This window comes from Megalops cyprinoides, chromosome 20 (assembly GCF_013368585.1).
Source record: "Megalops cyprinoides isolate fMegCyp1 chromosome 20, fMegCyp1.pri, whole genome shotgun sequence".
Taxonomy (NCBI): domain Eukaryota; kingdom Metazoa; phylum Chordata; class Actinopteri; order Elopiformes; family Megalopidae; genus Megalops; species Megalops cyprinoides.
The window spans coordinates 6416629-6692516 of NC_050602.1; the positions used below are offsets into that span (position 1 = coordinate 6416629).

Below are 275888 nucleotides of genomic sequence, written 5' to 3' on the forward strand. Positions count from 1 at the left end.
GTGATTCATAACTTGCTGAAATCTACAAACAGGATCCACAGAGAGGGAGCGGGCCGAGCGATCATTAGCACCACTGTCTCTGTAGCATTTACAGCGCTTTCTGATCAGTTGCTGTTTGTTTCTCCCGCAGTGCACATCAGTTTGCTTTACTGCTCTCTGGCCATGCCCAGTGCACAACTGTTGGAAGCCCTTAGGCATCTGTGCAGTAATTAATCGCACCGCGTGCCTGCTTCCCCGTCCCATTGTTTCACAGTACAGGGGGCCCGTGGGTGCAGCTCGTGAGAAACATCTCTCTCTGAGGGGAACGCTCTCGGCCTCGACGTGAAATCATTAAACACGTGAGTTCTATTTCTGGGGTCAAGGTTAAAACAACAGCACAAGCCAATACGGAGCGCGATTCTCTCGCTGGGGATTACGGCTTCGACACATTTAGGCTCATCTTTATTAATCGTTAAGTTTGGCATGGGTGGGGACAAAAAAAAAAAAAAAGAGGAGATTAGTCTAGTATAAAATGGAAAAACTGAATTTTAGCCAAAGCAGGTTGAATCTGATCCGTTGGCCTATTTTTAGATGTCACTCCATAAAATGTCAGCCCTGAGGGATGTTTCAAGTTAATGTAACACGTGAGATCCTATTGATTTTATCTCCCAGTGGTGCAAATGGGTTCCTTTATCAGATTATCAGGCTGTAAAAATGCTGTCGTGTCCAATCTGAGACTCTAACACTCACATACAGGGGGATAGTGACCCCCCTCAGCTTAGCCCCGTCTCTGCATGGTCCCCTCCCTGTTTTTCTCCTTATCTGCATATCCCCCATGACGTGGGTGATGCCAGGGAGCGGGATTACGTTTTTAGACTCCCTGGTTAAAGCCTTCTGGCTCTTTAATTGCAGCTACGAGTGAGGTAATAATTCAGAATGACACAGGACAGCAAAGACGGTGAAAAAAACAGTTGTTGCTGTAAATGGGCAGGTTCCCAATGCTCTCATTTTAGGCTTAGGCCTGTGTAGCAATTTCACCAGTGTGCTCTCAGCAAGTGCGGAATTTTATTTGGCTTCTTGGACACTGAATTCGAAGAGGACTTAGTTCTTGCCTCCGTCATGTAGGCTGGCCAGCAGCCCGATAGTGAAAACTCGCTCTGTACTTGTAATGCGGCATGCCTTGCGTCGGCTGATGTCGTTACAGTAGCTACATTTATCCCCGGGCTGGGACTGGAGGTGTATCCATAGCGACAGGCCCCGTGCTCCACCCATCATAATGTCTGAGCCACACTCTTTGGAATGGAGTCTTCAGAAAAGTCCAAACTGGAGTCATGGTAGCTGGTTGGAGTTTAGATCCCATGAATGCTTAGCACTGTTTTCTGTCTGACTGCTTTTGCTGTGCCTCTTCGTTTTGTGTCTGACACTATCTTGGAAACCATACAAAAAGTAAAAGGCGACACATTTCTGAGCAAAGACTTGTCTCTGGGATATTTTAATACAAACAGATTTAATGTGACCTGCCTTTATTTGGCTACCAGCCAATTTTTGTGACATCCTGCTAATTTAAACCTTGTTTGTTGTGAAAATGAGAACCTTCCCGCCTGTGTTCACTCACCACCCCCCAGCCTCCCGACTTCTCAGAACAACAGCTCAAATTAGAGAGGAAACATCATTGAGCAATTCCCTAATCTTATTTTACAGAAACAAAGAGCAGCTCTCTGAAAATATATTACAATGCTCTCAATTTTCACAGTATCAGATTGTAATTTGCAATTTTTTGGATTGGTATTGTAACATTTACAGGATACCAAGTGCACATGCAGGGTGATTTCCTCACTGATTTTGTGGTTGTCTGTGTTTCTTTGCAGATTTTGCAGTGTGTCGCTGTGGTAGAAGCATGTAATACCCTTATTACTAATTTGCATTATGTTCCGTTATGAATGAATGATTCAAGCCAGTGGTCCCTGCTGAAGGCCATATAACCCAGATGAGCTGTTCCGTAAAACGCTTATTTCAAAGACTCATTAAAACTGCCAGCGTAATAATGTGGAGTTTGACCACGTAAGCTTTATTGTCCTTAGGTAACTTTAGTATAAAATGGCCACTACTTTTAGGGTAACATTCTTGTCCTCTGTATTCGTTTTGTTTTTGTGTTTTTCCGTTTGTACTTTGAGTCCATTAATCGCAATGACTCTGGAAACTGAAGCTTACCTTGTTACTATAGAAACAAAGCAATGAAAAAGCAGCTTTTAGTTCAGGTCAAAAGGTTTGCAATTTCGTGGTATATTGATGCCCATTAGATAGGTAAAATTCAAAATTCAAAAGAACAAGTCGGTACAATGAGGGAAGGACAAACTCAGCTTCAAAGTGTCTTTTAAACAAAGCTGCTTTCAGATTGCGAATGTAAAAGCCTCTATAATGGAATGAAAGACCGAACTGCCCAATTTGTGGATACCAAAGACACGGGAACGGAAATTGTTACAGCGTTTATGTGCAATTAACTTAGCTTTTATGCCTTGCTTTTTAGGGATTTAATATAATATAATATAGGGGCCTATATTTGTTACCACGCGGAAAACTGTAGCAAAAACCTGCACTGTACAACACGCCCAGCATATGCAATAACAAGCATCGTGATCAGGGAACTCCGTCCAGAAGTGTTGTTGGAGTTCAGAGATAGAAAAATAAAGAAATTATTGTGAGAGCAAATCAAATAAATTATCAGGCTGTATTCTGCAGTAAATTAAACACAGACATGACATAGAATTTTGCATTACTTTCCCGCATAGGGCGCCAAGAAGTCTTGGCAGGTCACGGCCGAGCGTGCATGTGTAATAAAAAGCGAGTTTCACCTTAACATCAGAGGCTGAACATTGTACAGATTGCTGAGTACCGGTGTAGCTGCAGTCATGCGCTAAAATGTCACTCTAGAAATTCCCGCCCCAATTTGGCTGTCAGGAACTCCCCTGCAGGCCCCCGTTCCCTGTTCATATTCTCCACGAGCTGTCAGCACAGCACAGGAAAGCGCAGCTACTCGGGCACAGAGGCGTTCCTGCTCTGCAGCTCCCAAAATACGGAGAACTTCCCACATGCTCTCATTTGACAGTCTGGAAGAGTGAGGACTTCACTCGTGGATTTCTGTCAACATCGGGTTGTCCGCGATTAGACTGGGATCTGAAAAGAAAGGGTAGGTGAATGTGTTTATTTTTGTAAAGCGAGAGCTTTCTCCAATCGTTCATATTTACGGTTCTTCTCTGGCTCGTTTAAATGAAGGGGGTGGGGGTACGCGGGAGAGTTGCATGGATCTTATAATACCAGCAAGCTATATTCGTTTTAAACAACTTATCATGCTTTTCACAGCTGAGGAACGTCAATGTAGCTACCTTGCCACAGAACTAAACTTCAAACTTCTTGTAGCCATATCGACTGAGCCCACGTAGCGAAGTTATTAGGGCATACGCGCCTTACAAAGAAAGTGCGGTGTTTATAAGTGGATGCAGTTAAGATCAAAGGAAATCATTGTGCGTACCGGATTGTGTTGACACGTCAGTGACGGCATTTGCATTTTGTGGCTAAGTTAGTCCCAAATTGCCTACCGTCAAAATGGCATGTTAGCTGTAGCCAGCCGTTTCTGGCGTTGCAGTTACTTTGAAAGTTCTCATACACTTCGAAAAACGTGTGCGATTTAACTAGCGCCCCTCGGATCGTGGTCATAACACGGCAAACCAGCATGTTTTATATTAGATAGCATGTTCGCTGCAAATATAACATTACAGAAGACTACTATAGGAGTTTCTTTTGTCAGAACGGTGCAGGTGGTGAAAACGTAGCTTAGATTCCGCAGTCCTCTAGAAGTGACTGACCTCAGTGAATGTTCTTATGGTCATCTCACGAGTCAAACGCTTCTGGCATGACACACTTTCTTTCCGTGAAGTTAATTTTCGTTTTATTTTGCTACTATGTTTGGTGTCAAGCTGGCGTTATTTTCCCAAGGAGCATAATCGCCCAATCACATCAGCAGACTGGATTTGCGGTTTAATTATTACGAATATGCATAACAGGTACCCCGACATTATTTGACAAATTTCCCCTGGGCTATCTTATGTCACAGCTGCTAGTGGAAAGTGCGATTCGTTGTACTTCTCAGAGGCATTGCTTACCCAAAGTCTGGATAACTTATTCCCATTGCCTTTTGTACATTGCGAAATAACTACATGTCTGTGGGAGCTTTTTATTTTATGAGCAATTAGAAGGATTTCCCTACATCTTAGCGATTGTGGTAACCTGCTGTCCTCTAAATTGGACCTTGTATCTCTTCTCCCTGGTCTTTTTCCAATGATATCTGGACGAATACGGAGAGGCTGGGTAGTAACACGGTTGCTTCCTCTGTAATTAACTCAAAATAGGACCGGAACTGTGCCGGGAGATCTTGGGGTAATTGCGCTGTAGGAGAACGGGTCAATGGAGTTCTTTCTTTGTATGACTGGAGTAAAACAAGAAGACACGGCTGCGGGAAATGCTCCTCTAACAGTTTCATTGATTGACTTTACTTTGAGTCATTTGCCGTCCGCATGCGCAACTTTTGAAATGAATGTCAAGAAATTATGCTGGTGCCTCACATTTTGACAAGTGCTCTCCCGGCACTCTTATTGCCACTTAATCGACCTCCAGCGGCGCGCTCCTAGGGGCTTGTGGGTAGCTGAAAGTCAGTGCGCCATCCTCTGTCTTTCCGTCTCGCTGGCGAGCTCGCCAAATGCGATCCGGAGGCAGCGCCGAGACCGCTAACCCGTGGCGGTTGGCTTTTGGTGTCTCCAGCTCGCTCGTGTCCTTGTTGAAACGCTTGAGCTCCGACGCAGAACCGAGAGCTAGACCGCGGGTCTGCGGGCGACCGTGCGCATCCAGCTCTGCTCTGACTTCCTGACACACTGCCCTGCCGTTCAACGTCGGCAGATGTGCGCAGCGATGGATCTGTTTTTGGGGTCGGTGTTTTTTTTTTTTTTTTTTTAACTACGGAAGAGTGCCTCCGTCACTATGCAATAAAATACAGGAGCATTTTGGGGGACTGCCCATTCGCCCCGTAAGGATCCGCTCAACAGTGGATAATTCGGTAAGGGGTTTGAGAGCCGTGCTTAGCGTGTTTCTGCCACTGATGTGGACGTCCAGATTTGCATCATGACACGCCGCATTCTTTGGAAGTTGTGCACGTGGTAACTGGAAGAGATGCAGCCGAGGGGAAAGCGAGAAGGTGTTGCTCACTGGTCAGAGATGAGAACAGCCACAGGGCGGGGCTTGCGAAAGATGATGCAGCATTTCCCAGAACACTGTTTCTCCAGAAGGCCCACTTCTTTTGCAAAGGGAAAACTACTGCCTTTTCATCTTGGTTTTGTTGCTGTACATGCACGCACACACACACACACCCACACACACACCCACACACGTACAGACCCATACACACACGCACGCGCGCACGCACACACCAACAGATGCACACACACATACACACACCCACACACGCGCGCGCACACACACACACACACACACACACACACACGCATCAGATCAATCCGCGTGTGCCCGGCAGACAAGCTTTTCTGTTTACACAGTAATGTCTCTTCTACTGTGCTTGATTTAGACAAACAGAGGCCTAACCTTGTAATTATTGTAAGCACTCGTATAAGCCTACACAGTCTATTTCTGTGTTTACTACTTGCATTATGTTCTTTGTTCATCATGAGAACTCTTGTGAAGCACTGCATTAAGACTCCAGGGAAAGAGCGAGCGCAACATCAAAGCTGGCTGCGCGCCAAGCGAGCAGGATCCACATATTCCAGGAAAGCTGATCTTAAAATCTCTGTGAAGCTTTCAACAATGTGCATTCGCTCTGCCTCTTCTACATTCTGCTGCTGTGTTGTACTGCAGACACTGTCGGGATTATACTCTTATTTATTATATGACATTGTTTTCTGTTTAATGTTTTTTTCTTAAGTTCATGTGGATCAAAACTCTTTGAGTGGTGCAAGGACAAGGACATCTATTGTGAGCTGACATACAGGTTGACCACACGTTGTCAGGGTTTTCCCCAGTGAACTGGACAGAGTGACCACAGTTTCTTAATCTGTGGACCAGACAGTAGGCTTGGTGTGTTACATCTTCAGACATCTGTCTGTGCTATTGTTAAAGACTGCAAATGTTCTGATTCGCTGGTGGGCTGTGAGCATTCTTGAAGGGGTGTGGTCTTAAACAGAACAACCATAGTCAGCATAGGAGTGCAGACAGCACCGGCACCTCTTGTTATCAACAGGAACCTTCTAGATGGAGGATGAGTATCTGGCCCTTATAAGATGTCTGTGGAGTAACCATATGGCTTTCATGTGCAGTCATTAAAGCTTGTCCAAATGAGAGGCAACATTGGCTGTTGCCAAATTTTCTTCATCTGATCTTGCAAGGACCTTAGCTTGCTTTGAAAAATCACTACATTTATGTCCTTGAGGCACACACTGTGATATAATTGCAGCACTGAAACAGTATGTCATTTAATAACCTGACCTCATTTGTCTATACATCTGTCACTCTTTGCTTAGCCACACCCACAAGCTAGTTTTGGAGCTAAAGTGGTGCTTTGGCATTTTGCAATCATAATATAAACAACACGTAGTTTCTGGAAGCTGTGTGAGTGGGAAACATTTTAGCCACTTCATTTTGCACAGTCTCCAAACCGATAGTGAAAAGATGCTAGATTTGCCCTAACCTGCTGTCAGTAGATCCTTTCAGACACAAAACTGCTACGAGAGAGAAAAACTCCAAAATATCACAACAAAAGTTGAAACTGGCAACCATTTGTGATGTCAGCATAGCAAGGTGACAGCAGGTGAGTGAATTTGCCGAAATTCAGCTTGGATGGAAGATGACTGTCTAATTAAGGCGACATGCCAAATCTTGCAGAGTGATATTACCTGCATCTGTCGTGGGCCTCTCGGTCCCTCTGATAGATCCCATTAGAAGCGTCTCTTACTCAACTGTGTTCCTTATTGGATTATAGTCAGTAAAACCTTATTACCACATAACGGAGTGTGATGATACCCAGGAGACGGTATGAGGTCATAGGACGGATAAAGTCAGCAGTTTATTTACAGAGGAACAGAAAACACTCACAACTGAAATCCAAAAGCTCAGTCACAGGAAATGAATGCCATGATACGCTGTATCCTGACGCTACGGCTAGCATTATTTGGAACACCCACCTTGACACAATATGTGGAGATTTTTTTTTTTGTCGGACTGCTGAACATCTTATTTTATTGGATTTTCTTTGAAAAAAATATGACTTCTCATTTCTTTTAAAGTGAGGCCAGGGATTTAAGGTTTTGTTTTTCCTTGTATATGCTCCCATTGCTGGCTGTAAGTTATGATAGTTTGTGGAAAGACCCTTGCCGGTTGTCTGCTTTCATACCAGAGTGCTGGATAAAAAAACAAAGTCAAGATGATTCATAAAGCTTTGGAGGATTCCTTCATATTATTCTAGATTGTTCTTTCTTTCCTTTTTGTCATACGACTCAGAAAGTCCTCCTCTCCACTGGGAAACCGACTGCTTTACAGAGCCGCTACACACACTCGGCAGCTATAGCTGAAGACATGCCCTGGGGCTTGTGTAAGAATGACATGGAGCTGGTGATAACATCTCTTTCTCTGCTGCTACGGGTTTCATCTTCTTCTTTTCTTGAAGGGTCATCCGAGAAGCCCATCATTTGTAGAGCTCTGACCTTTTTTCGGGGCTCAGCTCTGGGGAGAACAAAATCCACGAACCAAAACGTTTCCCACTGTGCCTGAATGTTACACTGCAGTACTGTGGAGTAAACCAGGAGGAAGAATGACATACGAAACTGATTACAAGGGGAGTTTGCTTAGGCTTCAGGCCTTTGTTATTAGTGTCCAATTGAATAGAAATTTGGAGAGTGACTCTATGTACAAGACCACGAAAAAGGATATGTAAGGTTAGAGTACCAAAAAGTAGTGGGCACTGGAGTTGTGCACTCCCATGGTCATTGTACAGGTAAGGTTTTTAGCCAATAAGCCAATACTTAATGTTATTGTTATGTATGTATGTTTGCTGTGATCCAGGGGAGGATCTGGCCTCCCTGTATGAGTATATGTTTGTGTGTGTGTGTATTTTTGTTTTTTGTTTTTTTTTTGTGCTTGTTTATGTGTTTGCGGGTGTGTGTGTGTTTGTGTGTGTGTGTATTTTTGTGTAGCTGTGACTGTAACTCAGCACAACCCAAAAGCAAACAGACCATGGGTTCAGAGCTAATGACCGTGGTCCCATGATGCTTTGGGGGTGATACTGTGATTGGCGCAGGCATCTTAGAGGAAACGACCGAGCAGAAGCTGTTACACCTGCCCTGAGGAAGATCTGTCTGAGGCGCTTTCTCTCTCCCTTGTTTCATGTTTTTACTGTCTTCAGTGCTTTGTCACCATCTATGCCCCCCCCCCAGTAACGGAAGAGTGTACAGAGCATTTCTCACACAAAAACCTGACATTTTCCCTTACTTTTTAATCATACGGCTCCTGAAAAGACATTATGAGCATACTGGAGCCTGGTTCCTGGAACAGTCAATACAGAGAGTCAATATCAGATGGAGTCCACACCACAAGCCAGGGTGCTTCCTTAAGGTCTCGGCGTTGCCTCAGAAAACTGACCTCCCGTTCCTTAACAGAGAGGCGAACATGAGACGGACGTCCCTGACGTGCGAGGGTGTTTTCATGGGAGTCGAGGTGAAGCCGGGTCTTGTGGGGACAGTCGGCGAGCCCAGGAGCGCGCTTGTGCCTCTCTCTGTGCCCTGTGAACCCAGAAATAAAGGGGGAAAAGAACAGCAGTTGAACGAGGCTCCTCATTGGCAGGGGCGGAGGCAGTTGTAGCTGGAGGACATCTGTCATTTCGCCCAGGAGTGAAGGATGGCTCCTGGGCCGCCCTCTGCTTTGAAAGCCGCGGTCTGCGATGGTAGGAGTAAATCATGGCTGACAAGGTCCCTGTGAGTCCTTAGGGTAGACTGGAACGGGATTACTTATTTGTAGGTTTTCAGACATTATTTAAAAACGGGGCTAGTTTGAAGTGGTGACGAGGGAGGTATTCCTCAGACTGACTGACCAGAAAAATATGAACACTTGAAAGCAATTAATGTCATGAGGGCTAGTCTTGTTTGTCTTTCCATCTCATCAAATCGAGGTACTATATTACCACCACATTAACAAAAGAATCCCATTGATTTATGTTTTTCTGGTTTGATTGAATTGAGGCAAATCAGCACTGAAGCAGTGGGACAATAGCAAGGAACTGAGCTTGTAACTGAAAGGTTGTGGGTTCCAGTCCCATGTGGGGCACTTGAGTAAGGTACTTCACATGAATTACTTTAGTAAATATTCAGCTGTATGAGTGGCTAATGTGAAAAATGGAAGCCATTTAAGTCATCCTGGATAAAGGTGTCAACACATGATGTACTGTTATAGTAATGACACATTAAGACACTGGAGATTGAGTCTTCTTTAAACACCAAGACTAAGAAGCACAATTAAACTGAAGAATATGACATACTAAGAATGTTCTGTTAGTATTGGCTAAGTACTCTAATGGAGTGGAATATTATCAAAATCTAAAACCGCAAGACGGTTGAATTGTCATCCATTAGAACAAAATTACCTCATGTGCAGAGGTTTATTACCAGCAGAGACAAAGGTGTTGAATAAGAGTGCTGTATATCACTTGCACAAAAGCACTGCTAACGCTAACTTTCCCAGAATGTATAAAACTCGGCAGCGAAGGGAAGCCAACCAAGTGGGCTAAAAGTAAATAGGCAGCACGAAGGAAAGGAGATATGTTCACGTTTGCTATGTTTTACACTTGGCTGCGTGTACCTGTTGTGTCGTAACTCATGTCACTTATCAGCAGCAGGGGCAACTGAATACCCCTGGTGAGCACATAGCGTTGCGTCCTCATTGCTGCGATGTTGTTGCAAAGTGCTGACGTTGCTGCAACGTTGCACACCCCGCCCCTGCTAGAACGTTGCGTGTCATCTGGGCATTGCCACAATCACTCAAAGGGGGGATGGTTGAAAGCGATACCCAAAGTCCTGAGTTCACCTGCTCAAATATGCCAGGCTGCTGTTGAGGAGAATGAGTTGAGTGGGTTTTCCTGGGACTTGACTTAATATATTGTATTGAATTCTGAGAGGCAGGCAGAGAGCTGTGACAAGGTCAATGCTGATGAGTGTCGTCCATGTTGAAGTTGAGTTTGTCCTTTTGGATACTGTCAGGCAGTTTCCAAAAAAGTTTTCAGAGTTTTCCATGGGAGTTTCAGCAGTAGCAAGGTGCCTAGTTTGTCAAAGGTCAATTTGAGCAAAATGCCCTATGCTTTTGCATTCAGCTTGGGGTTAAAGCAAACTCAACAAAAGAAAATGAATGATGTACAGATGAGTTTTATGATATGCAATAAATGCTCTCATCTACTGGATTCCATAGATCTTGATGCTATCTCCTTATACTTTGACAACATGTTTTAAGTACAGAATTAATCATGAGCTTTTTGAATTCAGGAAGTGTTTCCACCAATGTTACAAGATTATTTTGGCAAGGCATCATTAAAATTACCTCAGTACTTTTCACAGAAAGTGCAGATTTGTCTTTGTGGTTGCACCTTCAGGGAAAAGAATGAGTTAGGGAAATACTACTCTTGTAAAATCTGTCATCTTCCTTTTCCTGGCAAGTATATAGAACCTGGAAGGATTTCTCAGGTTCATAAGTGAACACTGCAGATCACATATGTGTTATGTATTATGGCTTGGTTTCAGGTTCTGCTGAGAGTCAATATCAGATGAAACCACACCATAGCACCTCTTTAAGGACCTGACATTGCCACATTGCCATAGAAACTGTATTTCTATGCATAACCTGGGAGTGGAGTCTATAATTAGATATCATGGTCCTCAAAGGCAGATCTTTTGAGATGCTAACAGATTTAACACCTTTCAGAGCTGTATGAAGCTCCTCTTGCAGGAGCATCTGCTGAGAATTAAGTGTGAACTGTGACAAATTTCCTTCTATATGCATATATGCATACATACTTACTCAGACAATTGGTAATAATAGTAATAATAATAACATGACTTAGCAAGTAGTATTTGTACCCGTTACAATCATCCTCATCCTCCTCAGTGGTTCACTATGCCATTGTAGTACTGTTCTCTGGATTTATAAATCCATTGAGAGATCATAGAATTTTGTGACTTTTCTCCCAGGCAATCTCTCTTCCCACAGTCCAGTCTTTTTTATAGCATCTCTCTGGGTGGGGCGCGTTTTATATCAAGGTCTCCTTCTGCGTTTTACTTGGAGACAGACTTGTAAGATTGTGTCTTTGTACTTAGGGATGACATCAGCTGTTGCTGTACTTGGTTCAAGCTTTGGAGCTTTGTTTGGAAGGGATAACACTGCCTCCACTGTTAACTATGGCAAGACATTTCCCCCTGTCGCAACTATATGATACTAATGCTGGTGCTGTGGGCTATATTGTCAAGAGGATAGAGGCATTCCAGTCACTGGATTGATGATGGTAATGAATCGGGGCTATAACATCCACAGCTCAGGCCACTGGGAGCAACAGCAGAGAGTCAGCAGTGATGAAGCCTTCTCACCATGTTAAAATCATACCAGCCCAACCTGGTGCACTGCAGCCGTCATTACAGTCTGAGCACATCCTTTCCTATGGCTGGAGTAAATAAGCAGGGAGGGAAGCCTCTCACCAGCTGTGCCGGCTCCATGGGGTTATGAAAAGGTAATAACCCGAGGGTGAATGATGTCACAGTTTAAGGTGTAGCCGTGGTTGGCCTGTATACACACACACATACGTACACACACATGCACATGCACAAAATAAACACCCTCCCATTGGCAGTCATGTCTGGACAGCACTGCCTGCACCCTGCGGCAGAGTGAGGAGATGACTGAGGCCTCTCCAGAACAATACACCTTCCTTGGCAGCTTGTGTAAACTACCGGAGGCCCAGCGGCCATGTTTGACGACTAGGTGAAGTACGTGTTCGCACCTCTGATAAGGACAATGCAATTGGACTCTGTACTTTTAGGCGGAGCGTGTCTCATTTCCGGATAGTGCTTAACCTGGTCTGTCCTCAAAAACCTACTACGTAAAAGGATTTGTCAGGTTTTTGCTCTTCATACATACACTCTAAATTTGATACTGAAGTAAATGGAGCTTTGTTTCACTTTGGATGGGGTAAGTGTTCCTGTATTAACAGGCATCAAAGCCACCCTGAAGGAGTTACGCAGCTCATCTTTCATCGGCCTGCTACCTTGTTTCCACAGCGCAGGGCCCGAATGTTTGCATTACACTCTTTGGAATTGCGTTCGGGGTCCGGGGAAGCTCGAGACCGAATGCGGAGGAGAACCTGGGCTGCTTAATTTGGCAAGCGCAAATGCTGTTGTGATTTATATCGGTTCCAGCGGAGCGGCGGCGATGACATAAGCCGCATGTGCCGTGCGCCGTCTCGCACGGGCCCACGCATCTGCTCGCTCGTTACTCCCAACAATGCCCATCGTTGTGCTGTGCTTATCGCGTTTTTTTTCCTCTGAAGTCGCGCAACGGCAGCGGTCCGCGTCTGCTTGATGTCGGCGGCAAAAACATCTTAAACCCAGCTGTCGGCGCACGCCCTGCCGTGGGTGGTCGCCCCCCGAGCCCCCCCCCGCGTACGCCGAAGCTCAACAGTAAAGACAGAAACTGGAGGAGACCCCCCCTTTCCTCCTCCACACAACCTTTCAAAGAAGGAGAGATGGAAAAAAACACCCCTTTTCACACGGGGCGGTATTGTGAGCCTTCGGGACGAGGCTCCTGGGTCCCCCTCCGCGGAGTCCGGGCCCCATTGACTGGAGCTCTTTGTCACTACCTCGGCGAGTCACGATTCGCCTTCCCTGGGAGTCTGAATGTCACAGTTCAAGTTTGCGGCTCTGGAATGCGGCTGAATGAGTAAATAGCCCTCTGCCGAGTAGCTGATTACGGTCCCCGCTCTAACACTGGTCCCCTTTGTCCAGCCAGGCCGAAGCGCAGGGGCTGCAACATTCTTGCAGTGCCAGGAAGGGTGCCAAGTCTTCCAGAAGAATTATAAAAGAGGGGGGGGGGGGGGGGGGGGAATGGAAAAGAACAAAGCTATTGTCCGGCTTCAATGACATGTTTCCCCTATTGGCACCATGCAACGCATGAATGGGAAAATAATTCATGGGCTCATTTTTGTTAAAAAAAGAAGTTATAAATGTTTTTACAGCCTCTTTTTCCTCTCACGTTTATTCAGTGAAAGTCAGGAGAACCATGTTGGATTTCACGCCCCTTAAATCCTTTCAATAAATAAACCCGTCCGAGATGTGGGCGTTTCTGTTTATCCGGCCCCAAGAACAGGCCTGAAGTCGTAAGGTGGCGGTGGAAGGGAAAATTCTTCTTGCAAACGTGGGGCGGCCCACGCAGGCCAAGCGCACTGGACACATGGCGAAGGGCTTGCCCGTACTCCTTGCTTGTTTTCTTTTTGGATGTCGCCCCCCCCCCCCCCAACCCCCCTCCAAAAGAACACACAATGAACAGCGGATTTTGGTAAGCTCTTTAGCGCACGCTGAGGGTAGCAGCGGGCCTCCGTAGGAAAATGTGACTTCAGACAACTGCCCCCATGCTCTGGCCTTGGGCAGGGCTAGGCTCTCTCCCAGCACTTTACTCTGAACCCCCCCCTCCCCCCCCCAGCGTTGCCCGGAAACACTCCTCTGTGTCAGGCTGTGGAGGACATGTGAAAGTCTTGTTGTTTAGACTCATCCAACAGCTGGGGGTTTGGATCCTCCCCTGTGTTCCAGTGGGAAAGAATGCATCAGGCCTTTCCATTTCTCTCTTAATGGCCTATCTGTTGGGGAGAGCAGAGATCGTAAATTTAATGAACTCTGAGGGAGTCAGAGGGCTTTGGGGGGGGGATGATAAACAACTTTAACATGGTCCATAAATGTGGTCCACGGACCCTAAATTGGTTTATAAACACTGCATTACTGTTCTGTGGTGCGAGGATGGTCATCGTCAGTAGCTGTCACCACGGCCTTGAGTGTCTTCCTCCAGTCCTTCAAGTCGGCTTTGATGTCTGGACAGGAAAGGAATGAACATTTTCACAGAGCTGCAGAGTTGGACAGATTTGTGCAGCTGGAGAGTATGTCCACAGGGATGCTGAGTTTGATGCTATTCCCACCGAGCTGTTGAGTTGGAGAACATTTCCTCAGAGACACAGAGCTGGAGACAATCTCCGCAGACAATCTCCGCAGAGCTGCAGTTTAAGAACATCTCCTCAGAGACGTTGGAGACTATCTCGATAGGCGTGCAGTGAGAACATCTCTGGAGGACTGCAGAGTTGGTCAGTTGCGGGTTAAGGAGTGGAATGTGGGATGGCTGTGGTCTCCTTAACCCTGGATCCTCACCAGCAGACCACACAGAGGATCCTGACCACACCGAGAGCACTCTCTTCGAGTCTACCATTATGAAAAGCACCTGGAAACAAGAGGCAATGCCATGGCATTAGCCCAAGACAAATCTGTGTATTAGAATTGATAAAATGGAATCAGAACTGCCAATGTTTATTCTTCCTGCATCAAAATGACTGCCTGGCTCATTTTGATTGCTGAGATAACCTCTTGTCAACAGAGTTTAGAAAAACTGCTGAGGGATCAGGGCAGAACTGGTAAATATTGTAAGCAAAGAAGTTGTTTTTTTTAATGTTTTTGGTTAGCAGCAGGATTTAAATATTTCTGTGGCTGTAGGCAGTTTTAATATACAGTACTATATGTTTCAGACGTATTTAAGTTTCAGCCACCAGGAATGCATTATGATGATTTGTGTTTTTAATGGTCTTTTGTGGTGACTACAAACTTCGAACTGCCAAATGCCAGCTTTTTTAAAATATTAAATATGACAGAATCTGTATTTCTTGTCTGCTAATGGTTTGGAATGTGGTCACGGATCCCCAGAAAGCATTCCGTTGGTGTTCAGGCTTTTTATTTTCATTTTTCAAAATCGTTCTGTTTTCCTTCCAATTTCCCCCGATAACATCAGATTATGCTCTGCGGTGTGCGCGAGATGTGTGTTGCAACGACGGCCGCTGTATCACTTGGACCATTTCAGGAATGGCCACAACCGCTATTATTTTTCCGTCAGAAACAGCTTTCCTTGCTCTCACTTAGACGTTAGAACCCTGTCGACATTGCAGGGCGCAATCTCTGTGTGGAATGCATTCACTAATGTGAATATTAAAACGCACACTAAAAGAAAAAAAATGATCGCCTTAACTATCCATCGGTACAGACAGTGGCCCGCCTGTCTGTATAATTTAGGCAATTTAAGAATAAGTAGCTCTGAAAAGCAAACCGGGTCATTTTGGGAACACGGCACTTGCTTTTTTCAGCAGCAAAAATTCATGGGAAACCCCTAATGTCAAGTAATCTTGCAAATTGTGATCTGAAAAACTTATTTCTGTTCTTTGTCACGACAATGTCAAAATAATAAAAAGAAATTTATCAGAAGATTGGCTTCAAAAGATGCTGTGATTTATGTTCAGCGCCAGTACAAAATATATCTTTTCATGCAACATTGCCATACAAGAACAAATATTATTGAAGGATTAGTACAGTATACAGCGTGTCTCCTTAAGGAATGGCTCCAGGGCATTGAAGACTAGCAGGCAGGGTGTTTGCAGAGGAAAGAGAGTGAGTAGAGGCTTGTCTTGGAAAGACGGCGAGACGAGTCATCTTTTTAATTGAGTCAGGGAAAACACCCTGTTTACGGGTGGTGTCTTGGGTGGGAACACGTCAGGATCACTCCAAGCGCATATTGTTTCTTTGCTGACGATACCATCCACAGACAAGCTGTCCGCTTCCTCTTGCTCAGCTAAAGACCCTGTTTAAAACCAGAGGTTTGCCTGTAGTACAGGTACCCGTGTTATTGTGGTCAACTTCTCTCTGTCTGTCCGCAGCGCTCTCCGTTCCCTCAAAGACCTCATATTTTAATTAAGTCCGCCGCATTGCAAAACCAAGATGACATGCTTCCTCCGGGCTGCTTCTGAAAGACCGGGCAGCGTTTTGGCTGTTTCCATGGTTACGAACGCGCTCGCGGCTGGATCACGGAGCACGAAATGAGCAGGGAGCGGGAGCCGAGCGGAGCGGCTTAACGTGAAAGCGGGGAGGGAAGTAATCTGCGCCTCAGCGGTTCTCCCTCTCCGTCCGTCTGCCCTCTCCTCCGCAGCGCTGCGGGGAGACAGACCCCGCGGTGTCACCCGTTTAATGGAATGACGGTGAGCTTGCGGTGTGATCGGCGTCGGAAGCGGGAAGGTAAGGGTGGAAACTTTTCGCAGCATCTGATTATTTAGCGGTCGCTTGCACTGCTGGGGACAACGGCTCTCTTAACTGCAGAGAATGATGGCAATCAAGTTTTGACTGTGGAATAGGTCTAGTAATTCTTAAGTGGCTATATGGGAGTGCCTGCTGGTATTTCAACAAGGCGAACCTCTGACCATCCAAATGCATGGTCGTTATCAGTTGCCTACGATCAGTACTGCGTGGATCTGTTCGGTAAAGCGGTACTTAACTTTCTAATTCCCGTTAATTCTAAAACGGGGGAAATTCTGGTACACGGCGTGCCTGCAGCGCTCGAGCGCTTGTCTGCAATGCACGAAAACGACTTGAAACTCGTGTACGGTGTGCGAGACTGGTTGCGTGTAAACGATTGCTGGGAAAAGTATAATAAAATAGGAGCGCTTGGAGTGGGACGCTGGCTCCAAGGAACGCCGGCAGGCTGTAATAAAATAGGAGATTACCAGCTGCCGTAGTGAGGCGTGAACCCTTGACCTTAGTAATGATGGAGCGCACGTATGCAGATTCGCCTGAATGGGGAGCAAGCGGGGCGGATGGGAGAATACCAGCTGGGGAGGATCTCTCTCTTGAGTTATGGGCTGCAGTATTTTTTCTTTTTGACATCCAGCTCCAATGGCATATTCACCTGTTCCATAGAAAGCATTTTAGAATAATTATCTGACTTGTTAGGTCATGCAACATGCAAAATGAGCTTTTAAGAGTTGTGATGAGTGTTTTAATCAGAAAACAAGTTATTAGTGATGGGAACTTATATGCATTTATTTTTTGTTGACAATGTCAGTGTAATAATGCAATGAAAAGAAGAGGTATGTAAAGGAACTTTCACCTTCAGCTTGTAGACTCTCCTCAGTAGGTGCTGTTTAAAACTTACCGCATAAAATCAACTGTTTGCATCTTTGGTTGCATCTGCCTAATATCTGCAATACTCTTGCTACAGGAGAGACATATATGGAAAAGCTGCTATGGGTATATAAAACTGCAATATCCTGCTGGGTGCTCATGTGGAAAAAAAATGTATTAAAATAGTTGGTGTAATAGCAAGTGTAATGTGTACTACAGCACCTGTGGGATAAAATACGAAAATCATTCTGTGCTCACCTAATGAGCTCATAAATCACTGCAGAGAGAAAAATGTACTCAAATTTTAATTGTGGAGAGATTTAATCACTCCATTTTGACACTAAAGGTTTTAACGGCCATGTATTTAGGATGCATTCTCGGTTTGCTGACACTGACAGCCAATTTGATACCCCCCACCCCCAACAATTAATGTGATTAATTGCTCAGCTGCTTGAATTGATCATTTTCCTTTAATGCCTTGGCTTCGCGCTCGGTACAGAATGATTTCCTCTGAAACGCCATAGCCCCCGGCAAGGCGTTTTCAATGACAAGCTGTGCTACGCTGGCTTTTGGTAATTGGCCCAGCCCAGAGTAGCATTGAGATTGTGCAAGTAAATTTTCAGGAGCACCAGTCACACCCAAGTCACATGGAAACCCTTACCAGAGACGTCAATTAGCGGTTTTACCGTAAGCCAGTGGGTGCTCAATCACTCTGCTGTGGACAGTAAACACTATCATGTCCATAGACAAGCGTAAGCAGCAGGTAGGGCGCTGACTGAGGTGCTGATGAGGAAGATTAAAACCTAGCCATTGCGGCATCGCTTTCAGAGCCTGCAGGGGATCCTCGGATCGCTAATCCTTGGCAACTGGGCACGCAAACGGGGGGGTGGTGGTTAGGGGGCTCGACTGGACTTCAGAGTTAGAGGACAAACTCTGGCTGAGCTGCAGTGGAAATGACACATTTCAAGATATCAAAGGAGAACAAAAAATCCTAATCAAGTGTTGTAGTGGTTCCCAAAATTTATTATAGTCTGTGTGTACCCCAATTCAGACTGACCATGGAGTGTGTTGATACTGCTGTGAGCCATTCTAAAATCCATTTCAGGAACCAGAATTGTTTACGTGAGTAGTACAGTTTCAAACCCCTCTATAATTACTGTATGTCAAGAATGTAAATGAGGGTACATATGTGCTCGAATGTACTGTGTGTGTTTTAACATATGTGTTGTACTCACAAATTGTACTCACAAGAGTACAATTTGTTGTGAAGTGTTCTATGGCTTATTGTGGGGCAAAGCAAATTATTGCTAAATAAAACAATGAACATAGTTTTCAGTAAAATTCTAGTGTCCCATAGGGGTAATTGTACAGTAGTTTGGAAACCAGTGTGGTACCGGGTGTTTGAAATCCTCTGGAGAAGTGTAATGTACGACGCCAAACAAGTTATATTTTATCAAGGGTCAAAAACTCAGTTTAAATTAGAATGAGATGTAATGAGACGCAATGAATTTTGAAAGTGTGGAGGATTAGTTTGTTATTGATTTGGGATCTACCAAGACAGAGGCTGTTGCAAGGGATTTAGGGTCATTTTTGTTAACCTGCAGGATTTGTGGTCGCTGCTGCTGTTGATAAATAAGACGAGGGCAAACGGCCAAGAAAAATAAACCTTAGAAAGTTCGGAGATTTGGACCCAGACCAGGAAAAATATATGATGAAGCGCACAACTCTGGCACCCACTCGATCATTTTCCCGTGTTTTTTGAGTTGGAAGGGCTTCTGTGTCCTCTGCAGTGACTGTGGGAGTTTTTTTTTTTCCAGAAGTGCCTGTTGAAACTATCCCAGCTGAATTTTCGGAATTCAGGATATGCAAACCCGGAGCTATATTTATCGACTCTATGTACGTACAAAATATCATTCCAAACAGTTCAAGGTACTTTCTTGCAGAAAGTAAAATATTGCTTGACCTACTTTTTTTCCCCTCAAGGGAAATGCATGTGAACTTTGTTGTCCTGCTTATCGTGTTTACTGTTGTTTACTAATGAAGAGTGTAAGAGATGAATTTAATGACTTGGAGGATAAAGCCTTTGTTACTCTGGATTAAAAAACACAAAAACAAACACAAGCATTTCCTGAAAAACAGTGCTGTAGAATGTGAATTGTCATGTCATTTGTGACCTCATAAACGTATGTATTACATTGTGTATATGTATCCAGTCATGCGGAAAGCCAATGTGACTGTTTTAAAATACTGATTTTTTCTCAAGATCCTAATTGGCCAATGCCACTCCTTTTCAAAGGCAGCAGCGCTACTTCTCAAATCCTTTTCTCTAAATGTGCGCCTTATTTGGAGAAAGGGGACCGTGCACCATGCAAATTATCTTTGGCAAACGACTCTGGGAGTGTGAAGATTAGTTAACATCTCTCTGTCACTCAGAAATGAAGCCCGTAAATTGTGCTCACTAGCTCTTTAAAGTGAAAGGACAATTTGAGCCGTGTGTTTACACACACGTAAGTAGGGCCTCCAGGGTGCATTTTAGGGCAGTTCTCAAAAATAGGTCGAGATGGGAACCAGGGAAAAATGTGGAGGTCCCTAATGCGCAAAGATGAAAGATCTGTTTATTTTTAAATAAGTGTTTTCTTGCTTCCGCTAAAGCAAGGCTGTCAGAGCGATGATAGGCCTCTCTTCCTTGTTTGTGATAATAATAGGTTTTAACTTTTTTCTTTTGTTTGTTTGTGTGTGTTTTTTATATAGACACTGCAGAGTTTTACATGTCAGAACACAACCTGGACTTAAAGACCAACCTCTCAGCCCAACTTCCTAGTTCATTTATATTCCAAATTCATCTTTGAATCTCAGATGAGAAACTCTCAGGCTGAGGAACCCTCAAGCCATTTTAGACAGGGGGAAAAAAGTATATGAAACATTCTCGTAGTAGATGTTTAGATGACTAAAAAGTGATATACAGCTGAAAACTTGGCCATCTGCTAGAGTCAAAACCAACAGTTTGCTCATTTAATCACCATTCAGTGTTTAACTGATTGGCCCAAGTCCTGATAAGACAAAGCAGTAGGCTAACCGTTCATGGCAGATTAGCGTCTTCAGAACTTCAAAGGTCCAACTTCAGCACAGCTGATTTCTTCTCTCAGTCGTTAGCACAAATCTCTAATGATTACAGAGTATATATTTCCATTTTGTGAAGTTTTCCCCCCTTCTTCATCGAGAGGTTATTCTTAGACATGCCACTGCTAAGACGATTACACAGATGGGTTCTCTTATTTTTGGACTGATGGGCCAGAGGCCTGCGTTTCACTTCAGAGACATGGTAATAAAGTGTAGTGTCACCACCTGGATTGCTCGTTGGGCGGTGCCACCGGCTTTTAGACAGGGATAGCATGAACCCTTCCCATGAGTCACTCTGTGATGTGGGCACTTTCACCTGGCGTCAGGATAAACGACACAGAGCCTATTCTACAAGACAGTTCGGTCCTCCCTTCAAAAGATTGCACACCGACTTTACCGGCAAGGGAAGACATAGATCAGGAGGGAGAAATTGAAACCTGAGTTTCCCCATCCAGTAGTAATAGCATATCTTTAGGAAGCCATGATTATGAGTGTTGTTACCAAGAGGCAATTACAGTCACTGTTAGGGCATCAGAGCTGAGCAGAGCAACACAATGGCTGCCGAGGGAGCAGCAAACAAAGTTGAAATGGGATTGTAACTGACACAAGAAGCGTTTGGCTTTGAGTAAATGCTCTCTTTTTTTCAGGTGTCAACAGGAGCACCTCGCGGGGGCTGAGAAAGGAATGTGGACGCATTGTTATAGACCCCTCTCATGAATAGGTAAGGATTTCATCTGAAAAAATCCCCTCACCTTCATCGTAATCCACATGCACCATGCGAGAACACACCGCATACGCACATTACAGTGGTCGTCCTTTTAGGTGACACCTTTCAACACCCCGCACAGTTAACTTTGGGTTCACCTTGGCGCTCCCTGCATTGTTCGGGAGCAGCCAGTGAGAGACATATCACCCGGTAACAAATCAACGCCCGGCGTGGTAATCTTAGCTGTAAATCATGCCACGTTGCGTCTGCGGAGTTCTCGGAGAGCCGGTGGGTTCTGACATGACTGGAGCGTGACAGAAAGCAGCCATTCTGAGAGGGGCTGTTAAATAAAGTGCGTGGGAGCCTCGCGTGTCGTAATGGGTAGAGTCTAGAAAGCCCGGCTGGGTCTCACGGGGCATGCCTGAGAAATGAGGTAAACCCAACACGGAAAACTTTTCAACTCGTTCTTTTTTAATTCTTCTGAATACGTCCGCTAAGTAGAAAATACAGTTGCCACTCCCTTTTCTGTGGGAAGATGGATTTGCTGAAAATGTTTCACAAAGAATTACCTTGGATATATTTTGTGTGTGTGTGTGTGTGTGTATAGGCACGTTTGTGGTGCAGACGTTTGTTAATGCCTGACCTATGTGTGTCTGCCTGCTACAGGGAAATGCACACACTATTCTCTTAAGCATATGTGTGGTATGTGTATCTAATATCTGGTCATATATAGAATGTCAGTAGCACAGGCTACCGTGGAGCTACTAAAGTCAGCTGATGATGGCTCATTGTGATCTTTAAGTTAATACTTGGGGTGTTTCTGTAGCACATAAAAGACCAGTTTGAATCCAGCCTGACACACTTAACTTTAGGGCTGATGCAAGTGCTTCTATGTTCATGATTCACACAACACCAAAGTTGCTGAAATTAACAGAAAATATGTAAAACTTGAACAAAAAAATGGAGTAGTCTGATACTGTCTGTCAAAGATGAGGACATAGCAAAAGAATTTTAACTTAAACTCCTGTCAAGAAGAAAGAGGTATGAAAGCTTTGTTAATTGTGTTTTGCTAGCGTTTGAGATATCTCTAGAGGGTGCTTATGATAAATTGTGTAATGGAACATTTTAATCAGGCTTGTAGAGCTTCATTATTTTAGTTATCTATTAAATTTTGATTGATGGAGTTCTGTTCAGAGATCTGGCACTCATCTTGAGCAAGTGAAAACATTACCAAAGGGAGAGCACATGCAATACGTACCATAATTAATCATTTGCATTTGATCACCACACTTTCAAGCTTAGGTCTCTTGTACGTGTCTTAGCCAAGTGCCAGACTCCATGGTATAGCAAAGTTCACTGGTAGGAGCAGGCAGACTATTAGCAGGTGTGGGTAGGGGTGTGCAAATTAAAATGAGAAAACAGGAACCACTGCTTTGTTGCCTCTGGCAGTGTGTCAGCTAGAGAGCCATAAGAAACACAGGACCCTCACTAACTGCGCACGAAATTTACACTCATTTCAGGCTCAGGATATTGACTTTATAATTTGTGGTGCTGTTGAAAAAATTATGGCACCCTTGTGAGTGAGAATAAACGATTGCCTGGTGCTGAAATGGGGCAGATTGAACTGGACTGATGCACATAAAAACATGTGCTTGCTTCAGTCCATTATTACCCATTTCCTTCATAAATAGTGAAGTAACACTGATAATTAGCGTCTCTCTAGCACTGAATTTGACCAATAGTGCGCTGCTCCCTTTGCCTGGAACGGGAATGAGAAATGTCCTTCACCAGTCGGTGGATCCTTCAGATGGAGGGATCCAGCTGGCTGTGATGTGCCTCTGTGTTGCTGGGAAATGTTTAGGGGGGGGGGGGGGGGGGGTTTTACACAAATGCACTACTCAGCGAAGGATCACAGAGGCATGAAAGGACAGCCCGTTTGCGTTTTCAGTTCCACCCGAAATGGAGAAGAGCTACGATCGGAGTGAACCCAGTGCCTTCGTAGCGTGGCAGAGAGTATCGGCTTCTGAGACACGTTAGCCACTCTGTGAAAATGAAGCCTGGGAGTTAGCGTAGCTGAGGGACCGTGTCAGAGAGCTGGTACGAACTAATCACGGGGCCACCCTCCAGGAGGACGGTTGCAAAGATGCTGCAGTTTTGCTCCTCACGCCCTGTTGGTCCCACAGACCCTGAGGGAATTCTGGGACAGATAGGATTCAATGAGAGATCCAGATTTTTGTTTCTGTCTAGGAGCTGGCAGTTATATACATCATTTGCGAGAAAAGTCATACACAAGTATATACACACACAAACACATACACACACATATACAGTATATATAGGTATATCTGATTGCTCCCCATAGTAGCTCAAGCAGCTCTTGGCTAGAAATAAATTGTTGGCATATTGTTTACATAGTGTTTTGTCATTTGGGCTAGCTTTTGTGGCTCAATGCGCACATTGTGAAATGAGTACACAGACAGGGAACAAAGGCTATATACGTGGTGTATTTCCTCCTAGTGATCAGATGCACAGTCATTCACCACCAGCATTTGCAAAGAGGTTAGAACCCTGTCGTTTTGAGGAACCCCAATTATGTAATGAGGACAGTAGCCGTCAGTAGCAGGCAGCTCCTGTTGCAGTGCAGGAAGGATGGCAGCCGGTCTTCTGAATGCGATTGATTGCGCTTCTGGTCATTCTCATCTAAGATGGTGTCTCTCTCTCTCTCCATGAATTATTTTGGTGAGATTTATCTATGTGCTGCCAGACGTTAATGGCCTGATGTGACAAGTATAATGAGAGGAATTAGCTTTTGTACAGTAAATCTGTTTTTTTTTTTTGGTTTCGTGTTTAATATATGCCACATTTTTGCTCCAGCAACCATAAATATGGAAACGTAACCTTTAATAGAATGATGTACCCAATGTGTCATAAATCTTCTGATGCTGAATTTGATTATTTGAAGCACATGTTTGAATGTAGTTTGCATACACGCACAAACTCATGCACACACACACACACTCACAAACACTCACACACACATACACTCACACACTCACACACACATACACTCACACACTCACACACACACACATACAAGACGCTCTTTCTCTCTCTCATAATCTTCATATTCAGACCTTTATTGTTTAATAAAAACTTATTTGATTTAGCTAAGTAAGTTAAGCTTATCGGTTTTATGTTTTGATTTAAATTGCTTTTATTAGGACTCATTCAATAAGCTCACAAAGCACTTTGTAGACCTTTGCTAGTTTGTAGCCATGCACCTATTGTCGCTTTAACCTCGGGCAAATGACTTCTCGGTACAGGCACATGTAGTCTTCTCCATGACTCCGACAGCTCACATTACTGCACCTCTCTGGCTCATAAGTGAAGCCAAACACTGTATTCATCCAAGGCTGCACCAGGGCTAATTAAGTATATATTTGATGGATGGCAAAGGCTTTCTGGCATAAGCTCTGGCAAAACAAAGCAGGGGGTGTTTTCAATTATAAGAGTCTAGACTTCAATCCAGGGTCTTAAGGAAGGCAAAGCCACTGCTGACAGAGTAGGGAACGCTCTGCACTTCGGCGTGCAGACAACACGGGAAAATGGTTCAGGAATGAACGGTCCAACAGGCTGTGCTGCGACATTTAAAGAGCTGCAGCGTGTCTTTATTTCACACCGCATAACATGCAGGATACAGCTTCTATAGGAGTCGATGGTTTGCAATCGACCGTACAGTAAATAATTCATCGCCACTGCGATTCTCTTCCCACGGCAAGCTCTAGAAAATGCAAGAGCCTGGAAATGCGATGGATCTAATTAACCAACTGATGCTGGTTCATTAACTAAAAATGAAAAAAATCCTGAGAATAATCCACAGTTTTACTCTTTCACATCGTTATTCATGAACTGAGCTGAGGAGCCGCTGCATAAAACTCATTGACATTATTCATTTTTCTGCCCAAGTGTTTTAGTGAATGCAAATCTCAGTGCAGTGAGTCATCATTATTTACACAGAGAGAAGTAGAGTTTTATACAGTGCTCTCGGGGGGCCAGGGGGGAGTTTGATTATTTGAATTTTTAATCTTGGTCCATAGAATATTTCAACATTGACTCTTTCCTCATGCACATCAAAAGCAATAAGTGGGTTTGTAGCAAAACCTCTGGGCCCTGTCTTATTGGATACCCAGGAGTTAATGGTTCCTTATTGGGTGCCCAGGAGTTGGTGGTTCCTTATTGGGTGCCCAGGAGTTGGTGGTTGCTTATTGGGTGCCCATGGATTAGTGGAGCCTGGGCTCGGCGATAGAATCTAGCACCATGAGCTAGCTTGCACACTGGAGAGCATTGAAGACTCAGGACCATTGGTTCACATGGACCCTTTTGGGCATAATCACCCCAGCAGCACCATGTGAAAAGGCCTGCGAGACTAATAACTGAATGCATTCGAGATAAAGTTGCTGAAGGATGAAAGGATGATGATGTCTTGCACACATTCAGTTATCACTTCACTGTAATGGTTTTACAGAAACCCGCCAAGTTTTGGGACGAGCCAAGACGCTTTTTCGTGAGTGCCTATGGTTTGCGCTTCGACTTGTCCAACTGTTAATCTGAGTTTCGTGTTCCCGGCCGGGGTGAGCTGGCTCCCAGTGACGTGACTCTGTAAGGATGCTGTGAGGATGGAAAAAGCTGCCTCTGCCGCAATCAGGGCGGTCGCGCTAATGCATAACAGTGTATAGCAGCCAGGGCACGCATTCTGGATCTCTCTGCTTCGTTTCACCTCTTTAAATGACCTCACTGTTCCTACGAAAGGTGCCATTCCGGTCGCTTTGGCCTCCAACGTGAACCTAACAAAAGTGAGAGGTCTTATGAGGAACATGTGCTTCGCTCTATTCTGTAAGGAAAGTTGTACTCTCTGCCCATGTCCCTCCCTAACTGGTGCACTTCGTGTGATGCGCCTCTCTGGGGTTTGCCCCTGCGGATTAAGGGCTTAGTTGGGAGGGGTACGGTGCTCATTTTTGGGTGGGGGGGGCTGATGATGGCTCAGGGTGAGAAAGGGGGGGGGGGGGGCGAGGCGCTGGTTAGCCGTTCCATGACGTGGGGCAGCACGGAGCCGCCCTGTCTCCCTCCGACAGCTGAGGGGAGCGCGTAAAACGCGCCACGGTGCCTCCCGAAATCGCCACCGGCCAGCAGGCCGGGAGGGGAGATCACATGTATAAACACAAACTAAGAATAGATTATAAACACGGTGGCTTTCGTGAAATGGGATGGGGCCTGGCAAAAATAGCCCCCCGGGCGGCAGAGAGGCCGAAGTGCCAAGCCGCTCTCTAGTCTGGCAGGAGACTCTGTTGGGGCTTATTGCCCCACTGTTACCCCTGGTGACTCACGCGTCACAGGAAAATGGTTTTAGAGGCATCCCGGCTGCATGTTTGGCTGCAGTTTACTGCCTTTTGCAAGGAGGTAGGCCCCAGCGGCTCCTTAGCACCAGAGCTTTAAGTGCCACTTGAACACAGCGACCCTTGGCTTCCTTTGCAGGGACAGTTTTCTGCAAGCTTTGTTGGCATATGTGATGGTAGGACCTAAAGTGTTTTGGACGCGTTTTGTCTCACTCCCAAGATGCAGTTAGGCAGGCCACTATGGAAGAAGGACCATGGGATAGAACTGTAAAACGCCCAACCACCCCCTCCCGCTGCCCCGCCTAAGTTTTGACGTCTGTTTCGAATAAGCTCTGTGAGCGTCAAGGCTCATTATAAAAACTCACTGACACACGATACTCATCATTAAGCCCCTCAGCCTGGGTACCCAGCTGCATACATGTGCTCCTGTTTAAACCGGCCTTGTTACAGGTCTCGTTAGAGCCTTTAATGCGCCGAGCTTGGAGGAAGCCTGCTGGAAGGCCACGGAGCTGTGTCAGCCGTGAGGGGGAAGATTCCACCAAGAGCCCCAGACCCCCATGCCCACAGCGAGGACCGGGGGGGGGGGGGATTAGCTTTAGAAATGCCTTTTTCTTCTCTCTGTGATCTTGTGGTCGACGTTAAGCCCTGACTGTGAATCCAATCATCTGAAGAGCGTACTGGATGAAAGGAAGGAGGGGAGCTGTTGTTACACAACCAGCGCAAAATTCCGTCATAACCAATGCGCACCCCCCCCCCACCAAGTTTCCACACAACGTATACAGATCCCATTTACGCAGATGCATTCTGCAAAGATAAACAGATTGCTCGCGCAAGTTCTGCAGCCTTCCTTGTTCTTGGTTGTCGGGGTTAGGTTCATGCTGACCTAGCTGGAACAGCCCCGAGTGGATGGGGGGGGGGGGGGGGGGGGTGGAGCTTGTGAACGCATTTCTCACACTGACGTTAGCGTAGCGTGATTCAGAAAGGCAGGAGAGTGCCTCTTTTTTTTTTCTTTTTTTTTTTTTTTAAAGGACATGCTGTTCCTTCGAGGGGATCATCCAGTGCGTTCCCATAAAGCACTCTGCTGCTCGGCTGCCTGACAGAGAGGCGCAGCCGGCTCCGATGTGGAGCGATTGAAGTCGTATGTCAGGTGAGCGGGAGGTGTTCTCTTTCCGGTCGCCCGGGGTCGGCCTTCACGTGTCTTTGAGAGAGAGAGAGAGAGAGAGAGAGCCGCGTCTTTCATAGAAGGCGGAGGGGGGTGAGGGGTGGGGGCGCGGGTCTCCGAAACGCTCAGTCCTTCAGGGAGACCTAAAAGTCCCGTCCCATCAGTAGGCGCACACAAAATTATCAAAGCCATGTGTCTGTTGGAATCGGCCAATTGGACAGTTATACACACATGCATTCTTTCCTGTGGATTGAGCACTGAAGCTTGGGGCCTGTATGGAATTATATATATATCCCTTCTATTTGTTCCATTCATCTGTGTGCCACATTAAGGAGTTTATTTTCCCGCATATTAATGCCGATGTGTGCAGAAACATGCCTCTGGTCTTGTGCTTGCCCATTATTGAGTCGGTGGCCGCCTGCATTCTTGTATTTGTGTGGTCATACGGATGTTTGAAACCACATATATGGTACATATTGTTCGGCTATTGAAACTTTTTCCTATTTCTGCCTGCTCATGTTGGCATTAGTCGATAATTATGTCTGCAGCTCAAAGTAATCCTCTACCACTATTATCCCCTCTCATTAAATGCTCTGCCGCTCAGCCAAAGCCCATAGGCCCTTAAAAGGAAACTGCTTAACTTGATACATTTGTGACTGACTCGCTCCTCAATCCGAGGGCTCGAAGCTTGACTCTGGAACGGGGCGGGGGGGGCGAGTAGCCCTGTGCCACTAAAGCCGCCATCAGGCCGTGAAGTCCCACGCTCCTCTGGGGCTCGTAACTCTGTCCTTAATAGCGCGGGGGCGATCCAGCCGCCCTTCCCTGCCTGGCTCCTGGGGCGACACCCAGTCCCTCTGTTTGCTCTGGGAGCCGGCAGGGCAGGCGAGGGAAAGGGGGCAAGGGCACCCCCAACGGGCACGTCTCTCGCCTCAAGGTTTTGGTTTACTATAGGCGCTCTGACCGTCTGACACCTGGGGAGGACCATAAAAATGCCCCGCCCGTCTCTCATGGGCGATACGAGGTCACATGATCGCAGGCACACGCTTGCGGGCCCTCTTCCCTAGATATTCGATATACATTAATGTTTTTCGATACACGGGCTGGGGGCCGGCATGATTTATAGCCTGTCTTGGTTTATGTAACCCCTTCGATGCCCGGAGAACCAGAACAAGCCGCATTGGGATATTCTATGGGAAAATAAAAGGGACATGATGTATACCCACACACTGTTATAATGCTCCAGAGTGTGGTTTATTTGATTACGAGCACCGTTCAGTACGCCACAGCCTTCCTTTGATGCCACAGCGGTACTAAGCCTGTATAACCTAGCAAAATCAAATGAAAATTATGCTGGTGTGATTTTGCAAAAGACTGTTTTGTAAGTGATGATCAAAGCCACGGCTGTGTCAATTGCAAAGTCACTGTTGGCCACGATTGGAAAGTTGTTGTTGGCCACTTTGGAAAAGATGGCACGCCCCCACAATAGCGCCCTTCCCATCGTTAGAGACAGGGACCGGGAGTTTCTGTTGATTTATGTCACCGATGAGTTCTGATGACAGGCCTCCATTCACTAATGTCATCCTCAACTCGCGTCTCTGCAAAAAGAATCTGACCTAACTCCCATTCGCCCTAGATTTATTTTTCTCTCTATGACTTCAATAAAAGAAATGTATAAAAAGTGAAGGTTTGGATCACTCTGCCCCGCTCCAGACGTACGCTGTTCCCGAGGCTCATAAACATGTCGTTGCCTGGGGAACGTCCCCGCTTACGTCAGCGGTAAAATAAAGCGTTATTTGTGAATTGGATTGACGGCCTGAAGTCGTTCGGCATGCCGCCGTAAAACCATCAGCGCTAAACCCTTCACTTGTCATTAACTAAAAACTCTAGATGCCTTTGCATTCATACTGTCGTGTGTTCACAAACAAATGCATTATGGATATATCAATTTCCTCCTGGGAATAAGCACTGGCAACTTTCAAGAGATTCTTAAACAACCGGAAAAGCATGGTCCATAGAAAACAAGCGAGCAGCAAAACTCCACAAATTTATGCCCTCGTACCTCCTCATCCATATTTATAGTGTCTGGACAGGGTTTCCTGTTTGGAGTGATAATATTTTGAGTTGCAGTCAGCTGCAGGCCATCAGACAACCTGAGGTAATGGGATCTTTCTCTGGATGCTCCTGCGCAATAGGGACCAATTGAAGGCTAATGTGACCCCCAAGGATACACGCAGCTGCTAAGAGAGGTTCCGGAACGTGCACATAAAACCTTCAAGAAAATCCCAAGAAACCGGAGACTCCATTCACAGGTCGTTTGGCGCGATCCAATCGCTGACCCGTTTCTGCAGTTCATGGGCAGAATTTCCCAGCCCTGCCCAATCAGAGTTGCTTTTAAGTATCACAAAAAAAACTGCTGAGGTCTCTCTGCCAGTAGGAACCAGGCAGGGCCATGGAGATTATCCAGGCAGATTCACATGCAAAGCGCACTGAAATGTCACTGAGGTAAACCGAGAAGCGCCCAGGGAGACAGGACAACCCAAAAGAAGCACGTTTTCAGGCAATGTGGGGTTTGTTTATGAAAAACTAATCTCATGAGGAGTGTGGAGTTTCTTGCGCTTTTTTACTTACTAGTCAAAAATCAAATAAAACCTACCTTAAGCTGTGTTGTGTTCATGCCAAAATGTTTTTTTAATGAAACATCCTTTGGAAGCCATTTAAGGCTCATTAAGCCAAGCCTTCTCAGTACAGTTCAATATTTCAGTACAATTCAAGTGTTAAAAGTTAATGAAATTCCCACTCTTTTTCTATTACATTTTCATGTTCATTTTGGGGACAACCAATGTGAAGATTAAAGTCCCTGCTGGTGAGTTGATTGCCTTTATCCTGCATTCCTGTCCAATATCAGAGGCATTAGAATGGCATAAAAAACGAGTGAAAGACTGAGAGAGGCTGAGAAAAAGTGAAAAGCGGTCGTGTGCATTTCCTCCTAGGAAGAAGACAAGATGAGCACAGCCTGTTTATCTGAGCCTAGATGCTATCGGGCCGGGAGGTCACAAATATTTTATCTGGCTCACATCCGGTGACAGACTGTAGCAATGTGGGGTTTTACGGATCTAGAGCAGCTTGTAAAGGAAATCAATTATGGATGTGGAAAGTGAAAATTTTATGACGGCGCCGAAAGGAAACTGCCGAATTGACCGGGGATGGGACTGCGGAGGGGAGCAGTTACGTCTGCGGTTCATTTCCCGGTGGAACCACCAAAAAGCGGAAGCGCCGGGTCCAACCCCAATCCCCCGTTTGCCTGTGAATCCTGGATCTGACAGAAATCGATCTCTGATGGACCCTCACAGTCACTCCTACAGAGGTCGTAAATAACCTGGAGCTTTTAAAGGCTGGCTTTAAAGACCTGGCCTTTTGTCAGCATGCATGGGCATACCTTCCTGTAAATATGCTATTCCCCAAGGGATTATGGGTAGTCAGATGTAACGGCAGTCACAGAGGCACTGACATTGATCAAGGCCATGTCTTCTCTCCACTCAGGCCACAGTACAGTTTTTACATGAAACAGAGGCGGTGTCTACATGTGCCTTTAAATGGCTTAAAAAAGTAGTAATTGTAAAAGCAAAGATGTGAATGGTAGCACTCCAGTGAGAGTGTTGGAGGTTTCTGAGCGCTGAGACTTATGGTGCTTTTTCACATGAAAATAAAGAGGGGCACATGTGGGACAGTATGTGGCGATTCTGTCTGTGTAAGATGGCAGCTCTTGCGTTCTCGTTTTTTTTTTTTTTTTTTTTTTTAACTGCAAGGAGTCTAAATCCGAGTGGCCAGGCCCCGCAGTGGGGCGTCTGTTGTCCCAGAGAGGGGATGAGAGACAGCGGCGTGATGGGAGATGCCGGGTTCTCATGTGACCCTGGGGATCCGGCATCAGGGGGCCCTCGGTGATGGACGGGGACAGCAGCGCGCCCTCGCGCACCCTCACTGGCCCCAAAAACTGCCATTTTTGGAAGGGCCCCCTGCCGCTGAGCGCCTGCTGAGGGAAGCGTCTCCGCGCTTCTTGATACGGGATGCCTGACGGCTTTGTAAAAACCACGCCCCCCCCCACCCCCCCCCCCCCCCCACTTCCCCGACCTGCGCATATCGGCCGCTCTTCTGCATAAGCAGCACCCGTCAGGGAATAATCGCGGTTTGTCTTCCTTCTAGGCCAATCCACAGTGCTGACATTGCCTCCGTCATGATACTGCTTTCCCTTCTCGGAAAAGAGTCACTGCCAAACCACCCTGGAGGGTCTCATCCCTTTATTTTCACTCAGGCAGTGGTGTGGAATAGTGTTCGAGGAGCCTGACTGGCAACCGCGGTTGAATCCCAGGTGGGACTCAGCTGTCGTGACGCTGAATGAAGGCACTCATCCTGAAGTGCTTCTGTAAATGTTCGGCCGTATAAATGGACAGTGTGTAAATCGTAAGCCACACAATTAGTTCTAGAGAAGGGCTTGTCATAAACAAACCGGACACACAAGAATAGTGGGGTAATGTTATCTCGCTCTTTAACGACTTTGTTATTGTTTGAAAAAAAAAAAGCCAGAGACTGCTAGAAGCCAGCTGTCGCAGTTAGCCACGGGAAGTGACCTCGGCCATAATCCCGGGTTAACAAGTGGCTACAGGTGACCATCTGGAGGGGACGCCATTTGTTAGTGGTAAAACACAGGCTAGAGGAGCCACAGTTGCCTGGCAGGAGGCCAAGGTTGAGCTTGGGTCATAACCTTCTCCAGCCAAGGGCCTGAAATCAGCTGATTTTGAAGATCTGGCTCTACCATTAAAAAAAATGTGTTTATAACATTCTGGTATTTGGATGGGTTTTCTGCCAGTAAACATTGTGGGGCTAGTTTATTTAGGCCACTTTTTGCTCAATCACTCAAAGCTTGCTTAAGCTGTAGGCACTCGTGTTAGTTTTGCGCTGGTCCCGCCGTGACCATGACGTTCTTTCGTCTTTTTTCCCTTTTTTTTCCGTAAACAAAGCAAAACCCTCCCGAGTGAATCAGTGGGGCGTCATCTAACCCGCCCGTTATCTGAGGAATGTCCCAAACGAGCAGCCAGGCTAATTAGCGGAGAGGGACGCCATCGATCACCGTGGCGCGGACGTGGCCCGCGGCCGAGGGAGGCGGCGGGGAAGTAGTTAAGCTGCCCACTTCGGCCGAGGCTTCACGGCGGGCTGCGAACGCAGAGTGATCCAGACAAATTCAGGTCAGCTGTCGGACAAGATTAACCAGGAAAAAAGGGAGAGCCGTCCTCGGCCGAAATTTCAGGAGTTACTCCAAGCCGCCAAAGTAACCGCCTCTTACCCCCTTTGGTTTGTGCGAGGAAACACACGCTGAGGTGCAGTTTGTGTAAATCCGCTGCTATTGTAATTATCGTTATTATTATTATTGTTGGGTTCCGCTTCAACCTGTGTGGCTTGCAGTTTGTTGTGGCCTGTAATCGCACAGCCTCTCGTATAGAGGTAACGGGCACGAGGAAGCTGACTTAACAATCAGAGAGGCAGCTCTTTACCGCCCCAGCACAGGTGTCTCCTGAGCTGGGTCTTCCTCTGGCGTGCTGAGAGCTGCCTGTTAACAGCTAACCTGAAACGTTCGATCGAAACGGGCCCCGACGGCTCGGGCTCTGGAGACGAAATCCGGGGAAATGGTTTTGTTGGACGTAACCCGACCTCGTACGGGCCATTTGCTATGTGTGTGCTCCGTGCGTCCGACCAAACGCCCGCGTCACTCTCACCCAGGGAGTTCCTTTACAGATACTTTCCAACCTTGCCTGGAAAGCGGCGCGTTTATTTTAACTCCCCAATTAGAAACACATGTGGAATGATGATGTTACAGCGAACAGCTGAGCGCGGATTCAGAGAAAGCCGTCCGCAGGTGTGATTTAAGGCACGGCTGGACCTAGCGCGGGACGCAGCGCAGACGTTAAAGGATGGAAAGGTCGGTTACAAAGGGCCAGTATGTGTCTCTGTGTGTGTTCTGTCCCTTCGAAGGTGAATCCTTTTCCCTTGCTGCTCGCTCCATGTGTTTGCCTCATGTTTTTGGCTAGTTTTTGTCTGCAGCAAAGCCTCCTTGTCAGTGTGGAGGGGCTCGGAGTTTATTTCAGTCTTGCCACCCTAGGCCCGGAGCCACCAACTCCCCAGCACTGCTTGTGCGCCTCCATGTTGTTTGGGAGTGGTTGAAATCGGCCGAACACTGCGCAGGGTAATGACTTCAATAACCCCACTGCCAGCGGCATGGATTTCAGTCCGCATGGAAGGGACGGAAATGAAATTGGTCTGTGAGCCCTAACCCGACGTGGCGAAGGCATTCTCAGATCTCCTGGGCCTCTGGGACAAAGCACGTCCCACACCTCCACCCTATACTCCCCCCCCACCACCACCACCACCACTGCCCAAACACCCCCACCCTTGCCCCCAGGAGCTGTTTATCCTACAAAAGCCACATCGAAACGTGAATTCAAACTCAAATTATGAAATTACAGAGAAGCCTCCCCACGAAAAGAAAACACTGAGTCATTAAAACGTACCAGTGATGTCCCGACCCTACTGTAGGCTGCTCTTGTTCGATCCACAGGACATAATTACTGCTCTATTTTTGTCCTCCTTTGTCATTTTTGCTTTTGTTTACATCTCAGTGATGGAAGCAAGAACAGGCCAATTTGTGTAAGATTCAAAAGGCACAAGGGTTGCTCTATGAGAGCAGAAATCTCAGGGGCAGCATTTGCTTGGACGTTCCAAGCATTTATAAATCTGTCTAGGCAATGGCAACAACTTGGTTTGTGCATTTGGTCCAATTAAACACTTTCCCTGGGGTTCTTTTTCAAATGCTTATTGTCCCCCCCCCCTTGCCAAAGAAATATTAAACATTTCAGAGATGCTGAACATTCATTTTAAGGTAACTGTCCTCTTCGGGGAAACGGATCATTTTTTCTGAGATGTAGCCTGGGGTGCCCTTTAAGCTAGCTAAACGGCCATCCAAGTTACTGACCAAGGAATACTTTTCAGACACGGCCAAAGAGGGTAATCATTTATGCTTGGCCATTTTTGCATCCCTGGGGTGTGGGAAGGAAGGCCGTTTCTGTCGACCTTATAAGGTCAACCAGTTGAAACGATTGAGGAAGCGTTTGGATAAGAAAGAACGTGACTCATTCTTTCTCCTTTGAATGTGGCGTTACCGAAAAAGAAAAATCTGGCCCACTGTTTTCCATATCGCTGCTGGAGGATGACGGGTGAAACAGGGGATCTGCGCCCCCCCCCCCCCCCCCCCCCCCCCCACCCCCGACAACCGTGCGTCGTTTGCAGCTAATGGGGCATAGTACAGTTCACACACTGTGGCTGCAGGAAGAAAGTCCCTTTTGTCCCCACTCGTCACATTCGTACATTCAACAGAATGTTTTCTGTTTTTTTTCTTTTCCTTTTCTTTCTTTTTGGTGGTAAGAATTTGGCTGGAAGATGCAATTTAGTGGAAAAAGAACTCTTTCAGCAGATCTTTTGTCGCTCCTCCTCGATTAACAGTAGATTTTATCTGTCTGAAGCCGTGCAGATTGAGTTCCACTGCGGAATTTTTTTTTTTTTGTCATATAAAGACGTTTTCAGCATAAGCTCTGTGTCCCCAGCAAAATACTGTCATTTTGGAGGGATTAGGGTTGATCCTTGTCTTTCAGGGGGTGTTGGTGTGAAGGGGGCTGGTGGAACGGGGCAATCCACTACCATTAGGAGCCCACACAAAAACAGAGCTCAACCTGTAAGCGGAGGCAGTCTGAAGAAAACCACCCAGTTTAATTGAGATTCGTATCAGGAGTGGAGTTGCCACTGCTGCTCTGTAGCTGGTGAAGCACAGCATCTGTGCTCTCTTTAAAGCCCGTTTCCCATAACCGTAGTGTTTAGCATCGGCACCAGCTTGGCCTCGTGTTAAAGGATAGCGTTTCTCGGATCTCCTCCAGAACGCTCCCTCTGTACGGCTGGATTCAGACATCCCGAAAAGTCTGTTTGGTGTATGACTTTCAGACGGAGCCGTTTTGTCCTGACCCTTTTCGAAGGCGGTTTTTGCCGCTCCGGGTCCATTAAAAAAATCAATGAGCTGTCGATGGAACTGAGCAGCGGTAGCGCTGCAGTCGGAGCTGTGTGCTGCGGCGTCGCCCCCGTGGCTTTTAACCAGCCACAGCCCATCCCTCCCTCTCCCCCGGAAAAAAGAGCCTTTTAAAAAGTCTATTTCTGGGCCTGTCAGGGAGCACCAACAAAGCGCGAGTCTGCCTTTATGGGGAGTGATGTGGTGGTGGTCCGCTAGGCAGCGCAGATGCCAGGGCCTCACCCTGCCGGATGGGACAGTGTTCAATACGCAGAGTCAGGGCGGGGCTCCGGAGTCCCACAGTCTGATCCAAGTAGGCCGGTTCTTTTTACACCAATGACAGCGTGAGAAAGGAGAAGAGCGGGTGGGGCCCGGGTTTGAGCCTAGGCCAGAGAACGGAGCGGTAGGCCTGAGAGTGCCGCTTCAAGGTCATGCACCGTGGAGAGGGAAGGTAAGGTGGCAGACATGAGAGGCCACATCAAAGCCGGGCCCCGTTTGCTGCCTGCAGTCGGACGGAGCTGAAACGAGGCCTAACTGCAGTGATGATCCAGGCCCCTTGAAGGTCCTGAAGGTTTCCACCCATGCGATCCCGCATGCTGATGCACACCTGCGACTCCGAGCCATGCGATCAAACGTGAAGCTCTCGCACACGTACATGCTGGCACAGGCATGCACGAACACACATGCATACAAGCGTGTGCGGACGCATGCATGCTCAAGTGCAAACGCGCACATGCACGACGCGTCCACGTGTCTTTGCCTGCAAAGTTCTGCAGATTGTCATTGCTGCCATCCTGTATGAAGCACTACTAAAAGAGTACAGAATGACAGAAGTGCAAAGCAGAACCCAGAACAACATGCCAGCGCAGTGAAGCAAGTGTAGGCACAGCAACCACAGCTCATTCACAAATATAAGCCACTATCTATCGGGCTGAAATGAGACACACCAGGCAAGTCAGATAATGCTGTTATCACATTAGCGGGGCAGGGTGCATCATGGGTTATGCCCGCACGTGATCTCCGACACTCCCAGGGGCTGTCTCTAGGGACAGGGGCAGTCCCATCCGAACAGGAGTCTGTTGGACACAGTCCCCGGATGGCGACCAAAGATCCTCAGCAGCAAATCCCACCCCCACAGTGGGCCTCACTGACTGCCAGAGGCAGCTCCACACTAAACCCAGCGCGCCAGCCCCAGCGCCTGCTCCAACACCACCCCAAACCCCCCCCCCCACCCCCTGAGCCCGACCCTAACTGCCTGTTTCCACACTGGATTAACATTTTTGGGTAAAATCTCTGCATTGTGCCCTACATATGGAGTCCCTGCATTGGACAGCTGGAATCACACAAGGAGAAGGCCAAGCTGGGGATCGCCGGCCCTTTTTATTTGTGTAGCCGCGGTTAGCCTTCCGTCCCCGCAGACCCGCTTAATGGAATGTCCCCGAAACTGGAGAAGGCCCCTCTTTGCCGAAGGAAATGCCTTTGGGGGAGCGCCGTGTTTGCGAGAATGCGCCGCAGGGTATAATCACCTGGTGACTGCTGCGCCGAGGCCTGCTCGGAAAATGAGGCCCTGGAAAAGATGAAATTTTCACGTAGCCGCCTGTGCGCTTTTTTTTATGATTTGGCCGCCGCTGCCCACTGGCTGGAGATCCTGTTATTTTCTGTGGTCTGTAAAAGATGAGGTGTCTCTTGCGTAAACACACGCCGCCTATTCACACAGACCTCACGCTGCTCAACTGTTCTCTCAACGTGGGCATATGCTGTCAACATTAATGATTTAATTGCCCTTCTTAACTGACATAATGAATTTCTTTGGTTGGGGGGAGGGGGGGGGGGGGTTGGGCTGGCGGGGGTGGGGGAGGTGTTTATTTTGTGGAAAATGAGCTCTGAGCATCACAAAAAAGACTCGCAACTCCACATCAATAAAGCAGCTCAGAGAGCGCTGTCTGGGAGAGGTCTTTTAAGCTAGTTTGATTTAGAATCTGCGCAGAGGCATTGGAAAACATGACCAACCCCCTTTTTCTGCTTCTGCTGGGTTTTGTTGTTTGTTTTGACAGTGGTAACGAGTGTGGTGGACCCGGTTTTGTCGTATTTATTCCACGGGAAGGGGGCGCACAGAGAGAAATATTTATGAGGCTGCAGAAGCAGGGCTTTTTTTTCTCCAAACGGACCACATGAAGAAGGAGGCAGCCGGCGCGGAGACCCAGAGGCCCAGCGTCAGATAAGGAGGCCCTCGCTCCTCCGGCTCGGCAGCCACTGTATCAAACGTGCTGGGATCCCCTCAGGCACACCACGGTCTCCCAGCTGGGCGCCCGGGAAGAGCCGTCCGTAGCTTTAAAACCGCCAAAACACAAAAGCCGGAGTATTCTGCTAGCCTGATGAAAATCAACATGGTGCACAGAAAAAAATGGGCACTTTGCCTCTAGATTTTGTTTTTCCTGCCGCGAGCAGGCTGCGTGAGCCTTTTTGGACGCGTGTTTTGTGATACGCAGAAGCCCGTGTTACGAAATGCCGTCTCCATGTCGACTGCGTCAGCCGGCTCGGTATTTTTGTTGCCGTATGACACGGGGATAGGATACTCTCCGACCGTCGGCCCCCTCTCGCTTTCCTCTTACGTAATCTTAAAACTGCGGCGAAAAGATGAAGCAGGGTCCGAGTGCAGGCAGATTAGCGGGGTCCGGGGCGGGCCCCTCCGCGGCGGCGCGTGTACGCGCGGCTCCACCCGCAGCGCTGAGGAATCGCAGGCACGCGGGGGAACGCGGCGGCTGCACTGCGAGCTGCCAACTTCCTCGCCCCTCTGCGGAGGGCTCACTGGAGGTCGTTGACCCCCGGGCTTGGCTTTCGCGGGGCCTGGCTCCGCTAACAAGGAGAGAAGCATTTATTGCTAAGCCTCTTCCCACCGGCGGTGCCGGAACGCTGGAGTTCAACGGACAGGTTCTACTGGGAAAACTTTCATGCAAAAGTTGTTTTGCAAGAGGGGTAAAAATATGTGTGTGTGTGCGTGCTTATGTATGTGTGTATGCTTGTGTACATGTATGTGTGTGAGTGTGCGCGTGTGTGTGAGCATGTGTGTGTATGCATGTACATTTGTGCATGTATGTATGCTTGTGTGTGTTATGTGAGTGTGTGCATGTTTGTGCATGTGTGTATGCGTGTGCGTGTTATCAGAATGATCAGAACCGAGGCTCGGCGCGTAGCGGTGACTCAGCTCTGGTGAATGGGGGGAATGTGAGCGATTGGATGCAGTGGCTGGCCAGGCCTCGTTTTCGCAGCATTACTGAGCAGCCCTTGAGCAACCGTGAAGGGCGGAGAACAGCTGGGCGAGGGGAGTGGGCCTTCTGCTCGACCCCCAGCCCGTGTGAATCAGCCTGGCCACGAGGGGCCCCTCTCCCTGGGGGAAGGGAGTGGTTGGTTTAGGGGTGGGGGTTGTGCTTCAGGGGCTGCTACAGAGCTCTCTCATATGGGCAGGCTGTAGGAGGAGGGGGAGGAAGAGGGGGAGGAGGAAGAGGACCAATAATGGCAGGCTCTGCCAGGTGAGTCAGCAGCGAGCCGCGTTCCGAGGCTGCATTCTGATGCGTCGGCCCATCCGGTGCGCTGTGTCATCAGACCGCCGCTCCGCTGTGGCTGTCCGTCACCGGGCCCCGACGCCGTCACGGAGGTGGTAAGGGGCTGCTAGCCGGGCGCCCTGCTCGGGTTACTGCCAGCTGGGCGCCAGATTCGCTGGGGTTTCTCGAGCCCGGTGAGGCTCTCGGCGAGGGGGCGATTATATTTAAGCGCCGCAGCATCCCCGTGGATCCTCGTCTCTGAACCCCAAAGCGGGCACACGGTGCCATTTCATGGGGATCAAGTGGAAGTATCCATGTACGTACTTTATGTGCACACATCAGTGTATTTAAAGTTCAGCGCTGTCGTGTTTTAACATAGTAAATGAAGGACGTAGGGCTCCACTATAGAAGTCCAGTTATAATGTACTCCAGCACTCCTGAGGAACAAGTTCTTTTGGGAGATGGAGCACTGTGCAGAGCAGAGCCCTGTGTCCCTGTGTCTCAGGCGAAACTCACTCAAAAGAATGGGAATGAGGTTTGGCTCCCCAGCAGCTCACTCTGCACTGATTGACAGATATGGTCAGGAACGTGGAGGCTTCGTGTGGGGACTCTCTGTATAGGAGTAATGATGCAGTGGATGTGTCAGCTGAATCTGCAGGAGGGAAATTAAAATGAACCAGGCCGCGGCGTGTGGCATCCAGCATCGTGGGATATTGTGATGGACATTGCTCCCTCGGGCAGCATCAGGTACAATGTCACCCTTGTTGACGGGCTGATATCTGGCGTCCTGCCCCCTGCTGTCGCCTCAACCGCCCAGCTTTCCTGAGAATCCAGGCCCTCAGTTGCCAGTAATTGGTTAACCCTTCTAAATCCCCACTATGCGACAGGGTGGCAGCGTACCATAGTGGTTAAGGAGCAGGACTCGTAACTGGAAGGTCGCTGGCTCCCGGCTGGGGCGCTGCTCCTGTACCTTTGGGCAAGGCACTTAACCCACAGTTGTCTCAGCAAATATCCAGCTGTATAAATGGATAACATTGTAAAGAACTGTAACCTATGTAAGTCGCTCTGGGTAAGATCGTCTGCTAAATAATGTAACGTAATGTAAATCCTGCAGGAGGCTCCTAGGGGAAAAACACGAGGGGAGCGATGCCTCACATCTGTTTTCTGGAGGAGGCCCAGATTTTTTTTTCTCTTTCAGGTCGCAGGCTTGGAAAGCCACCAGACTTTGAGGTCCTCTGTGAAAGGGACCCAGCGTGCCTGCGCGAGCCTGTCTCTGTGAATGGGACCCGCGTGCTGGGATCCGCCAGCGCTTTGATGTGCGGATGACTGCGGCGGCCAGCGCGAGGCGGGCGGCGTGGATCCGCCATTGATAAGATATAGATAAGGAGTGATTACAGTAAGCGCATTCATGTCTCCCTGCCCGCCATGTGTACGCGGCCACTGGGGGGAGAGGGGGTGTGTGGGGGGGGGGTTTTTCAACGCTCCATTTGTTGTGGCTGGGGCCTCTGCTGCACAGACACTGCCTATAGGCAACATTAGCCATGCAGTTTGCTCTGCGAGGGACAGACGTCTTGATTAAAATGTGAAGAGCACTTGTTCCTGGCTCCCCCCCCCACTCCCTCTTTTGAAGTTTGATTTTTTTTTTTCCGTCGGCAGAAGACGGAACTAATTAAATATCGGCTCGGCATCGCCGCGCGCGTCGTGACTGAAAGCCTGCTTGCGTCTGATGCAACGGCGGATAGAGAGAGACGCCTCCCAAGTGTGAGCTTTGGGGTGCGAAGCTATCAAAAGAAAAATGCATGAAAACCACAGAAGAACCAGAGAAAGTAAACTATTGAAAATAAGATTAGAGAACTGGGTCACAAAAAGCATTCTTATATTCTGTTTTGACTCCAGAAGAGCCCGGTGGGGCGAGGGCTGGTGGCGTTGGACGCATTCTTTTGTGCGTTCCAGTACTTAGTGTCTGGTGCGGTGATTAAGTAATTTGCTGTCGATACGGCTAAAGGAGTTTTACCAGACGTGTTTGCGCTTGGATCCCTTCCCCCTTTAATCTTGGAGTGCTTGTTTTGGAAGGCGGAGCGTGCTATTTAGCGGTGAAATGGAGCGTTGAGAGGGGTTGCTTACATCTGCGTGTGAGAAGTTTGTGCGAGGGTGAAGAGCAGAGAGGTAACAGACACTCAGGGTCGGCTCTGGACCAGATGCAGGGCTTCCCTGCAGGAGAAACAAATCGCAGTTGCTCAGTGTGTGGGTCAGAGAAGCCAGATTTGTGGGAGGGGGTTCCTGAAGAAAAAAAAAAGCCATCTCTAGTGATTATAAACTCAGTTCAAACTCAAACGCCTTCCCCCTGCTTATACAGAAACGTCTCTGTTGCAGTACCTGATTCTTAGCGGGCAATTCATCCATTTCATTCAGTCGTCATGCTCAGTCAAACTCAACCTGTAGCCTCTTTGCGGTTCAGTGGGAGGGTGACCACATGGCCGCGTGGATCGGCTCGTTTCACAGCCCTGGGACACAGAGAGCTCCACCCGTCCGGCGTAGCTGTAGCGCTTTCTCATGTAATTATCTTCGCCTCTGACAAACCTGACCCCCACCTCTCCGCGGGGTCACCGGCAGCCTCTCTCCCTCCCCCGAAGGGTTAAAGGGCCTGGAGTACCTTGAGCGCCTGTAATCCTTCTTTTATTAACTTAGTGTTGTTGTGCGAGCCAAGTCCCCTCATGTGGGAAGGTCTTTAAAAGTCATTACTCAAGCAGAGACAAACAAAGGCAGTGGCAGGACCTTGCTGGCAGGCCGCGCACAATAACAAGATGGGGCCCGCCCCGGCCCGCTTAATTGTTCGCCCTGTTTTTGTAGTTTCTCCGCTCTCCGCGGCTTCCGGTTCTCCTGGTCTGAGCTTGACCTGCTCAACACTGTCCCCGGTCCCCCCCACCACCCCCTCACTTTAGATTATTTGGAAGAGACTGTGAACTGGGTATGACAGCAGTGTGGAGGTCTGGGGAAGTCTTGTTTCCATGGTGTCCTGAGGTGTTGGTTCCTGTCCCTCGGGAGTGGGGGGCCAGAGGGATTGTTTTACCTGTTTTGGCCCCGTTGGAATGGGGTTGTGGGGGGGCGTAGATTCAGAACGGGAACCCAACACTGCTCTGAAAGTGTGCGCTGCTGACGAGATGAAAACTGTGTGATTGTGTGATTGATTTAAAGGCTGTAATTAAAGCTGGAGCAAATTGTGAGTATTAGGGGAAATGACTACGGGAGAGCAAACTCAATGTGCCTGAGTGGTGTGTGTGTGTGTGTGTGTGTGTGTGTGTGTGTGTGTGTGTGTGTGTGTGTGTGTGTGTGTGTGTAGACAAAAATGTCACTGCAGATAAGGAAGGTCTGGAGGCTGTGCTTGCCTCACTCAGCCCAGATTTTGTGAGTGTGTGTGTGGTTGCCAGGCTCATAAAACCTATGGGAAAACACACACATGCACTAATGATGTAAACAGACACAAAAAACAAGGCTGTGCTAGACCTCTCCAGGAATGTCTCTGTTTTGATGCAGACCTTTAGATTTAGATGCAGCAAATGCTCTCTCGAGTCGTGTCAGTCCCTGTGGGCTCCCAGTGCAGAGCAAGGTAACTTAAGGTAACGTAGGACTGACAAGCGTGCATTCAATGGATCTGCCATGATGCGGCAGCTTATCTCCAGTTTACCTCGGCATTATAATTAAACTTGCATCAATCTGAGGCTTTAGGTGAATTTGAGGAGTTCTGCAAGTCAATAAGAATCTCAGCCCTGGGGAAAAGTGTTACGTTGGACAAGCCAACCGCATGCAGGCTGACACACACACACACACACACACGATCAGTTGTCCTTACAAGGCTTTGCAATCTGGTGGTGCCACCCTAGGTGTTTGGTTCAGCTCTGCAGGGTAGGTGCCGCGTAAATCAGCCGACGGGGGCTTGGCAGCTTTGGGCAGCCCTCCCGCAGCGTAGAGCCGCCCTGATCCGCAGCTGCCCCTGGGTGCAGCACGACCAGGAGAGAGTGAGGGCGGTGAGAGAGAGTGGCTATCGAGCACAGATCGGCCCGTTAAAAGGCCATTAAAAAGCCATCCGTCTGCTATGCCCCACTCTTCTGCTTCGGGGTCAGAGTCGGCGTTGATGACCCCTTTACAGCCAAGCTGGTGTGTGTGTGTGTGTTTGTGTGTGTGTGTGTGTGTGTGTGTGTGTGTGTGTGTATGTGTAAGTGTATATTATAAGTGCCTGTGTATTTGTCTGTGTTTGGGTATCATTCAGAAGTGCTTGTCAAAGGAGCTTGAAAGGTTTCTCCTGGGTTGTGTGTTTTTTCAGGCGCCGTACCTCTGTAGAAACGCAAACTCTCCTCACTTCCAGAGTAAGCAGCACTTCACTCCTAATCCTCAGGTCCCCTCACAAGAGCCAGAGCAAAAGTAAACAGGGTTACACGGTTTACAGACAGCCACCCTGTGACATTATTTATTCAGAGCTCAGCTGTAATGGATTTATCTTCTGCAGAGAAGAGGTTTGTTATGACCTTGTTTTAGTACATGATAAATAATTCTTCAGAGAGCATTCAGGTTCAGTATTAGGACATATGCATCCTTTTACATCCCTTTAAAGTGTCTTGTGGTCACACAGAGGATAATGATTGCACAATGCTGGACTGTGGTTCACTTTGTATTCATGTCATAAACAACTTTTGTAAAGGGACGCCACCAAATAATCAAGGATCTTGAGCTTGGTGGACAACCGCCAGCTGGTCTTAGTCCATGGTTATTCTGGGTCGGGGATTTTGTTTCTGGAAAAATTTTGAATAGAATCGAAGATTTTTGGAAGTAGTTTAGATTAAGTACCTTTCTCAGGGGCAAAACAGCAGTGTCCTTGGGATTTGAACCTGCTCCTTAAAGGCCTAGTTCCCAAACTACCATGTCACACTGCCAGCCCGATTCCCCCATGAGTTTAAACATCAATGAAGATGGAATGTGTTACAGCATAGCAAGCTTCTGTTCTGCTTTTCCGCTTTAATTTCTCTTCCCTCCATTTAAAACTTTTGACCGTCCTCTGACCATTCCTGGAGAAAGGAGACACTCAGGAAATGTAATTTCCTGCTGAAAAAATATTCCTTGAATAGGCAAAAACTCTGCGGGCAACTTGAGCGAAGCCAACCCTTGAATCCCTGTGAGGATGGGGAGAGGTTTTCCATGCGCATTTAGCATTAGTGCCCCTGGCTGGCCTTCATGACCCCACGAGCACCGAAAGCGCTCCCTCCAATCAGGGGCTTTTGCGAGGGCCCTGCGGTGCACCAACATTTCCTGCCGTTCCTCCGGAACCCCCCCGGCTCTGCTGAGCACTTTTATACAGAGCGCGGTTCCCTCGTAAACCTTTTTGCCGGACGGGTTTCTGGGTGCCACATCAGAGGATGCCACTTCCACAGAGGCCGGGTTGTGGTTGTCACGCTCTCTGAGGAGAACAAGCACTTTGGCCTGCTTCTTTTTTGCCCTTGACTGAGAGACCTTTTTTTCACTTTTTAATCCCGTTCTCCCATATCTTAATACCCCTTCATTGCAAATCCTTCCAGAGACCGCCGGCCCCTGGGAGCTGAAACTAATTCGGTTATCAATGATTCTTACTGAGAAGTGAAACTCCATTCACCGAGCGTTGGCTTAGTTTTGTTCAGGTGGCGACAGTAGCCTTTTTAAAGGAGCAGTTGAGAAGCCGCTCTGGCTCCATCACACCATTTGTAACCCTGCAAGGCCTGTTGTTAGCGGCTGCAGTGAAGGTTATATGGGGTGTGCTTCTGAGGGGGGTGGAGGGGGTGGCTGGAGAGGCCAGCTGGAACACGCCAGCTCCCACGGAGCCACAGAGTGTGAAAACAGTGCCATGAATGCGTTCAGCCACGGAACAGAGGAAAGAGGGAGAGAGGGAGAGGGAGAGAGCTGTCCATTAAGGAAGACACTGTGGCCAGTGTTCTCGGCGCTTGATTCTTCGCGCACACTGACGGGGGGAAGATAAATCCACAGCAGTGGAGAGGAGCTGGAACGGATGGGAGCACTGTGCCTTCACAGTGACACGTCTGTAAGCTCAATTACAATCGGGTGGGGGGCGGGGGAGGGGGGCGCCGGGCAGAGAGAGGCACATTGAATGAGACAGATAGAGAGAGTTTATTCACATGCTAGATGTCTTAGCAGCCTTTCGCACACAAGGCAGCTGAATGAGAACAGATTTTTGCCACTCCTGGGAAAAGCAAAGCAGTGGGAAGGGTTTCACTCTCATACTCAGCAGGATACAGCAATAGCTAACTTTCTGGAAAAGGCTATTTTTCAGATCTACACAAAAATAAGACGGCTAATCTGAGGCTAAATCAAAGGTGAACACTATTCCTTAATCACTTCAAAAATTCTTGTCTACCCTCTTGATTTTTGTCCCATAAGATTGTGTGCCCTCTTATAAATACACAGATACACAATACTGGGCTCCCAGGAGCTCGTTGGCAAGGTGCAGCCGGGCTTCAATCCCATCTCAGTCATCCACTGAAAATGACCACTCTCAGGCACCCTATTAGTAGTCATGCACCTTCAAGCTGTTTAGTGAAAGATTGTGCTTATCCTTTATTCAGCACCACTTCGCTGTGGTGCACTTTGGGACTTGTAGTGTGAAGAAACATATGGCTGCCTGCAAGTGTACTATAGAATTGCATGAGTGCAGAGGTTGTTGCAATGGAATGAACATATTGTGCAGTTGGTGATTCCAAAGAAATGGTAGCATAAAGGCATAAAACCATAAAAAGAATGAAAAGAAGGTAATGTGATACTTATCACTATCACTCAGTTTAATGGAAGTATCATTTAGCACAACCAGCTAAAATGATTACTCTGGCCTGAAAATGGTACGCACAGCCGCAAGTTCGCACTGTTATACCTTTGCTCCGAAACCTAAGCGACAAACGTCCGCAGAGACCACGGTGATCATTCGCCTCCTGACAGCGGTTAACCCCTCGCCCCGCCTCCCGAGGGTCAGAGGCCATGGGGAAGGCCTTATCTGTTGACTTCTGGTGACCTTTTACACGCCCGAACCCTCTTTATCAGCGGTCTGAGTGTGCAGAGTCCTCTGTTTGTACAGCTCTGAACATCACTTGGTTTGTGCAAGGGTAGCCCTTGTCTGTATCTCCAGCTGTATCTGTTCTTTAGTTTATGGAGTGGGTGGAGACAAGCATGAGGAAATCCACTCGGCCTCGACAGTGCGCCGCATGTAAGTCTGCGACCGCGATTTCGTATTAAGCCATTTTTGCTCAACAGCTTGTCTGGAAGCTCCTGCTGGTAAATCACATTGTCTGTCGCGGTTGTAACGCGGCTCCCACTATTTATAGTTGCTTTTATGTCTAGATTTCTTTTTTTCCTATGCAAAATTTAATGTAAAGTTCACCCAAAGTTCAGATGGAATATTCTGTCGGGATTGGGCTTGGAAAGCGGGGGGCGTTGCTCTCTCTGCTCGTATAAAAGTTTACTATAGTTCCCCGCAGGACTGACGTGGCACAAACGTGGGCGTAAAAGTGTCAGAGGCAATTAGACGGGGAGAGGCGAGCTGTTTGGCGCGGCACGCTCGTGTACCAGCCCCGGCTCGACGCGCCGATCCTGTTACACACCTATTACAACACGGCCGTGTCGCTGATCTCAGACCAGTCTCAGATCACATTTATTTTGGAACCGAGTCTCTGTGTATTCCATCTACAAAAAATAGATTTTACAGTATAGCGTAAAAATGGCAAAGTGTAAAAATAAGCAACTGGTATAAATTTGAAATGGTAGGTGAGACTATACATTACAACATCAGGAAAAACCTTGCTGATATTTAACGCCACATATGTCATTTCATGCCAAATCCAATCAAAGGGTGCTTTATTACCTTTTGAACCACAATTTATGTGTGTGTGTGTGTGTGTGTGTGTGTGTGTGCTCTTTAATACCCCCCCCCCCCCGTGCTTTACATTACAGCAATGAACACAGAGCCTCTTTGAGGATAGTCGAGGGAGTGAGTTTAATATCACCAAGGCCTAAAGATAACAGTATCAGCCGCTTTAGTGTCTCTGCTCCACTGTGAGCTAGACCACAGGCTGAGGTTAGCTATCTCCTCGCTTGCTCGAGGATACCATTTCCTCTTTAATGTTGGTCTGATTATTGTACGCTTTTTAAAAATTACTCCCCAGTGTAGCTCGCTGAGCAAAATCCATTTACGTGGCTCCACAATTAGCCGCCCAGTTCATGAAATATCATCCATCGTTTCGTACGTTTCGTATTATCCCTGTTTTGCCTTTGTGAACTTTTCAACTTGTTTAAATGCTTTGCTGCATTTTCTGAATAGGTGCGCCGATGACAAATTCAAAAGTAGTTTAAATAGCACAGGTGTCTTTTTTCCCCAAAGGAACACTCTCACAGTGAAAAGCCTTTATTCTCTGTCCCTTCATTTAAGCCTGTGCAACTTTAAAAAAGATTAACAGAACATTATTTATTATTCCGGTGTGACTTGTCCTGGTACTGCAATTGGCCTGAACTGAAAAGCTAATCTTCTTGGCCCTCTTGCCTCTTCCTTGAAGAGTGCTTTTTCTGTCTTTTGATCTGGTAAACAGTGCTACATGTGTGTGACTAGGGGCTGTTTGGGCTTATGGAGACAGGAAGTTTAATGTGGTTTATAGCTTACACAATAAAGGGTTCTGGGACTTTTATATCTTCTGTCATCTGGCTCTCAATGGACAACACAAACTACTGTACAGTCAAACAAAATCTGTTGCCCGACAATTGTTCTAATCGACTTGTTTTTTTCTCCTCTTTCCTCTTTCCTTTTTTTCTGTGGACACACAGGTGGTGTCTCCTTTTCTTCAGACATACTGCAACAAGCCTGAAAGAGACAGAGAGCGAGGGAGGGGGACAGAGCGAGAGAGAGAGCGGGCTCAAGACCACAACATCTGCAAAACGCATCAAGCCAGCTGTCGCAGGGCAGGCCCGTCTGTCCTGACCGAGAGTTGCAGAGCGCATCTAGATGCCTGCGGGCCTCTGGCAGAGACAGGGGGATGTGCTGGGGAAGTAGGCCTGTCATTAGGCCGCTGGGGCCGGCACTGAGGAACACCACCGCTACAGCCAGCAGTGCAGACGCTCTCCCAGCTATGGAGCTCCGGTTAATGACTGGCGTGTGAAGCGCAGGGGCCAGGCTTTAGCGCAAGGACAGGCAAAAAACAGCCGTAATCCCAACATCCATCTTTTACTGTGGGGCCCAGGAGCTCAACCTATTATTTTTTGTTTTCGTTGCCGTTTTTTTTTTTTTGTGTTGGGTTTTTTTTCCCAAGTACTGACTGAAATGTTTAAGCTGAAGTGATGAAAATATGTATTTATTTGAGTTTAGCTTGAGTTGCAACTGAATTATTTTTCTTTTAGTTACCGAAATGACTTTTTGAGAGAGAAAGGAAAATAAGGTGAAAAAAACAAACAAAAAGAGGACATTTGTTTTTGAGCGAGTGAGTTGTTTTGACTGGGGGATTACAGACAGACGGACGCAATGGCGGCAACCTACCGCATCGTCGTCAGCAGCATCAACTGCTACAACAGCGTGGTGATCGACCGGCGCGTCCAGCACACGGTGCACTACTGTAACGGGCCGTGCCAGGCACTGAAGCATGGGCTGGACTGCACGGTGGCACACCGCAGCACTTGCTCCGAGCTGCTGGAGCTGCCTGCCGCCCCGGCCCCCGGCTCCCGGCCCTCGAGCGTCCACGAGCTGGGGGGCAAATTCCCAGCCATCGAGAATGGATTTGCCGGCCCCGGAGCCTCGGCTGAGGACTATCACGCCCTCCCAGGTGGCCCCAGGGCCAAAAAGGGATTGTCCATCCAGAGCTCCACCAGCCTGAAGGACATCACAGGAGAGGCTATCAACCTGGCCAGTGGGAAGATCAAGGAGTTCTCCTTCGAGAAGATCAAGTACTCCTCGAGCCACGTGACCTTCCGGAAAGGGCGGAAGGTCCGGCCGGACTCCTTCAGCCGGCGGTCCACCGACCTGGACATCATCTACGGCCACTTTGGCGGGAACGACGAGAATTGCCCGCCCTTCGGCCTGCTGCAGAAGTCCGTCCTGGAGGAGCACAAGCTGAGCCGCAGCGCCTCGCTGGAGCAGAACCTCAACAGCGTGGCCTCGCTCTACCTCAACAGCCTGAGCGAGGAGAGCCTCATCACCCGCATCCTGGAGAAGACCAAGGCCGACAGCAGTGCCTCGGGCGAGGACATCAAGGCCTGCCTAGACATCCTGCTCAAGTGCTCTGAGGACCTCAAGAAGTGCACTGACATCATCAAGCAGTGCATCAAGAGGAAGTCGGCGAGGGGTGACAGCGACGAGTCAGGCAACTCCGACGTCCTGTACAAGAGTGTGATGGCCCGGCTGTCTAGCTACCTGAAGAAGCTGCCCTTCGAGCTGGAGCAGGGGCAACCCGGCCGGCAAGAGCACAGCGACTTGGCCGAGCTGGTCAGCAGCCTCCACGGCCTGCAAACCCCCTTCTCCCCCATCTTCGGCAACGAGCAGCCTCCCAGGTACGAGGACGTCGTCCACTCCCCTCCCCTCTCCAAACCTCTACCTCCCTCCTCCCCCCAGCCCGAGTCCCAGGATGCCCCCAGGGATGCAGCCGGTGGTGCCAAATCCGTCCAGAGCCTTTCCGCCCAGCTGTCACACACCTCGTCCCCCGCCAACGGGCTGCAGCACGGCACCGCAGCGCCCGCCCCCCTGGCCGCCCTACCTCAGGCCACCCCGGTCAGCCGCTGCGAAAGCTTCTCGTCCACAAACTCCCTGCTGTCTAGCAGCAGCGACAGCATCTGCAAGGAGTCCATGGAGGCGCTGTACATCGAGGAGGATGCCGACGTCGGCAGGATGCTGGACAGGGAGATCCGAGGGGAGGGGAAGTTCAGCCTGGGCCTCACAGAGGCCAGGCATTTTCCCAAAAAGCCCAGCACGCCATCTGAATCCAGTGGTGCGGACACGATACGCGAGAACAGAAATGGGACTGGGTTCAAGCCAAAGACGGAGCCTTTCTCGCAGCAAGGAGCCAGCAAGGTGCATGTTACCGCCAGGAGTGCAGCTAGTCCTGAGCCAAGGCCTTTCCAGACCTCAGCCCAGGAGAGCAAGGATGATGACATCGACAAGCTGCTGATGGACTTGGAGTGTCTCTCTCAGAACATTGATAAGGAGTCACCTGCCAAGGCCAAAGGCCCAGAGCTCAGGAACTGCAGCCAGCAGACGGGCTCCCCCCAACATGGCACCTTCAGCTCAGGAAGCAAAAGCTTGGTGCCTCCCGAAGGCCCATCCCCTTCCCTGTCCCTGTCCCCTCCTCTGGACGCCAGCGGGGGGGATGGAGGCACCGGTGAGGAAGACGATGGGGCGCTGCTGCTGCGAATTTTGGAGAGCATCGAGAGCTTCGCCCAGGAGCTGGTGGAGAGCGGGACAGGCACGGGGACGCAGTCCAAGGAGAAGGAAGTGATGCGGCTCCTCCAGGACACTCTGGCCACCGCAGGGAAGGCGGAGATGACGTTGCAGGCGGACCTCAGCACCAGCCCTTCCCCTGTCCCCACCCCCACCCCCACCCCAACTCCTGCCCCAGCTCAGGCTCCAGCTCCCGCTTCGATCCCCGCCCCCGTCACTGTGAGAGACCCTGGTTCCGCCCTGTTGATCCAGCAGACTCCGGAGGTCATTAGGGTGAGTCTCATGGCGTTTCCTATTTATTCTTTTGGGTACACACATGCTGAACGCTATCAGACCAGGGCATCATAACCTGGTCTCATTAAGGTCGCTTGCAGTGGGTGCCTACAGATTACTCCAGAGACATAATGCTTCTACAGCAAATTGGCATCTGTCTTCCTAAAGCGTACTGTGCTGTAAAGTCATGGTTTTCACTAGTAAGAATATGTAGGTCATAGCAGCTTCAGTTTCTCAGGTCACGTGACAGAATCATGGGTGTTGCCCATATCCAGAGGTGCCACGGTCTCACACATCTGCATGTGAGACAGCCCCGCCACACAAAGCAGAGTCTCACTGCCCGTTTCTAACCCTCCCCTTCAAGGCTATGCAGGGCGGAAAAACACTGCTCAAAAATGCGGCGTTTCTGTGGACGTTCCACTTCCCGAACATTGAGGCTTTGTCCGTGGCAAAGGCAGGGGCCGGCTGACCTTTTGAGTAATTGGATCCGTGTGTTAATGTGGTATGGAGTCATTAGTTGCACTGTTGCCCCGGTGATGCGAACGAGGTGGCGCTGTAATCTGCCAGCCGGGTTGGCACGGCAGTGTAAGACTGACTGCATCATCCGGCAGAATTCGGCGTGACTGTGTAACAGGGCGGATGGCTGCTCGATTCCGTTCGTTCTGCAGCACGGCGCATTGGAGTTGTTGAAGTTTTTGGGATTGCCGGCGTTAAGGGTGTAAATCACCTCAATTGACAGCGTGGGCTGTGTAACAACATTAGCTGGAAACTTGAAAGCTGTCTGCCAGCCGTTCGCACTGTGTCCCATCAGGAATGCAAGTCGCCGGATGGTTGGTGGAAGGGACCCTTGACACATGATCAGCGCAGCAAATCAGAAATCAGTGCTGAATATTTGTAAGGAAATATGCAAAAACGACTGCCTCTTGGCAGAAGCTTTTTGCACAATTGCACAGTCAACAGGCAGTAAGTCTGTGCAGTTCGTTGTACTGTGACATGTATGTTCCAGACTTTAATGAGTGCATCTTATTATTGTATAAAATGCACTGGCCCATTGCAGAGGATGCCAGTGCATACAGTAGCAGACTTTAGCACCTGACCCCAAGCAAGTTAGCAGATTACAGAGTGACTTTTGGCAGTGAGGAGTGGAGACCCGCACAGATTATATTTCAGGCAGGGCTGGCTGTCAACGGTGACCATTTTCTGAACATCTATCACAGGAGTGCGCTCCAGGTGAAAACAAAATAGACAGAGGCACAGATCGCCTGGAGTCATGGTTGGAAGGAGGCGAAGCATGGTTCCGTGACAGGCCTCGAAGGGTGCATTGGGGGGGTGATGTTTCTATGGGATGTGGAGGCATTTGAGGTGTGTGTGTGTGTGAATGTGGATTCTTTAGTATTTGGGTGTGTGTGGAGTGAAGTGGGGACGGGGGGAGTTTTTCAACAGAGCGTGGTTTATCTCCGGCCATCTGAGGTGTCTCACCTTGCCATAGGTCAAAGGCCGCCAGGAAACATGTGCAGCACCCTAAGGTACACCCTGCCTCACAGGGGCCGAAGTTAACCCCATAAATTCCGAACCTGCTGACGATCCCCCCCCCCCCCGGACACACACACACACACACACACACACACACACACACACACATCTACTGTCCCCTATCTTGTCCTCCTCTGGTAAATCACCACTTGTTTATTTACCGGCCTCTGTAACCTGAAGCCTGGCAGCTATCTGGCGCGTGCTATTAATGACTTCGCCACAACACCTGTCAGAGGAGGAAGTGCAGCAGTGGCAGGAAGGCAGCCCGCTTCTCTTTCGCTCCTCCCTTTTTTCTTTTCTTTCTTTACATCTTTCTTCTTCTGCCCTACCCCGCCCCCTCCCCTGCCCAGGGTTGATTTTGGCTCGGCGGGGCGCCCAGTCCGAACGGCAGGCCAGCAGCTGTGTAAATGGGAAGCCGACACCGGACCGGTGGGCGGATGGGCCGTCAGCGCTCCCCGCAGGTGTGCCCCGCCGTCAGCGGCACCTTCGACGGTGGCGGCAGGTGTGGTCCGGATCCCGTCAGCGGGTCCCGGGGCCCCGGTGAGGTGCAAATGACAGGAAGCAGAGGGGGGCCGTCTCCAGGTCGGCACAGCCCCCCCTCTTCCGCTAATTATAATCGCAGACCTTTTCAACACTCGGGGCTCACAGCTTTACCAGGATCTGCGTGTGCAGCCAGGGGTCGGGTTTAATCGCTGAAGGCTTTTATAAGCAGTGAGAGGACCGGGGTGCTATTCCTGTCAACTGTGAATTAGCTCTCTGTAGGGTTTCGTGCGAAATGAACGTAGGCCAAGTATAAAATTAGGCAGGATAATGTTTGTTCACGTGACAACAAGGCAGGGAAAAGGCATCCTGTGCTGTACTTCATCCTTATACTTTATTGGGACCCTGTCCTCATGGCTTTGATAAAATTTCTAACGTCCAAAATAGTTTGATCACAATTTTTCTCTCCCAGTTGTCTCAGTCAGCACTGGCAGCCTGGTGATCTGTGTGTTGTTTTGGGACAGATGTGTGTCATACCTGCACAGCCACAGTGCACCTCACCTTTTTAGAGTGTTCACAGGGAACTGACTGTGGTGGTGGCGGGCTCTCTGGCACCGCCCGTGTCACCGGTGTTGCCCATCTTCGCCTCTTGTCTTGTCTCAGCCGGAGACAAAGGTGTGATGAGATGGCCTAAATCCGGTCGCCCCCCTGTCCTACTATGGCATTCCGCTAGAGACTCACTGTCGCCACAGGGAAAACGGAGCCTGGTTTGCGGCAGGGGTCACTGCTAAGTTCGGGAATAGCTCCCTAAAACCCGATCCTCCCTGGCGCTCGGCAGCTATGCAAATAGAGACCCCCTCGCCTTAGGGCTCCACCCACTGCCCCAATTAAAACACAACCTGCCAATCAGAAGAGTAAACAGCAACAAGAAGCAGGAAGTCATCCACTTGCAGTTTCCCAAAGGAGCACTGTCCAACAAGGCGTTTTTTTCTCACCAGCACCTCCCACCCCTCCCCGAGGTGAACAGAAACAGCTTTTTATTTCTTTGTTTGCTAGTCACAGCCCTGCGCTTGGCTGGACCTGAAAGATGCCATTGTTAATGGTTGAATGGTACAGAGGGGAGAAACTTGTGCTTTTTCACATACTCCCCCCCAAAAAAAATGTAGAAAGGAGTGAATGAATCAAGATGTGCTGTGTCTGACTAGTACCGGACAGGGAGGTTTGACCTCAGGGCCAGGAATGCCTTTTGCATGCTAGCGTGCTCTTTACTCCCAGCCTGGGTCCTCTCACTGCTAGACTAAACAGCAGGTGAGAACTTGAAAGGAGAAAAGCGCTATGGGGCCTTGCCTTCTTGCCTCTTTACAGCTGGCACTGACGAAGTAGCCACCATGCTAAGGGGCCCTCGCTCACTGCTGCTTTCCGCCCTGACCCCACACGAGGAAATCTGGGGCGCATAGGAAAGAGCGTAGGGGGTCGGTCCAGCTGCGCGGGCCTCACCGGTAATGGAAGAAGGCAGCTGCAGACGTATAAAACCCAACTGTACATAAAACACATCTTTTCCGAGGAGAGGCTCGTGGCCTTGCGCGGGACTCAGCTCCCAGGCCTCCTCCTCCTCCTCCTCCTCCCCCAGAAGACCACCCCCCCCGCAGTCTGCAGGCCTCAGGGGCCGGTGGGCACCTGCGCCGCCGCTGCTGACAGTGGAGTATGTCCTTCCCGCACCTGTCAGGGCGGTCTGTTAATCTCCACGGTGACAGGGAGCCTCAGCATGGCCTGTAGAGACACCGCAGATGAAATAAATCAGGCAGATTCCCACCTGGGTTCCGGGACCAGAACCCAGACGCCCCAGGACCGGAGAGGAGGGTGGTTCTCGTGAGGTTACTACAGACAACGACAGAATGATAAAAGGCTGACAGCCTGCACTGTGAGGTCAGGGAGGGAGCGCAAGGGTGCCCCCTCATTTAAGAAGTTCCCTTCCACCTGGGCGTGCTCAGAGGGGCGTTTTCTCAGTATTTTGAGGTGACGTCCGAACAGCTATCGTGTGACAGCGCGGCCGGTGCAGTGGTGGCGGTGACATAATTAACGTGGCCTTTCCTCAATGCCCAGGGGCACTCAGGCTGATGGCTTTATTACCATTCCCGTAAAGCAGAATTTCCAACTGATCTCACAATGGGTGTTTGCTGTGCTTCTTTGTTCTTCGATTCAATCTGCGATGGGGATTAAGATTAAACAAAGATGAGAACTGTTACAAAAAAAAATTGCTTGCCCGGAGGATCATGTTTTAATTTACTTTGAGGGGAGTTATACACCTGGGTTGATTTTGCACTTTGGGCTCTCCAATGTGGTCCTCATAAGGATTGTAGGGGAGAATGCGAATTTTCTTTTTTCTCCTGTGTACGTGCATTTGTGTGTGTGTGTGTGTGCGCATGTGTTTGCACGCACGTGCGCATGCAGCTGTGTATATGTGTATGTGTGTGTATGAGTGTGCGTGTCTGTGCATGCATGTGTATGTGTGTGCATGCATGTGTATGTGTGCGTGTGTGTGTGTGTCTGTGTACATGTGTGTGTGTGTGTGTGTGTGTGTGTGTGTGTGCGTGTGTATGTGCGCGTGCGTGTGTGTGTGCGTGTGGGTGGATGGATGGGGTGGGGGTTGTTCCAAAAGCGATGCGTCATTCCTCGGATCGAAGCTGTACGAGGGGATTCTCTGTGAGGCAGCGCTCAGTGTAATTACTGCACCTGCATCCTGAAGGGCTGACAACAGGCTCAAAAGCAGGGAGAGAGAGGAGGGGGGGGGGTGGGGGGGGGGGGCAGTGGAGTGTTGGGGGCTGTAGTTGTTTACTCTAGGTCAGTCGAGAATTACATCATCGCCACCGCCGTCCCGAGCTGAGAGGAAATGAAGTCACACCAAAAACTCTGGCCAAGTACTGAAAGAAACCCCCCCCCCTTTTCCCAACCCCCTTCACCCCGGCCCACCGCACCCCCCGCAGAGGCGGCCCTGTTGCTATTTGCGAGTCGTTTCCAATACAAAAACAATGGCCAGCACGGGTCCGCCGTAATAAACCAACGCGCAGCTAATGGCAACAGGACAACAACCTGCTGAAAGCATTAAAAAACGCAGATATACGGCCGGAAAGGTATTCTCACGTCCCACACTGACGCCATGAGACTTCCCCTGCTGCAGCCTAATGAGATCCTGATGGAAAGCGCTTTCCCAGCCTTTTAGGGCTGCGTTTCGGGACGGGTCGCCCAGCCCGGACCCCCCGACGTTGGGACGCGTGCGCCGGCCCACGGAGGTGCGCCGCACTGGTTAAAGCTGTGACCCCGCCCGAACACCTCGCCCATGCCCCCTGTGCGACCCGTGCGTTCACGGGCCTGTGTGTGCGAGGAAGCCGTGGATCACACCCAAAATCATTTTTAGACGCAGGCCGGAGGGTTCTCTCCTGGAGAAGGATACGGGCGGGGTCACACTGGGATTCGGCCAGTTAAATTTAGAAAAAAAAATGGACGCTGTCCTCTGTGATGCATGTATTATGTAAGAGCTGTCAGTTTGCTTTATTCATTTTAGCAACTGACTAGACTGACTTAGGAACTGACTTGATTGAGTTGATTTCGGTTTAAAAAAGCCCCTCTGGTTCAAGAGAAACAACATTTCCACTTAACTGTGACTCAAGCGCTGGCCACAGAGCAGGGCTCCTTCAGCTCGCGGCTGTCTGACCGCTTGTGGACCGCGAGCCGGGCCAGCAGCGAGGGCACCGTGGTCACAGCCCGGCGCTGGGCTTTGCCACGGTGTTTGGCTGGAGGGCGTGTTTCGTTTTATCATTCCCCGCTGCATGTGAGGGCTTTAGTGAGACACATGGGGCTGGAGCTGGAGGCCCGCCCTCCACTCGCTGGCCGATAACATTCTTAAAGTGGTAGGGTACGTGTGTGTGTGTGTGTGTGTCTGTGTGTGTGTGTGTGTGTGTGTGTGTATGTGTATGTGTATGTGTATGTGTGTGTTGGCATGTGGATAGGTGTATATGGAGGAGTGAAAGAGAGAATGTGTGTGTGTAAATATATGAGTGTGTGTGTGTGTGTGTGTGTGTGTGTGTGTGTATGTGTGTGTGTATGTGTGTGTTGGCATGTGGATAGGTGTACATGGAGGAGGGAAAGAGAGAATGTGTGTGTGTATATATATGAGTGTGTGTGTGTGTGTGTGTGTGTGTGTGTGTGTGTGAAAGAGGGTAAGGGAATGTGGAGTTGTGTGCGTACATATGTGTGTACCTGTGTGCGTGCCTGTGTATATGCGTCTCGTGACTCAGACTGATAGTGCTGCAGAGTCTGTTCACATGGATACCTGCGGTGCTGCCAGACACGGCCGGTCACTCCTGTAAAACGCCCTGGCGTGTCCTGTGGAGGAACGGCAGCCTGAATCTGGAAGCTGTTAACTGGGAGGATTTCTCATCATCCCTTCCTCTGTGAGGAAACTCGAAGCCTCTGAGAATTCCTGAGAATTACTTGGAGGAGATGGGAATTCTCTTCTCTGGCTCCTCTTTCTCTGTCTGCAGTCAGAGATCCAAGGACCTCCGCAAGATTTAAACCTGTGCCCCAGAGCATAAAACCAATATGCTCTCCGAATCGCCGTTATTGCTTTATATATGTAGACATGATACTGCAGACACCCTTCGCTAAGACTGGCTTACAGTGCTTATAGTTCTATCTTACATGGTAAGGATTCTGTAACCCCTTTATCCTGCTGGATCATTACTGTGTAGCATGTTTAGAGAAAGAAATCTAGCAGCATTCCTTCTGGGACATGTCCCTTAGGTACAGAGACCAGCACACACTAAGCTCTACATTATCACCACATGCTTCTCCAGACACTGGTTCCTGGCTTTGCTCACGCGAAGAGAAGAAAGCATCTGAGATGAGTGAGACTCTCCATTTTGTTTTCTTTCATTCTGAGCCTTCATTTTAATTCTGACGTCACCACTGGAGACGCCCGGCCAACCTAACGCCGGTTCTTGGCAGCCCCCTTGAAATAGAACCCTCCTCCCGTTCCAGAACACCATGATCCTGTCAGTGTGTCATGGCGTGGCTAGACAAGCTTTAAGGGTTGGGATTGGGGGGCTTGCTGTTGTTTCAGCTGGTGGCTCCAAGGGGGGGGCAGGGGTAGGCAGGGATGGTGAATCTCCAGGCCCCCAGGAGGGCAGTGACACCAGGGGGACTGAAACAAAAATTGTTTGGCAGTGATCAGGCCCCTGTGACTCAGGGCTGGTAATGGAGGTGCCTGGGGAAAAGGGACAACAAAACCATGAATCAGGCATACTGTGGCCACTCTCAACCCCCCAGGACCCCAGTGTGCAGAGTAGTGCTTGTAATCCAGTGGTCTGCCAGTTTGAACAACATGCGAGAGAGTGTTTAATGGCTACAGTAAACGTCCATATAATGGGAACTTAAATTTATATATTGTATATGGATACATTATAAATATTGTAAGGTATAAATGGATACAGTGTAAAGTTGAAACTAAGTTAGGGCATCTACTAAGAAGAAAATAATAGTGCCCTCCACATCCCTGAAATATCCAGGATATTTAAAGTAACAATTTAGCACTTGGTTTTTTCTCTAGTTATATGTGCCATTTTGGATGTTTAGAATAGCTGTGTATGCTAAGTCCGTGAGTCTCTGCTGAAATGCAGAAATTTGGTTGATTCTTTTTCTTGGTATGAAAGTTGGTACAGAGGGATTGGAACATGCCACCTAGTGGCCAATAATATGAATCGCACTTTGTTGTGCTGGTTGAAAGGTTGAAAGTTCCCCTCTTGAATGTAAAATGTAATGATGACTTAAAATGCGTCTCTCTCGTTAAATATCCGGGCAGTGTCACTGTTTCCCATTTCCCCTCTTTACCACATGGTAGCACTGAGCGTTTCTGCTCCCTGCAGTGGTGCTGAGTTGCTCCCCATGGAGAGGACGGAAACCCATTACAGGGAAGATACTACCTGCTGCATGCACAGTTTCCTGCTCAGCACCCCACTCCACTCAGCAGGGAGTGGCCCCACTTTCTGACCCAAGAGAGGCGGGGTGTGGGAGGGGGGCGGTATTTCAGGGCGAGAGCTGTGGCACTCCGGAGTGCAGGGCTGCGCTGGAGAGCCAGGGGTATTTAAGCACTAGGCCTCCCTTCCAGCCCCACAGGGCCTCAACAGGGCTCTGGGGGGGGTGCCCCTCCTCCGAGCACCACTGACCCCAATCTCTCCCGGGACCTCGCGACCCTGCCTTTCGTTATCCCAGCAGAAAGCCGCAACCTCCTCGTCCCGCGCCTGAGCCGCTGACGCAGACAGGTGCTGTGGAGCGGGACCGTCTCCTCGGCTCATGTTTCAAAGGCTGCGGAGAGAACCCCCGCCGCTCTCAGGAAACACACACGGCAACAGGAAGAACATGCTTTTACACGGCTGTCACACTCTCTGCGCTCCCTTCGCTAAATGCAGGCTTCAGGTCACCAAAGGCCTTTCTGATCCCCACAGGAGTTACCCTCATGGAGAACATTCCAGAAACTGAAACTCATACCTTACTTTGTGGTTCTGACGAGACCGATAGATACATAGATAGTTATGTAGGTTAGTCAGTAGACAAGATAGATAGATACATACATACATACATACATAGAAAATAATAGAGAGCTGAGATAAACCAATGGTGACACAAGTCTTTAATGAGCTACAAATTTAATAAATCTTACCACTTTCCCTCTCCTATAAGAGTAGTCATGCTGTACCTTCAAGGAACATTATTTCACCTTGGAACATTAAGCTGCCTTATTCACAAAGTTATCTTATTTGTTTGAGCTGTACCTCCATCTACTGGCAGAGCAGTGTCATTGCAGCACCTTGACCAAAATGTTCAAGGGGTTCCGCAGATTATTTTTCGCTGTTAGTCGGGGCATCCGCTCAGGTCTTAAGATAAAAAGGAGATTTTGAACAAGCTAGAGCACTAGACCCTGATGAGGAGTCAATGTGACTTGACTTATGATCAGGGTCACTCTGACAGTAAAGGTATTTCTGCACCGCTCATCTCTGCAGCAGTGGAGCAGTCTCTGTATTGTACTGAGATAGTACATGGAGGCGAGTCCAGACCTCTGGCGCCCCCTCCTGGCTGGGCTGAGCAGGCAGCGCCGTGCGGGACGGCATCGCGCCAGCCAGGCTGTGTTTGTTTTCGCTGAAGAGCGCGAGCAATGACAGGGCCGAGCCAGACTGGCCGCAGCGCCACAGCCTGACCTGAAATAGATGGCAGCAAAGTGGTAAACAAGAGCATGTGGAGATCGCATTGACAGGGGGAGAGGGGGACAGAGAGGGATGGAGCGGAAGATGGAAAGGGATGGAGAGAGGGATGGAGAGGGATAGAGAGGGAGACAGGGAGAGGGTAAGGGATGGGCAGAGGGAGAGAGAGGGATGGAAGGGAAGAGAAGAAGGGATGGAGAGAGAGATAGGGAGAGAGACTTTGACTTAAAAATCCCTTTATTTCAACAAAGGCATGGGAAAAGCAGTATTCACATATTTACAAGAAATAAAAAGCCCAAACCAACAAAGAACCGTAACAAAAATAAACCTAAAACAATAAGCCCCACCCTGAACCCAAGCAACAAAAACAAAGAACCCTAAAGGGTTAGCAGGTCAGCCTTAGCATGTCAGTTCCCTCCCAATGGTCTCATTTACAATGTAAACTACACCATTTAGTGGCTGCCTTTCGCAGAACCAGAAGAGGGGAAGTAGGAGGAGTGATAGAGAGACAGGAGGAGAGGGAGAAAGATGCAGACAGTGAGACAGAGAGAGAGAAGGTTACAGGTGAACCCTGACCATTCTGATGAAAACCGAACCATGTCAGTCATGAGACAATCATGAGAGTTGAGGCTCTCATGGACCAACACCTGCATTCACTCATCATGATCAGTTGAGGATGTCTATGAGGGAAAAGTGAAATCAGCTTTTATTCTTTATTCTACCACTTTGAATTCAGTCTTTTGTTGTCGAGGGAGGAGGTGTGGCTCACAGGATGGGGAATAACTGCTTTCTGCAGTTTATCTCAGCATCTATGAGCTGAGTCTAATGTAAGAAGAAAACAGAGAGCATGCACTCCAGTGACTGCTCTGGTATGGATAAAGTATCAACTGTTAAAGACTTGCTCCCTCTACTGGCCGCCATGTGTAAGTTCACACGTGATCCAGCAGTCATGCCCTTTTTATAGGAAGACAGTAATTTCATGCTGGGGAAATATGTCTTTGTGGTGGGGATGTTAGTTTGTGAACAAAGACCTCATTCACAGGATGTAATTCAGAAATAACCTTATGTGTTTAAATATTAAGTTCAACTAGATAAGATTTTACTCAGTGATTTTCTTAAAGGTGCTCCTTGACAGATTGACTTCTTGTGTGGAAATAAGTATGATTTTTTTGGTACTACATTTCAAAATGCCTCTCTCAATGCAGGTAAAGGGTTATCACTATGGTGATGGCATTTTACGATTCTATTTTCAAATGGGCAGACTGAAAGGCCCGCGTGTGTGCTCGTGCATACGTGTGTGTGTGTGTGTGTGTGTGTTTGTGTGTGTGTGTGTCTAAAATCTGCCTAGTGCCCGCTGCAGAAATAAACTGCAAATTAGAAGCTGTATCTGAGCAGATCAATTTACAACACAGCCGCGCACACCCAGAGTGGCTACTGCACGGTTTAGGGGAGGAGGGGGGGGTTAGCCCTGTGTGAATCAGGCACTCTGTGGTGCCAAGAGTGACCACACTCCTTCATACCAGGACTGTCTGACAGCTCAGCAGCTAACCATAGCCATGACTGTCTGACCCCGGATGCTGAACCTCAAACCAGCACCACATCAGAGTCCATACTGCTAACGCTGACCGCACTGACCACACGAGGGCGACCTTCCTGTAGCGCTCACTGACCATAGCTCTCAACCAGAGGACAAGCACCGTCTCACGGTCCAGTCTGCTAACACTGACCGCACTCGGAGCCACGAGGGCAACCCTTCTGTATCACTTACTGACTAAACCTCTCGACCTCAATACAAGTACCATCTCTTGGTCCATTCTGCTGCTGCTGACCGTACTCAGACTTACATCCCAGATGACTTCTCTTGGCACCTTTACTTTGTCCTTTTGCATGATTGCTTTCATTCCTAGAATGTTACCACATTTGTAAAGTGCTTACAACTCTTACTCAATGGTGTACAATAGTCATTCCATGGCATAAATTTCACTTATAAAGTCTCGCTGAATGGTGCCTCTCCTTTTTACTCAACAGATTTTCTACATTATTATTTGCTCAACACATTTGATTGTTTGAGACTTTTATTTCTGTTAATCACGTCGAGCGATGAAGGTAAAACAGGTGATTAGCGCTCATTAATATCTCATTGCCAAATGTGCATATATGGCTGGGGAGGTTGCTTTGAAGATGTGGTTCGGTTCAGTTCAGCCAACATTCCTTGTTCTTGCATTGACATTTCTTGGCTCTTTCTTGACATTTCTTGGCTCTTTCTTGACGTCTCTTGGCTCTTTCTGTCTGCATCTCTGGGTCTGCACTTTGGTCATGGCTGACCGGTACCGGATCTTGTTCTGCGAACTAAATGACGTGATTGGATTTGAGTAGCACGGCTTGGCTGTTTTGTACCTTCACCTTCAGATCTAAGTAAAGGACCTGATTGGCTGCAGCAGTCCTCGTATGCCCTTTGCCATTTCATTGCCGAGGGAATGGCAGTTGTTCCTGGTTTTGAAACTGCGTTCCCCCCTCCCTTTCAGTGGATGGAGTTGTCTTACTGCCCCAGTGAGTCGTACAGCCAATGCCCGCTGTCTCCTCAACAGGATGGATTGGCACATGCCCGCCTCACATCACACTGCACTGTGACGCACTGCATGCTGGGAGTACTCAGATCCTGTACTACATACTGGTTCAGGAACAGGAAGGAGGGAGACTCTCCTGATTCCATAGCAACTGTGTTGAGCCTGCCCCTCAAACACTATACCCCCTTTTATCTGTTGGGCAAGGTGTAGCCCAAAACTGTCACCTCCCTTCCACATTCGACTCTCGGATGTGACCCCTTCATTGGTCAAAGTTCAGATTGTCCAGGTGAGGTGGTTCCTCTTCCTCTGACCTTTCTATGACCTCTCAACAACAATTCCATTTGCAGTCAGAGGGTTTCGTTTGCCTTTTCCTTGTTGGCCCTCCTTCCTCTTCACTTTGAAATCGAAAGGCGATTAAGTGAAAATGATGTTTCTATTCCACTAATTTTCCCTCACACCTCGAGCTGTGCCTTGCTCAAACACCTCCACCGATGTGTGTCGGATCACAATGAACACGCTCACCCCTGTGGCCACCGGCCGGCCTTTCACACGCAGGCATTGAGCGGCCTGTGCCGAATAACAGCTGCTCAGAGTTGGGTTTCAGCTTTTGAAGCCGTGCTTAAGCACTGATTTATGGCATAACAAGTGCATGAGCCGAGAATTCTGGGAGTAGCCCTGAAGAGACATTAGACCCCGGCAGAGACTGGAAATCGGAGGGAGTGGGAGTGGGTAGGAGAGTGACCTCACTTAATCTGCGCTGCCATCCTGAGATTGAGTCCTATGTTCAATCTAGCCAGAAATCTGTACCTCAAGGGTGATGACATTAAGTGATTTTTAAAAAAAAAATTTAATTTCACAACTGCAATGGAGTTTGACATTCAGTGAGCTTTCATTGAGTGAAATTATAAAAATAAGGCTGCTTTTAATTTTTTACTCTTTCGTTTTGAAGTAGATGACAATGCACAGTGTGGTTAGATTGAATCTGCCCCTCAGGCTTAATGAGGGGTGCTTCTGTCATTTGTATTGGATGTTGCTTTAGGATTTGGATTAGGTAGAACAAGGCAGTGCTTGTTCTTGCCACACTTCCTCTAACTCCATTTCCCGGCGCAGCTGAGGTGAATTACCTCGGTCAAGGACACAGCAGCAATGTCCCACCTGGGATTCAAACTCGCAGCACCCCACGTTTAACCCCAACCCGCAGCAGGGCGAGGGATGGGTGTGAGAGAGGGAGGGTCGCTGGGACGGGAGAGACTGACCCGTCTCCTATTTATACACCCCGCAGCTGCCACCAGCGCGCTCTCGCCCGCGGCCGCGGGGGGTAGCGAAACCCGCGGGCAGGGACCGAGGCGTGCCCCGTAACAGCTGAGGAATGCCGAGAAGGGACACAGCCACTGCCGCCTCTCCTCGCCTCGGTCTCCGCTGTGCCTCTCGGAGAAGTGCCCCGCCCTCCCCTCGCACCCCTGGCCGCAGCGGCGAGCCGGGACCCCGCCTCCACTTGCCTCTGTTTCGTTCGTGCCCCTGTCACTCACTGCGGTCTGGGAATTTGACATCCTTTGTGTGACCGTGTGACCATTTCATGTTTGTTTTGCCGCTCAGGGAATCCACATAAATTAGGTGCGATGAAGATGGTGCACGTTTGCGCTGAATGTACCTTTATAAGACATGCATTGGTAGCTGTTTATATAATATAGGTGTTTTTAATGTAGCTATTGCTGATAAAGAGATTTAAATTATATGGTAGAAATTATGAAACTTCTACACATTATTTGGTTAAAAAAATTGACATTTTCTTATGTCATAGTTAATTCCCAGCTTAAAAGCAACTAGCATAAGCCTTTTCAATGGGCACATCTTTTACGAATATAAGTCTCAGAGTCAACATACAAGGAACATGTTTATCATATATCTCGAAATATACTACTTATGTAGTAATTACCACTCAAATCAGGTGTGACACTTTTACATATGTACATTTATACATGTGTCATGAAGTCATTTACATTTAAAATGTATACCACCATAAACGCCCAAAATTAGACCTGTGAAAATGTCAATACTAGATGTATTTTGTCAAATTCAACATATATTTTGATATAGTTAATAGTCCATATTCCCTATATATTGGATGTTGTGTTTTCCCATATATAGCTGCGTGCGCTGCTTTCTGTCTCCTGGGCCGTACCATGTCAGTGTTTCCTGGAAGTTGGTAGATGGAGGCATGAGTCACGCCACTGCTCTCTATGAAAGCTGCCCCCGTCAGGCCGGGCTCTGACCACTGGGAGGCAGGAGCTACCGAGCCCTCCAGGGCTTTATCTGACCATGTCACAGAGCCAGATCAACATGGCCCCCACACGCAGGTGACCTTTACAGCCTGCATTTTCCAAAGGACGGGGGGGGGGGGGGGGGGGGGGCAGCCTCGGTCCGGGCGAGGGTAGGGTAGGGTAGAAGCTGATGGGGAATGACTTGGTCAGAGACCGTAAGTCACGGCAGAACACAAAACAAGCCGCTGGGTTTTGTGGTCATAGATTGGTTTGGAAGACTCTGAAGTTGTTGTGTAAAAGACACAAGAGAGTCGCGGCATTTCAGACATGACTCTGCGCCGAGGCACCTGCTCTGAAAGACTTGAGCAGGAGGCGGGGTGTGACAGCCGCAAGGTGACTCGCGCAAGGTCGCATTGCCACCGAGTGATATCCCCCAGCTTTCTGTCGCCCCCCCCCCACCCCAGACCACTTCCTGTGACAGATTCTCCTGCCTAAAAATACCCGGCTGGAGATAGTGGTCTTCCTCAGGGCGGCGCATTTCAGGTGTTCCAGCGATGGTTCGCATGCTTCCTATGACCTGCAGTCGGCAACATCCGCAGCTCGCAGGACACGCCCGACTTAGTAACCGTCAAATGCCACAGCCCTCCCGTAGAGAGATCCGATGTGCCAGGCGCTAATGCAGGCAGACAGGCACGCTCAGTCCAGCACTCCCGCGCGCCTCAGACGAAGGCTCCAGAGGTAGCAGAACCGTCAAATAAAAAACACAAGTTATGCCCTATCTCCCCCGCCCCTAGCCCCTTTCTTCAGATTTAGAGGAAGAGCACTTCAGCACTTTGAGGAAACGGCCTATTTTTACCCCTCGCCTCCTCACAGAATCGGCAGAATGCATCGGGAGGTGCTTTTGTGGCAGTTCCCGACAGCGTGTGTGCTTTTAGCAAGGAGCAGGGGATTTTTAGGGAAGCTTTTGCGTTGGTGAGAGTGCTTTTAGCAGCAGGCCGGAGTGGGAAAATGGGGGGAGGGGGGGTTGGGGTCAGATCGATGAGGCTCAGGCGGGTCCTGGCAGAGTTGTCCTCCTAATCGCACATGCCCTTTGCGAAGCTCCTCGTAGGCAGAAAAAGCAGGGGCCAGTCACTGCATTGCAGAATGCTCTCCGGCCCTATTAATAACCCCTCCTGCCACAGATGTTATTTCATTTTGTCCCAGGCAATATGACTTTGTATGGGTAAAATCAGGGCTGTGACGGGTGCCCCCCCCCTCTCTGTAAACCACTGGATTTGGGGAGGGGCGCTGTGCCTGTTGCCCCGGGTCCAGGTGACAACTTCAAATCCTCAAAACAGTGCTGCTCTCACCTCCCCTGCCAACTCACCTAAAAATACCAGGCGAGCATGTGCACCAGCTTCTTCTCCAAGAGCTGCCTTATCACTACACAATGCTGGCATTTCACATAATATAAGGACTGGAGAAGGCAGAAAAAAACAGGGGGGGGGGGGTGTTCCCAATGCTCTGGTCTGCAGAGAGGGATCTGACGCTGGGACCCTGGACTCTTAATGTCTGGGGAGCCTAGCCCCCTGCGGAATCTTGATGCGTTTGATATTCTCCAAACAGCTGCCGCAGACAGGGCAAGGAATGCTGGGATTGCTATGTACAGCTGAAATGTCATGAGTCCTACTCCAGCAGGCCGTGTGTGTGTGTTATATATACGAGGGGGCGGGGCCGAGACGGAAAGAATAACCTGCTCTTTACTGCCGTCCAACAATATGGAAGAGAGCAGCTGAAAGCCCCTGTCTGCCTGCAGCCGCCAGGCATTATTTCCGGAAAACTGGACTCGGTTGTGCTGGTTATGGCTGTTTCTGTTTCCGCATTCAGATGACTGGCGACACATTGTCTGCCCCCAGGCCTTGCTAACTCATCAACACTAGAGGGTGCTGTGCTTTACCCTTTGAGGGATTTCAAAGCCATCCTTTAACCCACACTGGTTGTAAATGTACCAACGCAAACCCAAGCTTTTCTAATGATAATTCCAAATATATCCAGTTATATATCCAAAATTTGTGTGTTTCTTTCTGTGAGAATTTTGAATGTAATTCACTTTTTTCAAAGAAAAAGCACCAGGTGTTGATTTCCTTTCACCAAAATATGTCACGCTTTACCTAGAGTGTCAAGCATAAGCAATCATGTTCTGTGAGCCTTAAACACAGGTTTATGTTTATGAGAGTTCCCTGGTTTCCCGGAAGTCCTTGCAGCAGTTGAGGATGAGGTGCCAGTGTAGTAGGCAGCAGGATGAGGAAGTGGGCATTAGAAACAGCCTGGACTCGCTTCAGCATTCCCCTATCATCTTGTCATCCTACAGTGACCCTTTTTGACGTGTTCTGTCTTTTAAGGCCAGAGAATTACACTGTACCTACGTAGTAGCTCACACTCTCACATGTGTTTAATATGACACATTGGCCACTACTGTAGCAGTACATGACTCTCTTACCAGAAATGTAATGCGTTTGAGATACCCCTGTCACCAAGAGTCCTGCTGTTCTGTGTTATAGTCATCATGAAGTTCACTAAGCTAACTTTTCACACCGCTGGCCTCCACAGTAAACAAAGTCCACAGTAAATCAACAACAATTTGTGCTTCATCGGTGAGGTGTCTAACTATAGCAGCGCTGAACGTGGTGTGTGGGTGTGTGTGGGTGTGTGTGGGTGTGTGTCTGAGCAGCGGTGTGTGTGTGTGTGGTGCATTGTGGGAAAGGACCCACACACACACACACACACACACACACATACACAGACACCCCCACCCGCTCATCAGGACAGAGTGCGACTGCGAAGCGTCCCAGAGCCAGATCGGAGAGAGGGTCATGTTTCGGGGAGCGGTGTTCCAGGAGAGCACAGAGAGACAGTGTGTGAGGAGGTAGATCGTTCGGATTTCGGTAAACTCGAAGCGGGGGGAGGGCTCGACGGGGCCCTTGGGCAGCCGCGGTACCATGCTCCAGCGCTCCAGAGGAGCACCGCGAAGGGAAAACAGCGGGAATTCTTCTGTGCGCGAAGACGCTTTCGGCTCCGGGAGCCGGGCTTTGCTGCGGGAGTGAGGAAGGTCTCGGCCGGTCTCCACAGAGCAGGGAGGGGGGGGCGGGGCCGCGAGAGGGGGGGAGAGGAAGCAGGTGTCGCCGGAGTCGCGGTCCAAGCGGAGAGCCCACAGCGTGCGTCTCTCTCTCTTTCTCTCTCCCGCGCTCCCTCTCTCTCTCTCCGCCGCCCTGAATCCCCGTCTCAATATGATGATTAAGGAGACCTCTTTGCGGAGGGATCCCGACCTGAGGGGGGAGCTGGCGTTCCTGGCCCGGGGCTGCGATTTTGTCCTCCCGTCCCGCTTCAAGAAGAGGCTCAAGTCCTTCCAGCAAGCGCAGGTCAGTGGCGAGGCTTTCGGCCGGCTCTCCCCGGGTCCCCCCGCCTCCACCAGCTCCCTCTCCCACATGCCTACGAAGACAAACTATTCGCAAGCAGATACCAACAGGTTTATTAATAGCCTCTGGGGCCAGGAATACAGTGTCAGAATGGATCTGGCCTGCAGGGGAGCCGGGGGGCGGGGGGGATGGGGGGGTCAGGCCTCTTCTACAGCTGTCGCATTCAATACATGTTGTATACTTCAGTTTTCTGTTTTAACCAAAGAATTTCACCACATGAAATTCAGCCTTCCAGCACCATGGTGCACATTTCAAAGGCTCAGAGCAGAGCTTTTAATCTTAAAATCTAAAACCCTGTGGGGGTTATGTGGGCATTTCAGGTATAGGCGCTTTCTTCAGTAAACGAGTGGATAATACAAGATATTACTCGCCCTGCTGTAGATACTGAGAAGATTATTTGCCTGTAAAATGTTCCAGGTGAACAAATCGAGTAAGGAAATCGAGTAACTTCATCCGGTGATGCAAGGGCTTCTTTGGCATGTGTGTGTTTGTAACCCGACAGGGTTGGTTTTTATGAGCAGTGTTGGAGAGACTGAGTGTCGTGTGAACACTTGTATGCGCGCGGTCGAGTACACTGACAAGGTGTACAGCCCGGTCGAGCCATGGTGACAAAACCATGTAACATCCAATTAAACTTTTTTTTTTTTTAATGCAACCAAAGTAGTAAAAGCTACTTCAGAATGTCCCTGTATTCTGTTTTGCCATCTGTTGATGTTAAATTAAAAAAAAATTAAAAATGGCTGTTCAAATAAAGGCACAGTATTGGGGGGAGGGGGCTATTTTGGGTGACTTTGAAACGGATCTGTGGCGACAGAAAGCCAACAAGTTGTAAGGAGTCAGGAATGGTCTCATTAGAGCCGTGAAGTGCCCCGTGTCATTTAGCCCGGGGGGTGGGGGTTCACCGATAATCCCCCTGCTCCCCGTTCTTGCAAATATCTGAGCGGAACAGGATAGCCCTCTAATCCAGAGCCACGCTCAACCCACAAGACCGAAAACTCGCTCGTTAAATTTGCAAACTCTCCACGTCACAGCACATCCCCCTCCCCTGAGCCCGGCTAACCCCCTCTGTAGTAATATCAGGGCTTCCGTGGCCACACTGGAAGCCTGATAAAGGAGCAGGTACATTTTATTTGAGGCTATAGGCGTATAGGCTAGAGGCTATAGTGAGTTGTCCCACATGTGCAAATTATATGTCAAAGGAAAAATGAGCAAGTTATAAATAAATTGAGTTGCTGATGTCATTTAGCATGTCATCTTGAAAAGGATATGAGGTGTTCTAGAAAGAGTCAATGAACCTCGGTGTAGTGTCTAGCTTAACATACACAAAACACACACCAGTTTGTGAATGCTTGAAAGGTCAAACCAAACACTTTCCCTGGGTTGACTTGTTCCTCATTGCTACCTACACCCAGGAAGGCTAGTGACTGAGCTTTCAATTGACAAGTATTTTCTGTTGATGAGTTTTTAGTTTAGCTAGGAATTTGTCAGAGCATAGTAGTCATTTTGTGCCGTGATTGATGTTTCATGTCAGTGTCTTGTGATGTACTGCCTAAACCCAATCAAAACACTTTTTTTTTCAATTTAATGCTGTGATTAATGGTTCCAGTGGACTAAATAAGGCTAAAACTGTGCTGATATGTGTTTTAACTCCTTGTGTTAGTAGGTTTAGATATTAGTTTTTAGAATTATGTTGTCATTGAAGTCAAGATCCAGATTCAGGGACTTCATCTGCAGTGTATATACACTCGGGTCCAAAATTATTGGGACACCTGGGAATTTTGCGGTTAAGTGTGGATGTGTCCATGTAGCTATTAGTTTTATCACTCGAACCTAATTTATGGTGTGGCGAAAACAGTTACATGTTTTGGCAACTATTAACATTTTCAAAACATCTCTTTATGTGGTTGGCACACAATTGCCTGATGACTACCCTTATTTCCAACATTTTAATAATATGTATGACATTAATTCTGCCAAACAAACTGACAATTCCATGACATTAACTTAATTTTAAAAGGTACCTACATACTTATTGAGTGCAGACAAGTGAACAAAAATGACCATCACTCTAATTAGACCTGATTGAATGTTGCCCTGCCCCCTAATTGAACACTCATACTGAAGCCTATATAAACCTAACAAGGTTGGAACATGGTCACAGAAGATGAAGCTGAAATTGACATTGACATAAATATGGCTTTCTCAATGTCTGATGGAATATGCAGCAAAAATATTGTGGGTTTTCAGAAAAAAAGTGAGTGTCCCAATAATTTTGGACCCCAGTGTAGGTGTGTCAGTTTGCATCAGTTTTAAGTAATTGATTAGTTTTGCCTTTCAGTTTGTGTTTACTGTTAGCAATACCAGTTGTTCCCATCTGATTTGCTGCAGAAATGATTGGCATTCTTTATATTCAAGAGCCATAACATTGTTGCCGTGTAACTTTTTGCACGTAATAAATCTGAGTGACTTGCTCAGGGTTTCTTGCATGTCAGTTACCATTACTTCTGTTTGCTCAGCTGCTGGCGCGCGGTGATGATGCGTTACATCACAACACACTGTAGTTCTAGGTCACCGAGTGATGAGGTGTTCTTGTGATTGAGCGTGACAGGCTGAAAATGTTAATGTATTCCAGAACTGGCTTTCAGCTGTGGGCTCCACATATGCTGGTGCAATACCTTAATGTTTGTACAGTGAACAACTTCACTGCTGTGTCAGTATGCAGTATGACTATCGGGCTAGCTGCAGCTTGGCTGGGTGACTTGCTGACCAATGATAAAAGGGATACAGCCCTTAATGGAACGTCTGAAGCTAACCCTGTAAGCAAACACTGCAAGCTATTGCTGTAAGACATAATATATGACAGTGCTCTAGAAAAATGTTCTTCAGGACAATTGTTTACAATATGATTTTGCCAATTCATCCACCAGGGAAAAATGAAGACATAATAAAATATAAAACCCAAAATTTTAGGGATATATTTTGAGTATGTCAGGAGAGCGTTTAAATCCTTGCCAATTTAAAATGTTTTATGTACATATTGTAATATATGATACTGTATACTGTATACTGTATCATACTGTATATTTTTGTATTTTATTAAATGTATGGGTAGAATACCCTTAGAAGGGTCTGGGTGGTACGTTAGTACCAGAGGGAGGAAGGTTTGTACCAGGTTTGGAACAGTCAGTCTTTGTCTGTCTCCCATGACGTCCAACAGAATGACTGTGTAAGGCCTGGTATGTTCATTAGGAACAGGACTTCCTGCAGGAGGAAGAAACCAACCTGCTCTCCTCTGTCTCCTCAACCCCTCTCCCTGTCTGCTTCTTTCTCCAGATCCAAAACAAGCCCGAAAAGAAGCCGGGGACCCCACCTCCGGCCCCCGCCCCGGCGCCGTCTACCCCCACGCCCCCTCCGCCCACACCCCCGCCCGTCAGCAAAGTGGTGGCCGCGCCGCCTCCCAGCTCCATAAACATTCCACGCTTCTATTTCCCCAAAGGACTTCCAAACTGCAGCGCCAACTTCGACGAGGCCATCAGCAAGATCGAGGCGGCCTTCACCGAGTTCGAGGAGGAGAAGGCCGACATCTATGAGATGGGGAAGATCGCGAAGGTATGCCACCCCGCCCGCGGGCGCACGATTTAACGTGAAAACACACACGCGAGGCGCTAACTCGCAGGTCTGTGAGTACAGCTGGAGATCCGTAAACGTGATGTAGGACCGCGGAAAGTGCTGTAACATTAATGGCCACCAGAGCTTGGAGTTTGTGTTTCCAGATGAATTTACCCACAGAAAAGTTCACACCTCATTCTAATCTCAGCCTGTGGTCTCCCGCACATGTGTGGAGACACAATCTGAAATGGCCTCAGCCACACAGGGAACACTTTACACTTATGGTACCATGGGAAGGCAAAGAGCGAGACTTAACCATTCAGGCCTTTCAGTACTCACTCAACTCACCATCAAATTCAGCAATTACCCAACTCTTAAAGTTGTTTCTACACTTCTTAATTTATCCATTTGTGTAGCAGAGTCCCTCACTCAGACCAGTGTACACACTATCCATTCATACAGCTGGGTATTTACTGATGGGGCTCAGGGTACAGCAGCAGCGTCTAACCTGGGAGCCGAACCAGCAATATTTATTCAGTTCCTTGACCGCCACTCACTACTGCTGCCAACTTTATGTAGAGTAACAGGGGAAAAATGAACAATTGGGTGTTTAAGTTGGTAACACAGTAGGAATAGTAGTTTAGCGGAGGGTTCTGGAAGATGTGCTTGAGCAGCAGGTTTGGGGAAGATGGCAACGTGGTGTTCTGAGTCCTTCCTCTCTTCCTCTTCAGGCCTGTGGCTGCCCGCTGTACTGGAAGGCCCCGATGTTCAATGCTGCCGGGGGAGAAAGGACAGGCTTCGTGTCGGTCCACTCGTTCGTTGCGATGTGGAGAAAGTAAGGAAGCGTTTCCTTGCCAGCTTTCTGAGGGGCAACAGCCTCAGTCAATAACAGCACTGTGAGACTATTTTAAGTATGCGGAAATGGTCGTCTGGACAATGTGATCTTGTCCAGTTTGAGTCAGAGAATTACATTCAACAAGATTCTTTTTATCCCTGGATAGCAGGGGTTTCAAGTGGTGAAATAAAAAGCATAGGTGAAAGCATAAAGCTGAGGGAAAGGCTTAAAGATTGGAAAGTTCACAGGGTATAAATGAAATAAGGCAAACTCATAATAAAAGACAGTCACAGAATCCAGAGGGTATCTGTTCAGAGTGCAATCACATGCACAAAGCACGAATGACAGGTTATACATCCGGAGTTATAGTCTGCTGAGGCCCTGATGCCCTTTTAGTCAGCCAATCAAATTACTTTTCAGCATTTTAAACCTTGACTTGGACCTTCAGAAATTAAACCAAAACAATGCATTGTCTTGACATTCCTCCTTGAACACAGATAGCATGCAGGACTGTCTGACCTAAGGGAGTCAGACAGCCTTCAGGACTAATTGTGACAACAGAGAACAGGCCCCCTTTCAGTGTCAGGCGCCGTAATGGATTTCGGGCCTCTCTTCTCACCCCCCAGGTTGTTACACAGCTGCTATGACGACGCGTCCAAGTTCGTTTACTTGTTAGCCAAACCGGGCTGCAATTACCTGGAGCAGGAGGACTTCATCCCGCTGTTACAGGTAACAAACACAGCGTTGCTGGCTGCTGCGGCCAACCAAGCGCTATTCCTGTGGTTCATCTTCAAATACAGAACACAAGGCTAAGACATTAATGTGTTTGGGTACGCTGTCTTTATGGGTGAATGATTTACACACCTCTATTTTTAAGGTTTAAAACAAGAATGCGGTCTATTAATAATGAATTATATTAAGCTCCACTGAATCATGTGTTAAATGCTACTAATAAAGAACAGCCTTAGGTGCCCTTTAGGGTGTCATTTCATTAATTCAACTGCTTATAATGTTCTTGACATTCTGTATTTTGTATGGTTTTACACGACTGCTCCCATTTTAATCCAGCTGTCTTTAATTTGTAAGCGCATATTGTAGTTAAGTAGAAAATTCAGTTTCCTGAGCTGATGTCAATATCTGGTGTAGGTTTATACTGTACGCACATAATCACGAGCACCTCCCAAATCTGATGGATGAGACACCAGGCTGGATGAGCTCATGCTTATTTCCATGCCGACCTCCCGAATGTGCGCGTCAAGAACGCACCTTGCCGAAAAAGGCACAAAGGAGAAATGTGTCATACGTAATGTGACATAATAGTTACGGTTGTGTCATATGTGACTTTTCGTTTCAGGACATAGTGGACACTCATCCAGGGCTGACGTTTCTAAAAGATGCCCCTGAATTCCATTCCCGGTACATTACCACGGTAAGCAAAGCCTTCCTCTCAGTGCTTCACCGGGGTAGTGGGAAACTCCTTCCAATGAGTCTCTCCCGGAAGCACATCACCTGAGGTCTAGTCAAGGAGGTCAAACAGCTGTTAGTTTCAGTGCTGATGGGGAAAGAGCAGAGGGGTTTTCATTTTCCTTGTCATTTGTTGTTGAGGGCAGTTCCATAAGATTTCCTGCTTCTACAGCAGCATTTGATTCTCATCAGGATTTGATAGTGTCTATATCAGCATGTTAGCGTTTGACTAGAAGACTTAATGTGGGTTTGTATTAGCATCTCATAAAGAACTCTAATTGCTCTTGGAGGCTGACTCTTTCATCAGAGATTCTTACAATTAGAGAGCCCTGTACGTTGAATTGTATATATAGTGTGACGTAACTGGGAAAATTTATAGAGTATTAAAACCTCAGTCTTTCAGTTTGGGGTACAAATTCAAGAAGGTGTTACTTTTTTAAGTCTGAACACACACGTTCTGCAGCCATTAAATTCATAAAATGCATTGAAAAGGAAGGAAAAACTTGTTTCTCAAGTTTACAAGAAAAAAAAATCATAGTTGAAGAGACGCCAATATAAAAGTACAGTATGAACTGAGAGGGGTGACAGAAAGCGCTTCAGGGGGGAACGGCAGAGGTTCTGACGGACGCGGTGACGGCCGGCGGCACGTGTGGGGGGACGTCAGCGGTCCTGACATCACGGAAAGAATGATCCCAGCAGCTGGCGAGGGCAGGTGCCTATATTTGGTCGCTTCCTCCAGCCTCAGCCTTCACACCTCTCGTACAGGGTCCCCCCCCCCCCTTTCCCAGCCCCCAGGGGGGCTTACCGGCTACCAGGAAGAGTAGCTTTATCCATGCGGCTCTGTCACTCACCATGTGACACCAGACCCTGGAGACTATTGTCACCACGGTCTACCTGCTCTTATTTAATTTCAATCTGGTTAAGTACTCCTACTAAAAATATCTCTGAGAGGGCGAGAGAGGGGCAAGTCGCCCCTGTGCTTCAAAACTGAATACAGCGTCCTGTCTTCTGAACACTCTTCAAAAAAGGCAACTGTCACTGTCAACCTCCTGAGAAATGCTGTATCTAGCGTTGTCTTTCATTGGCAGACCCTTTTATTCAGAGCTTATAAGGATATGTGAAATACTTATATTCTTGAGTTCAGCATGCTAAACATTATAGTAAACACAGTGCCTAACAGTGATCTTTAACTGTAGCATAGACCATAGTCCATACACGCAACCAAACAATGGTCCATAAGAGCAACTTTTAAGTAGTACTGTATTAAGAGATTAATGATTTGAAAGAGCTGTATTACACTTCTGTCAGAATTGACTCGAGAGTGGGGTGGCTAGACTCGGGATGCTAAGCGTGAGACATTAGTACAGACTTTCAGTGTATGAAGTGTGGTGTCGTCCAATATTGACACAGACTAGGGAAAGCTCACCGCTGCTGCTATAGACACTGTTAAAACACTGATTATCTGCGCCTTCAGAAGAGTTTTGTTTACTGCCACCTGTGAATAGGTGTATGAAGATTCCACGAGGCCACCGGACCGCCAGTGTGAAAAAGAGAAAGTGACGTCAGGTGGCTGTGTAAACTGGAAATGTCACAGGCATATTATTAGAGGCTGACAGCCTATTGATGGCCAGCATTGCGGACATACCTGGAAGTGCGTCCCTCGGCTTAATGGCGTGTTTGTGTTTAAACAGCAGCGTGCTTTGTGTGTGTGCGTGTGTGTGTGTGTGTGTGTGTGTGTGTGTGTGTGTGTGTGTGTGTGTGTGTGAGAGTGAGGACTCACCTCAGAGGAAGCCGAGCAGCTCTTAATGAACCCTCCGTAACTCTTCACTCCCTGATGGCAGGTGATTCAGAGGATATTCTACACGGTCAACCGGTCCTGGACCGGGAGGATTACCATGACCGAGCTGCGCAGGAGCAACTTCCTGCAGGTAGGAGCACGCGCTTCCTGTCTCCGCCCCCTTTCCCGCCTCACTGCTCGCCTTGCCTTTCCCCTCTGGCCCATACTCACTGTCCCGTATTTCCACAGCTCTCTTTTCCATCCACCCATCCATCTCTCTCTTGCTCTTCTCTCTGCTCCTATTATTGAATGTTCTAATAGGAGGATCCCAGCAGGCTGATTTACTACCAACCACAGTAAAAATGCTCTGACCACAATTGTTATTACAGATGATTTTAGTAAAGTATTTTTTCATGTTTAAACAAGCTCCAAATGACATTCTGAGTTAAAAATAAATCACCCTTGATCAGTGGCAGCGTTTCACTTCAGTGGGTGATCATTTGTGTATTTATGTTGACTGTCTAGCAATCTTAGCATCTAGCATCTTAAAAATGTGTTTTGGAATCTGCTTATCAGTCGTGTGGTAGCGTATATCTCAGTAGTAAAGAGGTGTGTGTGTGTGTGTGTGTGTGCCTGCCAGACTCTAGCCCTGCTGGAGGAGGAGGACGATATCAACCAGATCACAGACTACTTCTCCTACGAGCACTTCTATGTCATTTACTGTAAGTTCTGGGAGCTGGACACTGACCACGACCTCTTCATCGACCCCAAGGACCTGGCCAGGTACAACGACCATGGTAAGAGCGACCGCATCCCCGACTCTGGACTGCACTATAAATGTAGAGTAAGGGGCTAAAGGCAGCGTAACCAGTATTGTTGTAGGTTTGAATCCCATGGTTACCCTGAGTAAAGTATGCAGCCTTATTTTACTTGCTTCTCAAAATACCCAGCCATTTAAACTGATAATAGTCCATTGTGTTAGCTGTGGAAGTTGCCATAGGGAAGCTTTTGTGCTTATCAAATGATAATATTGTAATGTAATGTAGAGCTGGATCCGGAGCTGTGTTTGTGTGCACTGTGCTGGATAGGAAAGCTGTCTGATATGCTCTCTCCTCTTTCCACCAGCCTCGTCCAACAGGATAATCGAGCGCCTGTTTTCTGGAGCAGTCACCAGGTGAGGCATAACATTCCAAGAGACATTCCCGCTCTTTAGAAAGGATGAAACGTGTCACCTTGTCCTAAGCCACATATGCACAATCTTGCCTTTCGTGGGTTTACAAGATATCACCAGTAGCGTTGCTTCTTGGTTTATGTCCTTCATTCCACCTGGATTTTTTACGTTTCAAAACTAGCAACCCCTTACATCCGCATGCCACAGTGTCAGTTTGTGATGTAGTGGTTTTGTGATGCAGCTGTCGGCGCCTTTTTACCACCCCACAGGAAAATGCATGATCCAAGATGTAAATTTATCCTGAGACATTATTATTGTAATGTTTTGTATTAAATGTATCCTAAAACATTTTGCAAATAAACCATTGCTGTGGTTTATGCATGATGTACATGACAGAATCTGCATTGTGAAATTACTTTTATTCTGAAACATATTCTTTAGTAAATACAGAAATTTGCTTACATGAAGTAGGCTGTTGTTTATCGTAATGTGTATATGCCTCATGTTGGTGTATGTGATGTTTTCATGCGGGACATTGTATACGTTGTTGTATCAGAACTGCAGAGTGTCGCAGGGTGTCAGTTCTGCAACTTACAGGCTTCTCTCTCTCTCTCTCTCTCTCTCTCTCTCTCTCTCTCTCTCTCGCGCGCTCTCTCTCGCTTTCTCTCTCTCTCTTTCTCTCTCTCGGTTTTCAGGGGAAACTCCGTGCAGAAAGAGGGCAGGATGAGCTATGCCGAGTTCGTATGGTTCCTCATCTCTGAAGAGGACAAGAAGAACCTCACAAGGTACCACTGCCGTCTGTAGCACCCCACACACGACACACGCATCCGGGCACAGACGCACACGCACACACACCCACCCATTCTCTTTGTCGGGACTGGTACTTTCATCAAAGTGGGGTTGCCGCAGCATTCCCCCTCCTAACCCCAATAACGTTCTCCATTTCTGTCCTCTATGCCCTCTGTTGAATGTAACTGCAATGCACTTTAATTAAGTGAGCAAGTGAAAATTAGCTGGTGCTGCATTTTGTTTTTCTTTAGTTTGTTTCTTCTGTACATATGTCCAACAGAGGCCCATATCCAAGTCAAAAATATGCATTTCTTTCATCTTCACTTTTATTTGCTGTACCTTTGTCTGTATAAGGTGAAGAATGACTGAAACACACAGTCACCCCAATCATACAGGTAAAAGAAAAATAATGAGAGTTTAACCAAAACCCATCAGACAGAGGAGAGCCCTGTAAGCCCGTGTGTGTGTGTTTACGCACCTGTCCGTCCGGCCCGCAGCATAGAGTACTGGTTCCGCTGCATGGACCTGGACGGGGACGGCGTGCTGTCCATGTACGAGCTGGAGTACTTCTACGAGGAGCAGTGCGAGCGCATGGAGGGCATGGGCATCGAGCCGCTGCCCTTCCACGACCTGCTGTGCCAGATGCTGGACCTGGTCAAGCCCGCGTGCCAAGGTGAGGGACCCGCCCGCAGCTCCGGACGCTACCCCCCACCCACAGCTCCCAACACTACCCCCCCACCCGCGGCTCTGGATACTACCCCCCACCCACAGCTCCGGACGCTTAACCCCCCCCACCCACAGCTCCGGATACCACCCCCCCCCAACCACAGCTCTCAACATTATCCCCCCTCCCACAGCTCCCAAAACTACCCCCCACCCACAGCTCCCAACACTATCCCCCCTCCCTCAGCTCTGGATACTACCCCCCCTCCCACAGCTCCAGATACTACCCCCCCCATAGCTCCCAACACTATACCCTTCCCACAGCTCCGGATACTACCACCCACCCACAGCTCCAGATACTACCCCCCCCCCCCCCCCCCCCCCCCCCTCCCACAGCTCCCAACATTATCCCCCCACCCACAGCTCCGGATACTACCCCCCCCCCCCCCCCCCCCCCCCCCCCCCCCGACCCCCCCCCACCCACAGCTCTACCCCCCCTCCCACAGCTCCAGATACTACCCCCCCACCCACAGCTCCAGATGTTACCCACACCATCCCCCAGAGGCGCAGTCTGCTCTAGGGAGCTCCATGCTGTTGCTGCTTTTAGCCTCTAACGTGATCCCATTAGGAACACCCTCTCAATGTGGAATTTAGAACCCCTTCCTGGACGTGGCACATTCCCCATTCTCACACTATCTGAATCCAGCTCAGATCCACAGCGTGAGGGAGAGACTCACTGAGACATCCAAAGGGAACATCAAACAGCTTATGTTTATGATGTGTCCTTAAAAGGAATGGGTGTCATTGTGTGTGCTGATGTTCCATTTTGGTGATGATGATTGCCCCAGTGCATAGTGTGCAGAGTAGGAGTGGTCAACCCAAATGCTGGTCACATGTTCACAACCTGCCATCTAGAACCGTAGTCACACACTCAGGATGTGTATGTGGATCTACCTCCAGTCATGTATAATTTAAATTAAGTTAGAACCCAGGAGGCAAATTAGCCAGCTAGTGGTGTAATGACTACTGTAGTGCTGACCTCCTCATCTGACATCTTCCCAGTTGCATAGCCAGCCTGTTGATCAGAAACCTTGAGCAAATGGCAGCCGTAGAGACATGTTCATAGCATAAGGGCCTTTGACTGGATCTGTGTAGCATAACGCTTTTCCTTGAGGGTCGTTTTGACATGCTTGACCGAAACCGTCTCTGCTACCATGTGCAGATCTGAAGTCTTGCCATCGCCACCCCATTACCTGCTCTTGAAGTAGTGGGTGCAACCATGGTCTGACCACTGTTCTCCCCACAGGGAAAATCACCCTCCACGACCTGAAAAGGTGCAGGATGGCACACATATTCTACGACACCTTCTTTAACCTGGAGAAGTACCTGGACCACGAGCAGAGGGATCCCTTTGCAGTGCAAAAGGTGTGATGGAGACCCTGTGGTTTCCAACAAAGGGTGCACCCCTCATTTCCAATACATTAACAGTTTCGCACCGCTTAAGTTTGGAGCTAATCAAAGCATTTAACCCACAATTCAACTACATTCAGCTACAGGCTCTGACAAGCCTCTGTTCAGTCTATCCACTGTGTCAATGTTAACTGTTGTATTTAGCGTGTCAATTTGAAAATATATAGATAAGTCTTGCTGTATTTGTCTGAAGGCACAGGCAGTCGTAGGGCAGGCGGTGACAGTGATAGTTTGCCTGTCTTTCAGGATTTGGACAGTGACAGTCCAGAGCCCTCAGACTGGGACAAGTACGCGTCGGAGGAGTACGAAATCCTGGTCGCTGAGGAGACTGCCAATGAGCAGCTGCAGGAGGGGTGAGGCAGGCGTCTTCCTGACCACCGCCATACAAGCACTCGCCCTCAGAAAAGGCGTTTTCTGTGTTTCAAAATCCAGCTGAGACCTTCCATTTGTTAGTCTGTGGTATTAGAAGAAGATAACTGCTCATTTTGGATCCTAATCTGAGTCCATAAACCAGCAACACAATGAGAATGTACAATTAACGGATGCCTTTTTTTCTCTGTCTCCGATCGTTATGAGGTTATGAGGATGAAATACAACTAACTGTAATGTTGGGAATGTTGAAATGATTTCATACACAGTAATATACACCTTAATTTTTTTTGCACCGTCATATTTGCTAGCTACACTGCAGCATCTGTTGACTTTTTTTTCCTCCTCTCTTCGTTTGTAGGTCATTTGAGGACGACTATGAATCAGATGAGCTCACCGTCCCCTCAGAAATTGGGAATAAGATGGACAAACTCGTCATATCCGACCTGTCGGCGTGATCCTCGCTGGTCCAACGCACGACCCCACCTACCCCTTCCCCCTACACCCCGCCCGCTGGCGCCCCCCGTGGTCCTGACTGCCACACGAAGGGAAAGAAACATCACCTTTTAAGCTATTTTTCAGCTACTCTTCGGAAGGGAAATGCTTTTTTCTACACTTTAAAAAAAGACATTGTGTGTGTGCAATAGAACGGCTTGTAAACCAAAAGGCTTTTTCCGTGTTGTGTAACATGTCTTAACATCTAGATCTAGTCAGACTATCCATTCAGTTTTTTTTTTCTTGTTAGTTTTTTTTTCTTGTCCACTCAACAAACTGCCGGCAGATTTCTTTGATATTTGTGTGAATGGGGTTAAATTACTACTTGTTTAACAGCTGTGATCTTCAGAGCGCAGGACATCCCTGAGAAAGCCACATTACGCTTGGGAGATCTCAGCTGATTGACGATAATGATGCTGTGACTTAATGGAGATTTTTTTAATGGTCACAGAATGTGACAAAATTGATAGTTTTTCATTTAAAAACTGGTGTTTGAAGATCTTGCAACCCCCCATAGCCATGTTTTGTTTATTTAAGAGCATTTTAAACATCATCCAAACCCCCTCAGTGAGTCCTCACAGTATGATCTACTGTAACATGAGTTTTATTTTGTTTTGATTTTTATAGGCATGGAACATAATGTGTGAAACATTAACACTTGAATGTTTTCACTGTATTGAAATGTATTAGACGTCACACGTAACTTGCTCTTTTCCGCCACCCAGTGGTCATGTTTGGCATCACATGTTTAAGCTGGTCAAGATATTCCGTCTCAAGAGGAATCCTTGCTCTGTAGGGCTGAAAAGTGAAGTCAGGATATATTTAACTGTCTGAGATATGCACACATAACTTGTAACTTACAGTTTAGTTTGTTTTTTTTTTTAATGGTGAAACCAAAACCTTCGTTACACATTTCCACAAACCATTTCACTGTTTCAAATGAATTTTTATCAGAGCCATCTTAATTTCCTTGGCTACATAGGCTGAATGATATAGTTTGATATAGGCGTCTCTTGTTTGTGAACAGCCTGACTATATGCAATAATTTTCGATTTGAAATCAGTGTTATCTTCTATGGTCTTATGGTCTCACAGAATGACTGTGGTCTAAAGTATCCAATGCTTGAAGGTGACTTCTTATCTTTTTGAGAAAGTCGGTCTGAAATTCTTTTCAGAGGAAGTGAAGAGACTGTAATTACCGCCAAACATGTAGCCTACTAAAAAAATGAGCATAGTGTCAAAAGGAAGACTACAGCTTGTAACGTAGTCAGACTGCAATCATACCTTAGATCCCAGTGAAGCCAAGTAAAGTATTTGTTGTGTCACATCAATGCTAAAAGCACACATGTAAATAAGAGGAAAATGCATCTTTTATTTGAAAGGTACTATTTATTTCCTTATTGCTTTGCCAAACCTCTCCTCTGTTTTACTGACAGTTAAGGCCTTGTAGATACTGCCAAATTATTGCACTGTGTTCGGATAGCTGCGTGTCACATACATTGGTGATGACACCGGTGTATTTATTAATCACGGTACCTGTCCGCCGCCTTGTCTCTGTAATGTGACCTCTGGCTCTGATGTAGCCTGTCAAAGTGAATCTCACACACACACACACACACACACACACACACACACGCACGCACGCACGCACGCAGAGTGTCCCGTTACCCTCATACACGAGTTACAGTCAAATTTGTCTGTATTTCTGCCACTGCCTTAACTCGGCGTTCACACACTGTGACAGCGGTGACCCAAGGGCCACGGTCCTGCGGTGGCGTACAGGCCCTCCAGCCTGTGAGCACTTGTGCGTCTCCTTCAAGATCGCCGCTCTCACATCTCACTTTTTTTTTTTTAATTTGCCTCCCTGCGTTCCCAAGATAACCAGCATCCAATCAGTGATCTCTATCTTATTTCACCCCCCTCCTCTCCCGTGAACGCCTTATAATTCGACATCAGTTCTCAGCAGAGCCGTCCCTAGTCCGGTTCCTCTGTGCCACTGCTGAGAGAACTGGTGTCCAGCCACACTTTTTACTGTACACAAGCGGAGGATTTTTTTTTCTTTTTGTAATTAGTGTAAAATATTTTATTGCAGGACGTACATAGTTGCAATTCATTGTAACAGGCCTATGTGCAACACATACCTTTAGCTGTAGCTATACTGTTTTTAATGTTCCTATAGAACCTTTTCTAATAGTTACTGTAAATCTCTTTGTATTGTATTTTCCCAAGTGAACTTCTCTGCCACTGAGTGGCACAGGGTTTTTAAATTATAATTTTACTATTACTGCCAGTGTTATGTTATGTGCATCAAGCTTATTGAGGTGGAATTTTACAAGGAGTTCTGTCTGATTTCACTGTATGAAGACAATCAACTGGACGTTTTTTTAGGAGGGCATCTGACGCTGAAGTAGCACTTCTCTGTTAGTCGGGGTAACTTTCGAAGCAATAAAACTGCTGTAATGACGATAACTTATCGAGGCGATTTGATGTAAAAAGGAAAAAAAAGAGGCGAAAATCAAAACTTGAGATTAATGTTTAAATGTGTGAGTTATACCACTAATATTCTAGGTCTATGCAAATCAGAACTTCTTACAGGAGAGGCAGCTGTAAATGTAACGAAACGACTTCTGAAACCACACACCTGTCCGTGTCGCTCTCTCGGTTCTACCTGGCCTGTCCACGTGTATCCTCTTCTCCGGAGTACGTGCGTCTATTTTGCGGACAATTGTGAGTTGAATGGACCCCAAAACCAGGACTTATAAACAGGACTTATAATGAGACTGTGCTTGTGTTTCGCATGGCTTTTTTTTTCTTTGAGATTCTAAAATAAAATAAAGACAGGAAAAAAAAACATGAGAGAATGGAGCACTGCTTTGCTTTTTTGTGAAAGAGGTACAGCTGTGCTTGCTGTTGTCCACTAAAATCTAGTGACCTTGCCCATGAGTCCATGTATAAACCAGTATCTAATTATATTGATGTTTTAACCTTTTGTTTTTTACCTGCCCTTGTTAATATAAGGCACCACACATGCCCTGGACATGGAACACGGGAAATGTGCCTTTTAGTGACGTTGAGTCTTTATATAGTAACATTTATCATTATGACGAATGGACAGCATTGAAACAAAGACCAGATGAGATCATATTGCTGTTGTAGTTCCAAATGAAGATTCAGGTGGAGAATTTTTAGATAATCCCTTGTGCAATTGACAAATCTGTCCCATCCACATGTAGCAAAATCCCAGTCACCACTTCACACTTTTGTGTCAGCTGTTCATGGTATCTCTCCTCCACCCCATCTCCTCCTTAAACTATTCCTATGTATGATATCCAATGGGGAGGGTTAACAACCTTGGCCCATGGCAAGGTGCAACCCCTTCCTTAGACTCCAAGCCAAAGATCTGTACCACTATACCCTGATTGGCAGCAATGGCTCTTACTCTAATTCATATCTACTGAATAAGACTTTATTGGGAAGTGAGTGGCCCTTACAGAATAAAGTGCTTCTTTTTCGGGATAGGCTAGTCATACTTGGAATGGGTGCTTGGTTTGAACCCAACAATGCTTATCTCTATTCAGGTCCCTGGCAGGAAATAAAATCCTTTAATTCATGGTGTGAGTAATATGGAGTTGATATCATCTTGAACTAATCTGGCACAGAGGCCAAACTGCTGAAATTACATGAATATATCAATAACACGAACAGATGTCTAAGGCTAAGTATTCAAAACAGCAAAAGAGTGGTAAATATTTTCTTATGTGGCTATAAAAGGGTTAATATTTTTGTCTGTTTTTAGGAAAAACCCCGAGCAAAAATTATAGAACTTCTATCCAAAATGGCTGAAAAATGATATTCCCTCTGGTCAGTTCCAAAGAATGCGTAGGATGTGTGGTCAGTATCTTGACATTGAGACTCAAATTAAAGATGTTTTGTTCCGGAGGCTACACCTCATAGATTGTTAATCAGGTGGCCAAAAGGGTGAAACATGAAGAGTGACCTGTTGCACAATACAAAAGACAAGAACAGTGCAAGCACACAGAAGACCTGTTTGGACTCCTGTGTAGCACCTATAACCTGTGTGGATACAAAAGCAACAACCAAATGTAACTGGAACGTTTTGCACACATCCATCTTTGAGAAAGATCATTCATGGGGCACCTACAGTGACCTTATTCAAACATGGCTCTTGTGAGTCTTGTCACTGCTAAAGCACAGAGGTTATAGTGAACTGCAGCGCCATTGAAAAGTTATTGGTGGGGAACCTGTATTAGCTGGGAAAAGTGAGTCAGTGGTCATGGTGGGGACCTGCAGCATGTGCAGACCTTTCCCTGCCTCCCCAGCATTGGAGTGCTGTTTAATGGGGGTTTTATGACCCTCGCACCACAGGATAAAAGAGCCTTCGCTTCTCCAGCCTTCAGCATGTACGTGCCAACAAACATGGAGGGTGCAGCCCGTGGGCCTTATCGTTGAGTCCTTGTGTACACAGGGACCGGCGAGCGCGGGCTGACGACAGTTGCCGGGGGAACCCCGAGGGCCGCCAGAGCCGGCGGCACACAGGAGCGCTGTGTTTCGCTCCGGGCGGAGGAGTTCGACGACAATGGCGGACTTGTTCCGCTGCGCCGGGGGCGGCCAGTTGGCCTTTGGTGTTGTCAGCTTGATGTCAGGAATCCTTGCCTTCTTTCCCATGGTCAGCTACAAGCCGTGGTATGTGGGATGGAGCACCAAGATCGCGGCACCGCTTTGGACAGGACTGCTGGTTGGTATTTAAATGACCCGCTTCGTCATGACCCAGGCATGGGTATTTTGGCTCCGGCTCAGCTGAGCTCACTTGATCAGGTTCGGCAGAGCTGTTAATTGTATATGGATTTGCATCTGATATTCTTTTAACGTCATCTGTAAATGCTCAGGGGAAAATATTCGTGGGTGTGTTTGTGCTCTAAAATGGTGTGATCTTAAAATAATCGATTGATATCTCCTAACGTTTGTGCATAATAGTGTCTCAGTTTACAAAGCCAACTTTGCTCTTGGCCTTGTAAGCTTAAGTATAATCTATTGCTAATTTGGTTAAGGAGCTTAAAGAAGTTGTGAAAGAGCTTTGTTCTTTTATGACTTATTGCAGACAACTGTCAAAAAAGAATCCACAATACTGTTCAAATCTAGGCCTACGGTTTAGAAACACTGACCTATCTTCAAAACTGCATAACTGTACTGAGCACAATGCTACACAGATAAAGGTGAATTAGAACTTCTGACCTGGTATTAAAACACAGGTGTTGCAGCCTGTTTGCCTGTGTGCATTATCCATTTTGCTGAGATCAAAGTTTAAAAAGTTTTTATTGGCCTATGAAATTGCAGCGTGTCTTTCCAAACGTGAATAAATCTTTTAAATTGTGTTTCTCAGGCACTCATTGCTGGAACGTGTGTGCTTCTGACGAGTAAGCAACGAAACAACAGAGCAATGGTAAATATTGATAACTGTATTACATCGATTTGAACCAAAGCCAGCACGCCACTTTATAAAGAATTCATAAACAGCTGCAGTGCTTCATGACAGCTGACGTAAACCAGTGTAGCCTGAGTTATGCAAAAAAAAAAAAAAATTCCATATTAAAGTATGAAGCAACACTCTGGCTACCTTCATAGAGTGCAACATTTGCTTATAACTACTTAATAAAACAGTAATATCATGTCATGTATGCTTTATGAAGGCCCTATAACCCTACCCTCATATGAGTGTCACTAACAAAATATACCAGTTATTGCTGCCTTCAGATATTGTACATCAACCATTGCCTGTAATGAAAGATACATGCTACAGCATATAAACAACATTTAATATTTAATAACTGATATGTATATTGTTAGTGTTAACAGCTGATGTCTTGTAAAGTATGGCAAGCACTGTATTTTGAGGGCATTACACTGTATTCATGATATTCAGGATTTTATATTTTATACTGTCCTCTGTTCTTTTAATCTTGGTGAGGTATTTGAACCGCCCTGCATGGGTATAATAGTAACTCTATTTATTTATATGGAGCTGCTTTATTTCTGGTTTGGCAGCAATCAGTGGATACATCACAGTCAGTCTTTAACCTATTTTAATAGCCCTGCCCCCCCCCCTCCCACACACACACACACACACACACACACACACACACCAAAAAAAAAACAGAACAGGGAACAGAAAAAGAAATTGCTGATGGTTACTTGTTGGCCAGACACAAACTATAAATGCCATGGAATATAATTTTATTCCTCTCAATCAAATAAAACCCAGTGTTAGCTGCCAGCTGATACCGCTGCACATTGCAGGCAGTTTGCAGAGACAGTCCACAGCCAGTCGCAGTGAAAAGTGGCTCTGAACTGCAAGTGGTCAGCGCGAAGGAGAACCGGGATCTGTGTCTTTCCATTTGCTACCATTCCAATTGTTGCACTTACGCCCATAAATTGCACCCAAACAGGTTGATTACTCAATTGTTCGTTTTCATTGTCTGTGCATGTAGGTGTGTTTAATTGGCTGAGACCAGCCATTAGTTAGTGAGCTGCACCTGTGTGATTAGACTGTTATTGAACACAGGTGTGTGGCTGCTGAGAGAGAGGCTTTGTTTCAGCCGGCTGTACACAAGGCTGGTTTCGTTTGTGGTTGTTTTTTAAAATAAATTATTGGCTTGTTTTTGTAAATTGTGCTCCTTTAGTTCATGTTTGTGAGGAGTGCTGGCCGGCTTCTCTGCAGTAGCCATGCACAGAGACACACAGAAGCTGCAGGTGGTCCCTGCTTGGTGACAAACTGCCTCACCGCAATCAGCATTTTTGAAATTTATAACAATGCTGGTATGAAATCCTGACTTAGGATGAGAAGTGAGAAAAAGAAGGAGAGGCGCACTTTGGCATAGTAGCAAGGAACCCAAAGGTTGCCAGTTTGAATCCCCAGAGGGGCACTGCTGTTTTACTGCTTGGGAAAAGTACCTAACCAGAGTCTGTAAATACCCAACTGTATAAACAGATAACGTGTAACGACTGTAAGCTACGCCAATCCCCCTGGATAAAAGCCTCTGCTAAGCAACTGTAACACTGTACTGCTGAAATACAAAAGTCAACAGAAGTGGCAGAGTGAAAGTCTTCCAAAGAAACAAAAACATTTTTACATCCTATCTGAGGTCATTATTTTAGTTTGCTGTGTTTTCTTTCTTCTTTGAGTCTGTTTCCATTCAGTAAATGCATTGCAGTGAGCTGAAGATGTATCTCACCCTCTGTGTCTCACTGGCCCTGTAAATCAGTATCTGTCTGAATGCTGTGGTTTTCATATTGTTGTTCTCTATATCCTGTCAATGCCAAACCATTCCACAATGTACATAAAACTGAACATTTGGACTGTGTGCTTCATGTGTACACATGTATTTTATACATACCTGAAGATACAAATATATTACAATAGTATGTTCAATGTTGAACAATGTTGAACATAATCCCATAATTAAGTAACCTTTTGTGAAGTCAACTCATAACATTGCATTTATGGGAAAATATGATTCAGTTCCTGATCTGCTTTACGACGGGGTTTTCGGGAACGTTGTGTCCTGAGAGAAGGGGGCCTGTGTTGCTGTTTCTTCAGCATATGGAAAACATTTCGGTGTCACCTTGCGCCTGTGTGCGCCTCTTGTTTTTAACACTGCAGTGGGAACTGAGCTACACCTTCTCCACCCTCTGCCTCCTGATCTGCCCCGTGCAATTCGCGGTTGCCGTGGTGGCCACCGTGACGGGGCCATACTGCTACTACTCCTTCTCCGGCGCGGTGGGAACGGGCTACCTGGGCTATGTGGTGATGTTCCCGTACCCCTACCTGAGGTTCCGGGACCTGTGCCTGGACCCGGTGCGCATGGAGTGGTACCACCTGGGCCTGCAGATCGCCGACCTGCTCTGCGGTGCCGTCATCTTCGTCCTGTCGCTCGCCATCGTCATCGCCCTGACGCGTAGGCTGCTCCGCCAGGGGCACCTCAATGTAAGTGTGTGTGTGTGTGTGACCATAGCTGTTTTCTTACACATTAGAATTGGGGCTGTGGGTATTCATCAGTCAGCAACTGATTCTGGGTCAGCTTTTCTGGCCACCAGTCCTAATTAAAATCATTTTGACTAAAAGGTGAACACTGCCACAGAAACAGAGTTTGGGGCCAGCACTCAGAATTGGTAAATAGATGTGCAGATCCACTGATCTGTAGATTGACTGGATTAGCTCCTAACAAAAACAGAAAATGAGGTAAGCTCATCCAGACAGTATACAAGTCGGTGCATATTTACAGCTGCTGTTTTGATCCGGAAGCCCACAGTGTGTGTGTTTAAGAATGATAGTTTAATTAGACAACCCTGTCTTCCCCATGCTAATAGACAGTAGAAAGTATTCATTGTGATTTAATAGACCTGGAGCTGCTCTATTACCACAGTGCTAATATTCTACACCTTTTAAGTCAGCTTTATAACCGCATATATCCATTTGGTTTTTGTATGCGTTACAATCCTATGACATGCATTGCCTTTCAGCTTGACCATAAGCAACGGTAAGAATGTGCTTTTCATATTATTGCTATCATTCTTTGCGTTTCCACAGAAAATCTGACACAGCTGCCTTCCAAAGAGAACCTGGCCTGAGTTACAGAGCCCGCACTGAGATGAATGAATGGACAAAAACACTACTATCTCCTGCTTCGCTTATATGATTATCTTATTTCTGAAAATTCATTCATTCCCTATGTGGTAGAAAGAAACGGCTGTACGTTTAAAGATATACGTTTAAGTTCTCCGAACAGCAAAAGAAATGCTGCAATTGGATAAATTTGCCCTCAGAAAGAGGTCAGGACGTCAGAAACGGGATCATCCTGCCGGGGAAAGCGGAAAATGAAGTGCGACTAATGTGTCTTATCTCGCAGGAGCCCACAGGCTGCATTTGAATAAAGAGGCATTTAATGCGGTGTGTAAAGGAAAGCATTTTTGGAAGTGATTTCAGAACGCCGGGCAAGGGCTCAAGGAAGGGACGCGGAATGCCGCCGCGGGGGCCGGGCTGAACGGTGCCCAGGTCTCCGCCCTCGGAGAACGCGTTCCAGTTTCTCTCCGCACGGCGGGGGAGCGCGACGAACAAGACCCCAAGCCTGCGCCAGGGACTCCTTCCAGAGGGCGCTTTTCGGGAGAACGGCTGGAAATTTTTCGCTCGCGTGTCCAACATCTGCCTCGGTCATGGCCCTGTCTCTAAAAGAAATAAGCGTTGTTTAATCGATATGTATAGCTGGTGCTGCTTTCCACCGACTTAACAGCCAGAGAGATTTTTAATGACTGTGGGTGTTGAGCAAAAACATATCATAACCGTTGCGCAAGTGTCTTTGTCAATCAGCGCCAAGAAAGAAATAAATAAAAAATCATGACTTTGAATCTATTAGTTTGCAGCCTCTTTGTGCAAGAGACAGCTGTCATTGTCACTTTGTCTGTATATATTTCAATGAGAGAAGATCTGCACAAAGTTGTTGCCTTTGGAATTGTATTCAACGCAGATGCTGAGATAAATAAGAGATTTTGAAGGCATTTGTTCCTTTATTTGTGGAGCTCTGACAAGTGCTAATAAGCTTAGAATTAATAACATAGGTTTTAATGGGTAAAAAAGGATATTGTGAAAAGGGATAATATTGTTCTAACAAGTTATATATGACACAGCCCTTCTATGATAAACCCCAACGATTTCAACAAGTAGAATAAAACGTGAGCTGTTCCTGGCCGTTTATGAGCAGCTAGGTAAGACACAAACAAATAACTATGGTATAGGTTTGACCTTCAGCATTTCAGTGTCTGGTTCTTTTAATTCCGCCATCTCACCAACAGGAGGAGCTGTGTGTCCCCTGAGCTTTCAGCTCTCATGTTATCAGATGTGACAGATACTCAGAGAAATAGTTCTTCGTTACGCTTCACAACTCCCTCAACCCAAAACTTTGCTTTGTGCATCCGGAGCATGATTCTGCAGCGTGGACACAGTCTGAAATCCCAGCATGTCCCCCTGAAAAGAGATGAAACAGGGCCCTGCGGGAGCGGTTTCTTTTTCTTCCCAAGGACGCTCCAGTGCACCAGGGCAGTGAGCGGCGGCCGCCTGTGATTAGCGCGATTAAAGGTTCCGTGCGGTTTTTTTCCGCCCCTGCGAAGGCATATATTCGCGCAGACATCACGCCTCGGTGAGGCCGCGAGGAAAACCAGACGAGCGGCGAAGCACCGAGGCGCTGGCAGAGGCCCCTGCACACTCAGCTGTTCTTACATGTAGGCTGCACTCATCCTGTCATGCTCACAATGGAGTCGAGAGAGAAACGGAGAGACACAGAGAGAGAGAGAGAGGGGGAGAGAGAGAGAGAGAGAGAGAGAGAAAGAGAGAGAAAGACAGACAGAGAAAGAGAGGGAGAGAGAGGGGCAGAGAGTGAAAGAGAGAGAGAGATAGTCAAAGAGCAGGAGAAGGACAGAGGGAGAGAAAGAGAGGGACAGAGTGAGGGGGAGAGAGTGATGGAAAAAGAGAAAGAGAGAGAGAGAGAGAGACAGGCATGTGCTGTCTTGCCTATTCTATCAGCTTTTGTTTGAATGCCTCCAGAACTGACGCTCAGAGCTCCACGGCTGGAGGATGTGTCTGCATACTGATTGATGCACTCAGCAGAGGTCATGCACCACAGAGTTCATGCCTCGGAGCATACCTTTGTAAGGCTTTCATAAAGCACCCGTGATTGGATATTATGTTATGTAAAAACAATGAACATGAGTAAAAACATGCAATATCACACGGCTCCTTTGTGAAGATGCCATGAGTACTTCCTCCAGCATATCCAAGTGAATTGCATTTGCCTGTGAATGCTTAATTGTACGCCTGTGAATGCTTAAGCAGTTTCATCATGTTCACAAAGGAGATGTGCACTCTATAAAAGCCTTCTGAAGTGACTCAATGTAAAGCCTACTCTGCCCCAACATTGTGGGACTCTCTCCAAACTAAGGGCGAAGGAAGGCTTCAGGTGTGATCTCCTACCTGGGGCTCCTGACTGGGACATCCCGTATGGAAAGGGAGTAGAGGCTCCTACACCCTCTGTGACTGACCAGCGTCAGCGTTCCAACCCTCCACAGGGCGATTACCAAAACTGCATCACGCTAGGACCTTAGTCACACACGAGTTTCATATCAGTTCCTCTTAGTGTGTCTTCTAATGCTCTTTACAGTCTTATTGGGTGGCATTATAGTGTGACAGTCAGTGCAATGGACTTCTAGGTTGAAGTGTTCCAGGTTAAAAATCTGGATGGGCCTAAATGGACAGCAGGGACCCCAGGAGTCCACCAAGTCAATAAAACCCTCCTGGTATCTGGTTTATACCTTTTAACCTTAACCAACAAGAGTGCAGCTGTTGCATTGTCACCCATATTAGTAACATACTGTCACTGGGGCAATAGCGAAAGGCCCCATTAAGGAATTGCTCATGTGTTGGCCATGGGGGCTCATGGGCAGCCTGAAAGCTGACCACTACGCTGCTCATTATCCCGAATCTGAATCTGAATCTGAGTCCTGCATGACTGACAAGTGTGGCGATTCAATTAAGGATCGCCCATCTGCAATCACCTTCCAGCTGCCTTCCAGGTGATTGCCTCTAATGTGATATCACCTTTGTGTGGTTCGCATTGCATCATTTTAATTACAAAGGTTAAGTTACATTACATAATTCTAATCACGAGAAAGAGACAAGGGGCTGAATTTAATTTTACAGCGATCTTTTAGTTTTGATGAACGTTTTTATGTGAAGCGCTGAAAGGTCATAAAGATATTGTCAGCATATTGGAATACATTAGCGACAAATAACAATACGCTGCTCCCGGGCCATCTTTAATTAATGAAAAAATGGTTCATCATGCTAAATGAGAAGCAAGGCAACAGGACAATTAACAGTTGTTGGGTTTTAGTATCCCTTATACCACACTCAAGTGCTTCCACTGTCTGCAGTTCATATTAGGAGTGACAGTAGGGTGTGATGGTTGAGGAGGCGTGCTTGTAACCAGAGGACTACAGGCCATATTAAAATCCCAATGAATCTAGAGCTGGTGTACAAGGAGAGTTTACTTACCATCCAAGTAATGACTGATTATGCACTTCAGAGCTGGGATAGAATGAAAACAAGCAGGCTGTGTGGCTCTCCCAGAGTGGAGCTGGCCTTGGTCGAGAGACTGCCATTCCTTCTTTTAAGAATATCACCCTCTCCTATGATATCCTGGTTGCAGTGTTCTAATCAGAGCTAAACAGTTCTAATATTCCAATGTTTCACAGTTTGGGTTTGTGTAAGGGTACTGTTTGCTGTGGGAGATAGTGTTGCAGAGTAGAACAGTTTCATAGGAGTTATACACATATGCAAACAACAAAAACAAAACAGCATGCCAGATGAACAGAACCTTCTTCCTGCTGTCTTCATGGGCAGCAATAACTTTTGAGGGTTTTGTGGAACTTCTTTGAACTGAACATTTACATTTATTCATTTGAGCTTTTATCCAGAGCAGCTTACAAAAAGTGCATTCAGTCAGGCTAAGTGTGTAGCTGCGTACTAAAACATGCTTAATATAGCTCTATAAACAATCAAACCAGCCTCCTGGGACAACCTAACGTGTGTGTGCCTTCAGTGTTCCGCCCTCAGGTAACATTTCAGCCAGGACCTGCAGAATGAACGGACTCTGCTGAGAGTTCCGGAAAGGCACAGGGGGCTTTCTGCTGTGACAAATGTCCAAAATAAGCACAAACAGGTTCCATGTGTCCAGGCGGCTGAAGACAAGCAGAGATGGCCGTATTGTACACAGGAGTGCAGGGAAGAGGAGGAGGAGGTGGAGGAGGCACATTCTCTTGAGCGAGGAACCGATTAAAGACTTTCAGACAATTAAGCGAGGACTCATGCTACAACGCGAGAAATCCAATTAGGGCGCAGGGGGGAGATTTTCGGGAAGCTGTCCAGGAAAAACAAAGCACGCACATCGGCCCGGCACCAGGGGACCCCTCTGCCTCTGTGCCGCTTGTAAAAAGAAATGTGTACAATGAAATCATAAACTGCGGAGATTTTCCACTTTCGCAAGATCAAAGGTCTTTTGTGGAGCGTAAATGCTTTAAAAGTGGGAGAATTCCTTTTTGAAAGGGGGGGGGGGGGGGGGGTAGAGGGAGAGGGAGCAGCTGGGAAACGTTGGGAAATCCAGAACATATGGTTTGGCTAAGAGAGCCGGTGATGAGGACATCTCTCAGGCAGACAATTATTTTGCTAAGGAGACTTTAACTGACCATGGCAACTGACCATTTAACCACTATCCCCACACACTGACCCCCCTCAACATACACACACACTCACACACACATTTGTTTTCTCTTTGATAAAATAAAACAAGTCATCAATGTAGGTTTTTGTCTGATGAAAAAATGGAAAATATTACACTCATCGTCATCTCAGGGCCGCAAATATTTCAGTGCTTAGTCATCACTATGTAGTCCAGCTTAATTGCATGCTATAAGAAGTCATGCTGAAACAGTTTCCCCCAATTCCCTCCTCTGAGATGTGTTTTTAACGCACGTGAGCAGATTTAAAAAAAAACGTTCGTGTTTATAAACTCGCTGCATCATACCTGGGAATACCCATTGGATTATCTAAAAAAAGAAAAAGGGGGTTTGTATAAGCAACTACTGCTTTCATGCTGTTATGGATGTCCCTCCACAGTGATGTCATCATTACAGGATATGTCCTGGTGGTGGCAGCAGACACGACTTCATCGCTACTATGCTGTTGTCCAAAGAGCGCGATACTTGATTGGAGGCTCTGAGCTTATTTGGACATCGTTTTGTCGGTTCTTTGGTTTTTAATCAACCAATTATTTTGCTTATCCTTTTGTATTTTGATGTGGCACGGGAAAATGGAAAATAGATTTTTTTTCCACATTTCCCTTAAAGTGATTAAAAGGTTACATTCTTGCAAAATGAAGTATACTCTTTTGATTCAATATATTTTCCAAAAACTATATACAAAATATATGAAATATATTTTATAGAAAACATTCTAATGAAAACATTTTTATATTCATTGACTAAAATGAAAACATTAGGTGCCGTACTTGATGTCAGATGTCAGATAAGAAATTTACTCAAACCCTAAGATTTTACTTGTTATGCCGACGCCACTCGAACTAAAACTACAGACAGTTTGATAATAAAATTATCATTTGCTATTGCCCTTTGAATAGTCAGACAGCCAGGTGGACACGCAAACTCGTGCTCATGGTAGTGTATTGGCCAGCTGCAACACAGCGCAAAGTTAATGAAGAATAAGAAATGCGGCACCATGCGTGCACAGCACACACACCGCGTCCTTGGAATATAATGAACTCTAACCAGACCTATTTTGGGTCGTTCTGCTCGTACAAGTCTGACCTCTTATTGCTTCCTGTTAGCCTTTTGTACTTGTCAAAAAAAGCAAACTGCAGGAAACAGTAATTACTCCCTAAATGCTCGGCATTACATGGCTTTAGTCTCGAGTGTGCGCGCGCGCCAATTCCTGCACTGCCTGTTTGCAGGGGGGAAAACGCTGGCCGGTTGGGGGGGGGGCATTTAGGGAGGGAGAATAAGGAGCTGGGCTCAGTCTCACGGAAATATCCCGAGGATAAATGATCTTTCCACGCTCCGTGTGCCCGCAGTTTTCTACCGATATTATAGACAGCACGAGCCTTTCCCCGTCCAATGATGCATTCGATGCATCGCTGCGGTCGCTATAGTGATCTAGTGATCTGCAGCGACTTCACAATGCCAGAATAAGGCAATGTGTGGCTGTTGCACGTTGTTGCTGCAGTACGGCGCCGGTAATGTAGGGCTATAACTGTATTTGCGTCTTTGCAATTCGGGACGTTTCTTCCCATAATACTAGCTTTCCCAGGCCTAAAATTTAGCTATTATTATTTGAGCTATAGTTTTATGAGTGTCGATATAGTGTGGAATGATTTATTCACATTGTCTGCTTGTAAAAATAATAATAATAATAATAAAATGATCTGCCTACGTTCGATGCAGGCCACTGTAAAGTTCAATATACTCTTCGTTCATGTCATTAGACAATATCCGCAAATACCATTGTGTTGAATAAAGACAAATCATTCGTGGTCTTAGAACAATAAAACGCTACAGGTACCGTTCTAGATCCGAGGTTGTAGTTTGCGGGCCTTTCTCTATCTAGCGGTAAACATCGTTACTTCGAGAGCCGCTCAGTGAATCTGGTATGAAAGAACTCTTCCTACAACTGCTCTTTCCGGTGGACGCCAGAAACGGGCATGCTCATTTTTGGGCCAGCCGACGATTTATAAACGTTTGAATCATGTATGATATCATCATAGAAGCGTGCATTTCAGCAGTAAATTGCTGTAACTGTGTGAAAGGGACAAACCTCCCTAAAGCCTATATGCACCTAACAAGGTTATCCTACTCTGCTCATTGCCACAGCCTTTCGTGGCTCACCTCCATCTCTTGTCTTGAATATGGTCAACGGGACAGCATCTAGACGCCAGGCGTTTGAGCACAGGATTGATCACTGCATTTGACCACAGGCCCTGGAGGTGACTTCAGGGCACGGCGTTGCACGCTCATCCCTCCTGGCCTAGCTTTCATGTCTCATCAGCTAAGAGCGCGTTGGATACAGGCGGCTCTTGTGCCCCTTTTTAGAGGGTAAGCGTGTCTTCGATAAGCCGTCTGCGTTTCTCACCAGACGGAGAACCTTGCAGGAGTCTGATATCCTTTGTCTTTTAGGAAAGAATTCTGACTGACCATCTGGAAACAAACAAGAGAATAATCTGCTCTCAAACAGATTCCTCGCCGCATCGTCCACTGTTTGTTGCCAAAGAATGCAGAAACATTTAGTCCGCAAACCCCACGCGATGCTATTCAATGAACTGGTCACCATGACGAGCAGCATAGACCCTTTTCAATTAATGTTTTTGGACAGTAAGTGATTTGACAAGTTGTACAGCTGTTACTGTTTGATCATCGAGATAGTGACGGTGGGTTTTACATGACAGAAACATCTCTGCATTTGAAAAAAAAGTGACGTATGCCCAGGGGAGTTGTTATCTCAACATTACAGAACGTGAGGAAAGTTGCGCAACAAATTCAAACCGACTGTAAATTCTCATTCAAAAGGGGTTCCTTTAAGAGTGAATATGTACGAATATTTACAGATACTTTTATTTAGATTCAGATTTTCTAGGTAATGTCGATGTTAATCAATAATTGTATGGACGGCCTGTAATTCACTTCATTGGCAGACTGATGGTCATAAATCTATGCATTTGATAATTGGTGATTCGGGCAGATGTGCCTTATTTAGGTTAAGCAACCCTTTGATGACGATATTATTTCTCAGCAGTAAAAAATAAGACCTGGCTGTCATGCAGATTACGGCAGTCTGGCAGTTGGCAGACAATTTATCCTACTTGTCGTGTAAAAAAAAACACGCATAGCTTCCATTTTTAAACATTTGCGTACTGGTTCAGAGAACCAGGGAAAACTAACATGCACGAAAGCTATTGAAAGTGATAATCAGATGCCTTATCATGCGTTTTTCATGCCCGTTTTTCCGACATCATGTTATCGTCTTGCAAATGTCGCGCTGTAAGCACTCGAGCCCCCACTGTTAGAACTCGCAGTACACTTTCAGAATGTTAATCCTTTGTTGATCATTGTCAGTGTGTCCGAATTCTGACCCATTTTCTCCCAGGACAGATGAAAGGCGGTAAAGTACGAGTATATCCGACGTAATTTACTGTAAAAGTTACAGACTTGACTTATAGGCCTAGAAAAAAAGTCTATTTGTTAACTTTCTGAAATGACACAAATCTGACATCGTCAATTGCATAATGTTCATAAACCACTCCACAGGCCTTACCAAACGGGTAACGATCCAACACAGTCTGCAGTTTCGGTGGTGTCACATTTTCCACGTGAAAAACAACTTACAATGATAGGGAGCTATGGATAACCTGTTTATAGGAAAAACTCCCGTGTGTTTTATTTACGTTCAAGCAACTCTGCATGATCCATTCCCCGGTGGGGCACTGATTTTGTACCATTTGTCAAACCACTTAACCTGAATTGATCTGGTAAATAAAGAACCCAGCTTTAAAGTGGAAAGTAAAAAAACATGCAAGCAATATAACACACCTTGCTGAAAAATGCTACTACTACATCCTCTACTACTACGATTATTATTATTATTATTTTATTATTATTATTATCATTGTTGTTGTTGCTGCTGCTCCTGTAGTTTTGTAAGTCGTAGTATATTATTGGACTTTCGTACTATATTTCTTATTATTGTTATTAGGAAGAAGAAAAAGAATGGTTGTGCCATTTCATGTCTTATCAGCTAAGAGATACATGCACATAAAACGTTTTTCGTGTGCGTTCTAATATCGTTGTATTGCAGGGGGTTATCTTTTGTAAGACGTGAAAACTGTAACTTTTGCGTATAGCTACACTGAAAAACCGGCTGTAATGTAAACATTCTTGATATGTTCATGTACTCCGTGTTATACGGTAAAAGTGGGCCGGTCTTCGCTCACATGTGCGTTGAGACATAATTGACATGGCGGAATCTCCCACAGAACGGTCTCTCAGTGGGCAGACTAGCTGGGGATTGCCAAAATCATAACTGGGGAAAAGTGGAGGTCTGTTGCTCTTTGAAGATTATTTTTATTGCAGCAAGGTAAGCAAAACACAACTTTTCCCTGTGTAAGTATGCGATGGCACTGTTTCTGCAGTTCGAGTGACATAAAACGAATGTTTTAAAGTTATGAAGTTATTAAATTTACAGTCTGGAGCGAGATGACGCCGGTAAAGTGGGTTAGCAAGCAAGTTAGCTAGCAAGCTAGTGCGAGCCAAGAGGAAAAAGGAAAACTTGGCTTTAGTGGAAAACGAAACTTTGATTTATTTATTAATATATTAAAAATGTACTTGTAGCCGAGTATATTCATACTGAATACGAGGAATGTGTGCGTTTCGAACGAATTTAAAAGTCCGTCTTGAATTCTGGTACTTGTCTGCGTGGTGCGCAGAATTCCTGGCTGTGCAAGTGAAAAGATTTGTTTTTGTAATTTGAAGGAGAGTCATAAAACGAGTGCGCAGGAGATATTTCTTAAACTGTTTCCAGTTTCCCTTTGCTAGCACGAAAATACGCATGATTTAAAGCAAATCTGAACATCGGAATTGCGCAATTCCAACTTTTATTTTGGAACTTAGGCGATGGTGTGATGGAAGTTGTTTTTTGGGGGGTTCAGAAAATTCGGGAATGCAAAAGGCAGTGATTGCGTTAAAGCATTATGAATTTGACTCGCTGTGTTTAGTAATATCGTCTTTGATTACATCAAATCTCGGCGAGTGTTCTGTTTGTTTTATAGAATACCAACACTACACTTAAATAGTATTGCAATTAATGTGTTGGTTCCAGGCATTTCGAGGAGTGATCGATACAGATGTGAAACTAATTTTTCTTCTGACACAGTTGCAAGCTGAGTGCCGTAACGTTAAACGGAGGTGTTTAAACTCCATCATACCCTAGTATTCCAGAGAGCCTGTGGCAAGGTACAGCTTAAAAGAACGACGTGTCTGTTGTCTGGAAGGTCTGAAAGGGTCTCAGTTTGAGTTTTAGACTGAGATTGGAGTTTTAAAACCCCCTTGTAGAACGCATAACCTGCATTATGCGCAGTACTTGATATTTTTCTGTTTTGTTTTTTCTTCAATAAAGTTTATCACACTACTTTCAAGTATCAGTTTATTCCGTAGTCAGTTCAAAATTAAGGAAAATGACTGTCGTAAGTTACAGGAATGATTGGTAGTCGGTGGGTTAGTGCAAAGCTGAACTTTTTCTTTGGAGTTTGCCATAAGTAATGTAGTTCAGGTGAGAACGGTTCTGAAAGGGACGTTTGTGCTGGAATGCATAGCCCCGAGGTTTGGTCGAAGCTCGTTGCCTGGATCCAGGGGCTACATTGGAGAAGAAGCAGCGTTGCAGGCAGAAGAAATCCGATCCTAAATAAATGACGTCAGATGAAATTCCACAGCGGGAAGGCGAAGAAAGTGGTCTTACTTTTGTAAATAAGTTCGGCACACAGATGTCTTTTGATGTTGTTATTTTAACAACTGGTTACCCTTCAGGTAGTGGAGGTGGAAAGCTAGTGGTAGTTGATAACGAGTGTTACGTTTGGATTAAGAAGTTGCAGTTTTATTCATTGAGTCCTAGAGGTTGGCATTTAACTGTGCAGTGACCAGTGGTCGGATATTTTTGTTATCTGCACAAAAATGCAGATAACAAAAAAAAAACAATGCGTGTCGTAATATTGATTTTTGCTAAACCTCCGAATCACCGTCATAAAGTAGACCGTAAAAAAGCGCTTTATGGTTCGTGTAGAGGTCCTGTATCCAAAGCGTGAGCATACACACGCACACAAGTAGTTGATTCTGTGCAGTCGAGTCTTTTCTGCACGCATACGCATTGGCCAGGTATATTAAGGAATTCTCAGACCTTTCCAGCCAGGTGATTTATTTTGGTCTGTCGTAAACCATTGCCTTATTTATTTATTTGCTTCTGACGGTTTCCATAAGCAAAGCAGCTTCTGTCAGAGCAGAGTCCAGGCTCTGGTTATTACTCTGAGATTTTTGGTTAAATGGTTAAATACATGTGATGTTTTACCTGCAGCTGGGCAGATGGCTCTTTTGCTGGAGACCTTATGCCTCTGCGGGCTTTGCTCACCCCACATCCCCGTGAGATAAACCTTTGCTCCGCTTGTTGTTTCTTGGCTAGCCCACCTGCCAGGAAGTGTTCTCGGTTATGGGGGATATTCGTGCATTATTTGGTGACTGTGCACATTTAGATCGCAGATCCCTGCTGGCAGGTCTCCCCCTCTCTCTCCAGATGGGAAGGGTCCGGAGTGAGGGGGTGATCCAGCGCTGCACAGAGTGGAGCGGAGTTTGGACCCGTGACGGTTTTTTCTCAAGCTATCATCAAGAGTTAGAAAGAGCAGCTCCCTTAATGTCTGCTCGAGTTATTTATGTGAAGATAATTACAGCATTGGAAATCACTTCTTTTTTTTTCACCCTTCATTTGAATGCACAAACTTTGCGATAGGGTTGAACCTTTTGGCCTGAAGACAGACAGACACACACACACACACACACACACACACACACATATGGAGCATGAACGGTCACAGCTGCATCGTCGTCACCATTCCGGTTGAAATAACAAAGCCGAAGCCAATCAGATGCATGGCCCAGGGGTATGCTAACAGAGGTGAACTGGTCCCCTAGGTAGACCCCCCCCCCTCCCTAATTAAAGACTCTGTCTCTGTCTGCTTTTGGAAGTAAAAGCTGGAAGTTTAATTTGCCGTACCTTGTCAGAGGAGCGTGTCTTAAGGGCCTGTTCGGGCTTCGCGGATTAGATGAAAGCCAAAGCGTTCAACTAAGATACAGTCATCTTTCCATGCTTTCCTTTGCACCATGAGTTTTAAAAAAGATGTAGGCCCTGGTTGTGTTGTTTTTAGTTGGGGGGGGGGGGGTGGACATTGGCCATCCGTGTTATCAAGAGGGTCATATTTCAAACCAAAGGTTACATGTCATGACAAAAGATGTCATGTTAAGTTACCGAGCGAAGATTATAGAGCAAATGTGTGTGTTAAAGTGAAATCCGAGCCCCTGTCTTTTGAATACGGGAGACTGTTCCAGGAGGAATGCAGGCAATCGGCCAGTGGCAGAAAAAATGGTCTGACGTCGACTGTGTGATTCTTTGATTAAAATAGAGTACCATGTCTCCAAGCAACAACAATAAAAATAGTACGTCGAGCAGGTACGGATTTCTGGCTGAGAGAGACAGGTACCTTGAACACTGTGGCTTTTGTGATTTACTAGTTCAGAGCTTTTGGGGCAGTGGCTGCCTAGGATTGCATTGCTTGCATTTCAGTGTGCAGATTGGAATAAGGATTTTTCAAAACTTTATAATTTTATATGCGTTTATATACTCATAGTTCTTGGGCTCACTCTGTAAAGGCCTTCTCTTCATTGGGCCTTTTTGATGTTGGGGAGGTAGGGCGGGGGCTGTAAACTAGCACCCACCTGACTCCCTGCGGATGCTTGTCTTGATTGGCTACGGTTTGAGGGGCATTCTCTTCCTCTGAGGTCATGGGGTTTACTCCTGGTCTGAGGGGACGTTTCCTTCTGGGGGGTTGGGGGGGGGGGTTGGTTTCCCCAGGAGGGGAAGCTTTCTTTGATCCTCAGTGATGTTATCCAGTGCTGTAATGATAAAGTCTTTGTTGATTTCACTAGCTGTGATGGAGAGGCCGGGGCCCGGCAGCAGAAAGCTCCGCCCGTCGGCTTTGATTGACGGAGGATGGAATGGGGAGCGACGCGCGTCCGCGTTTCGGGAATTCTGGGTTTCGAGGGTATTATAGTTGCCACCAATGTGCGAGGTAGTTAATTTTAGCACCGCTACCCTCAGGGTAGTCATTTTTTGGAAGCAAAGGGAGCCTTCAAACACTTGTTGCCTTCGCTTTTTGTGTGACTGCAGCCAGAGGATGTGTGTACTGCACTCTGTTCTCCTATTTGTAATGCCCTGCCTGGCTGCGTTCCTCCCTGAAGCAGAGGCATATATTCATTACCAGAGTGCAGGGAGGGAGAAAAAAAGCCCAAAACTGCAAAGAACGCATTCTTGCCCCCTGTGATCCTCTGTGCTGCCGCTGCCGGGGCCTGCCCCCCCGTAACCTCCAGCGTGCTTAAAGAAAGGGGACTGTGATAACGTTTCATAAACACGTTGCCTAATGATGTCTTTTCGGCGCCCGAAAGAGGGCCGGCGATGGGTGGGAACAACAAGGCCCTTATCGCAGCTGAAAGCCCCCTCTCCCCTCTCCCCTCTCCCCCCTCGCCCCTCTTCACATGGACAAAATGCAGTCGGAGCACTTGTCTGGTTCTGTCTGAATTCCAGCATGTGCATGCGTGCGCGCGTGTGTGTGTGTGCGCGCATGTGTGTGTGAATGCAGTTGGGGACTAAACATACCTATGGTGTCATTGTGGAGTTTTTTTTGCAGTTAATCCTAATGCCACTCATATTTAAAGTTCAGCAGGTCAAAGATATTTCCACAGTAGTAATGCAAATTTCCATGAATAAGACTGCCCAACAGGCTGCATGTTGGGGTTAAGCACTACAACCTGCAACAGGGGCACGGAGGTGATAACTCTGTCACACCAGACAGCAAGAGAGAGGGAAGGAGAGAGAAGGAGAGGATGCGTTCGTGTCCAGAGGTTCCAGGGGCATTGATAAAACATCTGACCTTTGCACCTCTGCCTTATCAGCCGGCCCTTGAGCCCCCCTGCGGAACCGTGGCCTTATTAGGAACAGCTGGGTGTTTGGCATTCCACATGCAGCGCTGGAGGAATTGCTGGGGGGAGGGGGAGGGGCCTTCCTGCCTGTGAGGTTTGTTGATTGGACAGGGAGAGGAATGCCTGGAGTGCTTGAAAGGAGGGATTCTGGGAGATGCATTTAGTAGGAAATGGGAGCCGTTGTAAAAAGGTAGGGTATTTTCCAACCCACCAGCCCATTCACAGTTCTGTGTAAGCTGTGTAGTATAAATGTTTGATTGAGGTGTAAACACTTACCAGTTAAGCCTACATGTGTGCATAATTTGGAGTATGCCTTTCACAGGGAAATGTATATAAAAGAACAAAACTATCACGAGTTTAACTGGGAAGTAGCCTTTTGGTGTATGATGTAATCCCCGTGTGAACAGTTAGGAAATTTTGAAAATATTTTGCAACAGGAAGGGAATGGTGCGTGTTTCTGCGTATTTGTATATGAGACATGCGCCAGTTAAGCAATTGGGTGACACAGTAAGAAAATTAGATTTGAGGTAAAAATAAAGAGCTTAACAGAATGGGCGGTGACACCGGAATGCTTAATGAGGTTGGGGTGATGATGTCATTACTATAAGCTTAAAATAGCTCTCTCTGTAGCGTTTCTAAATTCCTCCTCAGGAAAGTGGGAGACCCTTGCACCAGGCCTTGCACGCGATGCATGTTAATCGCGGTAGAACCCAGACGTGCCCGGCGTCTGGCCGCGTCTGCCGACCCGCAAAACGAGGCACCTGAGCGGTGTCTGCGCTCGTTAAAGCTACCGAAAGAGACACACTGTCGTAAAGGTCTCCTGTGAAAGCCAATATCGGCCGCTGTCTGTGTAATTCCTGGGGTCGTATGGGAAACGGCATTCCTGATATTGTTCTGTGTGAAGGAACAGCATTGCTACCTCAGTGAAGATAAGGCCGATAAGAATGAGACAGTGTTTTCAGACGCGCACATCTGTGAGACGCTGGGTGCCCTGCGTCGGGGACAGCCTTTAAGGAGGCCTTCCGTGTTTGCACGGCACGCCACCGCGATATTTGCTGTCCGTTCGCAGCTCCTTACTGTTATCTGTTCAATTGTTGACAGTTGATTAAAGTGCGATAAAAGAAGAGCCCCTTCAACTTCAAACCCCAGTACCCCCCCCCCCCCCCCCCCACAGAAGGTGCAATCACTTGTCTGGCGACCGTTTGGGAACGACGGGGACTGTAAAAATCGGAGCCATGGAGCAGAGACGCTCACAGGACCGTTGGTGGAGGGGGGTGGGGGACCGTACCGGGGTTACAGGAAATAACCTGCAGACAATGAAGTTCTCAGTCCTGCTACTTTGCCATTTCACAAGCCACTGACCTGCAGCCTCCAAAAGCACCATTAATGCATTCACATCATCGCGCTGTGCGTTTACAGAGTCGGGGGGGAGGGAGGCGGCAGGGGGTGTGGGGGGGGGGGGGGGGGGGGGGGTGGGGGGCTCCGTGTTTGGTCAGGTGGCTTCCGAAAAACATCGGCTCCTCGCATTAGCATGCAGAGTGCGCAGCAGGAGGAGGGGAAGGAGCGGGGTCGGCGCGCGGCGAGTGGAAAGCCGTGCCGCTGCCGCGCTCGTTAGCGGCCCTTTATGTCTTTGGGTGGGACGCTTTTAGCTCTGGCTGCAGGCATGCATGTGCAATGAGCCCTCGAGAGGGGCGCAGGGCCTGGCACGGGAGGAAGTGTTTATTTTTATGCAAGTTTTTTTTTTTTTTTTACCCCCATTGGCTATCCCCCTGGCGGTTTTTAACTGCTGTTACAAGTCCCGCTGTCCCTGTCAGCAAGCCCTCTGGGAGGGGGGGGGTGGCTCTTTACCGCCCCCTAAAGGAGAAGACCCCACCCTAGTCCCCAGCCCCCTCTCTTGGCAGTGGCAGGAATGCAGTCATGCATACCTTGTCATCGCGGCCTTTCTCATCAGCAGCTTCCTGTTTTCCTCCTTGCCTTGAAAGAGGACCTCCTACAAATCATTAAGCTCCGATACATCCCCCCTTTCCCCCTTCCCTTGGTTTCCCACCTCCCCCCACCCTGTGTGTGAAATCTTGAGGCCTGAATGAGGATGAGGAATTTGACCCGGTGACCTCTTTGGAAACGGGGGGGACGAGAGGGGGGGCCCTATCCATTCTCCACACAGAAATGCGTTTTGCCGCTCCGCGTTTGCGGCTAAATCGTGTTATTCTTTAGCATTTGAAACGCTGATCTCTCTTTCAGCGTCCGCGGCGTTTAGAATGTGGGGAGCTGGAGAATAAAGTACACAGTGGGGTCATGGGAAAGGTAGGAATGCCCTAAGTGGGCACAGGGTAACTGTGAGCCGTTTGTGTGTAACTGCATTTTCCAGGGTATCTGCAGGGGCTACCAAAAAGGGGGAGGGGGCATGACAAACAACCCCTGTGTTCCTACTTGTTTTTTTGGCTTTCTCTCCAAACTGGTGGGGGGGCAGAATTTGGGAGGAGTTTTCCTCAAGGTGCCAAAGTGGGAAAAAGTTTCTTTGAACATTGTTTTGTTTTCATGCTTGTCTTGCCCCCATTTTTTTATTAGTTAGAACTAGCTTGGCAGCACAGCTCAAACCTTTCAGAGGAAAAGGAAAGAATAGCAGCAGTGATGGGGTGTGTTTGACATGCATCCTCATGTTAGGTCTGTAAACAGTTTTCTTTTCGGGAGTTTGGACACTCTCTCCTTGTTTGGGAACCACGGTTTTTAAACAATAAAAACTCAGCAGCGTTATTGACTTGAATGCTCTCAAGTCGATTGGCTCAGATGGCGTTTTGCGGGGCACAGAGGACACTACTGGCCCTTGGTACCAGCCCAGCTCTTGGGGGCGGTGGTGTTTTTGGGGCGGGTGCTTGTTGGGGGGAGAGAGCCGGTGTTTGCGGTCTCCTGACTTTCCCCTGAGTGACCCCAGGGGGAGGGGCCGGCTCTGTTTAAAGGCTTTGTGTGCAGCCAGGAGGAAGTCGTTGTGTTTGTTTAAACTGAGCTGCCCTTTTTTGACGGCGCGCAGCCATGTGGGGCAATGCAGTGGGAACGGGCCGAGAGCAGCTCCCCAAACCAGAGGGTCACCCCGTGACGGTCCTGCTGCAACTGACGCGTCGTGGGTAGGAACGGCGCGAGGCGAGCAACTTTGGGCAAGTCAGATGGTTAGGCTGTGAACACTATGGTCAACTTCCACTCCAGTGGGGTGGAAATGAAATGAAATGATTACACAGCAGAGAGATAGAAACCTAGCAACAGCTGGGATAGTGCAGAAACTGGGATATACCATGTGATGAAATGTGAAAATAAATGTAAACAGGGCCAAAAAATCAGCCCGTTGGTGTGGAGGGCCTGTAGACCACCTCTGCCCGCGCCCCACCTGAATGGGCGTCTGGCCTCGGTGGCTGCGGGTGCGCGGGGGGGGGGGGGCCTTAGCGTATGTCAAGGGCTGCTTCAGGGAGCGACTCCCGAACAATGGCCTCGTTTACATGGGTCCCGTGCGGGAAAAGCAAAGAGTTACACAGCCGTGCTGGGGCATGAATGGACCCCAGTGCAAACACTCAAACGGCACATCAGTGGCCCGCCGAGCTTGAAACAAAGGGTTAAATGTCTGACCTTTGGAAGGCCCGGGACACATTCCTGAACCAAGAGCCGCACCTTGATCACAATGAGGGGCCGAGCCTTGACTGTGGTTTACTGATGTCACGGCCACCGCTTGGCATTCTGGTGAAGATGCCAGGAATTTACAGCAAAACCCCAAACTGGCACAATTCCAATGGGTTTTACACTCTTCTTCAAAGCATGCTTTGAAGTTTAAGATGTTTGCCTCTTGATTTGATACTCAGCCATAGGTTGGCTATGACAACAATAAAATTGTTGCAATTATTGCAATGTTTATACTTAATAACATGCTCATTCAGTTACAATGCTTCTCTTGCACACTTCATAGTTGTTGTCTGAGACGCTGTTAAATGGTGAAGATCTTAGCAGAGAATTTCTGTGTTAGCAGAGCACTCATGTGGTGAGCTTTGGGCACAGGGATAGAAGGGTGCTCTCTCCAGACTACATTTCCCAGTGGTAATAGCTGGTTCATGCCTTTTACAGTTTTTTACCATTGTAAGTTGAATGATGGCACATAGTTTGGGGATTAGCCCCCCTGCACTGATGCTGTACTCCATCTGTCACAGTAATTTACTGATCATATTACGATTGAATTATGGTGTTGCTCTTGGAAGATTTGCCTTCTGGAACAAGTTGGACGCATGGTTTAGCCCTTTCCTACCACATCGAAACTTCGGGGATGAGATGTATTCCTAGTTACTTCTGCACTTTGATGCAATTATGGGCTTTGAATTAAATGGAACAGTTGCAAGCAGCAGTATGTCTTCTCTGGCAAGGTCCCAAGTGCCCGAGATACACCAAGCCCAGGAGGATCTGAAGCATTCGAGCGGCATTAGCCCCTGTCCTACAGGCCTCTTTTCAAGAGTAGAGGAGGCGAAGAGAAAGATCAAAGAAAGCCGAAACGACCGGGGTGACATGGAGACCTCCCATTGGAGACCTTCCTTCCTTGGTGTTCCTGGAGGGTTGGAGAGGGGTATGGGGAGGGAGGTTAAACAGCCTTGAGGTGCAGGTCAAACAGGCTAGCGGGGTCTCTTCTGTCACCCATGTCCGCTGACCCTCTCGCATTCCACTAGCCCGGACCCATTCAGTGCTTCAGGAATAGAAATCAAATGATGACCTACATCGTGCTCTTGTTCAGATCCAAGGATTGCTCTTCAGAAGGAGCCTCAGTGGCCATTTTGGCTTTGAGCTTTCAGTCACTGTGATATTGAAATTGGTCAGTGAGAATTCCCTGCTGTGTCCCTGGGTGCAGCTGTAGAGGTTTAATGAGAGCCGTCGCCCCCTTGGCTGCCGTTGGGTTGAAGGGACATGGAAGGGCTTGCTGCACAAAAACAAAACAAGGGAGAAAAATATCATTCTGGAAGCAGAGCCATGGGTATAAAGTGAGTCATTTTCATGTGCTTGTGGGAGTCTGGCTACTTCCTGTCGAACGGATACTGAACACCAGGGCCAGAAAAAAGCAATCCTTGAGCATTGACCTGCGTGAGCGTACGCTCCCAGCAGCACGACGATGCAGCTTGTTTCTTTTTTAGGGTATTTTTAGGCATTGGTGGCTTTTCCTGTTTATGAATAAAAGCAGTTCCAGATAGTCCATGCCAACACTGGTGGGTAAAGCAGGAATTTATTGTCGCCTGGCACTCTCAGAGCAGTCCAGGAGACACCATCTTTCATTGGCTCTGGCACACAGTTCAAAAGTTGCATTGGTTTGTGGGGAATGGAGTTTTCTGGGGCCTTGCTGAAAAGGATTGTTTTCTGCTGTATGCAGCAGTCTGCTGGAAAATTAATTATGTCTCGCTGCCTCTTAATAACATCATCTTTTCAGTGCATGCAGACGAGTCAGCATGTCTTTGTAAGCATATTTGAAAGTGCTGCTGTTCACAGGGAAAAATATTAAAGATCTCAAACAAAATATGTTTTCTACTTTTCCATTACATTTAGCAGACGCTCTTATCCAGAGTGACTTACTTCAAAACGTGTTTGATGGATAAGCTGTGGTCCTATTGAAAATACGGGAAATGGTTTCAGGCCGCGTCAGGTGTACGTGCCCCGCTGCACCCTGGGAAGAACGCAGTGGCAGCCTCGCGTTCCTCCAGGAGCTGGAGGGGTCCTCCTCATGGCCCGCGCAGTGGCTACGTGGCAGTCGCTGATCTGTCGCTGACTTTAAGTGGGTTTCCTGCCTCCTGGCCCCCAGCCCAGTCTGGCTCCAGATGCTTGGATGGGACTGCTGGCGATGTCACTCAGCTTCCACCACCACCGCTGCTGCCGCTGGCTCCGGCTCGGGCTCGGGCCGGAGGAGGGAGAGAGGGAGGGAGGGGAGTAGGGAGTGGGTGCACTGAGTGGCGGCCAGCCGTTTTCGTGACCCCAGGATCCATCTCTCTCTCCTCCCCGCCCCTTCTCATTATAAACCGATGCTCCTCCTGTTACCAGTGGCCTTGTACTTGGGAGACCCACAGGAAGCGGAGACTGGGAGCACTTCACTGTCCACTCATTGATTTCCACCACGGCTCACGACCTGGCAGCTCGGCAACAGAGGGGGCCAGAGTATTGCTCGCAGGATTTCACAGCCTGTTCGAGTTTGGAGACATCAGGCATTGTTTTTTATTTATTTGTTTCTTTTTCTTCAGAACAGCAGCTTTGGAAAAAAAAACATTTGGGAACTGGAAGTGAAGCCAAGGGTTTCCTTTGAATGGTAGTCAGCACGGGTCGACGACTCCAAAACTCAAACCTCAGATATTAATAAATCCAAAATCTCAATTTTCTGTAATTGTTCACTTGATGTACGAACGCCAAGTGCAACCAATCAAAACTTGATTGAACGCATGTGCCGCAGTGCTCAGGCCCATTGTTAGTAAGAGCCGACATTTAGTCCTAATTTGAGACTGCAATTTGAGCTGCGCACGCCAAGGTTGGAGGCCAGAAAAGCTTTGATTGCCGACATCCTCCAAGACATCCTTGCCCACCCTCTCTGCTTGCCTTAATCAGCCGTATTTGTGCGTCAGGTGCTGTGGGGTTCTCAGCAAGCCTGCGTGTTCAAAGTTATGAGAGAGCTTGTTGCCATTGTCGCCTGTAAGCGAGCAGTGCTGGCTCCGTTTTTTGTAAGCCTCCTTCATCATAAACGTCTTCTCGCTGCTGCGGGAGAGAGCTGGTTGGGGCACAGAAATAAGTGGTCCTAGCTCAAGCTGGTGATGGCTTTTGGAGGGGTGCCACCCGGGGAGCACAATGGCACGGCCTACAACCCTCTTCCTGCCAACGTCTTCCAGACCGGAGCCGGTGCCTGCAGCTCCCGGGGTCGGGCTGTTTAGCTTTGAAAGGATGGCATTGTTCTGCTTGGTCTGTTGTTGCTTCATTTTCATATAATGGCAGCCTGCATGCGTCTCTAGAGTTTTTTTTTCTTTTGAGAAAACGTTTTTCTTTTTTTTTTTGTTTTAATTTTTGGAAGGCAGCTGGACTGGCACATTCTCCAAGCTCATAAAGGAGGGCTCCCTCCTTCACAGGCCCAGAGTTTGGCTTACAGGGGCCCCATGCCCGTCCCCACTGGGCAGGGAGCCTGGCCAACTGGCCGCGGCTCTCCGATAACATTGTGAGGGACAAATTGGGCTTCTCGATAAGGGCCGGAGCTCTTATTAGCCCGGGCACTGGGGTTGTGGTTTCTGGAGCTTTACCCACTGGAAGGGAGGTGGTGCGTGCGTGTGTGTGTGTGTGTGTGTGTGTGTGTGTGTGGAGGGGGGGCAGGATTATACCAAAGTGCAGAACAGCATGACATTCAGACAAAAAATAGGCCTGACACGGAGCTGAGGGATGGTGCAGGATTTGGGGCCAGTGGAAGCCACCTTGGCCGCTCTCCCCCTGGCAGACGAGCGTGAGGGACATGCAAGAGATATTTGAGGAATTATAATTGTGTCGCCCGGGCAGAAATGGAGTGGGGGTCTGCGCGTGGTCTGGGCGGGCACCGCGAGTGCGATCGGGGCGTCAGCGTAAGGCGAGCCGAGGCGTTGGGGGCCCTCCCGGTTTCAGCGGCTGCGGGTTGGGGCCTGCTGGCTCCGAATTCCAACGCTCTCTCTGGAGGAAAAAAAACACAAGAAAATGCGGCCACCTTTTCCCATTAGTGGAGAGTGGGGAAAATTACCTGCAGGCAGCGCACCTTGGTGCATCACCTCAACCACTAGAGCCCGGGCTTAAAAACTGCCTCAGAACAGTTTATTTGTAGCTAGTCTTTGAGGAATGTCGAGGCAGCAGCTAATACCTGTGGAGGCCGCAGGCAGTGGCTGGAGCCTGTCTACGCCCATGGTGCCGAGCTGGCCTGACCTCTATTGAGCATCTCGCGCACGGGGGGAATATCGTCTTACCCGCTCTTTTGGGAAATGGGCAAACAGCGGCTTAAGGGAGAGGTTGCCCTGCCCGTAGACTGAAATCTGAACAAAGGCCTTGTTGGAGAAGGGTTTTGGTTGGGGGGGGGGTGGAAGCCTCTGAATGACGTATTGTAGGCAGAGCCTCTCCCCGCCATGTGGAACACAGAGGCCCTGTGTGCAGCCTGCAGGCCAGCACGTACGCAGGGCAGCTGCTTCTTTACCTGTCGGTTGCTAGGAGTGCCGCTTGGCAGCAAGGACGCCCCGGCATCTCCTGTTTGGCAGCTCTCTCTCAGCCCGCTGGTTTCCGGGAGATTCGATGGGGGCCGTCTTTCCTAGGCAAACCGAATTGGCTCAATGCGTACCCGTACGGACTTGAACGCTGTCACACAAAGTGCATGTGACCTGATTGGCTGCTGAACTTTAACTGAGTCTCTGTGACCTTTATGATTTCATGTACATTTGGCAGTGAACTGGGTGCGTGGTTGGGAGAGAGTTCTGGCCCAAATTAAAATGTGAAAACTCTTTCTTACTTGTAATAGGAATTGTCAGAGGTGGTGTCATATTCAGCTGCCATTACGTAACTGAATTTTGATCCTGGGAATCTATTTTTTTCCCTCGCCCCACATAGCCTTTGCTTTATATTTTCATATTTCATATCCCCGCTCCTTTGAAAGAAGTAAAAATAATAAGAAAGGTTTTATTTATTTGTTTATTTTTCAAGGCAGTGTAGCTAGGGGGAGGGGTGTGGTTTTTTTCTGTGTTTTCATTTCAGATGACATCGTCCTATCACAGAGCTTCCCTTTAGCTAACACTACCCACATTTCTGTGCAAAATCAAAAGGTGCTTTCAACGAATGCACGTTGAAGAACTTTTGCATGTGGTATTGCTGGACTGTAATGGCACAATTGAGACATTATTAAAGTGTAGCAAGTACCCGCTGTTCAGGGGAAAGCACATGCATGATTGCGATCTGGTGTTGCCCGCTGTCTGTCTGTCATATTAATGAAACACTGCTGCTCCTTGCTTGTTAATTTAGGTCACTATTCATTATTACGGTGAGGGAGTTGTTACATTATTGCTAATCATTTTTGTTCATTGACCCTTTGAGTCGTCTGCGAAGTTGAAAAATAAGGAAAGAGACAGTTTCCCAACTCTGCGAAGGAATCGCCAACACCTCACCATGGGGTTCAGAACTCACTGCAAGGAAATGAATGGCCCTGTAGTGAAAAGCTGAGAGCAGTAGTCTCCAAGAATATGGTTTGAATGTTGTTTAGAGGAGCGTTGCAGACAGAATCTAGAACGATTTCCTCGGAACCTCCGCGTGTAGCTTTCACTGTAATCCGGTCAGTTCCCGGTGGGGTTATATTTGTGACCTTACCGAATACCATGCGCCTCTGAGTATACATGGGGCTTTTAGGGGTATCTGGTGTGATTCTATGCTGAGGAAAGAAAACCTTACCAAGCATTTCTAAATACATCCGTAAACACAGGCTCTGGTTAGATATGCATACTGTGATTGTATGGGAAGTGACTGATTACTTTTCAGAGAAAGTTGGCGCTGTGTTGGGCCTGTGTCCTGTGTAGGGGCTGGAGCAGGCTGCAGCAGGAAACAGGCTCCCCTGCAGCATGTGTGTGGCCTTGGTCACTCGGTGAGGTGAGATCACCTCTACAGCCTAGCTGTGCCCAGCTGGAAAAAAAGAGGCTTAGAACCTGTCACCCTGGCAGCAGTGGCCACAATGGGGACAAGTCTGCGTAGATGTTTAGGGTGAGAATTAAGTGAGAATAGCATCCGTCCCACAGCATTGAGGCCTCTCACACAGGAAGGGTTTATTGTCAGCGGAGAGAGTGGGGTGTTCTCTCTTTCTCTCTGCCTTGGTTGGGGTGTGCTCCAGCTGCCAGTCTCTGGGTGGCCGCAGTGCCAGCTGTGAGGGAGAATCCTCGGGGGCACACGCTGACTCACAGAGCAGGCTCCTGTAGCCTTGCAGGCCACACCAGCAGTGTCACTGGTGTCAGTTGGCCTGGCTCTGAAATTGTGTGTTAATCAGCTTTGCTCTTGAACTGTGTGTTAGGAATGTTGACCAGGAGTGTTGGGTGTGCTGACCAGGTGTGTTATGTGTGTTTCTGCAGTGGCTGTAATGATGTCACATGTCCAGTCACCCCAGCTTTCGGCTGCTTAACCCTCGAAACTGGAGAGACACTCTCTCTTTTTCGGTCTTTCTCCTTCTCCCTCTCTTTCCCTTCTTCCCCTCCGTCAGATCTCTCATTCACCCCCTTTCACTCTCCCCTGCTTTCTCACATTCACAGTCCCCCACTTTCTCTCCCTGTCCTCCTCACACCGTATCTCTTCATTCCTTTTCTCTCTCTCTCTTTTTTTTTGGCTCTCCCTCTCTCTCCTACTGTCTGCCTCTTTCACACTCTTTTCCCATCCTGATGTGGCCTCTCTCTGTGCGATAGAGTTATGGAAGGACACGGGCTCTGACGTGGAGCCCAGGTGTCCGGGATGCTGCAGCCAGCCCCTCTCCCTCTCAGCCAGCAGCCTCTTCTCCATTCCATCAGCCCCACAGCTGTCTGCCGGGGTAGTAAATCTCCCCTTTGATCCAGGGCCATTTCCACAGGGTCTCCCCCTCCGCTGCGGGGGTTAGGGAACCAGGGGGACGGTGACCACTAGGGGTGCTTTTCTGAGTTCCCAGACAGGTCACTGTGTGCCTTTGAGTAGAGGTAGCTGGCTCACTTCAGTCACCTCAGTGCACATCCAGCTGTGGAATCGTGAAAGTGTAATCTGTGTAATTTAGCCTGGATAAGGGAGGATTGTTTGCCTTGGGTAAGTAAATAGGAGTGTTAATTATCTACAGTAATAAAATTGAATATCATGTTCAGCGTGGGATAATGCAAAATTTTAATGATGTAACAGGACTTATAAGGCCTCATGTTGGCACTTGAAGAAGGCAATTTAGTTTCAATGAATGGAAATGTGTGTTTTGGGTTGGGGGTGGAGGGAGCTGGGGGGGGCAGGGGGCTTGCAGGCCCAGGCCCATGGCAGAAAAGCCCTGGGTTGCCGTGTTACTAAGCTAGTTGGACACGGTCCAACCCACGACCAGACTGCGCACTGTGGTCTCGGTGCGGTCGAAATCCTCCAGTTATAAACAAAGGAGGAGAGAGCGAGAGCGAGAAGTGTATTCTTGGCCAGAATAATTGTGGGTTGAACCGCGCTGCAGCGAGTCCCCATGACACCATCTGGACCGTGCTGTTTATGAGGAAAGCACAGAATATAACAGTGTCAATACAAGGAGTCAAAACAGCTGGCTTATCATAAATAACCCTCTGCCAGCGGTACAGCTGGTCCCTGCGCCCTCTGCGTCTTATGAATCGGTTGTACGTGAGCGCGTGCATGTATATGCGTACGTGTGTGTACGCATGTGTATGTGCGTGCACATGCGTGAGTGCTGCTGTGTGTGAGTATCGGTGTATGTATGCGAGTGTGTGTGTGTGTGTGTGTGTGTGTGTATGCGTGTGTGTGCACACGTAATTGTGTGTGTGTGCGTGTGTGTGCGTGTGTGCACACGTAATTGTGTGTGTGTGTGTGTGTGCGTGTGCGTGTACATGCATGCGCTCATGAACAGCTTTTTGGCCCATTGTTTTTCCTGCAGTGCTTCTCTGTGCTGTTTCTCAGGATCTCTCTGCGGTGTTGGGTTGCAGGTGGAAGCTGCGTTTGCGGCTCTTTGTCCCTCTCCAGTTTTATCCCTCCTGCTGTATGGTGGTGTTGTGTGGGTACCTGTCGGGGCAGTCAGCTCTGCCCCTCAGGTCAGCTCTACTCTCTGCACCAGAGCACTGCTGAAGACATGGGCCATAATTTGCATTTGCTTAGCAAAAGCAAGAAGTTGCATCTTGCAACATTGTTGCAATATTGTTGCCTTCCTGCCTCCCCATGGTAACGTTACGATAATGTTACGTGCTGCCTTGCCAGAGGGATTGCGTATAGCGCTGAACTACAGCCTGTAGGCAGCTGCTGCATGTTCTCACTGGCCACCTCGGCCCATGCCAGCCCCCTCTCTCTCTCTCTCTCGCTCTCTCTCCCTCTCTCTCTTCCTCTATCCCTCTTTACCCTCCTATCTCCTTCTTTTCCCCTTTTCTCTGTCTTCCCCTCTCCTTCTTTACCCCCGTCTCCTTTTCTTCCTCTCTCTCTACACCCGTCCTTCTCTCTCCCTCTCGCTCCCTCTCTTTCTCAGCCCCTCTTTACCCTCCTCTCTCTCTGAGCGGAGCGCTTGCTGGGAATGAGTGCAGTGGGCGTCTCGCTGGAAAGATGTAATATTTCCTGTTGGCGTTGCGTACCATTTCACGGGTGTTGGGCATAACGGAGATTCCTCAACAGCCGGGTCCCAGAACCCCAGAAGGGCTCAGCTGTCACCTGATTCGATCCGCCCCCCACCCCCCTTCCTTTTGGGCTGTCTCCATGCCATGCAAAGGCACACCTCCCTGCTCTCCGTGTGCCCCGGGGGAGCTGTGTGGGGAGCAGCACCTAGGTGATACATTCAACCTTATTTTTTGGGGGGGTGGTCTTTTTCTCTGGGAATGGTCGAGTGGGACCGTAAAGGTTAATCATTACCAGTGATCAGCCAATTAGAAAATGACCTGTGTTGTTTTAACCCTATATGCGGTGGGGGGGGGGGGGGTCATGCACTCTTTGTTCTTTGTTTGGAGGTGGGTACAGGGTACAATGTCTTTACTTGCTAACACCGTGCACAATTAGTGAAAAAAAACCCAGGGGCTCAGCCTCACAAAGCCGCAGGTGTGCTCCATCCTGTGCCATTCAGACTGCTGACAAGACGATTAGAAAATGGCTCCTCTACGTAGCCTGCAGCTACAAAAAATACACCCTCGGTGTTACTCAGAAAGGCCCTGTGGTTTTTCCCCTGCATGTCTGAGGCACTATTTTTGGCAGAGTCCGCTCCTCTCCAGCCGATTCATGATGGCGCGGCCGCCACGTGACCTCACGTTTTTACCCCCCCGCTTCTGAAAAAGAGCAACAGAAGAGAGGCAAGTGGAGCATTGTGGGAGTGGACGGTGCTCTGGAACCTGCAAGGAGGGATTGTGCATTCCCCCACGAAAAAGAGAAAGACAGACGGGGGGGGTATTGGGGGGCAGAGAAATGCTGATCCTGCCATTCGCCGGCCGAGTCTCGACACGTCAGAGCGCAGCGCTGGGCTGGGGAAAATATTGGCAATGCTAGGGAAAAAATTCACCGAGGAATGATGGGCATTCGCCCGTGAGGCAGACGAGCGGTGTCCTCATTTAGAAGTCGCGTTCACTGAGTCCAAACCCCCCCCTCGCCACCCCGCCCTGTCTTCCGCACCGTGGGGTTTTTGTTTTTTAACCTAGTTTTCAGACAGGTAGCATCACCTGTCCTCCCCCCTGTGAGCAGTGGATGTTAGAGGTGGAGTGGGGCACTGGGTGAGCTTTTGGGTCCGTGTCAGCGGGACCGCCTGTCGCCCCGAGGCTCCTCTCGTCCCCTCTCCCCCCCATGACGTGTCACCCACGGGCCCCCCTATTTAAACGTCTCTACCCGCAGTAGGGAGGGTTCTCTGTAGTGTCAGGAAACCTCTCTGACATAACCCTGAATGAGCGGGCCTCGGGGCATTCGTTTCCCTCAGCCGGTGACTGAAAGGGCTCGACGAGCCGTGTTGCTGCTTGTCACAGGAATTCCAATACGACCTGTTGCCCATTGTAATTAGCCCCCACGGAGACGTCGGCGCGTTCGTGGCCTCCTTGAGGAGCGAGGCCGTCCGCACACCTGCAGGTTGCGCAGAGCGGGCAGAAGTGGAAGACTGAAGGGACGTCTGCGCAGTGGGCCGTTGGGGCTGGTGTTTCACCCCCCTTGCGTTTCCCCTGCAGCAGGGTTTGAAAAGTGTGCAAGTTGTACAGTCTGTACCATCGCCCATTCCATTCAAGACCCCCCTCCCTCCCCCCCCACACACACACACACACACACACACACACACACACACATCCTCGCACACCCAAACACACACACAAGCACAATGGGGAGGTTTGTCTGGGGAGAGTGGGAGCTGAGTTTTGGGAACTTTGTGAGTGCTTTGTGAGCGCTGAGCCCGTTACTTTATCCGGGTCTACCACGCCTGACGGACCGCCCCCCCCGCCAAACCCCGTCCTCACCACTGCAGTGTCAGCCGAGGATCCGGCCTGCCCTCTTAGCACGAGAGAGAGTCTGGTCGTCACAGTGTCGGGTTTCAGAGCGGGGCTTGCCTAAGCGGGGTTCCGGCAGGGTTCCGACTGACTGGCCCGGCTAAACCCCGCAGTAACACCGCTGGGCGGGGTCAGATCAGGACTGTCCGTGACCTGCTGGTTAATCTTCCAGTATGAGGTGGCCAGCATTACCTCACATGGCTTTAAAGCCGGCTGCAAGTTTCTCCCAAGCTGAGGGCAACGAGGACATTCACAGAGCTGCCTGGGTGGTGCTCTTACAAAATAAAACCAAGGGAAAGTGTTCTGTTGGCCAGAGTGAGCATTTCAGAACCAGCCTTGTGAGTGCTGTGGTGAGCCGCGCCTGATAACGTCCAACTGAGCACTTTCCCTGTGGTTCATCTCAGTTCATACTCCAGCCAGACAAACTCGTTCGTCGAAAATTGACGGTTAGATACTGTTGATTTTACACAGAGACATGAGGGGCTTAATGGTCCTTTTTACGAAGTATGCTCACATCCTCCATCTGTTGCTGGATTTAACACCAGTCACAGCCACAAGGAATCCGTGACACAGACTTTCACATTCTCAAAACGGGACGTGCTGCTCCGATGGTACACATGATCGCTTAGGCGAGAGAGAGTGAGACAATTTACTATATTGTTGTTACTTTAAAGGAGCCACTTACATTTAACGCATATTTAAATGAAGTTTGGGTTAACATTTAAATAGTAACATATTGTTACCATTATCCATATCAGACGTTATTATCCATAGTGACTGATACAGGTTACAGTTTTTACATGCTACCCATTTATACAGCTGGATGTTAACTGAGGTAACTCTGGGTTAAGTACCTTGCCCAAAGGTACAGCAGCAGTGACCCAGCATGGAGTTGAACCAGCACCCTTTCCATTATGAGCCTTGTTCCTTACCACTATGCTACATTGCCACCCCTATTAATGTCTTATGCTATCACATAAAACAGTGTTTGCAGCTTAATTAAAACTGCTTAAATTTCCAGTTTTTCAGCACTGTGCAGAGTGTGGACGTTTGGCCTCCGTGGCCGTAGACGCCGCTGCCTGGGAGCTAATGAGTTTTTAATGGGCGACAAGGTGGTGCGGTATCTACTCTAATGGGAGATTTATCAGCCCCGGGGCGCAGGGGTTGCGTTGGTGTGCGTTGGCACGGAGCCAGAGAGATAAACGTCCCAGACGGAAGGCTCGGCTACATGCAGAGATCATAAATCACCTTGGTTGCGCTAAAAAAAAAGAAACGAAAATAACCATTATCGATATCGTGCGACCAGCGGACGTTTTACGCGGTTCCGTGGCTGTAAACTTGGCTGGTAAATGGCAGCTGGCTGAAACAATGTGTTCTCTTTTGACAAAAAAGAGCTCAATTTTGCGTGTGCGCGGCAGCACAATGGTTTTTAATGGTGCAGAGTTAAGTTGCAACATTGTTTAAAAAAGAGACAACAAAAACCCAAACCCAAACTAAATGAATGAAAGAACAGAGAGGGTTTTTAAGAGGGGCGGGGAGTCTTTACCCCCCCCAAGCCTGAGGCAGCTATTTTACGAACGCAGAGGCCTGTTCAGACAGGGCGCAGGAAAAAGCGGCGGCGAAGACTGCCTCTTTCATTGCGATGCGTTTTACGGCGCGGGGAGGCATTCCAGGAGCCGTACCTGCTGCTCGGCTTCCTCTGCCTCGTTACATATCATTTCTTCAATTACAGGGACTGTGCCAGACGGGCTCCCCGCTGGAGGCTCGCGAAAAACCGTCCGCCACCGATAAAGGGCCTTTTCACAAAAACCTGATTCTTAATTACAGCTTCTGCTCAGGAGGAAACAAGGGAGTTTATGGAGAGTGACAATGGGAAATGTTGCTGTCTGTTTTATTGTTTGTGAAGTGCGTACACACACACACACACACACACACACACACACACATACAAATTATATGTATCATATATTTCTCATATCAAGTGTGCCAGCCTTTAATTGTCAGTTCTGAATGGGCCGTGCTGATATTGCCCCAACCCGTCGTGTATTCCTAAAAGGCATTTATTTCACTGGCCAGGAGAGCATTCAGTCTCATTCGCTCGTCGTAAAGGGCACAGAAGGCCAGCCTTCCAGCGAGCTCTCTCCCACACCTCCCACACCTCCCACCCCCCTTCCCTCATAAACCCACAAAGGTGTTCCATTCTGTGGCCAGAGACCGAGCTCTCTGTGTGAGCGCCTATTGTTAAGGGCTGGGGGTTCAATAGGAGGTGTGTGTGTGTGTGCGCGCGCGCGCGCGTGTGTGTGTGTGTGTGTGTGTGTGTGTGTGAGACAGGTTCCCACAATATTAAAGTACCCTCCCAGCTGCCAGTAAAACCTCTGCTGGGGCTCAGGTTAGCATGAAATGACTTTAAGAGGAAAGGCAGTGAAGCGCAAACAGGTGTGTAGGGGTTTGGGGGGGGGGGGGGGGGGGGGTGGCTAATTAGCACAACGCTAATTTGTCCTGCATGTGTTCTTTTGTACTGTTACGTACTGTATCCTTTTGCATTGTGACATGCTAATGGTCTTTCTTCCAGTGGTGACTCTCCAGCATCAGTCACTCATACTGCAGTGTCTTAGTTGAAGTGTTGTAGCTTTAGTCATTCTGTATGCTTTTAGGACTGTCTGAGTGTCTGTGAATAATAATGCGCCTTGCGCTCAAACCCCTGTGGCTGTTCCTGTCCCTTTTGAACACGTCCTGAAGCGGTTCTCAGTTGCGGCATTGGCGTTGTCAAGCATTCATGATTTGGGCAGTGAGCCTCACGCAAAGCGTAACCCAACAGTGTGAAAAACAGACACAGCACACCTTCGGCACGTGTTCATCTATCTTCTTGAATCGCGTTAACACCTCGCCTTTCATTTTGGTAGTATTTTTTTTCCCCTTCCGCGAACCCAGAGCCCCAAGTTGGCATACCGTACCTCTTTGGAGTTTGTTTTTTGAGGCAGTCGGTGAGAGATGCTTGCTCACCCACACCGCACAGTCGACACACCACGGTTCTGTTCTGAGGTGGCCGCAAGGGGAGACGGGGTGTTCAGACCTCGGGCTGCTTGTTTTGGGGGGGTCAGACTTTTGCCGTGCTCACACACTTATTACTTACTTATTGACAGGAGGGGCTGCTGGGAGATTCCTGCGGTCCTCCTGAGGCCTGCTGATGACTGCATTCCACTCCCTGTTTGCGACTGTCCCCAAATGTAGCCTCGCCAATGCCGCGGCAAACACCCACTCACTGTTTATTATTTGGGAGTTTTGTAATTAATAACATAGTGCGGCCTCCTTAAACCCTTGAAATTCAGGGCGCCGCCCCCAAGTATGGACCACATAACTTACAGTATGTCCCTGTTGTTCCAAAATCCAAAGGCGCAACGATTGCACAATTACGTGCATACATTACAGTGCTGAATGCGAAATAGCACATCGGATCGAGCGTGCGTTTTCAAGGGACTCTGCATGAATATCACAGCAGCTTTTCATCCAGGTCCATTATTTCAAATTAAGCTTCTCGGAAAGGTACGTCCGAGGCACCAAGAGATGCTGTTGCCAGGGGAAACTACGGTGGTTGCCATAGCTTTTTTTTCCAGGGCTCTGGGAAAGCTAGAGTCTTGCAGATGTGCAGGTGGGGGTAGGTGGGGGTGGAGAAGCAGGGAGACGTCCAGCAGAGCACTGAAGGTTCGGTCAGCAGATATGATGGACGCCCTGCTACCACTTACTGTGATGTGTATGGCATAATTGGAACATGTGTGATTTGCGACTAGGGCTTCATCTCTGTGAGTTTCCATGACTTTCAGCGTTTGTTTGAAGCGTAGGTCCGATCAGTCCTCAGAACTGTCACGCCAGTTCCTCACTGAACCTCCGCCATTTTCTGAGGTATTACGCTCCATTCTGGCTGAAACAAGAGTGGCTTTATCGAGCGGGAGGGAGGCTAAAAGCAGCCACCGCGTTCCCAGCAGCGGAGGACATTTCAAACCCGCGGTGCGGACGGTTCCAGGGCCGCGGTAACTGCAGGCAGTGTGGCTGAGCTCAGGAGAGGCTGATGGTGGCCAGCGGAGGAGCTGTGGAAAGGCAGCATTTTTGATTGGTGAGCAAACGTCTCCCTGGTTTTTTGGCTTGTGCCTCCCACATATGGCACCGTGCTCCTGCCTGCCTGGCTGAAGGGTGGCCGCGAGGCGCGGGTGAGGCGTGGGGCGACTTTAACAGCTCAATAAAAGCACCCTGTCGGCTGAACCCTGCTCCTGTCTCTCTCCCTTCCCCCCTCGCTCCCTTTTCTCTGACAACACTGTGACTCGGAATGGGCCAGGGCTCTTAAAAATAGCATTTTAAAAGCCTCTGAAGGCCAAAACCTAACCTCCATGTGTCCCCCCCTTTGGGTCAAACCCAGACCTGCAGGAAGAGGCCGTCTCCTGAACGCCCAATCCCCTGCCTCCAAAGTAAACCTGACCCGCTTTCCACCTACCAAGCGCAAATGTTACAAGCCTATCCCGTAGTTCGGTCAGGAAGGAAACCGCAGTCCTCCCCGCTTTTAATTTACCAATAACATGTGCATCACAAGCACGGGTGACTTACAAATGAAACAAACATGTTTGGCAGATGTGGACGCGATTCATTAAGTTTGGCAGGAAGCGCTTCAAAAATCCAAGTAAGAAGAATATTAATCAATGCAGGCACATCCCCCCTAGTGGCGTATTGCAACACGCTGGAATGAGAACTGTCTAATGAGCCGGGCTTTCAGGGTGGAGCCTCCTAGTGTGGTTACTGGCATGCACATGGAGCCCTTGTTAGTCAGTCTATTTATTTTGATGGATATTAAAGTGATTGGAGCTCAGTCTCAAGGCGTTTGCCACAGTTACCCAGAATGCCTTGCCCTGTCTCAAACGGTAGCTGTGAGTGTCTGATTTTCTAGCTCTTGAATGTCATCTGCTTTAGCGTGTATCTGTAGCACTGAGTGGGCGGGGGGGTGGGGGTCTTCGGCGGTCTGGACGCGCAAATTTCGCTGGAATGTTTTGCTAGCTTTCGAGGTCTCGCTGCGAGCCTCCTTCCGAGGAGGCCCTGGCATTCCCCCTGCGCGCAAAACAAACCACTAATCCATTAATGCTAGCGTTTAATTTGAAACCGGGGAGGATAATTAGGCCGGCCTTGTCTCTGGCTGTCTGATCACGGAGCGTCGCTGCGCTTCGGAAATGGAAATGGGCGCGCGGAGGGTCAGGGAGACCTGCAGACAGGCTGTGATTAAGGCGCGCTAATAAGCAGATATCAGACAGCATGACATAATACCAGTCTGCGCAGCCGTCAGCCAGCTGTATGCATACCTGCAGGTAGAGCTCATGTCTCCAGAGGTCTTTTTCTTAAAAAAAAAGAGAAGGAAAAAAGCCTTGGAATATTATGTTACAGCTTTTCCTTACATGGTTTAACGTGTCGGTTTGAGGTTCCATGCAGCTGACTGGCATCTGCGCTCTACATCTGATGCACTCTGTCAGGGTTTAACCCTTCCCAAAATCCCACCACCAGCACCCCCTTCTGAAGGGTTCTTGTGAGTTGGAATGGTTGCATGATAGCGTTGTTGCTGAATTCTGTGTATCTTGTTCAGCAGTCACAAAGGTAGCCTTTTAAAACCTGAATGAGCTTTAAACCTGCAGTAGTGGTAGTTGTTGTTGTTTGTTCTCTATCTTTGTCTGGGTGAACTGGATCTGAGTATTTGTTTACGAGCGTCTTCTTATCAGAAGGTGTGATAGGAAAGGAATGGAGAGTAATGTCTGTTTTCAGAGAGTCTGCAGATGCTGTCGTTGTGAATTTTTGGCCGGAGGCGCGTAGTCGATGACGCCGCATTTGGAGTTTCCAAAGTTTCCACACGTGTCCAGGTCCGTCCAGGCGCCCGTAGCCCGGCATCGCACGGCTCTGTGAACCCGCCTTGTAGAGCTGATGTGACAGGAGCTGATTGGGTATTGATCTTCTTCTGAACGGACAGATGTGCAGGGCCAAAGAGAAAAGGCTGGAAAGATCAAAGCAGCGCGCTCAGACCCTGTCATTTGGCCGTAATTTGGTCCCGCCGAGGAATCTGGCAGCCGCCTCCCAAGCACCCGGGGGGGAACCGCCACCTCCAGGGGAGCCCGAGCCTCCAGAAGGCCGAGCAGGACCCCCTCAGAGAGAGACGGATAAACAAATAAGGCGTTTGGTTTGCCACAGGGGGTTGGAGCGCACCTAAAGTCTTTCTCCAGATCTCGCTGACAGACGGGAGGGGAGGACCCTGCACTCCTGGCTGATTGACAGCCAGGGCTCCTGCGAAAGTCATCTGACGCAGGAAGCGCCGTGTTGTGACAACAGCGAGGGCTCATCCAGTCTCTGAGGGAGTGAGTGATTGATTGGTTTAGCCCCCCCCCCCCCCCCCTTTGTCACCCGATCCCTGTGCGTGTGTGGCTCACACCTGGGCACGGTGGGAGAGCCGGATTACCTGGGCGTTGTCCCTATCCTCACGTCTTCCAGATTTTCCTGCCATTGGAAAAGACTGGCGTGAGAGTGAGAGAGGTCATTGGCTCCAGAGGCCAGGAACAAACCGCGTTTTGCCAGTGGAGCATTTGGGTTTGTCGTTTTGCATTCCAGAATGACAGCCGTTATAGTAGTGTCCCCAAATTCTCACGAGGTGACCTCAGCAGTATTTTGACAAGGTCACAGTCAAGTAAGGAATGAGATGTTAAACAGAGGTCCTAACTGTCTGTGGTCATTCAAGGTCCCTTGACATTCGTCATAAAGAGTACGGGGTTACCCGGTTTCCTGGCTAAAATCCCAATCAGGCTATTTCTGTCTGGTCACCTAATAATTCTCCAGCATAAGTGATTAAATAATTCCCTCCCTCTATTCATCATTGTAAAAGTAAACTGGTTCTCAAGTGACCGTAGCTGGAAAAACAAAGGTCAAATAAAATAAAACAAAATGTATTTATTTATGAGTAATGTCGAAAATAGATCTGGCAACGGAGAAGTCATTTGTAATCTCTGACAGAAATTTAGACTTAGATCCAGCTGGCCTGATTTTGGGTCACAGGGACTTGTTGTACAACCTTTAAAAAAAAAAAAAACGCTGTGCCTTTCTGTGCCGACATGCCGAGTTAAAACGGCATCGCTTTTGGGTAGGCCACTCTGTTGGTCGGGCCAAACTGGAGAGCGCCCTGGCACGCCTCGCCTTGCCTGTTGGCACGCGGTCAGCGGGCCTTTTGTCTGGGATGCGACCGGTCTCTCCGTCTGGCTGTGCCGGCCGAATTATTTTGGCGCCTGTTTTGGCTGCGGAGGGAGATGCACGTTACAGGAAGCCCTGCTGAAGCCCGGCCGGCGCGGCCTGCCGGGGACCTAATTAGCGATTGCGATATTTATGTATAAATACGTGTGGGTGTAGCCATGTTTTTCCAGTCTGGGCAACGAGGGAACTCACCAGAAGCCTCTTTATTTGGAAAGGCCTCTGAAGCCAGGCGGGTAGACAGCTGAGAGAAAAATCCCATGATTCATCAGACAGCCGGGAGGGTCTTGTTTTTTTTTCTGCTTGTTCCTGCTTTCAGCCGTTGCTCGGTGAAACCGGTGTTAATAGACTGTAGTGCTGACACCCCTGCTTTCTCTCTGAGTGGCCAACAGGCAGAGTTGAGAGTCCATTGTGCACACTGGCTTGCTCGTGTCTGCCACGCCGCTTGTGGCAGCCTCCTGGTCAGCGGCGGGTTGCAGCTGCGTGACATTACCCGCCGTTGTGCAATGGGGGACGGCAGCTGGCCGTCTTGACGGCGTGCCGACAGGAAACAGGAAATTGAGGGTGCGCTCACGGCACTTGTGGTGAAACGCTGCTCATTTGAAATGTAGATCGTGATGCAAATGCTTCCAGCCGTTGTCAAGTTGTTATGAAGTTTCTGGTTTTGTGACAATATTGTGCGTCGTGTACTATGAACCTTTCAATTCAAATTGTCCTCTTGTATTGAAGCAGCACGTGAAATAAACTTGAAAACTTGAGAATTTACATGTATCAAAAGTGTGGCACAGACGGCCACCCTTTAAGGCTTTTTTTTTGCCCGTTTTGGGTAATCTGAACATACCCATTTGTTCTCAAGATAAATACACTTAAATTAAGGGGGATTAGAGGCAGGATGCTGTTCATATACCATATCAGATGTCTGATTTCTGCAATCCTGTACAGCACTGGCTGAACAAAGTGTTCTCAACACCGCTCTGAAGATGTTAGCCACCATGTTCATCACAGTTCATAAAGTTTATTTTTCAAAGTACTTTTAGAGAGATGAACCCCCCGCCATGAAAAAATCAGCGCAAAACAATAACTAAACAGTCGTTTGAAGCCTAGCAACCGAAACTACACCATGCCCTCAGCGCTTTTCAAAAGGGAAATGATATTCCTCATGATTAATGAAGTGGCGGCGGAAAAAAATCGATCCTTGTGTCCAGAAGAAAACCCATTTCCTGAAAGCGCCTTCTGCCTCACAGAGCCGGATTCTTGCTGGCTTCGCACGTGGTAGGTTTGGGACGGGACCACCGGGGTTTCTGGGGTAGGGCCTGGATCGTCCCCTCCAGGAGGAACGTGGGGGGGTGGGGGTAGCCGTCTGTGGCGCGGCACGGCTCTTTGAGGGAGAGGAGACTGAGGGCTCGGTGGGCTCTGGAGGTGCCGGGACTCCTACCGCGCCTCCGAGGCAGCAATAATAAATAGCCGGTGATGGGGAGCAGCCTGTGCATTCGCGATGACACATATATCTCCTCCCTGAGCAGGAGCGGCCTCTCACCGGCGGTGGGGCAGGCCTGTTCTTACAGCTGACGGCTTCCTCTGAGAGCGAGCAGGGTTACACAGCCAAAACCTACCCTTTCCCTCCAGTCGGAAACAATGCCTGACATTGTTCCTCCTTAGTGCTAAATAACGCAGTCTGGCTGTTCAAAAGGTGCACAGTAATGCTTTTCTGTGCTCTGTCGCGAGGGGGGTATAGTTTGAGAGTACCCTCAGTAAAGAATAGTTCCTTCACCAAAGAACAGTGCAGTTACATAATAGATATGCTTATATATACAACCCTATATGAGGACCAGAGTCTCCCGGTTGGGGGGAGAAAATGTGTGTTGGCACGGAGAGCCGAGATGTTATGAATGATTAGAGAGGGAACGCAGCCATGTGATTGGAAGGGCGCCGAGCCGCGGTGCATCCTTGACGTGCCGTGACAGCTTCCAGCAGGGGCCGGTGCGGAAGGCCCGTCGGGCTTCGCGGGATAACAGTTTATTTTGGACGCCGCGCCGTCAGATCAATTGGAGCCCTCGATAGATTGGCGGGCGGCGTGAAAGCGAGTTAACGCGTGGGGCAGCCCCGGTGGACAGAGGGGCCCTTGTCTCCAAGCGGAGGGAGCCAAATTGCCATGAAAAGGAGATAATGAGAGGAGGAGGGGGCCCGAAGTGGGCTTCTCTGAAGCCTCCTGTCAGATGGGCCCGGCCGCGGCACCGCAGTGCGGGTATTGACACAGGACGGGGCCTGGCCGGCGTTTGATCGATGGGCTGTTAGCTGCGGTTGGAGCGGGTGTGTGGGAGGCGGGGAGGAGGCGAGGGTAGTGTGGGGGGGGTTGTGGAAGTGGGGCAGACGGTCTGTCACAGACGTGCGAAGCCTCAGCGCTGGGGAGTGAGTCACCGGAGCGGCTCCACCGCACACCGTCTCGGGCCCCTCGGTGGTCGAGGCTGAAGGATGAGGTGACACTCAAATGAGTTATGCTCCCACACACCTGTGTGTCCCATGCGATATTTCAGACACAGTCCCCAATTCTCACTTCCCCCCCCCAGGGCTGCTTTGTGCGCACAGGCAAGTGAGAGCTCTGTACTCACTTTGGGGTCCTCGGTTTGACCCAATTGTGAAGAGAGTATCCCTTCAAAGCATTTGGAAATGCTGCTTTTTAACAGCTCTAACGAGTTGTCTAATTTAAAAGGGGTCTCCATTCACATCATCACTGAGGGACAAAAACCCTCAAGGAGCTGTTGGTGGGATTACTCTTGATTTTCTTTGAGGACCTCTCAAAAAAGATGGATTTTGGAGGGGGGCAGAAGGTGTCAGCTGGTCAAAATGTCACATTAGAAATCTTGTGGGAAAAGTCACACTTTTTTCATCCCTAGTAGTTGAGTGATTTATGGATTTTGCTTTCATCCCCCCCCCCCCCCCCCCCACAGTTTATTCCCCCAGTTCCCGTGTAGAACACAATCTCCTTTTTAAATAATCTATTTCCATTGTAAGATTTACAAATCCCCAAAATACACCAGGGATCAGGTTTCAAAAGAGTCCCTAATTACAGCCGCTTAGCGGGAGGCAGCCCCCGGGGCTTACTCCGGCTCAGGGAGGCAGTGGTCTCCGCAGGTTCCTCATTAGCCGCTAAAAAAGGGGGGATTGAGCCATCAAAGGGTGCGGCACGGGCCCCCCGCCGAGCGCTCTCCTTTTCGCACCTTAATCTCCGCCCCAGTGGCGCGCCGGGGTGGGGGGCCATTTTGAGAGCCACCTCGAAATAACGGTGACCTCACGGTGACTTCAGTCCCCCCTTTCCCGTGCCTCTAACTCGCTCGGCGTCCCCGGCAGCCCCGCGGCATCCCCTCCTGTTTCCCCCCTCACGGGGACTGTCCTGCCACCGACGGCTTCTGGTCCAGCCCTGTCCTCTCCGGTGTGCGGGGGCGGCTTGCAGCCTCCCATGAGGGGAACTTTCCGTCTTTCGACTCACAGGGCTCCTGTGTCACAGTTCCTGTTGCTCCAGTGGACGAGGGAGAACAGTGGCTCGCTTGTCCCGGGAGCCGACGTTTAACCAGCTGGTCCCTGCAGAGGGAGGGAGAGAGAGAGAGAGACAAATGATGCCCCCTTTCCCCTCCCCCTTCGCCCAGAAAGGTCCTGGGTTGACCCTCACCTCGCCCTCAGAGTTCAATACTAGGACTAACCCCTTGCTAATTGGAGGGGGGGGTGGGTCGGGATGGGAACAAACTGGGAGACGCCCATCTCTCCCATATAAACACGGATCATCTGTCATAACCTGGGCCTGGCCTGGAAACCCTCCATTCCACCCCAACCCACCCTGTTTGTGAAGGCTACCAGTTCAAGGTCCTCGCTTACAGATAAGTACATATTTGGAGAAAGCGACCCTTTTGGACCCGTCCCTCTAATTAAAATGTGAAAATCGGATCTGCTTTCATGCGGGAAAGCGAAAAGTGAAGGGAGGGAGGGTAAAAAAGCAGGCTGGGATGAAACAAGCAGGTGAATATAATCCTATGCAGTCCGCCGCCCCCACTGTCCCCCACCGGCCCCCACCACAGTGGCAGTCTAACCTACTCACCCTACAGAAGGAGCTTCCTGTTCCTCTGGTCGCTAAAGTGGAGCAGGCTGTAACCAAAGATGCGTTGATGTGAGGAATGTGCTGGTGTCGGACCGGGGGGGCAGGCAAGAGGGCGCCCAGTGACCCGGGAGGAAGAACACACGTCTTGCACGTACAAACACAGTGGGTTTATGGTCATTCACTCAGGAGCCTCCCTCATTCAGTGGGGCTCAAGCTTTAGATCACATGCGCTTGTCCGTTTTCCCTGCTTTCAGGAGTGATTTGCCTTAGGTCGGGACACGAGGGTACCGCTTCACTGATTCCAGTCTGCAGCCTTTCAGGTAGTGAGTCAAGTACCTTAAGCAGTACGCAGCGATGACCCGTTGACGTCAGGGCGAGCCCCCTTTTCAAACAGACGCAGTGTGCTTCTGTGATTGGCCCCAGCTCTCCAGCGGTTGGAGGCTGGAGGCGATGAGTTCGATGTCACTCCGTGTGATGTGCCGACCCCCACCCCTCTGCCGCCCCGCCCTCTCTGAGGCCAGCGACGCTCGATTGAGAACATGTGTATCAGGGCTGGAAGCACAGCGCAGGGCAACGGCGAAGCGGAAGGCTGCAGTGTTTTTGGAACCCGGCCGTCCCGGTTGATCGATAGCTCGGACTGAGGGAGGATCTGGCTGACAGCTGTCGGGTCCAGCCTGGTATCTGTTAACCCTTAACGGTCCGAATTGTGTGAGACCAAGTACTTCCTTGTGCTCTGCCTTACCTGGAAGAGAGAGGGATAGAGAGAAGGAGAGATAAGGAGGTGTCTAGGTGCACACGAAAGGAGAGGCATACAGGGAATAAGAGGAAGATGAACACAGAGAAAGGCAGAAAAAACAGGAAAAGAGAGAGCGAGGAAGAACGGAGAGAAAAGGAGAGGTCAGTAAGGAGAGAGGAAAGCTGCTGGAACCACAGGGCCCCCATCCTGTACCTGGCCCCTCAACGCACTTTCATCTCTACCACACAAACAGGCTGGAGTTCGTAAAATACCCAGTAACCAGGGAAGTCACATCCTCCTTAAGAACTAAGCAGTAAAAACGGGCAAGAGCAGGAAACTGAGGACTGTCAGACTCCCTCTCTCTCTCTCCCTGCCTCTCCCTCTCCCTCTCTCTGTCCTGCTCTCTCTCTCTCTTTCTCCTCCTTTCCTTCTCCCTCTCTCTGTCCTGCTCTCTCTCTCTCCTCCTTTCCCTCTCGCCCTCTCGCCCTCTCGGTCTGTTAGTCATTTGGCGGGTGATGATGTGGCGGTCATCTGCAGTCCCAGTGTGCCAGTGTGACGTGTCGTCATCAACCCAGCGGCCCGAAAGCGGGCTTGTTTACCCGGAGTTCGTAAGCGGTGCACTTCAGCCGGCTTCTCTCCGTGCGTGTCTGTCTGAATGCGTGTGCATGTGTGGGGGCGACCGGTGTCACCATGTTAGTCACTTCATTCACAAGCTCTGTCTGAGGCCGTGCCTGTGTCCCAAGCCTCAAACCGGCCCTCACCTGAAATGAACTTTCAGTACTGCCATCACTGGGGGGACCTGTAACCCCTGCATGTGTTTTCAGGTGTGTTTTTTTGCTCCCCGCTTACTGTTAGGCGGCAGTCTTTTTCTTTCCTTTTTTTTTTTTTACAAAAAGGGCTTCTTGTGCAGCTGAATCATGATTATGAAATCATCATGTTGTTATTAGTGCTCTTATTTATTTATATACTTAGCAGACACTCTTCACCATGGCAACCGTGGCACCCTCTGAGCTGTCCGTCTCTGTAGCCAGATGTTTGCTGAAACGCTGCAGGTTATCCGGAGCACAATGGCAGTGCCCCACATGAGACGTGAACCTGTAACCTAATGGGACTCGTGGATGGATTCCTGGATTCCACAGCCGTGTCCCTTTTAGAATAACTCGTTATATATGTATGTATGTATGTATGTTTGTTTCGTCTTCTGAGAGCAGCTCTACATGCGCTTTAAACAGGTCGGCCTTCTCGGCGGCTGCACAGCGTCTCTGACTCAACCTCTCCCTTCTGGGACTCGGAGTGTTCAACACTTCATTACAGAGTCATTAGCGACAAACCGCGAGTGGAAAATAACACCGCTGCAGCGCGGTGCTCTGCGGATCGGTGACTGACGTGGCCGCTCGCTGACGTCCGCTCGGACACGCGTATCGCACGGGTTCCCACAGGGCTTCTCCCGTCTTGTGATGACGTCAGGAGAGCTGGTGTGCTTTCACTGTTCACTGAGCAGTCGGTGTATCTGATTTTGGGTTTGTCTGATTTTGGACCTGACTGTATTATTGTGAACAGACCTTTAATATCAGAATTCCTGTCATTTATAAAAGACACTTCCTGCGTTGTGATGAAACTGCACAAAATCCTTTTAATTTCCTATTCTGTGTCATAGCATTTCCAAAAATCACATTTTTATGTGGTTTCCTGTTACTAAATGAACCCTGTCAATATCACAGTAAGGATATTAACATGTTTTGTCTATGTTATGCTCTAGTATTCTGTTTAGTCTTTTTAAACTGTTGATGTCTAAATCATTGTGGGTGGTTTTTAGTAATAATGGGAATTTCTCTCTCTCTTTTTCCATCCGTCTCTCTCCCCCTCTCTCAGAAAGGCAGTCCAGGAAAGTTCTCCATGAATGTACGTCACAATGATGATGACAGACCAGATACCACTGGACCTGCCACCGCCCTTACTGAATGGGGAGGTTCCCATGATGCCTCACATGGTTAACGGGGATGGATCGCAGCAGGTGAGCGTGGGGTTCTGGGAAGGAGGGTTTGCAGGGTTTTTTTGGGGGCGGGGGGGGGGGGCGGTGTTGTGGGAGGTTGATTGGGTTCAGGCTTTGTACCGAGTCTTTAAACCCTCATACTGCCTTGTTCTTTCCTCGGGGCATTTAAGTGTATATCTAAAGGGTTTCATGGCAGATCCTCCCGACGGATTCAAAGCTCCACCTTGACACCAGCAGAGAGGCTTCAGTGGATGAGATTGGGCCATTTCCACCAGTTTGTGCATGCTTCCTTTGGGACATACACACCTCTCTCTCCGATCTTGTCCTTATCCGGTTTGGATGTGCGCGGACGGAGCCGGTAAGGTACGGCCGATGTGCATCTCTTTGAGGGAGCGCAGGGCTTTGTGCGGCTTAAAGACTTCCACTCTGTGTATCCGGGATCTCTGTCTGCGGCGAGGTAGGAGTGGCAGGAGGACACGCCCAGACACGCGCCACGGAGACCCGCTGCCATCTACTTCGGCGGCAGTCGTCAAGGAGGCGTCATCGGCCTGGCACGCAAGCTTCACCGCCCCGGTTTTCTGAATCACACCTCCGAATTATGCGCACCGAGGTGTAGCTTCTGCCTCAGCAACCACCCCCCCCCCACCCCCCCCCCCCACCCACCCCTAAATTTGTCTCCTAAAGTCAGTGCAGTTTTTGTTTTCGGGCGCTGCCTGACATTTGGTCCAGACCACAAATATCCGCAGGATTGGAGCAGAGGGAGGAAATGATTTAGCCTGGCTCGCTGTCATCGCCAGCATCCCTCAGGAGCTGGGCGCAGTGACAGGGACAGAGCGGGCGAGGGGGGATCGACAGGGTTTCCGTCTGGCAGGAAGAACCGATGGCACCGCCGTAGCCCCCCCCCTCCCTTCCCCTCCCCTCCTCCTTTAAACCTGACTCGACTCTGTCGAACACGTTCGGGTTCCCATAGCAACCCCCGGCAGCAGACAGTTCTGCAGGAAGTAGGCGCCTGGATCGGCACTCGAGTGCTGAGATGGGAGGACCGCGAGAGACGCGGCCGTTGGGGGGGACGGCGGCGGCGGCGGCGGACACGCGCGGCGCTCACCTGTAGAGCTCACCCGGCCCAGGCATGGCAGCGCAGCTCTTTGAGATACACCAGCAGATATACACCGTCAGCAGCATGTACTCTGAGAACATGACGGTAAGGTGCTCCCCGATCACCCGCCAGACCCGTCTGCGGAAAGCAGACCGTTAGTAAGCGCTGACAGGCGCCGAGAGACGAGGGAGCGTTAATTGCTGCCGCTGTGCTGTGAAGGACCTGGAGTTGCGTGTGTGTGAGGGCTGGGGTTGGCTGAGGAGTGATGAAATAGGGTTTTTTTTTTTTTAATTCTCGTCGGCGTGTGTTTGGGAAATCTTGGAAAAATGAAAGTACCGTTAAATGAACACGGAGAACTCTTGTGAACTGAGTGGGACGAAGGTGTTTGTGCCTCCTGTAGAAAGAACGATGTTTGTGTTCTGTAAACCTGTTGGAGACGGCCACTGGCTTTTTTCCGGAAACTTCCAGGGTTTTTCTCAGGTCGGGGCAGCTGTGTTCAGGATGAGGGGAGCTCTGGCTCTGTCACGCAGGGTCTTGTTCATCGTATTTGATTCCCCCACCTTTAGCGCGGGGGCTATACGGCGCTGTGTATCTCGAATTTTTCTCGTTTTTCCAACTGACATGTTTAACAGCCTGCAACTCTCCCCACAGGTCATCCTGGTTCAGGTCAACCCTGGAGAAACGTTCACCATAAGGGCAGAAGATGGATCCCTGCAGTGCATCCAAGGTATGTCAGATCAACTCTCCCTCCAAGTCGCCCGTCCCTGCGCATTTGTTTGTACACAGTGACATCATCAAGGCTGGATGAGGACAAGGACAAGGCCAGTGGCAAGGCCAAGGCCCCTATGGTTGGCTGAGCCCTTTTGACTGGTCGTTAAGATTTGATTGGTCCTCCTCATTAACCACAGTCCTCCAACACATTACACAAGATCAGACCTCATGAGTGGAGGCCAGGGCATGAACGGACCACTTTGTGTATGCGAGAGAGTGACACTGACTCCGGGCAAAGTGGCTGTGGATTATAGCATGTCGGTGCTCTTAAACTCAAAGACACAGCAAGCTGAACGGCTGGGAAACGGATGTGGGGCGGTGTCACCTCTGCCCAACTTGCATGTAATTTGATTTTCAACCACCACATATTGGAGGGAGGGGGCTTGCTCCATGGCTTCTTCTTGGTGAACACTCCATTTGTGTTTAGCTGGCTAGGCTGGTGGGAGGGGCGATTTCCTCTTTTGCTCCTCTCTTTGAAACCATGGCCTGACACCACAGGGGCTGAGTTCTGAGATGAAGGCCCTGCTTAATCTGAGCAGCCAGTCACCATTGTGTAAACTACACTTTGTTGAGGCTATCCTGGTGTACACACGATGTAATGGTTTAGGGTGACAGACTGGAGCCGCTTGCTATTCAACTTGATGGTCACAGACTCAACTCAACTGGCGTACCCCAGAGTATAGCTCTTTACCAGAATTCAGCGGTAAGGCACAGGGCTGGTAACCCACAGGTGGCCAGTTTGATTCCCAAGTGGGACACAGCAGCTGTATGCTTTGGTCAAGATGCTTAACCTGAATTGCTTCAGTAAATATCCATATTCCTAAGCAGATTGGCTAATTGTTATAATTGATCATTGTGAGATGCTGTCTGTGGGATGGAAATCTACCCTCCACAGTAGTAACTTCTGTAACTTTAAATTGAATTTTACCCTCCTTTAGTGTTCATTTTATACAAGGCCTCCTTCTGTAGGTTTATCAGAAATCCAAGGTTTGTTTTTGCCTGTGCAAATCTACAGTGCAAATATTTATTTTCAGGGGTAGGGGAGAGCGGGGTTCTCGTGAACCCGTTTATCGTTCAGATTTAAACATTTCTTTCGCCCGAGGTCAGGCTTCTGTCGGCCGGACGGAATGCTGATGTCTGCTGCATAAGAAAGAGCAGACGTGCTCGCTGTTTGCTGATGTGGAAAGAACAGCGTTCTGCAAAGCACAGAAATTGCTTCACTTTTAGAAAGTTGGAAAGTAGTTGCTGAATGGTGCTCAGCGTAGCGAGAAATGTGAATTTGAAAAACGCCTCCCAGTCCAATGGGTCGAGTGAGTCGGGAGGCTCAGGGCCTGCATGCCGGTGGCGTCGTTCCCCACAGCGACCAAAGCTGAGTAGGTGCACGCTTTGTGCAACGGGCTTGGGCTTGGGTTAGTGTTGTGCCTTTTGTACGGTTTGGCAGGACTAAGGAGGGCTTCTGTGAAGAGTCAGGGCTGGTTGAAGTTGTACCCTCCCCACACACACGCACACACGCACACACACACACGTGCGCGCGCACACACACACAGTGTTCCCCCCATGGTTTCCTCCTCTCCTTCATCATCTGGTTAGGGCTGGGGCAGCAGGGTGATGACAGCAAGGTCTGTAATTAAAGGCAGAAAGTGATTTAATGAGCATGTGTGAGTGTGTATGTGTGTCTGTGCACGTGCATTTGTGTGCATGCGCGTGCATGCTGACCACACACTGACCAAGCGTGTGTGTACATGTATGTATGTGTATGTATATGTGAGATTGTGTGTGCGTAACTATATGTATGTGTATGTGAGATAGGTGTGTGTGTGTGTGTGTGTGTGTGTGTGTGCATGTCCAAGCATGTATAGGGGTTTCTGATTGGTGTGTGTGTGTGTGTGTGTGTGTGTGTGTGTGTGTGTGTGTGTGTGTGCGTGCATGTCCAAGCATGTATAGGGGTGTGTGTTTTTGATTTGTGTGTATGTGTGTGTGTGTGTGTGTGTGTGTGCACGCCGCTGCTGGAGCGGTGAAAGGCTGCATGGCTGGCAGGAGCAGGCAGGAATCTGGAATGCTTTGATGGAAGTAATCGCATCTTTCTCCGGCTGGTGCCTCCCACTGTCTCAGACCGTCTGCAGCCCGCAAGCGCTGGGAGGCCGCGGGGAATCCATGCCCAAAGGCGCCCCAGGGTCCTCGTGCCCCCCGCTCCGGGTCCAGCAGGGGCTGGCTGCGTGGCTGCATTCTTCACAGTACCTATCGGGTCCGAGTCCACTGCAGAAAAAGGACCTTAGTCATGTGACTGCGGGGGTGGGCGGGCATCGGACGAGACGGCCTTCATAGACTCATAATTAGCAGGGTAAAGATGATCGGTGGCCAGGCCAACAGAGCTGGAGAGCCAACTGCTGCCAGCCCTTTGGGCCCTGCCTCTCTGTGCTTTAAGAGTTATGAGAGACAGAGTCTTTTGTCCATGGCCAAGCTCCGCTTCGCCAGGGCCAACCACTTGTTAACTGCTGTACCAGATTTTCAAAACTCGAAAACGTTCTGTGAGAAAACACAACCTAGGGAAAAAGTTTGGTTGGACGTTCCACACAATTCCGGATCAGATTTGTAAAGGTCAATGACTTGGGGTATTTGTGCTATGTCTCCAAAACTAGCTGTGAGCTTCAGGATAAGAGTTGTGCTGGACTAGAAGAAGACCAGAGAGTTAAATAATTTGAGGATCCAGACAGATACACAAGTAAAACTCTAACTGTAAGGTAAACGCTAACTGTAAAGTAAACTACCTGTGACCTAGTAACAGTGGTTTTACAGGGGGTGGAACCAAGGTGTTACTTTGAGTGCTCCTAGCATAGCTGACAAATTGGGGCCTCACATGTTGCAGGCATGTTGCTGGGAAGAGGGTCCGACCGGTCAGAATGGTTATGTAAGTTCTGCCTGCGGTCATGTTTATATTAGATAGGAACAACATGGCATGTGTCCCAGAGCGTCCCCCCGGTCCTTGTGGCTGGAAAGCCGGTTGGTATGAACACGTGGTCCCCCTCAGTGTGGCTGGCTGGGCATGACCACGAGGTCAAAGCGGAAAGGGACAGCCTGTACCTCTGATGCAGCTTTGAGATGGGGGGGCAGGGCAGTGCTTTTCAGAACACCCTCTCTCACCTTTGCACACCAGACGTGGCAACCTCATTCAGGAGTCTCGATGAATCATGGGAAGTGGAGTCTCTCCTGATACCGAATGAACGTGACGGAGCAACTGTAAGAAACATGCCCTCCCCGAACCACTCTTGATGTGTTGCATTCAGGATTAGAACAGAAGTGTGGTGAGAACACACACACACACACACACACACATCTTCTTAACCAGTTTCTCCTGCTGTAATTTAATAGGGAAAATCACCTGGTGGTTATGCTGACACAGGCAGGGAGCTCCGTTTTATCCTGGTACGATCCCTCAGGTCCCCAGACCGCAGGCAGCCGCATGCCTCACACTGGAAATACCCCTCTCAGGGCACATGCATTGTGCTTTGTTTGGGCCAAAACACCTCCAGTTCATTAACGAGCCACCTCCGCGCCCACAGCAGGTAGCTAAAGCGATTCGGCTGCACAGTATCAAAATCCATGTTCCTTCAGGCAGGCACACGTGTCAGACGTGAAAAACAGCTATAAAATAATTGCTTCCACCATCAGAGCCGGTATTGAGCTCCGTGGCCGCGTTTCCGCCATGCAAACCCGCGGGGCCCGTGCAAGTGCGCGGACTCTGAAAGGTCATTGGGTTTAATCCCGAGCGAGTTCTGCAGCGGCTCCCGTCCTGTAGGCGCTGTGGAAACGGCTTTTAAGAAAGAAGCCTCTTTGTCATTATCCTAACCTCAGGGCAGTACCCTGGCTTTAAGATTTTATATAAAGTAACTGCTGTTTAGGCCGTGGACGGCTGGCTCCTCACTGCACAGAGCGGGGCTCTCTCCATCCGAGACCTCAGTTAACTGGGTTGGCAGCGGTGATCGTTGGCTTGGGGAAAAAAAGGACTTTATTTGGATAATCTTTTTATTTTTTGTACCCTTTTAGGCTTGTTACCTGTGGCTAACGGAGAGATAGGAAGGCAGCAACAAACGGCACTTTTGTGTTTAAGCGGGATATGAGTGAAAATTTAGGTTCGATTAGGTCAGAAATGACATCTTTTTATTTTATCCTTTTCTTCATCTAATGTCAGTCCTCTTTATGATGAGGCAGGACATGTGAGATCGATTTCCCAGTCACGGAGGAGTGTTTTGGTTGAGAGTGTTGCATGGGTAACTTAAGAAGAGCTCTACTTGGAAATGTTTTGATGTGTTTTTTGAGATGCATCAAGTACCAGTATGTATTGGGCATTGAGTGCTTGGCCATCAATTGAGCATCTTTAATCAGTAGCCTGTCCTCCTCTCCCTGATGTTGACGTGAGCCTTACTAGCAGCGTGAACGGAAATTGGAATCTTCTTGAAAACAAGGCTTTTGACTGGACGGCATTTTCAATGCTTGAGGATGCAGCAAGGACCATATAGAAAATAGTGATGAATTTATCATCATAAGGTTTGTGCTGCACATTTTTGGAATGCCATGAAATTGCTGCAAAACTGAAGTGAAGAACAACACCTTCCTCAGAGATACTCAAAAAGCTGGTCGCAGTGGATTGACCCAACCTGATGAACCTCCTCCCCCGCCACACCCCACCCCCCCACCGCTGAAGTCTGTGTAGTTTTCCCAGCCTGGTCTTTGCTGACTGGGTTGACCCCCTGTTTGAGCGACCCTCAGCCCCCCCTCCCCCTTCCCTCCCCTCTGGTGCGAACACGCGAGCCCCCCCACCCCACACTGCCCCCCATCCTGGCCGAGTGGCAGCCCATGAGTGCTGGACGGGGCCCCTGTTTACACTCTCCCTGGCCTGTTGTATCTGTGTGCTAATTAGAGTGGAAGCAGGCTAACTGTAATCTTTGCCTTGTTTAAACAGGATGACCTTCTCTAGCGCTGGGGTTTAACGGCGCTTCGCACCAATAGCCCTTCGCTCCCAATGAAGGAATGCTCTGGAGCTTTCCCACACTTCCATCAAAGGGGAGAGGCCTTTTGTTTGTTGTTTGCATTAGCTGTGTACAGTATTCGGGATTCTTTTGCTGTTTTTTTTTAATCCGTTTTGTTTGTGGAAAAAACGGCATTGTGCTGTGGAAACACGAACATATTTGGACGTGTCTTAAGTGAAAATTTCCACTGACCAATAACGTAATGGAAAAAAAAACTGCTCCGCACCTTCAAGTTTGCATTTGCATTTGATTGTACCCTGAGTTCTAAACTGTTATCAGCAGTGTTCCTCAAAGCCAGTTTTTAAGTTTCCCTGTGAAAGCCTTCAGAGTACGTGTGTGAAACTGAAATGCAGAAAAAAAACCCTTTGTTTGAAGCACTACGGACACACCCAATCGGTGCCTCAAAAGTCCGATTTGCAGTCGCCCCACGCGTCTCTCCAAACGCTTTCCCTGGGTTTCCCTGTCTCAGAACCACCTAACCTCCTCTGCATCACCCTTTGAAATGGGAGAAACGCGATGTCCACAGAAGTCGAAGGGAATGTTTTAAACCAGCACAGGAGCATGAAAGGAGGGGGGGGGGGGGAAGCTTATCTGCCCCCAGCTCTCGCTTTCGCCACGGTCAGCGCCATCAGACAAGAGCTGATGGTCCAGTTGGAAGGGCAGGTAACGCTCAGGATGAAAGCGAAGTCCATCCCCCCCGCCCCTCCCCCGCAACCCCCTTCTCCCAGGCAGCGTTTCATCTCCGCACCGCGAAGGTATTCACCGGCGATGCGGCGGTAATTGCCGGGCCCCGCCGCTCGGCCCATTGATGTGGCTCTCCGGCCAGATGTTGCCGCTTCCTGTTTGCATCATCTGGTCAGCGCTCGGCGGGTTTATCAGGCGAGTAGGCCTCTCGTGCGGAATGCTCTCAGACAGATGGTGGCGATTTGCTGCCTCTCCCTCTCTCTCTCTCTCTCTTTCACCGGTGAAGGCAATAACCTTCCCTCCGATGTCCGGCTTGGCTTCTGCGTTTCATCCCTAAACGGAGCAATATCATCATTATCATTCTCGACTTAGCCATCGGAAAAATGTCTCCCTTTGTGCTTTTGTTTTACATGAAACGCTTGAATTTCTTCACATTCTGTTTGCAGATACTCTTTGAAGTTCTTGAGCTGTTCACAGGTGGAACTCAGACTACTCTGTGTAATGGTAGCTATGTTTTTACTGCTGCATTCGTTTAGAAATATATTTTTCCACAATAAGCTGTTCAGAGTTGTTCGAGTATTTGCCTTCCCGAAAATAGATTTGAAATTTGCCAGACAGAAGGGCATAATTGAGAGCCTTTTCGGTGCAGCCGTCACTGAGTGCCGTTTGGTATGACTCGGGGCAGTGTGTGTAGTGTGTGGAGCTGTGTCAGAGCGATGTGTGCGGCTGGAGGGTGCGTGCCGAGCGCCGCTGAACCTGGGCTTCTTGGCGTGGCTTCCCTCATTCCAGGCTCCTGAACGGAATCCGTTTACTGACAGTGCTGCACTGTCTGGTTCGTACTGACTCAGTTTACCTCTGAGTCAGTGATGTCCGGGGCACACGAATGAGGGGCGTTCACCACAAAGCCTCACGAAGCACCAAGAATGTACACACACACACACACACACACACACACACGTACACTAAGCACCAAGAATATACACATACATATAGATGAAGCACCATGAGTACACAAACACACATAGACTAAACACCAAGAATATGCACATACATACACTAAGCACCAATAATATACACACACATACACAAAGCATCAAGAATATGCACACACACGCCAAGCAGTAAGAATATACGCACACATGCACTAAGTACCAAGAATATATACCCACATACACAAAGCACCATGGATATACACACAAATACATGAAGCACCAAGAATATACACACACATATACCAAGCAAAAGTGGAGAAATGGGTTTTCACTAAACCGACAGTTTCCACAATCAGCTTGTAATGAAAGTAAACATTGTTTCCTTCGTCCTCCAAGCAGACATACCCTAGCAATGAGAAATATTCCTGCCGGCTGGCAGGGGGACAAATTTAACATATTTATATTGTTTATATGTAATTTTGTGGATTTTGTTGTCTTTTTTTTTTTGCTCTGCGAGACGGAGCGGAGCAGAACGCTTTGTGCGCTGTAATTACATGTTTTGCTGAGAGGACATATTCTCAGCTGCAAACAGTAATTTAACTGTGGAGCCCAGTGCAGGGAATCGCAACGCACACGATCAGCACCAAATGCGATTTGCCCTCTCTCGATAGACGCAAACAATTTTATTTGGGCCCTATTACATTTCAACATATCTGCTTCCGGGGAACGCTGGCAGTACAGAGATACCAGGAATATGCTTAATCCTTCGAGAGAAGCATAGCTTCTCAGTAGAACTGGCAAGCTATGGTTTGGGGTGCTGCAGAGCACGTCCTTCAGAAACAGACCAAAAAGGAAGCGTGTTGTTTTTTCGTTAAACTCTGAAGAGTGCAGGAAATGCAGCGTTTGGGAGGTTAAGGATTTCATTGTTTTCCATAAGTGTCCTTGATCTTACTTGTTTTTTCTGGAATACTTTCACATCCCCAGTTTCTCGTCGTGCGTACATTCTATCTTCACTTCATATTTATTACTCAACATTCCTTTTCAAGTGTTAGTCATTACTGTTAATGGATTCAAAGTAGCCAGTGCGGGTACAGTAGCAGCCAGACAGTGTCTCAGTGTCCTTGGCTGTGTATTTTCCCTAGCCGTGCCTCTGTTTGTTGGTGTGTCCCTAACACTCTTCTCAGAAAGGGTAATGACTTACGAGCCTAGCTTGTTTCTCCATCGCATGCATTCGGCTCATGCACCTGATGAGGGGGCCAGTTTATTCTACTTTCGTTGCCCCTGCGGTAGGAGAACAGGGGGCTGCATGAACGCTGCGCTGTGCACTAGCAAAAAGGTGAATGAAGGCTCCTGGAGCGCCTAATAAGCCAGCCCGCCCTGTGCTGTCAATCACCAGTCCTTATGAACCAATCAAATGGCCATACTCTCTCCGGCCAAACGGGGCATTTTGCTCTGACAGGTGATGCTGAAATGATGTGATTGCTCCACCAATTTTGGGGTGTGTGAAGCATCACTCTTCCAACCCCATAGTAGGTGCAGTTGATACACACACACACACACACACACACACACACAAACATGCACTAACACCATGTTTTTATCTTAATGGATATTCTGCAGGCCAGTGTGTGACCATCCTTTGCCTCCGCCATGGTGCAGTTGGACAAAAATAATCACGGCCAGTCCAACCAAACAAGGCCGAGGTGTTCTTTCAAATGGCGCTGCTGGCTTTGTGGCAGGGCATAGGTCGCCTAAGGCGCTCGGCGAATGGAAAGCAAGGTCAGAGACGCGTGGTGGATGGGCCCAACTGTTATCTGTCGGTTTCTGGAAGTTTTCATGTCTCCAGGGTGGCGGTGTTGTGGGTCGGTCAGGCCATGCTGACCTTGAAGAGGGCAGCCTCTGTCTTGGCAGAAAGAATGCAGGCCTTTTGGCGATAGAGGGGTGCTGTTTTCCGACTTCATAGACTGAAAGGATCTTCAAGACACGAATGAGACCTTTGGGTGGTGAGACAAGGTCCGGGCTGTCGGCTGTGCTTCATGAACCTGAGGCCAGGGTGTGATTCATCTCATTTGTCTAGCAGCTCTGTGTGTTTGTTTGTATATTTTTGTGTTTGCATTCGTGTGTATATTCAGCTTTGCATGCATGTGTGTATTTGTGTGTGCACCTGTCCTTGTGTTGAGAGTGTGTGTGTGTGTGTGTGTGTGTGTGTGTGTGTGTGTGTGTGTGTGTCCTCATTATTTGTATGAGTGCACATGTGGCTGCACAGGTATGTTTGTCTGTTGTTTTTGTGCCTGTCCTTGTGATTAATATGAGTGTGTTTTTGTGTGTCTGTTATTTGTCTGTCCTTGTTGGTTTATCTCTGCCTGCAGTGTGTGACTGTATGCTGAGCAGTCTCCAGAGGTAGGTAAACACTGCCCACGTATATAACAGAACCTCACTTCTCACAGGAAAGAGGAAACGCTTCAGTTTTTCGCCCCCGAAGGCTTTTACACCCTACCATGTCGCTTTGATTGGTTTATTTGGTTAGTTTATTGTGTTTAGGTACTGATGGCTTGTGGCTTTCAGTGTGACAGCTTTGGTGTTAAGCTGCCTGAATGTAGTGGAATCTATGTGGGTCTGCGTGTGTGAGAGGGAAAGATACAGGGAGCAAGATCAAAAGTGTGTGTATTTGTGTTAATGTATGCAAATACATGCCTGTGTATATATTTGTGTGTGTGTGTGTGTGTGTGTGTGTGCATTTGCATCACATTTGTGTGCTGGTGTGCATGCATGCATGTTTATGTATGTGTGGATATATAAGGACCAATGTGAATATGGCTGTATGCTTTAGGCTTGTTTAAGAAGGCTGCCAGGACTCCACTTGAGCCCAGGGACCTAGAGCATATTGAGCGCGCTCAGACTTCAGCACATTCACGCATGCTTCCTCTTGAGCCCGTTAATGGGTTAAAAATTGAATTAACTCATTCCTTCATGCTGCGTCCAAGGAATTCTTGGCCGAAATATTAAAACAGCAGCATATTGTGGAGTTATTGATTAAAATGGAAACGCAGTGCACTGAAAGTGTAAAAAAGTAGTTTAATATCCATTTGACAAGACATGAAATCAGATTGCCTCGGCCCTGCGGATTTCATCAGATTTCCATAGGAAGTGATATTTATAGTGAGCAATTTCACAAATGAATTTGGAGATATGAATTTTTTCCTGCTTGCAGCTTGAACCCATTTTGCAGGGGGGAAGGAATGGGGGGGAGTGAAGGGGGAGGGGGTGGGGGGGGGGGGGTGTGAAGGGCTCCTTTTCTTCCTCTGGAACACTGGACGTGGTACACGGGTTCCTTAAAGAAGCGCGGAGCGGGTCAGGTCACGCAAGAACAAGGGCTCTTGTGACTGTGCGATCCCCTCGGAAAGGCAGCCTCCGCCGTCAGAGCTGCTAAATATTCCTGCGCTGCTGTTTTATTTGGCCTTGGCGGTAGGCCGCAGGGGAAAGAAAGAAGGGGGAGGGAGAGGGTGTAAGGGCTGGGGGGGGGGAAAGGAAAATCCAGCCTCTTTCTCCTCCTCCTCCTCCTCCTCCTCCTCCTCCTCCTCGCCCCAGATCAGAAATTCCTCCTCCGTCTACTGGCGGGGGCTCAGGCAGCAAGAGCAGTGCGGGGTGAGTGAGTGCGTCTGGAGCCGGGACAGAGGTGCTGGGCTGCAGGCGGCACGTGGCCCACGCTCCTCTCCGTCCCGTTCCAGATGGGGGGGGAGTTCCCCCCCCCCCCCGGCGCTTGCGGCCATCCCGTTTCGCCCGACCTGACGGCGGCCAGGGTGTCACCGCCGCTTTGAAAGCTGTTTCGCCACCCTGTCTCTGTTCGTGGCGGTCAGGGTCACCCAGTAAGAGGATGACGCCCTCCCGGGGATGGGACAGGAGATAAAGGGACAGGGGTGGCCCTGAAACAAGGCACTTCGACTTCATTGTTGAGTCATGTTTTTTTCTTTCATTTTTTTGTTTTTTTGCTAATGCCCAAAGAAGTAATGACAAACACATGTGTCTTTGCCAGTTGAGTTGTATTACTCTGATCCTTCTGTAAAGTAAAGGGTCCAGAAAAATGTATTAGTGAGCTGGGCTGGTTTCAGTTCTACAGTGCAAAAGCAGTATTAACGAGCCAGCCAGGTTCCAGGTTTGCTGTGGAATAGCAGTATTATTGAGCCAGCCTGATTGTAGTTCTATAGTGGAAAAGCACTATTAGTGAACTAGCCTGGTTCTGCTTCTGCAGTGGAAAGGTTATATTAGTGAGCCAGCCTGGTTTCAGCTCTGCAGAGAAATAGGGGTATTAGTGAGGCAACCTGCAGAGGGAACAGAGGGAAGGCCTGGGTTTAGCTTGGAGAGCTGACCTCCCTGCCGCTTGCAGCTTGTGTGCTTTAGTACCTGGGGAATTCCTGCCTCGCGTCAGCTGCCTGCGCTCGCTGCCGGGACAGTCTGGAGAGCCAGGCAGGAGAGGCAGACGCGGCGTGTCTGGTCCCATCCACAGCCCGTGCATTCCCTGGCTGGGCCACTTCCTCACCCCCCCCCCCCCCCCCCCCCAGACTGACCCCCTTCCCCATCAGGAAGGTCCCTTCCTCCTTCCTCCCCGCTGGAGGAGGTGGAGGGCGCTGGGGTGCTAGTGAGGGGTAGCAGGGAAACTTAGTGGGGGAGAATTAAAGGCCACGAGACCAGAGTTTTTTAAACTTTTCTTCTCCCCTTTTCGGAAGAGCACAACATCTGCCTGAGAGGCCTGCAGGCTGCGTTCCAGATATCAGGCTCATCGTTTTGCCAAATTCCAGGGACCCCGAAAGCCCAGAGTGTCAACGGAGGGGTTCCTCTCCCTCCCTCGGCCTCGCACCCTCTCTCTCTCCCTCTCTCTCTCTCCGGGTCTGTGTTTACATATCAACGAAGCAGAGCGTTCATTCCCTCCGTCCCTCATACCCTGTCTCTCCCTCTGTCTTGTTCCCTCCCTCTCCCTCTCAATCTCTCTCTCTCTCTCCCTCCTCCCTCCCTCCCCCTCTCCGCTCCATACACGCAGGCTGCTTTCTGACAGTTCCTGCTGACGTGGCTTTTCTCTGTATCAGCGCTGCTGAAGACTCCCCCCTCTCACTCACCTCCTCCTACACTGGCTGCCTGGCCCAGCCGCTCTTAAACAATGAATCATTATTCAAATATTCATCAGCCATAAAATATTTGCTTGCCCATATATTTAGCTTTTGACTCTTTTTTTGTCTTTCATGTTGTCATACCAGCAACTTGTCTTTCTACGGCAAGTTTGTTGCTTTTTCTTGCATTTTATTTTTTGGCTGTGCTTTTTTTTGACTGGACCACAGCAAGTCTGTCTGCTTATCCGGTGTGTCCATCCGTCCGTCCATCTGTCCCCGTGCTCATGAGTGTCCTATAGGTTTCTGGAACATTCTGAGGTTGAGTATCCTGTATAGAGAGATGCGGAGGGAGTCATTTCCCGTCAGCACATACATGTACAGCCAGACTTAACACAGGAAGCTGTGCTATCAATTTGTGAATGATCATTGTTTATTACTACTGATGGCAGTAATTACCGCTGAGCATATATTTTGCCTTACAGGAGCACCTGATCAGCCAAGCTGTGTGCCTATTCCCTGTCCCAGTCTTTTTTTTATTTAGGTCAGTCGGATGTAGCGAAAAATGAATTCCGTAATAGAAGAACCTTTTCCTTAAGGGTGGGATTTGGAGATCAGTTGTGTTCACTGCATAACAACAGACGGCCTGCTGATAGTACCATATGTGGGGCTTCAGTCAGTGTCTGGCGGCCATGTTAGGCCTTTGTCAATGAGTTAATTTTTGTGTGGGGTTGCTTGGGTCTTGGTTTTTAAATACGTCCCCTGTACCAGCTATAATAAGGAAGCGGGGGCCAGCCTCCGGTGACTGTGTTGTGCAAGCTTCGGCACCATTTACTGTCCAATAACTCTTTTCTGTGACCTTTACAACATTGTAAAGTGGCAGAGTTGTCAAATGCGCTGCGGTGTTTATGCCCGAGAAGTTCTGTTCTGTTCCAGCGAGGATTTATCTGATTATCTTTTACGATAACCCTGGTCTGTCTGGAGAGGTATCTTCCAGCCGGAGGAATTCTCCCTATATGAGGAGCAGATGTCTGGAACGGTTACAGGTCGGTATGAAGCGCCGTGGTAAAGCTTGCGGGATTTGCATTAAGTTGGCAGTGCAGCACGGCTGGGATTAGGCCGGGCCGTTTGGTCCCGGGGCAGCCCGCTTTGGGAGGTTAAGGTTGGGGAAGCGGGCGTAATACAAGACGAATGAAACGCATCCGTACTGTGGTGTTGGAGGGGGTTGAGCGGAGAGGGAGCTGAGGACACGTTGGCCGCGGCTGCAAGCTCATTGGCCGCGCCGTGGCCCCGCCTCTCTCCAGCGCTGCAGGTTTCATCTCCCAGATTATATGTTCCCCTCGTCTCGGTCAGAGTAGCCTCATGCACGCTAGGGTTGCTGTCCTCCAGTGGCCTGGAAGGTTGGCTGTTCTTCACCAGCGATCGTATCACGCCTTTATAAAGCCGACTCAGCAGGCCGGGTTCACAGGCCTCCTTCCTCTAGGCCTCCTCCTCCTTCAGCGTCCTCATCATCCTCCGGGGTGCTTTTAAACCCTCCGCGTGCTGCGTCACTCTCGCGTCACCCAGCCAATAGCGTCCTCTCAGGAACTCTCTCCCCGCCCCCCCTCCTCCCTGATGTGACCGGGACCCGCAGCTGTCAGGTTGTTAAAGCCCCCCCACGCGCCCCTGTTTCTGTGCCGCAGCCTCTGGGAACAGACGAGGGATCAAAGGGGTCGAGGTGATGGGGTGCGAGGCCAACCGCAGCGCTTTTAAGGCCTCCGCTGTAACCGCGGTAATAACGCCCTCTGCGAGCGGCTTCTACACCACACTCCTGTCACATGTCTGCCCCAGCTACCGGCAGCAGCAGCAGCGCCAGGGAAGGATGGACCATTTAAATGCACTGCACAGCGCCCCTCCCCCCCACCTGCCTACCCAAAGTTCCGCAGAGTTCCCTCCTTACTCTGCACCTGTCACTCACCCGCTGGGCCCCTCCCATTGCCTGCCAGCCACACCCCCTCAAACTAGTCAGTGACCACACTTAAACAGGCAAATAGGGATGAAACTTTTTTTTATTGACCGTGAGGTCAGCTAGGAAGACCTTCTTTCATTATTGTAGCTGGCTAGCCAAAAATTTTCTCCGACAGTTAAAGGTGATGTCCTTAGCTCTCTACTGGTTTAAAATGATCTTGTTTCATTGGACAGAGTACAGAAGCATTGCCATAATTTTTACCAGTCAGTTAATTCTGTGCCATATTGCAGATTAGTTATGCACATTTTTTAGTGCTTTTCAGTGATATTGGATTCCTCTCCACAGTGAGAGTATGCAGAAAAGAATGTGATGGACATGGTTAATATTTTTTTTGTAATTTAGCATTTAAAAATGACCTTATCATTCATGGGGTATGCACCTCTGCTGTAATTACGCATTCCATCTGTCAGCTTCCGAATTTTAGCAGCCGCTGAGCCGCGGGGTTACATCAGCCCCTCAGTCTAACCCAGCTCCTGGGAACGCTGCAGAAATTACCCTCATTCCATCCCAGCAAGGACCGAGGCTCCGTGTTTACCCCGAGGTCAGCCAGTCCCCGAGGGGCCTTGTGTCCCAGTCTCAACATGGTCGAAAATAGCCGCTCATGGCGTTTGGAGGACGTCACGAAACAGACAGCAGCAAGGTGTCCATGGCAGAGAGAGAGAGACAGAAAGAAAATGCTTCCCCAAGCTGCTGTGGATCCGAGGAAGAATCTGAGGCCGTGAAAACCAGAACTGGCGGCCTCTGCGCCACCCTGCCAAATTTGGCCCCCGCCTGTCGGCCCACGCACCTCGTCCCCGCCCTGCTGCAAGCATCGTGACTTCCTCCGTTCTGCCGGGAAAGAGGGTGTAAAGTACGTCAGCTGGCAGGTTGAGCGACGGGACCCTGTCTAGGCCGCGAGTGTCACACACGGAGGGTAGACTGGAGGGGGTTTGTGTGAAGTCATTGTCCCCAGCCCCCCACAGACCCTTGGAGTGTTTCTCCTATCCTAGACGAGCTATGAGATACGGTGTAGTAACTTCTACACGGGTGGAAATGAGAAAAATATCTCTAATATCCTGTTTTGTATCTCCCGCTGTCATAATTGAACTGGAAACCGCCGAGCTTCATCAAATAAAAGATTACCCATGCAGCCTAGCGGTGGGGGGGAAATGCTGAGCCTGTGAGGCTCTGTGATATGTTTGAGTGCTACGGGGAGGCAGGGGAAAGCTTCAGCGCCCTGCTTCACCCCGCCCACCGCACCCCTCGTGCGTGTCGCTCCTGCGCGCTCAAACGTTAGCGACCGAGCGCAGCATCAGCCTCTGTCCCAGCCGCCGTCTCCTTTGACTGGAGCAGATGACGGGACTCACAGAGCGCATTTGAAAGCGCAGATCTGAACTGACCCCATCTCCGCGGCTTGGTGCGAGCCCGGCGGCCCCGGCGCTTTGATTCCAGCGCGGAGATAAAGCGCTTCAGATGTCTGAGCGGCACACTGGCGATGTTTGATTCCATTCCAGCATGCGAACGAAGCAGAACAGCATCTGCAGCAGAGTTCTTCTCTCCTCTCCTCTCTCTCTTTCTTTCTTTCTCTCTGTCTTCTGTCCCTCACTCTTTCTCTCTGTCTTCTCTCTCTCTTTCTTTCTCTGTCTTCTCTCGCCTTCTCTGCCTTTTTCTCTCTCTCTTTCTGCCTCTTTCTCTCTCCCCTCTTTCTTTCTCATTCTCTCTCTCTTCCTCTCTCTCTCTCTCTCTCTCTCTCCCCTTCTCTCCCTCTCTCTCCTTCTGCCTCTTTCTCTCTCCCCTCTGTCTTTCTTTCTCATTCTCTCTCTCTCCCTCTCTCCCTCTCTCTCTCTTTCTGCCTCTTTCTCTCCCCCCTCTCTCTCTTTCTCTGCTCACCCCTCTCTCTCTTTCCCAGAGACACTCTCTAAATCATTCCTGGGTCCTCGGGAGTGAACGGGGGAAATGTCTGCCTGCTTTTTCAGTGGCCCCTCATTGGCAGGAGAAGACCAGCCGTAAACTGCAACAAGGCCCTATTTAGGATGGGAATACGGTGGGTGGGGGCTTGGGCGCTGCATGTGGGGGGCACTCCAGGAAGCACCACAGGTGGTTCCAGCGCTCATGGTATGTTCGGATACAGTAATAAGGGGAAGAGTGGCCTTAAGGAGGGGGTGGGGGGGTAGTGAGGGATGGCTGGAGGGGTGCGCGCAGTCCAGCGCTGGACACGACTACATGTTCAAAATAACTTGCACATGTCAGAGCGAGCTGGAGAAAGAGGAGACTCAGACAGTCGACCCACATGGCATTCATTTACTCAAGGGCCGCTTGCTCCCTGCTTTTTCATAATTGTGTTCAATTTGGCTGCCTTTTTTTTGGGGTAGGGAATTACTTTTCTGCGCGCACATCATCAATCACTTCCCCCTGCGCTAAACGTACTGTAACCGCATTTATGGGTCATTATGATTATTGATATCATTATGATTGGTATTGCTGACAGTGCCGGGACCTCCTCCTCTACTTCGCCATGGTCGTGTTATGAAACAGAGCCCAGGTCCGTTTCCCATTCACTCGCAGAACAGCGGCATCCAGGAAAATTTCGCCGGGCTAACAATTGCAAGTAGGGGAAAGAAAAAAAAACATAGTGCAGACATTCATTAGCTGCCATGGAAACCATTATTCTCCTCGCATCCTGTGCACACACATGAGAGCTGTTGAGTAAATAGGGGTTGTGGGTGGGGGGGGGGGTGTATTTTCACCCCCTCCCTTCGCCTGCTGAACCGGGGGTGGGGCAGCGAGGACATCCCCTCCATTTTACCCGCCCCCGCATAAGGCTTTTCCCTCATTCCCCGAAATTTCCACTTTTTTGTCAGTGCTAAGTGGTCCTGCAGGCAGATGGTTCAGATCTGTAGTGGTGAGAGTCATTGCCTCTTTCAGCTCTTCAGAAGGTGTGAAATGTCTGCACGTGTTTGGAAGACCCTCCGAGCCCCTTGCCCACACACACACATACATACTGTACATAGACACACACAGACAGACGGCACTTGCACTCTACAGCAAATGTTGTTTCCGTCCTCTGGCGGGGCGCAAGAATCGGCAGAATCTTGCTCGTTAACTGCCATGACAGCGGGGGGTAGGTGTGGGGGTGGGGGGGGGTGGGGTCACAGCAAGATTTGGGCCATGTCATCATGCAGGACTCTGCTGCATACTCTCTGCGACCCCCTGAGGGAAGGGCTCTTGCGCTCAGAGGCAAATGGAGGATCAGTGGCGGTTAAATATGTTTACAGCAACTCCTGTCAAGACTTGCAAACAACTCATAAACCATGTCTGTTTGCTAGAACTGGCAGCCATTGTGAGCAGTTCAGTGTATTGTTTTGGCTTTTTTTTTGCCAAAAGCAATTGCCATTTTAGTACTGAGGTAGGTAATATCGCTGCCCATCAGTCAGCTTAACTCCTGGTGAAATTTGTAATTTGTGAAATTATTTATATATGTGTATTATGTTATTTGCATGTTATTTGATTTGTTGTTTACTCAGCTGAGCAGTGATTAAGTGTGTTCCTTCTTAACTGTTTGATGGAATAGCCTGGATGGAAGAATAAATGAACCTGTGTCATCATCCACCAGGCTGGCCTGGGTGGTAGAGGAAATATTAGCTCTCTGGGAGACCCCTGGGACCCCCCCCCCCACTCCTCTACCACCATCTACACAACAGTTTTCATATGTGCCAGCAGGAACGAATAATGGTTGCCATGGTGGCTGACAAATGAGTGACTGCGCTTTGATGAATAGTGTGAAGCACATTCAGAGCTTCTTAAAGATTGCCTGTCTGATGGACGAGCTAGGCTAAAGGTTAGCCGTTCTGCGCCACAGTTTGAAGAGTAGGTCCAAGTCCTCATTTCATCCACTTCTCACCCTAGAAGTTGTGTGGGGAGTGAGAGTTACATGTCGTCTTTCGGACCAGGTGCCCAGTGAGAAACAGACCTGCCGTCAAGGACGAAGCCGCCAGGCGCGGGGAGACACAGCTGTGGAAACACTAGGTCCGGAGTTTATCTCGCGAGTCGAGTAAGCGCTTTCTCCAGGGCGACGTGTTTGCCCAGAGTGCCTGGAATTGCTTACAACAAAGAGCTCGCTCTTTCCCACAGCCCAGCAGGTTGACTCCTTGGAGATATACAGTTACACCGGGGAGTAACGGTGGACATCTGATAACATTTTTTGCGAGGTTTTGTGCGCACACAGAGCGTTATTATTCTCCACATGAGGACGCGCCCCAACCTCCAGCCACCTGCCCCCCCCCCCCCCCCCTTTCCGCGGTGGCCTCGCGAGCAGTAGATTCCCCCGGTTGTACCTCCAGGCACCCGATTTACAGGCACATGGTGTCGGCCTCGGTGACCGGCTCACCTGTGTGGCACACGGCCGGGGGGAAACACCTGTGCAGCGGGTACAGGCCGCAGATGTGCAGACGCGGGTGACGTCTCGCGCCTTGCCTTGATGTGGGACGTCTGTGCGTCTCCCGCTAAAACTGGCCTCAAGACACAACATTGCATGCTTGGATCCTGTCCCGGGTGCCCAGCTCCAAAAAAACCCCGTCATGCCTGTAAATCTGTTTTTCGCTGTGAGTCTGAACACACACAGTGTGGTGGGTGTGCGGCGTCTAATCAAATTTAGGGCGGATTTCACAAGTTCCTGATAAAGTGCTGAGGGTAATGAGCTGGAGTGAGGTTGGAATGACCTAAAGGATGTGTCTCGGAAGGAATTTTCAGAAATTATCAAAGCCATAAAAAAAGGGGGCGGAAATGTCGATGTGTGTTCCCCTGTGCCCGTTGCTCTGTGAAGAACCACCGTTAAACTATATATAACATGGCTGTCAAAACAAAAGTCCCTGCTGACAGGGAGACAAGCCGGGGCTTGTTTTTCAGGCCTTGTAGTCAGATACACTCAAGGAGAACCATTTAGGAGTGGCCCCACCTGGATCATGTGACTTAGGGTGACGGGGTGCCTGGGACACATGGGTTTCCATCTCAGCCATTCTTGCATGTATGTAATTTAAACAACATGTCCTCCCAAGACTTTTAAACCTGTCCATAAGCAGCAGGCAGAGGAGGTTCATACCTGACAGTACATAGAAAGGAGAGAAGGGTAATGTACCATCAAAGGTAAGATATTCCCACACGGATGTCACAGTCTGGTTTGAATTGAATGAACTTCATTGCAAGACTGAGGTCATGGTTCACCCACTGGTGACCCCTCCGGGGTCGGGGCTTTGCCCAGCGCAGTTAACATAAGCACTCAACCGAGAGCACTGAAACAGAATACGGTGACAGAAGATAAGACGGGTGGAGTCGAGCTTAAGTGGGATTTTCTCAGGGTTTTATGCCCGACTTCGACGTGCCCTAGGGGTCCCGGTCCCCACCGAAAGAAGGCCGGGGCGAGCCCAGCGGCATCGTGTGTCAGGGTAGAAGACCAAGGCGGTTCTGGATGAGCAGTGTGGTGGAGGAGAGTCTTCCTTTCCCTCTCCACCTGATTGGGTGCGAGATGAAAGCGCAGGAAGGAAGCAGCTGATAAGTAACGAGGGCAGGGGAGTGACTCCCTGGGGGAGTGACCCATTTCCCAGCAGCCCCGGGTGCTGCCAGTTCCGCCAGGGCACTGAGGGAGGTCCCCGCGCCCGGGCCAAAGAGCATGCTATTCCTCCAGACCTCTTTCTTTTCTTTTATTTTTTCCAGCCGAGAAGTCTTGGCTATGGTTGTATTAAGCAGAGGGTGCGGTCACTCCTGCTCTCAGTCCAAATGGAATTCATTCAAATCGAAAATTGCCCTGGTTTTGTCTGCTTGCTCCCTCTCTTTCTTGTATGACTGTGGAAAAGAGCTGATGTGTCCCGGCACACATAGAGGAGTGGGGAGTAGGGGTGGGGGGAAAAATTGTGTTACACCTTTGGGATAGGGGGTTTGATTCTCATTTCCTCCGCTGCAGAACGAAGGGGTGCAGCCTCTCCCCTGTTTGGGACGTCCTGTCTTCCTCCGCTGTGAATATAACCATCAGATTCTGCAGAATGGGCAAGTTCTGGCAGCCCCTCTGTTTAAATGGATCGATGGCGTGAATGAAAAGGGAAAGAGAGAGAGAGAGGTGGGGGGGGAGTGGAGGAAGGGGAGGGGGGGCAGCTCTGTAGTGAATTCCTGTGCCAGGTTGACCTAGATTGAATTGGACAGGTCCCCCTTCGTCTCTATTCCTGTCAGACGCGAAGGAGCAGCAGTCTCAACTGTACACGAAATCCCTGCGAGTCACGCCGTCACTGTGAGTGTGTGTGAGCTCAGCAATATCAGCGGTCTTTTTCTCCTGGCAGAAAACAGACCCTCCTTTGTTGCTCCTTTCATGTTTTATTGGGGTAACGCAGCATTTGAGATGATGAAGGGACTGGCACGGATTGCTTTGTAGACCGTCTTTATGGGCCCATATAAAAAGAAGCATCAGTTACTCATTGGTCCGCTCAATTGAAGTGTGTGGAAGTTAATGAAGGACCTGCACACGGTTTTAATTGAGAATAGGGCGCGAGAGCGTGGCTATAGGCGCCTGTTGTCTGCGGAAGTTACGTTGTTGGTGCTCGTGTTCTGCATTGGGGTGTAAGGGTTGCAGATACACTAGCTTGCACTTCTGTGTGAACCCAAAGACCTGTGAGAGTCTAGAATGTCCCATTTAAGAAGTCCCCACCACCCCCCCCCCCCCTCCCAAACCCTGCCGACAGTCACTCCACACATCTTAATGACGGGAGGAATTCCTTCCTGGTGAGTCACTCTCCGCGCAACAGCGGTTTATTTGTGTGCATCACAAAAAGAAAAGAAAGTGATAACAAAGAGGAAGGAAACGCTGGGAAACATCTGAGCGTCTCGCCCACGTTTTTCGGAAGGGGGGTCTGAGACTGTCTACGAGCTGTTACCCGACAATCCCTGGCAGCGGTCGGACTCTGTCCTGGGAACAGCGTCTGAGAGCCGGGCTTGAGCGCTTCCAGCGTGCCGGACTGCGGAGGAGAGCTCGGCAGCGGGACAAAAACAGACAGTAACATGCATTGAAAGAACCAATAAGGGTTTGGGAACAGAGCCACAAGGGCAGTAACATGGATTAAAAGAACCAATAAGGCTTTAGAGCAATGACAGTAATGTGTATTGAAAGAACCAGTAAGTGTTAAGGACTGGAGCAACCAGTAACATGCACTGAAGGAACCAGTAAAGGCTCAGCAATAGAACATGAGAGACAGTAGCATGCACCAGAAGACCTAGCAGGGGGAAGGTAGAGAGAAGTTGCAGAACCCTTGGTCCTGAGAGAATCATCCATCAACTGAATTCTGTTGCTGTCATGGTCCCGGGTTGCAGCGTTGCAGCAATGTTAACGTGGTCCAAGGGATCTTGGACAGGTTTGGAAGGTGAGGAGAGCGGCATCAGTCAGGGTGGGTCGGGCTGCAGGGACAGAAGTGGGAAGGACGTGATGGCCTCTCCCGCTGGCAGGATCGCTCTGTAGACACAGGGATCGAGTGGTGACGCAGGGCACTCCGCGTAACCCTCGTGTTATTAATGAGCCGAGCCTTGTTTACACACTCGCAGCTGTGACACTTCTCAGAGAGTCTGTGTGTACGCAAGCTGCCTAGCAGCAGGAGCAATGAGTCACCCGGATCTAGGTTATTAAACCAAGACAGAGAGCCCCTCCATCACTGAGAACAATACAGTGTAGCATCCCACACTCCATGGATCCCTCATTTTTGGGGGATTCTGGGAAGGGGTGCTTTAGGTTGGTTCCCAGAATCCCCCCAAAGGAGGGATCCAGTGCTCCTCCTTGCAAGGTTCTGTCTGTAGATAGAGGTAGATCTATCTTCTAAGGCAACCTAGTCCAATCCATCCTGTTCTGTCCATGGATATTCAGTGCTTGTTGCTGGTCCCTACAAGTTCAGTAGTGTTTATGTTGGAGAGATCTGGGTCAGTGTTCTTGATGGCATTTGCCTCTGAGCTCTTTGGAACTGGCCTCCTCTTATTTCCACAGTCCTTACAAACACAATTCATGGACCTGCCACGCAGTCAGTGTTTATGTTCAGATTGTAGTTTGAAGGCAAACCGCTTCAGCCGCTCTGAGCGTTGTTAAATGAAGGCTTGTATAGTAATGTATTGTAATGTAATGTAGTGTAAGGCCTGGTGCAGCATACTGAACTGCCATGGCAACTCTGTTTTCTATAGCAGGGCAGCCACCGAGGGGTGGGTCACAGTTGGCCATGCCATGTCTTTGTACCAGGGAAGCCTAGAGCACAGCTCAACCCCAGAATTGCCTGAACCTCACTAACAAACCCTGGATCTCAACGTTTAACCCCCCTCACCACCGACCCCAACCGTACAGTTATTCTCACATGCGTTATAAGTCAGAGAACAATGAGCATGCAGTTTTCCTTAGCCAGCTGTGGCCAATCTGAAGGAGATCTCCCATGCCTTGAGCATTATATACGGTAGCTTAAATATTTTTGGAGATTCTTAAAATAGTTTCCTCCTCAGAAAATTAATTCTAAAGTGTTTGCATAATGGCAGCAGGGTATTCCATTTTTTTTTGGGGGGGGGGGGGGGGGGGTGTTGGAAATGAAGACAAAGGGGCTCCTTCACCACGGTGCCTCGGTCACCCTAATCGAAGCCAGAGTTACGGCCTCCGCTAAATGTCACCTCTGGCTCTTTTCCACTACTCACAGCGTCACGTGATCCCTCTTCCTATTGTAGCTTGGATGCGGATGGATAATTTAAGGATCTGATCCTTTGCCAAGCGATCTGTTGCAACATCGACTCCTGCTAACTGCGCAACTTAATGTTTCACCAGTGCAGTCTGTGGCAAGGCAAACACGTTGAGGTTTGTTTTTGCTCTTTCCTTTCTTTTCTGCGAGACAGACGAGGCCGCCTCTCCTTCCTCTCTGCGTCTTGAAAGAGAGTTAACCCTCTGCTCACTTAGCTGTAGGCTGGCGTCTTAACAGCAGCGAGCGTGCTTAAGCGGGGCTCAGACCTCACGTCTGCTGCTTCAACAGAGGCTAAATCACGACCTTTCCACTCGACGGGACGCTTTAGGAAGGGTGTACTTGCTCTTTTCCAGGGTACAAACAAAGCATTAACTCACCACCCATCTAGACATTACGTTAACAGCGGATTTCTGGACACAGTCCAGCTCAGAAATAGGTCAGCGCAGTGAAAATAGGCTTTGGGAGCCCGGGGTCTGGAAGTCAGCGCTAGCTCCAGTGCTCTCCTGCTCTCTCTCTCTCTTTCTCTCTCTCTCTCTCTCTCTCTCTCTCTCTCTCTCTCTCTTTTCCACCCTCTCCTGTGTCACGGCCGCCACGTGGAATTTTCCCCACGGTTCGAATGTTTTGAGGGCGACGTCACTGCGGATCCGCGCGGTCTCCCAGGGAGACATGGAATGGACTCTTTTTTTTTCTTTTTCCATAAAGACCGGATTAGGCATTACCACACAGGGAATGGGGCCATTACAGATAATGACACTTATCGTAATGCTGTCATAATCTGGCCTCTGTTTTTCAGCTGTCCAGCTCAAGGGCTTTATATTGCACTTTTACAACTGTACTTTTGTGTTATTTTTTTTTAACATACCAACCTCAATCTCTTTAGGAACAAGGAAACACTTGTGGTGTTTACTGTTACTGACAAGTTTCTGCCCCCTTCTCACACCCCCCCCACCCCCTTACCTAGCCAAATCTCCTCACCCCACCAAAAAATTATGATATGAGGCTGCGTTGCTAGTATTTATATTGCCTTGTACTATTCTACAGTACAGTGAATCGATGTCCATGATTTATCCAGGGGAGCTGTGGGAATAAGGTGGCTGTCTATCTTGAAGAGAGACCGGTAGGAGCTCCTTCATTAGATAGACAGAAGCTCAGTGACTGGTTGGGGGGGTGGGTGAGCAGAGAGAGGAGGCTGTCAGAACGGGCCGTTGCCCAGCAACAGCAACAACAGCACGCCAAAGAGGCCTTCGCTTTCCTCTGAGGGCCTCTGCCTCTGAGTGGGTCGTGTTTTCCCTTTTGCTTTCAGCTGTTTACAACCCCCCCCCCACCCCCCCCTTACCTCCATGAGCCACCGCTCCCCCTTTTTCGGAGGACCTGTGTGCTGTAATTATCAAGGAAGGCCAGTGATTTTCTGAGAAGTATACATCTCCAGTTTTGAGGATGCCGGCTTTGAAGGGAGCATTTGATAATGGTCGTGTGCACCCCGTCACCCCTGTCTTTTTTTTAGTTTTCACCACAGGAAACCTTGCAAGTAAATGGGAATGATTTGAATTCCTTTGGTTTGTTTTCTGTTATTTTTTAATGCTACATATAAAGCTAATGTGCATGCCATTAAAGCACTCCTTATTTGTACTAATTCAGCCTAATGGCCGTACATGATGGAAAAATTAGGAAAGCACTATGACTCCAAACAGAAGCGTAGCGACCACGGCGTTTTGTCCAGAGCTCAGGAGAAGAAGCAAATGTGTTTAGCATCAAAGATGTGGAGCTGAGGAGAAAAAAAGGGAGGCTGATGGAGGCAGCAGAACAGGAAGTGCTGGAAGCAGCATGAGCGCAAATGGGAAAACTGTGTGGGGCCGCAACGCGCGCCATGGGGGTGACGGTGGGAACGGGAGCGGGGCCCGGGAGCGGGCCGTCCCCCGGCAACAGGCAGACAGCCCAGCTCCCCAGGTCCGGTCAGCGCGGGAGGGCAGCACCGGGCCAGATCCCACCCGTAGTGCCAGGAGTCACTAACTCTGCGGTCAGCTCTAAACCTCAGCCCTTGTCTGAGTCATGTTATAATTTTTAACCCCCCGCACGCCCCCCCCCCCTTCCCACTGACCATTCCCCAAATCCAAACCCTGCACCCTCTGGGGAGCGGTTTACTCAACTCAGTCGCCCCTGTTCCAGGAAGAGAGCTGCGAAGTCTCTTTCTGGACAGGTTTCGCGCCGCATATCTTTGTCCTGTGCATAAGGCATTTTCCAGTTGCAGTGGTGATGGTAATGCACTTAACATGCCGTCATAAGCAATGTCCTGAAAGTCGGGGTGCGGGGCTGGGAGTTGGATTTCAGCGGGAAAAAAAAACCCTGCTGAAGGAGCGGGGGGGCTACAGGAAGGCTTCACTTCCGTATTTGTTACTAATCCTTTTATTTCCGAGCACAATCAACGTGGAACCTGCTCCCTTTGTGCCTCTGGGATTCACTTCCTACCTCCAGAGAGAGGGGTCCCAGTCTGGGCCCTACGCACCCACCTGGACTGAAAAGCACAATACTGAACTTCCGTTACATTTTGTTTGGGTTTTTTTTTTCTCTTTTTGTTTCTCGTTGAGGAAGTATAAGCAGTTAAAGGATGGCAGAGTCAGCATCCTCCGTCCCAGGAAATGCTGGACATGAAATGGCCAGGGTGTGTGTGTGTGAGTGATTGTGCGATTGCATGTGTGACTGTGTGTGCGTGTACATTGGTACTGTATGCATGTGTGTGGCAGCGGATTTGGCACACAAACCCAGGACTGTCTGCAGTGCTGCTATTTCAGATGTGCTGTCTCACTCAGTTCCTGAGCAGGCGGTTTTCAGAGTGTTTGCAAATACATACTCCCTCTCCCTCTCTCCCGCTCCCCTCCTTCTCTTCCTCTCTCTCTCCCTCCTTCCCTGTCTCTCTCTCCCTCTTTCTCTCTCTCCCTCTGTCTCCTCTCTCCCTCTCTTACTCCCTCTGTCTCTCTCTCCTTCTTTATGTCCCTCTCTTTCCTTCTCTTTCTCCCTCTGTATCTGGAACAGCAGAGCATTATGAATGCAGGCAGCCTAGTTATTATGATAAAAGAGGGTACAATAGAACAGAGTAGTATGACAGGAAGTGATGCGGCTGGTAACGTTGTGTTCTGCACCGCTGGGAGGAAGCAGGCAGAGGTGTGCCTGGCAAGGGAGCCGCGGGGAGATAACATTGTCCCGTCGGTGCTTATGCAACGGCCCGGCTCCCGCGGCCGATCCCCAAACCGCCGCCCGGGCTCTGAGGATCAAACGAACTGGGCTGACCCTGGCAAGCGCACGCGCCAGGACTGACCAAAAGCACGTCCCCTTGTAAAGCAAAGCGCGCCCAGGTATTAATATTTTCTAGCATTGTCCTGCCTGTCGGGGTTAGTCCGAGGACCCTGTGGTGGTTCGGCATGGCCGGTTTCGCTGGCGGTTTTATGTTTCTTCGCAATGTGGCCTCCACATGGGCAGAGCGGCCCCTGGCAGCCCAAGCGCAGGCCTGCTTTTCATACTGCAGCGGCAGCCATTGGTTCCAAAACCCTCTGTGAGAAAGTCATGTACATTAAACATGTAAATCCCCACATTTATGCGATACCTTTTCATGGGATGTGGGGATATGTCAGAATATATTGCCTATATTACAAACGCAATAATTTATGTTTTTTATGATATATGGAGTATATTCTGACATATTTGCCAAAAGTGTGGAGATTTTATAAAATATGAGTAATATATGCGTAAATGATATGATACTGTATGACGTTCTGCATATATTTTCAAATGTATTAGAAGATATGTGCAACATATTGTTAGCTATATTGTGCAACATGTGCAGAAAATTAATGAAATTAATTAAAACGTAATACATGATGCCTGTTGGCATATTACAGCGTAAATTTTAGAACTTAATTTCTACTCTTGATAAAAGTTTTGAATATTGTCTTTGCATCTGTGGAAGATTACAGTTCCAAAATAACTATTTCTGCATATGAATAGTATTTTATAATTTTGATTTTATCTCATATTTATCATCTAAAGAAACAAGTGTATTGTCAAACAATGGCAGAAAGAAAATGCTACCAAGAGACTGGACACTGTTTTATTCTGTAAATTTGATATATTAGCAACTGGTGGTGATGGTGTTTTTGTGCAACCAAGCTTGATGGCTTTTTTGGAAGGAAAGTACTGCAACATGGCAGGAAGTGTTAGGGACCAATTGCAGAGCAGCAAACCGCCGTTCACTCAGGGAGAGAGAGGGAACACTCAGGGAACACGCTGTGTCAGCGTTTCTGTCAGCTAGTGACAGGGAGCGAGAGAGACAGAGGGAGAACGGAGGGAGTCTTTGTTTCTTATAGAACTCTTTGCTTTGTGGCTGTCGGGTCTTTCCACGAAGATTCAGGAACTCCATAAATTTAAAAATCCGTACCAGCCAAACCCTCTCATGCCCCCCCCCCATTTGAAGACTTTGTTAGCTAAAGAATGGGGGCTCCTGGATTTGAAACAGTTTCTGCCCCCTTGGGAACCCCATTCATTTTGTGGGGGCATGTTTGGGTGTGGCGGGCAGGGAGGAGATGTCACGCCCTCAGGCCTCCTTCTGCCCCCTTGGGAACCCCATTCATTTTGTGGGGGCATGTTTGGGCGTGGCGGGCAGGGAGGAGATGCCACGCCCTCAGGCCTCCTTGTGCCAGGGTGAGAGGCTTTGGCATGCAGCCTCCTCAGCAAGAAGCCCCCAGTGACTGCAGCCCACAGGGGGCACCTCTGGAGAAGAGGACATGTGACCCCTGACCTCACCCTGGGTGGTCACTGCTGGACAGAGCGGCGGGGTTATTTACGGTGTGTCCTCCACACACACATACACACACACACACACACACACACAGACACCACCCACTCCTCGCTGTGCTGACGTTCCTGCGTGTCCGTGATGTGTACGCATGCCAAAAGACACCTGTAATATCACTTTGTCTAATCCACCGAGCAGATGTTCATCAAATGGAAGTGTTTTGACCGCAAAATAGGGGTAGAAGAGAGGGGCGGTGAGTTTGAGGCCAGAGATGGGTTTCAGATCCACAGGAGAGGGAAGAGTAGGGGGAGAGTATTGACAGACAATGTCCAGAATATTGGCAGAGTATGGAGTATTTGTGGAGTAGCAACAGGAAGGCAAGAGCTTCGGCAGAGCAGCGCAAAGTTTACAGTATTAAAGTAGAGGCAGAGCAGAAGGAAAGTAGTGGCTGAGTAGAGGTGGAGTAGAGGTAGAGAAGGCTCAATATCTGCCCTCACCGTCATCTGGAATAGGTAACAGGATGCATCCAGGAGGAAGCAGATCTACGCAGGCCTACGCTAGTGATGGGATTTGCTGAGCAAATAAGCCTCCCTTATGGTTTAACTGCCAAATTATCTGCAAATTGTATGAACCTGTATAGTCAGTTATACCTTTGAAGTCAGAAATAGATTGAAGGTTTATAGACCAGAGGGTGTGTATGGCACCTTACCGCCATGAGTTGAGGATCAGAAGAATGGATGTCATTATTATCAGATTATTTTCATATGAATTTCTATGTGTGTATGACGTAGTGGGATTAAATTGATCTTGTTTAAGAAGGTCCTTGGGTTTCAAGAGACCCTTTCCTTAAAAAAGTGGAAAAAAGAAATGTTCATATTAAAAAGATAGCATTTTTTATAAAGGAGATGTGATAGCCCAGTCAGAATAGTCAAAATACACTAATGAATCAATACATCAATCACAGTCATTTTATGAATTTGTTTTCATTCATTTAGAAGCCATATTATATTATATTCATAACAGAGTGATTTAAAACCATATTGTCATATAGACATACAGTGACAAACACTATGGAGTGGAAACTGAAGCACCTATATCTACCAGTGGTCCAAAGACAGGGACTGTAATTACACAACTTTAAGGTTTATGAATGTCCAAATACAAAGGAAGGCTACTTAATCATCTTTATTATGATGAGCTGAAGTGCACTATCTGGGGAAAAAAGTGTAATACTCGTATTGAGATGTCACTTTCACAACTCACCTGCGTGGGCTGGTTTCACAGGAAAATCTAACCAAGGGAAAGTATTTGCTGAGACGGACCGAGCTTACATAAATCTGCATGCCTTTTACTTGGAGGTGTTAGGTACGGTCATCCAAACACTTTCCCTGTGGGTTCATTTTCAAACATTTCTGGGCTGTTTCCTGGAAGACTTGATTCCTGGAAAGGTGTGTTTTAGGAATTGATTTTAAGCTCCGATTAGACATGTCAGCTAATTAAAACAAGTAGTATTTTTTTAACACCTCAGTGTCCATTAAATACAGTAAAGAATGATTACGGAGCACTTGTTGATTAATGGAAGTGTGTAAAAAAAATTGGAATAGGTCTGTGACCTTTTGTTCGCCCCTCAAGCGTAATTGATTGCCCTGGTCTAATTCTAATGGCCCATTTACAGGACAGCCGACTGAAACAGTGATCTAATAAACCAGCTGAAAAGGAGGCCGTTAACGCCCTGTGTGGAGGGGCTCGTCTTACACGCGCTCTCTCCGCAGCTGCTTTCAGTGAATTTATACAGCCAGATTTACACGACACGCCACACTCCCGAGCGCTAAGACGGATTAGACGACCGCTAACGATTTAGCCCGCGCTGAGTAAGTGCTTGTCACGGGCCTAGTGCAGGGGGCCTGTCAGCCGAACGCGAGGAGGAAGAGACGGGAGAATTCCCTCTCGCCGCGGGATGGGGTACAGTGCGGATCACGAGTCAGGGCTCCGGCTTGCAATCCCCATGAAATTGGCTGGGAGTTGGGGGGTAATATTTGTCACCCCCCATGCAGCGGGCTGTGAAATCCGTACAGACAGAATGGGAAGCATCATCTCTGCCACCTCTGTTCAGCTCTCTGCAGGGGTGCCGGTTCTGATAGGAAGGGTTTGACTGAGGCTACAGGATGCTGTCAGTTACGCTCTCACTCTAATTAAGGGGCAGGTCTGTCGAGACTGAGCCAACACTAGCCTGCAGGGTTTTGCCCTGGGGCAAATCTGGAAAAGATTCATGCGAAATAGGAGTTTTTTTTTTTTTTTTTTTGCCACATATTACTTTTATTTTATTTGTTTTAGTTCTTTTTATTTGAGATGTGCACTAGCACTGTGCCAGTAGCCATACCACCCTGTAGCCTTCTCGTGGCTAACAGCTGAAGCTAAGCGGGGCTGGGTATGACCATTACTGAGATGGGAGACCTCCTGGGAAAACCAGGTGGCTGCTAGAAGAGAGCCAGAAAGGGGCATTTTTCTCTGTGGTCCAAATAAATACCATACCCCAGGGCAAGTGATGGGGTCACTGTGGAGGCTCCCTCCATCAGTTGAGACCTTACTAGCTGTTGCCATTAAAGGTGCCATGGCACTCACTGCAATTGTAGGAGTGTGTTAACCCTCTCTAAACGGTCATTTTCGTAATCACAGCACCCATCAGCCCTCCCCCCAGTTTATTGGCTACATAATAACTTTCATGGCGTTCACCGCCCTCTGTGTCTTCCCGGTTTGTGACTGTAAAAGACAAACGAGCTCTCAGCCCAGCTTCCCGGTTAAGTGAAGGTTAAGCAAATAAACGGAGATCCGCAGGCCGGGCGCTGGAACGAAGGTCTGAGACGTGCGTTCGCCCGAGGGCCCCATCGCAGCTGCCGTGCGCGCACGTTGCCCCCCCCCTCTCTCTCCGACACATCTGATGAAACGTTGCATCATCTCCCCGGGGAGGCACGCGCCAGGTCACGCACAACGTATCGGTGCCGCTCACCTCCGCAGCCAGGGCGGGGCGTCCGAGTTTCCCCTCCGACGGACTGGAACAGGAAACGTAGAATTTCCGAATCCTACCTCTCTGTTGTCATGCCACTGTTCTGCTATAGAATGTCCGGCTATAAATAGAACAAGCAAGCAGTGGCATTTTAAATACATATCGTGCAGAGGAGTACTTGTATGCAGGAACACCCAGGTGAGGTGTTAATCGTGCCTCCTCTTTTTAGCTACACTGGTCCTATATTCTGGCCATCTTAGTGAAATTCCCCACCTTGTTTATATGCACACTGTCAGTCGTTAGACAGGTAGCCATAGTAACTACCCATGATGCATAGCATAAGAATGCATATACTCCCATGGTGCATTGTTATATTTTTTCAGTATAATGGTCCCTCAGTGGCATGGGTTACATTTTCCGTGCGCAGCTCAGCATATTGCTGTGTGTTTTTCTTGACCATGGTCACCATAACAACCTTGCCTCCGTTCCTCAGTTTGCAGAGCAGTCTGAAGATTGGCAGGTGCCAGTCTCCCCTGCTGGATGAGCATTGGGTCTGAATGGTGGATGAATTCAGAGCCATATCACGCATCACGTTGTCTGTTCCCATCCCATCCCAAGGGACTGACTCTTCTGGTCATCTCTGAACAGTGTGGGATGCCTTTTCGAAAGTCGGGAGCACAGCTGAGCGGTTTTATTTCGCCGCCGAAATTCTTGAACGCAGACTCAATATTTCACATTCGTCAGGATGCCTTGGATTTTTGTCTGTCAGGTTTCTCTATTACAATAACTGTGAGCAGAGCTTTTCTTTTGCCTCATGGAGAGTAATCGATCGGTTCTGCATCGTAAAAGGGAGACCGGTTCATGGCTGCCAGTGTGCTGAATAGGATTTAAAAGGGGAGTGGAATTTCTGCTCTCGAAATGCCAAGTAAGAGCAATGTTGCTTTTCTGTTCAAAAGCACTGGGGTGAGGCCTAATTGACCATGGCTTGTGCTGACCTGAATGCACTTCCCTCACAGTCACAAATAAACAGTCAAAAATAGTCAAATATATAATGGACCATAGGTAGGGGATGGTCCATAGGTGGGCATACAGATCAATCTTGTTTCTCCTGAAAGTCCTTTATAGACCTCCTGTAGCTCCGCTGCAAATGCCAGGAACAGGATGTGTCCAGAGCCCTATCATTGTGTCTCCAGGCTCCCTCCTTTGGGCCTGTTCAGTACTTACTTGGAGACACCCAGGCTGTCTGTTTCCTCACAGAGCAGAATTTATGTCATTGTGCCCCAGTGGTAGTTGAATTGGTGACAGTTGGACCAATGAAAAGTCATTACTGTAAGCACTGTAACCGGCCAGTTCATGATCCCTCAGGAGGGACAGTGTGATCCTATTTATCTTGACACTTTGTTTTGTAAAATAAATGTGTCGGTAAAATAAACAAATAAATGTGTCGGTTCCAGGGTTGAGGCAACAGTCCCTCTTTTCTCTTTGTCTGGGATACCCCGCCATTATCACATTGTACGTTATCTGAGCGTTGAACTGTCACGCTCTACTGCAGGGGACTGTCCTCGCCGGTAACGTGCCGTGACTCGCGCGGCACAGATGCGGCTGATACCGGCCCGCGGCCCCGCTCGTGGGACGGGAGAATGCGGCCGGGGGGCAGAGGGGCCGTCAAAGCGCGTAGTGTGCGGGAGAATTCCCCCGGCGGTGACGCGAGGCATTCCTCCTCTCGCCCATCAGCGGCGCCGCTACGCGCTGACATTTCACAGGGAGCCTTTGATAAAACTGGGACACACACGTGCACGCGCCCAGTGACAGGAGCTCAGTGGCATTTCACAGTTTCAGCCTGTGTGGGTCGTTGCATCTGCTGTCTCTGGGTTTTTAATTGAGGGGGATTCCCACTCCTCGTAGTGTGGGGTAGTGTGGTCCATGATAAAAGTGTATGTAGAGCAGGGCCACATTTAACCACTGGTTGTCCCTGGACCCCCTTTTAATATTTAAAACACCCAGTGTGTTTATTATTCTTATTAAAGTTAAGTATGAATAATGATCAGTGCAGCATGTGTGGTCTGCAGAGCACCTTGACGATGATTTAAACATTACTATTAGGCTTCAAGGGCGAGGTTTTTTTCCCCCCTCCATCTACAGCGCGTTTCCTCAAAAGGAGCAGCTGTGTTGAAACGATCCTGTCGCTTTTGAGTCAGGCGACTGCCGCTGCCTCCCTGACCACCCACCCCCCTCCCTCCCCGTGCGAGACGACCCCCGCTCTTAGGAAACCCTCTTTCCGTCAGACCTCGCCTAATCAGTCACGCTGGCCGGCAGACACCTCTCCTGAGTGCGAATGTGACGGCCCCTCGGACGGCACGGAGGTGACAGGGAGGGATCCTGTTTACAGCAGGGACACTACCAGACCATACAATCACAAACAGATGTTATCCAGCGTGGACATTCTGGCTCACTGTCTCTCTGTCTCGCGCCCTCTCTCTCTCACTTCCTGCCTCTGACACACACACACACATATACAGATATAGATGAGCAGCTTCCGTTGATGGGAAGTTCGATAAGCTGCCGATTGCGTCAACCTGATGTCTGTGCTTCCCTACACGTGTGCATCTTTGAATATGTGCCCTTGCTGCTTCTCCTCCAGTTTAGGTGACAGAGACAGAGCACACAGTTGCATAAAACCAGGCCCAGAGAGCTTCCTGCTGTCTGGGCTTCGGCCTGTGTCACTGTGCTGAGGACACAGAAGAGTTTTGTCACGCAAAAAGCGCTCCTCCTTGGCAGAGTTTCTGCAAAGCCCGGTCTAAACAGGGTCTGCGCAGCGCTAGGCTGCTCTGCCTCGGGCCCTATGAGAAGTGGGCTTAATGGCTTCATAAAAGACTCGCAAAGCTAATGGGGAAAGCATTCTCTTTTACAGCCCCGTAAACCAACAAATTGCCATGCGATCATTTTTTAAAAGATATCTGTCAGCGATCAGCGCTCACCCTTAATTTGCGATGGTATGCTAAGCGTTAACACGGGAGAGCATCTGCAAAGGCTGCATATAGTTTTAAAGTCTTTCAGAATCTGCCGCTCAAGGCTAGCGGAGACGCTGGCTAGTTTTTGTATGAGTCGTGATGGAGCATTTTCTTGTGTGTCTCTGTGTTAGTTCATGCACCCTTTTTTTTGAATTATGTGGTCAGCATGGCAAGTGTGACGTCTTCTGTACTGGCCCTCCTCCCGCTTGGTGTATGGCTTTAAAGACCGTAATGGTTGTGGTCACTGAGGCCTGGCCTTAAATTTGGACCAGCCAGCCAAACCCTGCCATTGGCCAGGCATCCTCAGAACCATGTTGGTCAGTCCTAAACAACTGAAGGAGTTTTTTTTTTTCTTCTTTTTTTTGTATGTCATGCTGTGCACGCTTGCCAGCTTGCTGATCTTTACATCAACAGGATGGACCATCACATTCACTGTATGTGCTGTATCAGGCAATTTGTGTGTGGCAACAGTTAATGTATCTGTGCAAAGTGCTACACTGCACAACTGAGTATGATATTGTGCCACAGCAGTCATCTACCTGCATCAGATAGTAGGTGCTGGTGGTCAGAGTGGTGGTGTGATTGAAAGACAGCAGTACAAAAAAGTAATCTCCCCTAATGCTCTTGCAGTGAAGGTAGTTGGAGAAGGGGTAGGAATTTATAATTTTCTGAACGTTCTTCATGAGCTTTTATGTGTCCCCCGGGCAGAGGGCTCGTTTTAAGCAACGCCGCTGCCTTTGTGAGAGCGGAGTCTTTTGCACAGCGTCACCCAAGAGCGGCCGTCGTCTCCCAGTCTGGCCAAGCCGTCCCTGAGCAATTCGCCAAAACCTTCCCGCTTGATTTGCCTTGAAAGCTGATAGTTTGAGGGCACTCAAAAAGTCCAGAAAATTACATTATGTGTGCTTCATTTCTGCGATGGATCCCTGCATTATACCCTTAAAGTTAATCGTTTTTGGATGAGTTCGAGCTTTCACTCGGAGGTACTTGAAATGGGGTGGCAGCGGGTTGCCATCTTCTGGGCTGGCCCCCCAGAATGCCTGAGTGAGCAGTGGTTTTAGTGCGGCTTTTGGTTTGGGGGGGGTTCGAGTGTCGACATGTGGCGTTGCACACTCCTCTTGTGAGGTTGGCGTCCCTTGCAAGACCAGGCGACCAAAGCTAAACACGCCTGGATGTGTCAACGATTCGGGAGAATCAGCAGGCCTCGGTTTCGCCAACACGCACAGAGACCTGGCCAAGGCAGCCAAGGCAGTTCTTCGGGAGGTTGTCACTGCCAGCATCCTGCTCCGCTCAGCGTAGGGAAGTCACAGGCCTTTTAGTCGACATCTCTCCTACTTTCTACTTAGAGGAAAAAAGTGTCCCTCCGTTAAAAATGGAAGCCTGCTCTCCTGAACATTGAGATCGCATTTGTGAGGCAAACACCTAAACTAATCAGAAGCCAGTGTAAAATCTGTTTTTTGTTTTTTTTTTGTCAATACCATTTCACCAGTTCAGTAAAAACAGATTTTCTGGCAATACAAAAGACATCTCATAGTGCTCTTGCAAGAATGTCCTTGCCCTTGAGTTGCAAAGGACAACACAAGGAAGTTTCTCCCCCTTTTCCAGAATGCTCTCTGATATCATCGGCTCTTTCAAACGTGAGGCAAGGAATAGGTTTCCAGGTCCCCTCTGCGCGCACATTTCCGTGGGTCTCTGCTGCTTCTCTGTCGGAGCGTCAATCATCTTTAGAGGCCTGGGCTGAAAGATCTGATCCTCCGGCCTCTGCTGAGCACTAAAAAACCCCCCTCACCCCAGCCTCTCCCGCGAGGCAAATTTCAGTGGCAGCCATTTTCTGAAAGTGCTTTTTCAGAGTAGAAGTCTTGCCCTGTGCCGAGCGTGTCGTACACGCTGTACGCTGCGGTGTGGACAATGGTGTTCCGGCGCGGGCTGGCCCCTTTGGGGTGCTGCGCAGCCCACGTAAAGCCTATAGCCCAGGCTGCCTCCCGGAGCGGCGGGCCGAGGGGGAAAGACAAAGAGTGTCTTGTTTTTTTCGGGGGCCCCCGGTCCCGTTGGGTCTCGGAGGCTGTGCACCCCCCCCCCAGACTCGCCGCAGAGCATGAGGAATGCTGATGTTTGCCGAGCAGAAGGCCAGCTTAGACTGTCCAAACAGACGTCTGTTTGCCAACTCGAGAGCATATTGCTGTCTCTGTGCTGGGAGCTGCTGGACCCAGCTTTGAATGGGGGCTTGTGCTGGGAAGGGGGTTGGAAGGGGGTGGGGGGGGTGCGAAGGCTGAAAAGACAACACTTCTGATGGCCAGTGCCCTCTCGAGTCTCCTTGGAAGCGCTGCCTCGTCACCCTGTGAAGGCTCAATCGAGAAGTGGGGGGGTTGGGCTCGGTCTTTAGGGAGGGTTGGGGGTTGGTCCCTGGCCTCAGTGGCATACCTATGTAAAAGCTGCCAGATAAAGAGGACTGACTGATATATAGGACTTACAGACCAGCGCCATCAGGGACATTCCTTTGAAGATTAGGCATCCCTCCCTTTTGACCTTTTGGAAAACCCTTAGGAATTTTAAATCATTTAGTCCACCACCACCCCATCCCCCCCCCCCCCCCCCCCCATCCCTTTAAACTGGCCTCACCCCTGCCCCATCCCCGTCCTAACCTGTCCCCACCCACTGGTCTCTGTAGAGGCTCTCTGTGGGTCCTGCCCTAAAGCTGAATCCTAGTTTCCGCTCTTTCCTGGTAAAGGGGAAAAAAAGAAAAAGGTGGTATCAGAATGCCTGTTGAAATATAGGTCATGTTTTCCATTGTTTAAATGCCGAGGCCTCCAAGCATGTTATGGTAGCTCTAGCAATCCCACGGAGCAAGAGCGCTGAGCATGAAGCATTTCCATTTCAGTTATGCTAAACTCCAGTCCGACCTTGAACAGTTTGCATTGCTAGCTTTGCATGCTCATTGAAAATCAGTTGCAATGGCAATGTTTGTCTCCATCTGAGCCTTGAAACTCCATTTCTGTGATTTTATTGATGTATTTAAAAGAGAAAGATGTGGTTTTGCCAGAGGTTTTACTTGTTTCCCTCAAATTCCTGCTTGAATCAAAGACCCCCCCACCCCCCACCCCCTGCCGGGAGAGACCTATATCTCCCGAAGATCCAGATTGGGTTAGTGGCGAATCGAGGCTGAATAAATGTGGGCTCCTCAGAGGGCTCACCGGCGGCGTACCGCTGTGTAGCAACGGCGTGTGCATGCACCCGTACCCATTCAGGAGCCCCAGAGCTATGGGCTCGGAGAGAAGAAAGCGCCCAGTGTGGCGGCGTCCGCTCTCCCCGAACCCTCTGCCTTCCTCCAGAGAGACCCCCGAGCGTCCCCTTCGGCCTCTCAGGAGTGGGGGTGAGGGGGGTGCGGGCCCCTGAAAAAGCCCTCTGTGCGGCGCTCCCTTTTTCCCTCATCAGCTACGTGCGCGCCATGACTGCGACCACCAAACATGGGTCTCTTTTAAAAAGCGAACTTCAGAGTGTGCGACTTGCTTTTTTTAAAAAATTTTAAATGACCTGCAACCGTAAGTGTTTGGAAACACACACGCACCCCTGCCTGGAAAACGCAGAGGATGTGGTCGACGTAGTTTCCATGCTTAGATGGCAGCTTGTCACAGTCAGCATTTCGACGGGTTGTTCTCGAGGACCCGTGTCTGTTGCATTGTATGCAGCAGATTCTGCATAGGTCCTGTGATCGTTAAATCATCTGGATAGCTCATCCCATGCCCCCTGTACCAAATCAGTCAATCCACATACCATATAAATGTGAACCTGCACAGAGCAGTGACTTGAACTTGAGCCAACGCCATAAATATGTGGCGACAGGGCGGACCATGGAATTGGGTTGTGGACTCCTAAAGCAGTTTCGTAAACATAACCATGGAGTTCAAACCTGATCGAGACCACTTGAAGGAGGGAATGGATTTGGGAGCGTGATCCGGCCTGAACACAGCAGTGGCTTTTAGGTGACACGCACAGCAGTCTGCTGGTGGTAAGAGCTCCAGCTCCACCATGCAGCCTGACACCTCTCACCATAGCTGCACCGCCACGCATCTCCGCAGCTATGTCCCCCCTCAGACTGGTGGAGTGCGTCACAGCGACATGATTGGCCTCCCACCTCGTCCAATCAAAAACATTGTTTTTGCGTTCCGACGCCGAAGACATTATTTTGTTAGAGCCTCCAAGCGTCCAAGTCTCGGGGAAAAAGGACCGTTCTCAGCAATATTTTCTTTTTCCACTCGTTTTTGCCCAAACTCTTTAATAAAGGGATAGTGCCATGCGCCCACGGCTTGCAGAGAGAAAAATTATATCATTTATTTATTGGTTCAAGATGTGCACACACATGCCGCTGATTCTCCTCTCTCCCACTGGAAACAGCAGAATCTGGTTTAAGTTCTGAGTCAGAGTCGGGACCCTCCCGCCTCTCGCCAGCACAAGAAATCGATGAGGCAGCAATTTAATGCCCCTCTCCACCACCACCGCCCCTCCAAAAAATCATTTCTTTACCATTAATTATACCCTTGCAGATTCTAATTTGCAGATTTCACATTTCAAATGTCAGTTGGTTCTAGCCCAGCGCTCCGTGTAAGTCCTCATTTAAACTCCTCTCTGATCTTATTAAACGCTCCTTCATTCTCTGCCTTGCCCCACCCAAGTGGATGTTTGCATTCCAGAAACCAAGCAAGTACACACGTTTTTTTTTTTTTTTTCTTCCTCTCCACCGAGCTTCGTAATTACACCCTCCTCTGCATCTTTGTGTTGCATCAGGAGGGCTCGATTTCTGTGAATAACGCAAGGGTCTCCCAGGGCGTTCTCAACCTTGATCTCTTTGCCTGCCTTTTGCGGGAAACGCCGAACATGCGCAAACACACACACGCTTGCCCGCCCACGCACATGCCCACGGGCTTAGACTTTGCTCGGTGTCACGAGTTGTTTGTGTTTGCTGTCAGGGACTAGCAGGTTCATGTGGTGGGTTTAGCAGACACCGCAGGAGGAGACATGGCACCCTCTCCGACACGCGGAGTTCGTCCCCCTCAGAGCGCTGCTGTTATCGATTGGCCTCCCCCGCGAGCGTGGCATTGAGGAAATTGCCACAGAGAGGTGGTTGTATAGATTGGCCGCCTCCGCAGTTTCAGCCTCTCGTTTCTGTCTGTCCGTGTCTTTTGTAAATAATCGTTTTGTCATCGCGTTTCTGCATCCGTTGCTGGTGGAGTAAGGACGCTGGAGGAAATGAGATATCTTTCATCCGTGGTGTGAAAGGAATGACTGACCCCGTGGCTGAATGCGGTTTTAGCGTGCGGTCAGCTGCAAAAGAAACGAGAATGGCTGCCCGTGTGAATCGGAGCGCGGTGACTGCAGCCCTCAGGGGAGAGAAAAGGTGATCTATTCCCCGGAGGCCTCGTTACCGCGTCCGGCGGCCCGGGAGGCCCAAAACGGCACAGGCCCTCGTCTAGCGCCCCGCATCTCCACTCCGCACAGCCGGAGACGGGGATAAAGTGGAAAAATCTCGCCTCCAGCTTGGCCGTCCGTCAGCGGCCTGAGCCAGGTTTCCTGTTTACGCCAAAGGAGCGGGTCCCTGGGACGTGGAGACAGGGGGAGAGCTCGTGCTCCTCTGGAGCGTGTTAGCACCACGCGCTGCCAGCCCAGGCAGGAGGGGCAGCTGAGCACCCCAGCCCACCTTCAGGGGTTCCCGTCTGGGATTTCAGCCCAGAGAAGTAGCGTGGCCCTTGTAGCGTCCAAACACCCCCCTGGAGGAAGTACAGTGGTGCTGCTGTCTTTGCACGTACCCACACTGCTCCACGACCAAGACGCCCCACACCTAGGCTTTGAAAGGGCCATCCCTAACCCGTAACTGCTCTCCTGAGACATAAATCCAGGGAAAGTGTTTGGTTATGTCAAACATTCATAATTCTGCCCTTTTAAGGGCCATTGACTTGACATGTGCTTAGGGGGCCAAATGCCAAACACTTTTGCTGAGAATTGCAGTCTCATTAGTTGGTGGGAGGGTAAGTGACAGTAATAAGGCACATTACTGGCGTTCTCAGAAAACAGGCCGTGCGTGCGCTTGGAGGTAGGCAGTGTGCTAATGTGTGTTAGCTTAAACGTCTTATAAATAGCAGCATTTACGTTTGTGGGAGTTTTTTTTCTTTTTAACAAGGGCAAATTCAGTTGTTTTAGTTTTCCCTCCTTCCGTGCTCTGTAGTTTGTAATGCTGCCCTCGATTCTCTCAGGAATGCAGATTTTTTTTTCCTGCCGTCAAAATGCCACCCCATTTACTTCAGCGTTGAGAGATGAATCTGTTAAACGCTCCCGCTAATTTGAACGGCGCATTCGGCAGGCCCACGGCAGGTTCTGGAATGTTGCTTCAGGATATGACATAGTTGTTATTGAGAGGAGGCCGAGCCTTTGAAACAAGGCATTAACTGTAAAATTCATTACGGCCACGGCTGTGATTTACAGTGCCGCAGCTAGGCGAAAAACTCGGCCGGCGGCGTCCCTGGGGGCCTCAGATGTCTTTCGCAGCCTGAATCCGAGCCGCCTGAGCCCCCCGAATGCAGGCTCAAGGTGGAAAAGTCAACAGAGACGTTCTGGATTATCTGTGGAGTTTTTATAACAAACAAAAAAAAAACAGAAGGGTACAAGGAGGGGGTGCCTGGTTTGTTTCCTGTCCCCCCTTGAAGAAACCTTTCGCTCCATGGTCGAAGCGCATTCCTCGGAAACTTCTGGAACGAGACCCGGTCCCTCAGTAATGTCTCTGTGACGTTCAGTTGGCCTCTCTAGTTTGTAAACAGCTTGTTGTTATTATTTGAAGCGACGCCTTCAATTCTGCTGTTTGTTTGCAGTGGGTTGGCAGTTAGGGTGTGGGGGGAGTTTTTCGTTGACACCCTGTTCAGATTAAGCGAACACACTGCCAGGAAGGGGAGCACGCGTGGCTCGGAGGTGAGGCCCCCTCCTTACGGCCGACCCTGCACCACCCTCGCCCCTGAGCACCCCGCGGCAGCGGCCAGGTGGGCCTGGAGGTTCCTCTTGCACACTGGAGAATGAAGGAGAAGAGCACAGAGAGAGTGGAAAACCAGAGAGAGAGTGAGAGAGAGAGAGTGTGTGGGGGGGGGATCAAGCACAAACAGAGCCTCTCACTGTATTTACTTTAAAAATATTGGGTTGGGGTGGAGGTGGGGAGTAAAGCAGAGATTTTTTCGCCAAGGGAAACGGTATGATTTGCTGCCGGTAAGCGGAGGCCTGGATGGCAATCCCATTAACGGCCGTCAGTGGCATGTGCGATTACTGTCTCGAGAAGGGACGGGTAAGAAATAGATGTCGGGGAACATTGGGAAGATCTCGCAGGGGAGCCTGGAGATTCCCCGTGCTGCCTGAGCCGTGTTTGCGCTCGTGTCATCCCATGCCGAGCCTCAGAGCAGAGGCAGCCTCCTGAACAGTGTTACCTTCACCTTGTTGACCTCGCCGAACCGTACATGTTGCTCAAACACGCGGGTACGTGGGTGCAGAGCACGACCTTACATAAGGGATTCTTATTTCGTTTACCTATCTGCTTAACAAACTCCCATCAGGTGGAGCTTGCGTAGTTTTTATCTTTAATAGTATACATCTGTATAGCTGGATGCCTGCTGGGGAAATTCAGGTTCAGTACCCTGCCTAATTGTGCAACTGCAATTGAACACCTGGTATTTGAACATACAATCATTCCTAACTACGTTGCACTCCCTCGTCAGAACCAATGCCCCCTTGCACAGTCATATTATGGAAGAATGTTTGCACTTGCAGCAGAAAACTTCATTTTTGCCCTTGAATACTTGTAGCTGGGTTGAATTTGCCAAAAGGTTGCCAGGAGTGCAGAGAAGCAAAGACAAGAGGAAAAGCACTTATATACTGTACTTACTGTATAAAGATGTGCTCTCTTTCGCTTTGAAATTGCTTCACTGCCTGAGGGGAACAGGGCAGTACCCACAGGCTAAGAGTGGTCATTCAGCTCCATAGCTTGGTAGCGTTTCTATTAGTAGCTCACCAGGCCAGTGGTGTCACTAAAAGAAGTCCTGCCTGGGGAGGGGCGCATCCCTGAAGGGACCGTCATCTCCTTCACCTCCCTTCACTTCCTGTCTCGGGCTCAAAATGGGGATCGTTCAAACGAAAGCAAGTTTCCATCTTTCCTTCACCAAGAGCCAAAAACAGGAAGCGAAGGGAGGTGAGGAAGATGTTGTTCCCATCAGGCGGGCTTCCCTCCCTAGCCAGGCCGAAGTAGAGACACTTCCTCCACAGCCCTGTCAGGAGCTAGCCTGAAAGCAAAGAGGTCCTCAGGAGCTGAGAGGAAACGCTACAACCCCCAGGTGCAGAGACGTGGCCCACGCCTGCGGGGCACGTGAGAGAGGAGCCGTCAGCAGCAGCTCATGTCTGTTTCACCAGGAGTCTCGCATGCCGTGCCGGACCCAGCGCCGTCTCCTGAGGGGCCGCTGGAGAGAAGCGGAGATTTTCTTTTCTCACTGGCAGCCCTAATGGAATGATGTCTTTTGTTAACAAGACACTACTCAGGAAAACGTTGCGAAAATAAATGCTATCAATATTCGGAATGTTTCCTTTGGCCGGCGGCACTGGAGTAGGCGGGCGTGCGTGTGTGTGTGCGTGTGGGCGTGCGTCTGTGTGGTGGGGGAGGTGGATGGAGGGTGATGGGGGCTGCGGTTGTCGGAGGGGGGCGAGGTGGGGTTTGCTTCATTATGTAACAGTCACCTGTTTTCTCTTCGCAGGCCCGGCCGAGGTTCCCATGATGTCCCCCAACGGCTCCATCCCGCCGATCCACGTGCCCCCAGGTTATATCTCCCAGGTGAGTGTCGCCGGAGCCGAGGGGAGGTCCTGCGAGTCTGTTTTCCAGGCCAGAACGCATCCCAGAGAGCCCCTAGCGCTCCGACAGAGCAGATGCAGCAGAGAACCTGCACAGAGGCCAGAGCAGCTGGATGCAGCCACCCCCTGCTCTCTTGCTAGGCGGAGCACACCCCAGCAAGCAGCCCGGCCCGCTGGCGCGACCCCGCCCCGTGCCGCCCTCCATCAAAGCGCCCCATGCGTGTGCGGTAGCAGCTCAGGCCATAGGTCTGCAACAGATTACGCCGCTACCGTGGGCCTGTCTCCAATAAAAGCCCTTTGGATTCACCTCCCTGACTTTCCCCTCTCTATAAATTCTTCCCACGTCCCTCTCCAAAAAGCTACTTTTCCGTCTCCTCCCTTCCCTCCCAGACGCTGTCGCCCTTCGGAGAGCTCCTCTCGCAGTTACTGCCGCCCTGTGAAACTGTTTCAGTCTCCTTATGCATTCTGCGTCACGCGTTACCCCACCGCTTGCTGAGTCCGCTCTTTTAACGGCGTGGAGGACGCTTTGAGCAACGTCACAGCGCAAAACCTGTTTTGGCAGTGGCTGCAGCTCCTGACATCACAGTAGCTGTTCTTATCTAGAAAACCACAGGGAAAGTTTTTGGTTGAACGTGAGACGCATTCATAAGTCATCCTTTTCGTCTGAGGACATGTTGCTCAGTATATCCAAAAATACTATTCTTGTTCATCTTCATTTGTATCAATCCAGCTTTCAAACTCCAGCAGATGTACATGTTAAGTAAAGTTTTAAGTTAAGTTTTCAGGGAATTAAGGTCTTTAAGTATTTTTAGATAATGATGAAAATGGTAAGAACGATTATTTGGGTCCACTCTCAGATTTCTCTCAACACAGCACAACCAGGATAAGGGTGACCGTCTTACTTGTCGTAATGGCATCCTAATTAACCCAAGAGACTTGCTTAATAGTCAACCTCTCCAAAAACAGTGATGGCTTTTCCCCAGCAGTGGACCACAGATGGGGAATGTCTAATTAGTTGGAATTCTTTGGTCTTCATGTGACGTCAACAGGGTGATCCTAAAGAATAAATAAACAACCGCACTCAGGGCCAAAGGATCTGCCCCCTTTCAGAGGGCTTTGAGTGCGATTTTGACCCTATCGAGTGGCCTCGGGTGAAATCTAAGGCAGGATGATGCTACATGGTTAGTGTAATAGAGGAGCTGGGGCTCTCTCCTTCCCCCTCCTAACCTGTCCCCTGCCCCTTTTGACCCTTACCCATCCTAAAGTGCCCCCCCCCCCCCCAAATTCATGGCATCTCTTCATTAGCCTCAGCCTGAGTTCCCACTTTCTTGGTGGAGTTTGAATAGAAAATGCAGAAGAGGAGGGGAGGGTAGGGGTGGGAAGGGCTGGAGAGAGTCATGCCCCTGTCTCTGAATGCCAGCCAGTCCTCTCCTGAGTACGTGGCTGTGTCTGGCAGGTGTGTGTACAGTATGAGTGCATAGGTAAAATGGAAAGTGATGATCTCCAGTCAGTAGCACTGATGATGTAAAATCCCTTTCTGCCTCTCCGATCCTGAAATCAGAAGAAGAGTCGGATCACATCTTTTGTCCTCAAGTTCCGAAGTCTTTAAAATATCTTGAAAACAGATTTCAGAAAACAGTGAATGTTTTTCTGATCTATATGGTAAACTTTTTGGAAGTTCTTTGCATTTGCTGTCTTGCCATGCTTACGCGTTGCACACGTAACATTCACCTCTAAGTAAAAGTATTACCCCTCAACTGCGTGTAGACATTTGAGCTCAAAAGTCTCCTGTATTTCTGGTGTAATTCCAGGGGGAAAAGGGCTACAGGTGTCCAAGCGCTCATATCATACGTCCACCCCTCGCCCAATACAACAATGCTCTCCAATAGGGAGATAGAGAAGCTGCTTTCCCCGCACACATCAGTGCAGTCTCTCCGACAGGGAGAGAGAAGCTGGCTTCTTTTCAGCTCTGACAGACTCAGATGCTCAGCAAAGGTCAGAAGTTGCCTGTGATATTTGGCAGAAAGGTCAAAGAAAAAAGAAACAAAGGTATCAGGGATAAGGTTGAGCGTAGCTTACCGAAAGTTTCGCACACCTCCCCCTCTACCCCCTCCCTGTGAAAACAATCCTGTCCCAAAAGCCACTTCTCAGGTTTGGTGTTCCGATGCACAAGGAGCCACTTGTAGCAATCATCCCAGAATGCTGCTGGGTGAGGAGGCGTGGACAGCGATGTCTTGTTTTTCCCCATCACCCGCGTAATTTGTTGCCCCCTGGGGGGGTCCCTCTGCTCATCAATTGCAAAGGCTTCACTCAGTCTATGACTGATCAGGGACAAGCGGCTCTGCGTGCCAGCCCAGAGCGGGAAGTAGAGTCACTCTTGCATAAATGTTTCTGCAACATTGAGGAGAGAGACTGGCTGACTATGGGAGTCAGCAGGGATTGGGCCTTAGATTTGAAGGGGGAGGGGGGGAGTTTTTTGGCCAGAAGCATGTGTCTGTCCTTTCCAGATACCCACCTCTGACGCCCACGGCCTCCTGAAACGATAAACACTTTTTTTGTTCAAGCTTACCGTAACCTACCTAGCCCATGTCACGCGGTCTGTTGGTCTTAAAGGGGAACTCAGACCTGCTTTTCAGGAAAACAGACATCAAACCAGGGTTAGACCAAGAACATATTATTCATCATTGGTGCATGCCTGGCACGTTCAGGCCAACTGTTTTCTCTGGGTTTCTTCTTGAAATGCTTTTCTTATTTACATGTTAATATGCCAAGTCTAACATGGCTGTAGCCATTACTGTAAGCATTGTGATGTGATGACTTGTCAGAGATCAGCTCCAGGTGCCCTTTCACATGCGATCCCCATAAAGCCAGCAAGTATGGCTGTTAATGACAGGATTGCTGTTTCAGGGGTATTTGGCGTTATATAACCTGGCCTTTTCCATCAGCGTACGCATTGATCAAAGAGCACTTTGAAGGCTGGCCAGTCTGGTGCTGCTCTTGTGTTTGTCCAGTTTCTGAACACACAGAATCTTAGACTCTGTCCTTGTTTGCATGTAAACAAAAGTATACTTTTCATGTTTTACGCAACTTAGCTGCGTGGGGGTGGCAGGGGTGGTATGGCTGGGGTCGGGGGGGGCAGCCTTTTGACAGAAGAGGTTTCAGAAAGTAGGCCCTGCCATTTCTCTGGGACAAATTCCACTCGAACATTCTGTTTCTAATCTGTTGACTTTAACTTTCCTACCACTTTTTGTTCTGAATATGCAAATAGAGACCACATGTCTCTTCTTTCTGACTGGGCCAGGCCTCGGAGAAAGATGCAACCCTATTTTTGCAGGGATGTGAATAGCTTTTGGAGATGTATGTGGTTATCCCGCTTCCTGAATGTTAAGCGTTATCCGTTTGATCTAGAGGCATAAAACTTGCTCTCCCCACGTCAAACACAGTTAAACCCGGCAGGATTCAGTTCTTTTTTTTTATCCCAGAATTTGACGCTTAGTTTTGCTTTTGACATTCAGACATAACCAGGTTCCGCTGACTGACAGTTTGTTAAAAAAACGAAAGACCCATAGGATGAAGCTCTGGACACCAGTGTAAAGAACAGGAAGGGGACTTTATTAAAAACTGCAGGCTTTTGTCAAAACGATACTTAAACAGTTGTCAGTTATCCCCACTGACTAAAGTACAAAGCATTCTACTCAAGAAACAGGTCTTCAGTAGCACGGTTACCAAAAAGATTACTGTCCAAAAAAATGAATACTTCATACATAACTAAATTACTTCTGCACTCCGTATGATCATTAATAAAAGAACATTATTACCATTGCCTACAGTACTTGTACTTGGCATACATCACAGGGTCTAACTGGAAACGTATGTAATGCTAGAGGTAAGAGAAATGCATTGGGGTCGTAAGAATGAGGCTGTGAAAAATGAGTTTCTTAGCTCCCTGTTCACTCCTCGTTTTGACAACATTTGAAACCCTGCACCAGCGGAGACATGCGCACCAAACAAGAACCCCAGTATTTAGTGTTTGTTTCCACGGGTGTTCCGTCCAACTCTGAAATGAAACTGGGTAACTTCTTGCCTGTCTTGAGTTTTGCAGCGAATGCTGAAATGTAGTGTCGTGTGTTCTGCCTTAAATTCTCAACGTTTATCCGTGGCAGACATTTTTTTCCATCACGCAGTTGGTGCTTCACATAAACATTTTACCAATGTTTACCGGTATAAATCGAATCCTGCCGTGCCCGACCATAATTCACTTAAAACGTAACTCGCACCATCTTTTCTGTGGTGAATGTAGAGATAGTTTGCCTCCTCAAAGCCTCAAGTCGAATCATCAGAGGCTGAATGGATGCAAGGGGGAGAACAGAAAACCATTGTTTCAAAGTGTTCTTGTTGGCCTCTCTTGACAGTCACTACGATTGTAAAACAATACCACTGTGAGCTTGGGGGTAACTTTATCATATTTTTCTGTGAGTTAGCATATAATCACTTTGCTCACAGTGCTCACAGTACAAATCTATTACTGCTACCAGTGTCACAAATTATATTATGAAGAGTTCATTTCTAGCCAGTGACACTGCTCCCCACAGGAGAGAGGGGAAGACTCAATGACTGGCATAGATGTCTAATCCCACACTGAACTGCTCTTAGGTTGCTACTGACTGTCTCTTGGCAACAGCGTTCAGGTAGTGTTCGCGAGAGATCCGGCTACATGATTTGAAACCGTATTACCTTACCCTCCTTCCTGCTCATTTTGTGAAAACAAAACAGGAACCCCTAACGAGGAGCCTTGGTAAATTACTCTCGGGAATACTTTGGATTTCAGTGCAAAACCTTCAACGAACAGTCTACACGCTGCACGTCTATTATTCATCGAAATGTTTAGCATTTGCAATTTTAGCGTTAACATGTTTTTTCCTCCGTCTTGCTATAAAGATCTATAAAGATTGGGGTGTTCAGAATCTGAAGTGTGTTCTCGTCGGAGCAGGGCAGGGGAGGGCAGCAGGGCCCCGGGAACATTCCAGGTCTTCCGTCAGCCTTGGCCTAACGAGAGGCAGAGTGACGAAAATGACCTCAGACCGACTTTCCCTATTCAGAACCTGTGAGCGCCTACCAAGTCTGAACATGATCTGAGTCACGGATAAGCAGACCTGACATTCTCATAACATGGCCGTATGCAGATTGCCGCGCCTGCCTGAAAAACATGGGGTTACAAGTTCAAACAGATGGTGATTTTTTTTTGTTCTCCTCCTGTTATTTTTCTGCCAAGTATCTTGGATACTCAGTAATTTGTCCTTATTAATGAGGGGAACAGAGAACAGAGAAAAATGCCTCTCTAATGCTTATTAATGTAAGAAATTTCTCTACAGTGTTTTGAAGACAGCAGTGGAATTCTGGGTATGTAAGTGCATAGTCCCGAGCGTGTTGTCTCGTTAAGGGAAGTCCACTCCCTGTTTTTAATCTCTGTCTCTCTCTTTCTCTCTCTTTCAGGTTCTTGAGGATAACACCGGGGTCCGGCGAGTGGTGGTCACCCCCCAGTCTCCGGAGTGTTACCCGCCGAGCTACTCCCCGGCCATCTCCCCCACTCACCACCTTCCCCCCTACCTGGCCCACCCCCACTTCATCCCAAACTCTCACAACCCCTTCTATCCCCCGGTCAACCCTGGAGACATGCCACCCCACCAATACTACCAGCACCACCTGCCCCCCATGTACAGTGAAGGTAAGGGGAGATTTTGGTGGGGTATGCCTTTAAGAAAGTAGAATGCTGGCAGTGTCGTACAGTATGAAAGGTATGTGAAGATGTGCCATCCTCACATGGCATAGTGGTAAGGAGTTTGATTCCCTGCTAGGGCATTGCTGTTATACCCTCAGGCAAGGTAGTTAACCGACAAATCCCTCAGTAAACGTGCAGCCGTATAAAGGGATAACATGTAAAATTGTAACCTATGTAAGTTGCTCTGGATAAGAGCGTCTGCTAAATGACAATAATGTAATGTAATAATGTAATGTAAGAGTAAGAAGTACTGCAGATGCTACCTCATAGAGAGCAGCTAGAAGAAGGCTAGAACAGCCTCATAGCATCCGCGTTCCCACAATGCAGTACAGTTAGCTCCATAACAGAAAGTATGACTGGCAGGTGCAGAGAGTGGTCGAGGGTATCAAAGTCATGATTGAGACTGTCTGTCTGTGGGCTTTGCAGAGATCATCCCGGTCTACGGGATGTCCAGCTACATCGGCAGGGAGGAGCAGTACAGCAAGCCACAGCCCAAGAAGATCAAGGAGAGGCAGCTGGACCGGCAGAACCGTCTGAACAGCCCGCCCTCCTCCATTTACAAGACCAACGCAGGCTGTACCACCACGCACAACGGCTACGGCAAGAGCCATGGGGGTGGCGGCGGCGGTGGGGGCGGTGGGGGTGGCGGCGGCGGGGGTGGCGGCAGCCCAGGCGTCAAGAAGACGGACCGCCGGGCACGGAGCAGCCCCAGAACCAGCGAGCCGGAGCTCCAGGGTAAGGGCCTTGCCCCTTTAATGCCCCCATGACACAGGGCCTCGTTATGGTGGGCTTTGGGCCCTCTCTTTGTGCATCACTCTGGATAAGAGCACATTCACCTTTGAGTGAAAGCATTGCCTTTCTCAGCTGCATGTAGGCATTTGGGCTCAAAAACTCTGCTGTATTTCCGGGAGTATTCAAGGAGGAGTCAGGCCTTGGGTGTCCAGGTGCTCACATCATACACCCCCCCCTCTTCCCAGTGCAACAGTGCAGTCTCTCCGTACGGGGAGATAGGGAGAAAGGGAAGCAGGTTTCCCCCACACACAAGAGTGCGATCTCTCCAACAGAGAGAGACAAGCTGCTTTCCCCTTCACACTACATTGCAGTCTCTTCAACAGAGAGACACTCAACATGTATGTTGCTCTGGATAAGAGTGCACAGCGAATATGCAAATGTAAATGTTATCAGTGTCCTCTGATACACAACCCCCCACCCAGTATCCACTGTACCCGCTCCGATGCAGCAAACCCCCCTGGGTGCCAAGGGCTCGAATGGGGAGCCAGGTATCCAGCCCTCATTGTACCTGTCTCATTTTCATACGGGTTCCTCCAGCTGAATGCGGGAAAGTGATTTCTGTGGTCGGTTGGCAGTAAAAGTGGCAGCACCTCAAGCATCTCGCCGCTGTAGCACGGGTCCCCTTCGCGTGTCTGATTGGCACTGATTGCGCGGGTTGTAAGTGCCAAACGCGCAGGGGCAAGCCGGTGCCCGAGGCGCTGGCGCGGCGTCTCCGCCAATCTGCCGGCTCGAGGCAGTTTCTACAAACCACTCTCGTCCGCGCGACTGTGAGCATTTTAATGACGGCAATTTCACAGCCGGCCTCTAATATCGCAATCACGTAATCAGATTTCTCGGGGAGGCGAAGATCGACACACGCTCCAACTGTGTGAGCCACTTTGTTCCAAAAAAAAATAGGTGGGGGGGGGGGCGGGGGGTGGTAAAGAAACCTCTGATATGAATGTGGACGACTGGCTCAGAAACAGCTCCTCCTGAGCTGAATTAATTTATTAGTTTGTTTGTGCATACATTTTATTGACAGCAGTTCTCATCATGTTTGTTTTGCCATGTCCTCATAGCCTCCACACTTGAAAACTTTCCACAGAAAAAAAGAAAGATTTTAAAAGCCACCTGGGGGAGGGATGTAAGTGGTTGGACAGGCCAAGCAATTCTAAGTCAGCCTTGACTTTAATGTGCATGGTACATTTAACTGAACACATTCCCGGGGGGTCATTTTCAAATACTTTTTCGGTAAACCTTAAATTAATTTCAAGCTTTGTTTTGATACGCATCTGAAGTAATAATTGAGTGCATTGTATTTGATGATATTTTTCTGCATACAGCCCCAGGTGCCCTTTAAGCCGTTGAATATGAGTTTACTCAACATTTCTCAACAGTGTTCAGGCTATGGACGTGTGGAAGGACAGAAGTGTGTGCGTATGTGGTGTAAAATTTGATTATGATTTATTCATATCATCATTTTTATGCCATATTCTTTTTTTTTGCTTTCACACATGAGACTCCTTTAGCTGCCTCTTGGTGCCCCACGTCCTGGTGGGAATGCAGTTCTTTCCTTTCTCTGTCCGAAATCTCCCGGCTCTTCCCGGACGGGAATGGAGGGAGGGGGGTGGGGGTCGTCATAGAAACTGCATAGTTGGAAAGCGCTGTGGCGCTATCATTTTTCCCGCGGCCACAATGTGGCCCTTGTGCCCAGGTACGGCCCTCTGCTCTGAGGAGTTACACTCGCTCCCCCATACCGGAGTCACATTTGCACACGCAAACACACACACACACACACACACACACACACACACATATGCATACCTGCACTCAGACATGCACAAGCACACACACACATACAAACCTATGCACATGCATACATTCACACACACACACACACACACACACACACAGAGCAGTCACATTTACTCCTCATCAAGGACGTTTGAAATGGAGTCTCCTCTGAAAGGCGTTGTTCCCCCAGGTGTCATGGAGCCTGAAACCGGCCCCATCACCGACGGCGTCACTCACTCTGTCCCGCACACCTGCACTAAAGAAAACACTGCTGTATCTGTGCCTGTGGGGTCAAAGACTGCAGCAGCCTGAAGCCGGGTGCTTTCAATCACACGGCGGAGAGTGCTTTAAAGATCACCGTGCCAGAGTGTTCACCGCGGCGGAACGCTCAACGCGGCGCGGACGTCACAGCTGCGGGGCCGCTTATCAGCCCCGGCGCAAGCTGACAGGCGGGCGGCCCCTCTTCAGCTCGCCTGATAAAGCTTCCAGGGCAGTCGCCCGGTCCCACCTGGTCCCTGCTGCTGTACACAGCCTGTTTTATTAGGGATCATGTTTTCATTAAGGACCCCTCATTTACGCGGGGGCTGTGCCTCTCGGTGGGGTCCGTGTACCCATCTCTATTCTCCCCCCAACATCAGGGAAGCACCGCTTTTTGAGGAGCACCTGCTGGAGGCTGGCCATCCCCGGCCCTGAAAGGCGTTGGGTATCTTACATTATGTCACCGTCCCTCCCCCTCCCCCCCCTCCCAAATTTACGAGCGGTCTGCGCTTCGCCGGCGGCTTGCCGAGCAAGCGTTCCTTCCCTCTGCGCACGCAGGCCATATGGCTCCTTTGAAATGCACCCGAACACAAAGCATGTCCCAGATCAAAGCGGAGGCCTGGGTCTAGTCAGCGTTTGAACCCGAGAGGCGGGCCCTCATTCCGCCGCCCGTGATGAAGCGGGGAATCCATCAGGGTGTCCGCCGTCCCGACAGGCGACGGGCAGTGTGGTCTGCTTAGGCCCCGGGGAGGCCTGGCCCCCTGCTCCCAGGGGCCCCTGGGAGTTCTCTTTGTCTCGACCTGCTGCCCCACCCCCCATCTGTAATCACTTGAGCGAAGTCTCGTCAGAGGTCGGATCTCTCGAACGTTCCCAGGTCTCAATCAGGTGTTAGCTGAAAAAAAAGGCAGTTATGTAACTGGTAAGAAGCAAGGCCCCTCTGGAGGGAAGGATCTGTACCTGGTTCAGTCACGTCCACACTGGGGGAAATTCGTATTTGAGGAGGTCTTTTTTGTTGTTGTTTTTTAGGTTTGCTAGGGTTTCTGTGTCCAGGTCTTGGAAGAGCGCTCGCTGCATTTATTCCCCCTCTTTCGTGTAAGCATAAAGGTTCCACGCCAGGGGGGCGTGATTCACGAGCGCACAGTGGAGTGGGCTGAACAGGCAATGTAGGGTATATAACAAACACAGACTCTCCTCTGTAAAAGAGGGCTAGGGGGCTGAGAGAGGGGCACTGGGGCCTGTCTGACCCTGGCTCACATACCCCCCCCCCCCCAACACACACACACACACACACACACACTACACACATACAGACCCACTGTTGCCCATTGCTGTCTCCCTCACACAACAAAATCACAGTTCACTTGCATTGTGTTGTCAGCGTTGCTCTCAGACAAATGAGTATGCACACACACTCACATGTACTTCCACACTCACAGATGCATGAGGCATGTGGGTATGCACATGCGCGAGTATACACGAGTCTTTTTGCATGTTCCCTCACACGCACCCCACTCCCCGTCGCTGAAGTTCGCCTCGGGGTATTCGCCATACGCGCCGTGCAGCAGAAGTGATAGCCGGCACCTGCAGGAGGGGCACGGGCCTTGCACCCCTTCCCCTCGCGGCGCATTTATTCCAAGGAGAAAGAGGGCCGTGACATTCCAGCCGTCTGATCCGTTCGGTTTGCTGCCGCTCGGAATCCGGGCCCGGTCCGAGTCTGAAATACCAGACAGAGCCCGCCGCACCGCGCTGAGAAAACAAGCCTCCCGCTCCCCGTCTGGGCCCGGCGCAGCACATTCCTGCCATCCAGGAGCCTTCAAGCGCCCACGTCCCGGCGGGCGCCGACCGGCGGAGAGCGGCGGTTAAACACCACACCGGCCTCTGTCTGAAAGGCTCGGCTTTCACCGGGCCCGGTGTTATTGTGGATGTTTTGGTTTCTTCACGTCCGATTCTTGCGTCTTGCCAAGGAGTGGTCATCGCAGAGGTTGTCTGGGCATTAAAAAGATGAAAAACACCACATAGTGCAGGGCTACAAGAAAGTTAAACCAAGGGAAAGCTTAATTGTGGCTGGGTGTGCCAAGCATTTATAAATCGGCTCGGCAAGGGCCGTTGACGCACTGTGTGTTTGACGCATCCAGACGCTCGTTTCCTGAGAAATCATTTTCAAGCACTGCACTGATCTGTACATGTTTACCAGAATATTCTGAGTTTCAGAAAGTTTTGGGGTTTGTTCTCTGTTAGCGAGATGACTGAGAGGCCAAACGGAGCGGTGGGGAGATAGCCGCCAACATCCGTGAACACAGCAGAGCTTAACAGAGACCCTGCTCAGGGTCCCCTCATGCATGTTTAAGGACAGCAGATGTTCCGTGTTGGCATGGAGTCATCGCTGAAGTAAGGGAGTAGCCCACCTTCCTGCGAAAACAGCTCTGCTTTCCACAGAAGTCTCTGACGCATATTATGGGACAAAACATTTTATTTCGCCTCCTTACACTTTTCAACAACCACTTTTGGAGTAGGTAACTGAAGGAAATAACCCCAGTGAAATCATTTGGTTGGACAAGCTGACAGCATTCCAAGTAGAAGGCCCAATTGAGAAATGGTTGTTAGGTCAGCCAGATGCTCGCCTTGTGATACATTACGAGGAGCTTTGAATCAATTTTAGGCTGTAGCTACACACAGTGTATATATTTAAGCATAATACCTTTTCAGATAGAAACCCTTGGTAACTTTTAATGAAAGAAGGCATTAATGAGACACCATCTGTCAGAAAGGGAAAAGACAGCCATCTTAAAGTGGTAGTGTGACACTCAGTTAAATTCAGTGCAGCTTGATCTGACCTCAGTGATAGCCGTGGGCTTATTTTCGTTTCACCAGAAATGTGAATGTAGACAACACGACCGTGGTATGCTTTGCATGGTCTAAAAACAGCGAGATCTCAAGGCACACATGGCTTTCTGTTTGTTCCCGTGGTTGGTTGACCACCAGCACCAGCAAGCCCTTTGATGGAGTACATTAAGACAGGGCTGGCGTCAGGCACCTCACAGTGTCACGGAGACCCGCTCGGTTCTGGTCGGGTTGACCAAGCGCGACCAAGGAAGTGCAGCCAGACGGCACCCCGGAGGGGCGGCCAGACCGGTTCTCCATGGTTTTAATTTGTCTGTTTTGACAGAAGTAGTACAGTGGCCATATGGAAACAATGGAAAGCCTATGCTGACTGACGCTCGCATTGTCCTCTGTTCCTGTCCCTCTCCCTCTCCCCTCGCTGATGTTTTCGGACTCAGTCCAGCGGCTGTGGAGAAGCCCTGCCAATGGCGGACCGGTGTCAGCCCAGGAGCCGGGGTGCGAGATCGGGAGAGCGTGGCACGGTGACAGGAGCTCCACGGTCTCGGGTCGTACCTGTCTTCACTCAACCCCGCGCTGTTCCGGGCCATTCCGGGCCGTTTCGTGTCACCCCAGCGTGACCCCGGGTGTCTTGAGTTTCCGTCCACGTTGGCCCAGTTTAGCTGTCTCATGCCCTGCTGTCCCGGATAATCCCGGGTTTGGCTCCTGGAGCCTCCAGTTTCATCTGTGTTCATTCCCTGCCAGCCCCCAGCTCCCTCCCTCCAGACTCCTCTTCCAGGAAGGACTCGCTCACTCTAGAGTGTGTTGGCCTCTGGAACGTTTCCCTCGCAGCACTGTGCCACTAGAGGGCGCTGTTTTCCATTACTGAGTGAGTGACCTGAGGCAACTCAGAATCACCTCTCATTTCTTTCTACACACACATGGCAATAAGTCTTTGTCTGGCAGGGACTATAAGCACTGTTATGTCCTCTGAGAGAGCATTCATTGGTATCACAATACACATTTTGGCTCCATTTAGGCTCATGGTTTGAACAGGAGTGGAGATGGAAAAAGAACTGTTAGTAAGTGGGTTTGGTTGCTGTTGTGCAGTTTGAGACAATGAGTCATCCCATTGTTTTCCCTGCGCCCCCCCCCCCCTCCCCTCCCCACCCACCATCCCTCAGAAAGTTTGCCAGAGCTGGGTTGGCATGTCAGCCTACTTGATCCCCTCCCCAAAATCTGGTCACAATACCTCTCGCCCCCCGAAAGATGGCACACAGCATACGGTCTGCTTGTGCTCTGAGTCTTGCCCAGCTGCTCTGTTACCTGTGAACCGCTCCCGCCCACGGTGGCCTGGGGCATTGGGTTCGAATGGCCCTCCAGCTGATGTGAACCGCAGCCTGGAGCAGAAAGGAGGGGTGGGGTCCTGGGGGTGGGGGTGGGGGTGAGGGGGGGGGTTCGTCCATTTCGTTCTCATGGAGCGGAGCTCGCTGGCATTGAAAAGGGGATTAGAACAGCCCAGCTGTTGAGCAGATGGAATGCTCGCTATTTGGAGATGAAAACATTCTGGAACTCCAGGGCCTGCTGAATTCTCCCTCCCTTTTTTTTCTCCCCTGCCTCCCTCTCCCTCGCAACGCTCCCCGGTCAATCTCGGGAGACTTGGGAGCCGCGGCCGTGCCCGCGATCCCGTCACGCACCGGGCGCACTCACGTGACATTCGCGACTTCATTAAACACTCCTAAAGCCTCAGCTCAGGCCTTTCTAATTGCGGTTTACTGCCTCCAGAGCACTTTGTTTACAGATAATGGGCGACGTGGCGAATGCACACAAGTGTATTAACGTTAATCTTTGTCGTTTTTTTTTAACGCCAATAGAGTCTTTTACTTAATGCAGTTTCCCCCAACAACAGCGGTTTAAAAGAAAGCGCTCTCCTTAGCCTCCCTTGCTGTGTTGGCGTAGCACGCTCAAATGGATTACTGGAGGTGGACCGGGCCAAACGCTTGTTGATATTGGCTCCAGTTCCCAAGTCTGATTGGGGCAGTGCCTTCTGCTCCCCTGCGTCCACCCCGACAGTGCTGGCTGTAATTGTTTTCAGCGCTGGTGTTTGTCTTTCGATCAGAAAGGGTGAAATTGCGGAGCAGGTTTTTTTTCGCCAGTTATGCATTTTTCACATTCATTTTCAGCCTCATAAAGCCTCTCTGCCTTTTTTTTGTGGGGGGGGGGGGATGGGTGGGGGGTGTGGGGGTGTTGGGGGGGTGGGGGCTGGAGTCGTAAACCGCATCTAATCAGGAATGTGTGATTCTCTGCTTCCCCCACCAGGGGTCAGTGTTGAGCTCTCCCAAGGAGTGCACGCACACAAAAGCTCTCTTTATTTGTCAAGGCCTGCATTTGCATTCTTTTACAGACTTTTACAGATTTTCTCCCAGGGGACGTCTTTTCGCCGTGTTTAGGTTGCGTAATGCGTGTTTTCGTCGGCCTCGCCGCAGCTGTCGGCGCCGGTCACCCGGCTTTCACCGCACCGCTCGCCGCCGTGTGAGCATGCAGTGGAAAACGTTGCGTGGGACACGCTACAAGATTGACATTGCACATGGTACGGGGCCGGCCCTGCGGCGGACCACAACATCCGTCCTCAATGGCAGCATCTATAGAGGTGTCCCTTCGCCACAACCCCCCCCCCCCACTTCTCAGGTTTGTTTTTCCACTGCGTCCAGCAGACTCACCCCAGGCCATCCCCCGGCTCGGCATGGCCGCAGCTGGAGATCGCATCTAGTGCAGTGGAACTTCTTTTCACGCTCAGCAAATGCTTTCCCCACAACCCCCCCAGCCCCCCTCCCCCTTCTCCCAGCTCAGAGCCACAGGTTCCATGTGCCTGGAAACAGCCTGCTCCCCTCAGAATGGAAAGGGGGCTCCTTCAGGGCCTGGGGGCTGAGCTGCATTCGCGTCTGAAAGTCTGCTTTGTCGCAAGCTCCTAGAGAAGAAGGTAGAGCAGACCAGGGTTAGGGAAGAGGAGTCAAACCAGGAGAACAGGCTGCACTTCTGAGTACACAGGAAGGTAGAGGTGGCCTCCTGTTGCAGTTTGGCTTGTAAAGCAGGATCACAGTTGAAATGGCATTGTATTGTTGTGCTGTGGGACTGTGCGGCTTTTCCACTATAGAGCTGCAACCAGGCCAGCTCGCCAATACTCCCTTTCCACTGTAGAGCAGAAACCAGGCTGGCTAAATAATACCACTTTTAAATTGTATAGCTGAAACCAGATAGAACCGTGGACAGATAAAATATTTGTAGCTGCATCAACTATCACAGCTTTAGCTGAAGGCAGTGCCACAGAAGAGCAGTCATCCTGAACTGGATCAGTGCCATGGTTACGTGTCTACAATGGCACAAGGTTGTAGCGTGGTGCTGCATGCCTTTTCCATGGGAGAGGACAAGCAGTTAAACTGGCTGTGAAACGGCTCCCTCCTGTGGCCGTGGGAGCGAGCACAGCACTGACCCCACAGCCTGAGAACCTCAGGTAGAGAGGGGACCTTCATACATGGGCCGTCGCGGTGATGTCAGAGGCCTGGAATGTGAAGTCCATTTCAGTTCTCCGAGCCCTCTGGGCTACTGTCTTGCCAGAGCTTTCCCACCCATCCATCCACTGTCCTTCAGAGCGTGCCCTGTATCCTCACCCTGTTCCTCATCCCCCTCTTTCCTTCTGTCTCTCTTGCCTGTCAGTCCTCTCTGGCCTGGACCCCCCTCTCCTCCTCTCGTTCCCATCCCTCCTTTTCTTTCCATCCCGGCGTCTGTCCCCGTGACCTCACTCTGTAATTAAACACACACTTTCCCTCTCTTTTCTGGAGAAAGTGGAAAGGGAGCGAGTGCACAGGGTGCACTGCACAGCAAATAAATGCAAGATTTGGGGAGGGGGGATAGGGGGAGGGAGGGGGAGGGGAGGTGGAGGCTAGAGGCTAGAAAAAAGACATCCGTTTTTAAACACTGGCCAGCACTCCAAGATGTCAGTCAGCTGCAGCTAGTCCGAGGGTGCAGCCAAAGACCCAGCCTCTTACTCCCCCATGTCCTGTTTGCATGAGAATGGCGCGGAAGGTTCTGGAAAGCAAGTGGTCTGTTGGCAGGCTGCTCTTTCTGAGGTAAATGCTTGGAGGCGACTGGGACGGGACACAAGATTTTTTTTTTTCCCATGGTTCCCTTGACACAGTATGAGTGAGGGCGGGGGCAGGGGTTGGGGTGAACCACAGGAAATGGAAGAAGTCAGGGTTAGCGGGGTGGTCGTTAACCACCACACTGACGCGCCATCACTGTGTCCTGACAGGAAGGCGGTGGTCAGTGTCTGGTCAGTCTGGCCACCAGCAGTGATCGCCAGCTTAGATTGATGTCCGTCCCTACAAGACACAGTCTGGAGAAGACAGGAATTATTCATAGCTAATGCTGCTTGATTATTGTTATTGATGGTGTTTACGTTGCTCATACATTTTAGCAATACACACCCTGTGTTGGTCATACCAGTGAAGCTAATTTGAATTGCACTGTATTTAGACCCGAAGAAAGACGCACAGAGTGCCATTACGGCTGTTCCGTCCCTCCCATCTCCCATCTCCCATGGCCCCTCCCCCCTCCTTCACAAGAATCTCAGGTGATGGCAGGGATGGCCAGGCAACCTTTTTCTGTCTCCTTTCCTGAGCTCTGTTTGGAGTGTCTCATTAACATGATACCAGCGCCGCCGGTGTGGGAGCACCTCTCTCTGCAGCCGTTAATGAGCGGCTCTGCAGGGAGGTCAGGGCCAACACATGTTCAGGTCCCGGCAGCAGGGTCAAGCGCAGCCCGGCTTATTGGTCAGGAGCTTTCCCAGAGGAAGGGCTTGCCGCTTGCGCATTGGGGCATCACCTTGTGCTCTCAGTCCACACTGCCTGCCAGGTGCCCCTTTGAAATGCTGGCCCCTCCTATTATTAAGACATAGCAGTAACTGACAAAAATAACCTGTTTGTTTTTTGTGGTAAAGGAATGAAAAGTGTGTGAATACATTTCAGTCTTACTTGACTTGACATGAGTTTGTCGATATTGTCATGGCACAGTGACATCTGGGCACTGTCGATTTAATTGTCATAATTAAGGTGTAATTGGCTCCACCGCAGACTTAGTCAGGGTTCCACAGTGAAACAAATGTAGTTCTGTGGGTTTATGACAAGTGGTGTACTTACCAAGAGAACCCACAGAGTTCCTGTCTGCCACGGTTATCTAAACTGTCGGCGACTTGCGCCCGCGTGCTGAAGAGAAGCTTGAGCTGGCGATGATGAATTGCCTGGCCGGTGTGTGACACTGAAAGGCGCCCTGCGGCTGTCTCAGCCCCCCTCCACACCCCCCAAACCCCCCCTGGCTCTCGGGGAAAAAGTTATCCAGTCTGAGGTCGCCAGGGGGTCATGCGGCCATGACTTCACCATGTCGATGATTCATAATAGGACCTCCAGGCCCCCTTAAAAAAACCTCTCCGTCCCATTTTCCCATCCCCCCGAAGTGCTTGCCGGGGGCCAGAAGGCCGTCGACATCTGTATCCGTGGAGCGACGGCGGCGGTAGGTGGAGCTACCGTTTGCACGGGCGCGCACACGCGCGTGACCCCGGCTAAACATGACCCCGGGGGAGCGCTGTCACAGATCCTCGGCCCCGGGACACATATCAAACGGAGGCAATTTCGCAGCGGTCGAGGGTTGTGTGACTGAAGAGTGCACGCAGGGGGGGCTAGCGGTGATTTACTGCGCCGAGACGGTCTTCTCCTCGCCCGTGGGGGCCAGCCCTGCGTCTTAATGGCCAAAGCAGGCCCCGGTGCGGAAGCCGCGGGTTTTCTGGAGCGTGCACTGGAAGGCTTCTATTAAGGGCCCTGACTGGGTTGTTTTGAAACGCTAAATCATTTCAAGATGCGTGATTCGGTGGCACCTGCGAGGGATTTGGAGCGGCCCTGTGGGGGGGGGGGGTGGGTTTGGGGGGCCGGGGACATCGTAGACAGTGAGGGCTGTGGAGGGAGGAGGTCGGAGGATGATGTCGACAGGGCACCAAAACAAGACCGCCCCCCCATTCCTCCCCTCCCCTTCTCTCCTGTTTCCCCGAAACGTTGTCACCCCCCCACCCCCCACCCCCCCCCCCAAGCTGTCGGAAACCACGATATCCCAGCTTTTCTCATTAGGAGCGGGCCCTCGCCCAGACTCACCAGTCTTAACCACAGGGCACCCCGGCCTTCCTTTTAAACGAACACATTTAATCCCGTTTCAGTGCTTGTTCCTTGCACAGCGCAGACAACTGGCTCAGAGCGTTGTGCAAGGAGAAGAGTGAGGTAACTGTCTCCGATTCATCGCTCAAAGTCGTGGTCAGAGCGCATTGCGGACAGCCTGAACACGGCGCTCAGGGAGGTGCTGCCAGCAGTGCGGGGCAGTAAAACTGGGGGGCAAGGTGGATGCAGAGTCGCAATGATTTAAACATTGTCTGGGTTCGAGAGCGTTCTCAGACTGCTCTCCGGGTGCAGTTTCCTCCTGCGTCTGGTTATTTAAGCGAGCTAATCTCTTTGTTTGGAACATTTGGTAATTTACTGTTTTCCTGAGAACACGGCAGCCATAGAACATTGCCAAGGGGGAAAATGGAGACATTGCGGTGAATTACAATTAAGTCTTCTGTGGAATTATGAATCTGTCCAAACACATCTGACCTACCAGTTCCTTTCAAATCCAGCCTGAGCATGTGCAGTGTTTTTTTCTTTTCTGTTCGCTCCCTCACATGGGTATTAAAATATGTCATTACAGTTGAACCCTTTTTATTTGACTTTTTAAAACAGTATTTGCAACTTGGTTTTGTTTATTAAATGATATGTTCTTTAATTAAGTTGAGTTCCCAATGTTTTACATGGATTTAGCTCGGTCTGCCACATTTTAGTTGTTGCCTCTAGTCCCTTCGTTTGGTTTTGTTTTCCGTGTTTTTATTTTTGTCCTGGCAGACCAAAGCCTGTCCTCTAGTGGCACACCATGGTCATAACAGCCGCTGCTTCTCTCCTTTTCTCTTCACAGACCACGATTCAGAGGTAAAAAGAGTTCAAGATGTGCTTTCAGGAATCGACAAACCACAGGTCAGTCTGAAGTCATGTGACTCAAACCAGATGTTTCCTGTAATTCAGATGTTCGGTTGAATTTCTTAGCATTTTTTTTGCTTCCTGGTCACACTTAATTTTAATGCCTTGATCGGTGCTGTTGCAAAACACATGAAACACATTATGACTTATTGATAAAGTATGACTTATTCTTCAAACCCATGTATTTAGAGTGAGCTGATAGAAATCTGGTAGTAAGGTATCCATGTGGGTTATTTGTACACCACTTAGTGCAGACAGTGAGTAAGCGGTTGCATGCTGTAGTAATTACTGTTATAACCTAACATTAATTGAGAACAACATTCGCAAAATCAAGAAGCATGGTAATATGGTAACAAATTTGAGATAATTTCAAACTATTATTTTACAGTTTGACAACCAGGTGGTTAATGAGTCATATTTTCCTTAGGAAAATTTGTCATAATCATAACTTGTAATGTGTGTATCTTTTATGTTTTGGTATAAATAGACCCTTAAAATAATGTGTGGATTTATGTGGGAAGATTGCATGTTCTGTCCATACAGTGATGTGGTATATGCATGATTTATGAAATAATGTTACTATTGCTGTGTGAATGTAAAGCTCATGTCCTGATCCTTTTTATATAGTTAGTCAAAACCATTGCTGGCTGATCATTGCCTGTAGACGCAGTGATGTTGTCCCACACATGGTGTATAGTCACTCGCTGTTGATGGCTGTTAGTCCCAACATAACATTTAGTATTCGTGTTAACCATCAGTGGGAATATTTAATAAAGATGGTTGGCATTCCCTTACTGACTGTGCCATCGGAGAACCTCGACCGACCATCAGGTTAAGACCTATAGGTTAAGGTCCTGTATTGGCTGCCCAGCAAAGACTGCTTTAAAAATTTAACTCCACAGATTAGTCTTAACGTTTTAGTGTCACTCCTTTACTTTACATTTAAATCATACACCGACGGTCTGGAACTACAGATGTTTTTCAAAGTGCCTGTGGATGAAATTTCCCTGCAAATGCTTCCCAAAATGTCAATTAAAGTTTGTAATTTTGTGAAATGTAGCCACAAGGTGGCAGCATTAGGTTGTCTTCAGGGCACTGTGGTCTAAACCAGAAGTGGGAGACCTGAGTTGTCTTCATTTCTTCAGCATTCCCCTCAGTGGGAATGAATGAATGGATCTTTCCTTTTGCAACAGTTGTAGCACAGCAATGCTGTTTGGAACAGATCCCCATATGATATGAATTATCTTATGTGGATAATCCATAATGCCTGTGTGTACCGGTCCCCCAGTGGTGGAATGAACTTCCCAAGGGAGTCAGGACCGCAGAATCACTGCCCATCTTCTGATGCAGACTGAAGACCCCCCCCCCCCAGACTTTACCTCAGTTCCACCTCAGTCCCCTCTTACACCTACTACTTCTAATACTTGCTGTTTATTTTACATGTAGTATCGCAATGCGTTTTCAATTCTTTGATCTAGTGACTGATGTATGGTAGTATACAGGGCGTCTATTGTCTAGTCAGGTTGCACAAGGGCTTGAATAGCGTTATGCTCACACACTGGTCTGTAAGTGTCGTTAGCCTGGTATGACACTGTTGCTCATTCACCCTGAATGGACACGTTTGTGTTCAGTTGTGCTGGAAGTTGCTGAGGATAAGCTGTAATGTAATGCTATGTGAGTACATGTATTTAGTATAAGCAGTCCTAGATGCAGTCATCTGTAATAGCAGCCACTAGGGGGCACATTGAGCTTTACTGAGTGTACAGCCAAATGTGTATTTTTTATGGTTTTGTCTTTGATTTGCGAGCATGTACCACATGATTTGGTGGGACAAGGGCTGCACACTGTTGGTCTTGAGTCTGTTGAACCTTGTTCAGAGAATATGAATCATTGCTAGACTGATGCGAAAAAGTAATCTTATTAGCGCGATTATAGGCTGCGCATTGAATTCCAGCTCCTCATGCCCCCGATAGCATCTGTTGAGTCTTTGATCTGCAGGTGGAAAACAGTCATGTAAATATGGCTGTGTGTTTGCAAAGCTTGATAACACTGGTGTTCTGTCAGCCCCAAGTCACTGGTGCCTGCAGTTAGTCAGCATTGATTTGGCAATGGTACTAACAGTGTGATAGGATGTGTTAATGCCTCCTTCAAAATTGTAATGATGGAAGGATGGACTTTATTACCGAGTGCATAAGTGTGTTTTAGCATTGATTCTATACAGTGAGTAATTCACATTTGATAATAGTAATGTAGCAGTCAACCCACTTTCAGTTACCATGTCAATGTCCGACGCCTTATGTAAGTCTCAGCGGTTTGTGTTCACTGCATACGTCCTCTTTGCTTGTTTTTCATTCTTTTTTTTCTGAGTTTGCCACCCTCAGAAGAATCAAAATGTGTATAGTGTTAAATGAACCGCTGCTGGCTGGTCACCTGGAGCTCTGATGGAAACCTGTCTTTCTAGGAGTGCAGTAATGCCCCTCAGTGATAGTGGCCAAAGTCATCTAGCTGTATTAATGAAAAGGAACAACAGATGTGAGGGTCGGCATGTCTCTTTTTGCTGTTGTCGTTTCCTTTTGTGTTTGTAGGTGTTTTGGGAGGGTGATGGATTGCAAGGTCACTGATGATAGCTCAAAAAAACATTTTTTTTTCCTCATCCCCCTCCCCGAATGCCCTCAGTGGGCAAAATTATTTGATCAACGAGTCACAGGTCTCCATCCCAGGTTGACGAGCTCCTCCTTTCACCCCTCTATCACTTATGGCTTATGCCACTCGTAGTTTATTAGAGTGGCTCCCTCCTGTGGAGCTTGGAGGTGGGGTTACAGTACGGTGTGGTTTTCAGGGGGGAGGGGATGTGAGGTTTCCAGACGGGGAGAAACGCACAACCTGCTGTGCAGCGTTATGCAGCGTTTGTTTTTGTGAGCGCTGTACATTCGGTTGGTAGACTAAAAATGAGGCCCTGTGCCTGAGTCAGTGGGAGACGGTCTGTGAGGAGGATCAGGGAGAAACAGCAGGTGTGTTAGCGTTTAGTGGCAGTTTATGTAGCGGAGCGGGCTGCCTCCTGCTAGATTGATGTCCTTCCTTTTCCTGACTCCCCCTTCAGCGGTCCATGAGGAAGGGCTAACAGATGGATTTAATCTCTCCCTTTCTCTTCTGAGGATGAGCACTGTGATGCAGAAAGAGATAGAAGAGAAAGAGAACATTTGGCCATGATTGGAGAGAACATTTAACATGGAGAGAGAGAGACCTTTTAGCATGGAGAGAGAACATTTAGCATGAAAAGTGTGAACATTTAAGCATGACAAGAGAACATGTAGCATGGTTTTCCCAGTGCGTTTTCTTTCCATTGTAAAGTGAGACAGGAGAATTTGATCACTCTTTGAAATATTCCACAGCCGCCTTGTCAACAGTGAACAGTCCAGGCTGGCAAGCAGAAAACACAAGTACACAACAAACTAACTGCAGAGAAATGGTGGTTAGTTACAGTAGCTACAGTGTATTTTAATTTACTCCTAAAAAGTAAATTTTCCATTCGCAGCATTGAGTGTTTTATGGTGTTTGCTCTCTGAATGGGAACACCCCTCCCCACGCACATACAAGCACAACCGATGCAACTTCCTGGCACGACGGAAATGCCACTAAATCACTCACCTCTCCAATTTGCCTTCCACCGAGCGCTTTCCGCCAGCTTTCTCAGCGAGCTCACGCCCGCGCTCGGTGTTTGATACGGCAATTTCACGGCAGTGAGTTATCCCCACCTGCCAAATATCGGAGGTGCAGTCTCATTTAACCAGGCTGCATATTCCGTGCTAAAAGACCCAAGCCTCATTGGTCTCGTGGAAATGGAAAAGATTCCAGCTGAAAAGTACCTCATGTCAAGTGTAGATGAGAGGTAAATTCAGAAAACCAATTTTCCGAGAAGCTCATATGAGATTGCGGTTTGCTTTGCATCGGCGTTTGAGTGTCTGCTTATTAATGAAGAGTGAAAGGGGCCAGCCAGCATGTCATAGCTGATGTTTGTTTATTGAAAATACAGGCATATTCTGTTTATACAGTTTGCCTCAGAGACTCAATCTCCCTACTTCGATTTCCTGCGAGACTGTCCTTTTAAAGAAATCAATATATTTTTGCCATAATCTGTTTGTGAACTGAATGAGATTTGTACAGATCAATATCGTATTAGTTTTCTTGAAAATGCATTAGTGATGGGGGTTTAAGTGCAGGTGGGTGTTATACACAAACGACATTTTACTTATTTGTATAAAAGAGCAGAGAGATTTGTTGAAGGAAGAGGCTGAATAATTACATAACAAGCAATAGTTAGTTATTCTGAACTGGAAACCAAGAAGATTTCCAACTTCTCCATGTTTGTTGTGAGTCCAACTATCAGAGGACACTAAAGCCGGGATATTACTTCTCATAGCAGTGTGAAGGACTCATATACCAAATGTGTCTAGCATTGTGCCTGACCAAATTTACAGGGAGAGATGATGGGGGGGTGGGGGCGGGCAGTAAACGGGAACGCAGTAAAATGACAGCCAGAACCCAAGCTGCGTGTGATTCAGAAAGCCGCTCCTTGCTTTACGACCACAAGGGTGTTTATTGAGAGGACAGTGTTTTTCAATACCTTTGCTTATTTAATTTCAGCCCACACTGTCCACACTCTGAAATACAATTTCTGGCTGTGGTAATACCCCACTGTAGACATCTTGGCTGCAGTCGTGTTAATGTGACACTACAGGAGTTTAATTTATTTTGGAGAGTGTTATGTTAAAGGAGCTGGCCTTGTAGCCGGAAGGTTGTTGGCTCACTTCCCAGAGACAGTGTTACTGTAGTGCCCTTCAGGCAGGTGTTAAGACGTCTATCAACACGTGTGGATGGTAGGCTGAATGTAATGCTATGAGCTAGCCAGGTGGAGTGTGGAGGTAGGTGAGTAACTCCAGACAGAAACACTGAACACTGCATGTTTCCCTGAAGGTGTCCAATGTCCAGGCTCGCACCGCCCTGCTGACCTGGTCCCCGCCTACGGGCCTCCTGTCGCGGGACAGGCACAGCAACGGGCTCCCCTACACCTGCAGCTACGAGGTGACACTGTCAGACAAGGGACGGGACGGGAAGTACCACGTCATTTACAGGTGAGGCCCTGGACGCACCCCCCTGCTCATATGGAACAAGCCAAACCCAAAGCCTGTGTACCCAGCAGAACAGAGCCCTACAGACCATGAGCACTATCTTGTTCTGGTTGATTTTCTCTAGTGTGTGGTTGTAACATTCGTCATTTGTTTTTTTCTTACCCAGTGGAGAGGAATTGGAGTGTAGTTTGAAAGATCTCCGACCTGCAACAGACTATCACGTAAGGTAAGAATGAGATATTAAAGCTTTCATCAGGAAGGCTGACGTGCTTTGAAAGTGTAATTGTACACAAGTGACTTGTCCTTGTGTAACAGCAGAACAAACACCGAATAAAGATATTAAAGGTAAAATAGGATGTTAGAGCTGTTCCTAAGTAGCAGTGCATCAACACGCATCATCATAGTTACTTGTTAAGGAGCTGGGCTTGTAACCCAAAGACTGTACGTTCGAGTCCCAAGTGGTGAGGCGAACCTCATCCCAGAATAGATTACTTAGAGTGTGTGACCTATGAAGCTTAATGAGGGAGAGTGCAGAGATTCATATTGAGGGACGTCGCAGTGAAAACTCGCAAGTGAGGTAGCGGGCGACTTCCTCTCACGTTGCCCTAATTAGCCTTGATTAATTGCAGTACACTACCTCCTTCGCATATCCAGATGCTTGGATACAAACAGGGCTCAGACCTAGGTGTGGAAACACATGGTGGGGCATCCTCCTGCATCTACAGTGTTCCAGATGGACCCACAATATTTAATACAGACATCACAAAGCGCAGGTGATAGTATGATAGGAGGGACAAAAACAATGCTGCGTCATTTGTCTGTAAAACTGTACACACACTGTATCTGTTAACTCAGGTGTCTTGGATTGCTTGTGTTGCGCTGTATGCTTTTTATTCTGATGGTTCAGACTAGGCCCTTGTCAGTTAACATTTGTTTTAATGGGCAGCGGGCAGTAGTGTGGTGTAGGGGTAACGAGCAGGGCTAGCAACTGAAAGGTTGCTGATTTGATTCCCTGCAAGGGAACAGCGCTTGTACCTTTGGGTAAGGTACTTGACTCACAATTGCCTCAGTAAATATCCAGCTGTATAAATGGATAAGCCTGTAAAATAAAGCGTTTAAAATAAAATAAAGAGTGTCTGCTAAATGACAATAATGTAATGTCATTTAACACCACTTGATAGTGTCACTTTGTAAAGTCTGGGGTGTTGTTAGGATGGGGTGGAAAAGGACCTGCCAGCAGGAAATGGTGAACACGAATTGTGCCTGTTGTGTCATGCTCCTGGTGTGTATCTGTGTGACATCACAGAGACAGACTTACTGTGTGTATGTGTGTGTGTGTGTGTGTGTGTGTGTGTGTGTGTGTTTCAGAGTGAACGCCGTGTACAATTCAGTGAAGGGGTCCTTCTCAGAGGCAGGGACCTTCACCACCCACAGCAGCTCCCCTGACTGCCCCTCTCCTCCCAAACTGTCCCATCGGACCAAGAGCACCCTCACCCTACAGTGGAAGGTACGGCCGCATCACTCCCCTGCCACCATACATCCAAAATACCGTTCACCTTATTCAATCAAAAAGCACTTCACCGCATTCATCCAAAACGCTCACTCCCCATTCGCATATAATACCACTTACATCATTCACCCCAACACATACATTCATTTTTATTCAAACCATTCAGTCAAAATACCATTTACCCCCTTTATACTGGAAGCACTCCCTTAGACACAAAGTAAACAAACTAAAAATACTGTTTGCCTCATTCTCAAAAAACTATAAAAGTTCTCCTTCAGCACCTGAAATGCCTTTCATCACATTCACATGACATGCTATCCACCAGCTGCTCACAAGCATCTGCGGCATCTGAAAGTGGTTGTATACTGTAAGTCATATGATCTGTACTTTAGACATCAGAAAGATCAGAGTCATGAAGAACCAGAAAAAAGCTATTGAAATAATGGTATTTATGAATGTTTCAGTCATAGTCATTGCTGTAGTGAATGGGATTTTTCATACCTTTGTGCAGTTAAATGTTGTGCCATAATGCCTTGTCTGTGAGATTCCAGAGAGATCCTCCATTTCAGCGTGAAAAGTGCACACTCTAATACCATCTGACAATGATGTGAAATGTCATCATCTCACGATTTTTGACATTCTTTTTTTCCTTTTCGTTTTCAGCCCCCCATAGACAACGGATCAAAAATCACCAACTACCTGTTAGAATGGGATGAGGTATGTCTTTAAATGTCAAGCTCTCCCCTCTGACTGATGGCTCAATACTGTGGCCTTCCCAATGAATACTCTAATCCAGCAGGACGGCTGGGAGTCTCCAGAGTATAATTACCTGGAGCTGATGATTCCGTTTGAGATTGGATTTCTGGGAAATGCTTTTGTAGGCCCAGTGATGCTTAAGGCACTCAAGACATGAGAGCGTAGGCAAGTGCCAACATCGATATCCAGCCTTGAGACTGTAGCAGCGCCCCCATGAGCACAGCACTAGTGTAGCAGAGTCAGGACCATACCAGGACACATTACCGGAGGCTGGTTTCAGCCCCAGCTGGAACACTGCTGTCCTTCCCTGGAGCAGGGAACTGCACCTAAAGGAATGATAGGCTTTGGTTAAAGTCAGCAAACATCTTCCTGTGGCAAATCTCTGGTAAACCCCGTACCCACTGGAAAAATGGCAGTAGCTGATTTTCACCTCAAGGTGTTCAAGACTGTGGGACTGGGTAAGGGATGTCCCTGTTCTGTGTATGCCACAAAGCAGTCACACAAAGAATAGCTGCAGCACAGTCAATTAACACCCTGTTCTATGGTGTGTCAGTTTATATTCAGTTAATTATAAGACAGGGACCTAGCTTGAATAATGTCACTCTTGGAAAGCTCTAGTAAGGAGTTGGACCTCAATCTGTACAAGAAGCAGTGTGTGCACTGACCAGTGCTGATTTATAATATTAGATCATGTAATTCAAGATCTTCACTGTCCTGCTTGTCAGGACAACTTGCACAACCTAGCTTGATTAGTCAGTGTTACCAGTACATGTTTACTGAAGAAGCTGAGGTATAGTATCTTGCACCACCCCCATCTTCATGCAGGCTTGTATTTCATCCAGTCCCTTTAATCAGTTAAAGTGATTGAGAACATCGTCTTTAATAAACAGAAGACAAATCTGGCTCATGTTTTGTCTCTGATCTCTTTGTTTACCACGGGCAGGTGTCGGGTTTCAGCCAGATGTCCAATCCCTCAATATTTATGACCCCAGTGAGATTCCACCTGTCTCTCTGTCAATCACTCAGATGTTACTGAACTCAGCTCCTTTTCTAAAGGAACTGCCGTGGAAGACATCACAGAAAAGAACATATGTACATTAGTTGTCAGAGAACAGGTTCAATCGAAAAATGTTGCATATTCCCCTTTCGTGGAAGGCATGTCCGTTCTGGACCTGATGTGGCCTTTGAGGGCAGATCATCATAAACTGGTAGTTCAGGCTAGAGATGGGTTTACAGCAGCAGATCCTTACAGTGCGGGCTCAGATGGTGAGCAGACCAGCACGTGCGTGCACACGTGTGCACTCACACTCACAGAGGCTCCAGGGCCAGCTTTGGGAAGACTTGATTTAGATGAACTCACCGAGCTAGCTGCAGGTTTTTGTTGACACACACAGCTCCCATCACCCCCAGTAAACTATAATGAACGTTTAAATTATGGTGTTGAAATAAACATCAGGTTGTTTTCCCATTGAAACCTGAGTCTGCAAAGCCTATTGATTTGATTTTTGCTAATAAAAAAACTCCCTTTCATTTTAAAAGGCTTTTCCTCAGTGTGGTGGAAGCATCCTGCAGTCTCATCTGAAATCGCAATATCAGTGCCTGAACAGGCTTTTGAAGACCCAGCCTCCTGCTGGCGGCCACGGCTGTCACTTTGTGCACATCTTACATTTTGTACACACACACACACACACACACACACACACACATAAAGCACCTGTGTTGTATCTGAGGAATTTTTTTAAATCAGATTTGTATTTATCTTTATGAATAAAATACCAGTCATTTCACATGGCTCTGAAAATGTTCAGTGGGGTGTTTCAGGTAGAGAATGAGGGCTACCCTTTCAGGAATGTGTCATGAGTTCCCCTATGCAGATCAGTTTGTCTTTCCTAATCTTTCCCACCCTTCTCTCTCTCTCTCTCTCTCTCTCTCTCTCTCTCTCTCTCTCTCTCTCTCTCTCTCTCTCTCTCTCTCTCTCTCTCTCTCTCTCTCTCTCTCCCTCTCTCTCTCTCTCTCTCTCTCTCTCTCTCTCTCCCTCTCTCTCTCTCTGTCTCTCTCCCTCTCTCTCCCCCTCCATTTCCCACAATGCCACTATATGTCAAGGATGAGACTAATATTTTAGTATCCTTGCAACTAATTGCCTATAACCTGATTGAATGCGTTTTTTGTAAGTCAGTCCAGATAAGAGCGTATGCCAAATGACTAAATGTGAATGCTTTCTCCTGCAGGGAAAGAAAAACAATGTATTCAGAGAATGTTACTTCGGCAGCCAAAGGCACTATAAACTCACACGACTCTGTCCAGCCATGGGGTACACGTTTCGAGTAGCAGCGCGGAATGACATCGGCACCAGGTACGTAAAACCACAGCAGACTGATAAAACTGCTACTGCTTTAGACTTTGAGAAACACTAAGGTACTTTGCCTGGTCCTGATAGGAAGATTTCGCTCTGACAATCACAGTGGAGTGCTCTGTTCAATTCTGTTACCAGAAAAAAGCAATCACCTCACTGCAAGTTGTTAATGTCAGTTTCAATGGAACTTAATGGCATTCACACCATAATAGAATTGTCTTTGTTACAGAAAACTGTCTAGTGTCAACGTGATACTGGTCTTTCTCTTTCTCTCTCTCTCACACATACATTCAGATTAATGTTATGCTTTCTTGTTATTAATTGCTTTATTACTAGTACCACGAAAGAGGCATGCATGAATGCATGATGCATTGATAGCAGCAGTAACAGTGACAGCATATTAGTAATTTCTGCGAGTTGAAACACTGCAGTAATATTTATTTCAAAAAGTGGAAAGAACACTGCACAGATGCGTGCACGCACGTGTATGCAGATGAACACGCTCTTACATACACACTCACATGCTTGCGCACACACACAAACATGCATCTGCTTGCACGTGCATACAAACACACACACATACACAGCCCACCCCAGCACAATCGGAAAGGGAGAGCTCAACGGTGAGTGAGCGGTCCTTTCATTCTGTCAGTCTGCTGCCCCTAAAGTGAGGCGTTTCACTCTGAAACCCCGCAGTCCCGTTTCGTTGGTTCAAACACAGACTGAGACCGCGCTCACCCCACATTGAACGGAGGGCAAATTTTCACCGAGCTGCAAAGGGGACACAACGGAACTTGAAAAAGAGGCACGGCCAACAGAACAGGCGACGTGTTCTCAAACAAATGAGTTCTCGTTCCCAGGCCTGACCTCGTCGCCCTAATCTAAATTAAACAGCGCCAAGTCTGAGGCTGACCACAGAAATGGAATGACGGGTGATAAATTCAGTGGCTGGTTTCCGTTTCCCCAAACTGCTCGCGTTAAAGTCAGATTTTATTTGACTGATTACGTGCAGACTTTAATACCACAATGTACAATGTTGGTATTTATAGCAAAGGGCAAAGTATACAGATCACACACACCATGGTTTAATGTACCCTGCAAATGTAAGGCTGCTGTTTACAGTTTGTGTATGACTTCAAATTGATCTAATATGTCCTAATATGGGAATATTGCGAAATATGTTTAACGTGGATGGAACAATAGTACCGGGAACGCAGGGTGGGTAGTTTGCTCTTTGCTTCCTCATCTAACTGTTGACATGATGTTCCAGGGAACACCCACGCCAGCCTCTGTGCTACACGACCCCCACCGGATGGGGCTGAGTCAATGAATGCTATCTTAATGCAGCTCCCTGTGCCGAGCAGTGAAAGGCATGCGTGAAATGGCTGCAATCATTGTCCTGTTTGCTTCAGATTGTGTGCTTTTTTTAACTGTACCGGACACTGAGGTAGCAAGTGCAGCAAGCTGAACACTGAAATTAACAAGTGACTTTGAGGCCCTGAATTACAAGCAGAGAGGGAAAAGTGAAGTGATGTTACTGTGGTCATCCATGACTGAGCCGTCAGTGGCATGACATTTAGCAGATTAGTAGTTTCTGATAAAGGTCACATCACAGGAAAGAGGAGTGGGGTCAGTGGGACGACATTTCCTCAGTTCCTAATGGCACATTGGGTTTGTTGCTTGTAGAGGGACGAGAGGTGTGAGGACTGCAGTGTGTGATACATAGATAGCGGTGGGCGTCCTGCTCTGTTGTGGGCTCTGGTGACCGATTTGGTGTCTCTCTCTGACCCCGGCAGTGGCTTCAGCCCGGAAGTGGTCTTCTACACGACTGGAAACCTCCCCCAGCTGCCGCTGGCGCCGCGGCTGGTGCGAGCCGGTATCACCTGGATCACACTGGAGTGGAACCGACCCGACGGCTGCACGCCCGAGGAGGTCATCACGTACACCCTGGAGATCCAGGAGGAGAACAATGTGAGACACGTCACTGTGGCCCACTACCTGACGCTTACTGTTGCCTCATTACCGACACTGACACCGTCAGTGACATTAGCAACCTCATTACTGACAACTATCGGTCACATTACCGACCTCATTACCGACAGTGTCAGTGACATTACCAACCTCATTACCAACAGTGTAAGTGATAATAGTGACCTCATTACTGACCATGACACTGTCAGTGACATTAGCAACCACATTACCGACAATGTCAGTCAGATTAGCAGCCTCAGTACAGACACTGTTGGTTACATGAAGAAGCTCATCACCAATGCTGTCAGTCAACGAAAGAAACTCATTACCGATGCTGTCAGTCACCTTGAGGGTCATTATTGACACTTTCACTCACTTTATTGATACTGTCAATCACTTAAGTAACTTCACATCGGGCACTTTCGGTTGCCTTCTGACTGGCAAAAAAAAAAAACATAGCACCCCTTGTTACAGATGCTGAATGTCACATTATGTCAGTTTATTTTATAAATTCGTGATATGTCAGTATTTATCAGCCCTGGGTCTGGTGTGTACCTATGCAGTTTTCCAGTCATGATGATTTGACTTGTAGATTCTTATAAGCGATTTTCATTTATACCTGCTAATCCAGCACTAGCTAGCTGTAAGGTTTAATCTGCTCCAGGGCAAGGGATAGTGGAGCTGACAGTTAAAGCTAAAACCCTCCTCTCCCCAGGTGCTAATGTATGTCCCTCCCCAGGAAGTGGTGTGTAATTTGCAGCAATGGGTTGCCTGTGCTCTCTCCCTGCAGGGAACTGAGTTTAATCCAAAGTACACTGGAGAAAACTTGACATGTACTGTGGGAGGACTGAAGAGGAGCACACAGTATAAATTCAGGGTAAGCGAGCCGGAGGAGAGGGGGGTGCGAGGCCGAGCGGTGGAGAGAGAGCTTTTCCCCCTGCTCATTAGCGGGGCTCTCCACTGCACTTCAGCTCCCTGTCAATGCCTAACAGGCCCTCCCCGTTCCAGCCTCCCCTCAGATGTCCTCCTAACTGAGAGAATTGCAACCTTCGCTGACACGCCGCAAGGTTGCAGCCATTCATTCATTTTCCGAGCCTGCTCTTGTGTGAAAACAAAGTCCAGGGAAAGTTTTTCTTGATTGGACACGACAGGCATTTAGGAGTCCACCTTCTAAGGGATGCTAGCGAGAAATTAAGTTCCAAATATGACATATGAGTTAAACGGTAATGATGGAGAGCTAAAGATTTTTTGCCAAATAACAGCTAGGGAAAGAATATTCTCACACAGTGAGACTTACAAAACAGTCACACTTTTATGAACATTTTTATTTTGATAAGCCTTTGGTCCCTCTTTCAGCAGAACAGTTTGCAAAGAGCGCCACTGTGAAAAAACAGTGCTCCACCCCTCAACTAAACCCATTTTGAACAAAGATGGTGAAAAAAGATGGTCTTTATACATCATTTATTGATGTGTTATGGAGTTTGATGGAGTTTATCTGCCAAAGTAACAGTTGTTCAGGGTTCCCTTGAACATCTTTGCTTGATATTTTTCATGGCCAAAGAACAGTCCATGTCTTTATTTCATTGCTCATACATTCGTTTCTGGATTGACATGCCTTGAGGGGACAAAGTTGCTATTCCCAGTTAAGGTAACATCAATTTGTAGTGTGTTTACAGCAATGTGTCAAGCTAACTACAGCAGACAAAGTAACTATGTCCTTAATCAGCAAACCTCTGAGTAAGAGCAGAAAGTCCATACCCCACCACTTAATGATGAATACTCTGAATGCTCTTGTCCTTGATTGTGGGTTGGTTGAAAAACTGCAATTCTCATTCAGATGCGTTATGCATGCCCAATTCGAGTGCATCTTTTGATTAAAAACGACCTCTTGTCAGCGCCTCGAGCTGTTAGGTTTTACATTCTTAAATTATGCTGCCTATTACTATTGCTCAAACAGATAATTGAGGCTTTTAAATTGGAAGCGAAGAGCAAAAATTGTTTCATGTCATTGTCGTGGGAAGTTTAGCCCAGGTAATTTTGCACAAAGCTGTTGCTTAGAGGTGCTTAAAGGTTTTCGAGAAAGTGTAGTAGACTAATGATGCATTATCCGAGATGCCTGTTCTTACATGTGCTGTGGGGGTCATTTGGAGATTCACGCAACATGCTTTACCCCCAACCCCCCCTAGCTAAAGTCAGCAGCTTTTTAACTGGAGGGAGAAGCAGCTCTCTTAAGTTCATGTCTTGGCCCTTGGGCCCTTGCCTGGACCTCTTTAATAGCTTTTTCCTTCATCTTCCTCTTCCTTCCTCTGTCTCTTTGTCTCTCCCTCTCTCATTTGCACTCCCACTTCTTCTTCTTTTCCTCACCCTTCTTTCCTCCCTTCTTACTGCCTCTCCTCTTTCTCTCACTCTCTTCTTTTCACTCAGTCTCTTGGGATCCCCCTCTCACAGTCTTCATCTGTCTCCAGCTCTCACTTCAGTTCAGATAAGCTTTATTAGCATGATCATGAAGGTGTGCAGTATTGCTAAAGCCAAATGTAAACTCTCTTTCTCTCTCAGCTCATAGCCTCCAGCATGGGAGGGAGAAGTAGCCCCAGTGAGATCCTGGTGTGCAACACGAGTCCAGACAAGCCGGGCCCACCCTCCAAGCCTTGCATCAAGGGTGCTGTGACGCCCTACAGCTTCTGCGTGAAATGGGGTATGTCTGTGTATGCTCTCTTACAGCAAGGGGCCAGAGTCCTGCCATTCACAAAAAGGCAGTGCCTTCGCGAATATATCTATAATATGCTGGCCAGAGATCAGTTGTTTGTCATTTGCAGGAGTCTGCTAAAAATTGTAACTTTACTCAAGGTTCTATGATTCTGTTTTTCAAAGTCCCTCTTTTCCCTTCATGTCACAGACCCTCCACAAGACAACGGCGGTTCGGAAATCTTGACATACCTCTTGGAAATTTCAGAAGGAAATTCTGACGGTACCAGCGTTGTTTTATTTTTTTGTTTTATTCTTCCCGCTCATGCGCACCTCTCCCATTTCTGCCTGCATAGTGACATAGCGCATGTTTCTGTCTATTAGCGCTATTCCTCATAAAACACACACGAAGAAAGCACGGCACACACTGTTCCCTTGTGTAATTGGCCTGAGCTTTTGAAAGGGTTTTGATTGGTGTTCCATTGATTCTAGAATGGATCCCCGGCCACTTAGCGAGTGCCGTTCCAGCAGAGCAGCACCCTTTCCTGTGCTGAGCACTTTGTGCTCTTTTGAAAGGGGAAGGCTTCTCTTCGTGTGAGTGCTCAGGTGTACTGCGTGTACGGAATATGAAAACCCTAATGACTCAATAACTCCTTCTGTCCCCACAGCCAATCAGTGGGATATTGCGTATAGTGGACCGGCCACGGAGTGTGAATGCGATCACTTGAAACCTGGCACTTTGTACAGACTGCGGATCTGCTGCATCAGCACCGGCGGGCACAGTCAGGTATGAGCCCGGTGCATGATGGGTAAATAAACCTCCCAATCACTGTGAAACCCAGGACTCTTGAAAGCTTCTGTAATTTACCATACATCGCATTATATTACATACATAAATGCATACATAACATATTTTAGGTACATAGCAGTGTAAAGGTACAATTCAGCAAGACCAACATCAAAAATAAAGAAATAAGAATAACATAAAGCAAAAGAAGAACAGCACAGAATATAAAATACAGTGTGCAAACCAAATAAAACAAACAAACCGAATTCATGCCCGATTTACACAAAAACCAATGTCGGGGTGTTCCTCCCTAAAATAGCCACACATCATTTTAGCCACATTTCATATGGTACCAGAAACGATTCCACATTTCCTTCGTTTTTGATTCCTAACCCCACTCCTAGCTAACATAGTTTCATAAGATACTGTTTCCATCATTGAGTCAGTTCATTCTTTTATACCTGGAGATTTATGATGCCTCTAGTATCATAGTGTCATTCTGGCAGCTGTGATGATACCAACAGTTACAAGTGGAAATTCATCTTTAAAGCCTCTGTAAATGGCATATCCTGGCTGTCGCTCAAAGTTAAAATATTCATTTATAAAGCGTGCTGATATTGTGTAACTTCTTGTCTTCACTCCTGTTTGGGGATTTTGAGGACAAAGTGGATGAAAATGTCATGGCCAAAATGAGACTAATTATTATGTTACATAATGCCTTTTCCATGGCAACTTTATGACCTTTGCTATAATGTCTTGGTTTTAATGTTATAGTGCCCCGCTTCCTGTAACCCACTCAGCCAGCTGGGTGTTTACAGGGACAGCTCAGGTTCCTGCCTGGTATTCCATCCCAGACCACCTCTCCCCAAACCTCCCCCATCCGAGATGACCTACAGTGTCTGTCACCCCCGTTGTTTCCGCAGTGCTCCGAAAGCTTGCCGGTCCGTACGCTAAGCGTGGCCCCGGGTCCCTGCCAGCCCCCGAGAATCGTGGGTAAAGCCAAACACAAGGAAGTGCAACTACAGTGGGGTGAGTTCCCCCCCTCCCCTTCCCACCGCTGCTCTATGTTCTCTGCTCTCCAACTCGTGTCCTTTCTGTTATGTTTTTTTTTCTTTTCAGTAATTATTTGTTTGTGTTTGTTTGATTTTTATGGAAAATAAAAGGCTTTCAGAGGTGCGCATTTGGGGATTTTTGCTCGGTAGGTTTAAAGTGAGAAGGAGCGTAATTACAAAAAAGTAACGACAAGGATTTAATTATGTTTGCTGTGCTGAGTGTTCCGGGTTCCAATTAGAGTGTTCTGTGGACATGGCCGTGTTTATCTCCCCTCATCAAGATTATTTAAAGCTCCTGTGAAAGTGGGCGAGTGACAGGGAAGAGAGCGCTACTCCAGGGTGAGCCAGGGACCTTGACTTTGGCTTCCCCTGGCTAATTTGCCCCATTAAATTTGATTAGCTACTTTCTCACCGTGCGTCTCATTCAAACCGGCTTTCCGTGATTTTAAAGGTCATCCGATAATGAGTTTGTGTGACTTTTTATATCCCTTTAAAAAGACATAAATGGATAAAGGTCATTGAAGGGGCTTAACATATTCTGTGCTGTGGGTGATTAATGTTAATATAAGAATAAATAGGTCCAGACACACACAGGCAGACAGAGATCTACATGGATTGATGGTGAGATTGACCAGCCAGCAGACAGAAGGACAGTGGGAATCTCTGTTTGAGATCAGAGCTATGGACAACATTTGTACTTTTATTTTAACTGCCACCGGTCTTATAGAAGGCCTCGTGAAACATTGACATGTTTTTATTGAAAAGGACCCAGGGTATAGGAGTCTGTGCCAGTGGGGTGTTGTCCCTGCCCAGTGCTGTCCTACAGTTACAGGGAAGAACACCACAGCATCACCGGACATCAGCTCCCACCCCTCCTCTCACACAGCACTGCATCACCTGCAGGAGAGAGTGGCAGTCTCCTTGACAACCGCTTCCTGCCATAGGGAGAGCCTCCTGTCCGGAGTTCAGTTCGGTTCAGTGCGACATCACTCACCTTAGTGCTCCACAAACTGACCCCAGGATTGAAGTGGCTGCTAAATTTGCCTCACCTCTCTGCATGTGATTTGAGGGTCCCTAAGTGATGTGCAAAAATGGTTGATGCTCAGCATACAAAATCAGTTTTATTTAATATTCATGAATGAATGCTGTTATCAGTAATTAAACAAATTAAATTATTTGCATTTTTAAAAAATAATTTTGGCAATAATAGGAAGTGAATCACAGGCGTTGTTTTTTTACCACTTAAGGGAACATAACATTGAAGAAAATGCTTTTTAGCACCAACTGTCTACCTTGGGTCTCTCACAATCACGTGACTTAGAGGGCATTGTGTTGTGAGGAACACACATCAGGCTTTGCGTAGCTATAAAAGCACTCCCCACCAAATCATTGAGTTGCATGTTTTTTTCCCGCTCAGTTCCAGCCACGTACAGGTTTGACTGAGCCATCATTCTTCGTTTCTTTGTAATTATTTGGACCGCCTGCTTTGCAGATAGTGAAAGTGACTCATTGTCCTGGCCACCGCATCACTCTCTGTCTCTCTGCCGATGACACGGAAGATAGAGCAGCCTGGGTTTAGAGGAGCAATTTCTGGAAACGGCAAGAAAGCGGTTTCGCGAGCAGGGCTTTGCGTCTCTGTCAGCTGCACCCGGCGGCAGTCAGTGGGAACGCTTCCAAACGCGCCCACTGTGTCCCCGCCTGGTCCTCACAGGCACCTCATTGGCTTCAGCACAGCTGCTGTTTTTTTAGTCTGATTTGTGGCGCTTCTTGGGCCAGCTTATTGAATTGCAGCACCGGGAAACAGCTGTCCATGCTTTATGTTAAGTTGACTAATTTACCTTTGTAATTACACTGTTGTGCAGCTTGGGTAATTAAGTGAAAGGTAAGACTTGGCTTCTGCTTTCTGCATGAGTTGAGGACAAAGTGGGCCAAAATGTCATGGCCAAAATGAGACTAATTATCTGTATAATGGCAGAAAACACAAATCTGCATACTGTATTATTTACATACTGTAACAAGGTGTTTATATACAGTCATTACAGTTTAGTTACATGTAATAACTCATATAATTTGTATAATTACTGTAAAACAAGGTTGTGAAACTCAGTTCCTGGAATCTTGTGTGTCTGCTGGATCTTGTTATGGGTAATTATTGTAGTCACGATTCATTAATTAGCTGGACGTGTTTTCAGATTATACTGCGTTAAAATGTTTTTAAGTGAGGGGCACATGTCCAGTATGTAGATGTAATGGGGAAAAATAGCAAACCCACTGAAGAATTTGGCTGATTAGCGTAAAGAAGTGGTACCAGAAGGGTACAGAGAAGTGGTAGGAGGAGAAACTGACATTCATCTCAGAGGGCCACTGCATATGAGTGTGAAGACCTTGATGTGATGCGTGAGAGGTGAGCGTTAGATGGGGGCAGATGCAGGTGACTTTACCATTTTCAAATACGTATGCAGAGGGCTTGGTGACATGGTGCAGACGTACCACAGTGCTTTAATCTGTAGGACGGGGGTGGAGAAGAGATAACAATGCAGGAAGATTTACCCCTCTGATGGGTATATAAAGGGTTTGTGCCCTCACTCCAAGTCTGTTTCCCAGGGTTGGAAATGCATCATTCCTCCATTCATTTTATTTGATCTATCCAGGATCGTCACATAGAGACTGATTGTTTGTGCAGTTCTACTGTCAACTACTCTACAGGCATCTAAATTGGAGGGAGTTGTTCGAAGGTGCGAACATCAGAGATCATGCAGACATCCATGTTGCTGTTGATCGACAGGTTTGAATGCAAAGAGTAAAAGGTGCTTGCATTATTTTAGCTCCTAAGCTTGCTTTGCCTTTATTGAGAGGTGAAGGCGAGGCTGTGTTTTCGATCCACTGAAGTGACGAATGTTCTTATGCATCACAAGCTTGTGTTGGTCGCACAATGAAAAGCGTACTTTGGAGATAATAATGGTCCCCAAAAAGTATTTACTGGCATTGTTTCCAGCAGACAGCTGTAGAGATCTTATTTAGCTTAGTTATTTGAGTAGAGCTTGAAATTGGTTCCTATCTCCTTCTTAACTCCCCTGTCTTCCCCCCCTTCCTCTCTCTCTCAGGTCTCTCTCTCTCTGTCTACCGCAGCTTCAGTTTGCTTCCAGTTCTGTTCAATTCCAGTTCAGTTTGCTTTATTGGTAGGGCAACATCAATATTTTAAGTATAACATTTCTCACTCTATCCTTCAGTTTCTCCCTCACTCTCCCCATTCCCCTCAGATTCAGATAAGATCTATTAGCTTGACCGCACAGGTGCACAGTATTGCCAAAGCCAAATCTAATGGTTTTGGTAAATTGGTGAATGGTAAATATAAAGGAATGCTATTAAACTTCTAAAATGCAAGTGTGCATATGAATATGTGCCCCGTCCCTCTGCAGACTCTCCTCACTCTGAGGGCTCATGTGAGGTCACTGAGTACAGCGTGGAGATGAGCCAGGCGGACGCCGACCCCGCCGAGGTGTACCACGGACCCAACCTGGAGTGCACCGTGGGCAGCCTGCTCCCCGGCGCCACCTACAGCTTCCGCGTGCGCGCCGCCAACGAGGCCGGGGTGAGAGACACGATGGGGTTTGTGCGTGGTTCAAGCACCGCAAGCTCTCCGTTTGCCTCGGAGGAGATATTTCTCACGTTTGTGTTGCTCTCCTACTCTTTTCATAGCTCCAGTGTGGGGAAGGGAAATTTATGTGTTTCATCAATGGGCAATGCTCTCAGCAGCTCCGCGATGGCAGCTGTTGACCTTGCGGCGCTTTAGTTAAAGCTGGCCCTGAGAGTGCAGTGTTGCACAAGCTTGTCGATTTCCCTTTGATTTTCTGTACAGCGGGGTAGGCCTGCAGAAGCAGGGGGCATTAACGCTGTCACTCTCCAGAGTTCGCACCTGTTGTCTTGTCTGAGTCACAGGCAGCATAATGAAGGCAATTAATTCTGACTCACATCAAGCCTTTGCCATATTCACAGGTTTACAGAGGGGAGGGCCGCGGTAAATTAACCACCTTCAGGTGACGTAGCTGAAATGCATACATATTCTGTGAATATGTTGGTACTGTGGTAAAGAAAATTTCAGAACAAACTCAAATACCCTGTGCATTCTTTCAAATCATGGCTCCACGCATGATTAGGAAAGGGATGGGAAGAGGCTTTTCACCATCTTTTTTATTGTTTGATTTTTTCCCCCGCTCATAATCTGTAAATATTTAATATGTGGCCTCCTCATTGTAAACGTGTGTGAATCATCTTCAGCTGCTGGGTTACGTCTCCTCCTCAAGCACATTCTGTGTCAGGCATAAATCACCTGACCACACTCACGTTCAGATTCAGAGACATGGTTGGTGGTGATGGTGATGGTTTGTTTTTTTGAGTTTTAAAAAGAGTCTGGGAGGAGGTTGGGGGGGGGACTGGAATTTCTATTTTAATTGTAAGCATTACTCATGGACACAGACTGCATTAGTTATGGCTTTGCTGCTCTCAGGCGTAAAGCATGGAGAGTTTATACAGGAGATCGCACTGAGAATTATGTTGAATTTATTTTGGCACAGTTCTGTACACATATTTCTGTGATCAAAGCCAGTGTTCGTGTTTACGCTTGGCTTTAATCTCATTCAGGGCTTGTTTGTAACTACTGTAAACCCGCTGAAACTTGGGTCAGTGAAACGGGATGAGATTCCCTCGATGAACTTGAGCACACATCCAGAAAGCGCCTGTTGGTTTCTAATCATAGTTATGATCGCGCTGAGTTTCTGTGTGTCACTTGCTGCATTTTTCATGTCTGTTTGACTTGTGGATTCCTCGCGACTGAGCGCACTGTGGTTTTTCTCCCTGCAGTATGGAGCTTACTCTGACGCCACAGAGGTGACGACTGCAGCTGGTCCTCCAGGCCAGTGTGCGGCGCCCTTCCTCACCTTGATGTCCACTACCTGTGTTCACGTGAGCTGGGAGGTAAGAGCAGTGTCAAAAAACGTGTCTTGTTTAGTATCAGTTAATTAAAAAATTTACAGCCACAATATCAGGAGGAGCACTCCAGAGGGACTCCAACATAAGATGCATTCATTAGGCAGTGGGTATAGATTTCTCACATGACTGTAGTACAGGTCAGACCCAATTTCTGAAATTTGGTCATTGTGGATACCAAAAATAGCCCTGTCTGCACCTCTTCAAAGCACCTGATCTATCGCCCAGACAAATCTCTATTGCTTTAGAAAGTCTTATCTCAGCAGAGATGCATCTTCCTTCCAAGATGACTGATCAGAGACACTCTCTGACAGCACAGAGCCAGTCGTCGCCCCACAGTTTCATTAAGGCTGCCAGAGTGATCCAGCATGCCTTTATGGATCTGAACTTCAAGGAAGTCTTTGATTGAACTCTTGTATTCTTTGTATTCTCCCTCCCACTGCCCTTTATGCCTGAAGGGAGCTCATTTATTGACATTGCTGTGTAACTGTGAGTTCTTAGATGTACTGTCTTTTAACCTTTTCAGTTAATTGTAATTATTTCCTGTGTGGCTGTGTTTGAAATTAATACTCAACTCTTGCAGATTGCATTCTGCTCTGTCAGATTGATGTGATGTGATTTTATAATAATCTTTATAGTAATATGTGATATGATATTTAAATGGGATGTTAAGTGTATGTTGTAAAATGCCCGAACCCTTCCCTTATGAGTATTTTAAATGTGACTCCCTTGACTGTCCAGTACAGCTTTTGTAAGCCACAGAGCCACTTTGTCCTTGGTTCTGATCCGGTCTGATGTTCCCTCCTTGCCCAGAGCCCCGAGAACTCCGGCGCTGACATCTCGGAGTACCGCCTGGAGTGGAGCCGGGACGAGGACTCCCTGGAGCTCATTTACTCTGGTACAGACACCCAGTGTGAGATCTCGGACCTGGCACCAGCAACGCACTACTGCTGCAGGCTACAGGTAATGAGCTATTTCTCCTGCAGGCTACAGGTAATGAGCTATTTCTCCTGCAGGCTACAGGTAATGAGCTGTTTTTCCTGTAAACTACAGGTAAGGGAGTATTTCTGTTGCAGACTATGGGTAATGAGCATCTCCTGTTGGTTTCAGGCAATGTACTGTTTCCCACGAAATCTGCTGGTAATGAACTGTTTCTCCTGCAGACTAAAAGTAAGCAGTAGGTATGAGGTGATATATTCAGCTCACAATATGAGGTTTCACAAAATAGAGTTCATGATACAAAACTATCACAGAACAATATTCCCTTGAGAAATGATGATAGAAAACAAACATATAACATGATTTTAAAAAGTTCTTTTCTTTCATTTATTCATGTGCCAACTACTTAGCTACTTACTTACATAAAGTAGGAAGAGGGAATGACTTTAACAAGTTGTATTGATTATGTGAAACCACTACTAAAAATAGTACCAGCGTAATACAATACTATTTGTAGTGTTCGTAGTAAAGTTACAAACGTTATCTAAATTGTGTTACTACTGGATTTGCTTGTAACAAGCTGGATTGTTGAGACTTTAGGTTATTTCATATTAACCTATCACAGTAGACACTACAAGAACTATTTACTTCTAAAAAGAAGTGGTAAACATTTCAGTCTTTGGTGACTTGGGTCTTAGCAATGTGGAATGCATCAGTTACAATATTTACATTTGTCAGTGCACAATGATATTAAAATGATGTACAGACATTGCACTACCCATGGCACTTTGGTGAACATCATCATGAATGGAGTGTGAACTGACCAGAATGAACGATGTATTGGAGCTAACTGTTTCATGAAGTTCTTTTGTCATAGTACTGCTGAGGAGTAATGGATTGAACAAGTGCAGCAAGATAAAATCCATTTCAGTTATTTCTGCTGTAGACTAAAGGAAATGAGTTTTACTTTGAGGCAACAGGTTATAAATCTCTACAGCTATAATCTACAGGTAATTACTGCTGCAGTACCATGAAGATTATTAGTTGCCTGCTATCTCTGTGGTAGGCTACAGGTAATCAATTTCTCCTTGTGTAACCTGTAAGTAATCAGTTACCACCGATGTTGACTTGAGGATGTGAATGCTCTCTACTACAGGTAATCAGTGGCTATACTAAATCAATGACTTTTGCTGCAGGCAGAAGCTAATCAATTTTTTTTGTTAGCAACTGTTGAAGAATTAATTCAGGTGGAGCAATTCTGGTTTAGAGGAGCAAAGTTTTATTCTTGTGCTCCAAAGGAGAGTCAACACATACAGCCTAGACAGGAGATGCAGTTAACTCTGATATATTGTTAGAAACATTCTCTCATATAGGGTTCTCTTTTAGGAGCATACATGACTTATAACACACACACAACCAGTGTGACTTCCCTCTCCCTGCTTTGACTCTATAGAGTTTCTCAGAACTGGTTCTGGTTTGCAGGTGTCCTTGTAGCTGTAAAACCTATAGCCAATAGCACTAGCATAAGCAGTTAATCGTCTTCCTGGCCAGGAGGCGCCTTGCTAATATCAACAGTACATTCAGTTACACAAAATAGTTCTCAGGTCATCAACAGGCTGTACATGCACCTTTAAAAAAATAGAGCAAGGGTCAGTATTTGCGTTCTTCGTGACTCATCAGCATTCGTACTTTCATTTTTCTTCCACAGCAAGCACAGATAACCTCAGATTGCAGAAACAGACTAAAAGAAGCCCGTTACAGTACAGCTAGGTACTGCTGCTGAAGCTGTAATGCACCATCTCCCTGCGTATCTGATGCAGTAGACTGCAGCGTCTGGCTGATATCTCACCTGGGGACGGCTAGCAAACTACGGTGCTGTTAACCTTCTTCTGACCCTCTGTGATGGGCTCCAGCGCGCCAAGTACTCCTCCTATCAGACACTCCGGTCCAGTCCCATTCCCCGCCCTAGAATGACTCCGACTCGCCCCGCCCCTCTGGGCACATGCCACTTGCTGAATCTCAACGCTCTCCGATCGGCCCAAGCGGATTCTGCATGCCAAGGGCGTCTGCAGCCGCGCGCCCAAAGCAGCCCTTCGCTGCTGTTGAAAAAAGAATGCTGTTGTTCTTCTCTGATTACAGCGCGGTGTTAGTAGCGCAGGCCTTGCTGCTGCCAGCGTGGAGCTCATTGTGTACAGGGAGGGTGTTGTCATGTCTGACAGCAGGCAGGGCTGCGGTAGACTCTGCTCCCTTTGAAATGCAATGTGATTGAAAAGGACAGGTGCGTGCAGATGCCTCAGATGGCATGGGGGAAAAAATGCTTTCATTTATCTGCGCTCTGCTCCTGAAAGCAGGTTCTCGCAAATTGCTGTCTTTGATGAAGAGCATCACGTGTCATCACCTGTGTGCGCCTATTTATGCGTGTGTGTATGTGGATATGTGGATGTGCGTGAGTGTGTGTGTGCGCATGTATGTGCACCCATGGGTATATATGTGTGTGTGTGTGTGTGTGTGTGTGTGCATGCGTGTGTATGTTTGTATATATGTATGTATGCATTTGAGTGAGTGTATGCACACATTGCTAGCACTGGGACCCACACATTCAGGCTGTGAAGCATTCACATCAAAGACCTCAGAGCTGTGTGTCGAGAGTGGTGCGCATAACTCAGACATTTCATCATTTTCATTGTTCAATTATTTCACACAGGGAACATTTATGTAACGAAGTGTGTGGGGCAGTGTGGGGGGTCAGGATCGCGGTGTGTGACCGCGTGCATGCAGGCGATTCATTCTCCATTCTCTGCAATCAAATTAACCACGCAATGCATGACATCATCGACAAACAAAAGCGGTGTTCTGAAATGGAACCATAAAGTGGGCCAGTGACAAGCACTGACAAGCACTGCCTCTCAAGCACTTGGGTACAGCGGTATTGTGTTCCCTCCCTGTTAGCTTTTCTACCTGTTGTAAACCGCTGTGTGCGTTGTGTTAAAACGCCATTGGAAGTAGCAGTGTTCGATAGTAAAGGGACTGGCCTTGTGACTGTATGGTTGCAGGTTCAGAGCCTGCCTGTGGCATAGGCATTGCGTGCTGTCCCTTGGCTGTTACACAGAGATGCTTTAATTAATATCCATGGTACAGTCATATGTATGGTGCTGTATGTGGGCTGAGACCACCGTGGATCTCCATATTCAAGACTTTCTGCTATCTAGTGATAAAACAGAGGTACTGTCATTATTTTGTGGGAGCCACTTAGTAATTGAATGAGCTGTTGTCTGGCTGCTTAGCTACCACATGTGTAACACACCCCAGGTGAGGTCATCTGACATGCAAGTAGGCAATGCAGGATAAGCATCTGTAAATTTTGGGGTAACACCATGTTGTAATGGTCAGGAGCAGAAAGGTTGCTGTTGGGGGGGCCTGCTGTTGTACCCCTAGACAAGGTACCTAACCCAGCATTTCTTAAGTACATATCCATCTGTATAAGTGCACATGTATATGTACAAATATGTATACATAGTATGAAATATATGTATTAAAATTCTGCCTTTGTAGCTCTGGAGTTGCTGTGGAGTGACCGCAAAGCAACTAAATGTAAATTCCTTTAATATGGAAACCATCATTAATATAATGCTTCTGTATAAACTATTCATCCAGGCTGACAGGGTGGCCTATTTTAAATATGCAGGTTATATAGATTCTTAGACTCAAAAAGGGAAGCAGTGTGAAATGAACATGGAAATGAATGTTAGGAGAAAGGTTGTGTGTTACAGTGATTTCAAGCAATGCTATTTAAGACTTTGTCAAAACAACCTGCAAATGGCACAAACAGCTATGGCAATATAGCTTCGGCCGTATTCTGCAGGACTGCGATCGAAGCCTCGTTCAGTTTGAAAAGGTGGTGACCTTTACAGCGTCTCAGTTGTGTAAGTAATTGGCTTTGAAAGGCAGCACTGAACATGCTAAACATTTCTGAAGGTGCTGTTACTCGAGCCCCAAATAAAGGAGAAAGTGACACCTCAGCTAATGACTGGACCAGCCCATCCACAAAATGTGCTGCTGCATTGTTGCTCAAATCTCTCTCCTCTCTTTATCTTTCTCTGTCTTTCTTCTTTCTCTTTTATTTCGCCATGTTACCTCTTTCACTATCCCTTTCATTTTTAATGTTTTTTTTTTTTGCTTTGTCATTTTCAAGGTATTTAGACACAATTTTATTTTCAGTCAGCGGGTGTAAGCTTCTCCTAAGAGGTGTCATGTATGACGTTTAGTTGTGTTCCCTGTGTCTAGCATTGTTCCATGGGTGACGTACAACAGCATTTTCATTCCTCTTTGTCAGCTGAACATGTGTCCCTGGATTTTCCCGCTAACATCTTGGTTCTCCTCTGTCCAGGCGGCCAATCAGGCAGGAGCGGGCCCCTACAGTGAGCTGGTGAGCTGCCAGACCCCCGCCAGCACACCCGACGCCGTCTCCACCTTCTACCTAGTGGACCACGACCCCACAGATGACCACCCATTCTCGCCCTCCACGTGCCTCGCCCTGAAGTGGGAGGAGCCCTGCAGCAACGGGGCAGAGATCACCTCCTATACCATCGCACTGGGAGACAGCCTGATCAGCGTGGAGCACGTCACTTGCCACGTGATCGAGGGCCTACAGCCGGACAGCGAGTACAGGTGAGAGCTGCTCCTAGGCTAACGCTCGTAGGCTGGATGCTCGCAGGCTGACGGCTCGTAGGATAACGCTCGTTGGCTGGCTGCTCGTTGGCTAATGCTCGTAGGCTAACGCTCGTAGGCTGATACTGACTGGCTAACGCTCGTGGCTCATCACAGTTGTTAGGGTGTTTTGCTTCGTGTCTCCCGCTCACATAAGCCGGCAACGCCTTGCAAGTCCTCAGTCTTTCTGATTTTGGGTGCAGTCACTCCTTAATGAGCCTCTGAGCGCTTTTAAGAAGAGGCGCTCATTATGGTGCCTCTGCCTGCGGGTGGTGTTGTGTAATGCGTGGGTGATAAACAGGAGGTAAGCTCCACGTTGCCAGGTGAACTTAGTTCATGCTCTCCATACCTTGTACATTCCTACTTCTGTTCTGCATATCAGCATTTAATTTCATTCATATTGCATTTCATAATGGACTGAACCCACCAGCTATATAAAGAATATGCGTCAACTATTCACTTTATGTGTAACGCAAGAGACAGGCCATTCATTTAATCCAAACCTCAGATGACATAGACCTTAATGTGCAGAATAAACACGCTGGCCAGGGAGTCGCTAATCAGAAACTCCACAGTCTCAGCTGCAGATAAAAATTAAACAGTTACTTTTAGAAGCTGACGCACATAGAAAGAGGTGGCTGAACCGCAAGCACATGGTGTCCTCATCGGTATTAATGGAAACCAAGGCTGGTCCAACCATATCTTTGGCAGGTTGTCTATTGCGGGTGTGTGACCAGTGGCCATACTCGTAGCTCCCTTCGCCCAGTGCTGTAGATGTGCTGTTAACCACAGGTATAAGGGGCACCAGAACTCAGTTACCCACAATCCTCTGAGTTCACCCTGCTTGTGAACACCTGCTTCAGGGAGTTATGGACCATATAACCTTTCATTGTGTAGACGTCAATGGTATCTGTTCTGTTCTGTTCGTCTTTAAAGTAAATAAACTGCTCAGATCTGACTGCTTATCTGCCTCCTTGGTTGATTTTGTAATGGTTTTAATTCCACAATAATGTAGAGATACATAAAAAATATACAACTTTTGGCTTTATTTTGTCAATCCCAGTCATGTAAAAAAAAAAAATATATATATATATATAACATGGTATAAATACTGTCTGTTCTATTTCTCGAAGGCATGTCACTAACGATGTATCTTGTGTTTTGCGCTGTCGGCTGGGAGTCTGGGAGAATATGATTTATGAAATATCAGGCTGTTATTGTGGCAGACAGAAACAGAGAGGAAATAATTCAGAGTGCCTTATTTATGTCTGGCAGCGGAGCGTGTGGATGCACCAACCCTGGCGCCCGCTCCTGCAGAATGGGCTAAATTAGATCTCCCAGCCAGACATGTGACCAGCGCTCTGAGGAAAATCACCGGTGCGGACAGGCAGTCCGGGAGCGAGCTCCCTCACTGGACCCCCCGTCTTCAAAAAATGCATTACCTCCAGGGCCTGTTTCTCTCAGGGGACCTTTGAGTCGTGTCGGCCAGTCCCACCACCTCACAACGCATCGCCTGAAGGAAAACTAAAAGCCGCCTTCTCGGTCACGGCCAAATGTGAAAAGTGTGGCCCGGCATGGACCCTCAGGCGTTACCTTGTGTTGCCCTCATAGTTCCATTTAGAACGTAATTGTTGGTTCGAGACTGGAACCATAAGTGGTTTATTCTGTGGATGGACTTAGGATTCAGAGAGCAGTAGAAATGGCTGCAATGTTTTTTTGATAATGACCACGGTTTGGGTCGTTGCTTCTCTAGCCTGACTACTCAGTGAAGAAGATTGTTCTGTTCTGTTCTGTTCTGTTTTGGTCATCAGTTTGGAATGCTATATTTAGGACAATGAACGAATGCATATTTGCGAAACGATGGTCTGCTCTCCCAGAGTACTCCCTCACAAAAACACGGTGGAATCAGACAGACACAACTTGTCTGAATCAGATATGCACAGCCAAACGTCAACCAAGCACCATCTCTCCAAGGGGAAGGAGCACAAAACCAGCAAAGGAACTTCTGACGTCCACGTCAGAACTCAAGAGGGTCAGGGCCTCGCCCTGCATCCTGGGACATTTGCTCTCACCCAACATTTGCCAAAAAAGAAAAGCAAACTCTTTGCTCTTTTGGGAAAGAACCCCGTAGCAGAAGGGAAAAACCGCCATGGAAGGAGACCAGGCTAGAGGAGGATCACATCCATTTGCCTCTCCTCCACGTCTCCACGCCAAGAGCTCAGGCATATCCTGTAATTCACAGAGGCAAAAAACTGAATGAATCTGCAGCGTTCTCTCAGACATCGGCCTTGGTCAGAGGCATTCGGCAAATATGCCCACTATCTGAACTAACCGCCTAGTGCCTGTTATGGAGGGGATTAACACAGGGCTTTTAAGCACTCAAGCACATCTATGTGCTTTTTATCTGAGGGTCCTTGATGAAAACCTACGTCAGAGAGGCAGTCTTGCCTTGTCTGCATCGCAACCAGTAAACAACTCACTAATGACAAGCAAGAGGGAGGTTTGAATGATTGAATGGCCTAGGGGAATTGTTCAGTTAGTCCATACAGTGGGCGTTTGGGTAAAAACAGAAGCAAAAAAGCAAAAAAGCACAATATTAGTGTCACTATTATTATTTGTGTCTTACATAATACTCATTATTCTAATGGGCTGGTTGTATAGCAGAGTTAGGCAAGATCACACACAAGCTGAATGCTGAAGGTAACCTTTTTCAAAAGGGGGCAGGGGGTGAAAGTGGGAGGAGTAACTAAATTTAGCAGATGATTGAATATAACGATAGTCATTTGAGTAGGTCATCTGCAATTAGACAGGCTAGCTGTAGCTGCCAGTATCGTTAGCACCCCATGGCTCTGACAACAGTCAAACTTTGTAGGTTTGGCGCTGAGCTCTTTATTAATGTATAAGCCTTAGACAGCATTAGATCAGATCCCAGGCCCTGGCACTCATATTCATCAGGCCTCAACCGACACAGTCAATGGCAGGATATTAGGAGCTTCACTGATCGGGAAAGCGATAAATAGATAAATGAGGATTTAAAATCAGCGAGCCGTGTGCTAAATTCAATTAAAACCCTTCAGGAGCTTTTGCCATTTGTCACTTAGATGGGAAGATGTAACGTGTCCATTAATTTTTTTTTTTTTACGGCAATTATCCCTTCAGGTAAATTGGCACTGGGCTTACGGCCCTCCTTAAAAGGCAAGAAACTGGATCCTTGAACAGGAGGAACAGCATCAGAAGTGCCTTTTTCTTGCTTCTCCATTTTGGTCTCCGTAATTAAAAGGCAGATGATGGTGATGGAAGCGGGGGACTGTTGATAGATCCCATTTTCTGATACTCGGACACGCCCGTGTCCCTGCTGTATTATCTCCCCAGCCGGCCGTCAGCTCGACTGCCTGCTCACAGCCAAACTCTTTCTTATCCCCCTCAGTGCTTCTGAAGGGCTGTGTGTATCAAACCATACATAGTATGTAAAATATACACACACACACACATATATATAATAATAATATAAAATATTTTTGGAACTATGTACAGAAGTGAATGCAGACAGAATAGAGCACATGATCTGAAACTCTTCAGCCTAGTTTGACTATCTTACACCACCTGAAGTGTTATCAATGATTTCATGAAATCTAACTTAAAGAGATGTTCATCCTGCTTTGATGGCCCATAAGGCCCTTGCTGCTGTCCGTTGAGTGCTCTCAGCAGCATGTACCAGAGAAACATCACCACGGTCAGTCTCTGCAGAGTGTCGACACAGGAGCAATTAAACAGGAAAGCAGCACATTTCCGACTGTGTGAAATGCTCACTCTTGTGACTTCACTGTCTGGAGTTATCTTGATGAAATGTTGTAAGCAGAGTATGTTTTCCATTGATAAGAAAGTTCAATATGAATCCATTCCTCACCGTGATTCATTTTTCCCCTCACATCTGTTGATACTGCTGATCTTGAAGGCTGGATGTTAAAGCGTAAATTTTCACACCAGACAGGGCCTGCAAAAGCGAGCATCTTTTGTGTAAATCCTTTATGGTTTTATAGAAAAAAGATGGAAACTATAACCAAGTCCAGCAGGCTTTGTGACAGATTATACAGTAATGATACATTTGTCATCTAAAGGTGTTAGGGAAAGCTGTTGCTCAGTTTGCCTCTAGTGCAGAGATTTGTGATGGATGATCGTCATAAAGCAGCAAACTGCAACAGATATTGGGTAAACTGTTCCCCCCCCACCACCCACCCCCTGCTTAAACTCACGCACAGCAGAGAGGCCGCTTCACCTTGGGGAGGATAGATTCACCATCACTGAGGAATTCTGGGAAGAGCACATTTAATTAGTTTTGGGCCGCTTGTTTATGGCTGTTGAAGGTTTAGGGCAGAGCAAGGACACTGCAGAGGGCGGGGTCAGTCCGTGACTGACAGCACAGTTTCCATGGCAGCAGCAGTGCGGGAGCACATCATCAGCTCCTCTCCCGGCGTGAGCTGTCCAGGTGACTGAGGGCGAAAAGGTTTCAGGAATTTACTTTCCAGATCCTAAAGTATTTATAACGTAACCCTGACGTTCTGTCTGATGACATTTCAACCGCACCCGGGGGCATTTTCTAAGAAATACCATTCATAAATCTGTCCATTGCCATTTAACATTAACATAATCAGAGCTAGCCCTCACAAAACTGATTTATAAATACTTGAACAACTTACCTCTTTCCCTGGGTTTGCTTTTTTTCACAGCCCCACTCAGACACTTTTAAATCAAGCCTGTGGCCTGTGTTTTTGTGAGTGTATAATGGGCTATACTCTCATTATCCATTATCCATTGTACTAATTATATGACTCTTAACAAGTGCCAGTCATTTTATCTCCAGGTCTAAAGGAAAGCTGTTTCAAAGGACTTCTGAGACTTAAAGTGGCACCAGTTTGTCACACAGAGGAACTGCCTTGCAGATACACTACACTGTACAGCATGACATGCATTTTTGACAGCACGTGGTGATGTTTTCTGAATCTTTTTCTGTGAGCTAAATGGATATCAGGGTTCCAGGGTTATTAGAGGGCACGGGAACATAGGCTAGAAGCCCTGTAAATGAGCGGTTATTCCCCCATAATTATGCAGATCGCCAAGGGCTCGGCTCGGCCAGTCTCCATCAGCCGAAATGGAAGACAAAACCGCGGTGCTAATGGACTGGTTCCAGCCCAGGTCAGGGCAGCAAGCACCATGGCAGCCACATCTGTTGATCCCGATGGTCTTGAAGGCCTGGTCTCTCGAAAACATGTATCTTCTCAGCAGACGCCCTGCAAATGCGAGCATCTTTTTTTGTAAACTCTATTAAAAAAATTTAAAAAATATGTAAATGACAACAGAGTGCTGTAGGCTTTGTGACAAATTGTAGGGTGCTGATAAATGTGTGGTATGAAGGTGTAATGGAAAGGTATCACTCGGCCTTTTTCTCTAGAGATTTAGAGAGTTCAGTGATTTAGATGCTGTACGTCTCTGAGGGGGCCATATGGTTTAAGTTTCCAGTATACAGCCTCACGCCCAGCTGACAGACGCGGTTCATATGATCTTGCAGGTGTCGCAGCAAACCCAACCATTGCAGGGTCAGCGCAAATTGCAGTCGAATGGGTTCAGAAATGAGGGTCCAGACGCAGCCGCCATCTGGGACTCTTGATTTTGTGTTATTTTTGGCAGAGCTGACCATCCGCGTGTTTGCAGGAGCGCAGACAGATATTCAGGAGAAAACGGTAAACAGCAGGCCAGCGTACCCGTCTGCCATGTCGTGTTGAATAGCAAGGCGTGAGGCCCCTACAGTCTTCCCTCATTTTACCTCTCACAGTCTCCCTCGGCCCTCGATCAGCAAGCCACGTGCGGCGGATCTCACCTGCGTGTCTTTCGAGCCAGTTGCAGCTCACTGCTTAATCAACAGGTGCCATCCAGCGATCTTTTCATGTCCCATGGTCCCACGGAATTTACGGTCATGACTGGCGGAATGCCACCATTGCGCTCATTTTACGACTCCAGCGTCTCGGACGCTCCGCGTGGGGGTTAAATTATCCTTGGATTAATGTGTAGCGGGGCGATCGCCCCTTCCCTATTCACCCAACACGGCAAAACAACCCAAAGCTTTTACATTCGTGCCTCACGCTCGAGAACAGGAGATTCACACTCCATTTACCAGCACGCTCCACTTAGCCTGCCCTAAAGTGCAGCCGACAGAAAGGCGCTGATGATGAATGAATGCAGGTGAATTCACAGCTCGCTGATGTTATCAGCTGTTATCAGAGCTTCATTCACGCAGCTGTCCAAAGTGATTGCTTTCGGCCATTCAGGAGGCAGCAAGGCAGCAGGTCATTGTGGTGTTCTGTAAATACGATACTAAATAATTAGAAGAATTTTCCCTCTCTGGAGTGTCTTACCCAGCAGACGGAATGCTGGTGAGTACCGCGTGGTGACAGTGGTGCTCTGGAATTTGGTGATGCGCTTGGGAATACTGGATTGCATGTCAGGGAGCAAATGAGGAAGAAATCCCTGAATTTGATTGGCTTACCGTTACCTCATTAATATTAGGGATTTGCTTAATCTGCCCACCTCACTCACACGTGGAGTACGAGTGCCCCTATTGGACACCTGTTTTCAGAGAGGCGGAGCTAGCGTGCGAGCGTGGCTAATGCAGCTCTTTCAGTGCCAGTCAGTACGGTCATCCATCAGCATTCCGTCCTCGGTGACACCTGCAGGTCAGAGCCGTGCGCTTTCGTTGAGACAAAAAATTTCATCTCCTCATCCTGGGGGAGAGGGTAATGGACATTTATTCTGAGGCTCTCAGATGACTCCGAAACTGCACTACCCTCCCGCCTTTGTTGTCAGCCGAAGCATTAGGCACAGGTCAGGGAAGGACTTTGCAGCTTTCAGAGCTCTTTTTCCTTGTTAGAATGTAAACCAGCTAACTGCCGAGTGCGCCCAGGGAATATCTGTGCCTTTCACGTCTGCCCTCTGAGTTGGCAGACGTGAGTGTGGGAAAGTGGCAGTTAGGGCTGTTTGTCAGGTTAGCATATGCCTTTATCCAGGATAATTTACCTCGCTTGCATTCTTACTTGTGAAGTCTTACAGCGGTATGTTTTCGTGTGTTAATGTCCTGTTGTGGAAATGTAATTCCTCTCCACTGCGGCACACATTTTCTTATGGCAATGCTCTCTCTTGTTGTGATGCTGTGTGTGTGTTGTCTCCAAGGTAACACAGTCGCTGCCGCGGAGTCTGGCTGCGGTTTGACCGGAGCTCTTTTTGTTTTGTGCCCTTCCCTCCCCTTCCTGCAGCCTGCGGATCCAGGCGGTGAACGAGATCGGCGCCGGCCCTTTCTGCCCGCCGCTGCAGGCCCGGACCCGCCCCCTGCCCCCGGCGCCGCCCCGCCTGGAGTGCTCCGCCGCCGGGCCCCAGAGCCTCAAGCTCAAGTGGGGTGAGAGCAGCGGAGGCCCCCGGGTGCTGGCCAGCGACGACATGGCCTACGCCCTGCAGATGGAGGACAAGAACCGGAGGTGAGAAAGGCCGCCGGCTGCTCTCCACTCCCGCACTAACCTCCCCACCCCCCCTCCGTGGAGGGTTCAGGGCTCGCTCTCCTCACCCAAACTGCCACTAGTCATGCCTGGCTTGTGTAAGTGTCTGCTCTAGGCCTCCTCTTGGCGCTGGTCCCACGGTGTGCTCCCTCTGCGGCAGAGCAAAGTAGCCGAGCTCATCCTGAAGATAGCCAGATGTGTGTGAGGAAAGATGGTACAAGAAAACAAAAGAAGAGAGCATGTCAGTGCCATCTGGCGCTCTTCAGAATGGCACTTAAGTGACGGTTCGCCCCTTGCGCCCACTGAAATGAAATTGGATTCGCAGGTCATGTAGGGCTGGTTTTAGTTGCACTGACGATGGTGCAGGAGGCGTGCATGAAGTTTAGATGCAAGTTCTCAGGCTTAGTCTCTCTCACACCTGTGTGCAACCCCAATGCACGCAGTGCAGTGCAGTGCAGTGGTGAAGGAGGCTAACTTAGTAGTTTGCAGGTTTAAGTACCAGAGAGGGCACAGCAGATTAATTAATAAAAAATACCAGTCTGATTAACTCTTCCACATGTGGAAGATCAAGTAGCTCATCCTTTCATCATTCCAGTCTGGATTAACATGAAGCACTGAAATATACACATACACACTTACACATACATAAACATATGTATATACTTATATGTTTATGTGTATATAAATATATATAAATTAGTTCTAGTTTCTCACTCTGGTGCACCACACTGTGGTCCACGATTCAAATCAGCAACTCTCACAATCTAGTTCTCCGAGATATATGCAATGCTGCTGTCCAAAATCTTCCCCCACGTACATAAAGAGGAAGCCTCTCTGTAGATGCTCTGGGATGAGATTTATCTGTTTTTTCTCCTTGAGAGGAAGGAACCTCCTCCGCATGGTGACGCTGTGGAAGACAAATTCTTAAAACGAATCCCTCTGCTCCACACAAGGACGCACTCTGCACAAGGGCAGTGACGCTGTCCACGACACCAGGAATCTCCTGTCAGGCGAAACGCATTGAGCGGCTCCTCGGATGTCAAAACTACCATCGCTCAACAGGAAGCCATTAGAGCTTCCGTTCGACTGGCGGCACTCCATCGGCGAATTACGCAACGCGCTTGGGAAAACAGCACGCGGACAGGCAATTCCTTTCGACTGTTCTGATTGGCTTTTAATGGCTCTTTTCACCTGCTTATTCAGAACGCAGTCGCTAATGCACGGGCTATAAATACCACATCAATGTGTGGCCGATAAATATTTGTTGATGTATTAGGGGGCTTTGTACTAGCTGTTTACGTGAGCGATAATGGTGTCTATTAGCAAAACAAATTAATCCTAACCTAATTGCAGAAGACAGCATTAACCACTGAGAGGCAATTCCCATACCTGTCTTAAATGACTACAGAATTAGCATATACCTTCTTTTCTTGTTTGGTTCCACTGATCAGATTTTCTGCTAAATTGCTATGGTAACCATTAATGGTGCTCCTTTTGGTCATCATAAAGTCAGACTCATTAGTATGATGTAAATACGTTGCTTTTAAGCACAATCGCCAGGCGCTGTATGCGTGCTGTCAGTGACGGTTGTTTGTCTGTATTTTAGATGTTGTTTTTCACCTTGGCAGTCCTTCACTGTGATACTGGCTGTTCTGTACCTATGGTGTTGTCATTACACATCCTGTGTTATGCATTCTAATGGGTGTTACCATGATGACCTTGTAAATTGCTGTGGATAAGACCAGCTGCCAGAGCAATAACAAATAAATAATAAGGAGAAAGATGGAATCAATCAGCGATTGCGTCTGGGGATGACAGGAAAGAAGAAGTATTTGTCTCGGACTGCTTAGAAAACGTTGTCGTCTCTCTTTTTCAAGGAAATTGTGACAGAGGTAGATCCTGGCAGGCCTGTTCACTGAGACTCACGGTGTGCCTTTGAATTGGGTAGTGTCGCGATGCTAAAAGAGCTAAGTCTGTGGTCACATCATTAGCTCCCTGTAATTCACAAAAATGGCACAGGTGTCTGTTCAGCCCCTGAGTGCAGAGAGCCCATATTTTAACACTCTTTTAAGGGAGTGCTGAGACTGGAACTTTGACCCAGGGAAAGTGTCTGTTTGAGTGCAGTGCGGTCTGTTTGGTTTGGTCTTGGGACGTCCAACCAAATTCTCACACAGGATTTTCTTTACCAGGGAACACAAAACTGCTTTCAAGCTCCTGCTGATGCATGGAAATAAAATAGTGTAAGAGTGGTTAAGAACTGGTAAAATGTAAAAGGATCCCCCCTTTGTGCGCTTGTGTTTTGTATCCTGTCTTTGACACGTTCACACACACCTGTTGTAGCCCACCTCTGTACCCCTCCATTTGATGGATAGTGTTTATTTTCTCCTCCCAGTAAGAGGCAGATTACCTCTTTATTGCTCGGGACTGTTCAACCAGTCACCAAAGGCTGGCTTAAGGGACAGGAACCATGGCAACAGTACACTTTGAATGTACTGGATGCTTGACAGAAGCAGTGGCCATGTGCCTTACTTCTGTGCCCCCTACCCCCCCATGTCTGTGCTTTACCTCTGCACCCCTAACTCCCGCCACCCTCATTCATGACCCCTAAACCCCCACCCCCCAACCCTCCCTCCCCTGTACTTGAATGATTGCTCTCTGTCTTTTAAAAGTGCTCATTTCAAAAACAAAACAGTGCTTTAATGTCACAAACTAATTGGAAAAAATATTTAGCAGTTTTGCTCAATCTGTTTGGAATATTAGTGATGAAAGGGGCGAATTAGGTAGCAGGGAAGGGGCTTGGCAGCATGACAGACCGCTTCTTTAAAGCTCAATCAATACACATCTGTTACCGTGCATTTGCAGTGCTACTTGTTTACCCAATATGTTGCACCTGGTTATGTTGACTGGGAGGAGCCCTGTTTTCCTGTGTACTGCTGCCAATGCAGGATATAGTCATAATTCATGATTAAGGGCCAGGACAGCACGACCCTGATCACATGGCCGGGTTCCAGCAGGAAGGCCTGCCTGTATCACTGAGAGAGCTGACCGAAGACCAGGAGAAGGACGGCCAGTTTCCGCAAAACACACCGCTGTTGACAGTTGTTAACGACATCTGATACAGGGTTATTATGATTGTTATCATAGCAGGAGCTTTGTTTATGGCTGAAAATCTCCTTACCCCTGCAATGAATCCTCACAGCTGACATTCAGCAAAGCCAGGAATGGCAAAAGTATATTCCTCTTCCTGAGGGAAGGAAGATGGCATCACAGATACTGTATACATAAAGATGTTGCACTCGTTGCTACGTTTACATTGATGGCTCTGTCGAAATGTGTTGAGTTGAAAGTTTCATCTCCTTCGTTCTACAATCTTTGCAACAGACAAAGCTCTTTGGCTGAGCCAGGAGGGAATGCAGAGTGTATAGTCTCCCCAGTGATAAACGGCCTCATTTGCTTCAAGTAGAAGAACACACTGTAAAACTGTATGTCAGGTCTTGGCTTTTCTGAGGCATCCATCAGTGTGATCCGTTGTTCGCTGGCAGTGTGTAGCTCCCTGCTTGCCCCTTTGTTCTCTGTCACTGGGATGTAGTGTAGCATAGTGGTTAAGGAGCAGGACTCGTAACCGAAAGGTTGCCGGTTCGATCCCCGCTGGGACACTGCTGCTGTACCCTTGGGCAAGGTACTTAACCCACACTTGCCTCAGTAAATATCCAGCTGTATAAATGGATGACATTGTAAAGAACTGTAACCTATGTAAGTCGCTTTGGATAAAAGCGTCTGCTAAATGAATAAATGTAAATGTAACCCCTCCCTGCTGTGGCCATTTCAGGTTTGTTACGATCTACAGAGGACCAAGCCACACCTACAAGGTACAGAGACTGACAGAGTCCAGCAGCTACAGCTTCAGAATACAGGCGGTGAGCGAGGCAGGAGAGGGGCCCTTCTCTGACGTCTACACCTTCACCACCACCAAGTCCGTGCCCCCCGCCCTAAAAGGTACGCAGACCACCTTTCCTCTGAGGAGAGATGGAACATTTTGGTCTGTGCTGTTGGCATCTGTTTTAAACCAGACCTTAAACTTTTAATTTTATTTATTAAGTGATTACCATGAACCTCTTCCAGACTATTTTGACTGTCATGAAGCTTTTGGTAGTTTAAGTGTAAACTCTTAAAAGGGTTCTGCACTATTTAGTTCTAAATGAAGGCTCTTTTATTTTTCCCCTGGGATTAAACCTCTTGTAAAGGCTCAGTACAGAAACTTAATTTTTTTTGCCCATATTGAGGAGCATATATTAATCTTATTACATGTGCTGCAGTTAGGGTTTAAATAGTGTTTGCATGTATTGAAATTTGTTTTACATTAATACAGAATCCATTAGCTAGCACTGAGCGTTTGCGTGAGCTGTAGGTGAATTGGCCTGGCCTGAGAGATGTATGTGAAGGATTGGCCGTGCTGTGTCACTGCATCAGCGTGCCCCTCTCCTCTCGCCCACAGCTCCCAGAGTCGTCCAGCTCGACGGAAATGTGTGCGAGGTCACGTGGGAGTCCGTTCCACCAATGAGAGGAGACCCGGTCAGCTACATCCTCCAGATTCTGGTCGGGAGGGAGTCCGAGTACAAACAGGTGAGTCGGTCAGGATCACGCCATCCAGAGGAAAGGAGTTTTGACAGAATTTTACCATGGTTCACAGGAAAGATGCTTTGGTTTTTCAGTGAGGTTTCTGAATCCCTGATCCACACACAGCAGGATTAAACCTATACATTCTCCATCAAATACCCTGTGAATTTCTCCTCACGTTATCATTTTGTCTTGAGAAAGGCCCAATTGAAACATTGGTCGATTTTGATGAATGTAAAATTTGAAGTCTTTTATTCACATGTGTGCCCTGCTTCTTTCATTCCACATCATCCCTCAGCAAACCTTTTTGAGTAGGCACCCTCCCTGAGTAAGCAACCATCTTGTGTTTTTGTATTTTTTGCTTGGTGCCGGTACATTGTCTGATACCACTCTACAGCCGGCTCCTGCTCTGAGTCAGCAGCAGAGCTGAGAATGCGCCACCACTCTGTGAAAGTCGGGGCAGTTTAGTGACGGTCCCTACAATGGCACATGGCTCTGACTGGGAAACATGATTCCCTGAGAGAATGCGGGAAGCACTGAGCTGGACTTCCCTTCCTTTCGGTTATCACCCTGGATGTTTGAAGTGCGTCACATCCCAGGCGCCCTCGTAAGCACATACTGTGTGAAAATAACGGAACATAAACATGAAAACATCCATCCATATTATGCATACCAAATCGCACAGGAACGGCTGGGAACACTGTCTTGGCAAGGGGCTGTGTTTATCAACACGGCTTTCTTAAAAGTGATTTGGGGCGAGATGTCATGATTTTACTGAACTTTTCTGCGTTGTTTCCAGAGTTGCGAGTTGGCTGTTGCACAGACGGAGCAAGTTGCACGACTTCTTCTGCTTTCGAGTAAACTTTTATCCAGCTTTGTCTTTGAGCCAAGAGTGAAGAGCATGTCCTCTCGCTCCTAAACCATGCTGGTGGTAATGCATCAGTGTGTAAAATTCTGGACTTGATTTGAAGTTGATTTGATTGATTTGAAGAATGCTGTAGACATTGCTGGGTCTGGCATAATGCGCCTGTCTCCTAGCTGCCAGTGGATCTATGTGGTAGTTGCCCAGCAGATTAAAACATCAGCCAATGAGCAAGCAGCACAGGAACAACATCAGACTCAATTGAAAATGCCCTGATTTTGTCCAGGCAGAGCAAAATGATGTCTGCTTGCAGGTGAACAGACATTTAGGAATGCTTTGCCCTAGCACAATGCCCATCTTAGTTACATTACCTTCTTTTGTGTGTGTGTGTGTGTGTGTGTGTGTGTGTGTTTGTGCAGAACTATGTGTACTTTTCTCCCCGAAAAATGGTGCATTTTGCTCTTTTGTGTCTCTTCATTCTCTTTGTGCTGGTTACTGCAGGAGAACATTGGGGTGATTGTGAAAGACGATGAAGTAGTTTAGCCCATTGTGTGATGCCGTGTAATTGAACCCCCTCAGTCACACGTCCAGGATCCGCGGTTCTTCTATTCGACTATCAGTAGCTTGGTTTCAGGTCTGCCTCCATTGTTTGAGCACCAATGGAAATGTGTACCCTCAAGATACCGAAATTATTTTGTTGAATTGATTTTCTGTGGGTGTAATCAATTCTCCCAATTCCACCAGTCCTTTCAGTGAAATCTGATGAATCCTGTCCTGGATTTGTCTACATTTGTCCCAGCCAACACACAAGGAAAGAATTTTTCACATTTGTAGAGCTGTAAGGATTCAAAATCAATTCAGGCTGAGTACCATGCCTTAAATCCATAATGGTAGTGCCCCTTCCAAGATTTGGACTCACAGTCTTCCTGTTTTCCATTTGCCACTCCACACTGTTGGCCTAGTTTGACATCATTTTGGATGTCATATTGAGACAACACCACTTTACAACAGTGCGATGACAGTTTGTAAGACACCAGGTCAGAGAACATAACTCTTATATTTCTTTTCTCAAGTGAACCAGAGTTTTCCTACTTTCCAGTGCTTCTCAGCACATGAAATCTTAAGTTAGAGTCTGTGAATATACATACAGTGGAACGCTTTTTTTTTCCCAGTGGCTATTCTGTCAGAAGGAGAAGGCACGACGATAACCTTTACAAAACCCCAAGGGATGCCCTGAAAATCTGTTAGAGTACACACCTCAGGAATCTGGCTGCTCAACTGTCGCCTGATATAACTAAGTCTGTATTTACAAAACATTATATTAAAACCTCTCTTCTCTGATGATATCTTACTTGATTAATTCCAAATGTCGAAAGTGTTGTCACAGATTGTCAACATCCACCCCAACATTTTTTTTAGCCTTAACTGAAATGTCAGAGAGGTGGTTTCCACTCCATACCCTGACAACAGAAGTCTTAACATACTTGAAAAACTTTTTTTAGTTACATGTTATTATTGTGCTCACTGTCAATTGTACCTAATTTTGGTCCCCAGACGTTTTATTGAATGGGATGTGCACCTATATTATCATCATTTTGACATGACCTATCAGTGTCTTAAAGAAGCTGAAAGTTCCACAGTCTAACAACCACGGTGTTGTTGCGTTGATGAAATGGCTGTCTGACAGCTGCAGACGGATGAGCTGCGTTTGATAACATTCGCTGTTCAGCTGATGAAGGAGATTCGCTGCTCCTGAGACCGTAGGTAACACGTCATGAGGTTACACTGGACCGTAGCAGCCGGTTGCATAACAATTAAAGTTTGTCTGCGTCTGAATCAGTTCTGAGGTAGCTGGGAGATTGGAGCTTGAAAACTGTGGCGTTCTGCTATGCGGCAGGCTACCCCGCCAGCCCCTCAGCCAGACTGTAGTTAAATGACAAAACAACAAATCTGAGACACGCGTGTTCGGGTTGGGTAATCACTGTGACATTTTTTGGGGAGGGGTACTACTTGCTCAGCTGGCTTTTTATGGGTAAAGTAAAGTAGAAGGCATTTCACAAGAGCAGCAGTAAGGATGTCAGATGCCACTTCCTGTTTCCTGTTTGCCATGCTCAAGGAATGTCTAGAAATACACTGCTCTGAAAAACTGTCTCACTGCCAGTAGTCTCTGCCACGCTGCAACCTCCGCCACACTGCTGCTTGACACATTATGTAAGGGGCTCACCTCTTACCCCGACATCTGTCCCCCCCCCCCCCCCCCCCCCCAAAAATCACCAAGTCTGCATGCAGCACCAAGGTCTGAGCTGTCTGTGCTGTTATGAATCCAGACACAACATGACCTTCCTACCGTAAGTCATTCTTCTTGTCCTGAAGAAAAACCTAACAAGGGTGTCTTTGCTGAAAAATGATCAGTAGTTTCCATAACGGTGATCATTTAACCTGTATTTGCAGCTGCAACTTAGGCTTTGGAAACTGAAAGCAATTTTTAATTTTTTGGAAAAAAAGTGTTAAGTTACAGATTGGAAGTTGTGTAGTTGAAAGCCAAGACAAACAAGTAAATAGAAGGTTGATTTATAAATCCTTCCTACACCCTGGCCAATACAGAGGATAAGAATTATCTCAGCTGTCTTTTTAAGGTTGATTTGGTTTTGTAATAGATGGCATCAGAGCATGTGGTTTGTAGTTTTATGTGTATGGGATTTTAATTTTTTTTTTAAATGCCTCATCTTTACTTAGTTATATAGTGTATTGTGTATTAGTTATATAGTATTGTGTAGAACTGTAACTGTGCAATTGGTTGATGCAGATATGAGTACACGAGGCACGTTGTGTGGATAATCATAAAGTCCAGGCCGACAGGTAACGCGGAACCTGCTACTGAATTAAAATGCACCTACCTGTCCTGCGCATCTCCCTCCCAGCTGTCCCAGGGTAGGGAGACATTCGCTGCAAATTGGCCTCAGCGTGCTTTGTTTTCCTGCTTTTTTATGAATCGAAATGCGTGAATTTATGAATGGCGGCCTCCCGTGAGGAATGTAATGGTTCCACCGGGCGGTAATTGGCGCTGCCGCTTCTGGTGTGGTATAATGAGAGCCGGCGCATTCGCAGCCCAACCGTAGATGCCGCATTCTCCGAAACACAAATTCCCGTTATTTGTTTTCCCTCTCGGTCCGCGTGGTCTTCGGCGGCGCGGTCGTCTCGCGGGTGGAAATAGCACCGAAAAGGTGCTAATGGAAAGTGCGGTCTGAAATTACACTGAAGTAGTTTTTAAAGTAAGTGGAGTAGCGTGGCCAAAGCTGTTTTTAAGTCTTTAAAATACCACATCAGGAAGCTTGGAGCTATTTCTAAACATTGTATTACGTAACTCAAGGTTGTTTTTTATGACAAATTGCCCTTAAATGGTCTTTTTTACTTTAAGATATATTCCTAAGACTCTTTCACCAAAGAGCTGCTCTTATTCTATTTGGCTGTCTTTACCCCACACCAATACCCTTACTCCACACGGCCGCCCTTCAGTAATTATTGGTGAAGTGATCCTGATTATTTAAATCACTGGCAGCTCAGTTCATTTACATGGGGCCGCCATAGGGAATTGAGCCGCTCATAACAAATTGACTCCTTCAGTCAGCTGTGACAGATGAAGTGGCCCAAGCCATCCTCGTCTGTTCCGGGGGCGACGCAGATGGACCTGCAGGACACAGTGGCCTTGTCCTTCATTATTAACAGATGCAAACTCTGAATCGCAAAACCGATCGCGGCCGTCAACACGTGGCTCCAGGTCAAGGTGCTGATTTTTTCACATGTAGTGTTCAGCTTTAGCACAGATCATGCAAGGATACCTGTTTTCCTGCTTTCTGTGGTCTGGGATAATCTGCCATCATTTCTTCACCCAGGTGTGGGGAAAAAAGCTTTGACAAGCATGATTTAAATGCATGGATCTATTTTTATTTTTACCACAGGGACCAATGATTTTGGTGATTACTGTGTCATTTACGAAAAAGTACGCTTTCTCCCTTAATGCAACATATTGAATAAGGCATAGAGAAGAGTGATTTCTCCTGGTGAATAATACACTTGCCAAGTCTCTTGACAGCCTTATTGAGGGCTTTGAATGGGGTTCTAGAGATTCAAAAATGGATAAGATTTTATACCTCCTCTATACCTATTCATGACTAAGACTGAGGTCAATTTTTTTTACCTGCTGCACAACCTGTTCTTGGATTTGTTCTGTGTAGTTTTAATGTGCTTTACAGTGTACTTTTACAATAGTCTATGACAAAGTATGTGTGCAATTATATATTCAAGAGTGAAAATAGATGTAGTCTTAACGGGCTTAATATTATTTCCATCTGGGCTGATTGTTAAGGCCTGAATTATTTTGTCTCTGTTTGATCACGTTTTTGGCGCTACGTTTTTTAAAATCCCCATAAATCCCCCAGCAGGGTTTGCCGAGGCAGCAAATACTTGGCTGCTCAGGCGATTACATACAAACGTTTAAGAAATAAAAAGAAACGACTTTGCCCTATATCAATAGACAGAGGTCACAAAGGAAAACACGCGTTTGTGGGTGCGCGTGTTCATACTTGCTGTGTTTTGCTTGGCTCAAAAGCCGCAGCCTCGGGGGAACACGCTGGGTCTTAACGTTAACGGTGCCTGTGCTATGGACTCTTAATCCTCGGGTGCCATTAATCTCTGAGAATTTTAACCAAGGCAATCAAAGGACATGTTGGCCGTCCTTTTATCTCTACCTGTTGATATTTATGGTTGTGAATGAACAGACACCTCCTGTGCCCATTGGCATGGCTAATGCGCTGGAGGCACTTTACATCTCAGGCAGATCAGTTCAGGGTTTTACTGTCTAACACTTGTCTGCCTGCCCACGTGCTTGTTTCAGTTCGTAATAACTGAAGTGAAGGCCAAGGAGCAAAGTGTGGGTGGAAGAAAAGAGTCCCTTTAATGAGTTATCTGGAAAAGCTTTAGTCACCTGTTGACTAATGAAGTCTTGGCGTGTTGGAGAATGGATTGATTGTAAATGGGCGGTCTCGAGCAGGAGGGTTTTATCGGATGAAGTCCTCGTCTCTCGGGTATGAAATTAAACGGATGAAGAGAGTCATCTCAGAGTCAATTGCCCGTCCCAGTGGCTCTGCAGGAAGGAGGCTAGCTATTCCTTATACAGGTCTGTGGTTACCCTATTTATTTTGATTGCTGTAATGTTTAGCGAGCTGGGTGTCCATCTGAATCACTGCAAACAGTGCCTGACACATTTGAATGACACTATTAAAGTTGCAGTTTCCAGGAGCCCCACTTACCCGCCAAAATGAGGGGTAAGGGTGGGAGGGGTGCCTCACATTGGCTGTGTTGAGATAACCTTGGTGATAATAATTTAAGAGGCTGTAAAATGTCTCCTTTTCTTGGTCAGCTTCACTTGTTGAAATAAGAACATTAGAAAGCGTGTCACTGTCACTGGGGCAATGTGTACTGTGATTATGTGTTTCGGAGAATCAAACGACCCTCGCTGCATTACTGTAATTAGTTGCTTAGTGGGCGCCTTTATTGATTTTCATTATTCAGGTTTTGATGCTTGGATTTTAACAATGCATAAATTGAGCAACTAATTAAGGCAGCTGGGATTTTTTACAGACGCTTTCAAATGAGCACTACAGGGTGCAAAAGCAGTGTCAGGTGATGTTATATCCCACTTTACTATGTTTACACTGTTCACATATTTAATAGGATATGACAGAACCCTTAACACTGCACTCTATAAGTAATGGCCTCTAAATTATCAACCATCTTAATGGCCTTCCCAAATGCCAGGCTTTGAATAGCTGACAGGCTGCTGGGAAAGATAGCATTAAATTGAAAAAAAAAAAACACAGAAATTCCAGATTTACAGCTACAACAACTTTAGAGCTAAGTGTGTTATTTTGAGTGCTCTGTGCTTTGCTTTACAACAGGACCTGTAGACAAAAAAAAAAAAATCTCTCACTACCATGTTTATGAAAGCAGTTGGGTGGGTGACCCAAGCAGACACAACAAGCATGGTCCTTTCCTAGTAAAGCCAGGACCATAATTGAGAACAGCCATTGGCCAGCATAGGTAGTCTTTCCTTGTTTAACATTTGTTCTTGCAATGGTAGGCAGGTAATCACAACTTATTACCGGTGTCCTCGCTAAAGAAAGACGAACTGACTGTTGCTTGATGAGTTCTGTCACGTCTCGTTTTGTCGGCTGGTTTTGTCAGGAAGGAGAGCTCTAGATATTAATATAAAGCGTTGTGTGTTGTGTAATAACAGTGTAATAACACTGCAGGGAGCAAGAGCTGAGGATGACATCCTTCCTCCTTCAGTTGGCTAGACTGGTGAATTGCCTTTAATTTTAAAATAAGGAGTTCACACAAACGTTACCTTTATAATCACAAATTTCAGTGACCTCCCTCCAAAGTCAAAACACTGTATTACAACAAGAAATGCTTCCATGTGTTGAAGTGATTTATTTTACCTCAGGAACAGACCTCAGCATAGTCTGAAGCAGAGTATTTGTTGTATTTCCCTATGGGCAGTGTAGTGTGGGGTTGCAGTATTTCCAGTGTCTTCTTCTGATTCCAGTGCTATTACAGCCTCTGTCTGATCTGTCCTCTGATGTTCAGGAGGAGGGAGAAAACCCATCCGGTACTCATACAACAGAGAAGCAAACCACTTTCTCCTGGGGAATTGAATTACATGAGGTGGCCTGTAGGCAAAGTCCTTTTAAGATGTGACCTGACGTTTTGTGTGTTTTGTTTTGTTTGGATTGAAGAACTCGGTAGATGATGATTCCAGCCTCAATATGTCTAATATTGAACGTAGGCCTCTGTTTACCAGTTGGCTCAGGATTAAAATGTCACCAATCATTTCTTCAAAAGGATTTTAAAGCATTTGGCTAAGAGGTTGAATCACAACCAGTTTTTGCCAAAGGTTATTCATATGCTGCTCACGTAGCGCTCTGCACCATTTGAAAGAACTGGTAGAGGGGCTAGACCACTGTGTGAATTAGCCTGTGGCACAACGGTGTTAGCAGGTTTGCATTTAATTTCACATGCCAGTACACATCCTCGTCCAGAAGAGGCCAGGTCAGACATCATTGGAACAGTGTCACATGAGAGGAGAAGCAACTCTTTCTCATTGCACGTGTTGGGCCAGGAAAGTGACAGGCATCCCCTCCAATCCTACAAATGACAGCGCAGTCTATGCCAGCTGAGTGGGTGGGGCTTGATGAAAGGTACGCTGGGTTATGTAGTCTGGAACATAGATGAAAACCTCACTGCCACATTGCTGCTGGGGCACATAGAGAAGGGGCTAAAGGAGGGCTGTCCGTCCTCTGTTCTCTCTCCCCAGGTGTTCAAGGGAGAGGAGACGGCCTTCCAGATCTCAGGCCTGCAGAGCAACATGGACTACCGCTTCCGCGTCTGCGTGTGCCGCCGCTGCCTGGACACCGCCCAGGAGCTGTGCGGGCCCCTCAGCCCCTCCTCCCTGTTCATGCTGCGCCGCTCCGAGCTGGCGCTGCCCGGAGAACCGGGCGCCGCCGACACCGACAAGGCCCTGGGCGTGATCTCCTCCGACGAACAGTTCGCCGCCCTCATCGTCCTGGGCTTCGCCACCCTCTCCATCCTCATGGCCTTCATCTTACAGTACTTCTTCATGAAGTAAGAGAGCACAAGGCGAGAGAAATCAAAAAAAGGGGGCAAGAAAAAGAGAGAGAATACAGAAAAAAAAAAAAAAACTTGAGATATATTTTTTAAAAAAATGCGACGCGTTGTAGTCCCAGTACGTATTCAGGCTTTGCTCTTCCTCGTCTTTCACTTTTCTATGTTCCTCTCTTTCATTGCCGTCTCTTCTCTTTGTCTCTCTCTCTCTCTCTCCTTTTCCGTTTGTACCGTACGGATTTCACTCGAGAGGAGCCTTGGGCCTTTGTCGCACCTTGTTTGGGAAAGCAAATTCTGCTTAACAAGCCTTAAAAGGAGTCGTGAGCAAAAACAGTTGCTAGCTGGCTGATTTGCATGTGTTTGTATCGTTTTAAATGTATTTGACTAAAAAAAATGTATTTTTCTTTACATTGATGGCCTTACTTTGTTTTTATCTGAATTTGCTTCAGACTTATTTTTTTATTTTACAGCCATATTCTATGTAGGCATCATAGCTTTAACTTGTTAAGCTTTTAACTTGCAAGAGGTCAAACAATTCACCGTGTTTATCTGCTCTTACAAATTTCAGTGTACTATGTCTCTGTTTTTACAAAAATCACAGTCCTCAGAAGAAACCAACACGAAATCATAATTTCACTCGTAGGGCAAGTCAAAGCCACCAGCAGTAAGCTGCCAAAGGAAGTTTGCAATCCAAGTGTGGTTTTAAGTGAATGCTGCTATCCTGTGTTTTTAAAAGAATGAAACCAGTTACCTAATATATACATATATATGGAAATATATAAATTATATAGAGGTAATGTAATATAAGTGACATTGGGTTTGAAGTAAAACGTCTCAAATTACGCATGAGTCAGCGTGCATACGATGGTGCTTTTTTTTTTTAAGAAACAAAATCTGTGGTCAGTACTTCACAGGTTCAGGCTGGCAAGGTTGGCTGTGTCCAGCCACAGAAATACTGCCGTCCGCTGTGGCGTGCAAACGTTTTACCGTGGAAGGAGTCAGTCGCCACTGGATACTGCAGCGTTTTGTTGGTATGGGCGCCCTTATCTTGGACCTTCTGGGCTTTCCACAGCCATTGGTCAGCCTGGCTTGTCCATCATTCCTTCCTGCTCCTCCCATTGACTGTTTTTTTTTTGTCCCATGGATACCTGCCCCTGTCTGTAGCCCATAACCCATAGCCTCTGCGCGTATCTTTACTTCGAACCCTGTGCCTGTCTGTAGCCCCAGGACGGGACGACACGTATTGGAACCTTGAAATGCTAACGACCCATGTAGGAGGGAGGGTATGGCAGGGTGGGTATGGCGGGGAGGGTGGGTGGGGGGGGGACACCTTGGTGATTGAAGCCAGTGCTCTGCTGTGAAACGGTAGTATATACTGTTGGTCACTCTGTGAATTAAAACCTGATTATTCAGGCCTTCCGTCTCTCTCTCTCTCTCTCTCTCTCTCTCTCATCTGGATCACGTTCTCTTTCTGTCTCTCTGTCTTTCTCATTAATCCTGATTCAAATATAAAGGTGCTTTATTGGCATGAAAACAAACAACTGCCAAAGCAGTGGCAATTCTCTCTTTTTCTGTCTGTAGACACTAATAGTGAACCATAAGAATGTGTCCATGTGAAACATCACGGGAGGGTTACCCGCAATCCCCTTTTAGCCAAGTCATGGTACAAACCAGCAGACCCTGTTAATCCAAAGAGTTTCTCGAAATGTTACAGTTTCATATTCTTTTCCAAGTTTTACATTGGGAAATGTAGCGGTGGGGGGGTTTTGGGTGGGGGTGGGGGGTTTTGGGGGGGGGGGGGGGTGGTGACTGGCAGCAAGCCCCTCCCATTCTCCGACTGACTCGCCCGTATTGTGCCTCAGGGAACACGGCCTTTCAGGAGGTGAAGAGATGATGCTATGTTTCCGAGAGGGTGCTGCAAACACTATGTTTTAGATTGTGATTTTTTTTGTGCCCTAGCTGTTGTTGTTGCCTTTTTTTTTTTGGCCTCGTCTCCCTCATTCGCCTCGTTCAGCGTTTATTTTTTTTCCCTTGCCTAAGCTGTGCCTTGCTCTGCAGTGTCCATAAGCGAAATCGTTTACTAGCTCAAAAATACCTTTGCCAAAGTTAATGGGAAAGTAAGGTATAATTCTTTTTTAGGTTTATTTATACTATATATTGCATACAGTACTTTAAATGCCAATTACAGTGCAATCTTCATTTATTTATTTTTTAAAAAATTAAGAGACAAGTGTAGTTATGTACTAATTTTTTTCTTGTAGCATGTTATTTTTTCTGTTTTTGTATTGATGTATTTTAGATTTATAAATACAGGCCAGCATTCCTAATATCAATAACCCTTTAAGTATTTTTGTTTCAGTAATTGGGAACATATAGTGCATACAGTACAATGCCAATATCAGTTAAGAGTTTTACATGTAACCAAAAGCCTATTCATCTCTTCATAAACCAAGTGCTGAATTTACAGCCTATTTTATTTGCCTGAGAGATGTGGCAAATGTTTAGCCAGGTTATGGTTTCTGTAATGGGATATAATTAGCTACATTTGGCATTGCTAAATAGTGTTATAAAGCTTATAATATCATACTGTTTGCCAAAGCTAAGGCTTTCCCTCTCTGTTTTACTGTGTTTATTTAAAGGGTTTATTATGACAAATCCTTTGTGACACTAGAACATCATTATCTTGAAAAGGAAACTTTTTAACTGTTCTGCGAGTATGCTTTCTTCCTCTTGTAAAACAAAATGTGCCATTTAATTGTATAACCCTTTTGAAATGAACTTTTTAAAATGATTTCACACTGAAAAGTAAGAAAAACAATCTGATTATGTTTTGAGACAAATGATTTTTTTCCAGATATGTCATAGCGCAATAGTAAACATATCCAGTATTTTGGTAATGAAATATATATAGATAGGTATATAGATATATAGTATGACAGTAATAAAAAAATACAACTAACAGAAATGAAGCACTTTCTAAAGCAAAACATTAGTCTTTATAAAACTGTATCATGATTAAACTGTAATGCTTACTTAAGCAACTTTATTGGTTCTTGGTAACAAAACTGTCAGTGCTGTTTCAAATTTTCACAAAAGCGACAAGGAGTCTATTCAGAGAGCCTTGGCAAACAGAATCACACTTGGCACAAAGAAGTCAAACATGGGAAAATACAGTCTTCAAATGTATGTATGCTGTGTATCTGGCAAATATTTATTCTTTTGAACACCCAAGTACACACAGTACAGAGGATTATTTCTTGCAGAAAAGACATTTGAGTTGATATTGAGAAGAGCTGAGTAGACTCCAAGGTTTTTGATTAAGTTCTAAGGTTCTAAAGCCTCCAAGTTTGTGTCAGAGCAGATTCCGAAAAGAGCTAAATGTTTTTCTGACTGAACTTGAAGGTTGTTTTTGTTTCGTTGTTTTTTTTTTTCATTACCCGTGAGTATGGGATTTTGAAAACAGTAGTGTGCCGATTGATCAGCACTGCTCCGGAAGTAATCCCAGATAAACGTGTAGAAACACAAATGTTTTCAACTCTTTTAAGCCTGAAATAAAAGCATATTTTACCTCACAGTTAGGAAAAAATAAACATTCCAAGCTTTTCATGATTTTGCAATTAAAAAAAAAAAAATCATACATTTCTTCTTGTATTGTAAATTTTAGACGATTTCATATGCATTATATAAAAGAAACTGCCATATCAATTTTAATGTATAGATTTTGCAAATACTACCCTATGTATGTAAGACTAAACTGTATCTGTAGCGTATATGTAATATATTTATGCCCAATAAATGTTTTAATTTTTTTCTGATATTGCTTGTTCTCCTTTGTATTTTGTGTTACCATGTATATGTGATGTGTGTATAGTGGTTGTAGCGATTCTTGAGTGGCTCAATCAGGAAGGTGCTCACTTTGAACGCAACGCTCTCCTGACTAAAGTGACATAAAACTGCTCAAAGTTGCATTGCCGATGTATATAGCTAGCAATATATTTCACTAATTTAGCAGGGAAGAAGTATTACTATTCTGAACTACAGTGATGCCAATGAAAACTTTGGGTATGAAAATTCTGGGTATGGGTTGATGGTTTTGTTTATTGTGTGGGCAAGTCTATAGTGATACCCACACCAACCCAAGCTAGCTAACTGCTTCAACAGAGAAAGATGTGCATCTTTTTTCTGAATCACAGTGATGCAGAAACTCAGAAGACTGAATCTTGGATTTGTTTGACTCTGGTGGATTTGTTCGTTTTGTTTTATTTATGTTTCTTGCATTTTAAACTGATACTGGAAGAAACATTTACTATAAGCCCAAAAGGGCCTGGTTAAAGCATTTCTTCTGATCCAAGGTTGAGTCTGAGCCATGTCCCGACAATCACCAGGAGTCTATAGTGGAACGCAATTGAGTTCCTTCTGTCAGGGGGGGGTGTGCTCGTCTTGCCATGGTTACACAGACTGGTAACTTATGAGGTGCCGGTGAATCACTCAGTCAGTAGAGATATCTATCCTCCAATCAGTGTTTGCTCCGCAGTGTTGCACTGTATAGTGTGAAGAATGCCTGTATTGGAGGATTGCATTCATCTTGGTTCAAAGCTCCTACACAAGCATAGAGGGTAGTGTGAAGAGAGTGAAGAGAGGCATAGTGTAGTACAAGTGGTGATTCCAAATTTGGTGAAAAAGGGGGGAAAACAAAAAATTAAACACATAACAGACATTTCAGAAGCAAAAACTTCACCCTTACTGCAAATTGAGCAACAGTGTGCTGGATACACAGTTACAACTGTAAACCCTGACAAACCACTATAAATAAAGACAGGAGAGTTTTTTGGACTGTCTAAATATGCTATTGTAAATATTTTAAATAAACCGTCTGTGGTGGGGATTGCCATTGTGCCAGGCAGTGATCACAGAGCACAACTCCCAGTATGCAGATTTGGACAGCAGACTTGTATTTTACATCTCTGAGGTCAAGGAAATCAAAAAACCGAAAACTTAACGATCAAAACAAAATTAACCAAAGCAAAACATTTCCTGGTATGAAATGTCTTAATTGATTTTCAACTAAATAGGTAAGTATAGCTAAGCACACAAGATACAGGTAGTATTCAGGCTTTTGACTCCCCACTGGCTCAGCTGGCTGTGCTTTAATTACAGGCCTCAGGAAAAAGTAACAAGAAAGACCTGGACTGATTAGCGTTTGGCCTTAGCTGTGCAGGTGCCTGTCTCTGAGACAAAAATGTGGGAGCAGCCTTCTATACTCCTACCCTGCCCCTTCCAGGGCGAGGGTGGGAGTATAGAAGACTATACACACACATAAAAAAGTTTAGTTAAGGTGCCTGGAGTTCTGAAGAGGGCAGGAATAATGATTGAGACTTTTTGATGGATTGCTTGCGTAACTTAAAAAGAACAGCTACATAAAACTTAGATATTAAAAACATTTGACAATTTACATTTTTACATTTTTTTCATCATTCATCGCTCATGTGGAGGGGATGTCCCTTAAAAAACCCAACAACACAGTCGCTGGAGGAGTTTGCTTCAAAAAATTTCCAAAAAAAAAATGCTATAAAACAAGCTTTGCACACACTCATTGCATTTTAAAGCTAGTTTAGATTTGCAAGAAAAGGAAGCACACACTTGTGTATTGAAGCAAGGGTGGCAGTGTAGCGTAGTGGTTAAGGAGCAGGACTCGTAACCGAAAGGTTGCCAGTTCGATCCCCGCTGGGACACTGCTGCTGTACCCTTGGGCAAGGTATTTAACCCACAGTTGCCTCAGTAAATATCCAGCTGTATAAATGGATAACATTGTAAAGAACGGTAACCTATGTAAGTTGCTTTGGACAAAAGCGTCTGCCAAATGAATAAATGTATATTATTAATCCTTTAACAGGACTGTGAAAGGGGCTGGTGCATATTGGGAAATGGTCATTTGTGTCCTGTATATACCATCTTTCCAGCAGCTTAATCAGATGCATTTTGTTCCCTTTCTTTGTAGGTCACTCCAGGAAAGATTGTCTGCTTAATGACAAAATGGGAACGCAAACAAATGCCACAAAGAGGACATGATAAACTCCATTCCAGAAATAATCAATGAATAAATGAATACAGCGCCCTTTGAGCATTTATAATGCATAGGGTTTTCTTGGAATATGGCTATAGAACTGTATGTGTGTGTATATTGTTGTGGTGCCATAATAAAACCAGTAATCAAGAACATGCAGCATAAGGGACGCTGATGCAAACAGAGAGGACAGGCTGGGGTCAGATGGGGTCCAAAGAGGTTTTCAGTCTGTCCTGGAATATGGAATATATACTGCTCTACAAAAGTCTTTAGACATATATTTAGATGTCTCGATTCTTGCTCTCACTCACAAATATGAATTGCTACTGTGGTTTATTCTCAGATATGTTTTTTGGGACTTATTTTTGCTAATTACAGGATGATCTTTCTCTATACTTGTTGGTAATGTTTTGAATAACATGCCTTGAAAGTGAGGTCATGTGGCTTGATTTAACCAGTGTTTTCCCTCTTTGTGCTGCCACAGGATTTTAATAAATGCAATTATTGAAAGGGCAAATTTAAGTTGTGGATTTGGATAAATTTGTTAAATTTCTATACTTGTCATTCTGAAGAATTCCACATTGACCTTCCCATGAGTAAAAAATTCATTATTAAAACATATACTCAGTGACCACTTTATTAGGTACACCGGTACACCTGCTCGTTGATGCAAATATCTAATCAGCCAATCATCTGGCAGCAACACAATGCATAAAATCATGAAGACACAGTCAAGAGGTTCAGTTGCTGTTCAGACCAAACATCAGAATGGGTAGGAAATCTGATTTAAGTGACTTTGACCGTAGGATGATTGTTGGTGCCAGACGGGGTGGTTTGAGTATCTCAGAAACTGCTGATCTCCTGGGATTTTCACGCACAACAGTCTCTACAGTGTATAGAGAATGGTGCGAAAAACAAAAAAAAAACATCCAACGAGCTGCTGTTGTGTGGGTGAAAATGCCTTGTTAATGACAGAGGTCAGAGGATAATGGCCAGACTGGTCCAAGCTGACAGGAAGGCGACAGTAACAGTGCTATGCAGAAAAGCATTTCTGAACATACAACACATCAAACATTGAAGTGCATGGGCTACAGCAGCAGAAGACCCCTACTGGTACCACTCCTGTCAGGTAAGAACAGGAAACGGAGGCTACAGCACAGGCTCACCAAAATTGGATGGTGGACAACTGGAAAAACATCACCTGGTCTGACGAATCTCGATTTCTGCTGTGACATGCAAATGGTAGGGTCAGAATTTGGTGTAAACAACATGTATCCATGGATCCATCCTGCCTGGTGTCAATGGTTCAGGCTGGAGGTGGTGGTGTAATGGTGTGGGGAACATTTTCTTGGCACACATTAGGCACCTTAATACCAATTGAGCATTGTTTAAATGCCACAGCCTACCTGAGTATTGTTGCTGACCATGTGCATCCCTTTATGACCACGGTCTACTCATCTTCTAATGGCTACTTCCAGCAGGATAACGCGCCATGCCACAAAGCACATGTCATCTCAAACTGCTTCCAGGAACATGACAATGAGTTCAGTGTACTCCAATGGCCTCCACAGTCACCAGATCTCAATCCAATAGAGCACCTTTTGGATGTGGTGGAACGGGACATTCGCAGCATGAATGTGCAGCCGACAAATCTGCAGCAACTGCGTGATGCTATCATGTCAGCATGGAGCAGAACCTGTAAGGAATGTTTCCAGCACCTTGTTGAATCCATGCTGCGAAGAATTCAGGCCGTTCTGAGGGCAAAGGGGGGTCCTACCCATTATTAGAGAGGTGTACCTAATAAAGTGGTCACTGAGTGTATATTGTCTTAAGTGATGTTTTATGGTGTGATACCTACACTATATGGACAGAAGTATTCGGACGCCTGACCATTACACCAACAGGGACTGTAATGACATTGTATTCAAATACATATACTTTAATATGGAGTTGGTCCCCCTTTTGCAGCTATAACAGCTTCCACTCCTCTTGGAAGGCTTTCCACAAGATTTTGGAGTGTTTCTGTGGGAATTGGTGCACGTTCATTCTGTAGAGCATTTATGAGGTCAGGCACTGATGGTGGACAAGAAGGCCTGGCTCGCAATCTCCGTTCCAGTTCATCCCAAAGGTGCTGGATGGGGTTGAGGTCAGGGCTCTGTGTGGGCCAGTCAAGTTCTTCCACACTGAATTCATCAAACCATGTCTTTGTAGTCCTTGCTTTGTGCACTGGGGCACAGTCATGTTGGAATAGAAAAGGGCATTCCCCAAACTGTTGCCACAAAGTTGGAAGCATAGCACTGTCCAAAATGTCTTGGTATGCTGAAGCATTAAGATTGCTCTTCACTGGAGATAAGGGGCCTAGCCCAAACCCTGAAAAACAGCCCCATACCATTATCCCTCTTCCACCAAACTTCACAGTTGGCACAATGCAGTCAGGCAGGTAACGTTCTCCCGGCATCCGCCAAACCCAGACTCGCCCATCTGACTGCCAAACAGAGAAGCGTGATTCGTCCCTCCACAGAACACGTTTCTACTGCTCCACAGTCCAGTGTCGGTGTACTTTACACAACTCCATCTGACGCTTGGCATTGGACTTGGTGATGTGAGGCTTGCATGCAGCTGCTCGGCCATGGAAACCCATTCCATGAAGCTCCCGCCACACAGTTTTTGTGCTTACATTAATGCCAGTGGAAGTTTTTAACTCTTCAGCTATGGAATCAGCAGAGAGTTGGCGACTTTTATGCACCATGTGCCCTAGCAGTCATTTACCCCGCTCTGTGATTTTACATGGACTTCTGGTTCGTGGCTGAGTTGCTGTTGTTCTTAAACGCTTCCACTTTCTAATAATATCACTTACAGTTGACCGTGGAATATCCAGCAGGGATGAAATTTCACAAACTGTCTTATTGCAGAGGTGGCATCCTAGTCACTGAGCTTTTCAGAACGACCCATTTTGTATCACAAATGTTTGCAAATGGAGACTGCATGGCTAGGTGCTTGATTATATACACCTGTGGCAACGGGTCTGATTGAAACACCTGAATTCAATAATTAACAGGTGTGGCCAAATACTTGAATACTTGGTCACTGAATTTTTAATTTTTAATGGATAAATTTGTTCAAGGGGAAAGTTTTTGAGACATCATTGTCCTGTGAGTTTTTAGCATGCTATGAAAGAAATCTGATTTTGGTCATTGATTTTTCAATCGTGATGGCAAGTATGTTATTAACAATGGAGTAAACATTTAAAACCTTAGCAGTGATGTGTTTGAATTCTGTAGATTTTGAGGCAGGGAAATGTTTTGAAGCTGTTGTCTTTGAGCGGCATACCCGTATGCATAACCAGTCAAGTGCTACGTTATGCAACGGAAGAGTAACAAAGGTGTGTGATTTATGCAAGACCACTCTAGTCAATGTCTCGCGACCTCTGTGTTTGCAAGGGGCTGTTGATCTACAGTCAGCATGAGATTTACTAAGGGTATGGGATCGTCTCGCTGTCTGCACTTGAACAGCGACATTTGTAAATCCACTGTGCCACTTCTGACTAATTGCGTTACAACCAGCAACACTAGTGCATCACTACCAGTTGACTACTACTGACTACTACTACTACACTATCAGTTGTTTAATTATTGTTGTATTGTTAAAGATGTATGAGAGAACTGTATGAGGTTAATGCACATTCACACTAATGTCTACGTTGCTTCGCTGACACTGACAGTGACCTTTAAATATAAATGAATGATTATTACAATTGATGACGCTTGTTTTCTAGGGAAAGGGAATCATTGTTCATTTGTCTATATGACCCCTTTTCGGCTAATCTGGAAAGTGTTAGTGCAGAAAAATCTGACAGGCAATCCAGGTGAAGCACTACAATTAAATCAAAGACACAGACTTGGCACCGTTGTGCTGTTTACATCTGGAACATTCACGGGGTCCATAAAAGCGTTTTCTAATTTGTTTTACCCTCTAAATAACCTCCCGAGCCGTTTAATAGCCGTCACTGCATCACGAAGCAGCGGCGACAGCTGGAGAATGACTTCTTATTGATTTAACGATACAGCGGCTCCATTTTTAACGAGTGAAAATCAGAATTATTTGAATGTTTTGACGGGTCTTTCAGGGTAAGCCGAAATAACTCACAGACGACTTTAGTAGTGACAGTTAACTGGGCAAATACACTTGTCTCTCTGGGATCTGTACTGCATTCATGTACAGGCTAGGAGTACAGCACTTTGCTTGTATGGAAGCGTCTAAACTCACAACTGAGCAAGTATACATGTGGGTAATGTAAGTGCTTGTGTGCACCCCAAATAATTCATTAGACTGACAATGGAATATAAAACATGTTTTCTTCTTCCACGCATAATGATGTGTATATACCTCATGTAGGCCTACAGCATTTTATTATTTGAAGCAATGATATAATCCAGAAGCTATGCGTTTTTGCATGTGTGTTTGTATCAGATGTCAGCCCATGGCAATATGCCTAAAGATCAGGCTTAGTTGAAACACCTACTTGGTCCGCCGTCCGCATTTTGAGATTTGGACTGCCAATATCAAAAATGTCCTTTGCCAAATGTTGATTCCTAGAAACAGAATACAGCCTAACAGAAATACTTTAAGTGCAAAACTAGATGGCAAAAAAGATTTGATGTTTGGGACTGCTACTAATAGCCATCCCCACCTTTGCTTTCTATTAGAAAAATGCCTTTTGCATTTCCTATGGCTATCTGAAATTAGAAGGGCTCTGGGCCAATTCAATTTAAAAGCCGTGATCTGCTGCGTCAGTCCAGAGTTAATGAGCAAGAACTCTTGCGATTCAGAGTGCTTGTGCTCCAAGTGGCATAAATCGTGACCCTGGGCAGATTTCCAATGAGCAGGTATCAATTCAATGAACAAGGAAAGGTTTATTTCTTTCTAGATTGTGGCATATCCTGGAAATATGAGATCACAGCCGATGTAGATCATGATGCTGCTGACTGATACAGTGGAAGAAACTGCCAGGAATGGCTTAATCTTTTTTTGCATCATAAAATTGCACTGGCCGACAATAAGGGCATGCTGTAGTTGTCATTCCCACATCTATAGGTATATGGCGGCAGTATAACTGCCGGAATAACTGCCGCCACTTCCATACCGATGTGGAAGTCATATTGGAGGGTCCATGTCCTCGCTGTTTTTTTCCACTGTACTTTTAGCGACACCACCACCAATGTTTAGTTGACACGAGACGAGGTTAAGCATTTAGCCATGTTTGTGTTATTCTTCATGAAGAACTGTGACAATACACGCATAGATGTGCAGATGGCAAAAGTGGATGAAGGAAAAATTTCTGAGCCCTCCACCTTTCCATTACCCTGTAGTATGCCACTGGCTTTCTGATGGTATAGGGTATAGGATAGGCAGGCGTTTCTGTGTTGTCATTGGTGGAGATGCATGCCAGCAAACCGCAAGCTTTTAGCGGTACCCTGTGCACGCTGGAGAAGGCTATGCCACAGCATGCTAACCTATACGACTTTGCCACAGCACGCTCACGCAGAGGACTATGCCTCACCATGCTAGCAATGTTGTTGTGTTGTAGGCAGGGCTGGCCCTGCCAGTGTTGGAGTGTACCGAAGGGTGAGGCCTCAAACCTGGGTCTACGGGGTAACATTATTATTATTATTATTATTATTATTATTATTATTATTATTAGTATTAGTATTATTATTATTGAAAAGTATTTGAAGAGTTTGATCTCACCTACCATTGCTTCCACGATCTTTCCACTAATGGCACTTATCAGTTCATTTTGTATGGTTTTTCCTGGGTAGGTTGTCATGCTCCCTGATGCACTCTCAACCCTCTCTATTTGTTGCTTTAAAACAGGATCAAATTTGGCCATTAGCTCTACTTCTTTCAAGAAGTTGCCATTTTTGGGGTGGTAGAGTGAGTCTGTGGATCCTCTCAGGGCCATATTTCTCTCGGCAAGGATTATTGCCACTATTCTTTTCAGTACTGCATGCCACCTCTTCTTCTCTGTCTCAATGAATGAAAAAACTGTGTTTTTTCCTGGAGGCTTGGCATACATGGATATGTAATACATGCGGAAATGCGATATATTCTATATTTCAAGTACTCTATATGTGTCAAATAGCCTACCACTCATTCCCAAGAACTTGTGCACTGTGTACACATCCACGGGCATGCACACACAGGCAGACAAAAATAAAAAGACACTAGCTACAGCCTGAAATCAAAGGCTACTGTACTGACAGCTAGCTAACTAGGCAAAATCTTACAGTGCATGCAGCCATTAGAAAAAATTAATCATGAAAAAAGTTTTTTTTTTAATGGCGTAAAAGGCAAAGCATGCAAAGGCTGCATGAAAAAGATAGCTAGTTGCTTGCTAGCTAACTGGAAGAACATAGGCTATATTCCTATAGTTAGCTCAAGGTACAGTACAATCACGTCATCAAACGAGGTATAATTATATTGTGATGATTTTACATAACAAACCAATGTAAGCAGTAGGCCTATTATGGAATTAAACTGGCTGGCTCCTTCCAGGCGCAAATTCTATCAATCAGCTGATAACAGGTCTTCCATCTGCTGACATTAGCCGGCTAACTAACTCGCTAACTAACTGCTGACATTAGCCGACTGACTAACTATGTCATCTATGCCATGGGCTGCCCCTGGTTGTAATGCTTTTTGAAACAACATCCTATGTCACTGAGGTTTTTAAAATTCTCAAGACTTTTGTAATAAGCACGGGTGTAAGCCAAGTTTTGGCCGTCTAATTTTTGCTACAGTTTGGTGAGGTGTAATTTGAATGCTTGCCTCTCCACCCTAATGGATGTGAATATACATATACCACATGTTCATGACAGATAAAAGGAGATTAAAGGTCTCCCTGTTTCTCAGCTATTGAGCTCCCCTGAAATGCTTGTGTGTCCTGGGAAACATACAGATGTTAAAGATAGATCCAAATGAAGACACTGAAGACAGCTCAGCATTTCCCAGTGTTGTTTTATTATAACAATACCTTCATCCATCATTATTACAAACACAGTTCTTTGGGGGAAAAACGGAGAAGCTTGATGGCAAGAGAGGCGAGTGTCTACATCTGTTTGCTTACATTCGAGTTGGTAGAATAATGGGTAATATATGCCAAAATTTAAAAAAGTAACCTGTAATAAGAAACAGGAATGGCAAATAAGGACAAGCGATAGAGGAAAGGGGGCATAAAATATGAACAGGAACATTAAAATAAGAAAAAGGCGAACTTCAGTTAATCATGTAACATTCCCTCCTGCAGTTCTCCATTTCTTCTCTTCACTGGACATCCCCATTCCTCGATTGCGGTTTCTTTCTGACCTAGCTACATGCTGACAGGAAATCCATTATTCACGCAGCTGGGGGTGGAGTTTTTGAGTGGCCACATGACTCTCCCCATGGGTAACTGGACACGGCTTAAAGACTCAAAAAGAGGAAGATGGAGAGAGATTACGATCACATGGGAGCCCACACCATCCATGCCGGAAAGAATGAAAAGACGTGTCCGTATGACCTGAAAAGAGAGAAATGGGCACCTAGAAAAGACTGCCTGACAACAAACTGAGGGGAGGAGCTGAAACCAACCTCCAGCGATAAGTTGCACGTAGATGCTGATCTAGGACCAGCTTTACTGTTTAGCTTAGGATGATTAAGGTTAATTGTGGGTGGGAGCTCAACTGGTCCACGATCAGCGCTTACATTAGCTTCTGCCAGGAGTGAAGAGAGGGCAAAGGAAAACACAGTGCATCAAACGCAGCACTGGAAATGCAGGCGAGTTTGACACAACTGTTGATCTTGACACGTGCTGCTGACTAGGACTTGACTGCTGTGCTAATGTGCCGTGTGAGGACACCGAGTTGCGTGATTTGTGGGAGGTTAAATAGCTCTACCATACAACAGTGCTGTTACATTTTATGGAATTAAACTGTAGGTCAAGAGCTTGTGATGAATTATTGAATTGCAACTAACGTTGAAAAAAGAGTTCATTATTATGGCTGATTTTGCTTGTGTTTTATGGTGGAATAGGACCTCTATATGGTAGCTTGGTCTCTCCATTTCCTTCATTAAAGCATCTGAATGACTTCTAGGTATTTACAGGGAGAGTCATTACCATTGAACACACCCACTTGAAAACCCCACCCGCAGTGACTGAGCAATGAATTACTTCTGAAAGTGCAGTTTAAAGTGAAAAATAATTGTCAAATGAGGAAAACAAATATCTAAGAAAGACGATTTAGGGTAACAAGGAATATATAGAAGGGTTGTATTTCTTCTTTTACATTCCTTTCCCTTGTTTATCATTCCTGTTTCTCATTTCCCATTCCTTTTTTAATGCTGGCATAAATTACCCTCCATGGGACATAGGTGCAAGATTCAGATTTTACACAAGACCACTGCCCTGAACAAGCTGTACAACAGAATACTTGCAGAAGTGTGTATATATCAATGCATTACCATCTTGAAACAGCGCTGTCATTTGTACTTATATATTAAATACGTAAATATTACATATTAAATAATAAAAATTATCAAGGCAATATCTGTGCCATCATAACATTAATTACATTCATTATATAGTTTTGTTTCCCAATTTAGCATACATGTTCACCAGCTAGGCATCGAAAGAAATAAAATTGCATCCTGGAAAACAAAAAAAAAAAACAGTTTGAATTCACAGTGTGTCATATTGTTTTTAAAATGAATGCAATTCATTTTGCCCATCAAAGCAACCATTCAAGATATGCCCATTGAGGAAAAAAAAACAAACAGTAACATTTAAATGGGCATTTGCATTTTCTGTGAATGCCATGCATTGTATTGCTTTGAGAGCGTGCTCTTCAGGTTGCTTAACATACAAAACGAAGCGAAAACGGACCAATTTGCCATGCAATATTGAGATAAGCAAATAATTAAACTCAAACCTGCAGCACCTTTATATCTCCCTCTCAGGGAACAAGGACTGCTGCAGTATCTACAGTGCTCACTTGGTCATCCAGAATTCAGTTTTAATTTAAGGCAGTCTTCATTGTTGTGGCGTTTGTACTTCAAAGATGCATGTGGAGCCACATGTTTTCCAAATGATTTTCTCTTATTATTGCAATATGTCAATGCTTTGCGGTGACAGTGAGGAGACAAATACATTCACGCCGTTGTGTTTGATAAAGCTGTGTCACCTGTATTCGAACAGGTCTTTTTTTCTGTTGTTCATATGCAGATGCGTTACTGTAATGGCACGATAATGGTCAGCATTGTGGATTTATAGTAAAGAGCGATGTGATTATTAAATTGTAATTTATGCAACACGGCTTCTGCAGACTCTTAATACAATGTATTGGCATACAATGCTAGGTGATACAAAAATTCCATTGGTCTGACAGCCACAGGATGAAAGCAGCAAGTTAACTTGGGATGGTGATGTGCTCAGTCTGCAGCTACGCAGTAGCTGCTAAGTAAATAGGCACAAATTCAAAATATAAAGAACAAAGCTTTCTGTGATGGATGTAATGGCTACATCCTCCAGCTCTGTACCAAAATGATCTTGATTGCATCAAATGTTACTTCACTACCACTGTCCCAAGAGGACTGTAAAATTTGTGGCTGTCTAATACCACTTCTGTCTATGGACTTAAGGAGGCAATATCAAACTGGAAGCAATGACCACAGTTCCCAGTGTGCATCAGTAACTGACACATGATTGAGAAATTGATTAAGAAATTCATAATCACATTGGCCAAACCTTGTCACAGATGTACAATCACATATCAATAGTATCAATGATAGCTCATAGTACCCATCAATTTTTGATATTTCTTAATATTTTACATATTTTTTCAGATAGTACAGGCAGTACTTAAAATGTGTTTTTGTCTTTATGGTTACTGTTGTATTCTGTAAATCTATGAACTATCTGTGGGAGACACTTTAAACAATCGAGTTTTCAGTTTAGTATTCTTCAGCCCAACTGTTACACTGTGAAACATCACAATTATAATGGTAAAGACTGCTCTAAAAATTCTATTATCTTCCAAAATGTTGTACAATTAGCTAACCATAAGTTCTAACTGGTGGGGCCTACTATCCTATTGCTTCCTATTGCTTGATTCAGGAGAAATACAGAGGAAAACGCATCAAGAGCTGTGTTTTTCCACTATGACCAAAATATGTGACAGGGCTTCAGAGCTTTGGTTACATTTTTTATCATTACTTCTCAGCTGCACTTCTTGACCTTGTTTTTATGGTCAAAATGCAAAACACAACACGACCAGGTCAGCATCTACTGGTCTCCAGCTTTGATAAGCCCCCATCATCGTTATGTCGTCTAAGAATTTGGATGCAGGAAGGGATTATTTGAAATAATAAAACAGAATATGTCTTCATTTTTCTCCACGTAACGTTACATGCAAAAATCTTAAAATTGGGACTTGTGGTTGTTAGTTTGCTTCCTGCACTCCTGTTGAATGCTTCCAAAAAACAGTAGGTTCATCAGTTCAGTCTGGTGACACCTCCATTTTCAATCGCTCCTCATCACAGGCTACTGTAAGGTCTCCCTCACAGAATGCATGCATTACTGTCACCTTAACACCAGGTAAATAATGTCTCTCTTTTAAATGAACACATCCGGTAAGTGAACCATTTGGTTAAGACGGTAAGTTGGATGGGTGTTAAGCAGCTTTCAGCGTGCGAAAATCGCAGTTATGAACGTCACCTTTTTGGGAGAGTAAAAAAAAAAAAATGTAAAGACAAGTCACATGCTCACGCTCGACTCTGTCCAGCCCGGGGAGCTTTCGCTCTTGATGGCGGACGCTGTCCTTCGCGGGGACTGCTTTGCTCCAAAAAGTTTGCAGGCTGCCATCCTGTACTTCTTCGACATGATGTTGTAGAGTATGGGATTGATGGCGGCGCTCAGGTAGAAGAGCACGAAGGAGACCAGGTTGCAGTACTGGCTTATCAGGGACATCAGAGGGGAGCCGGCCTCCGCCGACTTGGAAATCAAATAGCGGCCCACGTGAAACGGCAGCCAGCACAGCACAAAAGCGAACACCACCACGGCTGCAAAGAAAGGAGACAGGAAAATAAATGACAATTTCATGTTAATTGTGATTCATTGTCATCGCAAGCGCCTCCATTATTGCATTTTTTCTGCATACAACAAACAACCAAATTGAGGGATAAAACAGAAAACTTGGCTTGGCTGCGCAGGCCATAATTAAGATTTATGGCCCTGTCGGCAACGCTGCCTAACCCTGGCCCTGGCGGACCAAAGTGCTTTAATTCCGACCTGGCACCATGCATTTAACCATCTGATTCCACTAATCATCTCACTGATTGAACCAATTTGCCTCCACTACCTGGTTCCGAAAGTGTTTGTTGATAAAAGCAGATGGGAAAAATTCACTGGACTGAAGCCCTACAGATCTAAAGTAGCATTAATGTCAGTAGGCTGATTTCCCATATGTTAACGTACTAGCAAGAGGGGTTTGTTTACTTTTAGATCCATATACACTAACCTCCTTTAAAATGATTAAATTCTGTTGTGTACGACAGCCGTCCATACCATAATAATACGTATTCATATTGGTTGATGAATATATAAGTCATTCTGGATAAGAGCATCTCCTAAGCAATTGGAATGGAAATTTTTGCCCTACTTGATTCACCTAAAGCATTAAGCCTACTCTTGTTGTTTTACATGTAGATATCAATAGGAGATTCAAATTAATTTAAAAGAAAACCTGTGACTTAATGAGTATTACAAAATAAGACATAAGGGATGATGTCTCTTTGGATGTAGAAGCAAATGGCCTTTTCGAGGCTTATTTGTACACGTTTGGTTTGTTTGGTGCTCTTTTATCAATATGAATACAATAACATGCTACACCTAAATGGTAAATATGATGTCACACCTGCCAGTGTTATTGGGGCAATTTAGCTACTCTCTGGTTCCACAGTGGTTAAAGGCAGGGATTGTAAGCAGCTGATCCCGTGTTCAAAATTCTGCTATTGTGCATACACTTGATCAGACTCTACGGGGTAGCAGAACAAAACGACAGGAACTCAAAAGGCAAAGTAAATATATAATACAGAAAGGAGGAACCCCTGAAATGTAAAGAGGGGACGTTTGTAGACGGATGTGTGCAATAGTTGACCTCAAAGTCCTCTCTTTGCAAATCAAGTCATCTTTATTTTCAATACATACGTTTGTGATGGTCTTTTAATCCAAATAACTTAAGTAGGCTACATATTCAGCTTGTACACACTGATATTTCGAAATGCAAACTATGTCGGTCTTCCGTGGTATGAATACAGAAATTCAAAATCATGCAGAAAAACTTTACATTGCAATATCTGAGCATATCTGCCTATTGATTATTTTTTAAAAGTGCATGTCTGGATTTCAGTTTTTGGCTGTTTGCATATTGTTGTCTTGCTGGTTACGCCATGTAGAACATTTGAGATTTAAATAGCTTTATGATTCGAAAATATTAAATGGCGGTTTTTAAGTGTACATATTTGTGCCTTTATTACAAAAGTGTGTCGTAAAATATGCTGAAGCAAAATGTGAGGGCAATGAAGCATCAAAAAAAAAGAGTCAGACTATTTCACTGCGCTCATCTTCGGCTGCATTCACCACTGATCAGCGCTGTTGGTCGTAGGCTACTCCGCAAATCCAATTGCTTAACTTTAATCAAAGACCACCTCTCACCAAATCGACGAATGAAAATTCAGATAAACATAATCATGACGACCGCGCACAGGCGCGATAGTCTTTAGATTGTTGCCGCGAGTCATTAAATATGGTCATTCAATATCTTTAAGAGCCCCATACATGAAACACGATCTTGACATGAACGCAGACTGTGTTGTTACATTATTTTCAGATCAGGCCGGTTTGAATTAACTGTGCAAAGAACTGATGCATTAATTGTCAGCCGTTCTCATGGGCTATGCGCACGCTGATGCCGCGATGCGCCCTGGTGGCAAATGTTTGCAGTGACGGTGTCTTCGTGTTGGAACGTATCAATGTCCCTCTGCTTGGGGGAAAGCAAAGACGCAGCGACCCCGACTTTCGTTTGTGAGGACGAAAGAATAACTTTGGAAAGACTAGCGTAATAAACGATAAACAGGAAAACAAATACTATGAATGCTGTGAAACGTGAGTTTGTCAGATGAACAGCATTACTCGCTGTCTCCCCAATTGCTGTAACGAAAATACCATGGTAAACTTCTGTCATTACTATGTATTTATTGAATTTACTTACCCGCTTACATAAAATCGATACTACATTCAGACCCAACGATATTGAATTGACTTCACAGTCTGACCTAACCACAACATGCTATCAACTTGCCACTGAGTATTGTGCGCCTATTTATGATTTTAGGAGATTTTATGATTTCTTTTATCACAGAAAAATGTTTTATAAGACCTTAATATGTCTATGTCCAGGGTACATTAATAATGCATTAGTTTATATATTAGACCTGTAGAAGTTAGGCTCTTACCCAGCATCTTTACAGTTTGTTTATTGTTTTTGTCGCGACTTGACATGTTGGGTCCGATTGTCTCCTTTTTCCTCCGCCACAACTTTCTCCCAATAAGGCTGTACAGCACAGTCAGGCAGAACACGGGCAAAAAGAAGAAGATGCTGGAAACCCACACCATGATGGTAAGGAGTCCCGATCGGATGGCGTACTCCGTCGCTTTGCATTCGTTCGTCTCCCAGGAGTTGGTTCCGTTCTCGTGCTCCACGCCGACGAGGACGAATATGGGTCCCGCGCTCAAGAAAGCCACAATCCAGAGGGCGAAGATGACACACCTCACCCGACCCTTTGTCACCACCACCTTCGCCTTGAGGGGAAAACAAATGGCGAAGTACCTCTCCACGCTCAGCGCGGTGATGTTCAGGATGGTGGAGTAGGTGCAGCTCTCGCTGACGAACTGAAAGAGTTTACAAAGCATGTCCCCGAAATTCCACGGACGGTACCGCCAGATTCTGTACAGGTCGAGAGGCATGCAGAGGAAAATCAGTAAATCCGAGAATGCCATGCTCGACAGGTACAGATTTGTGGTCGTCCTCATGTCCTTGTACTTGGTGACCACCAGAATGGTCATTAAATTCCCCGTAACTCCAACAAGAAAGAGGATGGTGCAGGTGACGGTTATCCCGGTTAGAATGGGCACTGGGAAAAGGTTCAACGGAAACTCGTTCCCCCAGTTAGTTTCGTTGTCAGTCGTACTGCAGTTTAAAGGACAGCCACTATGGTCCGTCCAGTTATGCATCCTGGTGGTTACAAACTGGATCGGGACGAGTCAGATGTTAGCAGTTCCGCAGTTTGAAAGACGCGTGGACCGCAAGCGCTTCGCTGGCTCATCTCCACGGGAAAGTGGAGCGTCTCCTCTGAATGATGAATCAGGCGCAAAGCCGTAACACTTATATATACAAAGTTTTACGATGCGGGGAGTCCTTCGCGGTACATCTGCGCGAGAACTGGCCGAAGTTTCCTTTGCCCTTTTTTCTTTAGTAACGATTAAATCCTCCAAATCCTTCGTAACCTTGTGACTGGACTTTGGCATTTAAGATATATGTTGTATTATATGAGCAGCTAAGTGCTCATATATTATCCCCTCTCTCAGCAGTCGCATTTAGTAAAAAAAAAAAAAAAGAATAAATAAATAAATAATAAATGCGTAAATAAATAGAGGCTACATAGTGTAATTTGCATTTTTTTTAATGTTACTTCAAAGAAACAGTTAGCCTATCCAGCTGTCCAAATATTCTTGATTATTGCCCCAGTGCCCTTTAAGTTCCACTTTATTAATTACATTTGAAAGTCAAAGCAGGTATAGATTGCATCAGGCTTATGTCTTCGAGAGCTTCTGTTCCCTCCACTGTCAAGAGTCCTCTCTAGCTGCTCTGGGGGATCGCTTCAACGCCATCAAGCGGGCACATGCGCAGAGTTCTGAGAGCGCGCACCGCCGGAGAGCGTGTATTAAATTCCTAATTTGGTGTTGTGTGGGTTGGTATTGGTGATGTATTCAATACGGACACAAGAATGTAATTGGATCTTGTTCGTAGTTTAAAATAAAAACAACACAGTTAAATACAAGAGTCGATGACGTAAAGATCATTACGTGTTAAACTTTATCAACCTTTTCACTGTGGTTAAAACCTGCTAACGTGTTACAAAGGTTTTAAATGAACCATTTCTCAATGCAAGATGACAGAATTAAATCTCGAATATGAAAATGGGCAAACATTATCTTTAAACAGAACTATAACTCCGAGAGAATCTTGTCTTTTTCTACCACCTAGTGGTAACATTGTGGATGAAGTTATATCGTATTTGAACTGTTTGCACGACAGCAAAATTTTATTTAAAAAAGCATCCAATGTTGTTAGTCTGTTCAAAGATTTAAAAAGTTCAGCATGGTTGCTAACAATGCTCTCATTAGACATAAGATGACAAAAGTATCGAACAAACTTATGTGTATTCGGGGAAAAGGATTCTTTGAAATCATACATTGTTCTTTGATATTAACCACTGATGCCGCTGTCCCGAGTGCTGAAATGGTTTTATCGTTGAATAAGCTGGATTCACAGTGACGTATGCTTTTTAAAATAAGGTCCTAATTGTACCCCGGCACATATGATTGCAAACCAAACACATTCTTTCATTTTCAACAGATCTTTGGATATCCGCATGGAGAAGGGATCCCAAAAGTTTCCTCTGAAGCTAACCAAGTAAAACTAAATGTCGCAATTTTGGCTTTTTTGTTTAAGATGGTCCCAATTGTGTTGGAGCGTCGTGGAAAAGCCGCCACGGAGACGGGCGCTACTTGTCTTTTATCATTGTGTTTTTATGTCTTCAATTTATTTTTATGGATAAATCTTAAGTAACGATGGCACCTTGGCATCAAGTGTCCCTGAATTTCTTTGGGCCGTTAAGGGAAGACACCCTTTTTGGAAAACACGATCTAAGCACATGTTGCTTAAGATGCATGGGGCAATCGACTTATGACTTATGATTTTGTCTAGCTGATTTGAAACGTTTGGATGGAGTAGAAGACCTACAAGATTTTAAAGGAGAGTATTTAACGACGAATTGCCAAAATTCAGTCGCAACAAAATAACTAAATGCAAGTTAAAAGTAATCCCTTTTACATCCTAAGCATATGAAGCGTTGTAGGTTTAGACTAGAAACGTCGGCGCGACAGACAGTTGGAAAAGTCACTGCGAAAGAATACAGTTAAAGTTGCATGGTCTACGGCCTGGGCAATATGTGCTCGTGTACAGGCGCCAGCCATAGAGAACAAAAGGCGTTTTTATACCGCTTCACAAGGGCCATGAACTACCCAATAAACAACCCCTCAGAACACACAACGCCTGTGCACGAAAGTGTGTAGGAGTGTCTGGAATTGCACAAGAGTGAGGCTAAGCTTCTAGGCATAACGTGGGAGAGGATTCGCTCGTGCTTTTATAGAACATATGTCAGACTATAAGAATCTTAAGTCTCAAGTATGTTAAATCATATTTTGACACTCGACAATTTGGAGATGGCTGTCATTCACTTTAAGATGTTAAAGACCGAACTGAATGTCAAATTTCGTGAATAAAAATTTCCCCTGCACCGTAGGTGCACCAGGCTGCACGCCTCTTATCTACCACGGCAAATATCTGCTTCATACAGGTTGCTAGGATCAAGATACTGGTCGTGCATTTCCTACTGTCACCACAGGGCGGCTCTGTACACCACGTATTCTGGCGTGTGTGTACATGTACGTACACACACGCACGCAGTAATGCACATGAGTTGTTATGAACGAGACGCCATGCCGGTGTCTTTAGGTGCCCTAATGTACATGTGCCCTGATTGTAACACCACCCAATTATTGTTGTCTCTTTATAGTTTTTGCGTGTGTTGTACTCAACCTCACTTGCAAGTTGTTTTGGATAAAAACGTCCGCCAAATGAATAGGCCTAAATGTAAACGCACATGTAACAAGAGCTGGAAAAGCAAGACGATGCTGATCAATTTGAAGGACACCTGACAAACAAATGAATGCAGCTCGTTTTGCTGAGTTTGATTTGAGGGGTGTAAATTGGTAAACAGCGTTTGGATGGGCCCACGATGACCCTAAGCAGTAGGCTGTTTCAGGCCATGCCGTTTGCTTTCACTGGGGTAAGTGAAACAGACGTACACAGACCAATGCTTTGTTTGCCGTGGCCATTAGAGCCAGAAGGACATAGCTGGCCAAAGAGGAGATCCTGAGAGTTAATTAGTTCACCTTTATTTCTCAGGTTTGGGAGATCAGCCTTGTGTCATATTTGGGCTTGTTTTTTTCAATACATAGGTATATTTTTTCATACAAGGTTAGACTAGCTATTTTCTCTTCCTGCTGTTATATTATTATAATGTAGGAGATGCTTTTATCCAGCATGACTTACATAGGTTGCAGTGTTTATGTTATCCATTTATACAGCTGGATATTTACTGAGCTCACTCTGGGTTAAGCACTTTGCTCAAGGATAGAGTGGGGAACCAGCAACCTTTCAGTTATGAGCCCTGCACCTTACCACTATGCTACACTGCTGCCCATGTATATATGCCACATATCATTTTGTTTTGAGGCAGGGATTTAACTTCCCAACACCCCCTAACTCTACCATGAGGGGACATGGTACACGTGTGTGTATGCGTGTTCATACGTGCAAACCAGTAAGCGGTGTCCAGAACGCTGCAGTCATCATTTTTTACGATTAAAACTGATAGCATGTTGAAAGTCTCCACACTGTAAGTGTTCTCTAACACTACCCCGAAATGGCTGAGATACAGGAATCATAACAGTGTAATGCCATGCAGTAAAAATAGTGTAGAATTTGGACCCTTTAAAGTCACAGGTTCCTGTGAGGAGAATACGTGTCTCCGGGCGGCGGAGCGTGTGAAAGTCGTTCAGAAGGGCTCGGGCACATGGGGGAGGAGGAAGAGGTGGGCTCAGGTAAATTCTCATCAGGGGTTATTACGGGACGGATTGCTGCAGGGCTCGAAATTTTAGGGTTTTAATGGCTGTTTCGAAGTTCCGTGAAGCATACCGAGTAATACAAGTGAAAGCCAACAGAGAGCCGGTAAATTCTGGCCTCCATGTAATGATTCTGTTGTGAAAGGAATCCACTTCTGTGCTATAGGAAAAAAAAAAACTTCTTAATGACATATTCCGTTGACTCACATAGATAGCCGGAGTCGTTACTAATACTAAATTCATCCAACTCACATCTCCTTGAAAGCTGAACCTCCTGAATCGGCACATTCCATTGTAAGCATCCAATTGTTCTAAATAGGGGATTAGGTCAGGATCAATTGACAATTTAAACAGAAAGAACGTGATGGTGTTACTTTGAAACAATGCGGTGGGTATTCGTGACAATCCCGACAAAGATTAAAACAAATTGATATTATCATGATATACACCTCCTCGATCTTACGTGCTAAACAGGAGGGGTTTGTCTAGATTCTTTTTTTTTCTCTCATCACCTACCTTTGCCCTTTGCTCTGTGCTGCTGCAGTTTGGTTGATGACCATAGTCGGGTTGGGCGTGTCGACAACGCTATCTCAGGAAGTGCATATGCAGACTATCAGTTCTGGCCTTTGCGCACTGGCGCGATCCAGTATTATTACAACTGCTCCGCACGCTTGGGGTGGCTGAAAAGCGCCGTCTTCGCTTTAACGAGGTAACACCTCTCTTATCGTCTTCAGATGTGTGCATATGAATCTCACAATTAAATGTTAAGGCTTTTATGCTGGAATGAGTGACGCTTGCCCGACCGGCAATGCTCCAAAACTTTCCATAGCCTGACTGTAAAACTCACCTAGTAGCCTATGTCAGCGGTCTTCCTTCTAAGCGTTCCACTCAACATCCAATTAAAACGCATATGCATATGCTCTAAATATAGGTATAGGTGTTCTTACCAGAACATATCAACAGAACGCGGCAAGTGAAAGCATAATGCTAGCTGCCCAAAATACGTTTCACAAGAAAAAGTGGTTTGCCTGTTATTTAGGAAAGGACAGTTGTGCGGATCAGAATGAATCATAATGTTGTTTCACTGTATGGCATTGCTGTTTGATTAATATTACTGTAAGAAACAGGCCATTGAATTTGGCTTATTGCAAACAAATAATGTAAACAGACCACTTAAAATGTGGAAAGGAACTGTTGTAGGTAGAGGTTTCATAAACTTTTCTCTGTGACGTAAATAGCCAGAACTTCGAATTTACCATAGGGAGACATCTGGCAAGCTAGACTGACCACTGTTGTTACTTAAAGTCATTATGTTTCGACCATACTTTTTGCTGTTCTTCGACAGTCTTCGACACAAAAATACTCCAGTACGTGCTACGTTCAAAGGTACTTTAAATGGTTCAATAGCCTTTTATTGTCTGCAGGGCAATCTAGCGTTCCTTGGATACGTGCTCTCTTGGCAGGGATGAGCCTGACTTTATGGCGATATTTACTTGGCGAAGTTTAATATTTAAACAGAAGCCAATGCGGTTGTCGAAGAAATAAAAACATACGGGAAAGGTTGCCAATTGTCCAACTAAAATATTTCCCTGAGAGAATTTTCATTCATTTTTACTTTGGACAGTAAACGTGACCTATTAATTCTGTCAAACGAAAATTGCACAGAAAACTATTTTTCGGAGTTGTACCGCAGATGTTGAGTGATTGTACTGATGAGGAGGATTTGTTTAACGTGTTATTACCGTGTTTTACAATATATATATATCGTATGTAAACGCAATTTTTATGTGATGAATCCTTTTTTATTTTCATAACTAAGGAGGATCTGAACGTTCTCCAATGAACGTGGGAAAAGCAATGCTGTCAAAAAATATATGCAGTAGGTGCATAGAGTAGTTTACATGTTATAATGTACCGTAAAACATCCAATGATAGCCGAGTCTCCGATAAAAGCAGGTCTCTTATAGCCTATTCGCCGGTATGCGCGACTCTTTCAGTGAAATAACCGCCTGCCTCAAATAAACTCCGGGGAAAATTGTATTTATTTTTAACAGTAGACCTGTTTATTTTTGTTGGCTAAAAAACGAAATAACACAAGCAAATAATTTTTTTACATTTGGCTAAATGAGGTTGTTTTAGTGAATTCAATTTACCTTATGCGTGTTCATCTATTCACAAATTAGATGAACATAAACGAACAAAACAAGCTGTCTTTCGGATCATGGTAGTCTAAATTCACAGTGATACTGCTATTCTTACAGACTGTGCTCTCCCGTCATCATGCAATGGCAATGTTTAACTTACTTTATTAGTGATTCCTGTTTGAGTTGCTACCAAAAAATGTTGTCTAATGTTTGTTAAGTAGGCTACTTGGGGGGGGGGGGGGGGGGGGGGGGGGGGCGGGGGACATGGTGAATTTTCCTGGTCAGTTCAGCTACCAATAACTTGCAGAAGCCTGAGGGCTTTAGGTGAAATAAACGCGGCAAGAATATAAGGTATTTGATTCTATAAGATATTTAAGATTAGGGGATTGAGCTTGGTAGAGGTACAGGGCAGACTCTTTAAGGGGTCTGGATTTAAGTGATGTGGTAGTACAGTTGGGCACTGGAGTCGGAGACTGCGGCTCGACTGTCAGCCACAGAAGGTCAGCTGTCCTCCTCCACAACTCTGACTTGCTACAATACAATAAAAAGTATATTGCGGCTTCAATTAAACATTTTGTCGGATGTACTTCATACTAAGGTGTGTTTGTCAGAACAGAGTTCGGTTTGGAGACTTGGGTTGGGACCCACTGTGATTCTGGGCTTGCCATGGGGCCCGATCACAGCGCAAGGCCTCTCCATGGTCAAGGCTAAACAGCTGTGGTGCTCTCTCTGTACCCCTCAGTAAAGGAGTACCATTATGACATGCTGTGGAGGGCTGCCAAGGGGTGCTGGATTTGATTGTGTTTCTCTGCATGGAAGCTTTTGTTCCCTGTCCGTTTCTTCACTGTTCTGTGGTCTAGGTCAACCGCCTCCGATTGTGGGAAATGCATTTCTGCCACCTCACAGTGAGTCATATGCGCATCTAATCTTAACTGCTCAAAATTACACAACTTTTTAATTTTTCCCCTTTTGTGGCCCTGTTTGTTGGAATTGGCGGTTGTATACCTTAGTAGGCTCGACTCACAGTAGCAAGCTGAAGCGCTCAATCCTCCAACAAGTGTGCACTCAGCCAGTGGCTGTTTTTGCCTCTGGAAGCCACACAGCGTTCCACAGCAAGGCAAGGCAAGGTAAGGCAAGGGCAAGGGCAAGGTGTATTTATATAGCATATTTCGTACACAAGGCCATTCAATGTGCTTCACACAAGGCATGTAAAACATTGGATAAGAATATACAGAACAAGATAAATAAAAACAACTAAAAAGAGGTAATGCAGCGTATAAGGGAGAATAAACAAGAATTTAACAAACATAAACAAAGAATTAAAATTGAAAGTAAGACAATATATAGGGAATAAAGATCAGGTGCATAGGCAGTGCAGAACAAAAACATTAGATAAGAAATACAGAATAAGGTAAATAAAAAACAAATAAAATGTGATAATACACTGTATAAGGGAGAATAAACAAATAATTAAAATTTGATAAGAAGACAATACATGACAAGAATAAGGTCACGGTGCATAAGCAATGTTTTAAAAGTTTTAAGTCTAGATTTAAAAGTGGTCAGAGTTGGGGCGCGTCTGAGGCCTTCTGGAAGTTTGTTCCAGCTATGTGCAGCATAGTAACTAAACGCTGCCTCACCGTGTTTAGTTGTAACTTTGGGAATAGTTAACTGACCAGTCCCAGCTGACCTAAGGGATCTAGAGGGTTCATATGGTGAAAGCATGTCAGAGATATAGCAAGGCGGGTGCTCATTGGAGGATAGGTGCTATTCTGTTGACATCACCTGAGCAACTTGCAGGCTGATGAACTGAAGAATCACAGAGTCCCTAGGAGAGGTAAGATAAGCTGTTGACCTACTCACCCCTATCCATGGCAGGACAAAGCTAATCGTTCCACCGTCATGGGTTTGGGGTCATCATCAGTTGATGACACGGCTGGGATTTAACCAGGGAAGGCAAGCACCTTAACCACTGAGTTACTCAGGAGCCAAAAAATTATGCACCTCCTCATCTTATCAACTTGTCGTTGTATTACACTTTTTTGTGATTAAATCCATAAACATGCACATTCAGGACAGGGATCAAGAGTGAAAAGGCGGGGCTCCCGAGTGGATCAGACAGTTAAGAGGACAGCCTTCATCTGCCAACAGCTACCAGGAGTCCTCAGGAGAGTCCCTTTGAATCACATCACATCACTCTCAGCACCCTGTGACTTGATTGGTCCCTTGCAAGTTGCTCAGATAATGTCATGGAGACACCTCTGTTATATGAGGTAAACAAAACCCAAATGTCACAGTGGAGATTTCCCAGCATGCCATGGGATACTTCAGTGTTAAATAGTAAACTGTGGACTTCAAGGGCAGGCTATTTTTTGTGCATGTACACTTCGAGATGTCAGGAATTTCAGACAAAGTTATGGGCCACAGTACATTTTTTATGAGACCTTAGTGATTACCATTTGTTACAGTGACAAACCACATTGGTTTCCCACTAACTCCCCACCCAGCTCTCCCCATTCCAATCAAAAGTAGAGGATGATGTCAGTGTGCTCCTAATCTGAGACTGCACTGATCCCTGATCAGTTCTTAAAGTGCTGGTGTGTATCACAGTACAAGTGTGTGTGTTTGTAGTGAACACAGGAAAAGTGTGCTATATTATAGCTAAGAGACTGAAAGTTGGGAATGGTGTCTACATTGTAATCTCATTTAACACAGTACCCATGTGAAATGCTGGTATCATGCTGCCATTCCAAAGGGATGTTATGTCTATTGGGTTTCTTTGTGGTTTCCCCAATGATCCATTAGATAGAAGCTAGGCACTGCACTTAGTGTCTTGTTTGCAGACTAGTTTTAAAAGGCTACGTTTTATACAGTAAGGACTGTGCATCAGATAAGCAGGAAGAGGAAGCTGGTCGAGGGACTGTTGCAACTCTGCATACAATCACTGTGTCATAAAAGGTCGTGGCGGAGCTGGGCCGTGTCTGACATGTCTGGCAGGAAACAGTGAAAAGAGGTCTCACACTTTTTCATAGCAGTATAGAGAAGTTGTCGCCTTTCACAAGGATTTGTGTTATTTTTGGGGCCACACATGACTGACATGGGGCATGGGACTTTTCCAGTGTGCTTTCTTGCCGCTGTGCAAGAATATGCATGTTTTATATGTGCATGAAGCTAAAGGTGAGCTCAGGCTCAGCTCTTCTGCAGTGTACAGTTGCGTTTGTGGTAGTTTTTCCTATTTATTCATTTATTAATTGCACGTTTCCACCTGAAAAAGTCTTAAGACTGCTATGTGGATTTTAAGAATTCTCATTTTGTTTCAAATTCCTAGGGCCACGGACAGTGTTTTGCATTCTTTTTACACACCTGTTGGAACGATTTGCAATGTCCAAGTATAACCACAAGGGGGAAGAAGCGTTTTATATATGTGTTGAAGGTGCCAAAAAACGTCCCTCAAAGCTACTTTTGTTGGAACTATCGCTCATTATATGGCAGCAGATTTTTCCATCTCGTGTTATCACAATAATACCCATAACTGCGTTGTTCTCATTATTAAAATCCATGTCAGACTTAAGTGTCAGTGGAAAGCATCTGCTCACAGGGGCAAAGTAAGGGTTCCTTGACTCACAGTACATTTTGCACTGTGTACAGTTGTGTTGATTTTTTTCGACTGATTCTGTGACGTAAGCTTTTTTTTATTTGTACATTTAAAAATGTATTATGTATATAGAAGTTAAATAATCAATGCTGGTTACCCTAGATATGGATAGTACAAAACTGACAAATTACTGTAAAAACTCGTAATAATAATCCAGCCCATCGCAGGGCAATTATCGTGTCCATCACCTTAAAGCCAGCGACAGGTGGAAATGCAGCGGGTATATTTTTGTCTTTTGTCTGATATTACTCATTTTAAACCGACAACATTGCAACGTTTAGGAAGGCATTGCAACCGCAAGGCTGTTGAGTGGCCAGTGTCCTTCTCTGAGGATCGATACGGGCTCAGGGTGTGAGCAACATTACAATGCTGTTTGCTTGACCTCCCTGAACAGAAAGTCTTTTAACTGAACCGAAGACTTTCCCCCCTTTGAATGCGATTCAAGCCGCTGGTAGTGTGAATCCAAAATCAATACAAGTATAAATTCTATTGGATTTCCACACTTAACATTTAACCAATTAACAAGTATAAACCCCCCCAAGTATGTCATCTGCGTTTTGGTATTTACGATAGTCCTACGGTATTATACACTTTGGTAATTCGGAATCCTTTTGTGATACTCAGTCGATCTCACCACAATGCAGTTCAAGATTCAAGAACTTTATTGTTATTGTGCAAGCACAATGAAATTGCAATTTGTGTCAACCTGCAACGGTGCATTTATATTTAGTCCTCACACATATTTACAAAAAAAAGCAATATAAAATATCGTAACTAGAGGATTTATGCAGAGGTTATGGGGCAGCAGTGTAGCACAATGGTTAAGGAGCAGGCCTCGTAACTGAAAGGTTGCCGGTTCGATCCCCACTGGGGCACTGCTGCTGTACCCTTGGGCACGGTAATTAACCCACAATTGCCTTGGCTGTATAAATGGATAACATTGTAAAGAGCTGTAACCTATGTAAGTCGCTTTGCATAAAAGCGTCTGCCAAATGAATAAATGTAAATGGATATCACCCGGCTGAGTCAGGGAGGAGGGCGAGCGGGCAGAGGAGGAGCCGGGTCAGTTCTCCGAAGGCTGGCTCTGCAGTTTTCTCTCCTTTGCATGCAAAAGAGGTCAGAGATGGCTTCTCTTTCCGCGTGTCCTCCGTGCGGGTCACGTGACCTACATGGCGAAACGGCACCGCGGCTCTTTTGTCCCTTACCGGAGTCCACATAATGGGATCTTGCCTGGCCGAAGATTTTCATGTTTTTAAATGACGAGCCTGGCCATTGCGTTCATCGTGTGAAAGGAGTCACTGATATTTTGTGTATGTATATGCATCTAACCATTGCAGCAGGTGAGTTTCCTTGCTATAAGTCTCATTCCCTCAGTAAGCCTTCTTCACAACGATTGGCGGTGCCAGGAGAAAATACAGAGGGGTGCAATTGCAATCCACGGGGTGCACAAAAAGTCATAAATACTATGTAGACATCGGGATATAAGGAAACAACTGGGGGTGCACTGAGGTCTGTCTGAGGGTGCCAATGCACCCATAAGCACCCCCATAGTGCCGGGCCTGCAATGATCTGAGCACCTGCCACACACGCATACTTTCACAGGTTTGTCATGCTTTATCACAGCGATTGGTCATTCCTTCAATCCAGGTGTCACTTCTGCACAACAGAGGTGACAGCCTGAGTCACCCAGGGTGTGGAAGTGAAATATCTGAACCCCTAGTCACTTCATTACCTTTTATTAAGCGTTTCATCAGTGTAACAAGGCCTGTTTCCTGTCCCTTGTTGCTGCGATTACCTGGGGTCAGCTGTGCTGATGGAGCAATAATAAAGGTAGTGTTTATTGGCAGAAAGTCCTGTACCTAGTTCAGTGTATTAGGTGAAAAAAATAAAAGGGACACCCCTGTGGAGTGCGGGCGTGCACAGAAATGATTTACTCCTCATTTCCTGCCCTCTCCTGGCCCTGCAGCTGTCAAGCAGCGCTCTGATTGATGTCGCCGAGGCACCGTCACGACTTTGATCGGCGGAAAGAGATATTTTGTTGTCGGAGGGAGAGGCAACGATCTCTGGGATTTCGGAGTTCGCCACCCGCCGCTGTACATCCTCGCAGAGTAATTATGGCAGGCTCCGTTGTCTCCGAGCGCCACGGCAGACGAGGTGGAAAATTGAAAAATAGATGATTTATGGTCTCCGGAGTTGGCGGAGTGTCGCTGTTGCCCGCCCTGTAAGCTTTGCTCCTCTGTCCGCGGCTGTGAGCTCGCCAGACTTCAGCTCCTGCCATCCGTGGGGCATTGTGATCCTGTAGTGCCAGTCCTGAGCCTGGAACCTGCTGTCTCAATTTTTGCCTTGGCTCATCCCTTCCTCTCACCCCTCCCTGCCACCTAGACACGCCCGGAAAATTTACCCGAGCAGCGATCACGGGTGGACGGCTTCCAGGTAACCGCATAGAGAAAGCAAACAGGCCCTCCTGTTTTTCCGAGGCGTGCCCTGTGCCGTTTCGAGTGCGGCGGGGCATCTGTTTGCAGACGTGCCTTAGCGAGCTGTCCAGAGCTTTTCCAGCAAGACTCGGTGGCTGCCAGTGTTTAGAACTTTCCCATCACACATCTGAAACAAAAATGCACTTCACACTGTACAGATGGAACAGCTTTGTCAGTCTCATACTTGAGAGTGGATGGCATTCTTGAAATGTCTCTAGACCAAGTTTTGGCTGATTGAGACACACTTTTTGTTGCCGTTAAAGTATCACATGTCAAAAGAAGACAGGGAAGAAGCCTCACAAGTTGTGCAAAAAGACAGCAGTAAAACTATGAGCTGGAAAAAATTTCCATAAGCCTGTTCTGTTCAGACCGCTGCATCATATGTCCGTCTTTCAGTTAAGGAAATTGTCTTGCTTGCTACAAAACAAACTTTACTGCTCATAGTGCCTTCCATCACTCACAGAATGGGTTGTATTACAAACTATGTCAGAGACACCATTGTGAAATGTGCTGTGCTCAGATAATACAGCCTACAAAGCAATATATCAAAAATGAGCTTTGAAATGAGCAGAAATTATATTCTGACATGTTAATATTTCTATTCTACCAAATTAGTAATATACATATATTTTCAAAAAACACCAAATATGACATGGATCTGAACACAATGTGAAGTTGAGTATGACTCCATGACTGTGCCTATAGCATGTGTGGCCCAAACTTAGGTCTTAGGTAGGTAACTTGTGTAGGTGCAAGAAAATCACAAGTATTTCTGCTTTAACCAGTCTTACCCCAACAACAAATTTAGAATTGAATGTGAAATTTTGCCAGACAGCCTTCTTTAATGTAAGGATTCTTTATGCCAAGCTATTGTTCTGAATTGTACTAAAGTGAATTCTTAGATATCTTCCAAAATATCACATCATTACTCAGGTATTGGTATTGTATCATATTGTTGTAAAGCCAGAGGTTTACACTCCTACAGTGTAAGTGGTGAGGTGGTAAACAGCACCTCTGTGTCTGGGAAGCAAGGAGGTGATGGACAGCTTGAGAGGTAACACTGTCCCTCGGGGACGCTGGGGGTGGATTTCAACTGAAACGGGCAGCAGTCACAGTGGCACGTTCCTCCATGCCACTCAGCCTCACTAGTGACACAGGTGCTCAGGTAATGAATCAAAGGTAAAGCATCTCACATGCAACCTGAACTCACAAGCATCTGGTCATGTGTCCATATTGCCATGTCTTGCCGTGTCTTCCATGCAAGATAGTGGCCATAGTGGCCATGGAGCTCCTATGTTTGTAATAGCTGATGATTGCACGTGTGTGTGTGCGTACACGTGGGCTTTTGTGTACACACGTGGAAAGTTCATATTTTGAAAGTAAGCAAGGACATCCAAGGACAATTGTAAAAGTCTATTTACAATTAATCTAACATCCTTTCACATAGAACGAGCTGCACCTTAATCAGGGTTTATGGCATTAATAAAGCCACAGTGCTAGAGCGCGGGCAGCTCACGCTTTATAGCGTTCCACATT

The 275888-nt window shown here is 47.3% G+C and overlaps 4 protein-coding genes and 1 long non-coding RNA gene across 6 annotated transcripts; 4 read left to right on the forward strand and 1 right to left on the reverse strand.

Moving 5' to 3' along the window:
* Positions 1-3010: 3010 nt before the first annotated feature.
* On the forward strand, positions 3011-48508 carry LOC118796146. Its single transcript, XR_005005838.1, has 3 exons — positions 3011-3166; positions 21026-21099; positions 48127-48508. It is a non-coding gene; the product is annotated as an uncharacterized LOC118796146 (long non-coding RNA).
* Positions 48509-48711: 203 nt separating this feature from the next.
* ppp2r3a (protein phosphatase 2, regulatory subunit B'', alpha) lies at positions 48712-84016 on the forward strand. 2 transcript variants are annotated; one of them, XM_036554265.1, is made up of 13 exons: positions 48712-50995; positions 71878-72153; positions 72885-72988; positions 73615-73717; positions 74343-74417; positions 76294-76380; positions 76870-77026; positions 77355-77403; positions 78096-78185; positions 78687-78862; positions 80159-80277; positions 80569-80675; positions 81053-84016. In XM_036554265.1, exons 1-13 carry the CDS (start codon positions 48818-48820, stop codon positions 81147-81149), a joined length of 3618 nt encoding a protein of 1205 aa, XP_036410158.1. In that variant the 5' UTR covers positions 48712-48817; the 3' UTR covers positions 81150-84016. The 2 variants fall into 2 exon arrangements, with proteins under 2 accessions (XP_036410158.1, XP_036410159.1); XM_036554266.1 differs by lacking the exon at positions 48712-50995 and adding an exon at positions 68251-68487.
* Positions 84017-86591: 2575 nt separating this feature from the next.
* LOC118796047 (transmembrane protein 212-like) lies at positions 86592-91070 on the forward strand. Its single transcript, XM_036554877.1, has 3 exons — positions 86592-86646; positions 88864-89187; positions 91050-91070. Exons 1-3 carry the CDS (start codon positions 86644-86646, stop codon positions 91068-91070), a joined length of 348 nt encoding a protein of 115 aa, XP_036410770.1. The 5' UTR covers positions 86592-86643.
* Positions 91071-98859: 7789 nt separating this feature from the next.
* Positions 98860-242364, forward strand: fndc3ba (fibronectin type III domain containing 3Ba). The gene is made up of 26 exons (XM_036554272.1): positions 98860-98946; positions 131731-131872; positions 133599-133674; positions 175755-175831; positions 181342-181573; positions 182054-182362; positions 194312-194370; positions 199348-199505; positions 199669-199728; positions 200871-201009; positions 201676-201729; positions 203997-204121; positions 205918-206092; positions 206883-206969; positions 208649-208787; positions 208989-209060; positions 209446-209564; positions 210488-210593; positions 214036-214208; positions 215477-215590; positions 216416-216565; positions 220929-221209; positions 228553-228771; positions 232619-232785; positions 233285-233412; positions 241644-242364. The coding sequence occupies exons 2-26, from the start codon at positions 131759-131761 to the stop codon at positions 241953-241955; spliced, it is 3645 nt and encodes a 1214-aa protein (XP_036410165.1). The 5' UTR covers positions 98860-98946; positions 131731-131758; the 3' UTR covers positions 241956-242364.
* A 16440-nt stretch (positions 242365-258804) lies between these two features.
* Positions 258805-262341, reverse strand: LOC118795884 (growth hormone secretagogue receptor type 1-like). The gene is made up of 2 exons (XM_036554656.1): positions 261564-262341; positions 258805-259109 (listed from the first exon to the last, which is right to left on the reverse strand). The coding sequence occupies exons 1-2, from the start codon at positions 262339-262341 to the stop codon at positions 258805-258807; spliced, it is 1083 nt and encodes a 360-aa protein (XP_036410549.1).
* Positions 262342-275888: the final 13547 nt, after the last annotated feature.

What these genes read in the sequence shown, in the direction of transcription:
- ppp2r3a (XM_036554265.1), top strand. Translation starts at nt 48,818, where the DNA reads ATGGCGGCAACCTACCGCATCGTCGTCAGCAGCATCAACTGCTACAAC. An exon ending in ATCCCTTTGCAGTGCAAAAG is followed by an intron (nt 80,278 to 80,568) that starts GTGTGATGGAGA and finishes CCTGTCTTTCAG; the next exon opens with GATTTGGACAGTGACAGTCC. An exon ending in AATGAGCAGCTGCAGGAGGG is followed by an intron (nt 80,676 to 81,052) that starts GTGAGGCAGGCG and finishes CTTCGTTTGTAG; the next exon opens with GTCATTTGAGGACGACTATG.
- LOC118795884 (XM_036554656.1), bottom strand. Translation starts at nt 262,341, where the DNA reads ATGCATAACTGGACGGACCATAGTGGCTGTCCTTTAAACTGCAGTACG. An exon ending in ACAAACTGTAAAGATGCTGG is followed by an intron (nt 259,110 to 261,563) that starts GTAAGAGCCTAA and finishes CTTTCTTTGCAG; the next exon opens with CCGTGGTGGTGTTCGCTTTT.
- LOC118796047 (XM_036554877.1), top strand. An exon ending in TCCGCCAGGGGCACCTCAAT is followed by an intron (nt 89,188 to 91,049) that starts GTAAGTGTGTGT and finishes TCTCACCAACAG; the next exon opens with GAGGAGCTGTGTGTCCCCTG.
- fndc3ba (XM_036554272.1), top strand. Translation starts at nt 131,759, where the DNA reads ATGTACGTCACAATGATGATGACAGACCAGATACCACTGGACCTGCCA. An exon ending in GCAACAGACTATCACGTAAG is followed by an intron (nt 199,729 to 200,870) that starts GTAAGAATGAGA and finishes TGTGTGTTTCAG; the next exon opens with AGTGAACGCCGTGTACAATT. An exon ending in GTGTTCACGTGAGCTGGGAG is followed by an intron (nt 215,591 to 216,415) that starts GTAAGAGCAGTG and finishes CTCCTTGCCCAG; the next exon opens with AGCCCCGAGAACTCCGGCGC.